This window comes from Dasypus novemcinctus, unplaced genomic scaffold (assembly GCF_030445035.2).
Source record: "Dasypus novemcinctus isolate mDasNov1 unplaced genomic scaffold, mDasNov1.1.hap2 scaffold_190, whole genome shotgun sequence".
In the NCBI taxonomy this organism is placed as follows: Eukaryota; Metazoa; Chordata; class Mammalia; order Cingulata; family Dasypodidae; genus Dasypus; species Dasypus novemcinctus.
The window spans coordinates 110,763-399,120 of NW_026688168.1; the positions used below are offsets into that span (position 1 = coordinate 110,763).

A 288,358-nucleotide genomic window follows, 5' to 3' on the forward strand; every position below is an offset into this window, starting at 1 on the left:
CAGCTACTTCAGGGGTAACTCCTCTCCTGTCTGCCTCTCCTTCACACAGAGAACCTGCAGTTTTGGAGGATTTGACCTGACAAACCATTCTCTGCACATGGGCAGTAGTAATGCCTCCCCAGTGGTGAGTGCAGTCAGAAAGAGACCATTGGTTTATACCGGAGGGATGTGGTTCACAAGGGCTTGAGCTTGGTGCTTAGAGAATAGAGGCCCTGTGAGCAGGTGGTCCTTTATGGCCCTCAGGCTCTTCCCTGCTCCATGGGGGTAAATGAGAGCTCCCCCAGCCTGGTCTTCTCCCTGGAGGCAGCCACTTCCCCAGGTGCTTTTATCACTCTCCTTACACAGTGGATCCAGGTGCCTTTGGTTTGTGCAGAGAACACCAAATGGAGCATGGCTGAATGGAGACTGAGATTTCCCACCAAGTCTCTGGGCTCCTGTGGCCTCTCTGCTGCCTTTATGGTCCAGTCCCCACTCACAGGAGGTTCTGCTTCTGGACCTCAGCCCCAGAGGCTGCTGGGTGCCCAGCTTGCTCCCTAAAGGCCACTCTCTAGGGCCCAAGTGTTTAGGTGAGCTTTCTGTGCAGCTTTGGAAAAACATGCATTTTGTCACAAAACTGAAATTTAGATTACCTGCTTTATATTTGTTAGCATCATATATGACACAAGAAGAGTTTGAGAAATTCCTGGGAGAAAAACTATTTTATTTGGATGTCAAATTTTATTACTTTGTAAACCCATAATTTTATGTAGTGATGCTTTTAAAAAATGAAAGTATGATTTTTTGTTCCTTTCTCAGGAGAATTTTTTTTTTTTAAAGCAAAACAAAATGAGTGCTGACCACAGTCTGCCTTTTCAGACTAGGAAATTCAAACCTAGAAGAGCCAATACCCTTGGTCACCTGATGCTGGCTTTGCTGACTTGCCTTTTGTTCTCCTGGGAAGGGTTACCTGGATATTAGTCCATATAAACCACTGTTGGACTGATGAAGTGCAGTCTCCTTGGGATTTTTGTTGTTGTTTTTGTTGTCTGTTTGAGGTACCAAGGCCAGGGTTTGAACCAGAGACCTCATATGTGGGAAGCTGGAGCTCAAACATTGAGCCACATAGGCTTCACTGAATTGATTTTTTCTTTTGTTTTTCTTGTTTGTTTTTCTTAATTTTTTAGGAGGCATGAGGCAACTGAATCCAGGATCTCCAATGTGAGAAGTGGACACTCAACCACTTGAGCCACATCTGCTCCTAATAGTGTTATTTAAACTAAGGGTTTTATCTTGATGTCTAGAGAAAGTATGGAAAATCGGCTTTTGAGGAAGATAACAAAAGCATAAAAACAATATGCTTTTTGTAAATATAGATAAAAGCACAAGGGTGTCAATTAAACAAGGGAATTTTGGTGTAATGAAATAAATTATTTTGACACATCTTCACCTTGTCCTAACTTAGTCATTTTGAGCAACCACCTGAGTTAACACTTCCCTGGGTATAACCACAACTAGCAACACCTGCACCTTCACAGGTATGGATGATAAGAGCTAACCTCAGCTTCTATGATCAGCCTCTGCCACTTCTTTTCAATTGCCCCCTTGCCACTGCAGCTCTTTCCTGCTGCATAATTTATTTGAAAGACATCAATTTCCATATGGCTTGGATGATAAGAAGCTGCTCCCAGCTTCTCCACATGGCCTTAGTCACATCTGCTTTTTGTACCATATATTGTGAAACTGCCAGGCCCAGGATCCATTGGATCCTTCCCATCTGGGTCACAGTAAAGACAAGCGCCTGGAGTAAACATGTGCTCCAACCTGCCTTACCATGAACCCTCACAGGAACCTAGGCTAGGTAAGCTGGGACCTGCCATGCCAAGATTTTCCATTCTCCCCCTCCAGATTCTTTGATGTTATGAACCTCTCATTTCATGCAATCTTGCTGGGTATCTGTGTTTGTACCTCATCACTGAAAAAACTTCCCCATAATCTACAAAACACTTGGCTGAATGGGTTCTTGTTCCATGATCTTGGCAGTACCTGTCCACATCAGATACACACACAGTGTCAAGTGCTTCTGGATTATTTTGGTTAATTTTAATTTTGAATCATGTACCATTTCATATACCCACCTTGGAAGTGACATCAGTTTTAGCTGCATGTGTTGTACTCAAGTCTCATTTCCTTCTAATTTGACAGCTATATGTGAAGTTATTAACACCTGATAAGTTTATTTCAAGTAGGTCAGAGATTGGTTTTTCATTGTTTTCTTTTCCAGAATATAATGTCATCAGTTTGCAGGTTGTGGGATGTTGTCTTTAGGTGGTAGAGGGTCAGTAAATCTTCAGTAACTTAAAAAAAAAAATCCCTGAGGATATTCCACTGATTTCCTACAATACTGAAAAAAACTCAATTCACTATCATTGGATCCTGTTTTAGTTAACCGAGGCTGATGAAAACAGTATTTCCCCAAATGAGTTGGCTTTTCCAAAGGGAGTTTATTGACTTGCAAGCTTACAGTTGTGAAGCTGAGAAAAGAGTCCAAATCAAGACATCTTCTGGCAATGCTCTCTCCTCAAAGATCAGCTGTGGGTGATCCTGGACTCTTCTGTCATATGGGAAGGTACATGGTGTCATCTGTCAGTCTCTGCTTTCTCCTCTGAACTCTGTTGCTTTCAGTTTCTGGTTTCTCTCTCAGCTTCTGAGCATTTCACTCTGAGCACCTGTGTCTGTCTCTTTCCATATGGACTCTAGTAAGAGGATTAAGTCCCACCCTGGGGCATGCCTTACAGAAGTAATCTAATCAAAGAGTCCCATTTACAATAGGTCCACTCCCACAGGAATGGATTGGCTCTAAGGACATGATTCTCTGGGATCCATCCAACATCAAACTGTTACAGATCCTCTCTAGTGAACTGTTCCCCATACATGGGCTGCACTATAATTACCTCTTGTGGGATCAGTGGTGTTGCCTGATGGCATAGACCTCAGGGCCATGAGGACCAAAGGGAATGTTTTGGCCAAGACAGAACCAGTGAGTCAATATTTAAGTTTTAATTTGTATATCTCATGGATTTATTCTACCTTACCATAGGTGTTGGATGGTATGGGCAGTGGGTGATTTGCTGGATAGGAACCACTTGACACAAACTTTAAATATATATATATACATTTTTAAAAAGATACTTAGATTACATAAATGTTTATTGACACACTTTTTTATAACCTTTCCAGTGAAGTGAGTTTGAAGCTTGCTTGAGAGTTCAAAGGGTACTCCCTGCTTTGGAAAACCATTTTCTTTTTTTCCCCTACAGTTAAAGCATTCTTATTTTGACAAGAGAATGCCTCAACCCATTCTTAATACCTGTAAGCCATAAACTATATATAATTAAAATCCATTGAAAGAACTGGCTGGTAAAGCCCTTCAGCTGATGTTCAAATAGTCCAGGTGTGGGGGTTAAGGTTATGGAGATACATACATTAATAAATTTTGCCTAGTTTACAAGCCTGTCATGTATGAATCTGGTTACAGATTTTTTAAAGTACCTTATCAAAGACTGCCCACCAATATATTTCCTTATCCTTTTTCATTTTTTGCATTCTGTAATGGGTAATTTCATGGAGTGCTCACATGTAGTTTCTTCTAGGGACTCTAGGGCAAACAGGGCACCATCCAGCACTTCCTAGATTCTATCCCCAGAATTTAATTGGTGACCCTACTGACTCTATTTTTCTTTTTCAAATACAAAAACACTTTCCTAACTGTGAGCTAACTCATTTGGAGAGGGCTTATGAGGGACATTGTATAAGGAAACTGTTTTGTTGTCTCCACATATTGTTGAGCTGCTAGGTTGGCATTTTTCTTCTAAGTTTTGTGAGTGTGAGCTTCCACTTTTATCACAGCATTTTTTCTTTGTTTTACCTTTTCCTTCGGTGATAGAAATACATCTATTATTTCAGATAGTTACCATTTTTTTTTATTTGTTTCCTAATGACTTCAGGGAGTCCATTTGTTTTCATAAACTTCCCAAATCATGAATTACTCCAAACACATACCTACGGTCAGTATAAATATTGTGATTTCCTTTTAGCTAAATGACTGCCTCTATTTAAAAGTTTTACCACAGCTCACTAGGGCATGGTGAGGCTAGGGGCTTGTTGACCAGTAATTGCTTCTACTGTAGTGGTTACTTCATAGTCTGCCTCATAATTATCTGTTTCTGTTTTATGGTAAGACACATCTTAAAATTTGATCTAACCCAGGTTTAGCAAGGATTTTTATGTTGTTGTTTGTTTTGTTTTGTGTGTGTGTGTTTTGCTTTGTTTTGCCTTATTTTTGGTAAATCTGGTCCTGGGGATAATAATTGAGAAACAGGAACCTCACAATCTGGAGAATCATCTTTTTCAGGCATGGACAACAGAGTACTGGATTTAAAGTATCACAGTAGAGGATTTGGATATTTTAAGGCGTGAGCAGTATGATTTCAAAAAAAGGTCAGTCTGTGAGTTGACATATGCTAGGTTTTTCTTGAGATTAGCAACCAGCAAATCATGAGCTCTATTAACTAAAAAATACGCCCCCTGCTCAAGTCAGCTGACACCTCATGTAATGTTGCAACCGCAGCTACTATCCTTTCATGGCTGAGTATGGTATAACTTCTGCATCCAGTTACAGACTGGAATATTTTATAGCTTTTTCCCTTTGGAAACTGTGGCACAGAGGTCTCACAAGGAGAGACATACTCTTTCCATGGCTATGCTTGCAACCGAAGGAATGTGGTAATACAGAGTTCCCCAGTAAACAGGAGGAAGCTGTTAAAGACTAAAAGAAAAGATGAGCACATACGTTTTGTAGTAAATTGAACACTTAGACTTTGTACCTTGAGATAAGATTTTTTTAAGTTCCTTAGACTATGAGTAATGCTGATAGTTAACTGCTTGTTCTCATGTAGACGGGTATATATAGAGTGCCTTGTAAACAAAAAGTTGTCTGATGAGTCTCTACTCACAGACCGCCTGATCCCAGCTCTCTCTCTCTTTCTTTCATTCTTCTTTTTCTCTTTCTTTCATTCCCAATAACATTCAGGCCCAAATCTCCAACAAATGGTGCCCAATGCAGAGCCCAAAGAAGTGAGTCTTCCAAAACAGTATTGGGACCCACGGAAAGGACTCCTATGAGGGTTGTAAATGACGTCCAAAGCAGTGTGACTCAAGTCTTCTTTTAGGTAAGTAACATTTCCACAAAGTCATCAGGGTAATGGGTATTCAAATGGGAAGTGTGGAAGAATATTTGCAAGTGTTAAAAACTTTGTTGAAAGCTAGTGGGGTGCCTGTAAAAAGTTGTGAGTTAATTGAATTGTTTGCTTTAATACAAAAGCATTGTGGTTGGTTTCAGCCTCAGGGGCATAATGTTTTAAATTTGAAACAGTGGAGATGTGTAATGAAAGCTTTACAGAGAGCATATCAAAGAGGGGAATCCATTCCTTTTATCTGTGTGAGCTTTGTGCCAGCAAATTACTGCCACCTTAGATCCTTTACAATCAGAGGAAGATGACAAAGAAGAAATTACTATATTTTCAAAACCCATAGACAAACAGAAAGTGGAGGGCCATTTGAAAGAAAGAAATTCTGAGCCAAAAGGCAGAGGAGAGTCTCCTGGCTTTATGCCTAGTCCTAGTACTAACCCTTTTATAGTTAAGAAAATACCTGTCTACTCTAATAAAATATGCGGTCTCCATATATCATCCAGGTCTTTATCCTAGCTTATATCCAGTTCAACCTAATGCACCTGTTGAGCCAGCAATTATGGCTGCCCCAGCATCAACACCTGGAATCTTTTCAGATATGGCAGATGCTTTACCCTATGTTAAAAAGATAGTTGTGGGTAGGAGACAAGATGGCGTCCTTATAATCTCTCCTGCAAAGAAGCGGCTGAGTAGGGTTGGAGTCCTGCTAGACCAGGCTGTTTTGGGTGTTTGAAGTGAAGGAGGTGTCTGGATGTTGATTTGGTGGGATTGATGTGGGCTATGGGTGGAAGGCTCTTTGTCTCTACAGAGATAACTAAGTTGTTTGACTTGTGGGTGTGGAACGGTAAGAGGCTGCAGTCCTGCCCTTAGGGACTGGCAGCGGCTCCAGTCCCAGGAAATGTTTAACAATGCAAGGGCTATAAACTTTAAGTATTTAGGGGAAATGCAAAAACCAAATACGCTAAAGGCTTATCTAGAATGTCTGGAGTCCATGCTAAAAGCTTACCTAAGATGTGGAAGATATATGCTAATTGAAGCCTATTGAGAACTGAAACAAAGGGACCATTTGGCCTTTCCTTTCTGTATAAAAGACGTTTGAAAATCTTGTTCAGGGCTCGGGATTCAAACTGAAAGCTCTCGAGTCCAGCCGGCCGTCAATAAACCATTTTTCCTTCTCAAAATCATTCCTGAGTCCTGGCCTCTCTATACTCAAATAATTCAACTTCTCTTAAATTCCACAACATTTTTGGCGACTCTGGTGGGACTACAAATGAAGGCCAGAGACGGTAGCATTTTGCTGCCCCTTCCAAATCCCCGAGGAAGCCGGGAGGACTCGGGTGAACCCCAGATCTGGGCGCCCCTGGATTAAATTTAATCCAGAAAAGATGTGGGCTCCACCAGAATCTTCCCGACAAAAATCGAGGGCAATGGAAGGTCTGAAGAGAAAGATTCTGGGAACGAAAAAGAACTCTGAACATGGAAGAAGGTAAGACTCCCCGGGTGAGCACAGTCTGGAAGGCCCTAGCTTTAATTGCTAGGAAGGGGAGGCTGATCACCTCCCGAGAGAACCCTAGTAGCCCCAGAAGGCTGGGGGGAAGCCGTTCTCTCTAGGCTTGGGAAAAGGAGGAAAACCAGGGAAAAGCCCTGGTGTTTTGGGTTTGTCTAACTGCATGTTAGAATCTGTACTGGTCTTATATCCACTAAAGGAGTGGAGTCTCGATTTTAATAGGAAGGGCTATTTATAGGTTCAAGTCCTAATGTCCTGGAAATTGGTCTAGATTAAGGGAAACAAAACTTGGTTACAGGAAAATGGATCGGCTTTTCTGGTGGAGCTTGGTCTGGGAGTAAAGTTTAAACAGTGGAAAAGTCTTAGCTGAAATCTTTTGTTATGGTGCTAATTTGTGAATGAATTCGCTTTATACCAAATGTTAAATGTTCTGAGGTTTGTGATGGCTGTGGGGGCAGCCATGGTGAAAATAAATATATAAACTTGTGGGTCATATTAGTGACCTTTGTGCTTCTGTCTGTGTCAGCTCAAGGCTAGTGTTGGAGTTGTGTCCTTATGTAAAGTGGAATTACAGCTGAGCTGGAGTCCTCCCTTGCCATTGGCAAGGGAGTGAAATGATTCTGGGGCAAAAGCTGAGGAGTCTGGATGTTTGCGGAGTCTAGATGTTTGTGCATGCTCTGCTGTCTTCTCTCTGGTCTGGCCCTTTGCCGGGGCTTGGAGGCCATATGTGTCCGCGCCATGCACCCAAGTTTGTTGGGGATGTCCCAGTCAGGGTGGCTGGGTCCCTGGGAGAGTTGCCAAATTTGAGTAGGTTCTGTCTGCCCATTTTGGCTGAAAGCTGGAAAGGGGGGAGCGGCTTGCCCCTTTCCAGTGAGTCCACCATTCTATTCATAAGCCGCATTCCTGTTTGTTGTGCACCCGACTGCCTGGAAGGGGGGGAAGTGAAGAGGGTGAAAAGCAGAATCAGAATAAATGCAGTAAAGTTCCCTCCTTAGGGTGTCAAAGCCAAAATACGTTTGCATTCTGCTCAGGTTCTTAGAAGGTATTGTAGTAACCTTAAGTAAGAGAATGTGTTCTGTGAAGGTAAAATTTGTCTTAAGGGTATAAATATAAAAGTTTTACAAAGCATTGTTTAAGGTATTTAAGTGGCTAATTGCAGAAAGTCATTATTTAACAAAACTGAATTGATAATAATAATAATAAAAGGCAATTTTATAACAAACTTATTCAGCAGCCAATCTCCCCTGCCAACTTGCTTCCAAAAAAACTGTTTCTGGTATTACATGCTACTAAGTATTTAAAGTGAAGAAAAGTTCATTCTTTTAACAAACTTGTTTAGTATTAATGGCAATTATATGTTGTAAGAAGTTTGCCTGGTAACTTAGTATGTGGGATATATGGAGTGTGTTTTTATTGTTAAGGAAACAGAAGATGATTTTGTCCTAAGATAAAATGATTGATTATTGGAAAGAGTAGAGTGTGGGACAGAACCTGAATGAATACTGAAAGTGTAGAAGGTTTGTGGAAGGAAAATTTTTATGATTAAATTGAGTAAGATCAGTATACAAAGAAAATCTTTTATCAATAGCTTCTTGTGCTTTAACCTCATCATATCCTCAATGTTTGAAGAAGAGTCTTACCTCTTTTAAAAGAACATTTTATGTTCTAGAAATCAAATCCTGAAAAGTAGCCTTTTATTTCAAACTAACTGCAAGAGATTTATTCTTTTACTTTAAAGGAAAAATTAAAGTAATGGTTAAGTTCATTTAATATGTTATAAGTTGAATGAAAGGTATTTAAGGGTGTTATAAAATTAATAGGTTTTAAAAAAATTAATAAAAACTGTAACTAAGAGTTAAAATCATTTATAAATGCATTTATATTATAAAACAGTGGAAAGACAATAACTGAGATTATAGCTGGGTGAATTTAGCCTGAAACTATTATTTAAGTGTAAATTCTACACTAACCTTTCCTTTGTTTATGGTTACTTCAAGCCTAACCTCACCCTTTGCCTTTGCCTATGGTTATTTCATAATTGAGAAGAGCTGGGACATCACTGTCTCCTCTCCTGGTATTAGTAACCCTTTCTCTCATGAATTCAAGTGTAAACTAAATAAATTGCTGCCTGATAGAATAAGGTTAAATGGCCACTGGAGTTTTATTATCTCCAAAATCAAAAAGGGGGGTGGAGGGGGAGAAGTCTCCTGCCTTGAAGGTCAGTGTTCCTAAGAGTGGCAATTCATGAGAGAAAGCAGTCTGTCTCCCTGAGGCTTCAAATAGCCTCAGTAAATATATATAAAATTAATCTTGTTGCTTATCCAAAATTCTGCTAATTTCAAAGTAAAATATAAAGTTCTAAAACAAAATGGTGCTAAGGCATTGAGAACATTTTGGTTATTACAATCCATTAAGTAAGAAAGAAAATTCTTGTGGTAAACTGCATGGTCATAGTGCAAATTAAGAAGAGTTTCAAAAGTCTTTAAAAAGTTTAAAGTAACTAAAGTCATGTTGTTGTGTCAAACTATTCATGTCTGCCTATTTGCTCAAATTGTTGAGGTTAAATATGCAGTTATATAAGTAATATGTATTTCTGGACCCCTAATTAATTAAGCTAAACAGTATATAAAATAATGCAAATTATAAGTAATATCAATGAGTTGTGTTTGTGTCTAACTCTTTGTGTCTGCCCATTTAAAAAAAAAAAAGCTCAATGTATGTCTTCATACATCAGGATAATATCAAATTAACAAATAAAAATTCTTAAAAGAGGTCTATTCAAATTGTTAAAAATTAAATATGCAGTTATATTTATAAATATTCTTAAAGCCCAAATTAAACTAAGCAGGATGAAAAAGTCATAGAAATCTGATTATGGAAACAATTGGAAAAGGGCCTCCTCTTTGCAAGAGCTTTTAAGGCAAGACTAGGTGTGGCAGATTAAACCTATCTACTAGGCTAGGGAATTAAGAATCAGTTTGCCTGGTAATTTCCCAGTTTAAACCTTTGTCAGCCATAAATTGCAAAAAAAAAACAACAAACAAAGATTAGGTTAATTTTCACATAAGAAAAATGTTGACGTAACCCGGCGGCCTGCTGCCTCAGTCTCCCACTCCCGGGTTGGACAGCAGTGGAGGAGACCAGTTTAGGCCAGTCCTATGGGCAGTGGAAGGATGCCCAAGAAGGAGCTAACTAAGTCGGTGCCATTTCAGCACTAAATTCTATTCCTTATTTGACAAAGGGGGGAGCAGGTAAAAACTAAAATGGTTGGAATGTGATAGAAGAAGCAGTTAAATCAAACTTTTGTGTGGGAAAGTTAAATCTCAGATAAGCTGTAACTTCTGAAGTATCCAATCTATGGAAAAACAGGAAGAGCTTGCATGCTAGGCTTAGGGGTATAAATTGTGTCATTTTTCTTTGTTCATGGCACCAGCCATATCTGGCTCTGCACCCCTTCTTGCAAGATTGAGAATAAATTATTTTCTTCTCCACAATCTGGTGAGCCTTAATTTCTTCCAGAAGATTTCTTTCCAATGAAATAAAGGTAATTAGTGGCTCTATTAACAAATTTCAGTAAGTAAAGGAAAGTCCATAAAAACTATGGAGAGATCTTTCCTGGGTTATGATTTTTAAAAATTAAGTAATTGTGTAATGTGTTTTAAAACCTGGTAGTCAGTATGCATGTGTTTTAAAACCTGGTAGTCAGTATGCTTTTAATTTAATAATTTTGATAACTTAAAGAAAAGAAGTTTTTAGCTTCCTGTAAGGGAAAAAGAGAACATTCCTTGCATAAACTATTATGGTTTCAATTTTATTTAACTTGAGTGTAATCTCCCATAGTTAATTTATAAACTAAATTAACATTATATGTACAAAATCTTTACAGTAATGAAAATTGTAAGTTCACATTGGTGAAATTAGGCTAAAGGAAAAAGATTGTAGATATGCTCTCTTAAATAAAGAGTAAATTTCTTTCATTGGTAATTGTAATTTAGTAAGTTTATTTAAACATGAGGTGTCTAGTCAATGCGGTTATAGTCAATTATAAAGAGTTTGTAAAACATCTTCCAAACTGAAAATGTTTAAATAGTTCTAGTTGTAGAAGTCATTGTTAACTAAAGAAACTTAGATTGGTATTGGTAGCAGAAATAACTTCATGATAATAAACCTGTCTGAAGGCCACTGCAAAATACACATTTAAGTAAATGGTAATAAAAAGTTGTCTTGATTCTATTGGAAATATTCTGTTTTCATTCTAACAATGAAAAATAATATTTTTCCTCTATTACTAAAGTAAAGTACCTACTGTTATCTTCATAGTAAAATTGTGTAAGTAAATAGTCATTTGATATATGTATTGCATTAAGTTGTTTAAAATATATATAAAACAAGGAATAAACTTTAACATTGTCAAACTCTTGTGCATTCGAACCAGGCCTTGTATACATTACAGGTGGCCTCTCCATGTGAGTTATTGGCTAGGCTGGTCACTGACCCCTCAATTAAAAATATGTGCTATATCAGTCTCTGGTTCTGCTCCTGAAGTTGATGGAAACTATATTGCAGTTTCAAGCTCCTGCAGCCAATAATGACTCGGTACAGCGAAGTGTACAATGGATATCGCTTCCAGACTGGCACTGTTCCATGGTGCCAGAGAGCACTATGCACCAGGCTAGTAGAATACTGGAAAATCTCTCTAAGATGAAGGATGCTGCAACTTGCTCACTGCGTTGAAGAACATGCTAAGTGGAGCCATGATACCAGGATACTGTAAGTAAAACTTAAACACAATTGGCATTATGGCCTGCTCTCGTGGAGAGATAACATGTAAAGTATTACAAACCTGAAACTCAAAACTAATAATTGCAACTCTGAATCCTTATGCATTAAGTAATACATTAGTTAATATTAAGTGCTGCACTTTTATCCTGTACTAAATATATGCCTAATAATTGTAATGTTATCTTTTCTATTTTGGATCAAGTGCAGAAGTATATTAGACATGTTAAATTCCTGGTAAAATCATTTTCTAAACAGTTAATAACATGTCTATAGAATAAGGTGGCAGTCTCAGCCAGTCTCAGTTAGCAAAAGTGAGGCTTGCTTGCTGATGGTGAGTCACCTATTGAACAAGTCAAAATTGCTAGAAATTGTACAATGAAAACCAAGGTGTAAAAATCTTTATTCTGTAGTTCTGATCACTCCCACAGGTGAAAACTAAGAGTATTTCCAAATTAGTGTTCTAATCCTGAGTGAAGCCAGTTGCCCAAGGAGTGCCAGTTCACCAGGAGCATCTGACAGAGCGAATGAGTGTCAATCATTGAACAGCTTGGAATGTGTCTTCAGACAAAGCTAAGTGTCTGTTGCAATTTCTCTCTAAAGATGGATAACTTAAAAAAGAATATATATGCTGTTCCCACCAGCTTTTAAGGAATGCCATCTTTATAGGCACCTAACCTTGTCTACCTCTGTAATCCAATGTGTCCTCTTTTAAAAACAGGTATTCCAAAATTTTAATTAAGTTTGTTTCTTTCAGAGTGAACATCTTATTAACCATATGAAAACTTCATCCAACTTCGTACAGAATGCCAGATCCATCTTCCTCCAATTAGAATAAATTAAAGAGTTTTACACCTTATTAGGCAATGACTACAGCCCATGGCCAGCAGGAAGCAGTTACAGAAAAGAGATCGTCTCCCTTCAGCACCCCTTTTAAATTAAAGGTGTAAACTCTTTAAGAGTAAAATAAAAGTAATAGATGGATCTGGGACCTGACTGGAAATCCACGTGAGTGCCAGTGGCAGCAGAATAACTGCGGGAGGCCCCTGCCCAAGATTCTGCTGTCTAGAATGAAAAGTTCTAAACTTCTAAAAACAGTCCTAGATGCTGTACTAAAGACTGATAAATAATCAATCAAGACAACAAACAGCCATCCACCTCATAGCTCCAACAATAATTATGCCAAAGCTTAGCAAGTAAACTTTGGCAAAAGGGGGGGAATGATGTGGGCTATGGGTGGAAGGCTATTTGTCTCTTCAGAGATAACTAAGTTGTTTGACTTGTGGGTGTGGAACGGTAAGAGGCTGCAGTCCTGCCCTTAGGGACTGGCAGCGGCTCCAGTCCCAGGAAATGTTTAACAATGCAAGGGCTATAAACTTTAAGTATTTAGGGGAAATGCAAAAACCAAATATGCTAAAGGCTTATCTAGAATGTCTGGAGTCCATGCTAAAAGCTTACCTAAGATGTGGAAGATATATGCTAATTGAAGCCTATTGAGAACTGAAACAAAGGGACCATTTGGCCTTTCCTTTCTGTATAAAAGACGTTTGAAAATCTTGTTCAGGGCTCGGGATTCAAACTGAAAGCTCCCGAGTCCAGCCGGCCGTCAATAAACCATTTTTCCTTCTCAAAATCATTCCTGAGTCCTGGCCTCTCTATACTCAAATAATTGAACTTCTCTTAAATTCCACAACAGGATGGTGACAGAGGAGATTCTTGGAAGAGGTAGAATTTTGGGTCTTTTTCATGGAGGTTGCGGTTGTGAGTGGGACCCTTCCCCCTGGGACTGGCTGCCCGGTGGTGGTGATTCCTGGAGGCTTTGCTTTGCTGGGGAGTTCCCAAGCCCTGAGCAGGCTGTTTTGGAGACTTGCAGGGTGGGAAGTGTCTGGAAGTTGATTTGGTGAGACAGTGATGGAGGAGATTCTTGCAAGAGGTGGAATTTTGGGTTTCCGATTCAGAGGTCAGATGTTCTGGCTGGAGCCCCTCCCCCTAGGGCTGGCGGCTGGACCATGGTGATCCCTGGGATCTTTGTTGTGTGGGGTGTTCCTAAACCTGAGCAGGCTGTTTCGGGGGCTTGCAGGGCAGGAGGTGACTGGATGTCAATTTGGTGAGACAGTGACAGAAGAGATTCTTGCAAGAGGTGGAACTTGCAGTTTCTGACATGGAGGTCAGAAGTTGTAGGAGGAACCCTTCCACCTAGGGCTGGCAGCCTGTCTGGGGTGGTCCCTGAACTCTTTGTAGTGCAGCAGCACACCCAGCAGGCTGTTTCAGGGGCTTGCAGGGCAGGAGGTGTCTGGATGTCTATTTGGTGAGACAGTAATAGAAGAGATTCTTGTAAGAGGTGGAATTTTGGGTTTCTGACACAGAGGTCAGAGTTTGCAGGTGGGGCCCCTCTCCCTAGGGCTGTGCCCAGCTGCAGGGATCCCTGAAGGCTGTGTTGCACTGCAGTGCTCCCAGGCCCCCTGTTAACTGGATGCATGGTTCCCAGGTCTGTGTCCCCTAAACCCTGCTGGACCACACTCCAGAGACTCACACACCTTAAGTCTGCAATATCACAGCCTTCCCATCCCTGAATCCACCGTGCAATGAAGTCCACTGAGGTCTTTGATTATCCTAGCCCTCAGCATTTCTGTTTTTTTCTTTTTCTTCTTTTTTTTGTCTTGGTTGCTAATATTGCATTATCTCCTGGTCTTTTCTCCCATTTTATCCCCCAAGGTCCTTTTTTGTTTATTTAGTTTTTTTCTCCTTTTCTTTTTCTTGCTTGTTTCCCTCCCTTTTCTTTGCCCATGCTCTTTTTTCTTCTCTTTTTTTCTTTTCTCTCTTTTTCTTCTTATTTTATTATATTTAATTTATATAATAGGAGCTGCAGGGAGCACTTCACATTTGCTGTGTTTCCTCATCCTCCATTTCCTCTTTTCTGTGTGAATTGATTTTGGCCACCCTACATCTTGTTATCCTCCATCATCTACTGTCTCCCTTACATTCCACCTCCCTTTCTTTGGCCCCCAAATTGTCTGACTTTTAATTTCTAATACCTTTGTTCTGTTTTTTGTCTTTATCCACTCTTAATATTATTGTCTTTCTTTTCTCTTTCCCTCTCTCATTAAAACACTGCTTTTTAATTCATACTCTATTTCTCCAAAATTCAGTTGACTGTCTCATTATAGGTACTCTATTTACTGCTATAACTCAACACAACTTACGTGAGTCTAATATCCATTCTCCCAGATCTCACATTTTTGCTCTGTTAACAGTTATTACCAATACTACATTACACACTTTCTTTTCTTACTCGTTTTGCTTTCCCTGGCCCTAATATTTTCCTTCAAAGTGAACTTAGCCAGCAACAAGAACATAGAATAAGAAGAACAAAGTGACAAAGAGAAGACATAACATTTATGAAAGAACAACTAATTAATCCCCAAGAATAGACAAAGAAGCTAAGGAACTGATTAAACCCATCAAGATAAAATGATGACCAGACAGCAACAAAAAACTACAAACCAAACCAATAATCAGGAAAACATGGCTGAATCCAATGAACAAACTAAAAGCTGGGAAGGGGAGCAGAACATTGGACAAGTAATTAAAGATCTCAAAACATATATTAGAGATTAACAATATGAAGAAAACACTTGGAGAGGAAATTGCAGACCTATGCAAAAAGATAACAGATATGATGGGGATGAACAGCACAGTTCAAGAAATGAAAAATACACTTGCTGCAAATAGCAGCAGATTAGAAGAGGCAGAGGAGAGAATTAGCGACATGGAAGACATTACATCTGAAATCAAACAGATAATAGAACTGATTGATAAAAAGATAGAAAAAATCCAACTAGGACTTAGGGACCTGAATGACAATGCAGAATGCACAAACATGTATTATAGGCATCCCAGAAGGAGAAGAGAAGGGAAAGGGGACAGAAGGGCTGTTGGAGGAAATAATGACTGAAAACTTCCCAAATCTACTGAGAGAGATGGATGTACATGTCTAGGAAGCACAACACACCCCAAACATCATAAATCCCAACAGGCCCACCCCAAGACATATATGTGTCAAATTATCCAATGCTCAAGACAAAGAAAAAATTCTAAAAGCAAGAGAAAAGAGAACCATCACATACAAGGGAGGCTCCATAAGATTAAGTGCTGCTTTCTCATCTGAAACCATGGAGGCAAGAAGGCAGTGGTATGATATAGTCAAGGTACTAAAAGAAAAAAAAATCCAACCAAGAATACTCTACCCAGCTAAACTAGCATTAAAAAAGATGGAGAGTTAAAAATATTCACAGATAAACAGAAATTGAAAGAGAATGCCAACAAGAACCCTGCCCTTCAAGAAATACTAAAAGGAGTTCTTCAGGAAGAAAGGAAAAAACAGGAGAGGCAGAGTTGGAGGAGAGTGTAAGAGCAACAAAAAAGACAAAAAGAGAAGGAAAAAAACAAACAAAATATGACAAACACAAATCCAATCAAAATATGGCTAACATAAAAAATTCCTTGAAAGTAATAACACTGAATGTCAATGGATTAAACTCACTTATCAAAAGATTCAGACTTGGAGATTGGATAAGGAAATATGACCCATCTATATGCTGTCTACAAGAAACACATCTTAGACCCAGGGATTCATGGAGGTTGAAAGGTTGGAAAACAATCTTACAAGCAAACAATAACCAAAAAAGACAGGAGTAGCTATATTAATATCAGACAAAATAGACTTTAAATGTGAAAAAATTGTGAGAGACAAAGAAGGCTACTACATATTAGTGAAAGGGACAATCTCTCAAGAAGAACAAATAATCATAATTATTTATGCTCCTAACAAGGGTGCCTCCAAATACATGAGGCAAACACTGGAAAAACTAAGTGAAAGAGTAGATGACTCTACAATTATAGTGGGAGATTTTAATACACCACTATCAACTTTGGATAGAACATCTCAAAAGAGAAACACTAAAGAAATAAAAACTTTAAACAGTATATTAGAGGAGTTGGATCTAATAGACATTTACAGATCATTACACCCGAATACAGCAGGATATACATTTTTCTTAAGTGCACATGGATCATTCTCCAAGATGGACCATATGCTAGCCACAAAGAAAGGCTCAGTGAATTCAGAAAGATCAAAATCATAAAAAATAATATCTCTGACCACAGTGGAGTGAAGCCAGATTTCACACCAAGATATGGAAATTAAACAGCATGCTCTTAGAAAACAGTGGGTCAAAGAGGAAATCTCAAAAGAAATTAATAACTACCTTGAAACTCATGAAAATGATAACACAACATACAAAACTTATGGGATGCAGCAAAAGCAGTACTGAGAGGGAAATTTATAGCCATAAATTCATACATCCAAAAAGAAGAAAGAGCAAAAATTGAAGAACTACCTGCACATTTGGAGGAATTAGTAAAAAAACAACAAAGTAACCCCACAGGAAGAAGAAAGAAAGAAAGAACAAAGATAAGAGCAGAACTAAATGAAATAGAAAATAGGAAAGCACTTGAAAAGATAAACAAAACCAAGAAGCTGGTTCTTTGGGAAGATCAATAAAATTGACAAACCCTTAGCTAGACTAACAAAGAAAAAGAGCGATAAGATGCAAATACACAAAATAAGAAACAAGAAGGGAGATGTCATCACTGACCCCACAGAAATAAAGATTATCATGAGAGGATACTTTGAAAAACTATATTCCAACAAAACTGACAATTCAGAGGAAACGGACAAATTCCTAGAAACACATAAGCAGCCTATATTGATGAAAGAAGAAATTGATTATCTCAACAAGCCAATCACAAGTAAAGAGATAGAATCAGTCATTAAAAACCTCCCAACAAAGAAGAACCCAGGGCCAGACGGCTTCACTGGTGAATTCTACAAAACATTCCAGAAAGAACTAACACCAATCCTGCTGAAACTCTTCCAAAAAATCGAAGCAGAAAGAACATTACCTAACTCCTTCTATGATGCCAACATTATCCTAGTACCAAAGCCAAACAAAGACACCACAAAAAGGAAAATTACAGATCAATTTCTCTAATGAACCTAGATGCAAAAAATCCTCAACAAAATAGTTGCTAACTGTATTCAACAATACATTAAGCAAATTATATACCATAACCAAGTGGGATTCATTCCGGGTATGCAAGGATGGTTCAACATAAGCAAATCAATCAATGTTATACACCATGTAAGCAGATTAAAGGGAAAAAATCATGATTATATCTATAGATGCAGAAAAAGAATTGGACAAAATACAGCACCCTTTCTTGATAAAAACACTGCAAAAGATCAGAATACAAGGAAATTTTTTTAACATAATAAAGAGTATATATGAAAAACCCACAGCCAACATCTTTTACAATGGTGAAATCCTAAAATCCTTCCCTCTAAGATCAGGAACAAGACAAGGATGCCTACTCTCACCCCTTCTATTTAACATTGTCTTAGAAGTACTTGCTCGAGCACTGAGGCAAGAAGCAGATACAAAAAGCATTCAAATTGGACAGGAAGAAGTCAAAATTTCATTATTTGCAGATGACATGATCCTATACATAGAAAACCCTAAGAGGTCTACAACAAGGCTTCTAGAACTTAAATGAGTTTAGTGAAGTTGCAGGTTATAAGATGAATGCACAAAAATCAGTAGCATTTCTATATACAAATAATGAGCAAGCTCAGGAGGAAATCAAGAAACAAATATCATTTACAATAGTAAATTAAAATTTCAAATACCTGGGAATAAATTTAACTAAAGATGTGAAAAACTTATACACAGAGAAATACACAAGACTGTTCAAGGAAATCAAAGAAGTCCTAAATAAATGGAAGAATATTCCCTGTTCATGGATAGGAAGACTAAATATTATCAAGATGTCTATCCTACCAAAACTGATCTACACATTCAATGCAATCCCAATAAAAATCAACACAGCATTCTTTAAGGAATTAGAAAAACTCACTATGAAATTTATTTGGAAAGGAAAGAGGCCCCGAATAGGTAAAGACATATTGAAAAAGAAAAATAAGTCAGGCCTCTGCAGCTCTGCCACCAACCACCCTCTGGCAGCAGTTCTGGTGCCTCCTTGGGCCAGCAGTCCTCCAACGGGAGGGAGCGAGGTGGGCAGCAATGGTGGCAGCATTGCGGGCTGCAGGACCTCCTCGGGGTGTGGCCCCAGCGCCCAAGTGCTAGGAGAACATTTCTACTGCTGCATCAAGGGCACAAGTCTTATAATTCAGCAAGATTTGGAATTCCTGGAGAATTGCCTTCCTGAAAAGTTGAAAGAAATCTCTTTAAATTCTGTCTTAGTTTTCCATTTTGTTGTGTTTCAGTGGAACATCAAGAAACCATGAACAACTTCAGTAATGAGGAGTTTGACTGCCATTTCCTGATGAAGGTTTTACTGCCAAGGACATTCTGGGCCAAAAAATTAATGAAGTTTCTTCTGATGATGATAAAGATGCCTTCTATGTTGTGGACCTTGGAGACATTCTAAAGAAACATCTGAGATGGTTAAAAGTTCTTCCTCGTGTCACCCCCTTCTTTGCAGTCAAATGTAATGACAGTAAAGCCATAGTGAAGACCCTGGCTTCCATAGGGACAGGATTTGATTGTGCTAGCAAGACTGAAATCCAGTTGGTGCAGAGTCTCGGGGTGCCGCCAGAGAGGATAATCTATGCAAACCCTTGTAAACAAGTGTCTCAAATTAACTATGCCGCCAATAATGGAGTTGAGATGATGACTTTTGACAGCGAGGTTGAGTTGATGAAAGTGGCCAGGGCATATCCAAAGGCAAAAGTTGGTTTTGTGGATTGCCACCGATGACTCCAAAGCAGTCAGCCACCTCAGTGTTAAATTTGGAGCCACACAGAAAACCAGCAAGCTTCTTTTGGAATGGGCTAAAGAGCTCGATATTGATGTCATTGATGTCAGCTTCCATGTGGGAAGTGGCTATACTGATCCTGAAACTTTTGTGCAGGCCATCTATGATGCCCGCTGTGTCTTTGACATGGGAGCTGAGGTTGGTTTCAGCATGTATCTACTTGATATTGGTGGTGGCTTTCCCAGATCTGATGACGTGAAGCTTAAATTTGAAGAGATAACCAGTGTCATTAATCCAGCATTAGACAAGTATTTCCCATTAGATTCTGGAGTGAGAATCATAGCTGAACCAGGCTGATATTATGCTGCTTCAGCTTTCACACTTGCAGTGAATATCATTGCCAAAATAAATTGTGTTTAAGGAACAGACAGGCTCTGATGATGAAGATGAATCAAGTGAACAAACCTTTATGCATTATGTGAATGATGGAGTGTATGGATCATTTAATTGTATCCTTTATGATCATGAGCATGTAAAGCTTCTTATGCAGAAGAGATGCAAACCAGATGAGAAGTATTACTCATCTAGCATATGGGGACCCACGTGTGATGGCCTTGATTGGATCATTGAGCACTGTGGCCTGCCGGAAATGCACGTGGGCAACTGGATGCTGTTTGACTGGATGCTGGGGGCTTACACTGTGGCTACTGCTTCCACTTTCAATGGGTTCCAGAGGCCAACCATCTACTATGTGATGTCAGAGCCTGCATGGCAAGTCATGCAACAAATTGAGAGCCGGGGGTTTCCACCTGAAGTAGAGGAGCAAGACGCCAGTGCTCTGCCTTTTTCCTGTGCTTGGGAAAGTGGGATGAAGCACCACCCGGCCACTTGTGCTCCAGCTAGTATTAATGTGTAAATACCATTTTTGTAGCTGCTGTGAGTTTATCTTGAATGGAGGGATTTGGGGGGGGGGATCATTTAACTTAATTACTGCTAGTTTTGAAATGTCCTTCTAAGAGTAGGGTTGGCACAGACAGCGATAAGGAAGACTAGGAGATGGGGTTACACTTATCTGTGTTTCTATGGAAACTACTTGATTATTTTGTTTTATATGGATTTTTATTCACTTTCAAACATACTTCTAAGGGATGCCTCTCACCTGCTGAACAAGCATTTGTAGCTTGTATAACCGCAGAATGGGCCAAAAGCTTAATGTTGTGACCTGTTTTAAAAATAAAAGTATCTTGAAATAAAAAAAAAGAAAAAAGAAAAACGAAATTGGAGGAATCACACTACAAAGCTACAGTAGAGAAAAAAGCATGGTATTGGCACAAGGAGAGACACACAGACTAATGGAACTGAACTGAGAGCTGATAGAGATCCTCATATATATAGTCATATAAAATTCAATAAAGCCACCAAACCCTCTCAACTGGGAAAGAATGGCCTATTCAAAAAATGGTGCCTGGAGAACTGGATATCCATATGTAAAAGAATTATTGTAACTTTGGGTAGGGGAATGTGTCCTGTGAAGGTAAAATTTGTCTTAAAATAATATAATTATAGTCTATATGGTTACAAATAATTATGAGAATTTTAGCAAAGCATTGTTTAAATTAAGGTACTTAAATGGATAATTGCAAAAAGTCATTATTAAACAAAACCTGAATTGATAATAATAATAATAAAAGGTAATTTTATAATAAGAAAACTTGTTGGCAGCCAGCCTCCCCTGCAAACCTGCTTCTAAAAGACTATTTCTGATATTACATGCTACTAAGTATTTAAAATGAAGAAAAGTTCATTATTTTAACAAGTTTGTTTAGTGTTGATAGTAATTATATTTTGGAAAAAGGTTGCCTGAAAAGTTTCCAAAATTGTTTTGGTAACTTATGTATGTGACATAAGTTTGGTAACATATGGAATGTGTTTTTATTGTTAAGGAAACAGGAGATGATTTTGTCCTAAGAAAAATGATTATTAAGAAAGAAAAAATGTGTGACAAAATCTGAATGAATACTGAAAGTGTAGAAGGTTAATGGAAAAGAAATTTTTATGGTTAAAGTTAAGCAAGATTTGATGGGTCTGTCTATAAAGTTTTAAATAGTTTAGTATCAAGAAGTATACTAATGCAAAGTTAAAATTTTCTTCTTTCTCAAAGTCTCTCAAATCATTAGCCTGTTTTGGTACAAGTTTATAAAAAGTTTTCATCTTGAATAATCAGTATACAAAGAAAGTCTGTTTTATCAAAATAGCTTCTTGTGCTTTAACCTCATCATTTCCTCAGTGTTCAAAGAAAAAAAGCTCTCATCTCTTTTAAAGGAAATTAATTTTCAAACCTGCTTTCTCAAAATCAAATCCTGAAAAGTAGCTTTTTATTCCAAACTAATTACCTTGAAAAAAAAATTAAATAGTTGAGTTCATTTAATATGTTATAAATTGAATGGAAGGTCTTTAAAAGTGTTATAAAATTAACCAGATTTTTAAACCTTGTTAACTAAAGTTGTATGAGTAAAAGTTTCATATGAATGCTTAAGAGTGTATAAATTTACCAATATTTCAACATAATACTAAACAAAAGTACAATATGATTATGGATTTAATTAATATAAAAAGGTGTGTGTCATAGAAACAACTTCTTATCATAAATTGCAGTAATACCATTGTAGTATGGAGCTGTACCAAATATTGCTAGCTTGTTGCAAAAAATTAATATCCAACTATGCCACTATCATTTTGTTTTAAAATGTGCTAAGACTTTCTTTAGTATTTCCTTAGGCAAGTCAAGCCAGCCTGCATTCTCCTACCTGTAGAAAAGTCAATAATAGACTTTTGCAGTGCCTCCCCAAGGCTGTGTATATAGCCCAACCATCTGCCCTGGCCTTGTGGCAAAGAATCTGGCTGTGCAGAAGAAATCTGTGGCTAAAAAAATGCTGATGACATTATGTTAATAAGTAATCCTTTTTTCAAAATTAAAAGAAACAGAAGAAACAGTGGTATCTTATCTTGATAGCCTGGGGTGGGCAGACAGTTGGGGTGGACTGTGAGGTCCCTCCTCCTCTAATGAATTCTTCAATATTGTTTAGTTGGGCAAAACAAAACTATAACCTCTGCTGTGACTGATAAAGTACAATGTTTTCTCATGTTAATGTAGTTTGTAATATGGTTGGAATACTGAAAATCTTTCATCCCTCACTTAGCTCAAATATTACAACCATTGTATGTATTAATAGGGAAAAGTCCTTCATGGAAGTAGGAAAACCTCCAGCAAGCTGCTTTAAATAATAAGAAAAGGAAAGTAAACTGTGGACATACATTAACTTAGCCTATGAATTGGACGTGGCAAGCACCAATATTGGCTTTGGGTGGAGTTTGTGGCAAAAGCAAAATTCTAAACAAATATCCCTTGGATTTTAATCACAATTCTGGAAAGAGACCAAAAGTGCAATATAAAAAAGCAATTGTGTGCAGCATGGGAGGTCCTGCTAAAAGTGAAAGATTTAAATCAATAGGGTCTGGTCACTCTAAAGACTGCCATCCCTATCCGGGGGTGGATTGCAAATACTAAAAGCAAGACAGAAATGATGGACTGTTGTAAATCACCCTCAGATTATGAAAAAGCACCTGGGATACCTGCTAGTAGTAACAGGTGGCTGTCATGTCCCTGCCCACTCCACTAACACCCCTTTTAGGACTGTTGACACAGATGCCTTTGTAAAGGTCCAGGGCCCTACCACTGAAACCTGAGAAAAGGAAAAATTGGCTCCACTGTAAAGGTGAATATCAATGAAGAAACTATAGTGATGGCCAGAAGAAGAAAAGGCATCTGGATACCTGTGAGAATGATGTGGAATTTGGCAGTCATTTCCTGAAAGTCAGTTATTGCTACATATGGCACAAGAATTCTTGAAATGGACTAGATGCTTTCTTTGACTGCTTATTATAAGCATTTTGGGGATGATTGGTATCATTACAGTTGCTGCTATTGCTGTAATAACTTTACATGAAAGTATGAACAGAACAATATGTACATAACTGGCATAAAAATGCTAGTGATTTGTGCCATAGTCAAGAGCATATAGATTCTGGGCAGTTAAATAATTGAGTTAATGATTTGAAATCAGCTATGTTACATATTAGAAATCAATTGTATAATTTGAATTTGTTAAGGGGGTTGAGATGTGGTTGGAATGAAAGTAATTTCTGTTTAACTCTGCTTGCATATAATATATCAAATATAGTATGGAAAAAGTAAGAATCATTTATTAGGCCATAAAAATAATATCTCTCTGGAAATAATTGAATTACAAAGGAAAATATTAGAGATGTCTCATAATCAAATTCATGTAGCAAATGATAAGGATATTTTCTCAGATATGATTTCACATATTACACAATTTAACCCAGTTAATTGGTGGAAAGCACAGCATTTCCTGTCAGCTTTAGGAATAGGGCTAAACATATTTGTTCTATTGCTCATGATTCTTGCCTGTGCCGGACAGTGCTTTCAAAGAAAATTGCAAAGTGTAACAGCCATGGGACATGCAAATAATCTGGTGCTAGCCAAAGCACTTCAATAATCTCCCCAAGTCAAAGAGCTTGGCGGGTAGTCAATGATGAGTAAGACTTTTGAGAGGAGGGCAACCTAAGACAGGCATGGTCACCTCAAGTAAAACAAAAGGGGGGGGAGGTGGACTTGGTCCACTGGTTAGGGTGTCTGTCTACTACATGGGAGGTCTGCAGTTCAAGTCCCGGGCCTCCTTGACCCATGTGGAGCTGGCCCATGTGCAGTGCTGATGTGTGCAAGGAGTGCCATGCCTTGCAGGGGTATCCCCCACATAGGGCAGCCCCATGTGCAAGGAGTGCACCTCATAAGGAGAGCCGCCCAGTGTGAAAGAAAGTACAGCCTGCCCAGAAATGGTGCCACACACATGGAAAGCTGACACAACAAGATAACACAACAAAAAGAAACACAGATTCCTGATGCCACTGACAACAACAGAAGTGGACAAAGAAGATGCAGCAAATAGACACTGAGAACAGACAACTGGGTGGGAGAAGGGGAGAGAAATAAATAACTAAACAAACAAACAAAACAAAAAGGGAAAGTTTGGAAACTGAGACACAGAGGTCTCACAAGGAGAGACATGCTGTTTCCATGGCTATGCTTGCAACCTAAGGAATTCAGTAATAAATAGTTCCCAGCAAACAGGAGGAAGCTGTTAAAGGCTGAAAGATGAGCACATACCTTTTGTAGTAAATTGAACACTTAGACTTTGTACCTTGAGATAAGATTTTTTGAATTCCTTAGACTATGAAAGTAATGCTGATAGTTAACTGCATGTTGCTGCTTGTTCTCATGTAGACTGAGGTATATATAGAGCTCCTTGTAAACAATAAAGTTGTCTGATGAGTCTCTACTCATGGACCCCCTGATCCCAGCTTTCTCACTTTCTTCCTCTTTCTTTCATTCTTCTTTTTCTTCCATTCCTGATACCCTTCGGGCCCAAATCTCCACCACTCCAGTGTCTCCAGTGATGGCTTTTAATAGTTTTATTTTGATTTTCATAAACTTGAAATGATAAGTTTAATTGTAATTGGGTATAAGGTTAAAGTTGGAGGTGGTAGAGATTGTATAAAATCCATTTAAAGATGTTTAAAGGGTCCTTTTTGCAAGGTATTTGACACCTCTTGAACTTTCAGTTTTACAAGTGTTGTGAAGTTGACAGATGGAGCAAGGTAAATATGCTAACCTTCTCATTTAAAGTTTGTTTATTTATTTATTTGTTGTTGTTGAAGTTAAAAAAAAGCACCAGAAGAATACAATGTAAATGACCAGACAACTTGTTTATTTTGTGGAATGGAGCATTTTATAAAGAATAACTTGACTGACTAATAAGACTTATTAGTCACTTGAGTGACTAATAAGACACTCTTGTACAATACCTTACAAATCTGCACTAGTGCCTGTCATGAGCAGTAAAGATCTTGACAACTCTCTAAGTAACTTCATATAATTTCTGAAATGTTTATATGAATAACTTTTTTGCACACTCAAATTTAACCAACAGAAAATTAGATAATTCTTTTTAATTTGACAACACATCCCATGCAAGTCCCAACATATCAAATAATCCTAACAACTTTTAAAATTTCTCTTCTATTAAGGTAAAAAATTAACAATTTTTTTCAGAGTCATGGACCCAAAGGGTATTGGGAATGAAAGAAAAAGAGAGATTGGGATCAGGGGATGTGAGAGCATTGAAGCCTCAAGTTCATCAGACAAGTTTATTAATCTCAGGGGCTTCTTTATATACCCCAAGCAATCGTGAGAACTAGCAACTATTCTTGCTAACTATTCCCATTACTTCAACCTGTGTAACACAATGGATCAAAATCTATGATTATAAATCAAAGTTCAAAATTTCAATGTTCTATTATATTGTTGAGAAAACATAGCCATAAATCTTGTTGCCCAGGTTGTTTCATTCTACCTAGTCCTCATTCCACCTGAATGTACACATCTCCTGCTAGATTTATGACCTGCATGTATAGCTATGGAGACAGCATGACTTAGTGGTCAAGGAAGTAACTTGCTTCCATGGAAACAACATACCTTTGTTTCCCACAATTTTTTATTTTCTGGGACCCCTGTAGAAATCTTTGATCAAGGAGACATACTTAGGATTTGGTTGAGGAAATGCAAGATGTCAAAATTGCCAGGAGGTTTGTAATGTATATGAAATAAGATCATAGGTCACCATGAACAAGACTCAGCTCCTTATTTAACCCAAGTGACAACGAAAAATTAAAACAATATTCTGGCAGTAGTATGATCCTTTACAAAAATAGATATATTAAAAGGGAGATGAGGGGAAGCAGATGTGCCTCAAGTCATAGGGCTTCCACCTACCATATAGGAGGGCCTGGGTTTGATCCCTGGGACCTCCTGGTGAAAAATAAGAAGAGGAAGCATGCCCCACATGATGAGCCAGTGACACAGTGAGTCAGTGCCTGTAGAGTGAGCCAGTACCCATGGAAGTGAGTACCACAGCAAGATGATGATGCAACAAAAGAATGATGAAGGGGAGAGTCAAAGTGAAGCACAGTGGAGACCAGGAACTGAGGTGGCACAATTGACATCAAACCTCTCTCCACATCAGTGGTCCCCAGGAACAAATACTGTTGAGTCCTAGAGGAGAAAAACATGAGAAGAGAAAACCAAAAGAGAAATAGATGCAGAAGATCACACAGTAAATGTACATACACAGCAAAAATAGCAGAGTGGTGGGAGAGGAAGATGATTAAATAAATAAATGTTTTTTTAAAAAAGGAAGATGACTTGATTCTCTTAAAAAATGCATTCATATTAAAGACTACATGCAGGGCAGTGAATTGTTGTGATAAGAAACATAATAAATGCCTTCTAGGCCAATTACTCATAAGGCAAATAAAACTTCTTTCAATCACCTACTGAAAGCAGAACAATAATCCCAGAAAATGCTGTAATTTTAATGGGAAAAACCAAATTTCAAATTTGCATGCATATGCTGTTTATAAAAATCTTATTGGAAAACCCATTATGTCTTATCCAGCAATAACCATGAAAAACAAAATTCTTTTTCTGCAAATCTTTGCAACTTTCCTATTCTTCCAGGTTTTATCCTGTATTTTTTCTCTTTAAAATTTTTCAATAGCCAATGATTTTGCTTTAAGAAAGAACTATTCTCTTATTTTTCTCTACAAAACCATATCCTGCATACCATGTGTATTAGTCAGCCAAAGGGGTGCTGATGCAAAATACCAGAAACTGGTTGGCTTTTATAAAAGGTATTTATTTGGGGTAGGAGCTTGCAGATACCAGGCCATAAGCATAAGTTAATTCCATCACCAAAGTGTATTTGGAGCAAGATGGCTGCTGATGGCTGCAAGGGTTCAGGCTTCCTGGGTTCCTCCCTTTCAGAGTCTTGCTTCTCTCTGGGTTCAAGGCTCCTTTCTTCCAAGGGCTTGCTTCTTCCTGGGCTCAGCATTCCTCTCTTCCGTGTGCTGGCTTCTCTTTTCTCTGTGAGTTTACTTCCCAGGGCTCCTGCTTAAGGCTTCAGCATCAAACTCCAACATAAAAACCCTCATGAGGGAAACAAAGGCATGTTGTTTCCATGGAAGCAAGCTACTTCCTTGACCACTGAGTCATGCTGTCTCCATAGCTATACATGCAGGTCATAAATCTAGCAAGGAGATGTGTACATTCAGGTGGAATGAGGACTAGGTAGAATGGAACAACCTGGGCAACAAGATTTATGGCTATGTTTTCTCAACAATATAACAGAACATTGAAATTTTGTACTTTGAATTATAATCATAGCATTTGTGTTACACAAGTTAAGGTAATGTGTTACACAAGTTAAGGTAATGGGAATAGTTAGCAAGAATAGTTGCTGGTTCTCATGATTGCTTGGGGTAGATAAAGAAATCCCTGAGATTAATAAACTTGTCTGGGGAAATGGACTTTGGCCCAGTGGTTAGGGCGTCCGTCTACCATATGGGAGGTCCGCGGTTCAAACCCCGGGCCTCCTTGACCCGTGTGAAGCTGGCCCATGCACAGTGCTGATGCGCGCAAGGAGTGCCGTGCCATGCAAGGGTGTCCCCCGTGTGGGGGAGCCCCACGCGCAAGGAGTGCGCCCGTGAGGAGAGCCGCCCAGCGTGAAAAGAAAGAGCAGCCTGCCCAGGAATGGCGCCGCCCACACTTCCCGTGCCACTGATGACAACAGAAGCGGACAAAGATACAAGATGCAGCAAATAGACACCAAGAACAGACAACCAGGGGAGGGGGGGAAATTAAATAAAATAAATAAATCTTTAAAAAATAAAAATAAAAAATAAAAATAAAAATAAACTTGTCTGATGAGCTTGAGGCTTCAATGCTCTCACATCCCCTGATCCCAATCTCTCTTTGTCTTTCACTCCCAATACCCTTCGGGTCCATGACTCTGACATCTGGCACCCAATGTGGGGCCCAAAGCAGTGACTGCAGCAGAGATTCTTCCATGGCAGTATTGGGAACATGGAAACTGAAAACCTTCCTGAAAGGTTGAGGTGTCCATTGAAAGGTGACTCAAGTCTGACAATACAGTGGTGAGAATCTTAAATTAATTTTGTTTTCTGCTAGCATCAGGGTATGGGGAATCAATGAGGATGTCTGGAAGAATATTCACAGGACAAAAATCTCTTTTAAATACTGTTGGAGTCTCAGTGAAAACTGCTGATTTACTTGAATTTTTGCTCTAGTACAAAAACACTGTTATTGGTTTCAGCCACAAGGAAAAAATCTTTTAAATCTTAAACAGTGGAAACAGGTAATGAAGGTGCTACATAGAGCATACCAAAAAGGAGAGACTATATCACTGTTGGTGTGGGCTTTAGGGCAACAGATTGCAGCAGCCTTAGATCCGCTGCAGTCTGAAGCAGAGGAGGAAGAAATTACTATCTTTTATAGGGAGTCCCATGACACAGGCCATCAGAGTGAGGACAGGGAGGAAATAGAGGACAAGGAAAAGGATGAGCCCCCCAATGAGAAAGAAACTAACCCCTTTCTGCCTAAGCAGGTGTCTAAATTGAATATTTCTAAAGCCAGCATTTACCCTAATTTGTGTAATGTAGCCCCTACAGTCTCACCAGTTACAATGCCGACAGCCCCGGGAATATTTACTGATGCCATTGACACCAGGCCCTACACTAACAACGTGTTTGTACCAAATCCAGTTCCAACTACTCCCTTAATGCATTGTTTGCTGCAAGGATCTTGACAGGGGGATCCTGAAGGAATGCAATTACTAACAGCTTTCCCGGTAAATATTCAACAAGTTTCCCCAGAGGCAAACAACCCTCAAGGAGGATATAATTTTCATCATGAACCCCTGCCACTTTAAATTCTGCAAGAACTTAAACAAGCCTGTGCACAATTTGGAACTAATAGTCCTTACGCTTTTGGCTTAGTGCAGGGGCTGACTCAAGCTGACCAATTTATCCCCTGGGATTGGGACATGCTGGCTAGAACTGTTTTAAGCTCGGCTGAGTTTTTGCAATTTAAACCTGGTGGACAGATGAAGCCAATATGATTGCGCACTGTAATGCAGTACAGAATCCTCCCATTCTTACTGCTGCTGAACAATTATTGGGTATTGGTGATTGGTCTGGAATTCAAGGACAGCTCCAATACAATGATCAGGCCATAACACAAGTGCACAATTCATTTTTGGCAGCTTGGAAACGGATTTGTATACCTGGAAAACCTACTCAATCTTTTGCCAAAGTGATCCAGGGAATTAACCATATGTGGAATTTGTAGCCCAATTAACTGACATTTTGATTCAAAGAATTGAGATACCAGAAGCAAGAGAGTTAATTTTGTTAACGTTTGCTTTGGTCAGGCTAACAGTGAATGTAAAAAGGTGGTCGTGGCCGTAGCCTTTAAAGGTAGCTTGAAGGAGGACAGAAAGAAAGGAAATTGTTTTGAATGTGGGAAGCCTAGTCACTATCAGAAAGAATGTAGATCTTTCTAGCCCTATAACATTGTCTGTAGAGGCTGAAAAAGAACTGGCATTGATAGAGGATCAAATTTCTCAAGGGCAATTAACACAAATAGAACCTGACAAATCTGTTGATTTATTTTCTCAACCCCTTAATCTCCTACAGCTTTATTTTGGCAAGAAGGTATACTGGAATGGGTTTTTGTGTTTTTTTTTTTAACCTAATAATAAACAAAAAAGATTGCAGACATATCTCCAAAAAATAATTTCCATCCTAGCAAAAGGCTGTGTTAGATCGTTACAATTAAAGTGGTCTGATCCAGACAGGATTATTTGTGATCTTTCTCATGAAGAAATTCAACACTTATATCCTCAATGGCAAATTGCTATTAGTAATTTTCAAGGCATTATTGATAATCATTATTCTACTTCTAAATTGTTAATGTTCTTATGAAGAACCACTTGGATTTTACCAAAAAATGTGAAAACCGTTCCTATTGAAAATGCATGTACAGTATTTACTGATGATAGTAGTATTGGAAAAGCATCATATGTTACCTCTTAAAAGGAACAGGTTTGGCAGACTCCTTATTCATCTGCTCAACTCACAGAGCTTTCAGTCATCATTAACGTTTTACAAACGTTTCAGGAGCCCTTGAATATTGTCTCTGATTCTGAATATGTGTGTTTAACTGTAGCTCTTATTGAAAGAGCTCATATTTTTATTACTGATGAATTGTCTCAACTCTTTGCTGACTTTACCAAGCCCTCATTCGACAAAGAAGCCAGTCCATATATATTACTCATATCTGGTCTCCTTCTTCCCTTCCTGGTCCTCTAGCTACCCCAAATGCCCAAGATGATCTGTTAGTGGGATGTTTGCAGGATGCAACTAAATATCATGCATTAATTCATATTAATACTAAGGGACTTAGACATAAATTTCCTCAATCGACAAAACATCAAGGTCAAGAGATTATTCACAGCCATCCCACCTGTGGACCTTTGGCCACAGTGCCTTTTCAGGCTGAAACTAATCCCAGAGGCCTGGCTCCTAATCAACTGTGGCAGATGGATGTTACTCACATACCATCATTTGGTAAATTACAATATGTCCATGTCTGTACTGACACTCTCATTTTTTCTGGGCTACTGCACAAAGTGGTGAATGTTTTCATCATGTTCATTCCCATTTGTGATCTGCTTTTGCTGTGATGGGATGCCCCTTGAAAATTAAAACTGATAATGGCCCGTCTTACACTAGTAAGCCTTTTGCTTCCTTTTGTTCTATGTATGCTGTTGAACATGTTACTAGTATTCCTTACAATCCTACAGGTCAAGCCATAGTTGAACACAGCCATCATACCCTAAAAACTATGCTTTTAAAACAAAAAGGGGGAGATGATGGTATTATAACACCAAAAGATCAATTATTATTATTATTATTATTTACTTTAAATTTTCTTAATGTTTATAATTCACTGACACCTGCAGAATGTCACTTTGGAAAATATCAAACATCTACAGTGGACACTGGAAATGAAGATCAACCAATATTCTGGAAAGATATTTTAAGCAATGAATGGAAAAAAGGCAGGATTAAAGTATGGGGGGCAAGGCTATGCTCTTGTATTTCATAAAATGGAGAGCAAATTTGGCTACCTGCGAAGAGGATTAAACCATGGAATGAAGAGATGGGATCTCCTACAACTTCTGATCATGGTGATCATAAGTAATGAGGAAGCCATGGGTAATTACACCTATTGGATCTATATACCTAACCCCCCATTACTCAAAGTGTTAACCTGGAAAGATCCATCCTTGCCTATTTATCTGAATAAGACCCATATATTCCCTGGACCAATTGATGATCGGTTACCAATTAAGTCCCATGAGGAAGGATAAAGAATCTATAATCTCATATTACCATTTGATTCTCGACCCCTATGCATTGGTAACCATCCTCCATGTATGTATGTTAAAAATTGGACTATGGTTATCTTCAAAAATAATACTAAATATTTAGTGATGTTATTTCCTTCTTATAATTATATGGTGACTAAAAGACCTACCTATAACTGTCTGCAAAGAGATATTGGGGATAAAGAAGGATGGCAAGAATGCCATATAGGAAGAGGATCTGTCGTTTTTAATGATTCCTATGGAATAGTGTGGGAAAGTGCCCCTATGAGGAGTTCCACCAAATATAATGGCAGATTTATTTGGTATGGTCTAAATAGTAAAGAACAGCCAATTAGTAATATGCAATATCCGTTTCATGAATCCCTTGAATTGGATGAAAAAATAATTTTTACCAAAAATAATAGTGTTTGGAAATATAAAGGAAAAGGGATCCCTTCTCCATGGTGTAATATTACATCGATGCATAGTCAAAAGAATTTGTGGAAAGGTTTTCTGGGAATAGCACCTACTATAGAATGGATTGGGAATAATAGAATGGTCAATATTTGTGTTTAGATCAAACTCATCATTTTCAATCTTGTGTAAGAGATCCTTATGTGTTTGTGGTTGGAAAACTATAACTGAGAATGCTCTGTTTTATAAAAGTGGGGTGTTGTATACCTGTTTGTCTGAGAATGTCTTACAGAATGGAAATTTCATTACAATGACTTGAAGGTGGTGGGGAGTGTGGATTCCAGTGCGACTGAACCGAATTTGGCAATCATCACCTGAGAGTCAACTGCTGTTCCATATGGCTCAAGAAATCCTGAAGTGCTCAAAGTGATTTGTGGGACTGTTAATAGCTGGCATATTGGGACTGATTGGTGTTATTGCAGCTGCTGCTACAGCTACCATGGCCTTGCATGAGACTGTGCAGACTCAGCAATATGTGCATGATTGGCATAAGAATGCTAGTGACTTATGGCATAGTCAAGAGCACATAGATGAAGAATTAAACAATAGAGTTAATGATCTAGAATCAGCAGTTTTATCTCTTGGAGATCAAGTATACAACTTAAATTTACTTAGAGGTTTAAAATGTGATTGGAAAGAGAGTAATTTTTGTATTACTCTGCTTGCTTATAATAATTCTACTTTTGATTGGGAAAAGATTAGAAATCATTTGATAGGTCATAAGGGTAATATGTCATTAGAAATAGAAGAATTACAGAAAACGATATTGGAAATAATCAGATTTATGTAGCTGATGATAAGGATATCTTTAATGATTTGATTTCTCATTTCAATAAGTTTAATCCAGTAAATTGGTGGAAGTCTCAACATTTTTTATCAGCATTAGGAATAGGACTTTGTGTGTTAATCTTGTTGCTTATTGTTGTTCCCTCCCTGGGACGAGGCGTTTGCTGAAGACTGCACCATGTGAATGCTATGGGACAGGGCAATAATTTGGTACTTGCAAGAACCTTGCAATGAGTTCCCCATGGTCAGTGTGCTTGGCTGGTAGTCAATGATGGGTAAGCCTCTCAGAGGAGGGCAACCTAAGACAGGCACAGCCATTCTGACTAAAACAAAAAGAGGGAAATGTGGGAAACAAAGGCATGTTTTTTCCATGGAATCAAGTTACTTCCTTGACCACTGAGTCATGCTGTCTCTACAGCTATGCATGCAGGTCATAAATCTAGCAAGGAGATGTGTACATTCAGGTGGAACAAGGACTAGGTAGAATGGAACAACTTGGGCAACAAGATTTATGGGTATGTTTTCTCAACAGTATAATAGAACATTGAAATTTTGTACTTTGAATTAATTATAGCATTTGATTCATTGTGTTACACAGGTTGAGGTAATGGGAATAGTTATCAAGAATAGTTTCTGGTTCTCATGATTGCTTGGGATATATAAAGAAGCCCCTGAGATTAATAAACTTGTCTGATGAGCTTGAGGCTTCAATGCTTTCAGATCCCCTGATCCCAGGCTCTCTTTGTCTTTCATTCCCAGTACCTTTTGGGTTCGTGACTCTGACACCCTCATCAAAACTCCAACTCTGTCCTTTGCCATGACCTTTATCTGTGAATCCCCACCCACCAAGGGGTGGGGACCCAATGCCATAATGATGTGGCTCAATCAAAGCCCTAATCATAACTCAATCATGCCCAGGTACAGATCAGATTACAAGCATAATCCAATATTTCTTTTTTGAATTCATCAATTAAATCAAACTGCTACACCATGCAAGCTCAATTTAGCATAAGCCTAAGGTTTTAAGGTATCAACAGATCTTAGGCTCTATCTTAAAGTTGACAATTTATACAAAACTCAAGTACTGTTGAAATCTAAGTTTGAGTCACTTTCGTTAGGTTAAAACTTATTTTTTTCTACCATAAACATCTAAGAGCATGTTATAAGAAATCTTTTAAAGATGCTATTTTTGAATCATTAAGCCTTTTAAAACTTCTGAATATCAATCAAATATGCACTTCCTAATTTGTTAAAGACCAGGAGTTTCTTTTTCAAGTGCACATCTCAAATGGTTGTCCTTGGTTAATTCAAACATTCCTCAAGTAGCCACTGCAAACTCAAGTCATCCTTGGTGAGATACACCCATGTATTCAGAAAAAAATATGGACTGATACCACAGTGAGAAAAGAGATATTAGAGAATTTTTCAGGAAAGAATAAAAGAGATTTAGATTATGAAGTCCCCATGTTTAAGTAAAGGTTCCAAAAATGAAAATTGTATAGGCCTGTATTAGTCAGATTCTCTAGGGAAATGAAACCAACATAGGATATCTGTAAATAGTTTGAGGTTTTATAAAATTGCCTCATGCAACCATGGCAATGCATAAGCCCAAATTCTTCAGGGCAGGCAGCAAACCAGGGGTTCCAGTGAAGGTCTTTGATGAGTTCCCAGGAGATGTTAAAAAAAGAGATTGGACATGCCTTAAACCAGTAACACTTCCTTATTATATTTTCTAAAGAACATTATAGTTTCAACCACATACCCGACAATCTCCTGTGTTCACCTGCTACCCCTTAATCCTTCCCCCAATTCCATGGACCATCTGACCCATCCTCCCAACCCTAGCCCCCCTGAAGCCTGCAAAGCCCAACCCAGTAGTATCCCTATGCCCCTGTCTTATTCCTTCGTTGCACAACTATGTACCTCCACTTTATCATAGATTTTGCCTGTGTGGGCATTGACTCACAACCTTTCTCTCTCCCCATATTTTCTATAAGCCTATCTTCCAGTCTCTAGCTATCTGAGACAGCTTGATTTGCTTAATTCTTATCAGGGAGGTCATGTAGTATTTGTCCTTCATTGCCTGGCTTTCTTCACTTAACATAAGGTCCTCAGGATTCATCCATGTTATCCCATGCGTTAGTACTGTATTCCTCCTTACAGCTGAGTAGTATTACATTGTACATATATACCACATTTTGTTTATCCACTCATCTGTTGATGGGCATTTGGGTTGATTCCAACTTTTGGTAGTAGTGAATAATGCCACTTTGAACACTGGTGTGCATGCATCAGTTCATGTCTTTGTTTTCAGTTCTAGGTATATATAATATCCAGCAGTGGAATTACTGGGTCATATGGCAAATCTATAGCTAGTTTTTTGAGTAACTGCCAAACTGTCCTCTAGAATGGCTGGATCCTTCTACATTCCCACCAGTAGTGGATGAGGGTTTCCATTCCTCCACATCCTCTCCAGCATTTATAGTCTTCTGTTTTTTTAATACCTGCCAGTCTAATGAGTGCAAGATGGTGTCTCATTGTACTTTTGATTTGCATTTCCCTAACAGCTAGTGATGTTGAGCATCTTTTCATGTGCTTTTTAGCCATTTGTATTTCTTCTTTGTTGAAATGTCTGTTCAAATCTCTTGCCCATTTTTAAAATGGGTTGTCTTTTTATTTTCAAGATACAGGATTTCTTTATATATGCTTGATAGGGGCAACTGGCACAGGGTTCACCTGGGGCAGGCTTCTAGGGAGTATATGAGTTCTTATTTTGCCATACTATGTTATATCAGTGGGTGGAGACCAGTACAATGAATGGAAAGGTGTTATAACCCCATCCTGGGTAGGCCTGATATTCTCAAACAGAGGGGAGGGTGTCTCTTGAGAGCATGGGTGGCTCCCAGTGGGGGAGGACAGACTAGTGTGTCAAGCCCTCAGCATTGGTGCAAGTATCTATCAATCTTGTCTTTCAAGCAGTGAAGATTGGTTGTCACTGTGGGCCCCGGTGGAAAGGGAGAGAGGAATATAATGGATGGAAGAGGGGGTAACTGGTGGCAATGGAATTATTCTGCATGATCTTGCAATGATGGATACAGGCCATGTTAAATGTAACTAAAAATTTATAACAGTGTATAGTCTAAAACGTAAACCATAATGAAACCATGGTTAGTAACTATGTATCAATATTTGTACATCAGTTGCAGCAAATGTGACATCCATGTGTAAAAAGATCATTGCTAGGGAAGGGGGAAAAGGGTTTGATGTTGTGTATATGGGAGTCCTATATATTCTAAATGTGACTTTACTGTGATCTAAAACTTTTTTGAAAACATCATTTTAAAAAAGGATGCAGACACAGGAATAAATGGAAAAGATTGCCTTGCCACTGTACATACAGGGCAACACCTAATACAGTGATGAAAGGCAAAAAGTTAAAAAAAGTTTTGAATCACAGGGGGGTTCAACTATGGCAGAGGAGGAGCACTGGTGTAGGATGTCATTTAAGGAGGATGCATGGGTAGGAGGGAGTTTTCCAGGGCATGCATATAAGTTGTAAACATATGTTTGGATGTTTGTTGGGTATTGACATAGTGGGTAGAGTTTCACATGATAACAGAAGGAGTGCTGCCCATTTTAATTGTTCTAAAGTGACCCTGCTGCTATATACTACTGGGATACAAGATATCAAGAAGTACAAGAATGAAATGAAACCACTGTCTATGATCTGAGCTTCCTGCCACTCTGAAGAAGGTCCATAGAGTTTTCTTGTTTATTTCCGTTGGTTAAAATAATATATTTTGCATGATTTCAATCACTTACAATTTTTGAAATTTGTCTTATGACTCAGAATATACTCTTTTCAAATATTTCATACACACATGCAGACATTTTATTCTGCAGTTCTTTGGTAGAGTGTTTTATAAATATCTTTTCGTTATGCTGTTGATTAGATAGGTCAAGTCTTTTCTATATTTTTAATGACTTTCTGCTTACATTCTATTATTTTTTAGGGTGGGTTTTGAAATAGCCAAATAAAATTGTTGATTTTTCTGTTTTCCCATTCAGTAGTAGCAACATTTTTTTCATGTAGTTTGAGCTAAACAATATATACTCTTGATGAATTGAACTCTTTATTATATTGAAATGTTGCTCTTTAGCCCTTGTAATTTTCTTTGCTCCAAAATATTTTTCTAATGTTAACACAGTCATTCCAAATTTCTGTTTGTAGATCTCTACATGATAACCTGTGTTTATAAATATAAAGTGGTTTCTTATGGAAATAATATAATTGGTTCTGCTCTTTAAAATAAAATCAACCTCTTCCTTTTACCTGAATTGTGTAGACAATTTTTGTTTAATACAAAAATTGGTATGGTTGGGTTTAAATCTATTCTTTTGGTGTTTGTTCTTTTTTCCTATCATTTTATTTGTAGAATGACCATTTTTTTCTTTATTAGAGAAGTTATGGGTACAGAGAACAATCCTGCATAAAATGCAGGATTATCATATACCACCCCACCACCATCTTGAAATGGCATGCAACATCAGTTACAATTCATGATAGCATACTTTTACAATTGTACTATTAAAGACCATGATTTCACTTAGGGTTCACTGTACAGTGTAGTTCCTTAGATTTTTTTAAAATATTTTTTTAAAAATTTATTTCTCTCCCCTTCCCCACCTCCCACCCCGGTTGTCTGTTCTCTGTGTCTATTTGCTGCATCTTCTTCTTTGTGCACTTCTGTTGTTGTCAGTGGCATGGGAATCTGTGTTTCTTTTTGTTGCATCATCTTGTGTGTCAGCTCTCCATGTATGCAGCACCATTCCTGGGCAGGTTGAACTTTCTTTCACACTGGGTGGCTTACAGGGCACACTCCTTGTGTGTGGGGTTCCCCTATGTGGGGGACACCCTGCATGTCAGGGCACTCCTTGCGTGCATCAGCACTAAGTGTGGACCAGCTCCACATGGGTCAGGGAGGCCTGGAGTTTGATCTTGGACCTCCCATGTGGTAGACGGATGCCCTATCCACTGGGCCAAGTCTGCTTCCCTCCTTAGATTTTTAAAATAAATTTTCTTCTGTTACCATAGATACAATCTAACAGTTCCCCTTTTAATCATATTCTTATACATGTATCAGTGCTGTTAATTGCATTCACATCATTGTGCTACCATCTCCACTATGCATTACCAAAACATTTCCATCATTCCAAATAGGAACCCTGTACAGTTTAAGCCTTAACTTCCCATTCCCTATTACATTCCATCCCCTGGTAAACTATATTCTAGATTCTGACTCTAGGAGCTTTCTAATTCTAGTGATTTCAAATCAGATAGCTCATACAATATTTTGGCCTTTAAGTCTGACTTACATCATTCAATGTGAGGTCTTCAAGGCTAACCCATGTCGACACATGTATCAAGACTTCATTCTTTTTAGCAGCTGAATTATATTCCATTGTATGTATATACAACATTTTATTTATCCATTCATCAGTTAATGGTAACTTGGGTAGCTTCAGTCTTTTGGCAATTGTGAATAATACCTCTAAGAACATATTGTTTGCAAATATCTGTTCAAATCCCAGTTTTCAATTCTTTCAGAAATATATCTAGTACTGGGATTGCCAGTTCTTGTGGTAGTTCTATATTTAGTTTTATGAGGAACTGCCAAATTGTGTTCCACAGCAGCTGCACCATTTTACATTGCTACCAATCATGAATGCCTGTTCCTGTTCCTCTACATACTCTTCAATACTTATTCCCATTTTTTTTTTAAAAAGTAGTCATTCCAATGTTGCTGAAATAGTATCTTATGGGTTTGATTTGCATTTCTCTGAGGGTTAATGATGTTGAGCATCTTGTCATATGCTTTCTGATCATTTTTATATCTTCTTTAGAGAGTATCTAGCCCATTTTTAAATTGGGTTGTTAGTCTTTTTGTTGTTAAGTTGAAGGATTTCTTTATACATACTATATATGAATCCTTTATCAAATATATGGTTTCAAATATTTTCTACCATTGTGTAGCTTGTCTTCTTTTATGATAAAATTCTTTGAGGACAAAAGGCTTTATTTTAATAAGTCCCATATATCAATTTTTTTTTCTTTTTGTTGCTTGGTGTGCTTTGGGTACAAAGTCTAAGAAAACATTGCCTAACACAAGATCCTAAAGATGCTACCTTTCCTTTTCTTCTAGGAGTTTCATAGCTGTAGCTTTTATATTTAGGTCTTTGATCTATTTTAATTTGATTTTTGCATATGGTGTGAGGTAGGGGTTCTCCTCCTTCTTTTTAATTTTTTTTTCATTTTTGAAGAAAGTGTGTTCTTTCCCAATTGAATGGTTTTGCCCTATCTCAAAAATAATTTAGCCATAAATATGAGGGTTGATTTCTGAACTCTCAATTCTATTCCATTGGTTTATATGCCTATCCTTATGCCAGTACCAGGATATTTTGATTACTGTGGTTTTGTGATATATTTTAGGTCAGGAAATGGGGCTCCTCCAAGTTCATTCTTCTTTTTCAAGATGGCATTATCTATTTAGGACACATATCCTTCCATATAAATTTGATGATTGACTTTTCCATTTCTGCAAATAAAGTTATAGGAAGTTTATTGGGATTTCATGGAATCCACAAGTTGCTATGGGTAGTCTTGGCAACATAACTTATTTAGTCTTCAAACCCATAAACAGGAAATACACTTCCATTTATTTAGGTTTTCTTTCATTTCTTTTAACCTTTATAGTTTTCTGCATGCAAGTCCTTTATATGTTTGTTAAGTTTAATTCGTAGATATTTAATTCTTTTAGTTGCTACTATGAATGGGTTTTTCTCTTGATTTCTTCTGATTTTTCATTGCTAGTGTATAAAAACACTACTGATTTTGAGTGTTGTACCCCACCACTTTGTTGAATTCATTTATTTGCACTAGGAGCTTTACTGTGGTTTTTTTCAGGAATTTCTGTATATAAGATCACAGCATTTCCATATAGGGAAAGATTTACTCCTTCTTTTCCAGTTTAGATGATTTTTGTTGCTTTTTCTTGCCTAATTGCTCTAACAAGAACTTCCAGTACAATATTAAGTAACAACAGTAACAGTGATCATCCTTGTTTTGTTCCTCATCTTAGAGGGAAAGCTATCAGTCTTTTAAACTATTAAGCAGAATGTTGGTTCTCAGCTTTTCATATATGTCCTATATCATGCTGGGGAAGTTTCCTCCTATTCTTATTGTCTTAAATAGTTTTATCAAGAAAAGGTACTGGATTTTGGTCAAATGCCTTTTCTGCATCAATTGAGATAATCATGTGTTTTTCCCTTCATTTTTTAATGTGGTATATTACATTACTTGAATTTTTTATGTTAAACCAACCTTGCATATCAGGCATAAATCCTACTTGATCGTGGTGTATAATTCTTTTTAATATGCTGTTGGACTCAGTTTGCTAGTATATTCTTGAGGATTTTTGCATCTATATTCATAAGACATATTCTTTAGTTTTCTTTTCTTGTGGTATCTTTATCTGGCTTCAGTATGAGGGTGAGGTTTGCCTTGTAGAATGAGTTAAGAACTGTTCTCTCTTCAATTTCTTGAAAGAATTTGTGCATAATGGGTATTAAATCTTCTTGGAATCTTTGGTAGAATTCCCCTGTGAAGCCATCTGGTTCTGGGCTTCTCTTTGTTGAGGGGTTTACTGTTTCAGTCACTTTACTAATTACTGATTTGTTGAGATTTTCTATTTCTTCTTAAGTCAATGTAGGTAATATACATGTTTCTAAGAATTTTCCATTTCATCTATTGTATTTAATTTATTGGCATACAGTTATTTATACTATCCACTTATAGTCCTTTTTTTATTTCAGTGGGGTTGGAAGCGCTGTTCCCCTTTTCATTTCTGACTTCCATTATTTGTATCCTCTCCCTTTTTTTCTTTTATTGATATTTTCAAAGAACCAACTTTTTTTGTTAGTAAAAAGAATTCATTGGGAAATGGGAGAAAAGAACAGAGCTTGCTGAGAAATGGAAAAGAAGGATGAAATACTCATCAAGATTTGATGCAGGGTCTTCTAGGCAGGCAGTGGGTTTTGACATGTGTGGTCACCTTTTAAGCTATTAATTATTCCTCCCTTGCTAATGCTAAGGGGAGGGGCCTCAGATGTTATTGACTACCTCACCAGTGGTGGGGGCCAATGGTGTGGCCTGTTTGGAATATCCAGGACCCCTCTCAATTCTCGGACCATAAGGTCAAGGTCAAGGTGTTGGCAGGTTCTCACTGCCATGTTGTCTGTCAGCCAGGTTGCCTGCTGGGCCTGCTGCCTTTGCCCTTTCACTATACTAACTTGCCTCAACTCCTTCCTCAGCGAGTTCATGCCCTTATTCCTAAGGGAACTCTGAGGAGCATTGGTTATTCTTCTGTAGCTACTTCTTTTTGAAGAACCAACTTTTGATTTTGTTGATTCTATCTCTTATTGTTTTCTGTTTCATTTATCTCTGTTCTCATATTTAGTTCCTTTCTTCTGCTTACTTTGGGTTTAGTTTGCTTTTTTCCCCTACTTCTTCTACTTTTGAGGTTAGGTTACGGATTTGAAGTATTTTTTTCTTTTTCAATGTAAGCATTTAAATTTAGAGTGTGAGGTTTATGTCACTAAAATTTCTTGAGCCGGATAACTGCACTTAAGATGATTAAATAAGTGAATATCCTTCCTAAGAGACATAAAAGGAAGCATTGTGTTTGAGGATTACATGTACAACCTACTTTCAAATGTTCAGATGGTAGACAGATAGATAGATAGATAGATAGATAGATAGATAGATGAATAGATAGATAATATAATGATATGACCAAAATGGAAAAAATGTTAAAATTTTTGGATCTGGGTATCTGGGTCCTTTGAGTGTGGGATTATGTTGGATTTCTCTGTATGGGGTTTGTATTATTTCTGCAACCATCCTGTAGATTTTAAATTATGTCAAAATAAAAAGTTTAAAAAAAATAGTATGTTGCTAAAGAGTCAGATGCCAGCTAGCAATCCTTGTGATCAATGCAGCCCTTTTGTGAACGGTCAAGAGAAAGATGAGAATGATCCAAAGATCACACAGACAGAATGTACATCCTCGAAATCTAAAGACTTTAGTATTCCAATATTTCTAAGTTAGTTTTTAAAGATGAAATTAGTAAAGTGAGTTGAATCTCTGTGCAGGGCCTGTCATAACCCCTCTCATACTCATAACACACATTCAAGGCCAGGCAGACACAAATTAAGGAGGGCACTGACAGTTGGAGTCTCATCTGATCACCATGGGTTGGCTTAGGTGTCCTAGGCCACAAAATGAAAAGTTTATGTGGCCAGCATTGGGGGTCTGCAAGTCCTCTACCATGAAACCTCCCAACAGATAATTCAGATGGTTACAGGTATGGGAAGACACTTACCTCTTTCTTTTCTAAGGCAGTCGGGAAAAATCTAGGGTGGCCATCCCTGCCAGCCTACAGAGCTTAGTCCATATCCCCTGGGTCATGACATGCGATCACTGATTTGTGGGTCAAGGTGTGGGAAAGATGGAGGTATTGTTTTTCTATACCCCTAACCCCACCTCCACTAAGGTCTGCCTTGGTTGCCAGGCAGTTGGAGGTTCTGGGCAGGATGCTCACCATGGGGTTCTATCTTTTGTTGTGGGAACAGGTTCCTGGCAACCTGAGGTGACTCAGCAGAGGCCTTGAGAGCATTGTATGGTCTGCTGATAGTCATGATGCTCTGTGCAATCCTGATCTTGGTAACCTTGTGCCTGGTGTTGGCAGCTCTGCTAAAGGACTTTATAAAAAGCCTAGATGTCCAGGGAATGCTGTGGAAATTGGTGGCTTGGATAGTTATAGTGGGGATTTTTATTATTAAATCTTATTATAATGGGAGGAGAGACAAAAAACTGGCCACTGACATTTCTGCTCTTCTAGAGGGAACACAAGTTGTTGATGTTTCACTACATTGAAAAATAATTTGGAGACCTTAACTCAGCTATAACGTAAGACAAATTCAAGAACGAAGTATCAGAAATTGTATATGTGAAACTCATGAATAAAGAACTGGAAATCTACAACTCTTCACTTGGGCTCAAAGTAGACGAGTCTAGAAAGTCATGGAAAGGAGAGACATCTAAATGTTTACAAGAAGTTCACCTGATGGTTGACACTATAAGCAAAACTCTCACCTTAGAAGACTTAACAAGGCAAATCCAACATCAAGTAGTTCCAACCAAATCATCCTTCAAAATCTCTCAGGCAAATATAGAACAGCTTCCATGACAGGAGCTTTGGAGGAAAATTCCAGGTTTGAAAGAAGCATAAAATTCTATCAGAGGAATCTCAAAAACCACAGTGTAAGCTGGGCACATTTACTAAAGAGAGAAAAATCTCAGGAAACTCTAAACTACCTATGGAACCAGTTCTTAGTAATAAAGTGGGTCAAATCAAACCTCCAGATGAGCATTTGCTTAAGATTTGTGATGCAGCTGCTGTTCTTGAGGAAAATAATATAGATCTTGGGAACATGGAATTGGATATACTGAAGACATCAGAAAATGGAGACCTCATAGTGGGAGAATCCAAAGGAATGTTGATTGATGCTGTGGAGTTAAATACTTACTTACAAAGTCTTAAGGAAAAAGAAAAGAAATGCATGCAAAATTAGAAGAAGAAATTAAAATAATCAGTGAACTTGAAAGTCATGTTGGAAGATTCCAAACTGAAAAAGCTTTGCTCGCTCCAGGTAGAACTCTCCTAACTGGAAGGGAGAGACAAAAGCTCCAACAGAAACTTCAAGTCCATCTGCATCAAGAAAAGGAGACAAGTTTTAATCGAATTGTCAAGTTAAAGAGAATTTACCACATAAAGATGGAGGAATATTTTTCCAAAGCAAATAAAGACATCAGCAATGGATGTGAAAAGCTGAAAACTTATAAAATTCAAGCAGAAATCATTGCAGAAAAAGTTGATAGAATCACTGAGTATTATGAAAGCCTTATTTCCCAGAGGCATAAAACTCATGATATGGAAATAAGAGCTGTGATACCTGGGAGAAACCTGTTTCAACTGAGAAAATAAAACACATCCATGGCACAAAAACTAATCAAGGAAAAACATGAAGTTTCTGAAAATTATCATTCCACCTCTCGTATTTCAAATGGAGCACTTGGCAGAGTCCTGGAACCACAACCAGGAACCCTCTGGATCAACAGTTTCCCAAGGAAGGAGGAACATCAGGCTGAAATGGTAAAGCCATGCCCTGTGTAAATCAGTTACCACACCCTGGGGTTCCTGAAGTTGGGTCCACCCCATCCAGTCAGCAGGTGCCACAGGAGGTCAAGACAGATCTTGTCTTGTAGCTCCTCTCACAAGCAGAAGCAGCTCAATAGAATCTTCTTCAACCCTCTCACATGATAGGGGAGCAGTCAACCCAGGCTCTGTTCTTCCACATTGCTCTCCTGTCAAATGTCAGAGGTTAAGAAGGAGTCCCAGGAGGAATGTTCTGAGAAGATGATATGCTGTGCTTCCTCCTATTCTGGAAAGTGAGGAGGAAACTCCCCAAGAGTCCATTTACTAAGAGAATTCCTTGGCTCAACATTAATCTCCACTGGTAACAACAATGTATCAACACCAATCTTTTGACTCCAGCTTCTGTTTATATAACCCGGAAACAAATGTAGCACCTGCTCTGTGGATCCTGATTCCAACGAGTCTACTTTAAATCCCACAACAGCAAGACCTTTTAGTCTCAACTGATACATTTTATTTTTTCTCATTTAGTCTTATTCTATTAAGAGTATAAAAATGGCATAATTGGATATTTGATAAGTTATAGCTGTTAGTATATTTCATAACTGTATTATATAATATGAATCTATAAATTTATTCTATTCTATTTAAATATTGTTTAGACTAATTATTCTATTTAATTTTTTTTCTTTTTTCTTTATTGACTTTGTAATAATATTACATTAAAAATATATATGTGAGGTCCCATTCAACCCCACCCCCCCAGCCCCCCTCCCCCCCCAACAACACTCGTTCCCATCATCATGACACATCCATTGGATTTGGTAAGTACATCTTTGGGCACCTCTGCACCTCATAGACAATGGTTCACATCATGCCCATACTCTCCTCCATTCCATCCAGTGGGCCCTGTGAGGATTTACAATGTCCGGTGATTACCTCTGAAGCACCATCCAGGGCAGCTCCATGTCCCAAAGACGCCTCCACCTCTCATCTCTTCCTGCCTTTCCCCATACCCATCGTCCACTATGTCCACTTTTCCCAATCCAATGCCACCTCTTCTATGTGGACATTGGATTGGTTATTTAATTTTATTTCTCGGTAAGTTTAGCTTGTCATTTGTAACATCAGCTGTAGTAGAGTTTCATATGAGAATGTTTATTTCTGTATATCAAGGAGTCGATACCCTCTGGTTATAACATTAATGAAATTTACTATTATAAAATTTATATAATTAATAAAACAAAGTTCATATAGCTTCTGTGTGCTGTTTTGATTAAACATCAGAACATGGGATGTGTTTATCAATAATATGCAACTTAATCCATTTTACTTACTAGAAAGACCTATGTTTCCTGAACAGTAATTCATCATGTGGTGGCCTTTATTTATTTGTCATATTTCTGTATGTCTGCATTTCTTTAAAGGTATTCTGGAAGAAGTCTATCAGGCACATGAAAAATGCTTCCACATGGACAACATATTTATCCTGTATTTAGGTCCCATGATTTCAGGGAAGCACCTGCCTTATTTATCCTTGTTTACCCAGCATCAAGAGTAGTTCCTGATAGGAACAAGGACCCATAAATAATTGTTAAATAAATTACAGGAATCAGTTTTTTAAGTGTGCAATACTTTCACTCATCTTTCTGAACCCATTCATTTCCTTTCTCTAAAATATGTATAACAGCTTTATTGTTATTTATTTATTTTATTTTATTTTTTAAAGATTTATTTATTTATTTAATTTCCCCCCCTCCCCTGGTTGTCTGTTCTTGGTGACTATTTGCTGCGTCCTGTTTCTTTGTCCGCTTCTGTTGTCGTCAGCGGCACGGGAAGTGTGGGCGGTGCCATTCCTGGGCAGGCTGCACTTTCTTTTCATGCTGGGCGGCTTTTCCTCACGGGTGCACTCCTTGCGCGTGGCGCTCCCGCACGCGGGGGACACCCTTGCGTGGCACGGCACTCCTTGCGCGCATCAGCGCTGCGCATGGCCAGCTACACACGGGTCAAGGAGGCCCGGGGTTTGAACCGCGGACCTCCCATATGGTAGACGGACGCCCTAACCACTGGGCCAAAGTCCGTTTCCTGTTATTTATTTTTTATTTATGATTCACATACTGTCATAGATTGAATTATCTACCCCAGAAAAACAAAACCACATTCCCAATACCAGTCCTGTTGGCCTGAACCTATTGTAAATAGCACCTTTTGAAGATGTTATTTTTTATTAAGATGTGGCCAACTGAATCAGGATGGGTCTTAATCCTATTTTTGAAGGCCTTATAAAGACAAAGTCATGGGGAGAAGCAGGAAGTCAGCAGGAACACCCAGATATGAAAAGAGAGAATATACCTTTGGGCTTGGAAAGCCAAGGATCCCAAGAATTTTCAGATTGCCAGCCAGCCAGAATGCTACAAACTCTCAGAGGAGGCAAGCCTTCCAACCTCTGAAACGTTCAGCCAGTAAATTCCTGTTGTCAAGCCAACCTATTCTGTGGTATTTGCCATAGCAGCTGTGAAAACTAAGACACATATCATACAATTCATTTAAATTGTAAAATTCATTCTTTTTAATACAGTCACAGAGGTGTGCAACCATTATCACTGTCAATTTTAGAACATTCTCATTACTAAAAGAAACTCTATAAATTAGCAGTCCCTCCCCATTTCTCTCCAAGTCCCCTAGTCCTGTGTAAAACTTTAGTGCTTTCTATCCCCATAACTAAACCTCTTTTGGACAATTCATATGAATAAAATAATACAACATGAGGTATTTGGTAGAAAAATATTTATAAAATTATAGGGCATGAGTTGAATGATTTTAAGACAGCTCTTACAAGGCAGAGGAGTGTGTGGATATGGGCAGAAATTATTTAGATTGGGGAGTGTAGCAAGGACACTTTGTTGAAGAGAGTCTTGATGGGCAAGCTTTTTGTCTTGATTCTTAAGCCATTTAGATCTTTCACAGTTTTAATTTCCAAGAGCAAGTATTCATGGAGCATCCATTTACACTACTTTGGCTTGGTCTCAGTATTGTTTAACATAAGAGAATTATCTTGGCTTTAGTTATTAAGCCCTTTAATTTTTTTCCAACAAGATACCATTTTTATTTGTGTTATCTATATTAATTAGTGCCTCCTCATAATATACGACAAGGATGTGTTGTTTCTGATTTTAAAATAAATGCTTCCAGTAATTCCCTATTATACTCTTGGGTTTATTTAAGGATTCTATAATTAGTGAGTTTTCTTTTCTATTATACTTTTTATCTTTATTTTTATTACATATTTATTTTTATTACTACATGCATATTGTGTTATTTGGAATATTCAATTAAATATTCATTATGGATTGCATCCTTTATTATTATAAAGTATGCATCATCATTTCTTGGCTTTTTTTTTTTGTCTTTTGGTTTTCCCTTTTTGTATTGCCCTATATTCATCTTTTGGGAGCACCCCCTCCAACTCTAAATTGACATGGCTTAAGTCAGTTTATTCCACATGTGGCTCCAGGATGGTGATACCTTCCAAGTGTGACTGGTCAAAGTATGTGTAACTGCAGCAGGGATACAAATAGAAACAAAACCATAAAAGTGAGCAAGAGCACAGGGGAATTTGATCAAAGAGAAATAGATAGACTCTCCAATTTTTTTTTTTTTTGCTAAACTGGAAATTGATACTCTTAGAACCAATGGTGTTGGGTACTTCCTGCCTTAGAAAGAAACCAATATAGATGTAAGCATCAGAGAGAAGTAGATAGATCCTTACAACATTCCTGAGGAACTAGATCAAGTCACAACTTCAGTTATCAGTACCTTTTGACATTTAATCAATGTGATCCAATAATTACACTGCTTTGGGGTTGATTTGTGTTATTTACCACTAAAACTACCCATTCCAATACAAGCAGCAGTTTTTCTAGGATCCTACTTTCCCCCTCAGTGTCAAAGATGTCTTCCACAGAACACATATTATTTTAAAATTCATTGAAAGTCTTTGGTTAACTTCCAGAATTCTAAAAATGTTGACTCTGACAACTTTTGCTGGGCTTTTTTTAGCTTTTATGGTGGGGTAAATTTTCAGAGGCTCTTAATCCACCATTTTGCTGATATCCTATACAAGATTGTTTATCATAGCATTGTTTATAATACAAAAAAGAAGAAACATACAAATGCTAGTCAACTCATTAAACAACATATGAAGCCTTTAAAATAATCATATATGGAAATATTTGTGATATTTTCATCATGACTCAAGATTCAAGAAAATAACTTAAGCAACAATTATTGCTCACTTTCACATGTCAAACATGTAATACATGCTTTGCATGCATAATCCCATTTTATTTTCACAACAATGCCATGAGGAAGATATTAAGATATCTATTTTACAGGTGATGAGACTGAAGCTTAAGGTTAAGTAGCTTTTCCAAGGTCAGAAAGGGAGCTAATGTCGGATCAAGTATCCAAACTGAGGTATGTATGACTCTAACAATGTCTCAATGACTAAAACTCTAATCCTCTAGATCACCCCCACTCCTTTCTTCCATGCAGCCCTAGAGACTCTTGCATTTCCTCACAAGGTAGATATATCCATTTATCATAACTATTTAACTGTTAGACCTTCCTGAAGAGATGAGCTGTCTATCTTGATCATTACTATGTCTCACAGATCAGGCACTCAACATGAATTTAATAATTATTTTTCAGTTATCAACACCAAATAAGTAAATGAGTTAAAGGGTATGTAAAATTTTTATTAGTTTTGTGGTTGGTAGCATCATCAAAATTGTATTCAATGATAAAATGCACTACTGGCAGATGAGAAGAAAAAGCATTTGAATTGTCTACATGATATTATTACCATGAAACATTCTTCAAGATTCCTAATAAAATAGGAAGTCTTAAGAGAGACTATTTGAGAGACAGATATACATTATAATAAGTGCGGTTTAGGGTGCAAACTATAAGGTGACTTAATATCTAAGAGACAGAAAATGCCTCTCTGGTGAAAAGATGATGTTAAAATTGTGACCTAAATATAAATCGCCAAGGCAGCAAAAGAGAAAATTACCAACTGAGACAATAGCACATGCAGTTCTACTGGGGTATGAGAAAATGTAATAAACTTGAGGTACAAAAAAGAAGGGAATATAAGAGGTGGAAAAGAAAACTGAAGTCTGAGGAGTAAGAAATGGCTCCCAAGGTTACATGGGGTCTTTATATGTTATTTTAAGTATTTTGGATATGCTTATAAAGACAGTGGAAGTCACTGAATGGGTTTAAACAGATAATTAACATTCCTAGAATTACATTTTTAAAAGAGAAACCTGGCTGCACTGATACTGTAGAAATAAAAGAGATCACAAGAGGATACTATGAATAACTACACCAAAAAACTAGATAATGTAGGTGAGATGGAAAAATTCCTAGAAACACACAACCTACAATGACCCTAGAAGAAATAAAGTACCTCAGCAAGCCACAAGTGAAGAGACTGAAACAGATATCAAAAACCTCCCAAAGTTGGGACTGGATGGCTTCATAGGAGAATTCTACCAATCATTCAATCTAAAACCAATCTTTCATAAGCTCTTCCAAAACGCTGAACAGGAAAGAATACTACCAAAGTTGTTCTATGAAGTCCACATCACTCTAATACCAAAACCAGATAAAGATACTACAAGCAAAGAAATTTACAGACCAATATCTTTAATGAACATAGATGCAAAATACTTGCAAACAGAATCCAAAGGCACATTAAAATAATTATACACCCTGATCAAGTAGGTTTTATCCAAGGTATACAAGGGTGGTTCAACACAAGAAAATCAGTTAATATAATAAATAACAGTGATAAAATTGAAGAAAAATCACATGACAATCTGAATTGATACATAAAAGGCATTAGACAAAATACAACATCCTTTTTGATAAAAATATTCCACAAGTTAAGAATAGAAGGAAGCATTTTCAATATGGTAAAGTACATATATAAAAAGGCTACAGCTAGCATTGTACTCAATGATGGAAGACTGAAGGCTTTCTCACTGACCAGGAGCAAGACAAGGATGCCCAGTGTCACAACAGTTAGTCAATATTGTGCTAGAAGCTCTAGCTAAAGCAATTAGGCTAGATAAAGAAATTAAAGAATCCCAAATAGAAAAAGAAGTTAAACTCTCCCTATTCACTGATGATATGATTCTATATTTAGAAAACCCTTAAAAGTCCTTAAAAAAGTGACTAGAACTAATAGATGAGTTCAGCAAAGTTGTGGGATACAATATTACTATGCAAAAAATAATAGAATTTCTATACAACACTGATGAGCAAACAAGAAAATCAGAAAAAAGTTTCTGTTTACAACAGCAACTAAAAGAACAAATATTTAAGAGTAAACTTAACTGAGGACATAAAGGACATATATTCAGAAAATTACAAAACATCACTCAAAGTTACTGAAGAAAACTTAAATGGAGATTCCATGTTCATGGACTGGAAGACTAAATATTAAGATGTTAATTCTACCCAAACATATCTACAGATTCAAGGCAATCCCAATAAAAATACTAACAGACTTGTTTGCAGAAATGGAAAAGCCAACTATCAAATTTATTTGGAAGGATAAGGGACCCCAAATAGACAGAAATGTCTTTTAAAAAAAGAAGAATGAAGTTGGAAGATTCTCACTTTCCAACTTTAAAACATTTTACTTACCTACAATGGTAAAAGTAGCATGGTACTGGCATAGAGACAGAGAGATTGACCAATGAAACCAAACTGAGGACACAGAAATCACCCTCACATCTACAGTGAAGTGATTTTTGAAAAGACTGTCAACCCCTCCCAGCTGAGTCAGAACAGTCTATTCAATAAATGGTTCTGGGAGACCATTCTGGGTATCTCGTAATCAAAAGAAAGAAAGAAGACCCCTATCCCACACCTTATACAAAAATTAACTCAAAATGGATCATGAACCTAAATATAAAATTGATAACCATAAATTCCTACATGAAAATTTAGGAAAACATCTTCAAAACTTTGTGGTAGGCAACAGTTTCTTAAACCTTATAATCAAAGCATGAGCAACAAAAGAAAAAATAGATAAATGGGTCTTCCTCAAAATTAAGCAATTTTGCACCTCAAAGAACTTTGCCAAAGGTTGAAAAAGCAATCCACTTAATGGGAGAAAATATTTGGAAATCACATATCCAATAAGGGATTAATATCCATGATATACAAAGAGATGCTAAAATTCAGTATTAGAAAGACAAACTACCTGATTAAAAAATGGCAAAAGACCTGAATAGACAATTATCCAAAGAAGAAACACAAGTGGTGAAAAAAACATGAAAAAATGTTCAACTTCACTAGTTGTAGCAGTTTGATACAGTTATGAATTCCAAAAATAGATATTGGATTATGTTTGTAAACTGGTTTGTACCTAGGCATGATAAAATTATGATTAGGGCTTTGATTGGACCATGTCAGTAGGGCATTGGCATGGCAAAGGACAGAGTTGGAGCATTTTGATGTTGAGGTTTTTAATGTTGGAGTTTGATGCTGAAGTCTTTTTCATTTATTTATTATTATTTTACACTTTTTAAATTAAAGTTAATAGATTGCAAAGACTGTTACATTAAAAAACATAAAAAACATAAGAGCTTCCCATATACCTCACTCCCCACCACTCAGCCCATTATTTTTGTAATTTGTATTTTTTTGAAAATAAATGCATCACAAAAAATGTTACATTAAAAAATATAAGAGTTTCCCATATACCCCAACCCCCCACAACACTTCTCTCCCACCAACAACCTCCTCCATCATTGTGGCACTCTCATCGCACAGGTGACCCCCATCAATAACACCCCACACCAGTGTTCCTCTCCTGCCAATAGTCGAACCTCTCTGTGGTCCAAACCTTCTTCAACAATGAAGTTTAATGTATTGCCAAATTCAATTAATAGGAAATTTAAATATAGTGATGGGTTTAAAAGTTTAGAAATAGAATAATTTAGAAATACTAAAATAAAGTAAAAATAAATTGGTGTATTAATAAAATGAAAAATATTATAAAGCTTTGTTTCAAACATTTTGCCTTTCATCACTGTAATAGGTGTTGCCATGTATGTACAGTGGCAAGGCACTTTCTTTCATTTCTTCCTCAGTATCTACATCCTTTCTTTCTTTTTTCCCCCTAATGTTTAATTTTGTCTTCAAAAAAGGTTTAGATCACAGCAATTCACATACACAATATAGGGAACTCCCATATATTTAACATCAAACCCTTTTTCTCTTTACTCAGCAATGATCTTTTTACATGTTCATGTTATATTTGCTGCAGCTGAGGTACAGATTTTGAAACATAGCTATCAAACATGGTTTCATTTTGGTTTACATTATGGTTTTTATTTTAGACTGCACAAATTTCTAAATTTTTAAATTTAAAACATTATGGTTTACATTTTAGCATATAGACTTTTATACATGTTTGGTGTAAGTTAACATGTCCTATATCCATCATTGCATGATCTTGTGGAGTGCTTCCATTGCTCCTCAGTTACCCTGCTTCCATCTGTTCTATAACTCTCTCCCCCTTCCCTCAGGGTCCACAGTGATAATCAATTTTCACTACTTGAGGGACAAGATTTACAGATACTACAACAATGCTGAGGGCTTGGCATACTAGATTGTCCTAACTAATTGGGAGCCACCAATTCTCTCGAGAGACATAATTCTCTCTATTTGGGAACACCAGGTCTCCCCAGGTTATGGGTATACCTCCACACTCAATGATATAATACACTATGACAAAATGAGCACTCACACTCTCCCTAGAAGCTTGCCCCTGTACGAGATGCCCCCCTTAAGCACCTTAAACACACAATCCCTCCTTATTATATTTTCTAAAGAGTTTTCTCAACATTATAGTTTCAAACATATACCTGACATTCTCCCATATTCAACTGTTCCCCCAAGCCTTCCCCCAAATTCCTTGGGCCATCTGATCCTTCCTCCCAACCCTAGCCCCACCCAAAGTTATCCCTATGCCCCATCTTTTCCCTTCCCTGTACAAATACTTACCTCCAACTTATCATAGACTTCACCCATGTAGGCATCTGCTTGCAACCTTCCTCTCCCCCACAAATTCCTTTAGCCTACCTTCCAGTCTCTAGCTCTCTGAGACCACTCAGTTTGCTGGTTTCATATCAGAGAATTCATACAGTATTTGACCTTCAATGTCTGGCTTGCTTCACTCAACATATTGTCCTCAAGATTCATCCATGTGCTTGTACTGTATTCCTTCTTAAAGCTGAGTAGTATTCTATTGTACATATATTCCACATTTTATTTGTCCATTCATCTGTTGATGGGCTTTTGGGTTGATTCCAAGTTTTGGCAATAGTGAATAATGCTGCTATGAACATTGATATGCATATATTGGTTTGTATTCTTATCTTCAGTTTTTCAGTGGAATTGCTGGGTCATATGGAAAATCTATAGCTAACTTTTTGAGAAAACACCAATCTGTCCTCCAGAATGGCTGGACCCTTCTGCAGTAGTGGATGAGTGCTCCCATTCCTCCACATTCTCTCCAGCACTTGTAGTCTTCTGTTTTTTTGATAGCTGCCAGTCATATGTTAGTAAGATTGTATTTCATTGTAGCTTTGATTTAGACCCTAAGTCCCTGCTGGATTTTTTCTTTTTATCAACCAATTCTATTATCTGTTTTATTTCAGATGTGCTGTGTTCCACATCACTAATTTTTGCCTCTACCTCTTCAAATCTACTGTTATTTGCTGAGTTTGTATTTTTTTATTTCTTGGATTGTGCTGTTCATCCCCATCGTTCCATTATCTTTTTGTGCATGATTACAATTTCTTCTGTATGCTCTGTAAGTGTTTTTTTTAAGATTTACTTTTTATTTATTTCTGTCTCCTTCCCTCCCCCACCCCAGATATCTGTTAACTGTGTCCATTTGCTGTGTGTTCTTCTTTTTGTCTGCTTATGTTGTTGTCAGCAGCATGGGAATCTGTGTTTCTTTTTGTTGTGTCATCTTGCTATGCCAGCTTTCCATGTGTGTGGTGTCACTCCTGGACAGGCTGCACTTTCTTTTGCATGGGCTTCCTTATAGGGCACACTCCTTGCATGTGGGGCTCCCCTAAGTGGGGGATGCCCCTGCATGGCAGGGCACTCCTTGTGTGCACCAGCACTGCACATGGGCCAGCTCCACATGGGTCAAGGAGGCCTGGGGTTTGAACCATGGACCTCCCATGTGGTAGGCAGATGCCCTATCCACTGGGCCAAGTCTGCTTCCCAAGTGTTTTCTTAATATGCTGAATCTCTTCCTTCACTTCATTGAATTGGTCCATGATGAGCTTGAGAGCTTTATTTGTTTGGTTTTCCACTTTTCTTCCTGGTTTTTAGTTTGTTCATTGGATTGGGCCATGTTTTCCTGATTATTGGTATGGTCTGTAGTTTTTTTTTTGTTTTTTGTTTTTTTTTGCTGTCTGGTCATCATTTTATCTTGTTGGGCTTATTCAGTTGATTAGTTTCTTCATCTCTGGATTTAATTAGTTGTTTTTTGTGTGTGTGCTAAGTTTTTGTCTTTGCCACTTTGTTCTTCTTATTCTATTTCCTTGTTGTTGGCTAAGTTCCCTTGAAGGAAAATATTAGGGTCAGAGAAAGTAAATGGGGTAAGAAAATAAAATGTAATAGTATTGCTAGTGAATGTCAGCAGAAGAACCACGTGAGATCTAGGAGGATGGATATTTAACTCACATAAGCTGTGTATAGTTATAATCTAAAAAAGTGGAGCACCTATAATGAGATAGTAAACTGAATATGGGGAGGAATATAGTATGAATTAAAAGGCCAGTGTGGTGAGGAGAGAGGGAAAGAGAAAAGAAATGATAGTAATGTAAAGAGTGAATAAAAGATAGACAACAAATTAGAGATATTAGATATAAAATGTCAGAAATATTGGGGGGCTAAACAAAGAGAGGTGGAATGTAACAGAAACAATAAAGGATGGAGGATAGAATGAGGTAAAGGAAAGGGGATACTGTTAGTAACCAAAATCAGTACACAGAGAATAGAGAAAATTAAAGATGAGGAAGCACAGCAAATAAGAAATGTTGCCTGCAGCACTTAATATAAAAAAAGAAAAAAAAGTTTCAAAAAAGCAAGAAAAAAAAAGGAGAAAGGAAAAAAAGAGGGGCCATGAAAGAAAAACAAGAAAACAACAGAAAAGACCAGCTAAGGCCTCAGGCAAGGAATCCTCTTTGCAATTGAATAAACTGCTTAGGAGTCTGACCTTCCCCTTTTCTCCCTTCCTCACTTCCCTCTCTCCCAGGGCAATATGAAGGGTATGTGAGGGCTCCTGTAGGAAATTCAAATGGGTCCCTGTTGAACCAACTCACCCCAGAAAATAATTTTTCTTTATTTCTTGAGAGAGAGCACCCACCCCTTGCCAGGAACCCTAAATATGCTAGTGGAAGCCTGCATAGTACATCCTACTGTCCCTCTCCCTTAGGTGTACTACGGGGAGCTAGTTAATTTTCTGACTACTCCTTCTCCTAGACCAAGTTTCCTATCCCAGGGCAGTTAGGTAAATCAGAGTCTCTCAGCAGATTCACCTCTTCTTTCTTCTTAGGCTCTCCCCAAGTCAACTGATATGCTCCTCCAAACAATAAAAGGGGGAGACCAGAAAATTGAACCTACATTCTTTGGGTCCCCCTGAACCTCCTGCTTACACCCTCCCACTCCTGGAGTTAGTCTCAGACCAGAGAGGTAGGATAATGCCAGATTTCTGGGAGTGCTGGGCTCAGAAAACAAAGGCCTGAGAGAATGTGGACTTGGGGTATGTAGGTATGTGAAGTGTGGGTTGTGGGGGTTCAGGGATCATGGGCTTGGGGTTCATGCATTTGGGGAACATGGGGCTTGGGAATGCTGGCACATGACTCCAGCTTTCCTGGAGTGCTATGCCCTCAGCCCTAGGGGGCTTCCCAGGGCTTCCAAGTTCAGTGTTAGAAACTCACAATTCTACCTTGAGCAAGCACTAATTATGCTGCAGTCTCTCCAGATCAATGCCCAGACATCCCCTGCCATGTAGGTTCCTGAAACAGCCTGCTCCAGCAGAATTGTTACCATACAGCCTGTCCTTTACAGGAGAGATGACGACAGTGTACTTACTCAGATGTCATCTTGCCCTGCCTCCTGATGCTGAAGTCTCAAGCTGGAGCCCCAGGAAGTAAGCACACAGAGGAAAGAGAAGCAAGCCCCAAGCAGAGAAGTACACTGAGTCCAGAAAGAACCAAGCCCTGGGAAGAGAGGAACCCAGGAAGGCTGAACCCTGGCAGACATCAGCAGCCATACTGCTCCAACACGTGGAAATAGACTTTGGTGAGGGAAGTAACTTATGCTTTATGGCTTGGTGTCTGTAAATTCCTATGCAAAACAAATACCCTTTATAAAAGCCAGCAGATTTCTTATATTTTGCATTAGCACCCCTTTGGCTAACTATTACACTAGTGATTAGGAAAATGAACATCAAAACTACAATGAGATATCATTTCACACCTATTAAAATGGCCATTATTAAAAAGTTGGAAAACTAAAAGTATTGGATAGAATGAGGCTAGATAGGAAAGCTTATTCTTTGTTAGTGGGCATGTAGAATGGTACAGCCACTCTGGAGGACTGTTTGGCATTTTCCAAGGAAGTTGAATATAGACTTGCCATGTGACCCAACAATATCACTACTAGGTATAGACTCAGAAGAATTGAGAGAAGTGACATGAACAGAAGTCTGCATGCTGATGATCATAGTGTTACTATTCACAGTTGTCAAAAGATGGAAACATCCCAGGTGTCCATCAACCAATAAATGGTTAAATTGTGTATACACACATTGGACTATTATGCAGCTGTAAGAAGAAATGAAGTCATGAAGTGTACTTACAACATAAATGAACCTGGAGGACATTTTGTCAAGTGAGGTGAGCCAAACAAAAAAGGACAAATACTATATGATTGTGCTATTATGAGCTAAATATATTATGTAATCTCGTGGAGTTAATAATTAGAATATGGGTCACCAGAAACGAGAATAAAGGTAGAGAATGGAAAGCTGGATGTTAATCTGTGCAGAATTGGTAAAAAGGTAGTTTGCAAATTTTTAGAAATGAATAGAAATGTTGAAGCACATCATAGTGTTTTTAACTAGCATAGATAAGGGTATGACAGTGGCTGAAAGAGAAAGTCTAAGGACAAGTATATTAGTAGCAGGAAAGCTAAAAAACTTAATATGGAACTTTTTTCTTTCTTTCTCTACATTAAAATGTCCCTATAGTCTTGGCAGATGGCTCTGGTGTTCAGTGCCATGTCGGCGGGACCTACTTTGGAATTTGTGTTCCTCAGTGTCATGAAGTTGGACTCAGATGTGAACTTTCTACACATGCCTCTTCTATCACTTTTACTGAACCTGTGGTTGGTGCTAGGGTTGGTGTATACTCAGGAGACTTGAATCTCTGGACTCTCCATGTGGCAGCTGGGCACTGAGCCTCAGCAGAGTTGCAACTCCTACTCTCTGGTTTGTTGGACTTACCCAGGTCAGCTAACAGGGAGGTGAAGATGGTCAACCACCACACCAAGGAATCAAGAATGCCTACAACTGCAAGCAGAAGAATTGCATCCATCATCCATGTAAGATCTAAGCCCCTTCTCAATACAGAGGTGGAGTGGACATCACCATCCCAGGGTCCACAGGATGGAGGAATAAAATATGGATTAGAGTGAATTTACTGATATTCTACTGTAGAACTCTTGTGACTAGTAATGGAAAAAATTGTAGCATAGATGTGGAGAAAGTGACCATGGTAGTTGCTGAGGGCAGAGAGAGGGAAGAAGAGATGTGAGGTGAGGGCTTTTCTGGGACTTGGAGTTGTCTAAATGATATTGCTGGGATGGATGCTGAACATTATATATCTTGCTACAACCCACTGAATGTACTGGGGGAGAGTGTAACCTGCAATATTATCCTTGTGGTACAGCAGTGCTCAAAAATGTATTCACCAAATGCAATGAATGTGCCACAATGATGAAAGAGGTTGTTGATGTGGGAGAAGTCAGGTGAGGGGATGGGATATATAGGAACCTCTTGTTTTTTTAATGTAACATTTTTTGAACTCTATGTATCTTCAAAAATACAATTAAAATTGATGGGGGTGGGAGGTGGAGAGTGGGATATATGGGAACCTCATGTTTTTTAATGTAACATTTTCTGTGATCTAATAAACTTGAAAAAAGATAATGAAAAAATCAAATTAATTTTTAAAAAATTGTAGTGCAAACCATAATGTAAACTATAGACGATGCTTAGTAGTGATATTTCAATATTTATTCATCAATTGTAACAAATGTACCACAGTAATGAAAAATGTTATTAATAGGGGAAATTTTGATAGAGAAATGGGGTGGGGTATATGGGAATCCCTTATATATTTACTTTTTAAGATTTATTTTATTTATTCCTCTCCCCTTCCCACCCCCCTGCCCACCCGCCCACCCCAGTTGTCTGTTCTCTGTGTCCATTTGCTGCATGTTCTTCTTTTTGTTTGCTTCTGTTGTTGTCAGCAACATGGGAATCTGTGTTTCTTTTTGTTGCATCATCTTGTTGTGCCAACTTTCCATGTGTATGGTGCCATTCCTGGGCAGGCTGCACTTTCTTTCATGCTGGGTGGCACTCCTTGCACATGGGGCTACCCTATGCACAGCATGGCACTTCTTGCATGGCATGGCACTCCTTGCGTGCATCAGCACTGCACATGGGCCAGCTCCACATGGGTCAAGGAGGCCTGAGGTTTGAACTGTGGACCTCCCATGTGGTAGATAGATGCCCTATCCACTGGGCCAAGTCCACTTCCCCCCTATATATTTGATGTAAATTTCATGTAACCTATACCTTCTTTTAAAATAAAAGAAAATTGGCAGAAGAAAAAATTGTCATTCCATTATTTTCTGGCTTGCAGATGTCATTATCAGAAGATATTTTCACCCTTAAGTTTTTATTCAGTTGATAATATGTCTTTCATTTTACATTGCTGTGTATAAGATTTTTATCTTTATCATTGTTTTCTTGTGAATTTGATTGTGATGTGCATTGTTATTATTTTATGGTTTTCTGCTTGAAAACATTTTTTCATCAAATTTAGAAAAATCTGTTTTTGTTCTTCCTGTATATTTCCTTTCTATGTCCATCCTATTTCTTTCTAAGTACACAAAAATATATACTTAATATTTTATTACATTTCTTTAATTTATTTTTCTTTTGATGATTCTTTTTAGGGATCGTATCTATTACTACATACTCATGTTCACTTATCTTTTCTTCTGTGGTCCTATTTTCCATTTTAGATACTGTATTTTCATTTCTAGATTATTTTTTAATATTTTATATTTCTCTTATGATTTTTTCCTCTGCCTTTTTAATCCTATGAATTCTTTCATCTCTGTCATTTATGTGTCCCTTTGTAATAATTAATTTATTTAACTCTCAGAAATGTTTATTTTCATGCCTAGTAATTTTTATCTGATACTGGATATTTTCAATTTTATGATGCTTAATGTTAGATGTTAGACTTCTTGTATTCTTTTATATATTGATGGTCTTTCTCTGTGATTTAGTTAAATTAACTGAGTTAATTAGACCTTTTCAATTCTTGTTTTATGCTTTGTTAGGATTGGCACAGAGCAGTCTTTATTGCAGAGCTAATTTTATTGCAGAGCTAATTAAGTGACCTCAAGTATTTCTTAAGAGTTTCACTAGTGGCCCAGACTTTGGAGGCAAGGCAGATCCAAAAATCTTTTGTTCCTGGGGAACATCCTAATATATTATAGTAGGAGGAAGAACAGGTAAAGCAGAGAGTACCTGAAAAGGATTGAAATTCTGATTATTCTCTTTTCTTTGGTTCAATCCAAGACCTAATCTCAATTCTACTGACTTTCCAATCCCTTGCTTTTGTTAACACTAGTTTGACATTGTGTAAAAATTTCAATTAAAAGGAGGAAAACACTGAAACAATAGACTTATCCAGAAACAAGATTATTCACACTTTACTACTTCATTCACATGAAATTCTAGAGAGGCAAAAGTAACATATGGTTGGCAGATATCACATCAGTTGTTAAATGAAAAGGTTCACATGGGAATTCTCTGGAGATGATAAGACAATTGACTAGGGGAGGTGGTAACATGGATGTATGTATTTTTCAAAATGGGTGCATTTGAAATATAAAATTACCTCAACTGAGTTGGCTTAAATTGAAAAAAAATGAATACATAAGGAATATCAAAATCAGAGATGTCTACCTCAATTGATTTGGCTAAGAATGAAAAAAATGAATACATAAGGAGTGTTAGAATTACAGAGATGAAAGTAATATACTTAGGTTTGTCAGACATTCCAGCTGCCAATTAAACAAATTTTACTTTATGAAATTGGAAGCATATTTAGAATTAGAGGCTTCCATTTAGGATATGGAACATTTAAAGAAGGGATTTTAGCCAATAACTGCACCTTAGAATTGATAGTGGAGATATTGAATAGACTAAGATCTGCCTGGGCTCAATCCCCAGAGAGACTGATGCAATATTTCTGGTGAGGAAATCAGGATATAGTATTTATTAAAAACAGTCAAGTAATTCTCATAACCACCCAGAAAACTCCAGGCCTGGCTAATTTCACTGGTATGTTTTATCAAAAATATCCAATCAGGAAATAGTGCCAATCTTACATAAATGATTTAGAGAAAGAAGGAGAAAGAAGGATCACTGCCCAAGTCATTTCATGAGGCAAATATAATGCTAATAATAAATTCTGATAAGTGTGTTACAAAAAAGTATATACCACAGTGATGTCAATAGATGCAATAGATGCATGATGTCAATAGATGCAAAAGTCCTTAACAAAATATTAGCAGATCAAATGAAATAATTCATAATTCATGATATATTATCTCTGGAGTACAGGGATTAATTATCCCAGAAGAACCACATAGTAAAAGGGGTAGCTCCCAGGAGGAAGATGGGAATTTGACAAAAATAAAAAACTAAAAAAGCAAAAACAATTAATGTCTACTACAAATGGTGAAACTTCTGAATATTTTTAATGAAATTATGCACATTTTTGCTATGGGTCATTAACCCAGAGTTAAGAGAGAAAAAGCAAAAACCAACAACAATGTTATGTTGCCCCAAGGGAATGAATGTGCTTTGTTTTCTCAATTTTACTGAGAATGTTACCAAGATAGAGAAAAGATTATGACTCATTAATGAGGATCCTAAAGCATTAGAGTGTGGTAGAAACAGGAGCTTTAACTCCTCATCTTCATTTCAACACACTCCCTGAGTTAAAAATTAAATTAACAAAAATTATTTCTAAGTCTTTCATACCCTCTCCTTTTAAAGTGCACTTAATATACTCATTATAAATCTGTTCATCGTGACTTAATTACTACACAATATATTATCCCTCAAGCAAAACACATTTAGATGCTTTTTGTCTTGTCTGTTGGCTGTAATCATCATAAAACTTTCTTAGCTGTGGAATATGTTGCTTATCTGTACTGTCCATGTGGTGCAGTGGTGCTCCAGAATGTATTCACCAGGTGCAGTGGATGTGCCGCGATGATGGAAGAGGTTGTTGATATGGGTGGGGTGGGGGGGTATATGGGGACCTCATTTTTTTTAATGTAACATTTAAAAGGAAATAAAGAAGAAAAAAACCCTATCATAATCATGACCTCTAAATATAGCAGTATATAGCTAATTCAGCCTACCGTACATAGAACGTGTGAAGTTTCAAGAAGCATGATCTTTTATGTCATTTCAATTAGACTTCAGTTCATACATCCTGTGATCTGTCATCCCCTTCCCTATTTATCCTTTGTGTTCTTGGCTTGTATAGTAGAAATTTAAATTAAAACCATTTTTTATTTGCTCAGCAATCATCAGATTTAATCTAGTAACAAAATTATACAATATTGACTTCTTTATGTGCCAACCTTCAATCTTACCAGAAAATTAGAAAAGAAATGGAGAACAATTTCAGAAACTGGACAGAGCACTTGGCTGGTTAAATTTACAGCTTCAACATGTGCTAAGTAGAAGAAAGGTAGAACTGCTATAGCTTATGCTATCTTAGTCCATAGCTCAGAGAAAGTAACTTTTATTTACCTCAGTGCTAATGACGGAGCTATATATTTTCCCAGGTTCTATTCGGTTGGAAAGAGATAAGGGAGAAAAGCAGGGGAAATTTAATGAAAGGAAAGATAAAGGAAAAGGAAATAGGAGGCATAAGGAAAAATATGATTAAAAATATAAGGACAACTCCAAGTCCTGAAAATGCCCCAATATTACACCTCTTTTTCCCTATCCCTGCCTTCAACAACTCCCATGGCCACTGTTTCCACACTAATGATATAATTTCTTCCACTGCTAGAGTCACAATAATTCTATAGTAGAATACCAGTAAGTCCACTGTAATCCATATTTTATTCCTTCATCCTGAGGATCCTGGGATCCCCACCTCTAAATTGAGTGGGGGCTTAGATCCCACATGGCTGATGGATGGAATTCTCCTGCTTGCAGCTGTAGTAGACTCTCTTGATTCCCTGGTGTAATGGTTGACCATCCTCACCTCCTTTTTAGCTGGCCTGGATAAGTCCAAAGAACCAGAGAGTAAGTGTTGCAACTCAAGGACAGATGCTGGACATTATATATCCTGTCATAACCCACTGAATGGACTGGGAGAGAGGGTAAACTACACTGTAAACTATAATCCATGCTGTGTGTCAATGTTCCAAAATGTGCTCATCAAATACAATGAAAGTACCACACTAATGAAAGAAGTTGTTGATGTAGGGGGAGTGGGATATATGGGAACCTCTTATATTTTTTAGTGTAACATTTTGTCTAATTTATGTATCTTTAAAACAGGTAATAAAAATATGATAAGGAAATAGAAATAACCAGACACTCTATAGAAGCTAGTGCTAGAAGACAACTGTAGTGGTAGGCTAGATAATGCTGTATTAGCAAATAACCCCAAACTTCTGTGGCTTACTGTATGTTATGTGTCTGTCATGAGTTAGCAGAGGGCTTCAACTCATTGCCATCATTCAGGCCCCAGGCTGGTGAAGCAGCAACCTTTGGGAATATCACTAGATCCATTCCAGAGTGGAAAATTCAACACTTGCCCTTAGTTTTTCCAGGGAATGATCTATATCACTTATTTCAATGTTACTGGCCAAATTAAGAAGCATGATCCACATCTAATTTCAAGGAGGTAGAGAAATACCATCCTGCAATGTGGGAATCTTAAATTTTTGGCCAAGTAACACATGATACTATTAGTGTCACAGTGCAGATAATGAAGTTTATATGCCATGTAGAGCACTGTACTCAATTAGCTACTGGAAATCCAATCTCTCTTTATCCCTTACAAGAAATACTATTTTCCCTGAGATAGCAATCTGAACACTTGAAAACTGCATTTTAAAATTCTTCTTCTGTAGATAGAGGTAGCAATTGACACAGGGCTGGCCATACATATCAGTGGACCCCATTAGGTGGAGCTTCTAAGAATGCTCTGTAAAACAGACACAGTCTCAGCTGACTTTCCTCTGCCATAGTTGTGATGCCAGGGGAGTTTGGGAAGAGACATCTTGTGGCATGAGAACAGGAGTTATGCCCTATTGTGTTATACTGTAAGCCAGGGGCACTAATGGGACTGTTGTGCTGATGCACCAGGTTTGGATTACCAACTTTCAAATTCCCCATTGTGTGAGAAAAAAATTAAAATTTTAAAAATCTGTTTTTTAAGCTACTTCAAGTATAGTTTTCTTTTATATGCTGTTGGACCTATTCCTGAGTGACAAAACTTTGAAATCAGTGAGGTGATGATACAAATAGCAGATACTAAACTTTAGAATTGACTTATTGAAGACCTTAGAAGAGTAGGAATTATGAATCCACCCATTTTCCTCCTACATCCTATTCATTACTATGGCAGAAAAAGAATATTTTTTCTCTCTTTTGAGTATCTAGGATCACTTTCCACATTATATTTTCATGACTCTGTGTTTCTTTGCACTAAGGAAAGTAGAGAAAAGGAGGATAGCCACAGGTTCTGACTAGAACCTTATTCTGAGATATTAATCTCCTTAAACTGATTGATGTAATTAAATGAGTTTTATCAGTTAGTCTTGGGTAGTTTATCCTTTAAACTTCCTCCCTCTTTGGAACCTCACATCTCTGAATCTCTCCATTTATGCTGCCCAATGTGACCCCAACCTCTTTAAAAGCCTTTGGTGTGCTTTCTAGTCATTATTCAAAAGACAGGGATGAATACAATGACATTAGGGTGGGTTTCTAAAGGTGGAAGCAAATTCTCAAGACTAGAGGGATAAAGGTAAGAAGGCAGGAAAGGAGATGGAAGTTCTATTTCTAGAGCTACCACTGGGAGCATTTCACAATTGCAATTAGATTTATCAACTTTTGTATATTCAACCTTTTAAAAATATTCCCAAGGTTTTCTTCCAATCATATAAATATTGCCACAGTTTGGCCTTTGGAAAAGCTTTCTTAGTAAAAGTTTCTTTAGTTATTTATTATATGTGAATCCCATCTGTGAGATATTCCTCTCATGTAGATAACAGTGTTACACAGAGGAAACATTAAGGGATGGCTCTATATGGAGGTACATTTTCAGAAAACCAAAGAAAAAGTAATGACCCAGTAAGAACTGAATTCAGTTTTTCTGTTGGAAGTAGAGGTAACTGTATGCCTTTCTCTCTTGAGTTCCTTAATCATTCAGCACTCTCTAGCATAAACATATTATAAAGAATGTCAAGTGGATGTGGGCTATGGGTGGAAGGGCTCTTTGTCTCTTCAGAAATAACCTTAACCTAAACTGTCTCTCCTGACTTGTGGGTGTGGAACTGTAAGAGGCTGCAGTCCTGCCTTGGTAACCATGGCAACGACTCCAGTCCCAGGAAACAGTTTAACAATGCAAAGTCTATAAACTTTAAATATTCAGGGAAAATGCAAACCAAATGTGCTAAAAGCTTATCTAGAATGTCTGAAGTCCATGCTAAAAGCTTACCTAGGATGTGGAAGATATATGCTAATTCAAGCCTATTGAGAACTGAAACAAAAGGACAATTTGGCCTTTCCTCTCTGTATAAAAGGGATTCAAAAATCTTGTTCAGTGCTCGGGATTGAAACAGAAAGCTCCCAAGTCTGGCCTGCTGCATCAATAAACCATTTTTCTTCTCAAAATCATTCCTGAGTCCTGGCCTCTCTATATGCAAATAATTGAACCTCTCTCAAATTCTACAACAAGGAGTCAGTTCAGAAAGTTTCTACTAAAAATATGTTGATTTAGAATTGTCTTAGGGGAAAACATAAAAAGCATTCACAAACTGTGTTTGCCCATACCCATCCTGTAAGACACTATGAAGGAGGCCTGATTACACCAGTTTTAGGAAGATGAAACTTTCTCGAATCAAGTTTCCTTAAATAAAAGTCTTCATTTAAACAACAATATTATACTTCTATTTGCAGTGGTATGTACCCTCTCTTAAACTGAAAACAATTTAAAATGCTGGAGTAAAATGTTTTCAGAATCACATTTTAAAAGTATTGTTGATCTCCTAAAAAATAGATAGGTACAGAGACAAACAACAAAAGTGGTCCTAAAAGAAAGAAAACTTCAAAGTGGAAGCAGATATTCTGTGAAGATTAAAAATAACTCAAGTTCAACATCACATCAAAATCAGTTATGGCTGTGATCTCTCCTGGGGCAAAATCCCTCTCCATCTGTGGACCTGAGAAACCTGGAAAATAAGTTATGTGCTTCCAAAGCACAATGGTAGAACATGCAGAGGATAGGCATGCTTATTCTGTAACAAGAAACTGGAAGGAAAAGGGGGTCACAGGTTCCAAGCAGGACCAAAGCCCAGCAGAGCAAACTTCATTAGATTTCAAGGTCATCTCTGGATTGAGGCTTTGTCCTCTGAGCCTGCTGGAGGGGCAGCCCCACCCTTTCCAAGAGCTTGTGAGAGCAGCCATGCTCTCCCCAGTGCTGGAGCCCAGGTCACACTGAGTCTGAGGACAGCAGTGGCAATCTCACTCTGCCTGAGCACTGCTGTGTGTGCTCCAGTTTCTCCAAGCATTGGTGCCACCCCAATGCTGTCTGGACCCATGCTCACCCACAGCCTCTTTAGCAAAGAATTTCCTAACCATACCCTCATCAGGAGTCCCATTCTCTGGGAATGCACTCTCAATAGTTCACTTTTGGCCCTGGTCTCAGAGAACACTATCTAGATAGAATGAGAATTTTCCACATTATCAGTTGCTGGTTCCTATGAGTGTAAGAAATCAGTTCTCATTTTATCCCTTTCTGCTCTCATTTTACTGTAAGTTACAAGGAGAAACAAGTCTGTAGCTTCCACACTTAGCTTGAAAATCTCCTCAGCTAAACATCCAGGTTCATTGCCTGTAAGTTCTGCCTTCCATTGAACATGAGAACACAATTTCAGCAAGTTATCTGCTGTGTTATAACAAGAACCACATTCATCATTTCTTTCTAAGTTCTCAATGGAATTATCTTTAACATCCATATTTCTACCGACAGACTGCAAAGCAACTTGGTCTTCTTATCAAGCACCTCAGATTCTTCCAGCTTTACTCATTACCTAATTTCCAAGCCTGTTCCACATACTTAGATGTTTGTTAGAGCAGCATTCCACTCTCAGTACTACAATCTGTATTCATCAAGATTCTCCAGAGAAACAGATCTGGCAGGAATAATTCATATACACATACATACCTACATATATATGTATGAATGTATGTCTATATATACATGCACATGTGTGTGACATAAATAAAGGATTTATTATAGGAATTGGCACGTGTGCCTGTGGAGAGTGTCAACAAGTTGCAGTTCCATAGGACAGGCTGCAAGTTGGAAACTACAATGAAGTTGAAGTGAAATTCTCCAGGTGAAGCTGGCTGGCTGAAGCAGAGATAAAGTCTTCCTTTTGACTTCTGAAATCCTTAGTTCTGGTTCTTAGACCTCCAACTGATTGATGAGGAGACTCCCCTTATGCTGAGGGCAGTCTTCTTTCTTGGTTGTAGATGTAATCAGCTATAGATGCAATCCACTGGCAATATGTGTAAATCTCTCAGGAAATATCCACACAGTAACAATCAGGCCAGAGCTTGTTTGACCAAACAACTGGACATTGTAATGTAGCCATGTTGACACATGAACTTAACTGTCCCACAAGCTCATGAGAAATAAACCCCTTATGTAGAAAATGACAGTGAGAAAACTAGCCAGTATTAAATGATCATGCTAGCAAAAGGAACAAAGAAATATTACATGAAAATCTGAGCCATCATAAGACCCTCATGTGTGTTTTCATGCAGGCCACACATGTGGTGGTAAATCCTCAATCAAGTATGTTTAATTAAATGGTATTAGGATTTGGGTACTTTCAGGCAACTGAGAGAAGAATGTAACTTTCTTCTGTGGGAAGGTATTTTTATCTCAGGCCTCAAAGGATTGCTGAGAGACAGTGCCAAGGATTGTGTGCTCTAGTTAACAATGACAAGGCACACAGGAACAAGTAATAAGCAAGTGAAGACCTCAGAGGCCAAGATCCCAGGGACACAGAGGAGTGTGATCAATACTTGGTGGCTCTTTCCTTCTTAAAGAAGAGAAGCTTGTGACAACCTCATAGGACAGGGCCAAAGAAGACTAGATTGGGGATCACTCCAGGATTTCAGAAGAGAGCAGGAAGACCCTCCAATCTTCTGAAATTTGGTACTAGTTATCACTGTTGTAAGTTTATCTCTTTCAAGGTACTACACTGAGCACTGGGGGGAAGAAGGAAGATAAATAAGATGTAGTTCCAATTTCAAAGAATTTAAAGTCCAGGAGGGGATTGGAGGGCCCTATAATATATCTAGGCTTTGGCTACCTTAGTAAAACCTTTTGGGATTTCTGCCCAAGTTACAATTACCCTTTTTTTTGAGAACTTACCTCCAGTCCAGTTAAGGTTGATCACCATCAGACATGTTTATACTCATAACCCTGTCACCACAGTTCACTAGGCCAGGAGTAATCACATAGTCCCTGGTGGGCCCATCAGCATGTGTAAGCTCCAAATTTGGAATCATAACCACAACCAGTTAGTACCCGTGGTTGGCTGGAAATATAATTTGTAATTTCAGTGGTTGCAGGATGGTCAAATTCAGTCTTGTCATGAATATAAGCATCTGATCTAAAGAGCAAAAGAACAATGCCTAACATTGTTTTCCAGCAGTATTCATTCCTTATCAACATCCACATTTTCCTTTTGAACAAGAAAAGAATTATGTTTTGTTTGTATCTTCCTCTGGTCTCTCTCCATTCTCCCTCCACCAAACTTTGCCATTGAGACACATAATATAGTAGTTAACAGCACTACCAGGAACTTACTGCTTGGGAATAATCCCTCGATCCACAGCTGTTAGAATTATGATCTCAAATGAATTAACTCTCTATATCTCAGTTTTCTCATCTATAAATTGGAAATAATAATATTACATACCTAAATGAATTAATATCTGTAGGTCAGCAAATGCTTGATAAATAATAAACATTTTAAAAAATAAATACATACTAATATTTATGAATCAAAATTGTCTGGAATATTAAATGCAGATTTTCATGGCTAAACACTTTTGCTATTGCTAATTTTGAAAATGATCATTACTAAACCCTTTATTTATTCTTACATCCCATAGCACAAAACTTTACCATAAATTAATTTCCTTTCTCAGTGGAGTACTTCACCTCAGATTTCTTTCAAAGAGTATCTGTATGGCAAATATATTTCATAGTTTAGTTTGAATTTTTTCATCTACTTGGATTTCAAAGTGTATTTAAAAACAGTAAAACTATATATCCTGCCATAACACACTGAATGTACTGGGGGGAGATTATAAACTTCAATGTAACTATTATCCATGTGGTGCAGCAAGTGCTCCAAAATGTATTCATCAAACGCAATGAATGTGCCATACTGATGAAAAAGGTTGTTGATGGAGGAGTGGGGTAGAGGGGTGTGGGGTATATGGGAACCTGTTATATTTTTTAATGTAACATTTTTATGATCTATGTATCTTCAAAGAATACAATTTTAAAATGATGGGGGTGGGGTGGTGGGGATTGGGGCTTATGGGAACCTCATGTTTTTTTTTTAGAGATTATTTATTTCTCTCCCCTTCTCCCCCCACCCAGGTTGTCTGTTCTCTGTATGTATTTGCTGCATCTTCTTCTTTGTCTGCTTCTGTTGTTGTCAGCTGCACCAGGAATCTGTGTTTCTTTTTTTGTTGTGTCATCCTGTTGTGTCAGCTCTCCATGTGGGCAGTGTCATTCTTAGGCAGACTGCACTTTCTTTCACACTGGGTGGCTTTCCTTATGGGGCACACTCCTTGTGCGTGGAGCTTCCCTATGTGTGGGACACCCCTGCATGACATGGCACTCATGTGCATCAGCACTGTGCATGGGCCAGCTCCACACAGGTCAAGGAGGCCCAGGGTTTGAACAGCAGACCTCCCATGTGGTAGACAGATGCCCTAACCACTGGGCCAAGTCTGCTTCCCTTTTATGTTTTTTAATGTAACATTTTATGTCATCTATTAACTTTAAAAAAAGAAAATTAAAAAGTAAAAAGAGTAAAAATGACTAAATAGGATGTATTATAGGAGTTTAAGGACATTCCACATCAAAAAGATATAGTAATGTAACTCCCATATTGAGTGAATAAAAAGAAAGATTCCATGCAACCATCTCAATATAACCAGAAAAATTAATTTACCATTGTGCCAGATTGTCAGCTATCAGCTTTGCATTACAACCATCCTCTTCTATGGTCTCCTCTGCACTGGGAAATTCATTTTCCAGAAGATTCTTCTCTGTATATAGTTTCAGGCTAAAGTTTGCCAATGAGAGGAACTTACACAGTATTTGGAAAGTGAACTGGTTAGTGGAGAAGTCATCATTCCAGGGTGGCTGTGGCAACCAGATGAAAAGGCTTCACAGATTTCTCCACAAGTCCCTGCTTAGCTGCTGCAGACCAAGGCCTTGACCTTTCCCAGGGGCTTGACAATTGCAGCAATGTCCAGAAAAACTTGAATCAAGCTGAAGTCATCAATGACTGTTTCCTTGACTTTTTTCTTTTTTAAGATTTATTTTATTTATTTTTCTACCCTTCCCCCCACCTGTGCCCCAGTTGTCTGTTCTCTGTGTCCATTCACTGTGTGTCCTTTTTGTCTGCTTTTGTTGTTGTCAGTGGCACCAGGAATCTGTGTTTCTTTTTGTTGTGTCATCTTGCTGCAACAACTCTCTGTTGTGCAGCACCATTCCTGGGCAGGCTGCACTTCCTTTTGTGCTGGGTGGCTCTCCTTATGGGGTGCACTCCTTTCATGTGGGGCTCCCCTATGTGGGGGACACCCCAGCATGGCATGGCACTCCTTGCTTGCATCAGCACTGTATGTGGGCCAGCTCCACATGGGTCAAGGAGGCCCAGGGTTTGAACTGCAGACCTCCCATGTGGTAGACGGATGCCCTATCCACTGGGCCAAGTCTGCTTCCCTTCCTTGACTTTCTGTCACTCTTCCTGACCTTCACTCATCCAGTTCTTGTTATGTTCAAGTACGACCTGTTTCCTTTATTAAACACCTGTATTCAATAATATTCAGAGTCATTCTGTTTTACTGACCAAACCAAGACTGAAAAAATATTCAAAAATTAGGAATTTAGGAATAGATGAGAGTTGCTTTGTGTTGACAAAGGCTTTTAACTTGAATCTATAAATACACTGTAACAAAAGAATAAGCTCTTGAATTGACTGCAGCCATCATCACTCATTCAAGTAACTAAGTCACCCCCCATAGAATAATTTTATTTCTTCCAGAATTCATATGAAAAATTGGACAAATAATTAATGAAAACTCTCTCTATAGAAAGCCTGGAGAAATAAATTAATTAGCCAGAACTTTTGTCCAAAATTTAGTTTCTTATTTCATTTTCATACTAGGAGATTCTTTACTGTTCAGTCAAGTCAAGCTCTATCTGCTTGACTGCTTAAAAGTAATTGTTTGTGGAAAATTAATAAATTGGCATTCTGGTTTCAAATATTTATCAAGCTTGAGGCTTTGCTTAGGGTGAGTTTGTTTTCTAGGGCCTGATTAGCTCTGAATCCTGATTAAATCTAGATTGTGGTTAGGCAAAGAAATTATACAAAAATATAAAATACCAAACTTATGCCTATTTGCTTCAGTAACATTCCACATTTGAAGGGTTTGTAGAAGACTAAATGAGATAAATGAAAAGCACCTGGAATAGGGGCTGTGTTTATATAAATGACCACTGCTATTTTTGGGAGGGCTAGGGTATGAGGGAAGGTAAAATGGATGAACCTTGAGAATCTTATGTTGAGTGAAGCAACCCAGGCATTGAAGGACAGTTACTACATGACCTCAATGATATGAAATAAGCAAACTGCCTCAGAGAGCTAGAGTCTGGAAAAGAGGCTTACAGGAAATCGGGGGGTGGAGGAAGGATATGAGTTAATGTCTGCACGGGTGGAATCTGTGATGAGCTGGCGGTAAGTATGAGCACAAAGAAGTGACAAAATGGGGGCAAGTGGTTGCCTTCGGATGGGGCTTTGTGGGTTTGAGGGGGGCTGGGGATGGGCAGAGGGGAAATATTGTCCAAAAATTGGGGGGAGGGAGGGGCAACATATGAACATGGGAGAGTGTCAGGTGTTCATTGAGAACAAAATGTTGAGAAAATCGTATCAAAGTATAAGTAGGAGGGTTACCTGTTTAGGATGTTCAGGGGGTATGGTCTGATGCGGGACGGACTCTGGGGAAATAGCTGAAGGCTCATTTTGCCAAGGTGGGTTGTACCATTGGGAAGAGACCCAAGAAGTGAGAGTTGGGGTGGACCCACATCCTGGGGAGGACTAATGCTGTCAAATAGAGAGAACTGTATCTCTCGTCAGAAAGGATGGCTCCCAGGGCATTAGGGCAGTTGAGAAAGTCAGGCCCTGAATACTGCTGCAAGTATCTCTGGACATGGCTTCTTGGGAAATGGAGACTGGCTGGTGTTGTGGGCCCAAGGGGAGGGGAAAATGAATGTGGAATGGATGGAACCAAGGTAAATATGGGGGCAAGAGAGGAGTTTTGTGAGAGTACACGAGGATGAATATAAAATATGTAATATTACACCAAAAACATATAGGGGATGACAGACTAATAATGTAAACTATAAGGCAAAACATAGGATAACTAAAAAATTTAGAAAACTGTACAACCTAAAGTATGGACCACATAGTAAGCACAGATGTCACCTTGTTTGAAAGCTATTGTCTCAGAATCTGTACATCAGTTTCAGGAAATATGATACGAATAAGTTAAAAGATTATCGCTGTGGAAGGGAAAAGGTATTATGGTGGATCTGGGGAAGTACTGTATATTGTATATATGAATTTCAGTGATCTAAGACTCTTGTGAAGCTGACATTATGTTGGGATTCACTTTACAGGAAGTTTTGGATCACAGAGTGGTTCAACAATGGCAGCGGAGGAATACTGATATAGGATGTTATTGACAGGATATATATGGTTGACAGGGAGTTATACGGGGCATGTGCCCAGGGTATATAGTAATGTCTAGATATACTCATAGTGGAAACAAAAACAACAGCTGGGGGGGTACTGGGCCCCTGGCCAAGGGGTCACTGTCATGGACCATGGGGGAGAAGCGGCAGTCCCCCAGGGGCAACAGCAAGAACCGGGAAGGAAGGAGGGCCCAACAGTGGGCTCCTGATACTAATGGCTATGCTTTTGAGCCTATACACATGCAATAAGAACAAGGCCTAGAGGAGCACTGTGCCTGGGAGTTTCCTCCTGACAGCCTTCATGTTACTCAAATGTGGCCACTCTCACAGCCAAACTCAGCATGTAGATGCAGTGCATTCCCCCCAGCGAGGGACATGACACCCGGGGATGAGCTTCCCTGGCACCGAGGGATCACCTACCACATACCAGCTGAAGATGCAACTAGAAAATGACCTTGAATTAAAGGTTCAATACGGATCAGCAGAATATCCCTGTCTACATATAATAACATGACTTCAAAATGCTGTTTGACCTAATGTAAGGGGGAAATGGAAAGGAGACATGAGATTATAAGGCTATGAGTCTCTAAAAAAGAGTCTGGAGGTTGTCAGAAGGAATGCCCTTATGCACAAATGAGCAGAGTCTAAGAGACAGATAAAGTAGATACAACCCCAGGTATTGGTTCTTTTGAGGGATAAAGAGACCCATGGGTTCTATGGTCATGGCAGATGGGGTTCACTGCCATGGCAGATGGCCCTTCTTTGGAGCTGGTGTTTCTGTGTGATGGAATTGGACTCAGAGGGGATCTCTTTTCACAAGACTTGCATGCTACTTTATTGGAATTGTAGTTGGTGCTGGGGTTTAAGATACATTTAGGGGATTTGAATTTCTAGACTGATAATATGACACCCAGGCCCAGAGCCTCAACAGACTTCAGCTCCTACACTTTGATTTATTGGACTTACCCCACTCAGCTAACATCGAGTTGAAGAAGGTCAACCACCACACCATGGAGCCTAGAGTGTCTACAACTGAAAGCAGGAGGAGTGCATCCAGTATCCATGTGGAATCTAAGCCCCCACTTGACATAGGTGTGCAATGGACACAACCAATCCAATGTCCACAGAGAAAATGTGGAATGTGTGTGGGAAGGGTAGCCATGGTGGCTGCTGGGTTTGGGGAATGGGAGGAAGAGATGAGATGTGGAGGCAGTTTTGGGACGTGGAGTTGTCCTGGGTGGTGCTTCACGGACAAGTACGGGACATTGTAGATCCCCCCAGGGCCCACTGGATGGAACGTGGGAGAGTGTGGGCTATGATGTGGACCATTGATTTACGGGGTGCAGTGATGTTCAGAGATGTACTTACCAGGTGCAATGGATGTGTCACGATGATGGGAGAGAGTGTTGCTGTGGGGGGAGTGGGGGTTGAATGGGACCTCATATTTTTTAAATGTAATTTTTAAAAATAAATAAATAATTTAAAAAAATTGAAACAGCTATCAGTACACTCAGCAGATATTGTTCTACAGTGATACCAAAGCTTAAGAAGTCAGCAGGATCTCCAGATCTTTCTTTTTCATTTCTCTATTATTTCATTCATTCTTGCCCTCATTTATTCATTCATCAATGAATGTTTATAAAGAGAAAGATGATAGCAGTGTTAGGCTTTAATGATGAAAAGCTGAACGGGACACAGTAGTTCATTTCCTATCCCTAGATTTTCATGTAGCTGCTTCCATACCATGCTTTATTTTCTTTTTTTTCTTTTTAATTAAAGAAGTTGTAGGTTTACAGGTAGACCATGCAGAAAATACAGTGTTCCCTTATATCTGCCTCTATTTTTAACATTTTGCGTTAGTGTGGTACCTCTGTTACAAATGATGGGAGAATATTATAATTGTACTATTCATACCATCTATGTAAGTGGATTGGGAAATAGAAAATCCAGGTTTCTCCATTACTGTTAGAGAGAATCTTGCACTGTATTTTAACATTAGTGATTGAAAACAGCAGTTACATATAACCTCATCTTCCTAATATTTTATTGGGAAAGAATATTGTAAAAAGATTTTGGTTTTGTAATACACACTATTAATATTTAACCCCTCTAAGTGGAGTTTGGAAAAATTCTCTAGTCTCACTTGTAGTCATTTTATAAGACCCTAGATCACACTTATTTGGGTGCAAGCTTTACTTTTATCTCTTTCCCTATAAGTTCCTTTACCTTCTACTGTTTCAATCATGCATTTCTTTGCTTTTGAAATTCATATATTTCTATAAGCCACATCAAATCCTTATGGAAGAAGGCTTATTACAAACAATAAAATTGTCTATTGTGTCTCTTGATGAAGGTAAATGTAGCCATTATTAGAGACCTGAATATTTCGCCTGTTTTCAAGAATCGCATTGGATTATTTCTTTTTTTGAGATTTATTTATTTATTTCTCCCCCCTCCCTCCATTGTCTGCTTTCTGTGTCCATTCATTGTGTGTTCTTCTTTGCTTGTGTTCTCATTTAGGCAGCTGTGGAAACCGATCCTGGCACATTTGGAGTGGGAGAGAGGCAGTCATTCTCTTGCACCATTTCAGCTCCCTGGTCTGCTAAGTCTCTTATTGTCTCTCCTCTGTGTCTCTCTCTCTCTTTTTTTAAGATATTTATTTATTTATTTACTTACTTATGTATTTATTTATTTATTTATTTATTTATTTATTTCCCCTTCCCCCTGCCCCACCCTGGTTGTCTGTTCCCTGTGTCTATTTTCTGCTGTCTCCTTCTTTGTCCGCTTCTGTTGTTGTCAGTGGCATGGGAATCTGTGTTTCTTTTTGTTGCATCATCTTGTGTCAGCTCTCCATGTGGGCGGCACCATTCTTAGACAAGTTGCACTTTCTTTCACACTGGGCAGCTCTCCTTATGGGGCACACTCCTTGCACGTGGGGTTCCCCTACATGGGGACACCCCTGTGTGGCACGGCACTCCTTGTGTGCATCAGCACTGTGCATGGGCCAGTTCCACACAGGTCAAGGAGACCCAGGGTTTGAACCATGGACCTCCCATGTGGTAGACGGATGCCCTAACCTCTGGGACAAGTCTGCCGCCCCCTGTGTCTCTTTTTGTTGCATCATCTTGCTGCATCAGCTCTCCATGTTGACCAGCACTCCTGTGTGGGGCAGCACTCCTGCACAGGGTGGCACTCTGCATGGGCTGGCACTCTGTTTGGGTCAGCTTGCCTTCACCAGGAGGCCTTGGGTAATGAACTGTGGACCTCTTATATGGTAGATGGGAGCCCATTTACTTGAGCTACATCTGCTTCCCATGGATTATTTCTTTTTATCTCAAATACAATTCCATAATTAAAGTGAACTATGAGAACTTAAGAATTAAGTGTGTATGGCACAGTCTACATCAAGTATTCTGAGAACAGAAGGTAGTATTGTTAGTTTTTCTCAATGACTTGTTTAATAAAATATATTTAATGAATGCCTGACATTTTCAGGTATGAATGATGCAAATAGTGATCAATAAATGAACATAAAAATAAAAGTTATTTTCATAAGTGAGTAAGTAGGCAAAGCAGTTTTTTTCAAGTCACCCTTTGTACAAAGTATGTTTCCTGACCTCAAGGAATTTGGGGATAAAAAGGTATTATCTTTTCTCAATGAATTTTGAAAGATCTTATAAGAATTTTGTAATAATTTACTCCAGATCACATAAGATTCCTTTAAAATGATCTAGCATGACATTAAATTGCTGTGGACTTCTTAGTCACAACTGAAATGCTGTAGTCTAATTTGAATGAAATAGACATTTTTTCTGTTGATTCTCTCAAATGTTTTTATTAGAAAAATTGTTTTTACAGAAAAATCATGCATAATACACAGAGATCCCATAAAGTACATTATTTTATTTTTAGCTTGCCAAAGTCAGCAATTTATTGAAAAGTACATTATAATCAAATCAGATTTATCATAAGAAGGAAACCACTGTCTCCATATCAATTATATGAGTTGCTAGAATCACATTAGGTCTATAGTAGAATACCAGCCATTCTACTCTAAGTCCTTCATTCATTCCCAAATCCTGAAGATTCTGGGATGCTGATGCCCACTCCACCTCAAATTGAGAAGTGGCTTAGATCCCCTGGGGTAGATGAATGGACTGTCTTGCTTGTAGTGGCAGACACCCTTTGTTCCTTGGGATGGTCATTGTCCATCATCATCTCCTTGTTTTTTCCCATTATATAAGCCTACATTTTTCTGGTATTTTGTTCCTAGCAGCTTTTAGAAAATTAAAACAAGGTGGTTTCAAATGTTTTCTTATTTCCAACAATGCTGTGGTGATTAATGATGCATATTTCCTTGTACATATCTCTACATATTCCAACAAGGAGTGGGATTACTGAGTTGTGGGAAATGTGTTTGTCCAACTTATTTGCTATAGCCAAATGATTTTCAAATAAGATCAATTTATACTCCCATCAGCAGTGGCAGATAATTCCCATTCCTCCCCTTTTAAATTATCACCAATCAGATGTTTGTGAAAAAGCATCTCATTATTGATTTAATTTGCATTTCACTAATTAGGTTATGTTGAGCACCTTTTCAAACAGCTAAAAGAAGTTCAGTTTTCCTGTTCTATGAATTGCTATTGCATATATTTCTATTGGTTGTTTTCATTTTCTTACTGATTTGAGTGTGATCTTCATATATTCTGCATACAAATGAGTATTAAATGTTTCAATGAGAATATAAATCACAGGACCATAGTTTGCCTTTTAATTTTGGTGTCTTTTGGGGACAGGTTTTACTTTAGTAAACTTTCTACTGTCATTATGATTTGCTCTTTTTGTTTTTTTTGTCTGAGATTTATTTCTCTACTCTGATGTTATAAAGGTAGTATTGGAGTTCTCTAGAAAAAGAGAACCAATATGATATGTATGCATATATAAATATTAAAGGAATTGGCTCACGTGATCAGGGATTAACATGTCCAAATTCCATAGGACAGGCCACAAGCTAGAAATTCCAGTGAAGTTGAAATTGTATTCTGAAGGAGAAATAGGCTGACTGATGCAGACATAGACAAACTTTTGACTGCTGAAATCCTAAGTTCTGCCTTACTAATCAGAAAACTGATTAGATGAGGAAAACTCTATCATTTCTATGGGCAATCTTTTTTGTTGTTTGTAGATGCAAACACCCATATGTGCAATCAAATGATATAGATACTAACCCATCTATGAGATACCGTCACAGTAACAATCAGATCAGTGCTTCCTTGACCAAAAAACTGTACACCATAAACTAGCCAAGGTGACACATGCAATTAGCCATCAGAAAAAGGTCTTATCCAAATTCACTGTTCTATTTGGAGTAGTACTCAAGAATAGAGAGGGGGCAGAAGTAGGGAGAGAGAGAAAAAAAAGATATAGAGATACAGAAATACATATAAAGCTATCTTCAAATTCAAAATATATAAATTTACATGTAAATATACAAATTTAAAATACTCATTTACATATATACTTTTTTACTAGAGAAGTTGTAGGTTTACAGAAAACTCGTGTATAAAATACAGTGTTTCCATATACTACCCTATTATTAAAACCTTGTATTAGCATTGTACATTTGTTTCAATTGATAAAATCATATTTTTATAACTGTACTATTAACTATAGTCCATGGTTTACCTTATGGTTCACTGTTAATACATAAACTGTGACAAAACTTTGTTGTGACATAAAGTTAACTAATCTCTATACATTTATTTAAGTTTATTTATTTATTGGTTAACTGAGACTTTAAAAAATTTGTGTATTCTGTTTTCTGTGTATGGATTGCACTGGAGGCAAAAATGGAAATAGGTAGAATTGTTACCAGGCAATTGTTCCATTAAAAAATTATGGTAGTTTAAACTATGTTGATAATGATGGGATCGGGCAAATTGGCAGTTCGGGGATGTATTAAAGAACTTGAGCTAACAGAATTTATCAGATTCTCAAATTAGGGTTTTGCAAATAGAGACTGTGACACCTAAGTTCTTGGTTTTGCTTGCTCTTACTCCTTTTAGCATTTTGGTGATTTCCCCCAAGTGGGTCAGAATGGGTGAATTTAACATCATTATTTAGGGTGCTCTGGTAATGGCTATTGCAGAGAACATTGTGGAGTCTTCAACTTTCTCCCTACCACCAGGATCTATGAAGCTGAATTATTAATGAGACTGAGATGAGGAGATAGCAAAGCAAGAGCAAAGGCTTAGTAGGGTCTCCAAAGAATAAAATATGGCATGGAATAGAAATGTGCAAGCAACTGCAATAAAAATCAGTTTTCCTTTTTTCTGAATATATATTTCCCAGCCTTTTTCTCTCTCTCTCTTTTTTTTTTTTTTAATTTTTTTATTTTTTATTGACTTTGTACTAATATTACATTAAAAATATATATGTGAGGTCCCATTCAACCCCACCCCCCCACCCCCCCCTCTCCCCCCCCCCCAACAACACTCGTTCCCATCATCATGACACATCCATTGGATTTGGTAAGTACATCTTTGGGCACCTCTGCACCTCATATACATTGGTTCACATCATGGCCCATACTCTCCTCTATTCCATCATGTAGGCCCTGTGAGGATTTACAATGTCCGGTGATTACCTCTGAAGCACCATCCAGGGCAGCTCCATGTCCCTAAGACGCCTCCACCTCTCATCTCTTCCTGCCTTTCCCCATACCCTTTGTCCATTATGTCCACTTTTCCCAATCCAATGCCACCTCTTCTATGTGGACACTGGATTGGTTGTGTCCATTGCACCTTTATGTCAAGAGGAGGCTCAGATTCCACCTGGATGCTGGATGCAATCCTCCCATTTTCAGTTGTAATCACTCTAGGCTCCATGGTGTGGTGGTTGTCCTTCTTCACCTCCATTTTAGCTGAGTGTGGTAAGTCCAATAAATCAGATTGTAGGTGCTGGAGTCTGTTGAGGCTCAGGATCTGGCTATCACATTGTCAGTCCAGAGATTCAAATCCCCTAAATATATCTTAAACCCCAACATTAACTCTCTCTCTTTTTTAATGTTACATTAAAAAAATATGAGGTCCCCATATACCCCTCACCCCCTCACCCTACTCCTCCCACATCAACTTCCTTCATCATTGTGGGACATTCATTGCTCTTGGTGAATACATTTTGGAGCACTGCTGCACCACATGGATAATGATTTACATTATAGTTTACACTCTCCCCCAGTCCACCCAGTGGGCCATGGCAGGGCATACAATGTCCAGCATCTGTCCCTGCAGTACCATCCAGGACAACTCCAAGTCCTGAGAATGCCCCCACATCATATCTCTTCTTCCCTCTCCCTCCCCTCAGCAGCTACCATGGCCACTTTCTCCACATCAGTGCTACATTTTCTTCCACTGCTAATCACAATAGTTCCATAGTAGAATATCAGTAAATGCACTCTAATCCATACTCTATTCCTCCATCCTGTGGATCCTGGGATGATTATGATAGTTAGGTCCATAATTAAGTGATAGTCAATTGAACATAAGTGGAATGATGAGTGAAGTTTCCAAGTGTATCTCATAGAAGATTCCCAAGATTTCACTTAATATTCAGATCTATTTCTGGGTGACATGTTTATTGCATATGCAGAACTTTGGTCAACCTGAGGACTGAATTTATGCATGAATTGAAGTCTGTCCCCACTCTTGCTGATCTGGAAACAAACTACACTGTTATTTGAATAAGACATAAACTTTTACTACATTTAATTCATTATAACTTTGGGTCAATTTGTTGCTGCAGCCTAGTTCACCAAAACTAAAAGAGAAACGTGAATTGGAAGTGGCCTGTGCCATAATATAAACCACAAATATATGACATTTTGAAATCATATTAATAGAGCTTTAGCCATTTTAACTGATTTTCTAGTTTTCATATCTCTTTTCCCCTTTTATTAATTTTATTTTACTTTGAATCATCCTGCTTATCTTTAGAAACATATTAAATACTTTTTCAGCTCTCATTATTTAAATTTTAGTAACTATTTTTCCTCTAAGATTGTTTCTCTTTTATAGAATCTTGGTCTTGTTTTATGAATGCAGTATCATTTGTTCTCCCTCTAAGGATATTAAATTTTTATTTTAGGTGGACTGTCTTCTGCACATGAATTGTCTCTTTCCTGTGAGTTCCTTTTTAAATACCTGTGTATTCAATTTTGCAGTCTATCTCCTATATTATAGAATTTCCTCAAATACTTGCTTGTCCACCGTGACAGTTTTATACTATTTATGAATTCCCAAAAGAGATATATGTTATGTTTGTAAACTGGTCTGTTTCTCTGAGAGTGACAATCCTTTTTATTAAATTCAGAGGTTTCACATTCACTTTATGAAATCAAAATTAGCATTTTGATTCAACCATGCCATTAGGGTGTGAAGGTTTGAGTCCCTGCCCCTTTGATGGCTATATAAATGGATGCTCAATCAAGAACAAAGAAGTAGAACACAGAGGAAGAGAGACAGGTCCATAGATATGGCAGAGGCCCTGGGAGGAGAGATGAATCCAATAGCTTGAAGCAGAATAGAATACAGCATCTAAGAAAGTCTGAGAGACAAGCCATATGCCAGCCCTTAGCTGAGATCAGAAGAAGTTGAGACCATGGAGCCTTAAGAAGAAGAAAGAAGACTGAGCCCTTGCAGACATCACCCACCATCTTTCTTCAGCATGTGGCAAATGACTTTGAGTGAGAAAGTACCACTTATGGTACCTTATGTTGGACTCTTTAGGGCCTTGTGACTGTAAGCTTCTACCCCAAATAAATACCCTTTATGAAAGAATAAATTTCTGGTACTTTGCATGGCACCCCTTTGGCAAATACAGAATTTGATACCAGGAGTGTGGTGGTGCTTTTGCAATTACCAAAATGCTGGAAAGATTTTATAAATGGAGAAGGGGTATTTTTTTTTTTTTTTGAGGAATTGTGAGATGCTTGATGCAAAAAGCCTAGATTTCTTTGAAGAGACTTTTGGTAGGAATATGGATGCTAAAGAGACTTTTTATGAGGCCTTGGAAGTTAATGATGAAACTATTATTGGAAACTGGATGAAAGGTGATCCATGTTTTAAAGCCAAAGAGAACTTAACAAGATTAACTCCTGATAGTATATTGAAGACAGAATTTGAAATCTACACACTTGGACATTTAGAGAAGGATATTTCCAAATTAAATGTGGAAAATACAGCCTGGCTTATCCATGCAGCTTATAACAAAATGTTAGAGGAAAGAGATAAGATGATAGCTGACTTGGACACAAAGAAAATAGGAACTGATTCTAGAAATTTCAAGCCTATGGCAATCAAGCCCCCAGAAGATAGTTCCCTATTTGAAGAATTAACTAAACATGGAACTTTTAAGTCAGGATTGAAAATGCAGCTATCTAGGAAAGACTTGTGGAAAATTTTATTGTCTGATGGCTTGGTCCCCTGCTTCCAGCATGCTAAACCAACAAGCTTATTGAGAAAGCTGTATGAAGAAGAACACTGTCAGCCTGGACTAAAAGGGACATGGAGGGGAAAGATGAAAGGGAAAACAGTTTTAAGAGGAAAACCATGGAAGCTGAGGTCTGGAATTAAGACATCTCCTTGGGCCAAGAGAGGAAACCCACCTATGTGTACCGAAAGAGTGAGTTTTCCCCAGCAGCTGAAGAAGGTCGATGTTCCATCCTGTTTAGGGAGAGTTTTGCTGCCCCAGGCTACAGAGAGGGTGGAGAACATTCTGCAGTTCAACACTCCATAGGTCTGAGAAGTGTGGGCATGTCTCCCATAGATGAGGGAAGGTGAGGTTGCCAGCCTATTTCTCTGAAAGAGTTGGGCATGTTCTTCAGAGTTTAGGGAGACCGTTGCCACCCCCTCACTGTACTAAGGGGTTGAGAATACTCAAGAGATTGGGTAAAGTGTGGCCATCACCCTAACATTCTTGGATGGTGAGTTCTGGAGCCATCACCCAGATGCTCGATGAGTGTGGAACCAGGAAAATGGCCATTTGGCAAGCCTGTGGAAAGGATGGGATCCACGAGATCCCAGGGAAAAGAAAAAACATATTATTGTCCTGAATGATATTGCAATGACAGATACAGACTTCTTGCCAAAACCTACAAAATTGTGTGGGACAGAGTGAAAACTACAATGTAAACTATAATCCATGCTTAGTGGTAATGCTCCAAAATGTGTTAATCAATTGAAGGATGTTGTTAAAGTGGAAAAATGTGGGGGATATAGGGAGCAGGGTATATGGAAATCCCCCCTTGCTTTTTATATAACATTTATGTAATGTTTTTTAAAAATAAGAAATATATTAAAAAATACACACACACACACACACACAGAATGACTCTCAGACTTTGAAATATAATGAAGTGTACCCTACAGGGTTTTGGAACTGTAGGGTACCAGTGATACATGTTTCCCTCCCAAATCCTCTGTATGGTAATGAAAATGTTTATCTTTTGCCTGTTCCTTTGTATATTGGAATCAGATAAATTGTTTTGTAAATTTCAGAGGCCAACAGCCAGGTAGAACTTTGCCCCAAGACAAACTGTATTTCTAGAAACTGATTATGATGTGATTTTGTACTTAGCATTATTACTGTTTTAAGGTTTTGGGTTTATTTTTAATATGGTGAAGTCTTTTTGAAATTCAGAGGGTGGAATGTGGCAGTTTGATATTATTTATGCATTCCAAAAAGAGATTGTGTTTGTTAACTGGTCTGTTTCCCTGGGTGTGAGTCCTTCAGAAGTTTCACTTTTGCTTTATTAAATCAAGATTAAAGTTTTGATTCAACCATGTCATTAGGGTGTGCAGGGCTGAGACCCCACCCCCCTGGTGGACTATATAGATGGATGCTCAACCAAGAACAGAGAAGTAGAGACAGAGAAGATGAAAAGGAAGAGAGACAGCAAATACATATGGAGGAAGCCCTGGGAAGAGACAAGCCTGATAATTTGCAGCTGAGGAAAGCAGAGCAGTGGAGAAACCCTGAGAGACAACCTTATGCCAGCCTACAGCTGAGGGACCACAGACTCTTAAGAGGAAAAAGGAAGGCTCAACCCGCATGGACATCACCTGCCATCTTGCTTCAACATGTGGCAAATAACTTTGGGTAAGAAAGTACCTTTTATTGTACCTTGATTTGGACTCTTTAAGGCATTGACTGTGAGCTTCTACCCCAAATAAATATCCTTTATAAAAGCCAACAGATTTCTGGTACTTTGCACCAGTACCCTTTTGAGTGACAAATATATCCATTCATATTTAACAATGCTGAAAAATTTTGAAGGTCATTCTTATCAAAAGGTGGATTGTTATAGAACACTCATTTTTGGGAACCATTTTCCTATAGATGTTTCTCCAGAAGAGAATCCCCCAGTATCCACTGAAGGGTGGTTATTTGGCAATTAGTCTCCTGGGTGTAGTATGAAGGAGAGGGAATAAGGACCTCTAACTTCATTAAATAGACTCTTAATTAATGTCCCTGTGCCTAGCATTTGTTAAATCTTTGCATTCCCCTGTTACAAGTATTCTCAGGTCTTGAAATTTTCTCATTCAAATTCTCCATTTCTTTATTCCACAAATCCTTATTGGGACTTATGATGTGTTAAGTTTAAATAGAAACATAAATCCCTTACCATGTGGAGTTCATTTTCATTCTAGCAGGTAAAGGCATTAAATAAGCAACAAATATCATAATGTATGCTATAGTATTTTTCATTATGGTATTATATAAATTCATTAAATAACCATTACATAGTATGACTGTATTATCAAGGTTATGAAAAACAGGAATTAATTAAGAATTAGGAGAATAGGATGTTGGGAAGGTGTTGTCATTTTAAATGGGATTTCCAGGGAGGTACTAATTAAGAAGGGATTGTGGCAGTTTGAGATTATTTTATGTATGCTAAAAAGAGAAAGATTGTTTGTAAACTAATATATTCCTCTGGGTGTGATACCCTTTAACTGCATTAAATAATTATTAAATTATTTTGTAAGATTGCTTTAGAGCAGGGGTTCTTAACCTTTTTTGTTCCATGGACCTCTTTGCCAGTCAGGTGAAAACCACAGACCCCTTATGAAGTCCACACTATAAGGTGTATTATTTAATAAATATATCACACATATATTTTAATAAATATATCATAAATATACCAACCCATCCCCACAAGAATAATGTTTTTTAAATTTAAATTCAAGCTCATTGACCCCTTGTAAATAACACCTGCTTTAGGGCTTTTTTTTTTTTTTAAGATTTATTTATTTAATTCCCCCCCCCTCCCCTGGTTGTCTGTTCTTGGTGTCTATTTGCTGCGTCTTGTTTCTTTGTCTGCTTCTGTTGTCGTCAGCGGCATGGGAAGTGTGGGCGGCGCCATTCCTGGGCAGGCTGCTCCCTCTTTTCACGCTGGGTGGCTCTCCTCACGGGCGCACTCCTTGCGCGTGGCGGGGGGACACCCCTGCGTGGCAGGGCACTCCTTGCGCGCATCAGCACTGCACATGGCCAGCTCCACATGGGTCAAGGAGGCCCAGAGTTTGAACCGCGGACCTCCCATATCCGTTTCCCGCTTTAGGGCTTTTGATTGGACTACATCAGTAGGTGTGACTCATCTGAGTCCTCACCCCTTTGCTAGTCTGATATAAATAGACATTTGTTAAGACACAGAAAGAGAGAGCTCTCATTTCTTTTCCTGCCATGTGACAGAAAGGAGAAGGTAACACAGCTGAGGCCCTGGGGAGAGAAGAGACATTTGCCTGAGAGCTTACAGCTGAATTTGTGAAGAGAGCAGAGCAGCTGGGCCTGAGATCCAGGTAGAGATCACTCACCACCTTGCTTCAAAAGCTGACTTTATTGGGAAAGTCAACAGATTTCTGTTACTTTGCATCTGTATCCCTTTGCCAAACCAAGACAGACATGATAGAGAAACACTTGAAGGATGTGAAGGAATTCATCCTGCAAATATATGAGAACAAATATTCCAATCATACAGGACTGAGGAGGGAACATGGAAAAGATATAAAACATTGTGGAGGGATCCCAATTAGCAAGTGAGAGCTTAGGATGAGATGAGGTGCAGAGGAAAAGTGAAGTCAGTTTGGGTAGAAACCTACTGGCCAATTTTTCTGTTGTTAGAGTTGTGGGATTATAGATAATGATGCATAAAATACAGAATATCCATTTACCATGTCTGTCCCCTGCTCCCACCCTGCCTTTCGCTTCCTTATACTTTGCCCGCCTGTTCCTCGTAACCTCCCTGTATTATGGCCCTTCTCAGCAGCAGTTTGTGCTGCTGCCTCCCTCCGCCCCTCCTCCCAGCCACTGTTATCTTCCCCCTCCCAGCCGATCGCTGTTCTCCCCGCCTCATTTCAACCACCCTCATCCCGTATCCGCCCCGGCACAACCTCGGAAACAACCCCCTCTGCCATCAATGGCTTACATCATAAACCGCAGGTCCGCCCTTGCCTCTGCAGCCAATCCTCAGCTGCCCCGCGGACATGCCCCTCCCACAACCTCCCCGCCTCCATGACACTATAAAACCCCATGTACTTCCCGAATAAAATCAGACCTGCGCATAGACCTCGTCTCCATGGTTTTTCCTCCATCGAACCGCGCGTCCCCCAAGCCTTGAGCCGCCCGCTGCCGCCCCGGTCCGGCCGTGGCGTAGGCCCGATCCCCGGCAGCGACTCGCCTGCAGTGACCCGCCTGCAGTGCAGCAGCGGAGGCCAACACATGTCACTATCAACACCCTGCACTGGTGTGGTGCATTTGCCACAATTGGTGAAAGCACATATAAAAAATTGTACTATTAGCTATAGTCTATGATTTAACTTAGGGCTCACTGTGTAGTATAGATTCATGAATTTAAAAAATACATATTCTATTGCCATATATACAAGCTAACATTTCCCCTTTTAACCACAATCAGATATATATTTAAGAGCTCTTAATTACATTCATCGTGTTGTCCTACCACCATCACCATCCATTGCCAAAATATTTCCACTGTTCCAAACTCTGTACAGTTTAAGTCTTAACTTCCCATTTAAGACTTTAATATCCCCAAAATACCTACTGGCTTTTTAAAGGATTTTGGATTTTATTCTGAATGAGATGGAAAGCCAATGGAGAGTTTTGAAGTTATTGTATGACTTATCCTAAAAATGTCTTTGACTGCTGCATTGTGAATGAAACACATGGACTGATGTTGGAAGCAGGGGAACAGACTGAATCTCATGCAGGAATCCAGTAGAGATGATGGTGGTCAGGAAAAGCACCATACCATGGAGATGGTAAGAGACTTAAACTTGCTTCATATACTACCACAATGTCTCTTGAAAATTTCCATCAAGTTCTTTTTTATATAATGGCATTTTACTACCCTGAAACATATTAAATATATATGATAATTTGACATTAGAATTTTAGACAAAGATACATTCATTATTTGCATGGCATAATAGCTGCTTCTTAGAAAATATGATATATGATGTAAAACACATAGAAACTGCTCTCTACATTTGAATGAACCCAAAATACTTTATGCACAAGTGAGAGGGTAAGGCAGCATCTAAATGACTCAGTCTGTGGTTTTCCTGGGATATTTCTCCATATTTTGAAGAGTTATATTGGAAACCCCAAGGAGGTTGAAAACTTGGTAAAGGAAATAGGGCAAAAAAAAAAAAAAGGAAAAAGGAATGGATAAAATAAAAACTCTAAGTGTACAATTCAGAAGTATTAAATTCATAATGCTATGCTACCATCAATACCAACCATTGCCTAAATTTTTCCTCACATCAAGTACAAACTCTATACCCATTAAGCAATACCTCTCCATTCTCCCCAATACAGGCTCTGATAATCTCTAATCAACTTTCTGCCTGTATATATTAGTTTATTCATGTAGTTGGAATCATAGAATATCTGTCCTTTGTATCTAGTTATTTCAGCATAATAGTTTCATTCATCCATGTTGTGGCATGCATCAGAGTTTCATTCTTTTTTTTTTACTGAATATTATTCCATTATTATTATTCCATTAAATATGTTTATATATATATATACACACACACTATGTTCCATTTATCCTTTTATCTTTTGATGAACACTTAAGTTGTTTCCACCTTTGGGCTATTTTAAATAATACTGACATGAACATTCATGTTTAAGAATATATTAGGTATTCTGTTTTCATTTCTTTTAAGTATATACCTAGAAGAATGGCTGTTGATCATAGGTAGTTCTACATTGAAATTTTTAAGAAATTACCAAAATGTTTTCCACTGAGCTTGCACCTTTTACCCTTCCAGAGTCATATTATTCTTAACCATTTTTTTCTTTTGTAAACATAAAAATGCATAGAACACAATGGTCAATTTAAACATTAAGGCAAACACCCATATAATTGAAAATATAGCCAATAACTCAAATCCATCCCAATGGTCAATACTTTACTTTTCCCAGGAATTACCACACAACTGACATTATAGGAATTTGAATTCTTGTTTTTAATTTTTAACCACCTTTTATTTTTTTTAAAGATTTATTTATTTCTCTCCCCTTCCCCTCACACCTTGGTTGTCTGTTCTCTGTGTCTATTTGCTTCATCTTCTTTGTCTGCTTCTGTTGTTGTCAGCATCATGGGAATCTGTGTTTCTATTGGTTCTGTCATCTTGTTGTATCAGCTCTCCGTGTGTGCGGCACCATTCTTGGGCAGGCTGCACTTTCTTTCACACTGGGTGGCTCTCCTTATGGGGTGCACTCCTTGCACGTGGTGGCATGGCATTCCTTGCATGCATCAGCACTGCACATGGGCCAGCTCCACACGTAACCACCTTTTAAAGCACCTGTACAATATTGCAAAGTTTTTCCTGTTTTTGAACTTTCTATAAGAAGTGCCTTATATATTTATTTGTGCCTTGCATTTTGCTCTTTTGTTCTATTACCATATATACAACCTAAAATTTTGACTTTTAACCGTATTCAAATATATAACTCAGTGATGTTAATTGTGTTCACAATGTTGTGCTAAAATCATCACCATCCATTACCAAAACCTATCCACCATCCCAAAAAGAACCTCTGTACATTTTAATCATTGACTCCCTATTTCCTACCTCCACTCTATTAACCTACATTCTAAATTCTGATTCTATGAGTTTGCTTACTTTACTTATTTCAATGAGATCATACTATATTTGCCCTTTTGTGTTTGGATTATTTCACTCAATATAATGTCTTCAAGGTACAACCTGTTATTGCCTGTATCAGAATTTCACTCCCATTTGTTGCTGAATAATATTCAATTTTCTGTATCTACCACATATTGTTTATCCATTCATCAATTAATGTACACTTGGATTCCTGCCATCATTTGGCATCATGCCACTAAGAACATGGATGTGCAGATATCTGCTTTCAATTGTTTTGGCTATACACCCATGAGTGCGATTGCCAGACCAAATGTTAATTCTATGTTTTCCACAGTGGCACCATTTTACATTCCTACCAACAATGAATGAGTATTCCTATTTCTCCACATCCTCTCTAAGACTTGTAATTTTCATTTTTTGAAATAGTAACCATTCTAGTGGGTGTGAAATGGTATCTCATTGTGTTTTTTATTTGCATTTCCCTAATGGCTAAGCATCTTTAATGGCTTGAATGTCTTTTCGTGTGCTTTCTGGTCATTTGTATGTTGTTTTTGGAGAAATGTCTATTCAAGTCTTTTACCCATTTTTGAAATGGTGTGGTGGTTTGGAGCTATATGTACCCCAGAAACACATGTTCTTAAACTTATTCCTTGTAAATACCAAGAAATTGCTCTCTTTACTCACTGGTTACTGACACCCATCCCCCACTCTCACATTAGGCAGCAGTGGGATCCAGTCACTGCCATAGATTGCTGGTGCCAGACAGAGACATGTAAAACCTGGTTCCCAAGATTGAAGGGAGTACAGCACAGGCCCAAAGCTTCCCACTGCTTCTTGATTAACTACTTTCTGTCTCTGGGGGCATGGCCTTAAGGGCAATTACTGTTCCATGCCTCCCCATCCTCAGCAAAAGTGACAGAGGAGACTTAAAGAAAGAATGCATCCTCAGACCTGTGGAAGATAGTTGGACTACATTTTGTAGAAAGGTACCAAGTCAAGAAAGTATAACTTTGTGGAGCTATGAAAGAAGTCCCTGACATACTTACTGGCCTCTATCTGATCCTCTACCCTGAAAGCTACTCTGGCTGGTGCTGGTTTTGTGGTTCCTGGCCTTGATCCAGCAGGAAAAGACTTTCTTGGGAAACTCTATCCAGCTTTTCCCTCCTCCCAGAATTTGTCCTACAGGCAAAAGCAGCTTGAGACAACTAAAGCAGTGTAAAAAACAATTGAGGCAGACAGCCTGTGGCAAGGAATTGTCTGCTTTACATCCTACAGTGGGACACCTGGAGAAGGAAGGTCTGCCTCTGTGTAAGTCCAGAGGGGCATTCAAATGCTTGCAAACAGAGGAACTCATAAGAGAAAAAACAATTCTAGAAACAGCAATGAAGACCATACTTCTCTGGACATACCAGACAAATTCTTTAAAAAAAAAGTTATTCAATATGTTCAAGGAGATGAAGGAAAATACAGAGAAAAAGCTAAAGGATAAAAATATTTATAAAGAACCAAACAGAACTACTGGAGTTGAAGACCACAATAATTAAAATGAAAACTTCCCAGGAGGGTCTCAAAGCATATTGGAAGTGGAAGAAGAAAGAATTCATGAATTTGAAGACAAGAAAATTAATGAGCAAGAGTGATGAGTAAAGAGAAAGATGAATTATAAAAAGGGAAAATAGCATAGGAGTCCTGTGAAATATCAAGTGTACCAATATACACATTATGAAATTCCCAGGAATAGAAGAAAGACACAAAGAGGCAGAATGAATATTTAAAGATATAATGACAGAAAACTTCCCAAACTTGGCAAAAGACATGAATATGCATATCTAAGAAGCCAAGGGAAAAGCAAGCAATATAAACCTGAAGAGAAAAGTGTACTTTCACATTCTATTCAAACTACTGAGTACAACAGAGAGTGCTCAGAAAGCTGCAAGAGAAAAATAACACATTATGAAAAAGGGAGATTCAATTATTTTAAGTGCTGATTTTGTTGCAGAATTTGAGAGAGGTTCAATTATTTGCATATAGAGAGACCAGGACTCAGGAATGATTTTGAGAAGGAAAAATGGTTTATTGACGGCCGGCCAGACTCGGGAGCTTTCTGTTTGAATCCCAAGCCCCAAACAAGATTTTTGAATCCCTTTTATACAGAGAGGAAAGGCCAAATGGTCCCTTTGTTTCAGTTCTCAATAGGCTTCAATTAGCATATATATCTTCCACATCTTAGGTAAGCTTTTAGCATGGACTTCAGACATTCTAGGTAAGCTTTTAGCATATTTAGTTGGCATTTCCCCTAAATACTTAAAGTTTATAGACCTTGCATTGTTAAACTGTTTCCTGGGACTGGAGTCCTTGCCATTGTTACCAAGGGCAGGACTGCAGCCTCTTACCATCACACTCACAAGTCAGAGAGTTTAGGTTATCTCTGAAGAGACAAAGAGCCTCCCACCCATAGCCCACACCATTTCCCCCCTTTGCCAAAGTTTAACTTGCTAAGCTTTGGCATAATTATAGTTGGAGCTATGAGGTGGATGGCTGTTTGTTGTTTTGATTGATTATTTATCAATCTTTAGTGTAGCATCCAGGAGTGTTTTTAAAAGTTTAGAAGTTTCCATTCTGGACAGCAGAATCCTGGGGCGGGGGCCTCCTGCAGTCATCCTGTGGCCACCGGCACTCATGTGGATTTCCAGTCAGGTTCCAGATCCATCTATTAATTTTATTTTACCCTTGAAGAGTTTACACCTTTAATTTAAAAGGGGTGCTGAAGGGAGATGATCTCTTTTCTGTAACTGCTTCCTGCTGGCCATGGGCTGTAGTCATTGCCTAATAAGGTGTAAAACTCTTAATTTATTTTAACTGGAGGAAGATGGATCTGGCATTCTGTACGAAATTGGGTGAAGTTTTCATATGGTTAATAAGATGTTCACTCTGAAAGAAACAAACTTAATTAAAAATTTGGAATACCCATTTTTAAAAGAGGACATTGGATTACAGAGGTAGACAAGGTTAGGTGCCTATAAAGATGGCACTCCTTAAAAGCTGGTGGGAACAGCATATATATTCTTTTTTAAGTTATTCATCTTCAGAGAGAAATTGCAACAGACACTTAGCTTTGTCTGAAGACACATTCCAAGCTGTTCAATGATTGGCACTCATTCGCTCTGTCAGATGCTCCTGGTCAACTGGCACTCCTTGGGCAACTGGCTTCACTCAGGATTAGAACACTAAGTTCAAAATTCTCTTAGTTTTCACCTGTGGGAGTGATCAGAACTACAGAATAAAGGTTTTTTTACACCTTGGTTTTAATTGTACAATTTCTAGCAATTTTGACTTGTTCAATAGGTGACTCACCATCAGCAAGCAAGCCTCACTTTTGCTACACAGCAGAGTACAGTAGAATATAGAAGTTGACTGAGACTGGCTGAGACTGCCACCTTATTTTATAGACATGTTTATTAACTGTTTAGAAAATGATTTTACCAGGAATTTAACATGTCTAATATACTTCTGCACTTGATCCAAAATAGAAAAGATAACGTTATAATTATTAGGCATATATTTAGTACAGGATAAAAGTACAGCACTTAATATTAACTAATGTATTACTTAATGCATAAGGATTCAGAGTTGCAATTATTAGTTTTGAGTTTCAGGTTTGTAATACTTTACATGTTATCTCTCCATGAGAGCATGCCATAATGCCATTTGTGTTTAAGTTTCACTTACAGTATCCTGGTATCATGGCTCCACTTAGCATGTTCTTCATCGCAGTGAGCAAGTCACAGTATCCTTGATCTTAGAGAGATTTTCCAGTATTCTACTAGCCTGGTGCATAGTGCTCTCTGGCACTATGGAACAGGGCCAGTCTGGAGGCGATATCCATTGTACACTTGGCTGTACTGAGTCATTATTGGCTGCTGCAGGAGCTTGAAACTGCAACGTAGTTTCCATTGACTTCAGGAGCAGAACCAGACGCTGATATAGCAAATATTTTTAATTGAGGGGTCAGTGACCAGCCTCACCAATAACTCACATGGAGAGGCCACCTGTAATGTATTCAAGGCCTGGTTTGAATGCACAAGAGTTTGACAATGTTAAAGTTTATTCCTTGTTTTTATATGTATTTTAAACAACTTAATGCAACACTATATCAAATGACTGTTTACTTACACAATTTTACTATGAAGATAACAGTAGGTACTTTAGTAATAAAGGAAAAATATTATTTTTCATTGTTAAAATGAAAACAGAAGATTTCCAATAGAATCAAGATAACTTTTTATTACCATTTACTTAAATATGTACTTTGTGGTGGCCTTCAGACAGGTTTTATTATCATTAAGTTATTTCTGCTACCAATACCAATCTAAGTTTTAGTTAACAATGACTTCTAGAAGTAGAACTATTTAAACATTTTCAGTTTGGCAGATGTTTTACAAACTCCTTATAATTGACTATAACCACATTGACTAGACACATCATGTTTAAATAAACTTATTAAATTACAATTACCAAAGAAATTTACTCTATTTATTTAAGAGAGCATATCTACAATCTTTTTCCTTTAGCCTAATTTCACCAATGTGAACTTACAATTTTCATTACTCTAAAGATTTCGTACATAATGTTAATTTAGTTTATAAATTAACTATGGGAGATTACACTCACGTTAAATAAAATCGAAACCATTATAGTTTATGCAAGGAATGTTCTCTTTTTCCCTTACAGGAAGCTAAAAACTTTTCTTTGTTTAATTATGAAAATGAATAATTTAAAAGCATACTGACTACCAGGTTTTAAAACACATTACACAATTATTTAATTTGTTTAATCATAACCCAGGAAAGATCTCTCCATAGTTTTTATGGACTTTTCTTTACTTACTGAAATTTGTTAATAGAGCCACTAATTACCTTTATTTTGTTGCAAAGAAATCTTCTGGAAGTAAATAAGGCTCACCAGATTGTGGAGAAGAAAAGAATTTATTCTCAATCTTGCAAGAAGGGGCACAGAGCCAGATATGGCTGGTGCCCTGAACAAAGAAAAATGACACAATTTATATCCCTAAGCCTAGCACACAAGCTCTTCCTCTGCTTTTCCATAGATTGGATACTCCAGAAGTTACAGCTTATCTGAGATCTAACTTTCCAGCACAAAAGTTTGTGATTTAACTGCTTCCTCTATGACAATCATTTTAGTTTTTACCTGTTCCCCTTTGTTAAATAAGGAATAGAATTTAGTGCTGAAATGGCACCGACCTAGCTCCTTCTTGGGCATCCTTTCACTGCCCATAGGACTGGCCTAAGATGGTCTCCTCCACTGCTGTCCAACCCGGGAGTGGGGGACTGAGGCAGCAGGCCACCAGGTTACAAAAATCAACATTTTTTTAATGTGAAAACTAACCTAATCCTTGTTTTTTTTTTTTTTAATCTAGACCAATTTCCAGGATGTTAGGACTTGAACCTACAAACAGCCCTTTTTATTAAAATCAAGCCTCCACTCCTTTAGTGGATATAAGACTAGTACCAGATTCTAACATGCAGTTAGACAAACCCAAAACACCAGGGCTTTTTCCTGGTTTTTCTCCAGGACATTAGGACTCGAACCTATAAACAACCCTTCCTATTAAAATCAAGACTCCACTCCTTTAGTGGATATAAGACCAGTACCAGATTCTAACATGCAGTTAGACAAACCCAAAACACCAGGACTTTTCCCCAGTTTTTCTCCTTTTCCCAAGCCTAGAGAGAATGGCTTCCCCCCAACTTTCTGGGGCTACTAGGGTTCTCTCGGGAGGTGATCATCCTCCCCTTCCTAGCAATTAAAGCTAGGGCTTTCCAGACTGTGCTCACCTGGGGAGTCTTACCTTCTTCCATGTTCAGAGTTCTTTTTCATTCCCAGAATCTTTCTCTTCAGACCTTCCATTGCCCTCAATTTTTGTCGGGAAGATTCTGGTGGAGCCCACATCTTTTCTGGATTAAATTTAATCCAGGGGCACCCAGATTTGGGGTTCACCTGAGTCCTCCCAGCTTCCTCAGGGATTTGGAAGGGGCAGCAAAATGCTACCATCTCTGGCCTTCGTTTGTTATCCCTTCGTGGTTGCCAAAAATGTTGTAGAATTTGAGAGAGTTTCAATTATTTGCATATAGAGAGACCAGGACTCAGGAATGATTTTGAGAAGGAAAAATGGTTTATTGACGGCCGGCCAGACTCGGGAGCTTTCTGTTTGAATCCCAAGCCCCAAACAAGATTTTTGAATCCCTTTTATACAGAGAGGAAAGGCCAAATGGTCCCTTTGTTTCAGTTCTCAATAGGCTTCAATTAGCATATATATCTTCCACAGCTTAGGTAAGCTTTTAGCATGGACTTCAGACATTCTAGGTAAGCTTTTAGCATATTTAGTTGGCATTTCCCCTAAATACTTAAAGTTTATAGACCTTGCATTGTTAAACTGTTTCCTGGGACTGGAGTCCTTGCCATTGTTACCAAGGGCAGGACTGCAGCCTCTTACCATCACACCCACAAGTCAGAGAGCTTAGGTTATCTCTGAAGAGACACAGAGCCTCCCACCCATAGCCCACATGAATTTCTCATAAGAAACAAGGAGGCAAGAAGGCAGTGGGGTGAAATAATTAAAATATTGAGAGGAAATAACTGCCAACAAAGAATTTTATATCTGGAAAAACATTCTTTTAAAAATGAGGGAAAGATTATGACATTCTCAGATTAACAAAAGTTGAGGAACTTTATCAACACTAGAACTGCTAAAGGTTATTATACAGTTCGAAAGGAAAGGAAACTAGAGAGCAATTCAAAGTGGCATAAAGCATTAAAGTCATCAGATAAAGCAAACCATAAGAATAATTATAAATAAGAGTATTATTGTATTGTATTTTTAAGTATGTAACTCCTCTTTTCATATACTAAAGGTGTTAAAATGCAAATGCAAAGAAAGTAATGATTTATCTATGGATTTTATTTTAAAAACAATATAAGTTGTAACAAGTACAAAAAAGGTAGGGGAATGGAGGGGTATAGGAACACTCTATCTGTAAGCTATAAAAGTCAAATTGGTATCAAATCAAATATGACTGCTACATATTTAGAGTGGATTTTAGTCCTTGGTAACCATAGGAAAACATGAAAAATAAACTGAGAAAGAAATGAGAAGGTACTTAATATGGTATAATACAAAAAATAACCAACCAAATGACTATGAAATTATAATATATATAAGTGGACATTAATGGAAGAAGTGAGGGACAAAATAGGCATAAGACTTACAAAGACTAAATAGCAAAATGGCAGACATAAGTCCTGAGTTATCAATAGTTACTTTAAATGTAAATGGATTAAACTCTCCAATCAATAGGTACAGATTGGCAGAATGGATAAAATATGCTGTTTACCCAATAATTATAATTAAAAGGTGTAAATGGGTTGGAAGTGAAAGGATTGCAAAAACTTACTATACAAGTATAAAACAAAAGAGAGCTGGAGTAGCAATAATAATATGATAAAATAGATTTTAAGTCTAAAACTGTTAGAAGAGACAACTCAGCAGGAATATACATGATAATATATATATACACCTAAGAGGAAGGTACCAAAATATATAGGAGAAATACAGATTTGAAGGGTGAAATGGTTCTACACTAAGAGTTGGAGACTTTAACACACCACTTTCAACAATGGATAGAATATTTTTACAAAGATCAATAAAAAAGTAGAAAACTTGAATGATACTCTAAATGAGCTAGATCTACTGGGCATATATAGAACACTTCACCCAACAGGATATATATTATTCTCAAGTGCACATGGATCATTTTCAAGGATAGACCATGTATTACATCACAAAAAGTCCCAATGAATCCAAAACACTGAAAGTATAGCATTTACCTTCTCTAATCACAATGAAATGAACTAGAAATCACTGACAGAGATAGAAATGGAAAATTCATATATTTGTGGAAATTAAACAATGTATTATTCAACAGCCAGTGGGTGAAAGAGGAAATCACAAGGGAAATTAAGAAGTAATTTCAGGTAAAAGAAAATGAAAATATGTTGTACCAAGACTTAAGAGATTCAGCAAAGATAGTGCTGAGAGAGAAATTTATAGCTCTAAACAGTAACATTAAAAAAGAAAAAAGAGGGATTGTGGCTGAAAGGGGTAGTCTAGGGATGTAAATGTCAACTGAAATAAAGCTGGAGAATAATCTTGGGACAGAATGACATAGTGAACCTGGAGGTGGGCGGGGATTATGGTTAATAATACAAATGTAATGGAAAACGGACTTTGGCCCAGTGGTTAGGGCGTCCGTCTACCACATGGGAGGCCCGCGGTTCAAGCCCCGGGCCTCCTTGACCCGTGTGGAGCTGGCCATGCGCAGTGCTGATGCGCGCAAGGAGTGCCCTGCCACACAGGGGTGTCCCCCGCGTAGGGGAGCCCCACGGGCAAGGAGTGCACCCATAAGGAGAGCCGCCCAGCGCGAAGGAGGGAGCAGCCTGCCCAGGAATGGCGCCGCCCACACTCCCCGTGCCGCTGACAACAGAAGTGGACAAAGAAACAAGACGCAGCAAAAAGACACAGAAAACAGACAACCAGGGGAGGGGAGGGGAATTAAATAAATAAAAATAAATCTTTAAAAAATAATAATAATAATAATACAAATGTAAGAATGTTCTATGAACTAGAACAAAGGTACATCACTATTACAAGGTAGTAAGAATATAGTGTAAGGTAAAAATACAATTAATATGAATTATGTACTATGGTTAACAGCAATATTGTGATATTCTTGCATCAATGTTAAAGAAAGTGTTATATTAGTGATAAGGGACAATATTGGGGGTATGAGATTTTTTCTTTTAATAAGGAGGAAGTTCAAACATTAACTGGGGTAAACGTTACACAACCCTGTGATGAAAGTGAGAACACCTGAGTATAAATTTTGGATGGAATGTACAAGCATGGAACTGTATAATACAGTGAACCATGTGGTAGAAGATGGATTATGGTTAACAGTACAAATATGAGAATGTTCTCTCATGAACTATAACAAATGTACAATACTAATACATACTGTTAATAACAGTGTATATATGGAAAAATATACCAAAGGTACAATATGTACCATAGTTAGTGTTAATAGTCTAATCATGTCCTGTCAAAATCTGTAACAAATATTCCATAACAGTGTAAGTTGTCAGTGGATGGGTGACGTATGTGAATTTTGCACATTATGCATGATTGTTTTGTAAGCTCACAACTTCTCTAATAAAAATTTTTAAAGATGAGAAAAAAGAATGATTTCTGAATAGAGAACTATCCTCAAAACTGGAAGAACTGGTAAAAGAAGGGCAAATTAAACCCAAAAGGAGCAAAAGGAAGGAAATAACAAAGCTTGAAATGGAGATGAATTAAATGGAGAATCAAAAAACAATATATGGGAAGTGGACTTTGACCCAGTGGTTAGGGCGTCCGTCTACCACATGGGAGGTCTGCGGTTCAAGCCCCGGGCCTCCTTGACCCGTGTGGAGCTGGCCCATGCACAGTGCTGATGCGCGCAAGGAGTGCCGTGCATCATAGGGGTGTCCCCCGCATAGGGAAGCCCCACGCACAAGGAGTGCACCCATGGGGACAGCCGCCCAGCGCGAGGGAGGGAGCAGCCTGCCGAGGAATGGCACCGCCCACACTTCCCATGCCCCTGACGACAACAGAAGTGGACAAAGAAACAAGACGCAGCAAAGGGACACAGAAAACAGACAACCGGAGGAGGGGAGGGGAATTAAATAAATAAAAATAAATCTTAAAAAAACAAAAAACAAAAAACAATATACATCATGAACCAAAAAATCAATAAATTTGACAAACCTTTAGCTAAACACAAAGAAAAATGAGATAGGCAAAACTAACTAAAATCAGAAATGAAAAGAGGAACATTATTACTGTTCCTTTTTATTACCCCACCAAATAAAAAGGACTTTAAGAGGATAATATGAAAAACTGTACAACAGCAAATTAGATAAGCTAGATGAAATGGAAAAATTTCCAGCAACACACAAAGTACCAGATTGACTCAAGAAGATATAGATGTCAAATAATAACTAGTAAAGACAGTCATCAAAACCTTCCCAACAAGATTTGAATCTCTGGACTGACAATGTGATAGCCAGATCCTGAGCCTCAACAGACTCCAGCACCTACAATCTGATTTATTGGACTTACCACACTCAGCTAAGATGGAGGTGAAGAAGGACAACCACCACACCATGGAGCCTAGAGTGATTACAACTGAAAATGGGAGGATTGCATCCAGCATCCAGGTGGAATCTGAGCCTCCTCTTGACATAAAGGTGCAATGGACACAACCAATCCAGTGTCCACATAGAAGAGGTGGCATTGGATTGGGAAAAGTGGACATAATGGACAAAGGGTATGGGGAAAGGCAGGAAGAGATGAGAGGTGGAGGCGTCTTAGGGACATGGAGCTGCCCTGGATGGTGCTTCAGAGGTAATCACCGGACATTGTAAATCCTCACAGGGCCTACATGATGGAATAGAGGAGAGTATGGGCCATGATGTGAACCAATGTATATGAGGTGCAGAGGTGCCCAAAGATGTACTTACCAAATCCAATGGATGTGTCATGATGATGGGAACGAGTGTTGTTGGGGGGGGGGGGGAGAGGGGGGGTGGGGGGGTGGGGTTGAATGGGACCTCACATATATATTTTTAATGTAATATTATTACAAATTCAATAAAAAATAAAAAAATTAAAAATAAAAAAAAAAAAAAAAAAAAAAAAAAACCTTCCCAACAATGAAACCATATTACTTCATTGGGAATTTTATCAAATATTCCAAGAAATATTAAGACCAATCTTAATTTTTTCCAAAAATTGGAAGAGCAGTCTAATGGTCTGTAGTTGTATGTACCTCAGAAAAGTAGGTTCTTCATGTTAATCCATTCCTGTGGATGTGGATCTAGTTTAAGTAGAAACTTGGTGAGAAGAATCTTAAGATGTGACTCACCTCATCCAGGGTGGGTCCTAATCCTCTTACTGGAGTCCTTGAGAAGAGAATGAAATTCAGATAGAGAGAAGCAAGAAGCTGGAAACAAGGACACCTGAGAGAAAAGGGAGATATCAGCAGACACATCTTCCTTCAGCCCTTGCCTGGTTGCTGCAGTGTTCTGCTGAACTCTGGAGTTTTGAAATAGTTGATTCAGACAGTTCCTCACTATTTAATAGTTAGTTGTTCTGGTTAAGGGATTGATTCCTGGAGCATTCTACTCCACCATCTTCCCACAATTCTCCTGTGTGCATGTATCATTGTGTACACATGCCCAGATTTCTCTAGGGAAGTTGTTGGCATAATTGTTGGCTATACTGAATGCAGATATTCAATTTTGTTACAAAATGTCAAAATGACTCCTGAACAGTCTATTATGTTGTCCTAATGTCAGTGTATAATAGTATTTGTTGCTTCACATTATTTTTGCACATCATGTTGTCAGCTTTTTAAATTTTGGTAAATCTCACATGTAGGTATGCAATTGTATCACCTTTTGGTTTTTTTTTTTTTTTTTTTTTAAAGATTTATTTATTTATTTAATTTTCCCCCCTCCCCTGGTTGTCTGTTCTTGGTGTCTATTTGTTGCGTCTTGTTTCTTTGTCTGCTTTTGTTTCTTTTGTCCGCTTCTGTTGTCGTCAGCGGCACAGGAAGTGTGGGCGGCGCCATTCCTGGGCAGGCTGCACTTTCTTTTCATGCTGGGCGGCTTTCCTCACGGGCGCACTCCTTGCGCGTGGGGCTCCCCCACGCGGGGGACACCCTTGCGAGGCACGGCACTCCTTGCGCGCATCAGCACTGCGCCTGGCCAGCTCCACACGGGTCGAGGAGGCCCGGGGTTTGAACCGCGGACCTCCCATATGGTAGACGGACGCCCTAACCACTGGGCCAAAGTCCGTTTCCCACCTTTTGGTTTTAATTTAGATTTCCCTCTGAGCACCTTTCTTTTACTAAATTATTTCTGTTTTGAAGTATTTGTTCAATTATCTTGTCTAATTTTCCTATAGGATTGTATGTTTGTACTGATTTATGAAGGTATTAATATATGCTTGACATAAGTCTTTGTCATTTATATCTGTTGTAAAGTCTTCTCTAATCAGTCAGTGTCTCTTTAACTTTCTTTATATTGTCTTTCATTAACTGGATCTTATTAATTTTTCTGCCATAAACTTCTCAGTCTTATTCATGGTTGTTATTAATTTCTGTGTCTTGTTAAGAATAAACAACATATAATACAAATAATACTTTGTAATATCTTTATGTTCTTTCCTTCAGCTTTTTGCATGTAATTGACCTTGCATTTTATTGTGTAATATTGACACAGGTGTACAATTCAATTTTATATACATACCTAATTATCCCTGTATTAAGTATTTAAAAAATTTTTCCTTCCTCCATTGATCTGCAGTGCCAATCTGGTCATACATAACTCATGGATGGATGTTCCTGTTTCAGGGCTCTTCCTTCTTTCCATTGGCTTATTTTCCTATTTGTGCCCTGATATCACACATGTTGAGTTGTAATTATAGGATGTCTCTGTATTATTGTACAACTGGTTCCTCCACTTTTTTCTTCTTTTTCTGAAGGGTTTTTACTTTTTCCATCCCATTTCCATTTAAAATTTAGACTTGTTGAGGCCTACTTTTATTTATTTTTGTTATTACCTTGTATCCATAACTCATTTCCAAAAAGAAAATCTTTCTCCTATTCTTTTAATTCTCTTAGGTTAAAAACTTTATATTCCATAATGGTGACATTGGGAGTTGGAGGAGATCATTCCATACACTCATTATGCCTTATTTATCTGCAGTTATAATTTATTTATCCATTTTAGCTATATATATATAATGATAATTAAATATCCATGTCATTACCACCCAACTTAAGACAGAGTATCACCAATAGCTTTTGAGCCTCCTAAGTGCAAAAAGATCTCTTTCTTTCTTCAGAAATGAAGTATAAATTTTCTGTTAAAATAAGCAAAACCTACAATATTTCCATTTTACTTCAAGTTGATGAGCTTATTGAATAGGATGATGTCAAATAACATTCTAAGACTTTCATACTCTGACTATATACTTGTGACTTTCTGAATACTCACATGCCCTCTTTAAGCTCCAGCCCTGTAAAACTACCTGAAAACATATGTTTTCCCCTTCCTTGTATTTTTGTCCACTATAATTCTTTTCCATGAAATGTTTCTTTTCTATCTTTCCTCATAGTACTGGCTAATTTTTACTTTTCTCTCAAAACCCTCAAAATATTATTCTCTTCTTCAGAAGATTCTTTTGCTCTTAAATAATGCCTGCTTTTTTTTCTTACATGGTACTTCATTGGCTACAAACCTTTTCTCTCTTTTGCCAGTGTGTGATCTACCTAAAGACAAGTTCACCATCACATCTCCATTTAGTGATCAGAAAAAGATAAGCACTCAAGAAATGACCACGTGGGTCTAAGCCCCCTCTCGATATAGAGGTGAAATAACATTACCGTCCCAGGGGCCACAGGATGGAGGAATAAAATATGGATTAGAGTGGACAAATGGGTGACTAGTAATAGAAGTCACTAGTCACCATTGTGACTAGTAATAGAAGAAACTGTAGCATTGATTTGGAGAAAGTGGCCACAGTAGTTGATGAGGGCAGGGAGAGGGAAGAACAGATGTGACGTGGGAGCATTTTTGGGACTTGGAGTTGTCCTAAATAATGCAGGGACAGATATTGGACATTATATATCCTGCCATAACCCACTGAATGTACTGGGGAGTGTTTAAAGTACAGTGTAATCTATAATCCATGCGGTGCAGCAGTGCTCCAAAATGTATTCACCAAATGCTATGAACATGCCACAATGATGAAAGAGATTGTTGATGTAGGAGGAGTGTGGGGGTGTGGGCTATGTGGGAACCTTTTATATTTTTTAATGTAACATTTTTTGTGATCTATGTATTTTCAAATGAATACAATTTAAAAAAAGAAATGACTGGAATGGCATTTTGCATATAATGGCTAATACATTTTAATCACTCATTATTTGATTTAATTCAGCATGTAATTTTGGTTGTTGAGGCATAAAATGCTTAGGAGACATGACTCAGATTTTATGGGCTCTTATTACAAAGTACCATATTTACATAAATAGTTATGTCATATTACTAGTTTTATATAAGTGCATAATAAAGTGTTTCAAATGTGAAGTAAATGTTGGTTGATTTAATAGTAATATGGATGGAGGGATTCAAATAATTCCTTCAGTTAACAATATTTATTGAGCAACTGTTATGTCAGGCACTCTGCTCAGCACTAGAAATAATATCATCCAAATATTCTCATTTCCTGCCAGCACAAAATTCAGAGTGGAAGCCAGACTTTAAAAATTGGTATGTAATTTTTTCAACTGTTTTTACATGTTAGTAAGTAAAATAAGTAGCATCAATAAAAATGGATTTGTTTCCTCCTGGCAGTTTGTGCAAGGCTTCTGAGAAATGAAGTACAGAGACAAGATACACTGTGAGAAGAATATTCCATTGTGAGTAGAGTAGGCTATAGTGTCTCATTATGGAGGAGAAACTGAAATGTGAGGAACATAAATAGAATACTAAGCAAGACTGGAGTAACTATAACCAAAAAAATAGGCAAAGGGAAATTATTACAACTGAGCATTGCAGTCTGTAGGAGGAAGTTTTCTAAAAATAACAAGAAACCATTACTGGGACTTAAATGAAGATCGCAAATGGAAAGACATGTAGATGGATACATAGATGGATGGATGGTGGATGGATGGATAGGCTGATAGATGAATAAAGGACTGTGCACATGTGTTCAATTAAGTCTTGAGAGCATTTTTTGAATATTGAAATTTCATAGTCTAAAAAATAATGTATCAGGTGATGAAATATATGACTTTAGGGATTACAATACATTGGTCTCCTAGGATACTCTTCTTTGGCCATCTTGTATTAAATAAGAGTTTCCTAGTGGAGCCTGATATCCCAAGGGAACAACCCATGAGCTGTCAATAGAGAATGCAAGCATCCATGCTTCAGGGAAACTGACAGCTTCATAATAGAACATGTTTATTCTTAGAGTTCAGGGGAAGCAGAACATCTTTACCTACTACCAAGTTACACTTCTCTAAATGTGGCTTGTTAAAAATATAGCATTTTTTATTGCCACCATTTTCTAGAAATTTGGAGTATTCCAAAATCTGGAATCTGGAAGGATAATACATTTCCAAGGAATCTTGTGGTTGAATTAACATATTAGCTTAAGGGAAATTCCAATGATTTTAGAATTGGATATTACGAGAGAGCTCACTTTATTGCTATCTAGTTGTGATCATAATTATGTTACTTTAGAAACATGTTTCTAAGGTGACAATAGTAGCTTTATTTCTGAGCCGTTTTTGCTTTATTAATAATGTACTATCTGTTGACTTTAAAAATGATTTTAATTTTTCCATAGAGCATGTCCAGAAAGCATTTTATTTTTAATTTTCATTTTCCAGGGAAGAAAGCATGAGTTCAAGGATCTGCAAGGAGCTGGTGGCCAATCATTTTGGATCAGTGTCACCACTGATTACATTTTTGTTCAATTTTCTTCTCTATGCTCTTATTCCACTTTAGGAGAAAGCGAGAACTACTCAACACAAAAAAAAGGTATGTGATTGCAGAGATCACTTTATATGACTGTTATAGTAATGATGTTGTATTCCCTTACCAGAGCTAAGTTCAGTTATGGATTTCCAGTAGGAAGCTCAGGTAACCAATTACATATAAGTCCTTAGATTTTTATGTATGATTTTATAACTTCCTCTACCAGTTTATCCTATAAGTAGCATTTAAGTACTTCAAAAAATCAATCTATAACTATACACATTGATTGGAGTAGATTTACTTAGACCTATAGATTTTAGGGTTCCTCATGTTGAAGGTTAGAAATAGTTTTGGACTATCATACCCCTCCCCATTGTCCTGTGTAAGCATTTGTGAATCAGAAAATAATACCTGAGATTAAACTTTATATTTTGGCCTCATTCATGCCATGTTTTTCTCAACTGTTTGAGTAAGCTAATGTAAAGTGACCAAGCTTATCATATCCACTTCTTCCACAATTGCATATCTTAACTCCTTGTCCCTTTCCTGATGCCATTGGTTGCCCTTAATATTTACCAGAAGACCACCTCCCACTGGTTCTGTCTACATAATATATTTGTATTCAACATCCCTTCCTCTCTTTATCCAAAATCAGGACATTCATTACACATTTGTGAAATAGGAATTGTTAAAGCACCAAGTTGAACACTGTTTTCTATCTACAATTCTGTAGTGTTAAGGACTCCTAAAGATATTGGAAGATCAAGTGTTTAATGCTAAATATTTAAGTATTCTCCAAGGTATCAGCATAGGTTGGGAAGCCTAAAACTAAAACTCAAAATATAGCAATTTATCATTAAACAGAATTTAGGGAAAAACAGAGAACTTTGGGCTGTGAGCTCCTGTGATCAAATTCTGTTTCTCCCCTAGAGTCCCCTTGGGTGGGTTACTGCACTAAAAAGTCCCGTAGAGGTCAAGATCTCAGAACAGAGCTTGGCACCTGGTGAGCCCAATGTCTCTTATTATCATCATGGCCACCAGGAACTCAAAGCCATCTTCTGGACTCACAGTTCATGGGTCCTGTTAAATTATCATATTTTGCAGTAAATGTGTTTCCAGCTCCTCATGACAAGATAAGTTAGATGCATCAAGAAACTGGTATTAACACCCTCACTTGACATATGGAGAAACTCATTTCTGAGGAAAGGAATAATTTTCCAAGGTGAGTGAGTCAGTGATCACACTGAGCACAGTATCCAGATTTATCACCCCACTCTTGAACCTCTATAAGTAGCCGTTATTCCAAACCTGGCAGTCTCTCAGGAAAAATCCAGCCTAAAAAGGCAGGGCACACTTCTCTTTTCCAAAATAGGTCATAGTAGACAGAAGTTTTCTGAGCCCAACATCCAGACCAGACAGTGAATTCTGTTGTGCAGAGAGAAGCAGCTTGCAAGCTCAACAATGTGATAGGTACTCTTGGATTTATTTCCAGAATGACTGGACCAGAATTGAACATTTTAAAAAATATATATATTTTTAGAGAAGTTGTGAGTTTACAAAAATTCATGCATCATGTGCAGAATTCCCATACATTTCCCATCCACCAGCACCTGGCATTGTTTTGGAATATTTGTTACAGATTATTTTAAAAATCATCAAAATATGACTAGTAATATGGTCTATTGCTTACATTTGGTATAGCTTCCCATTGATCTGGGGGTTCTTTCAGAGGATTATGTTGGTGGACAGTCCCCTGCAGATACAGAGTAGGGTTTCACCCCACCACCAAGTGACTCAGTGCTTAGTGGTTGCTTTTCCAAGCATATTCAATGATGCCCAGTTTGAAGGACTCCCACTGGCTGCCTGCAAGAAGAAAAATGCACCAGGCCCCTTGAGATACAGTGCAATGAAACATTGGTTACCCAGCTATAGTAACTGGCAACCTCAACATTATTCATATCCATTCTTAAATGACCTGATGGGCTTTATGAAAGTTTTCTCTGAAATTAAGGAGTTATGCTCATTTTCAAACCCATGTTAATTAATCTTTAAATCTCTGCTAAATGCATCATGACTCTCTTACCCAAAACTGCTCTCTAATGATCCTGATTAAATGCTTGTTACATTTCTATTGCTTGCCTTACCTTTATTGGTTTTTCTTCACTTTATTCCCTTTTCTTCACATGTCTAGGTACTTATCTGCACATGGTTACTATGAAGAGAGGATTCACAGAGATGGCCTGAAACCATTTCACATCCATCAACCTGCAGTGCCATAATTAGGCATGGATGGGAGAACATATGGCTAACCCTTAAACAACTTCTACTTTTTTGGGGGCTTGCTTGTTTCTTCCTAGCCAACAAAGTTCTTGATTGCAATGTATTTTTAATTTTATATTCCTGATATGTAGTGTAGGACCTCAAACACAATATTCATTAAATAAATAAGGATGGATACATGAACTGATTTCATGTCCAAAGACAAATAATTAAGTAATATTATTTCTCTAAGAGGTATAATGTGCTCTTAAAAAGTTGTTTATAAATGAATGGAGCCAAATGTGAAAATTAAGTAGAGTATAAAATATAATCTCAAAAATTAATAAGCTCTTCATGTATTCATTCATATATATAAATATATCCATTTAAAAAAATTTATTGAAGGATATCCATTCATATATAAACATACATATATAAACAATAAGAGTATAGTAATAATTGTGAACTTACAAAACAAACATGTACAACATTATACAGGGCTCTCATACTTCATACTACCCTAAATACCTCACATTGTTGTGAAATATTTTTAACTAATGATTAAAGCACATCCTCAAAATATTACTACTAGCCAAAGTATTTTACATTTGGTGTATCTTTCCCCCAACACACCCCATTATTATTTTATATCATTTACACGTGACCATACATAAACAATTAACATATAGTAAAGGTTTGAACTTACAAAGCAAACATACATAACATCATACAGGGGTCCCATCTACCAACTGACCACCACCACCTTGCTTTGTTGTGAGACATTTGTTACAAATTATTTTTTTAAAGATTTATTTATTTACTTATTTATCCCCTCCCCCCCCCGGTTGTCTGTTCTCTGTGTCTATTTGCTGTGTCGTCTTTGTCCGCTTCTGTTATTGTCAGCGGCACAGGAATCTGTGTTTCTTTTTGTTGCATCATCTTGCTGTGTCAGCTCTCCGTGTGTGTGGTGCCATTCCTGGGCAGGCTGCACTTTCTTTCATGCTGGGCGGCTCTCCTTACGGGGTGCACTCCTTGCGCGTGGGGCTCCCCTACGGGGGGGACACTCCTCCGTGGCACAGCACTCCTCGTGCTCATCAGCACTGTGCATGGGCCAGCTCCACACAGGTCAAGGAGGCCCGGGGTTTGAACTGTGGACCTTCCATGTGGTAGACGGATGCCTTAACCACTGGGCCAAGTCCGCCGCCCTGTTACAAATTATTAAAGAATATTGTCAAAATCTTATTACTAATTATATTCCTTATCTTACATTTGGTATATTTTCCCCTAACCCATCCTATTAATTTTTTTTTAAATACATTTTTTATGACAGAGGTAAATTTACAAAACAATCATGCACATGTGTAGTATTCCCATTTACAACACCCCTCTATCAACACACCACACTGTGGTGGAACATTTTTTACGGATGAGATAATATCATCAGATTATTACCAGGACCATAGTGTACATTTGACACACTTTTTCCATACTCCCCCATTATCAACACAGTACATCTTTGGCATAGATGTATGAATATTACATTATTACTGTTAAGCACATTACATAGGTCATTCCATTTGTATTTTTCCCATGTTTCTCCACATTTCCACCCCCACAAATAGTGATGTACATCTCTTTAGCTCACAAAGAACAGTCTTGAATCTGTCCCATCAACTACAATTCTCACCCACCTCTGGGTTTACTGTATTATTCAGTCCCTAAATTATTCTCTAGCTTTCTTTAGTTGGCATTTACATTCCTAGATTGCCCTTTTCAGCCACATTCCTATTTATAAACCAGCTGTTACTCACTAAAATGTGTTACCATCAACTTTATACATGTCCACACTTTTACACTAGTTAATTAAAACCTCCACATACATTAAATATCAGTAGTCCATCTCAGTCCTCCTCTTATTTCCTTTAAGAATCCACCACCTACCACCAGGTCTTAAAGATATTTTCCCATATTTTCTTCTAGAAGCTTTATTGTTCTTGTTTTTATATTTAGGTTTAATCCATTTTGAGCTAATGTTTATATAAGATGTGCAATAGGGGTTCTCTTTCCTTCTTTTGGTTATGGATATCCCGTTCTCCCAGCACTGTTTGTTGACTGGACTGTTCTGCTCAAGTTGGGTGGGTTTGATAGGCTAGTTAAAAATCATTTGACCCTAGATGTTAACGTCTGTTTCTGAACCATCAATTCTCTTCCTTTGGTCTATGTGTCTGTCTTTATGCCAGTACCATCTGTTTTTACCACTGTAGCTAGGTAATTTGATTTAAAGCCCAGAAGTGAGAGTCCCCCAACTTTGTTTTTCCTTTTTAAGATGTCTCTGGCTATTCAGGACCCCTCAACCTTCCAAATAAATTTGATAATTATGTTTTCCATTTATTTAAAAAGTAGTGGTGGAATTTTTGTCAGGATTCCATTGAATCTGTATATCAATTTGAGTGAAACACCTTTTTAAAATTTTTACTTTTATTTAAGAATTGACATCTTAATGATATTAAGTCTTCCAATCTGTGACATTGGAATGTTCTTCTAATTAATTTGTTTTTTTTTAACCAATGAGTTGCTTTACATCATTGGTTAAGTTTACTCCTAAATATTTGGGTTTTATCTGTCATATATTATTTTCATCACTCTCTTGACACTTTTAATTACATTTACTGATATAATCTTCATGTCTAGACTCTCTTCCAAGTCTCCCTCTCCTGACTTTTCTTTTCAGGTTATAGCACACCCTCTAGTATTTCCTGCAAAGCAGGTCTCTTGTTTACAAACTCTTTCAGTTTCTGTTTATTTGTGAATATTCTAAACTAGTCCTCATTTTTGAAAAACAATAATGCTGGATATTAGATTCTTGGCTGGAAGTTTTTCTCTGCTGTATCTTAAATATATCAGACCAGTGTCTTCTTACCTCCATGGTTTCTGTTGAGAAATCAGCATTTAAACTTATTGAGTGTCCCTTATGTTATGCATTACTTTTCTCTTGCTGCTCTCAGAATTCCCTTTGTCTTTGGTATTTGAAATTCTGATTAGCATGTGTCTCAGAGTTGGTCTATTCAGATTTATTCAGATAGGAGTACATTGTGTTTCTTGGACATGGCTACCTATGTCCTTCAATAGGGTTGGGTAATTTTTTACCATATTTCTTCAAATATCCTTCTGTCCCTTTTCCCTTCTTTTCTCCTTCTGGGACACCCATGACATGTATGTTTTCATGTCTCTTACTGTTGTTTGGTTTCCTGAGAATTTGTTCTATTTTTTCCTTTCTTTTCTTCAGCCGTTCTTTTGTATGTTCACTTTCAGAGGCCATTTCTTTAAGCTCAACAATCCTTTATTCTGCCTCATCAAATCTGCTATTATATGATTCCAATGTATTTTTAATTTCATTTACTACCCTTTTCATTCCCATAAGATCTGCTATTTTTCTATGTAAGCTTTCAAATTCTTCTTTGTGCTCATTCAATATCTTCTTAATATCCTTAATCTCTCTAGCCATCCCATTGAATTTATTAAGAAGATTTGTTTGAACATCTATGATTAGTTGTCTGAACTACTTTATGTCATCTGGAAGCTTATCTTGATCCTTTAACTGAGCCATATTTTCCTGTTTTTTTGGTGTGGATTGTAATTTTTTGTTGGTGTCTTGGCATGTGGCTTAATAGATGCATTTATTCTGGGTGCAGTTTCTCTCTTTAGTTTAGGGCTTCTTGCCCTTTCTCCCTTGCTGGTTGTGTAGTAGGTGCCAAGAATATAGTTGATGCTGTTAAGCTGTAGAAGCTCATGCTTCTCTCATTGCCCCAGGGACCAATGAAGCTTCTCCCAACTTTCTCCTTTGCCAGGGGTAGTGACAGAGCCACAGCCAAGTGTAGTAATCCAAGTCATGCAGGCCTAGACTATAGTTGCCTGAGAGACTGATGAAGCTTCATGTCTCTTTCTCCCCTGCCTGAGATGTGGATGGGGCTACAGGTGTGGGCAGCAATCTATGCTGTGTGGGTCTAAACTGACCACATTTGCCCAGGTAGACTTCCAACTCTGTCCAGCCAAATATACCTGCAGTTAACAGGAGAGGCTGGCACAGGTCTCCCCTGCTTCCTCCCTGCTGGAGGTGGGGCTGGGGCTTAGGATACAACTGCAATCTGATCTGGATGGAAAGAAGGCTTCCCTTGCCAGCACTAAGATTTTCAGTGCACCCTGCTTCCCCTCATGGCAGGGGCAGAGTCTGGCCTCTTTCTGACTTGGACATGTTCAAATTTTATCTGTTCTTAGGGTTATAATTTAGCCTGCCAAATTTACTAATCAGTAGCTGAAGTTGGTGCCCAACTATCTCTTCCTCCCCTGTTTTTTTGGGAAGTGGAGCCTCCAATTCTAGCCACAGATTAGCTCCTAAGGTGGCTTGAAATGCCAGTGGAGGATTGTCACCGGCTTCCAGGACATGGAGTACTTTACTCATGAATCTTCTCTGCAGGTGGGTAGTCTCCTCCTTCCATTCTTTCAAGGATACTGGAGGATGTTCTTCTGGTCTCCTGGAGCTCCCAAACAGGAGCTTCAGATAGCTCTGGGTGATTACTAACTGCCCTGTTGCATGAGCTGACTCTAGGCTCCTTACTCTCCTGTCATCTTGCTGGTTGTCTATCCATTTATTTTTTTTAACATCATTTCTGGATTAAAGTGGTTTCTGTTTTAAATTTTACTACATTGTTTAGACACACATCTTTAAAAAGAAAATTCAAACAAAGCCACATCCCTTTTATGAAGACTTTCCTTTTACTTGATGAATAATATACAAATAAGGTTTACTGACCTTTAAGGTCTTTGAAAAATTGACTCAAACTTACCTTTAATTACCATATCCTGCTATTTGATTTAGTCAATATATACAGCAATGTCCCCACAAATTTATTTATTTTTTAAATCTTGTTTATTAGAGTATTTGTGAGTTTACAGAACAACCATGCAAAAAATACAAGGTTCCTATACACCACTCTGCCACCAATGCCTTGTATTGGTGTGGAATGTTTTTTACAAGTGATAACACGATATTTTTACAATTTTACCATTAACTAGAGTCCATTGTTTAACATAGCAGTCACTGTGTAGTGTAGTTCCATGGACTTTTTTAAAAATTTTCTGTTACCAGCTATACAGTCTAGCATTTCCCCTTTTAATCACATTCAGAAATGTATTTCAGTGGTGTTAATTGCATTCACAATGTTGTGCTACCATCAACACCATTCATTACCAAAACCTTTCCATCATTCCAAATAGGAACCCTTAAACTTTGTATATTCTAGCTTTATAATCACAATGACCTTTTGTTTTGTCTCAAGGTAGTTGGAAAACCTATAGCCAGTAGACTGTGTTCACACACACTAATATTTTCTAGTGTGGCCTTTTTCTTCATCTATTTCCAAGGCTTGATTTCCCAGCACAAAATCTTTTTTTTTTTTTTACCTATTAAGTTACTTCATTCATTGCAGAGAGGGTAGACCTACATTTCCTTTTTTAACTTTATTCCATTAAACATGGATTTAGAACTTTCAGCATCTTAAAGGTTTAATAAATATAATATTAATTTATTTGATACTCCATAAATGTAGGGAGATTACATTTAAGCTAAATAAAATTGAAACCATATTTTATTCCAGAAATGTTCTTTTTGCTTCTTTTATAGGAGGTTTAATGGATTTTTCTTGAATAAAATTCTAAACCTGTGAATAATCATAAAAGCATACTGAATGCTAGGTTTTGTAATATATTACAATTGCTTAATTTTTTAAAATTACAATTTAGGAAAGATCATTCCATACATTTCAAGGAGTTTTCCTTTACTTATTGATATTTGATAATAGGGATATAACCACTCATATTTTAGGCAGCACTAAATCTTTTTCCTTTTTTGCTTGGGCCCTTTTTATTTTCTTTCTTTATTTTTTTAATGTTACATTAAAAAAATATGAGGTTCTCATATACCCCCAACCCCGTCACCCAACTCCTCCCCCAATAACAAAAACCTCCTCCAACATCATGAGACATTCACTGCACTTCGTAGATACATCTCTGAGTACTGCTGCACCTCATGGTCAATGGTCCACACCATAGCACACACTCTCCCACAGTCCACTCTGTGGGCTATGGGAGGACATACAATGTCTGGTAAATGTCCCCGCAGCACCACTCAGGACAACTCCAAGTCCCAAAAACGTCCCCACATCACATCTCTTCTTCACACTCCCTACCACCAGCAGCCACCGTAGCCACTTTCTCCACACCAATGCCACATTTTTTTGATTACTAACCACAATAGTTCATGAATAGATTATCAGTAAGTCCACTCTAATCCATACTCTAATCCTCCATCCTGTGGACCTGGAATAGTTGTGTCCACTCCATATCTATATCAAGAGAGGGCTTAGATTCCACATGGATGCTGCTTGCAATTCTCCTGCTTTCAGGTGAAGGCACTCTTGGCTCCATGGTGTGGTGGTTGACCTTCTTTACCTCCATATTAGCTGAGGGGGGAATAAGTCCAATAAATCAGAGTGTAGGAGTTGCAAGTCTATTGAGGCTCAGGGCCTGGCTATCACATGGTCAGTCCAAAGATTCAAGTCCCCTGGGTATACATTAAACCCCAACACCAACTACAGATCCAGTAAAAGTAACAGGAGAGGTTTGTGAACAAAGATCATATCTGAATCCAGCTCCATCATACAGAAACACAAACTGCAAAGTAGGGCCAACTGACATGGGACTGAACTCCATCTGCCATGACCATAGAAACTGTGGGTCTCTGGCCCTCAGAAGAACCAATATCTGAGGTTGTATCTACTTTATCTGTCTTTAGGACTCTGCTGAGGTGTGCATAAGGGTGACCCCTCTGATAACCTCCTGGCTCTTTTTGGAGACTCATAGCCATATAAACTCATTTGTCCTTTCCATTTCCCCCTTTTATTCAGGTCAAAAAGCATTTTTAACTCCGGGTATTATATGTAGACTGAGATGTTCTGCTGGTCTGAGTTGACCCTTTTATTCAAGGTCATTTTCTAGTTACATCATCAGCTGGTACTTGGTAGTAATCCCTCAACACCAGAGAGGCTCATTCCCGGGAGTCATGCTGGGGGGAATGCAACGCATTTACATGCTGAGTTTGGCGTTGAGACTGGCCACATTTGAGCAACACGGAGGCTCTCAGGAGGTAACTCTTAGGCACCCTGCAGCTCTAGGCCTTGTTCTTATTTCAGGTGCACAGGTTCACAAGCATAGTCATTAGTCAAGGTCTCATTGTTGGATCTTCCTTTTTTGGTCTTTGCCATTGCATTTGGGGGGTTGTTGCTGTTCCTTTAGGGAATGTGATAGAGCTCCCCTGGCTAGGAACTCAGCACTCCCTCAGTTGTTTTTAATTGTAACCACTATGAAAATATCCATTTTTATGTACCCTGGATATATACCCAGAGAACTCCCTGCCAGCCATGTGTCCCCTGTTAATAACACCCCACACCAGTATTCCTCCCCTGCCATTGTTGAACCTCTCTGTGCTCCAAAACTTCTTCAAAAATGAAGCCTAATATATTGCCAGGTTCCATTAATAGTAAAATGGAATATAGTGATGAGTTTAAAGGTTAGATATAGAATACATATTAATTTTTAGAAAAATTAAGGTAAAAATAAATTGGGGTATCAAAAAATTAAAAGATGTAAAAGCTTTGTTTTTAATATTTTGCCTTCCATCACTGCAATAAATGTGCAAATTGGCAAGGCAACTTCTTCCATCTTTTCCTCAGTGTCTATATCCTTTGACCTTTTTTCCCTAATTATTAAGCTTGTCTTCACAAAAGTTTTAGATCACAGTAATTCATTGAGGTCATTTAGTATTTGTCCTTCAATGCCTGGGTTGCTTTGCTCAAAATAAGGTTCTCAAGATTCAACCATGTTATCCCATGTGTTTTAGTGTATTTGTTCTTAAAGTCGAGTAGTATTCCATTGTATGTATATACCACATTTTATTTATCCATTCATCTGTTGATGGACATTTGGGTGATTCCAACTTTTGGCAATAGTGAATAATGCTGCTATGAACATTGGTGTGCATATATCAGTTTGTGTCCTTGTTTTCCATTCGACTGGGTATATACCCAGCAGTGGAATTGCTGGGTCATGTGGCAGATCTATAGCTCGTTTTTGGAGAAACTGCCAAACTGTCCTCCAGAAGGGCTGGATTCTTCTGCATTCCCACCAGCAGTGGATGAGTGTTCCCATTCCTCCACATCCTCTCCAGCATTTGTAGTCTTCTGTTTTTTTTCATAGCTGGCAATCTTATGGGAGTAAGATGGTATCTCATTGTAGTTTTGATTTGCATTTCCCTAATAGCTGGAGATCTGGAGCATTTTTTCGTGTGCTTTTTGGTCATTTGTATTTCTTCCTTGGAGAAGTGTCTGTTTAAATCTTTTCCCCATTTTTAAAATGGGTTGTTCGTCTTTTTATTTTTGAGATATAGGAGTTCTTTATATATGCAGGTTATAAGTCTCCTATCAGATATATGGTTATGAAATATTTTCTCCCATTGTGTTGGCTCTCTTTTCACTTTCTTGACAAGCTCCTTTGAGGTACAGAAGGCTTTAATTTTGAGGAAGTCCCTTTTATCTATTTGTTCTTTTGCTGCTTGTGCTTTTGGTGTGAAGTTCATGAAGTGATTTCCTATTACAAGGTCCTGTGGCTGCTTCCCTACACTGCTTTACAAAGTCTTTATGGTCTTGATGCTTATATTTAGGTCTTTGATCCATCTTGAGTTGATTTTTTTATAAGGTGTGAGTTGGTAATCCTCTTAAATTCTTTTACATATGGATATCCAGTTCTCCAGGCACCAATTGTTGAATAGGCCATTCTCTCCCAGTTGAGAGAATTTGGTGGCTTTATCAAATATTATATGACTATATATATGAGGATCTCTATCAGAACTCTTAATTTGGTTCCATTGGTCTTTGTGTCTCTCCTTGTGCCAATACCATGCTGTTTTCACTATTGTAGCTTTGTAGTATGTTTTGAAGTCAGGTACTGTTATTTCTCCTATTTCATTTTTCTTTTTCAATATGTCTTTGGCTATTCAGGGCCTCTTTCCTTTCCAAATAAATTTCATAGTTAGTCTCTCTAGTTCCTTAAAGAATGATGTGTTGATTTTTATTGGGATTGCATTGAATTTGTACATCAGTTTTGTTAAGATAGACATCTAATATTTAGTCTTCCTATCCATGAACAGGGAATATTCTTCCATTTCTTTAGGTCTTCTTTGATTTCCTTGAACAGTGTTGTGTAGTTCTCTGTGTATAAGTCTTTTACCTCTTTAGTTAAATTTATTCCTGGGTATTTAATTTATTTATTTACTATTGTGAATGGTATTTGGTTCTTGATTTCATCAAAAGATTGCTCATTATTGGTGTACAGAAATGCTACTGATTTTTGTACATTTATCTTGTAACCTGCGACTTTACTGAACTTATTTATGAGTTAGAAGCTTTCTTGTAGACTTCTCAGGGTTTTCTATGTATAGGATCATGTCATCTGCAAATAATGAAATTTTGACTTCTTCCTTCCCAATTTGAATGCCTTTTATGTCTGGTTCTTGCCTCAGTGCTCGACCAAGTACTTCTAAGACAATGTTAAATAAGAGAGGTGACAGTGGGCATCCTTGTCTTGTTCCTGATCTTACAGGGAAAGATTTTAGGACGTCACCATTGTAAACAATGTTGGCTGTGGGTTTTTCATATATACTCTTTATCATGTTCAGAAAATTTCCTTGTATTCCAAACATTTGCAGTGTTTTTATCAAGAAGTTTGCTGTATTTTGTCAAATGCTTTTTCTGCATGAGTAGATATAATCATGTGACTTTTTCCTCCAATCTGTTTATATGGTGTAGTACATTGATTGATTTTCTTACGTTGAACCATCCTTGCATAACCAAAATGAATCCCATTGGTCATGGTGTATAATTCATTTAATGTGTTGTTGGATATGGTTAGCAAGTATTCTGTTGAGCATTTTGGTGTCATTAGAGAAATTGGTCTGCAATTTCCCTTTCTTGTGATGCCTTTGTTTGACTTGTTACCAGGGTAATGTTGGCATCATAGAATGAGTTAGGCAATATTTCTTCTCTTTCAATTTTTTGGAAGAATTTCAGCAAGAGTGGCATTAGTTCTTTCCAGAATGTTTTGTAGAATTCACCAGTGAAGCCGTCTGGCCCAGGGCTCTTCTTAGTTGGGAGGTTTTTAATGACTGATTCTATCTCTTTCTTTGTGATGGTTTGTTGAGATCATCAATTTCTTCTTTCATCAATACAGGCTGCTTATGTGTTTCTAGGAATTTGTCCATTTCCTCTGAATTGTCATTTTTGTTGGAATATAGTTTTTCAAAGTATCCTCTCATGATCGTCTTTATTTCTGTGGGATCTTATTTTGTGTATTTTCATCTTCTCTCTTTTTTTGTTAGTCTAGCTAAGGTTTTGTCAATTTTATTAATCTTCTCAAAGAACCAGCTCTTGGTTTTGTTTATCTTTTCAAGTGCTTCCTTATTTTCTATTTCGTTTAGTTCTGCTCTTATCTTTGTTCTTTCTTTCTTTCTTTCTTCTTACTGTGGGGTTGCTTTTTTATTTCCTTTTTTACTAATTTCTCCAAATGTGCAGTTAGTTCTTCAATTTTTGCTCTTTCTTCTTTTTTGATGTATGAATTTGTTGCTATAAATTTCCCTCTCAGTACTGCTTTTGCTGCATCCCATTAGTTTTGGTAGGTTGTGTTATCATTTTCATTAGTTTCAAGGTAGTTATTAATTTCTTTTGAAATTTCCTCCTTCACCAACTGTTTTTCTAAGAGTGTGCTGTTTAATGTCCATATCTTGGTGTGAAATCTGGGTCTGGTCCTCGTAGATTTCCAGCTTCACTCCCCTGTGATCAGAGAAATTATTTTTTATGATTTTGATCTTTCTGAATTCCTTGAGCCTTTCTTTGTGGCCTAGCATATGGTCTATCTTGGACAATAATCCACGTGCACTTGAGAAAAATGTATACCCTGCTGTATTCAGGTGTAATGATCTGTATATGTCTATTAAGTCCTGCTCCTCTAATATGCTGTTCAGAGTTTTTGTTTATTGATTCTCTTTTGAGATGTTCTGTCCAAAGTTGATAGTGGTGTATTAAAGTCCCCCAGTATAATTATAGAGGCATCTATTATTTCACTTAGCTTTTCCAATGATTGCCTCATGTATTTGGAGGCTCCCTTGTTAGGAGCATAAATATATATGATTGTTCATCCTTCTTGAAAGATTATCCCTTTCACTAATATGTAGTGTCCATCTTTGTCTCTCACAATTGTTTTGCATTTAAAGTCTATTTTGTCTGATATTAATATAGCTACTCCTGACTTTTTTTGGTTATTGTTTGCTTGTAAGATTGTTTTCCAGCCATTCACTTTCAACCTCCTTGAATCCCGGGGTCTATCTAAGATGTGTTTCTTGTAGACAGCATATAGATGGGTCATATTTCCTTATCCAATCTTCCAGTCTGAATCTTTTTACAGGTGAATTTAATCCACTGACATTCAGTGTTATTACTTTCAAAGAATTATTTATGTTAGCCATATTTTCTTTGGACTTGTGTTTGTCTAAAATTTTTTTCTTCTCTTCTTGTCTTTTTTGTTGCTTGTACACTCTCCTCCAACTCTGCCTCTCCTGTTTTTTTCTTTGTTCCTGCAGAACTCACTTTAGTATTTCTTGAAGGGCAGGGTTCTTGTTGGCATACTCTTTTAATTTCGGTTTATCTGTGAATATTTTGAACTCTCCATCATTTTTGAATGCTAGTTTAGCTGGGTAGAGTATTCTTGGTTGGAAATTTTTTTGTTTTATTATCTTGACTATATCATACCACTGCCTTCTTACCTCCATGGTTTCAGATGAGAAATCAGCACTTAATCTTATGGAGCCTCCCTTGTATGTGATGGTTTTCTTTTCTCTTGCTGCTTTTAGAATTTTCTCTGTCTTGAGCATTGGATAATTTGACAAGTATATGTCTTGGGGTGGGTCTGCTGGGATTTATGGTGTTTGGGGTGCATTGTACTTCCTGGACGTGTACATCCATCTCCCTCAGTAGATTTGGGAAGTTTTCAGTCATTATTTCCTCCAACACCCCTTCTGTCCTCTTTCCCTTCTCTTCTCCTTCTGGGATGTCTATAATATGTATGTTTGTGCATTTTGCATTGTCATTCAGGTCCCTAATTCCCAGCTGCGTTTTTTTCTACCTTTTTATTGATCAGTTCTACTCTCTGATTTCAGATGTACTGTCTTCCACATCACTAATTCTGTCCTCTGCCTCTTCTAATCTGGTGCTCTTTGCTGAGAGGGTAGTTTTGATTTCTTGAACTGTGGTGTTCATCACCATCATATCTGTTATCTTTTTGTGTGACTGCAATTCCTTCTGTATTCTCTCCAAGTGTTTTCTTCATATTGTTAATCTCTTCCTTTACTTCATTAAGTTGGTCTCTAATATATGTTTTGAGAGCTCCTCTTCCTGGTTTTTAGTTTGTTCATTGGATTCAGCCACGTTTTCCTGATTATTGGTTTGGTTTGTAGTTTTTTGTTGCTGTCTGGTCATCATTTTATCTTGACAGGTTTAATCAGTTCCTTAGCTTCTTTGTCTAGTCTTGGTGATTAATTAGTTGTTGTTCATGTGTAAGTGTCTTCTCTTCATCACTTTGTTCTTCTTACTCTATTTTCTTGTTGCTGGCTAAGTTCACTTTGAAGGAAAATTTAGGGCCAGGGAAAGCAAAATGAGTAAGAAAAGAAAATGTATAAAGTAGTATTGGTAATAAATGTTAACAGAGAAACAATGTGAGATCTAGGAGAATGGATATTAGACTCATGTAAGTTGTGTAGAGTCATAGCAGTAAGTAGAGTACCTATAATGAGATAGTCAACTGAATATGGGGAGGAATATAGTATGAATTAAAAGGCCAGTATTTTCATGAGAGAGGGAAAGAGAAAAGAAAGACAATAATATCAAGAGTGGATAAAAGAAAACAGAACAAAGATATGAGAAATTAAAAAATCAGACAATTTGGGGGCCAAAGAAAGGGAGGTGGAATGCAAGAGAAACAGTAGATGATGGAGGATAGAAAGATGTAGAGGAAAGGGAGAGTGTAGGTGGCCAAAATTAATACACACAGAAAAGAGGAAATGGAGGATGAGGAAACACAGCAAATGTGAAGTGCTCCCTGCAGCACCTATTAAATAAAGAAAATAAAATAAAAAAGAAGAAAAAGAGAGAAAAAAAGAGAAAAAAGGGGGGAACATAAAAGGGGATGAAACAAGCAAGATAAACAGAAAAAAAACTAAATAAATGAAAAAGAACCTTGTGGGATAAAATAGGAGATAAGACCAGGAGACAATGCAACAGTAGCAACCATGATAAAAAAAAAAGAATCAAAGTTTCAAGCTAGGAATCCTCTTTGCAGTTAAATAAAATGCTTAGGGATCTTACATTCCCTCTTTCTCCCATCCTCATTTCTGTCTCTCCCAGGTCAGCTGGAAAGCTGCCTGAGAGGTCCGGTAGGAGATTTAAGTGGGTTCTTGTTGAACCAACTCAACACAGAAGACAGTGACTCTTTATTTCCAGCATGAGAGCACTTACACCTCACCAGCAACCCCAAATATGGGATAGCATGTCCTACAGTCTCTTCCCCTTAGGTGTGCTAGAGGAGGTCTAATTGATTTTCTGATCCACCTCCTCCCAGACCAAGTTTCCTATCCTAGGACATTTAGGTAAATTGGGCTTTCTCAGCAAATTCACCTCTGCTTTCTTCCCAGACTCTCCCCAAGTCAGCTGGTACACTCCTCAAAGCTCAAAGAAAAAAAAAAACGTGGAGTGCTAGGGTAATCAAGGACCTCAGATGGGCCTCAGGGTGCTGGATTTGGGGATGGGAAGTCTGGGATATTGCAGACTCAAGGTATGTGAGTCTGTGGAGTGTGGGCTACCAGGTTTTAGGGTATACAGACCTGGGAACCATGTATCCAGTAAACATGGGGTTTGGGAATGCTGTAGCACAACAAAGATTTCAGGGATCCCTGTGGCTGGGCTGCCAGCCTTAGGGGGAGGGGTCCCACCCACAACTTCTGAGCTTTGTGTCAGAAACCCAAAATTCCACCTCTCACAAGAATCTGTCACTGTCTCACCAAATTGACATCCAGTCACCTCCTGCCCTGCAAGCCCCTGAAACAGCCTGCTCAGGGTCTGGGAACACCTCAGCACAACAAAGTTTTCAGGGATTACCACATCTGGGCTGCCAGCCCTAGGGGGAAGAGTCCCACCCACAACTTCTGACCTCTATGTCAGAGACCCAAAATTCTACCTCTTGCAAGAATCTCTTCTGTCACTGTCTCACCAAATCAATGTGCAGACACATCCTGCCCTGCAAGTCCCCAAAACAGCCTGGTCCAGCAGAACTCTGATCGTACTCACCTGCTTCTTTGCAGGAGAGATTAAGAGATGCACTCACTCAGACACCATCTTGCCCCTAGCACTAAATCTTTATTGTCATTGATTTGTCATAAAATCCCTGAGGTTAATACATGATATGACTTCATCTTTCAGAAGTGAAAGGTCAAAGTAAGAGTAATTCAGGGGACCAATGAGAGTGCCTCCTCTGGATTTATTCTGATAGGTTTTTCAGACAAATCTCAGTTAGAGCTGGTTCTCTTTGGAATAATCTTGTTCCTTTACCTCATGACCTTTCTAGGCAACACTGCCTATCATCTTGGTGTCCATCTTGGACTCTAAACTCCACACTCCTATGTATTTTTTTCCTCTCCCATTTCTCCTTCCTGGACCTCTGCTTCCTCAGCAGTATCATTCCCCAGCTTCTAGTCAACCTCAAGTGTTCAGATAAGTCCATCACATATGTAGACTGCATGATTCAACTCTATGTCTCCCTTGTAGTGGATACACTCAGTGTAGTTGGCTGTGATGACCTATGATCACTATGTTGCTGTTTGCCATCCTTTACATTATATTTTTTCATGCATCTTTGGCTCCGCCATGTCTTGGCCTCTATGGAATGGCTCAGTGGGGTGGCCACTACATTGATTCAGTCCACACTCTCCCTTCAGCTGCCCTTCTGTGGTCACTGCCAGGTGGATCATTTCTTCTGTGAGGTCCCTGTACTCATCAGGTTGGCATGTGTGGACACCACCTTCAACCAGGCTGAGCTCTTTGTGGCTAGTGTATTATTCCTGGTGGTGCCTTTGTCACTCATCCTAATCTCCTATGGGTACATTGCTCAAGCAATTTTGAAGATCAAGTCAGCCATTGGAAGACATAAAGCATTTGGGACCTGCTCTTCCCACCTGATGGTAGTCATCTTCTATGGAACCATCATTTTTATGTATTTGCAGTCAGCCAAAAGTAGATCCAAGGACCAAGGAAAGTTTGCTTCCCTCTTCTACATCGTGGTGATCCCCATGCTTAACTCACTCATCTATACCCTGAGGAACAAGAAGTAAAGGCAGCACTGAAAAAAAAATTTTGGAAACTCTATGACTGAGTGGGACATGATTATCAAGAAACATTTAGGAGAGACTTACTAAGGGTGAATCACTTAATGAAGGGTGACTAAATAACTAATTTTGTTATGTTCATGACCCTGTCAATGGAATTCAGTAGAAGAGAATAAATTAGAGCTTGAATTTCAGAATCTGAACAATCTGAGTTTGAGTGCCCATTTCACCACAGAAGAGCTGTGGGACTTGGCCAATTTGCACAACTACCATTACATTATTTCTAAACTGGGCTGTATACTAGGACCTGAAATGCAATAGACCCAATTAAAACAGATCACTGTTCTAAGGATTTTATTGTTTTTAAAGTTAGTTTTTATAATATTTATTCTGTTTAATAGCCACAGCCATATTTTTAGATGGCTATAAACTACTGAATTATTATAAAGTTTTTACAATTTTTCTTTCACAAAAATTAAAATACTTTGACCAGTTGCTCAGAACAGAAAGAGAAAACACTAAACTTCAGTGATATTCTTTTATCAACTCTAAGTATGGGTTCCTAAGCCCCTTAAGTCCCATTTGTAAGTCCCATCTGAATTCACCTCTAGTGCTGCACCCCACACCCAGTCCTGTATTATAAGTTTCTGATTTTTTGTATTTCTTCCCTTACTAGTTTTTTTAAAAATCCCCCCTTGTGGCTTTTTGCTTGCCATCTGCTCTCTGTGTCTATTCTCTGTGCATTCTTTTGTGTCTGTATTTTTTTACTTTTTATTTATCTCCCCGCCCTTGTGGCTTGCTTGCTGTCTGCTCGCTGTGTCCATTTGCTGCATGCTCTTCTGCCTTTTTTTTTTTTTTGCTTGTCTCCCTTTTTTTGTTGTTGTTGCATCACCTTGCTGAGGCGATTGTCCATGGTGCTTGTGGGCTCTCCGCAGCATGTGGGTGAGCCTGTCTTCACAATGAGGCTCTGGGATGTGAACCCAGGGCTTCCCATATTGTAGATGGGAGTCCAACTGATTAAGTCTTAGCCACTTCCCCCCTCACTAGGTTTTTGAGAACAGCAAGTACATTATGATTTAATCACAATTTAAAATAAAACCTTTGCATATGGCTTTACAATGCCTCCCAGCTTTCTCTTTAAGCTCAAATCTCTAATCTTCAAAACCTCATATTAAATTATGTATTTCTCTCTAACAGCCTGTTTTATTCCATTAAAAATTTATTGAAGTATGTTATACTTACACGAACAATCAGAAACAGTAAGTATATAGTAAAAGTTGTGAACTTAGAAAACAAACATGCATAACATCATACAGTTCCCATACATCACCCACAACCAATACCTTGCATTTTTGTGAAACACTTGTAACAAATTATGAAAGAGCATCATAGTATATTACTATTAATATATTACTACTAATTATAGCATATATCTTACATTTGGTGTATTTTTCCCCAAACTCACCATATTATTATATTAAAGTTTACAATCAATGACATTTGATATAATCACAGAGTTGTGCATTTATTATTTTAATCAATATTAGAGCATTTTCCTTTTCAAGACTTGAAAAAAGAAAAAAATTAACAAAAAACAAACCACTATAATGCTCATATGTTAGTGCTATAAGTTATAAATCCTAAAATGTTCTTTGACATTTTTCATTCATTTCTAAACATTTAAAAACACATTTTTACCAATTCTGCAAAGATTAAATTTCAGCTTTTCATTCTGTAACTAGGTTCTATTTTCTGGTGACATATTCTTGCTATTATTAACTCCATGATTTTTCTCATTTTATTTATTAATAGTTCATAATAGTGAAATCATGCAATATTTGTCCTTTTGTGCCTGGCTTGCTTCATTCAACATAAAGTTCTATAGGCTCATCCATGTTGTCATATGCTCCACGACTTCATTATTTCTTACTGTTGAATAAAATTCCATGTGATGGAATCCTGGGTTGATTCCATCTTTTGGCAATTGTGAATAATGTCACTATGAACATAGGTGTGTGGATGTCTGTCCATATCACTGCTCTAAGTTCTTCTGGGTTATATACCTAGTAGTGGTCTTGCAGATTCACATGGTAGATCTATATCTAACTTTCTTACGAACCACTAAACAGACTCACAGTGGGGATTCTACATTCCCACCAACAGTGAATAAGCATTCCTGCCCCTCCACATCCTCTCCAACACCTTCAGTTTTCTGTTTTGTTAATAATGGCCATTCTAGTAGGTGTGAAATTAAATCTCACTGTAGATTTGATTTGCATTTCCCTAATAGCCAGTGATGTTGAACATTTTTTTTCATGTGTTTCTTCACCACTTGTAATTCTTTTTTAAGAAAAATACCTATTCAAGTTTTTTGGCCAATTTTTAATCAGGTCATTTGAATTTTTATTGTTGAGTTGCAGGATCTCTTTATATATAATGAATATTAGACCCTTGTCAGATGTATGATTACCAAATATTTTCTTCCATTGTGTAGGCTGCCTTTTTACCATCTTCACACAGTCCTTTTTGCTGGAGAAGTGTTTAATTTTTAGGAGGTTCCATTTATCTATGTTCTCCTTAGTTGCTTAAGCTTTGGGTATAAGGTTTTGGAGACTGCCACCTACTGCAAGGGCTTGTAAATATTTCTCTACATTATCTTCTAGGAGTTTTATAGTCTTGGCTTTTATATTTAGGTCTTTGATCAATTTCGAGTTGATTCTTGTATAGGGGGTGATATAGGGCTCATGTTTCATTCTTTTTGTATGGATATCGAGTTGTCCCAGCACCATTTGTTGAAGAGACTGTTCTGGCCCAGAAAAGTGGATTTGGTAGGCTTATCAAAAACCATTTGACCTTAAAGGTGAGGGTCTATTTCTGAACTCTCATTTTCATTCTATTGATCAATGTATCTATCTTTATGCCAATACTCTGCTGGTTTTTTTTAAGATTTATTTTATTTATTTCTCTCCCCTTCCTCCCCCCCCCCGTTGTCTGTTCTCTGTGTCCATTTGCTGCATGTTCTTATTTGTCTGCTTCTGTTGTTGTCAGCAGCACAGGAATCTGTGTTTGTTTTTGTTGTGTCATCTTGCTGTGTCAGCCCTCTGTGTGTGTGGTGCCATTCCTGGGCAGGCTGAACTTTCTTTTGCACTGGGTGGCTCTCCTTACAGGGTGCACTCCTTGCACATGGGGCTCCCCTACACAGGGGTCACCCCTGTGTGGCAGGGCACTCTTTGCGTGCATCAGCACCGCACATGGGCCAGCTCCACACCAGTCAAGGAGGCCCGGGATTTGAACCTCAGACCTCCCATGTGGTAGATGGATGTCGTAACCACTGGGCCAAGTCAGCTTCCTTTACCCTGCTGTTTTGACCACTGTAGCTATATACTACTCTTCAGTATTGGGAGGCATGCATCTTCTGATTTTGTTTTTCTTTTTTAGGATGTTTTTTATTATTAAGGAACACTTTCCCTTACAAATAAACTTGGTAATTGACTTTTTTTATATCTGTTAATTAGGCTGTTAGAATTTTGATTGGTATAGTGTTGAATATATAAATGGGTTTCAGTAGAATTGACATCTTCATGATGTTTGGTCTTCCAATGCATGAACACAAAATGTCCTTCCATTTGTTTAGGTCTTCTTTGATTATTTTTAGCAGTGTTTTGTAGTTTTTGGAATAAAGGTCCTTTACATTCTTGATTAAATTAATTTCTACATATTTGAATTTTTTGTTGCTATTATAAATAGAATTTTTTCTTTATTTCCTCCTCGATTTGCTCATTACTAGTACTTAGAAACACCGCCTTTTTTTGGCATAGTGATTTAGTTTCCTGCCACTTTGCTGAACTCATTTATTAGCTTAAAAGCTTTGTTGTAGATATGTCAGAATTTTCTAAATATAAGATCATGTCATCTGTAATAGAGTTTTATAAGTATTTTTTTATTTTTTAAAAGATACTTAGATTACACAAAATGTTACACACAAAAATATAAGGGACTCCCAAAATTTCCCCATCCCCACAGTGTCCACTCTTCTCCACATTAACAAATTCTTTCTTTGGAGTGGAACATTCATTGCAATTGATGAGCACATCTGAAGAACTGACAAAACATGGATTATAGTTAACACTGTACTTTACACTCTTTCCCACTCAACTCTGTAGGTTATGACAGGATATATAATGGCCTGTATCTTTCATAGCAATGTTACTCAGGACAATTCTAAGTCCTGAAAATGCATCTCTTTTTCCCTCTCCCAACCTTCAGCACCTCCAGTGTCTCCACGTCAATTAAATAATTTCTTCCATTACTAGAATCACAATAAGCCTATAGTAGAATACCAGCAAGTCCACTCTAGTCCATTCTTTATTCACCAATCCTGAGGATTCTGGGATGGTGATACAACTCCACATCTAATTGAGAAGGGACCTTGATCCCATATGGCTGATGGATGGGACTCTTGCTTGCAGTTGAAGACACTCTCAGTTACTTGCTATGGTGGTTGTCCATCCTCACCTCTTTGTCAGTTGTCCAGGGTGAGTCCAATGAACTAGAAAGTAGGTATTGCATCTCCACTGAGGCTCAGGGCCCAGCCGGCACATGGAAAGCCCAGAGATTCAAATCTCTTGGATGTACGCCTACCAATGTCAGCACCAACTATAGGTACAAATAGAAGGGACAGAGGAGGCATGTGTAGAGAAGTCACATCTAAGTCCAACTCTGTCACACTAGGTTGCACAAACTCCAAAGTAGGGCCCATTGGAGAGACACCAAACTCTGAAATCTACCTGCCATGACTCTAGGACCTGGGTGTCTCCAGAGCCCTCAGGAGCCCCACTATTTGGGGTAGAATATACTTTGGTAGTCTATGAGATTCGGCTGAGGCATACATGAGCATTACCTCTGGGATGACCTCCCAACTAATTTTGAAGACTCTTAGCCATATAAACTCATTTGTCTTTTCATTTCCCCCCTTTTATTCAAGGTCTTTTTCAAGTTGCATCACCAGCCAGTGCTTGGTAATAAACTCTCAGTGGCAGAGAAGCTTATCCCTGGGAGTCACATATGGTAATATATTTATGTGCTGAGTTTGGCTTACAGAGAGGCCACATCTGAGTGACATGGAGGATCTCAGGGGGTAACTCTTAGGCACCCTACAACACTAGGCTAAGTTTCAATTTCAAGAGCAAAGGCTTATAAGCATAGTCATCAATATCAGGGGTCCATCAATGGACTATCCTTCTCTAGTCATTGCCTCCATACTTGGGGAATGTTGATATTCCATTAGAGAATGTGGCAGAGCTTCCCAGGATGGGAATTCAATATTCTTTCAGTTATTGCATGAATCTCCACTCACTGTGACAATGCCCCATGAACATTCCAGCACATGTATATACCTCACATGTATGTCCAGGTGAACTTCCTTCCATGTATCCCACATCATTGACACCCCACACCAATGATGCTCCTCCACCACAGTTGTAACCCTTCTGTGATACAAAACTTCTTCAAAATGAAGCCAATAATATCACCAAATGTAATTAATAGGAAAATGAAATAATAATAATGGGTTTCAACACAAGAAATAAAATATATAAACAGAAAAACAAAAACTAAAATAAAGTTTAAAAATTGGGGTATTCAAATAAAAAATATTTTTAAAAAATGAATACTTTTTTTTGACATTTTGCCTTTCATCACTGTAATATCTGTTGTCCTGTATGTACAGTGGAATTTTCTTTCATTTCTTCCTCAATGTCTTACTTTTTTCATTTTCTCTTCAAATAACTTTTAGGTCACAGTAAAGTCACAAACAGAATATAGAGGATTCCCATATACCCCAAATCCTCCCCCTTTCTCCCCTTCCCTATTAATAGCCTTTTTACATATGGATGGTACATTTGTTACAACTGATGTAGAAATATTGAAACATAGCTACTAACCATGGTCAATGGTTTACATTATGGTTTACACTTTAGACCACACATTTTTATAAATTTTTTATGAAATTTAACATGGCCTATATCCATCATTGCAAGATCATGCAGAACACTTCCATTGTCCCCTAAATATCCCCCTTCCATATATTCTATTCTTCCCTCCCTCTCCCCATGGGGTCCACTGGAACCACCAGACTTCACTCCTTGAAGGACAAGATTCATAGATACTTGCAACAATGCTGAGGGCTTGACACACTAGTCTGTCTTTCCCTATAAGAAACTGTGTGTGCTCTCAAGAGGCACCCTCCCCTTATTTTGAGAACTTATTGGGCCTCCCCAGGATGGGAGTCTATTTCCCACTCATTATGTGGTTCTTTCCCCAATGATACAACACACTATGATGAAATGATCATTTGCCATTTCTCTAGAAGACTGTCCCAGGTGCACCCTGTCCCAAATGACCCCCATTCAACACCCTAAACTAGTAACCCTTTTCATACTGCCAAAAGAGCTTTCTCAACATTGTAATTTCAGCCACATACCTACCAATCCCCAGTGTTTACCTCCTCCCTCCCTCAACAATCCTTCCAGTTCAATGGAGCATCCAACAATCCTCCCCACCCTGTCAAGCTTGCACTGCCCAACCCAAGAGTAGTAACCCTGTACCCCTGCCATATTCCTTCACTGCACAACTACTCATTTCCACCTTTTCATAGATTTCACATATACGGGCATTAGTTAACAAACTTCTCCCTTTCTATTTCATGTAACCCTATTTTTCAGACCCTTGCTCTCTGTCATCTTGATTTGCTAAATTCATATCAGAGAGGTCATGTAATATTTGTCCTTCAAGACTTGACTTGCTTCATGCAATGTAATGTCCTCAAGATTCATCAGTTTTCCCATGCGTTAGTACTGTATTCTTTCTTATGGCTGAGTAATATCCCATTGTATGTATATACCACATTTTATTTATCCATTCATCTCTTGATGGGCATTTGAGCTGATTCCAACTTTTGGTAACAGTGAATAATGCTGCTGTGAACATTGGTGTGCATATAACTGTTTCTGTCCTTACCACCAATTCTTTTGGTTATATATCCAGAAGTGGAGTTGCTAGGTCATATAGAAGATCTATAGTTTCTTTGAGGAATTGCCAAAGTATCTTTCACAATGGCTGGGCCATTCTACATTCCCACCAGCAATTGATGAAGTTTCCCATTCCTCCACATTCTCTATATCATTTGTAGTCCTCTGTTTTTTAATGGCCACCAGTTCAAATTATGTAAGATGGTATCTCATTGTAGTTTTGATTTGCATTCCCTAATAGCTAGTGATGTTGAGTATCTTTTCATGTGCTTTTTAGCCATTTGTATTTCTTCTTTTGAGAAGGGTCTGTTCAAATCACTTGCCCATTTTTTAAATGAGTTATATCTTTATTTTTGAGATACAGGATTTCTTTATATGTGCTCCATATTTGGCCCCTATATGGTTACCAAATACTTTTTCCCTTCATGTGGGCTGTCTTTTCACTTTCTTGGCATACCCCTTTGTGATGCAAAAGGTTTTAATTTTGAGGAGATCCCATTTATCTATTTTTTCTTTTACTGCTCATGCTTTGGGTGTAAAGTTTATGAAGCCATTTCCTATTACAAAATCCTGTAGATGCTTCCTAATATTATCTTCGAAGGTCTTTATGGTCTTGGCTCTTGTATTTAGATCTTTATTCCATCTTGCATTGATTTTGTATAAGGTGTGACATGGTGGTCCTCTGTCATTCTTTGGTTATGGATATTGAGTTCCCTGCCTTCAGTTTTATTGAGTATATACCAAGAAGTGGGATTGCTGGTTTTATGGTAATTCTATTTTTAACTTTCTGTGGCATTTCCAAGCTGGTTTCCAAAGAGTCTGTGCCATTTTACAATGCTGCTAGCAATATATTAGGATTTGTATTTCTTTGTATCTTCACCAACATTTACTATTTTTTGTTTTGTTAGTGATAGCCATCTAGTGGATGTTAATTGGTATCTCACTGTGGTTCGGATCTGCATTTCTCTGATAACCAATGATTTTGAGTATCTTTTCAGGCTTTTTGTATATCTCCTTTGGAGAAATTCTACTTAAATCACTAGTGAAGACTTATTGTCCTTGACTTCACTGCATTGGGAGTTTTTTTTCCTTAAGCAATTTTATTAAGATATATTCACATATTATATAATCCAACTAAAGTATTCATTAAATGGCTTTTCTAAAAATGAATGCATTGTGCATTCATCTCTGCACTCAATTTTAGGGCATTTTCATTACTCCAAAAAGAAAAGGCTCTTACCCATTAGCAGTCATCAATCCCTCTGTCCTTCCCCTGCCATTCATAACCACTAATCTAATTCCATCTCTATAAATTTATTTTTATTTACATTTCATATAAATGAAGCCTAACAATATGTAGTACTTTGTGTTTGGTTTATTTCAGTCAATTTTTTTTTTTACCATTGATAGAAAAATATTAATATTTTACTATTCTCTACAGTCCATTGATTGCTTTAGGTGTATTTTCACCCAAATACCACCCTATTTTTTAATATCATGTGATATTAACATACATTTGTTCTGATTCAGGGAAGAATATGCTTAAATTTGTACTATTTTTTTAATATACTTTTAAAAATTTTTTAAAGAAACGTAGATTACATAAATATTACATAAAAAATTTAGGGGACTCCCATATGTCCCAATCCCTAGCCCTCATTTCCCACATCAATAATATCCTTAATTAATGTGGTACAATTGCCACAATTGATGAACACATCTTGGAACATGCCACTAAGTGTTGATTATAATTTACATTATAGTTTACACTCCCACATTTTTGTAAGTTATTACAAGATATATGATGGCCTATACCTGTCACTGCAATGTCATTCATGACAATTCCCACGTCCCAAAAATATCCCTAAATTATACCTATTTTTCCTTCTCCCTCCCCTCAGAACCTCCAGTGGCCACTGCCTCCACGTCAATGATAAGAGTTCTTCCATTGCTAGGATCACAATAAGTCTATAATAGAATAACAGTAAGCCTCCTCTTGTCCATTGTTCATTCCCCAATTCTGAGGATTCTGGGATGGTGAGGACCACTCTGTCTCTAGTTGAAAAGAGGCTTAGATCCCATGGGATCAATGGATGGGACTATCTTGGGTGCAGTTGCAGACTCTCTGTTCCTTGAGATGGCTGTTGTCAATTATCATCTGGTTAGTTATCCTGGGTGAGCCAATGAACTGGAGAGTAGCTTTTGCAAATCTGTTGAGATTCAGGGCCCACCTGGTACATGGACAACCCAGAGATTTGAGTCTTTAGCACTAACTACAGGTTCAAATGGAAGAGGCAAAAGAGCCATGTTAGGAAAACCACCACTGAGCCCAACTCTGTCATATAGAGCATAAATTTGAAGTAGGGCCTGCTGGTAGGGTGCCAAAATCCTGAGCTGTCTGCCCTGCCTATAGTGTCCATTTGTCAAGGAAGAGAAAAGGCAACCTACTCAATGAGAGAAAATATTTGATAACCATATATCTGATAGGGGCCTAATATCTAGAATTTTAAAAGAAACCCTACATCTCAAAAATAAAAGAAACATACAACCCATTTTTTAAATATGGGCAAGAGATTTGAATAGACACTTCTCTAAAGAAGAAATACAAATGTCTGAAAAGTGCATGAAAACATACTGAATATCACTAGCTATTAGAGAAATACAAATCAAAACTACAAGAGATATCATCTTACACACATTAGACTGGCAACTATTTTAAAAACAGGACTACAAGATTTGGAGAGGATGTGGAGGAATAGAAACCTTTATCCATTGCTGGTGGAAATATAGAATTGTGCAGCCATTGTGCACAGTTTGATGGTTCCTGTGCTATAGAAGCTAACTATAGAGGTGCCATATGATCCAGTAATCCTTCTGCTGGGAATATACATAGAAGAATTGGAAGCAGGTCCGCAAGCAGATATATGCACACCAATTTTCATATCGGCATTATTCGCTATTGCCAAAAGTTGGAAACAATCCAAATGTCCATCAAGAGATGAATGGGGGGGGCAAGATTGCATCTGAGTGATAATCTCTCCTGCAAAGAAGAGGCTGAGTAGAGTTGGAGTCCTGCTGGACTAGGCTAACTCAGGTGCTTGCAGGGCAGGAGGTGTCTGGACATCAATTTAGTGGGATGGTGACAGAGGAGATTCTTGCAAGAGGTAGAATTTTGGGTCTCTTTCATGGAGGTTGGGGTTGTGGGTGGGACCCTTCCCCCTGGGTCTGGTGGCCTGGCACTGGGGATTCCTGAAGGCTTTGCTATGCTGGGGAGTTTCCAAGCCCTGAGTGGGCTGTTTCAGGGGCTTGCTGTGTGGGAGGGGTCTGGAAGTTGATTTGGTGAGACAGTGATGGAGGAGATTCTTGTGAAAGGTGGACTTTTGCATTTCTGACATGGAGGTCAGAGGTTCTAAGTGGAGCCCCTCCCCCTAGGGCTGGTGGCCAGGCCTTGGTGATCCCTGGAATCTTTGTCATGTGGGGTGTTCCCAAACCCTGAGTGGGCGGTTTCAGGGGCTTGCAGGGCAGGAAGTGTCAGGATGTTGATCTGGTGAGACAGTGACAGAGGAGATTCTTGTGAGAGGTGGAATTTTGAGTTTCTGACATGAAGGTCAGAGGTTGTGGGTAGGACCCCTCCCCCTAGGGCTGGCACCCAGCTGTGGGGATCCCTGAAGGCTGTGTTATGCTGTGGTGCTCCTAGGCATGCTGTTAACTGGATACAGGGCTCCCAGGTCTGTGTCCCCTAAACCCTGGTGGACCACACTTCAGAGACTCACACACCTTGAGTCTGCAATATCACAGACTTCCCATTCCTGAATATACCGAACCCTGAGGTCTATCTGAGGTCCTTGATTAACCTAGCCCTTGGAGTTTGTGTGTTTTTTTTTTCTCTCTCTCTCCCTGAACTTGGAGGAGTATACCAGCTGTCTTGGGGAGAGTCTAGGAAGAAAGGAGAGGTGAATCTGCTGAGAAAGCCCAATTTACCTAAACATCCAGGGATAGGAAACTTGGTCTGGGAGAAGGTGGAGGCAGAAAATCAATTAGACCTCTCCTAGCACATCTAATGACGAGGAACTGTAGGAGATGCTATCCAAGCTTCCAGTAGCATATTTAGGGTTGCTGGTAAGGTGTAGGTGATCTCACATTGGAAATAAAGAGCTATAGTCTTCTGTGTTGAGTTGGTTCAAAAAGAACCTACTTGAATCTCCTACTGGACCTCTCAGGCAGCTTTCCTGCTGCCCTGGAAGAGAGAAGTGAGGAAAGGAGAAAGGGGGAAGGTCAGATCCCTAAGTGTATTATTTAACTGCAAAGAGATTCCTAGCTTAAAACGTTGGTTCTTTTTTTTTTTTTTTTTTTTTGTCTTGGTTGCTAATATTGCATTGTCTCCTGGTCTTTTCTCCCATTTTATCCCCCAAGGTCCTTTTTCATTTATTTAGTTTCTTTTTCTTTTTCTTTTTCTTGTTTCCCTCCCTTTTCTTTGCCCATCCCCTTTCTCTCTTCTCTTTTCCTTCTTATTTTATTTTATTTAGATAATAGGTGCTGCAGGGAGCACTTAACATTTGGCTGTGTTTCCTCATCCTCCATTTTCACTTTTCTGTATGTATTGATTTTGGCCACCTACACTATCCCCTTTCCCCCACATCTTTCTATCCTCCATCATCTACTGTTTCTCTTACATTCCACTTTCCTTTCTTTGGCCCCTTAATTGTCTGACATTTAATGTCTAATACCTTTGTTCTGCTTTCTGTCTTTTATCCACTCTTAATATTATTGTCTTTCTTTTCTCTTTCCCTCTCTCATTAAAACACTGGCTTTTTATTTCATACTATATTCCTCCCCATATTCAGTTGACTGTCTCATTATAGGTACTTTACTTACAGCTATAACTCTACACAACTTACATGGGTCTAATATCCATTCTCCCAGATCTCACATTGTTGCTCTGATAACATTTATTACCTATACTACTTTATACATTTTCTTTTCTTACTCATTTTTGTTCCCTGGCCCTAATATTTTCGTTCAAAGTGAACTTAGCAAGCAACAAAAAAACAGAGTAAGAAGAACAAAGTGACAAAGAGAATACATAACACTTATGTATGAACAACAACTAATTGATCCGGAAGACTAGACAAAGAAGCTAAGGAACTGATTAATCCCGTCAAGATAACATAATGACCAGACAGTAACAAAAAACTACAAACCAAACCAATAATCAGGAAAACATGGCTGAATCCAATGAACAAACTAAAAACCAGGAAGGGGAGCAGAACATTGGACAAGTAATTAAAGATTTCAAAACATATATTAGAGACCAACTCAATGAAGCAAAGGAAGAGATTAACAAGATGAAGAAAACACTGGGAGAGGAAATTGCAGACATATGCAAAAAGATAACATATGATGGTGATGAACACCACAGTTTAAGAAATCAAAAATACACTCCCAGCAAATAGCAGCAGATTAGAAGAGGCAGAGCAGAGAATTAGTGACATGGAAGACAATACATCTGATCTGAAATCAAACAGAGAGTAAAACTGATCGATAAAAATATAGAATAAATCCAGTTAGGACTTAGGGATGTGAATGACAATGAAAAATGCACAAACATATGTATTATATGCATCCCAGAAGGAGAAGAGGAGGAAAAGGGGAAAGAAAGGGTGTTGGAGGAAATAATGGCTGAAAACTTCCCAAATCTACTGAGAGAGAGAGATGTACACGTCCAGGAAGCACAATGCACCCCAAACATCATAAATCCCAACAGGCCCACCCCAAGACATATACTTGTCAAATTATCCAATGCTCAAGACAAAGAGAAAATTCTAAAAGCAGCAAGAGAAAAGAGAACCATCACATACAAGGGAGGCTCCATAAGATTAAGTGCTGCTTTCTCATCTGAAACCATGGAGGCAAGAAGGCAGTGGTATGATATAGTCAAGATAATAAAACAAAAACTAATTTCCAAACAAGAATACTCCACCCAGCTAAGCTAGCATTCAAAAATGATGGAGAGTTAAAAATATTCACAGATAAACTGAAATTAAAAGAGTATGCCAACGAGAACCCTGCCCTTCAAGAAATACTAAAGGGAGTTCTGCAGGAACAAAAAAAAAAAAAACAGGAGAGGCAGAGTTGGAGGAGAGTGTACAAGCAACAAAAAAGACAAAAAGGGAAGGAAAAAACCAAACAAAACATGACAAACACAAGTCCAAACAAAATATGGCTAACATAAATAATTCCTTGAAGGTAATAACACTGAATGTCACTGGATTAGACTCACCTGTCAAAGGATTCAGACTGGGAGATTGGATAAGGAAATATGACCCATCTATATGCTGTCTACAAGAAACACATCTTAGACCCAGGGATTCATGGAGGTTGAAAGTGAATGGCTGGAAAACAATCTTACAAGCAAACAATAACCAAAAAAGGCAATTGTAGCTATATTAATATCAGACAAAATAGACTTTGAATGCGAAACAATTGCGAGAGACAAAGAAGGACACTATATATTAGTGAAAGGGATAATCTTTAAAGAAGGAAGAACAATCATAAATATTTATGCTCCTAACAAGGGCACCTCCAAATACATGAGGCAAACACTAGAAAAACTAAGTGAAAGAATAGGTGCCTCTACAGTTATACTGGGGGACTTTAATACACCACTATCAGCTTTGGACAGAACATCTCAAAAGAGAATCAATAAACAAAAACTCTGAACAGCATATTAGAGGAGCTGGACTTAATAGACTTATACAGATCATTATACCCAAATACAGCAGGATATATATTTTTCTCAAGTGCACATGGATCATTCTCCAAGATAGATCACATGTGAGGCCACAAAGAAAGTCTCAATGAATTCAGAAAGATCAAAATCATACAAAACAATATCTGTACCAGGAGGGAAGGAGGGCCCAACAGTGGGCTCCTGATACTAAGTGGCTATGCTTTTGAGCCTATACACCTGCAATAAGAACGGGGCCTGGAGTAGCACTGTGCCTGGGAGTTTCCTCCTGACAGCCTTCATGTTACTCAAATGTGGCCACTCTCACAGCCAAACTCAGCATGTAGATGCAGTGCATTCCCCCCAGCGTGGGACATGACACCCAGGGATGAGCCTCCCTGGCACTGAGGGATCACTACCACATACCAGCTGAAGATGCAACTAGAAAATGACCTTGAATTAAAGGTTCAATACGGATCAGCAGAATATCCCTGTCTACATATAATAACATGACTTCAAAATGCTGTTTGACCTAGTGTAAGGGAGAAATGGAAAGGAGAAATGAGATTATAAGGCTATGAGTCTCTAAAAAAGAGTCTGGAGGCTGTCAGAAAGAATGCCCTTATGCACAACTGAGCAGAGTCTAAGAGACGGATAAAGTAGATACAACCCCAGGTATTGGTTCTTTTGAGGGATAAAGAGACCCACGGGTTCTATGGTCATGGTGGATGGGGTTCACTGCCATGGCAGATGGCCCTTCTTTGGAGCTGGTGTTTCTGCATGATGGAATTGGACTCAGAGGGCATCTCTTTTCACAAGACTTGCATGCTACTTTATTGGAATTGTAGTTGGTGCTGGGGTTTAAGATATATTTATGGGACTTGAATTCTCTGGACTGATAATATGACACCCAGGCCCAGAGCCTCAACAGACTTCAGCTCCTACACTTTGATTTATTGGACTTACCCCACTCAGCTAACATCGAGTTGAAGAAGGTCAACCACCACACCATGGAGCCTAGAGTGTCTACAACTGAAAGCAGGAGGAGTGCATCCAGTATCCATGTGGAATCTAAGCCCCCACTTGACATAGGTGTGCAATGGACACAACCAATCCAATGTCCACAGAGAAAATGTGGAATGTGTGTGGGAAGGGTAGCCATGGTGGCTGCTGGGTTTGGGGAATGGGAGGAAGAGATGAGATGTGGAGGCGTTTTCAGGATGTGGAGTTGTCCTGGGTGGTGCTTCATGGACAATTATGGGACATTGTAGATCCCCCCAGGGCCCACTGGATGGAACGTGGGAGAGTGTGGGCTATGATGTGGACCATTGATTTACGGGGTGCAGTGATGTTCACAGATGTACTTACCAGGTGCAATGGATGTGTCACGATGATGGGAGAGAGTGTTGCTGTGGGGGGAGTGGGGGTGGGGGCGGTGGGGTTGATTGGGACCTCATATTTTTTTAATGTAATTTTTAAAAATAAATAAATAATTTTAATAAAAAAATAGGATCACAAAAACAAACAAACAAACAATATCTGTGACTACAGTGGAGTGAAGCTGGAAATCTGCAAGGGCCAGTGGCCCAGATTTCACACCAAGATATGGAAATTAAACACCACATTCTTTGAAAAACAGTGGGTCAAAGAGGAAATCTCAAAAGAAATTAATAACTACCTTGAAACTAATGAAAATGATAACACAACCTACCAAAACTAATGGGATGCAGCAAAAGCAGTACTGAGAGGGAAATTTATAGCCATGAATTCATACATCAAAAAAGAAGAGCAAAAATGGAAGAAATAACTGCACATTTGGAGAAATTAGTAAAAAAAAACCAACAAAGTAACCCAACAGGAAGAAGAAAGAAAGGAACAAAGACAAAAGGAGAACTAAATGAAATAGAAAATAAGAAAGCACTTGAAAATATAAACAAAATGAAGAGCTGGTTCTTTGAGAAGATCAATAAAATTGACAAAACCTTAGCTAGACTAACAAAGAAAAAAAAGAGAGAAGATGCAAATACTCAAAATAAGAAAGGAGAAAGGAGATATCACCACTGACCCCACAGAAATAAAGACTATCATGAGAGGATACTTTGAAAAACTATATTCCAACAAAAATGACAATTCAGAGGAAATGGACAATTCCTAGAAACACATAAGCAGCTTATATTGATGAAAGAAGAAATTGATGATCTCAACAAACCAATCACAAGTAAAGAGATAGAATCAGTCATTAAAAACCTCTCAACTAAGAAGAGCCCTGGGCCAGACAGCATCACTGGTGAATTCTACAAAACATTCCGGAAAGAACTAATACCAATCCTGCTGAAACTCTTCCAAAAAATCAAACCAGAAGGAACATTACCTAACTCATTCTATGATGCCAACATTACCCTAGTACCAAATTCAAACAAACACATCACAAGAAAGGAAAATTACAGACCAATTTCTCTAATGAACCTAGAAGCAAAAATCCTCAAGAAAATACATGCCAACTGTATTCAACAACACATTAAATGAATTATACAGCATGACCAAGTGGGATTCATTCCAGGTATGTAAGGATGGTTCAACATAAGAAAATCAATCAATGTAATACACCACATAAACAGATTGAAGGAAAAAAAATCACATGATTATATCTATAGATGCAGAAAAAGCATTTCACAAAACACAGCACACTTTCTTGATGAAAACATTGCAAAAGATGGGAATACAAGAAAATTTTCTGAACATGATAAAGCGTATATATGAAAAACCCACAGCCAGCATCATTTACAATGGTGAAATCCTAAAATCCTTCCCTCTCAGATCAGGAACAAGACAAGGATGCCCACTATCACCTCTTCTATTTAACATTGTCTAAGAAGTACTTGCTTGAGCCCTGAGGCAAGAACCAGATATAAAAGGCATTCAAATTGGAAAGGAAGAAGTGAAAATATAATTATTTGCAGATGACATGATCCTATACATTGAAAACCCTGAGAGGGCTACAACAAAGTTTCTAGAACTCATAAATGAGTTTAGCAAAGTTACAGGTTATAAGATCAATGTGCAAAAATCAGTAGCATTTCTGTACACCAATAATGAGCAAGCTCAGGAGGAAATCAAGAAATAAATACCATTTACAATAATAAATTAAAAAATCAAATACCTAGGAATAAATTTAAAGATGTAAAAAACTTATACACAAAGAACTACACAAGCCTATACAAGGAAATCAAAGAAGACCTAAATAAATGGAAGAACAGTCCCTGTTCATGGATAGGAACACTAAATATTATCAAGATGTCTATCCTACCAAAACTAATCTACACATTCAATGCAATCCCAATAAAAATCAACACAGCATTCTTTAAAGAACTAGAATAACTAGCTATGAAATTTATTTGGAAAGAAAAGAGGCCCCGAATAGCCAAAGACATATTGAAAAAGAAAAACGAAATTGGAGAAATCACACTACCTGACTTCAAAACATACTACAAAGCTACAGTAGTGAAAACACCATGATATTGGCACAAGGAGAGACACACAGACCAATGGAACCGAATTGAGATTCTGATAGAGATCCTCAAATATATAGTCATATAATATTCGATAAAACCACCAAACCCTCTCAACTGGGAAAGAATGGCCTATTCAACAAATGGTGCCTGGAGAACTGGATATCCATATGTAAAGAATGAAAGAGGATTACCATCTCACACCTTATACAAAAATCAACTCAAGATGGATCAAAGACCTAAATATAAGAGCCAAGACGATAAAGACTTTGGAAAGCAGTGTAGGGAAGCATATACAAGACCCTGTAATAGGAAGGGGCTTCATGAACTTTACACCAAAAGCACGAGCAGCAAAAGAACAAATAGATAAATGTGACTTCCTCAAATTAAAGCCTTCTGTACCTCAAAGGATTTTGTCAAGAAAGTGAAAAGAGAGCCTACACAATGGGAGAAAATATTTCATAACCATATATCTGATAGGAGACTTATATAACCTGCATATATAAAGAACTCCTATATCTTGAAAAGAAAAAGACAATGAACCCATTTTAAAATTGGGGAAAAGATTTAAACAGATACTTCTCCAAAGAAGAAATACAAGTGGCTAAAAAGCACATGAAAAAATGCTCCAAATCTCTAGCTATCAGGGAAATGCAAATCAAAACTACAATGAGATACCATCTTACTCCCATAAGATTGCCAGCTATGAAAAAAACAGAAGACTACAAATGCTGGAGAGGATGTGGAGGATTGGGAACACTCATCCACTGCTGGTGGGATTGTCAAAGAATCCAGCCATTGTGGAGGACATTTTGGAAGTTTCTCTAAAAACTAGCCATAGATTTTCCATATGACCCAGCAAGTCCACTGCTGGGTATATACCCAGTAGAACCGAAAACAAGGAAACAAACCAATATATGCACATCAATGTCCATAGCAGCAGTGTTCACTATTGCCAAAAGTTGGAATCAACCCAAATGCCCATCAACAGATAAATGGATAAATAAAATGTGGTATACATATACAATTGAGTACTACTCAGCTATAAGAATGAGTACACTACAAACACACGTGATAACATGGATGAATCTTGAGAAACTCATGTTGAGTGAAGCAACCCAGGCATTGAAGGACAAATACTACATGACCTCAATGATATGAAATAAGTAAACCAAGCTGCCTCAGAGAGCTAGAGACTGGATGATAGACTTAAAAGAAATTGGGGTGTAGAGGAAGGATGTAACAAGACACCTACATGGGTGAAATCTATGATAAGCTGGAGGTAAGTATTTGTACAAGGAAGGGATAAAATTGGGGCATAGGTTTACCTTTGTGTGGGGCTTTGCAGGCTTGAGGGGGGCTAGCGATGGGAAGATGGGTAATATTACCCAAGAAATTGGGGAGAGGGGGGCAACATACAAACATAGGAGATTGTTAGGTATTTGGTTGAGAGTATAATGCTGAGAAAACTTTTTTAAAAATATAATAAGGATCATTACCTGTTTAAGATGCTTAAAAGAGATAATCAGATGCAGGACAGGCTCCTAGGGAATATGTGAATGCTCATTTTGCCATAGTGGGTTATATCATTGGATAGAGATCCATATAATGAGAGTGAAAGTATACCCACATACTGGGGAGGACTGATGCCCTTAAATAGAGGGAATTGTATCTTTCAAGAGAAATAGTGGCTCCCAGTGCATTAGGGAAGTTGATCATATCAAGCCCTCAACATTGTTGCAAGTATCTCTGAACATGACCCTTCAAGCAATGAAGATTGACTGTCACTGTGGGCCCTAAGGGGAGGGGGAAAGAGGTATTGAATAGATGGAACCAATGTAACTGTGTGGGCAATAGAAGTGTTCCACAAGAGTACACAAGGATGTATATAAGACATAAAATTAAACCAAAAATATATAGGGGCTGAAAGGCTAAAATATATATCATAATGTAAAACATAAGATAACTAAAAATTTAGAAAATTGTATCATCGAAAATATAAACCACAAGGAAAACACAAATGTTACCTTGTTTGAAAGCTATTGTCTCAATATCTGTACAACAGTTTCAGTAAATATAGTATGAATATGTAAAAAGATTATTGCTGTGGAAGGGAAAAGGTTTTATGTTGGATATGTGGGAGTACTGTATATTGTATATATCAATTACTGTGATCTAAAACTTTTGTGAAGATAAGGTTAATTAGAAAAAAGAAAAGAAAAAGAAAGGACATAGCGAGGAAAAGACGGAAGCATTTGCCTTGACAATTTGCATACAGGGTCACACTTATTGCAGTGATGGAAGGCAAAACATCAAAAACAAAGTTTTTGCATTTTTAAATTTTTTGATACCCCAATTAATTTTTACCTTAATTTTTCTAAAAATTAATATGTATTCTATATCTAACCTTTAAACTCATCACTATATTCCATTTTACTATTAATGGAACCTGGCAATATATTGGGCTTCACTTTCCAAGAAGTTTTAGATCACAGAGAGGTTCAACAATGGCAGGGGAGGAATACTGGTGTGGGATGTTATTGACAGGGAACACATGGTTGGCAGGGATTTCTACAGGGCATATACCCAGGGTGCATAAAAATGTTTGGATATTTTCATAGTGGATATAAATTAAAAACAACTGAGGGACTGCTGAGTTCCTAGCCATGGGAGCTCTATCACAGTCCCTAAAGAAACAGCAACAATCCCCCAAGTGCAACGGCAAAGACCAAAAGAGAATGAAGGTCCAACAAGGAGACCTTGATACTAATGACTATGCTTGTGAGCCTGTGCACCTGAAATAAGAACAAAGCCTAGAGCTGCAGGGTGCCTAAGAGTTACCTCCTGAGAGCCTCCATATTGCTCAAATGTGGCCAGTCTCAAAGCCAAACTCAGCTTATAAATGTGTTGCCTTCCTCCCAGCATGGGACATGACTTCCAGGGATGAGCCTCCCTGGCACCAAGGGATTACTACCAAGTACCAGCTGATGATGTAACTAGAAAATGACCTTGAATAAAAGGGTCAACTCAGACCAGCAGAATATCTCAGTCTACATATAATACCAGGAGTTAAAAATACATTTTGACCTGAATCAAGGGGGAAATGGAAAGGACAAATGAGTTTATATGGCTATGAGTCTCCAAAAAGAGCCAGGAGGTTATCAGAGGGGTTGCCCTTATGCACACCTGAGCAGAGTCCCAGAGACAGATAAAGTAGATACAACCCTGGGTATTGGTTCTTCTGATGGCTACAGAGACCCACAGGTTCTATGGTCATGGCAGATGGAGTTTAGTGCCATGTCAGTTGGCCCTGCTTTGGAGTTTGTGTTTCTGTGTGATGGAGCTGGACTCAGATGTGATCTTTGTCCAAAGCCTCTCCTTTTACTTTTACCAGAACCGTAGTTGGTGCTGGGGTTTAATATATACCCAGGGGACCTGAATCTCTGGACTATGTGATAGCCAGGCCCTAAGCCTTAACAGACTTACCCCTCTCAGCTAACATGGAGTTGAAGAAGGTCAACCACCACACCAGGGAGCCAAGAGTGCCTACAACTGAAAGCAGGAGGATTGCAGCCTGCATCCATGTGGAATCTAAGCCCCCACTTAATATAGATGTGGAGTGGACACAACATTCCAAGGTCCACAGGATGGAGGAATAGAGTATGGATTAGAGTGGACTTACTGATATTCTATTCATGAACTATTGTGATTAGTAATCAAAGAAAATGTGGCACTGGTGTGGAGAAAATGGCCATGGTGGCTGCTGGGGATAGGGAATGGGAGGAAGAGATGTGATGTGGGGGCATTTTCAGGGGTTGGAGTTGTCCTGGTGGTGCTGAGGGGACAGTTATCAGACATTGTATGTCTTCCCATGGCCCACTGGGTGGAATGTGGGAGAGTGTGGGCTATGATGTGGACCACTGACCATGAGGTGCAGCGGTGCTCAGAGATGTATTCACCAAATGCAATGAATGTCTCATGATGATGGAGGAGATTGTTGTTATGGGGGGAGAAGTGTGGTGAGGGGGTGGGAGGTATATGGGGACCTCATATTTTTTTAATGTAATATTAAAAAAATAAATTGAAAAAAAATAAAATTGTAATAACCATGTAAAAAATGATAAAATTTCTCATTAAAAAAAAGAGATGAATGGATAAGTTGTGGTATAGACATACAATGGAATATTACTCAGCTAATAATCATTTTCTCAATTATATAGAGATTTAATTCATATAGATACGAGCCAGACCATTCACCTGTTCACACCAGTACACTTTGACAAAGGCCTACCCCAATGAAACCAACAAACCAACCAAAGAATTTTTCCTTCATGCCCTTTTACAGTCAATACCTGCCCACCCCCAGTATTTCTCACACCTGCTGGGAAGAGACCAAACTTGGTCCTCTTCTTTTACAGGACATCATTTTTTCAGTTATAATGAGCTTTGTAACTTCAATCCATTGTGCCTACTGATAAAGATTTCTGCTTCCATTGCAAACTCCTCCTTCTTGTATCTATTTCATTTAATAACATGTAATTAAAAAATGATCAAAATATGTTTTCAGGAGTACAGTAGATGCATTATCATGGTACATTGAGAAAACTGGCACTGAGAGTTTAACTGAATCAAAGATGTTCACACAAAAAGGGTACTTGGGATTGAAATCAGGAGCTGACCAATTTCAAATTTCATGCTTGCTACTTATTTTTTTTCTCTAATACTCATTTTCCTCACCTTTGAATGGCAATAATTACATGTGTTTATGAGGACATACCTATGAATTTTCTAATGGGTCCAGGCAATCAGTGAGTAGTTGATAATGCTTTTATTATCTTAATAGGAGTCAGAGAAAATTGAGAATGTTTATTGTCACATACACATACATTCTATCCCTCTCTCTTTCTCCCTCTCTCTCTGTCTCATACCCACCCACAGACACACATGTGCACAAGCACAGAAACACACAGCTGCTTTCTGAAAGATCATGGCAAGTAATGCAACTCCCGCTTTTCCTGTTTGGGCCGTTGGAATGTGTCCTGGTGCTTAGAAAGACCAGGAACAAAGAGGAATCCCAGAGAAACAGAGCCATGGCCTAGTTGCATGGTGGCTGCAAGAATCTGCTGGGTATCATGTGACCTCTGTGGGGACCAAGTGACCCTTGCACTCAAGTCCGTGTCTTATCTTCAGCAGCATCTCCATGAGCAAGTCCTAAACATGACCCAGTGTTCCAGTGACCTTCAGGTCTCTGGGCAAAGGGCCAAATGATCCCCCTCAGATGTCATCTTCCAGAGAAGAATGGTAGTTCACAGAAGCATATATTTTCTGAAAAACAATTCATTTATTGTAGACTTGCAACTGGAATGAAATGTTTGTAGTGTCCTTCCTACTCTGTTGCCTACCCCAAAACCATAACCAAATCCCCTAGAAGGCTGCAAGTGGTTTTTGTCTGAATTACAGTTTTTCTAAATAGAGACCTAACAGGAATTAGGCATATAAGCTCCTATAGGATGTGTAGATGGAAGGCAATCATCAAGTAATCTTGGAAATTTCCATCTGTGCCCTGGATATAGACAACCCCCTGCAGGTGAGGAATGAAGCTCAGTAGGCATTGTAGGGTCAGGAGAAGGGTCAGCCTCACAGAATTAAGGAACGCACCAGAATGTGGAAATGAAAATTGAGACATGCCTGAGACCTAGAGGAAACCACGCAGGCTGTGAAGGATCACTCCTATAATGGATCTACTGCTACTTGATTCCTTAAGTGAGACTGATAGCTAGAATATACACTTCATAAAAATTTCTTCACTTAAGCAGCTCTGGGTCTTCCCAGACATAACTGAACTAGTTTTCAGTCAGTCTAATTTTAGAAGCTTACACTTTGCATCTGGTTCCCTGAAGAATATTAACCAAACCTTCTCAGTTTTGCTTACTGGAATAAAAACCTCAAAGCAAAACCAAACAGAATGGTATCAGGAGTATCTTGTGACCCAGGAAATCTGTAACTTACCTCAGAGGATAAAAACCTTGATATCCTTGAGTGCTCACTGAGAAAGGAGTCATGGAGACTGGCATGTAAGCACCTGCACAACACTTTCTAAACTCTGACTTATTTGGTGCTGAAACCAAGGACAAGGTGAATGTGCTTGAGAGAACACAGGCCTGAGAAATTGCATGTATCCTCCTCACAAGGCCCCTGGAATATCTACTCCTCACTATGTTTGTTTTTTTACTTGTTTTACTTCTCCCTTAGCCCTCTCCTTTGCCTATAAAAACCCTGGCTCCCATTCTCACTTTGAACAGGTTTTGGGAAGATCCCCCAGTTCCTTGCTTGTGCACTCACATAAATCACCTCCTCACAGAGGCCTGTATCTCCTTGTGGCACAGGACTGGGGGCGGAGGGGCCTTCTGTTGGAAATGCCCCTGCACAGGGTAACAAGATCCCAGAGATTCTGTTTGGTGGTGCTAAGTTCACAGCGGTTTTCTTTCTGTTGCTCACAGCTGCAAGTCTCCTGACCACAGTTCTCAGCCCACTTTCATGTCATGATTTTTCACTTAGCTGTGTTCCAAGTGGTGTCCCAACTTGGGTTACCATGTTTGAGCATGAAAGTTGATGTTTTATGAAATATAAAAATAAATTACCGTGGCAACAAGCTTCTTGGTATTTCTCAGGTACTTGTGCTAAAATCATCAGATCATGACACAGAAAGGAAATTGGGAAGGGGAAGGTTAGAATAACAAGTTAGGAGAGGCAGGGCAAGATGGTGTCTGAGTGAGTGCACCTTACAGTCTCTCCTGCAAAGAGGTGGCCAAGTGGGGATGGGGTCTTGCCAGAGTGGGCTGTCTTGGGGGCTTGCAGGGTGGAGGGTGTGTGGATGTTGATTTGGAGAGACAGTGACAGAGGTGCCATTTGCTAAAGGTAGAATTGCGGGTTACAAGTACAGAGGTTGGAAGCTGTGGGCTGGTGGGACCCTTCCCTCTGGGGCTGGCAGCTGCGGTATGCCCTGAGAACTGTCAGTTGTGCAGCAGTATTCCTGGGCCCCATGGTCCCTGGATGTGTGGTGCCCAGGTCAGTGTCCCCTGAGGCCCCATAGCCCGTATTCCACAGACCTTCATACCCTGGGTTTGCAGTGTCCCAGATTTTCCTTTCCCTAGTCCAGCACTCCTGGAGGTCTGGGATTGCCCTAGCCCTCCAGTTTTGGACTGATTCTGTGGGTGGGAGGGATTTGGTGGGGGGCGCAGCAGGGGGGCCTGGCTAATATGGGTTCAATATTCTGGTGATTCCCCCCACTTCTGTTCTTTTTATTTTTCCACTTGGAGGAGCATACTGGCTAGCTTGGGGAGAGCCTGGGAAGAAAGGAGTGGCGAATCTGCTGAGAAAGCCTATTCACCTAAATACCCTGGGATAGGAAACTTGGTCTGGGAGAAGGTGGACTCAGAAAATCAACTAGCCCTCTTGTAGCACACCTTAAGGAGAGGGACTGAAGGAGGTGCATTCCAAGCTTCCAATAGCATACTTGGGGTTCCTGGTGAGCGGTGGGTGCTCTCTCTCTGGAAATTAAGTCATTGTTTTCTGTGTGGAGCTGGTTCAACAAGAACCCTCTCGAATCTCCTACCAGACCTCTCAGGTAGCTTTCCTGCTGCCCTGGAAGAGAAGTGAGAAGGGAGAAAGGCCAAATGTCAGATTCCTAAGCATTTTATTTAACTGAAAAGAGGATTCCCTTGCTCGAAGCTTTGTCTGATATTTTCATGGTTTCGGTTTTTTCCTTCCTCTTTATCCCCTGAAGGCCCTTTTTTCTGTTTTTCTTTTTCTCTCTTTTTCTTCTTGTTGCTTGCTTCCCCCTCCCTTTTGTCCCTTTTTTCCTTTTCTTTCTTTCTCTTCTTTTTTATTCTTTTTATATTAGGTGCTGCAGGGAGCACTTCACATTTGCTGTATTTCTTCATCCTCAACTTTCTCTTTTCTGTGTGTATTGATTTTGGCCACCTACACTATCCCCTTTCCTCTACATCTTTCTATCCTCCATCATTTATTGTTTCCCTTACATTACACCTCTCTTTGTTTGCCCCCTTATTTTTCTGACTTTTTATTTCTAATACCTTTGTTCTGTTTTCTGTCTTATATTCACTCTTTATATTATTGTCCTTTCTTTTCTCTTTCCATCTCTCCTGAACACAGTGGCCTTTTAATTCACACTATATTCCTCCCCATATTCAGTTTCTGTCTCATTATACATTCTCTGCTTTACTTACTGTTATAACTCTACAGAGCTTACATGAATCTAATATCCATTCTCCTAGATCTCACATGTTTCTTCTGTTAATACTTACTATAGTAGTATATCAATACTACTATTATTCATTTTCTTTTCTTACTCCTTTTGCTTTCTCTGGCCCTAATGTTTTCCTTCAAGTGAACTTAGACAACAACAAGGAAATAGAATAAGAAGAACAAAGTGACAAAGAGAAGACTTAACACACACAAAAACAACTAATTAAACCCCTCCACAAAGAAGCTAAGCAACTGATTAAACCTGTCAAGATAAAATGATGACCAGACAGCAACAAAAAACTACAAACCAAACCAATAATCAGGAAAACATGCACCAATCCAATGAACACAGTAAAAAGCAGGAAGAGGAGCAGAACATAGAACAAGTAATTAAAGCTCTTGAAACATATTTTAGGGACCAATTCAATGAAGAGAAGGAAGAGATTAAGAATATGAAAAGAACACTTGGAGAGAATACAGAAGAAATTGATATACACAAAAAGATAATGGATATGATGGTGATGAACAGCACAATTCAAGAAATCAAAAATACACTCTCAGCAAATAACAGAAGACTCAAAGAGGCAGAGGAGAGAATTAGTGATATGGAAGACAGTACATCTGAAATCAAAGAGATAGTAGAACTGATGGATAAAAAGATAGAAAAAATCCAGCAGGGACTGAGGAAATTGAATGATGAGGCAAAACACACAAACATACACATTATAGGTATCCTAGAAGGAGGAGAAGGGAAAGGGGACAGAAGGGGTGATGGAGGAAATAAAGGCTGAAAACTTCCCAAACCTATTGAGGGAAATGGATGTACATTATTCAGGAAGAACAACACACCCCAAACAGCATACATCTCAACAGGCTTACCCCAAGACATACACTTGTCAAATTATCCAATAATCAAGACAAAGTGAAAACACTAAAAGTAGCAAGAGAAAAGAGAGCCATCACATGCAAAGGAGGCTCCATAACATTAAGCACTGATTTCTCATCTGAAACCATGGAGGCAAGAAGGCAGTGGTATGACATAGTCAAGGTCCTAAAAGAAAAAAATTTCCAACCAAGAATACTCTACCCAACAAAGTTAGCATTCAAAAATGATGGTGAGTTCAAAATATTTACAGATAAACAGAAACTAAGAGAATATGCCAACAAGAATCCTGCCCTTCAAGAAATACTAAAGGGAGTTCTGCAGGAAGAAAGAAAAAACCAAGAAAGACAGAGTTGGAGCAGAGTGTAAGAGCAACAAAAAAGACAAACACAGATAAAATCAAACAAAATATGACAAACACAAATCCAAAGAAAATATGGCTAACATAAGAAATTCCTTGAAAATATTAACACTGAATGTCAATCAATTAAACTCACCTGTCAAGAGACTCAGACTGGAAGATTGGATAAGGAACTATGAACCATCTATATGCTCTCTACAAGAAGCGCATCTCAGACCAAGGGATTCAAGGAGGTTGAAAGTGAATGGTTGAAAAACAATCTTACAAACAAACAATGGCCAAAAAAAGGGCAGGAGTAGCTATATTAATATCAGACAAAATAGGCTTTAAATGCAAAACAATAGTGAGAGACAAAGATGGACACAACATATTAGTGAAAGGGATAATCTTTCAAGAAGAAAGAACAATCAAACATTTATGCTCCTAACAAGGGAGACTTGAAATATGTGAGGAAACACTGGACAAACTAAGTGAAGGAATAGATGCTTCTACAATTATAGTGGGGGACTTTAATACACCACTATCAACTTTGGACAGAACATCTCAAAAGAGAATCAATAAAGAAGCAAAGACTTTTGAACAATATATTAGAGGAGCTGGACCTAACAGACATATATGGAACATTATACTCAAATATAGTAGGATATACATTCTGCTCAAGTGCACATGGATCATTCTCCAAGATAGACCACATGCTAGGCCACAGAAAAAGTCTCAATGAATTCAGAAAGATTGACATCATACAAAATAATTCTCTGACCACAGTGGAATGAAGCTGGAAATCTGCTAGGGCCAGGGACCTAGATTTGGCACCAAGAATGGAACTTAAACAACACACCCTTATAAAAACAGTGGGTCAAGGAGGAAATCCCAAAAGAAATTAATAACTACCTTGAAACTATTGAAAATGATAACACAACATACCCGAGCTTATGGGATGCAACAAAAGCAGTACTGAGAGGGAAATTTATGGCCATAAATTCATACATCAAAAAAGAAGAGCTAAAATTGAAGAACTAACTGCACACTTGGAGGAATTAGTAAAAAAAACCAACAAACTAATTCCAAAGGAAGAAGAAAGAAAGACATAACAAAGATAAGAGCAGAACTAAATGAAATAGAAAATAAGAAAGCACTTGAAAAAATAAAACCAAGAGCTGGTTCTTTGAGAATATCAATAAAATTGACAAACCCTTAGCTAGACTAACAAAGAAAAAAGGAGAGAAGATGCAATACACAAAATAAGAAAGGAGAAAGGAGATATCACCACTGACCCCACAGAAATAAAGACTATCATGAGAGGATACTTTGAAAACTATATTCCAACAAGAAGGACAATTTAGAGGAAATGGACAAATTCCTAGAAACAATAAGCAGTCTACATTGACAAAAGAGGAAATTGATGATCTCACCAAACCAAACACAAGTAAAGAGATAGAATCAGTCATTAAAACCTCCCAACTAAGAAGAGCCCTGGGCCAGACAGCTTCACAGGTGATTCCACCAAACATTCCAGAAAGAACTAACACCAATCTTTCTTAAATCTTCCAAGAAATTGAAATAGAAGGAACATTGCCTAATTCATTCTATTATGCCAAGATTACTCTGGTACCAAAGCCAAACAAAGACACCACAATAAAGGAAAATTACACACCAATCTCTGAAATGAACATAGACGTGAAAATCCTCAAAAAAATACTTGCTAATCGTATTCAACAACACATGACCAAGTGGGATTCATTCCTGGTATGCAAGGATGGTTCAACATAAGAAATTCAATTAATATAATATATCATATAAAAGATTGAAGGGGGGTGGCAGACTTGACCCAGTGTTTAGGGCATCCATCTACCACATGGGAGGTCCGTGGTTCAAACCCTGGGCCTCCTTGATTTGTGTGGAGCTGGACCATGTGCAGTGTTGATGCACACAAGGAGTGCCATGCCATGCAGGGATGTCCCCCACATAGGGGAGCCCCATGCACAAGGAGTGTACCCCATGAGAGCCGCCCAGCATGAAAGAAAGCGCAGGCTGCCCAGGAATGGTGCCGCACACATGAAGAACTGACACAACAAGATGGCACAACAAAAAGAAACACAGATTCCCATGTTGCTGACAACAACAGAAGTGGACAAAGAAGATGCAGCAAATAGACACAGAGAACAGACAACCAGTGTGGTGGGGGGAGGGGAGAGAAATAAATAAATAAATCTTAAAAAAAAAAACCCACAGCTAACATCATTTACAATGGTGAAATCCTAAAATCTTTCCCTCTAAGATCAGGAACAAGACAAGGATGCCCATTATCACCCATTCTGTGTAACATAGTCTTAGAAGTACTTGTTCAAGCACTGAGGCAATCACCAGACATAAAACGCATCCAAATTGGAAAGAAAGAAGTCAAAATTTCACTATTTGCAGATAATGTGATCCTATACATAGAAAACCCCGAGGAGTCTACAAGAAAGCTTCTAGAACTTATAAATGAGTTCAGTAAAGCCACAGGTTACAAGATCAATGCGCAAAAAAATCAGTAGCATTTCTATACACCAATAATGATCAATCTGAGGAGGAAATCAGGAATCAAATACCATTTCCAATAGTAAATAAAATCAAATACCTAGGAATAAATTTAACTAGAGATGTAAAAGAAATCTATGATAAGCTGGAGGTAAGTATTTATACAGGGAAGGGATAAAATAGGGGCTTAGGATGGGACTTTGTGGGCTTGAGGGGGGCTAGGGATGGGAGGATGGGGCAGATGGCCCAAGAAATTGGGGGGAACATTTGAACATAGGAGATTGTCAGGTATATGGTTAAAATTATAATGCAGAAAAACTCTTTAGAAAATATAATATGGAAGGTTACCTGTTTAAGATGCTTAAGGGGGGGGCATCTGACACAGGGCAGGCTTCTAGGGAGTGTGTGAGTGTTCATTTTGTCATAGTGCGTTGTTATATCATTGGGTGGAGACCCATACAATGAGAGTGAAGGTATACACACATCCTGGGCAGGACTGATGTTCTGAAACAAAGGGAATTGTATCTTTCAAGAGAATTGGTGGCTCCCAATGGGTTCGGGTAGTCAAGTATGTCAAGTCCTCAACATTGTTGCAAGTATCTCTGAATATGGTCTTCAAGTAATGAAGATTGTTGTGGTGGGCCCTGATGGGAGGGGAAAGAGGGGTTGAATAGATGGAATCAGTGTAACTGTGCAGCAATAAAAGTGTTCCACAAGACATTCAATTATGGATATAGAACATGTTAAATTACACAAAAAATGTATAAATGTCTATAGGCTAAAAATGCAAACCATAATGTAAAACATAAAATAACTAAAAATTTAGAAAATTGTATAGTCAAAAATACAAAGCATAATGTAAACTCAAATGGAACCATGTTTGAAAGCTATTGTTTCAATATTTGTACATCAGCTGCAGCAAATATAATATGAACACATAAAAGGATCATTGCTGGGGAAGGCACAAAATGATGTTGGATATGTGGGAGTACCATATACTGTACATGTGAATTACTGTGATCTAAAACTTATGTGAAGACAAACTTAATAATTAGGGAAATAAAAGAAAGGATGTAGACACTGAGGAAGAAATGGAAGAAATTGCCTTGCCACTGTACATACAGGACAATACCTATAGCAGTGATGAAAGGCAAAATGTCAAAAACAAAACTTTTTCATTTTTTCATTTTTTGATACCCCAATTTTTCTTTTTTTATTTTTTAATGTTACATAAAAAAATATGAGGTCCCCATATACCCTCCACCCCCCCACCCCACTCCGCCCACATCAGCAACTTCTTTCATCATTGTGGCACATTCATTGCATTTGGTGAATACATTTTGGAGCACTGCTGCACCACAGGGATAGTGGTTACATTGTAGTTTACACTCTCACCCAGTCCACCCAGTGGGCCATGGGAGGACATGTGATGTCCAGGAACTGTCCCTGGACATCCTGAAAATGCCCCCACATCATATCTCTTCTTCCCTCTCCCTACCTCAGCAGCTACCATGGCCACTTTCTCCACATTAATGCTACCTTTTCTTCCATTACTAATCACAATAGTTCCAGAATAGAATATCAGTAAGTCCACTCTAATCCATACTCTATTCCTCCATCCTGTGGACCCTGGGATGGTTATGTCCACTCCACCTCTATATTGAGATGGGGCTTAGATTCCACATGGATGATGGATGCAATTCTCCTGCATGCAGTTGTAGGCACTCTTGGCTCCCTGGTGTGGTGGTTGAGCATCTTTTCACATGCATTTTGGCCATTAGTATTACCTCTTTGGAAAATTTTCTAGTCTTTTGGCTTTTTAAAAATTGGGTTGCTTGCCATTTTGTCAAGTTGTGTGATCTCTTTATATAATGTGGAAATAAACCCTTGTCAAATATGTGGATTCTGAAGATATTTTCTCATTGATTTGGCTACCTTTTCACCGTCTTAGTAAAATTTTTTAAGCACAAAAGTGTTCAATTTTGAGAAAGTCCTATTTACCTATTTTTTCTTTATTGCCTGTGCTTTGGGTGTAATCTCCATGGAACCACCATGTACCACAAGGTACTAAAGATGCTGACCTAATTTTTTTGTTCTAGGAGTTTTATTGTCCTTGCATTTATATTTAGTTGTTTGATCCATTTTGAGTTCATTTTTTAATAAGGTGTGGGATAGGGGGCACTTTCTTTAGGCTAAGAATATCCAGTTTTCCCAGTACCATTTGTTGAAGAGGCTGTACTGACCTGGCCGAGTAGCTTTGACAGCTCTGTGAAAAATCACTTAACCATAGATTTGAAGATCTTGTTTTGAGCACTTGGTTTGATTCCATTTGGCAATCTGTCTGTCTTTATTCAAGTACCAAGCTGTTATTACCTCTGTACCAAGATAGTATCTTTTAAAGCCTGGAAGTGAGAATCTTCCATCTTTATTCTTTTTAAAGATATTTTTGGCTATTTTGGCCCTTATCCTTTTAGACATTTTTAAAAATTGGCTTTTCCAATTCCACAAAGATGACTGTTGGAATTTTTATTGGGATTGTGTTAAAACTGTAGTTCAGTTTGCATAGAATTGACATCTTAATGATATTTAGTCTTCCCAGTTATGCATCCAGAATATTCCTCCATTTATTTATATCATCATTCTTTCTTTTAGCTATGTTTTATACTTTCCTGAATATAGGTAATTTATGGTCTTGTTTTAATTTATTCCTAAGTATTTGATTATTTTAGAAACTATGGTAAATGAAATTTTTTCTGACTTCCCCCCTCAGATTTATCATTAATAATGTATATAAACACTATTGATTTTTGTAAATTAGCCTTGTATCAAGCCACTTTGGTGAAATTGTCTATTAGTTCTAGGAGTGTAGTTGTAGATTTTTTTGGAATGTACTAGTTATAGGATTATATCATCAGTGAATAGTGATTTTACATCTTCCTTTCCTATTTGGGTACCTTTTTTTCCCCTTGCCTAATGGCTCTATCCAGAACTTGTAGCACAATATTGAATAACAGTGGACAGAGTGGACACCCTTCTCTTATTCCTCATCTTAGCAGAAAAGCTTTCAATTTTTCATATATGTATTTTATTTTAATTAATAAAACATTAAGAATGTTTCCTGCTATTCCTATGTTTTGGAAGGATTTTATCAGGAAATGATGTTGTATTTTGTCAAATGCCCTCTTTTGCACGTACTGAGATGATCATGTGTTGTCCCAAGGCAAATATTTTCTCCATTTTGTTCTCCCAGGACAATGTGTAAATACGTGATACAACAAGGTATTGTTTTTACTTAACTTTGTGTGTTCTGTTTATATTATAGATAATCCTATTGAGAACTGAGACTGTGGCTTGGTTTTGAATATGAAATACAATCAAAATCCAGCAAAAAGTAGATAGGAAACAATTTCAATTTAATTTAATAATACAAAGTCAATCTGGGTTCTTTCATTTTTCACCATTCTTGTCTGTTTTATTATTATGAAAAAAATTAAAATACTTTAATAATGATTGAAGTGATGGAGACTGCCCATCTGCAGAGAAGATTCATAAATAAAGCACCCTATACCCTAGAGGCCAGTGCCCATCCTCCAGTGGAGGAAAAAACCACTTCGGGATTATTCTGCAGTTGGAAACGGAAGCTCCACTTCCCAAAAATGGGCAGGAATATACAACTGGGCACCAGCTTCAGCTACTGATTAGTAAATTTGGCAGACTAAAGTATAGTCCTTAGAATGGCTAAAATTTAAACATATCCAAGTCAGAAGAGACTGGTATCCACCATTTTAACTCCACCCCATGCACGAGGGAGGCAAATGGACTAAAAAGCCCAGTGCTGGTAGGGACCAGCTTCTTTCCATCCAGATTGGATTGCAGCTCTAGCCCAAGACCCAGTCCCACTTCCAGAGAAAGTTGGGGGGACCTTTGCCAGACTCTCTGGAAAAATACAGTACACACCATGGATGCCAGTAATCATACTACACTGGTGGTGCAAGCCATCTCAGGAGCTCCTCTGTGACTGGAACTGGAAGCTCTATTTCCCAAAAACAGGGAAGGAAGAGATGGTTGGCCACTGATTTCAGCTACTAATTAGTAAATTTGGCCACCTAAAGTACAATCCTAAGAACAGCTAAAGTTTTAACCTATCCAAGTCAGAAAGAGGCCAGTAGGCTATTTTGACTTTGCCCCCAGCAAAGATGAAGCTGGGCTGACTGAAAATCACCCTGCTGGTAGGGACCAACTTCTTTCACTCAGATCAGCCTGCAGGCCAAGCCAAGGCTTCAGCCCCACCTCTAGCAGGAAAGAAGCAGGTGGGTCCTCACCACCGTCTCCAGGTAACTGCAGGTACATTCAGTGGGGAAACTGAATAGTGGGAACTCTACTGGGGCAAATACAATCATTTTGGACATGTGTGGCATAGATTATTGCCCATACCTGTAGCTCCACTCCTCCATAGGCAGGGGAGAAAAGGACTTGAGACATCATCAGTCTCTCTGGGTGACTACGATTAAGGCCTGCAAAACTTGGATTATCACACACAGCTGTGGCTCTGTCCATACACCTGGCAAAGGAGAAAGTTGGGACATGCTTCATCAGTCCCTGGGGAAATGAGGGCAACTTGAGCCTCACAGCTTAAAGCACCAACTACATCTTTGGTTCCTACTACACAACAAGCAAGGGAGTAAGGACAAGAAGCACTAAACTAAAAAGAAAACTGCACCCAGAATAAATACTTTTAGTAAGCCAGATGCCAAGACACCAACAAAAAACTGCAATCCATGCCAAGAAACAGGAAGCTATGGCCCAGTTGAAGGAACAAGATAAGCCTCCAGATGATATAAAGGACAACGTTGAGACAACTAATCAGAGATGTTCCAACAAATCTCCTTAACTAATTCAATGAGATGCCTAAAGAGATTAAGGATATTAAGAAGACACTGCATGAGCACAAAGAAGAATTTGAAAGCATACATAGAAAACTAGAAGATCTTATGGGAATGAAAGGCACAATAAATGAAATTAAAAATACACATGAACCATAAAATAACAGATGAGGAGGCATAAAGATTGGTGAGCTTGAAGAAATGGCCTTTGAAAGCAAACATACAAAAGAACAGATGAAAAAAAAAAGAATGGGAAAAATTGAACAAGGTCTCAGAGAAATAAATGATAGCAAGAGACATGCAAACATATGTGTCATGGGTAGACCAGAAAGAGAAGAGTAAAAGGGAAGAAGGGATATTTGAAGAAATACTGGTAGAAAATTAGTCAACCCTATTGAAGGACATGGATATGCACATCTAAGAAGCACAACACACTCCCATCTGGATAAATCTGAATAGCAACTGAGACACATACTAATCAGAATGTCAAATGTCAAAGACAAAGAAAGAATTCTGAGAGCAGCAAAAGAAAAGCAATGTATAACACATAAGTGATACCCAATAAGATTAAATGCCAATTTCTCATCAGAAACCATGGAGGCAAGAAGACAGAGTTATTATATATTTAAGATACTGCAAGAAAAAAAGTGCCAGAAAAGAACCTTATATCCAGCAAGATTGTCTTTAAAAATTGAGGGTGAGTTTAGAATATTCACAGATTAAAAGAAATGGAGAGAGTTAATAACCAAAAGACTAGCTTTGCAGGAAATATTGAAGGGTGTGTTACAGCCTGAAAAGAAAAAACAGGAAAGAAATGTTTGGAAGAGAGTCTAAAAATGAAGATTATATTAGTAAAAGTAGCTGAAGTAAAAAGAGTGGTGAAAGTAAAATATGACAGATAAAAGCTCAATATTTATGAATATACTTAACCCATGTTGTAAAGCACTTGTATTCAGAAAACCACAACTCATTGTTAAAAGAAATAAATAAGACCAAAATCTTTGGAAGAACATTCCATGCTCAGATTGGAAGACTAAATGTTACTAAGATGCCAATTCTACTCAAAATGATATACAGATTGAATGCATTCCTTATAAAAATTCCATGAGCATTTTAAAAATGAATGGAAATTTATTTGGAAGGGTAAGGAAGGGGTCCTGAATAGCCAGAAACATCTTAAAAAAGAAAAGCAAAGTCAGAGGACTCTCACTTCTGGTCTTTAAACCATATTACCTAGCTACAGTGGTTAAAAACAGCAATGGTACTGTCATAAAAACAGACACATAAACCAACGGAACTGAATTGATTGTGGTAAGGTGAGGTATGAGACCCCTGTATGATCTTATGTATGTTTGCTTTGTAAGTTCACAAAAATTACAATAAACTTATTGTCTATATATTTTATGTATGAGTGATATACTTCAATATATGAAGAAAAATGGGGGAAAAAATCCACAACCACTCACAACCAGCATATCTGCAGGCTTGGTTTCCTGCCATCTTCCAACCTTGGGATCACCCTGATGAATACGACATCCCTCCCCCCTACTGCTCTGTGGGCCTCCAGCTGGCTCCAGTGCCACCTTCTTCCCATCTGACCAGGCCCTTCAGACACCCCAAGTGGCAGCACTGCCTCAGCCAGAAACCCCCAGCCTGCCCACACTAGGGTTCTGCAACCCTACCCCAAAGTGTAAAGACCTCTTTAACCCTAGAGTCACCCCCCCCAACCTATTTGGAGTCCCTGGTGGGCAGCCTCATGGAGCCATCAGCTCTGAAAATTCTTTCCAGTCTGCAAATCTGGCAGCTCCCACCTCAACCTCTCCTCAAGGCCAGCCACCCCTGGGCAGCACCACTTAGCTTTGGGGGGTTGATACCCACAAGTTCCACCTTGGACACCCAAGCCAGGCTCCAGCTGGCCTATGGGTCCACCCCTACTGTATTCTCCTCTGGCACAGCCAATGCATCTGATTTTGCATACATCACCAACGTGCCCTGTGCTGTGACCAATTTCAAGGCCAATGTGAGGCAGTGAATCTCAACATTTGGCAGCACCACTCCAGTCGGGGTTTAAGCAGCACATAGGAGCTTTGGGAACCAAGTGGAGGTCACAGATCTGTGCTCCAACATTCAAGCACTCAGGATAAAAGCAGAATGGAGGGGGGTCCCACACTACAAATTGCTATGGAATAAGCTTAAGCCTGAAGCCCTAGGGCCCTGGAGCCAGAGCACCCCTACTGCCATTGTGGGAGCCAGCACCCCTAATAGGAACCTTGTGTTTGGAGGCACTAATGCCCCTACAAGCTACCCAACACCCAGGGACCTGCCATGGCAGAGCCCTTTCCCGTGGAGGGCCCAGCACCTCTCAAACCCATATTGGATTTACATGCACATTCATCCCTTTATTCCCACCAACCCACCAGGAACAGCCTTGCTTTCAGGGTTCAGTCATCACAAGGCAGGGCTTTGCATGAGACAGAACTGTGGGCCCTCAGCTCATTCAATTCTCTCCAGGTGGGGCTCCACCATCTCAGGGTCTAAGAGGCAAAAGCTGGCCTGAGGGAGAGGAACCTCAAAAAGCAGCCTTGGGAAGTGGATATGGCTCAAGCAATTGGGCTCCCATCCACCATATAGGAGGTCCAGGATTTGATGCCCAGGGTCCCCTGGTGAAAGCAAGCTGGCCCATGAGGCAAGCTGGCACATGTGGAGAGCTGGTGCAGCAAGATGACACAACAAAAAGACACAGAGGAGAGACAATAAGAGACACTGCAGATCAGGGAGCTGAGGTGGCACAAGAGAATAGTCACCTCTCTCACACTCTGGGAGGTCCCAGAATTGGTTTCTGGAGCTGCCTAATGAGAATACAAGCAGACACAGAACACACAGCGAATGGACACAGAAAGCAGACATCGAGGTGGGGAGAGAAAGAAATAAAATAAATTAATTAAAAAAAAAAGAAGTAGTCTTGTCCACTTTCCTTCAGGCTGAATCTGCGATTGACCAATTTAAATGTGTTATACAAACCAACCCCTGTTCTCTTCACTCCTAGAGCCAGTTGGAGTCCCAAAGATAAAAGTTTCCATTTCCTCTGCATTCCCTGCAGTTTTGTTCCTGAAGTTGGGGGTTTGGGCTATCATCTGGTAGGGTCGCAGTAGCCAAATTACTTGGGCAGGACAGGAGGTGATGACCTGACCCCTCCAGACGAAGAGCCGGCTGAGCCCACAGCTGCCCATAGGTGCCTCCTGCCCTTCCCATTTTCCTTGTCAGTCTTAGAGATGTCTTATAAATAAAACCTGTTTTTTTTTTCCTTTTACATAATATATCTCTGCTCTGTAAATCAAGTATAGAGAAGTCATTGACTTGTACAATTGGAGACAGATGAAGCCAGGTTTAACTCTAAAGTTTCTGATGTCCCAGCTAATGGGGTAGGGAAAGCAGCAAAATAAATGAAACCTGAGTATGAAGCCTGACACATAAATATTAAAAATGTGATCTGAGGTGGGGGGAGGAAAATAAAAAAATAAATAAAACCTTTTTTAAAAAATGTGATTTGACTTTAAGGTCTGGGAGTCCAGATATAGTGGATCCAGGGAAAGGATAGATGGGGTGCCCAGGGTAAAAGTGGCCTGGGGAAGGGATTGGTAGACAGGGAGCCTGGGGAGAAGAGGCCCTGGGGAGGGAGGGAGACAGGTGGAGGCCCAAGACAGTGGGTCCAGGGAAGGGGACTCTGACTGTGGAACAGGCTAAATCATCACTAGTACACCCAATAAAACACATGTGATACATTTAGAGTTTTGAAGCTGATTTTTTTTTTTTTGCTTCTAATTAAGGTTTAGACAAATCACAGCTTCATCTAAAGAGTGTGGGCCTGGCATCAAGGCCCTAGGACCAGAGTGAACAAGGGAAGAAAACTCACCTCTGCTCTGTAAGCAGTGAAATGCATATGTCTAAGATATGAAATATTCCTGGTCAATTTGTCTTAAAAAAAGCATAGGACTGGACAACCAGCAAGATGGCAGTGGAGTAAGAAGCTCCTAGAGTCAGCTCCTGCTACAGGGCAGTTAGTAAACATGCAGAGCTCTCTGGAGCTAGCTGAAGCACCTGTCTGGGGGCTCCAGGAGGCCAGAAGAGCATCCTGCAACATCCCTGAAAGAATAGGAGGAGGAGACTGCCCATCTACAGAGAAGGCTTGTAAGTAGAGCAAGTCACACCATGGAGGCCAGTGCCCATCCTCCATTGGAGGCACAAGCTGTTCCACAACTGTAATTGAAAGGTCCACTTCCCAAAAATGGGGAGGAAGAGATGGTTGGGCACCAACTTCAGCTACTGATGAGTAAATTTGGTGGGCTAAAGTATAATCCTAAGAACAGCTAAAGTTTGATACTGTCGTCAGAAAAAGGCTGGCAGTCACCATCTTAACTCTGCACCTGGCATGAGGGGAAGTGGGGCAGACTGAAAATCCCAGTCCTGATAGGGACAGGCATCTTCCCATCCAGATCAGATTGTAGCTGTAGCCTAGGCCTCAGCCGCACCTCCAGCAGGGAGGAAGCTGGGGGACCTGTGTTAGGCTTTCCAGGAAATTACCAGCCAAGCTACAGAGGCCAGTGAATATCTTACTATGGCAGCACAAGTCACCCCAAGAGCTATTCTGTGGCTGGAATTGGAAGTTCCATTTTCCCGAAAACAGGGAAGGAAGAGATTGTTAGCCACTGATTTCAACTACTGATTAGTAAATTCAGCTTGTTAAAGTCTAACCCTAAGAACAGCTAAAGTATGAACCTGTCCAAGTCAGAAAGAGGCTGGTAGCCACCATTTTGACTATGCCCCCAGCATGAGGGGAAGCCAGCCTGACTGAAAGTCACTGTGACCATAAGGACCAGTTTCTTTCATCCAGATCAGCCTGCAGCCTTATCATAGGCTTCAACCCCACCTCCAGCAGGGAGGACACTGGCAAGCCCTGTACCAGCCTATCCAGGTAATTGCAGGTACCTTTGGCTGACACAGACTGAATAATTAGAAGTCTACTAGGGCAACTGCAGTCATCTTGGACCCACACTGCATAGACTGCGGTCCACACCTGCAGCTCCATCCCTGCCCCAGGCAGGGGAGAAAGGGCTGTGAAGCTTCATCAGTCTCTCTGGGTAACTACAGTCTAGGCCTGCATGACTTGAATTATTCCACACAGCTCTGATTCTGTCCCTACCCCTGGCAATGGAGAAAGTTGGGAGAAACCTCATCAGTCCCTTGGTAAGGAGGGCAGCTTAAGCCTTCACAACTTATTGCACCAACTATATGCTTGGCTCCTACTGCACAAACAGAAAGGGAGAAAGAGCAGGAAGCCCTAAACTTAAGAGAAAAACTGCACCCAGAATAAATACCCTAGTAAGCCAGATGCCAAGACAACAACAAAAAATTATTATCCACACCAAGAAACAGGAAGATATGGCCCAGTTAAAGGAACAAGATAAGCCTCCAAGAGTTGAGACAACTAGTCATAGAAGTTCAAACCTCCTTAATAAAGTCAATGAGATGGTTAAAGAGATTAAGGATACTGAGAAAACATTGCATGAGCACAAAGAAGAATTTGAAAGAATACATGGAAAAATTGCAGGTTTTATGGGAATGGAAATCAATAAATGAAATTTTAAAAACATTGGAATCATATAATAGCATATTTGAGGAGGCAGAAGAAAGGACTGGTCTCTGAAAGTGAACATACAAAAGAACAGATGAAGAATGGAAAAAAATTGAACAAGGAATCAAGGAACTAAATGTAGCAAAAGACATGCAAATATACATATCATGGATGTCCAAGAGGAGAAGAGAAGGGAAAAGGGGCAGAAGGAATATTTGAAGAAAAAATGTTTAAAAATTTCCCAACCCTATGAAGGACATAGATATCCATGTCCAAGAAGCACAATGAACTCCCATCAAAAAAAATCTTAATAAACCAACTCTGAGACACATTCTAATCAGAATGTCAGATGCCAAAGACAAAGAGAAAAGCAATGCATAACATAAGGGATATCCAATATGATTACATGCTGATTTCTCACCAGAAGCCATGGAGGTAATAAGACAGTGGTCTGATATATTTAAAATATTACAAGAGAAAAACTTTCAGCCAAGAATCTTATATTCAGCAAGACTGTCTTTCAAAAATGAGGGTGAAGGAAGTGGGCTTGGCTCAGTGGATAGGGCATCCGTCTACCACATGGGAGGTCCGTGGTTCAAACCCTGGGCTTCCTTGACCCAAGTGGAGCTGGCCCATGTGCAATGCTGATGTGTGCAAGGAGTGTCATGCCATGCAGGGGTGTTCCCAGTGTAGGGGAGCCCCACATGCAAGGAGTACACCCCATAAGGAGAGCCACCCAGTGTGAAAGAAAGTTCAGCCTGCCCAGTAATGGCACTGCCCACACAGAGAGTTGATGCAACAAAAAGAAACACAGATTCCCATGCCACTGACAACAAAAGAAGCTGACAAAGAAGAACACGCAGCAAATAGACAGAGAACAGACAACTAGGGTGGGAGGGAAGGGGAGAGAAATAAAATAAATAAATAAATATTTTAAAAATATTAGGGTAAGAGTAGAATATTCACAGATAAACAGAAACTGAGAGAATTTCTAAGCAAGAGACAAGATTTTCAGGAAATATTAAAGGGTGTGAGAAGGAAGAAGCAAGATGGTCACTGAGTGAACTTGCCTTGCGATCTCTCCTGGGAAGAGACGGCTGGGCATGGCTGGAGGTTCTCTGAGGCAGGGATTTTTCAGGATTTTTGCAGGGCAGGAAGTGTCTGGACATCGATTTGGTGGAAAGGTAACGGAGAGGATTGGTCTATAAGATATAATTTGGGTTCTATTGCCCAGAGGTGAGACCTGCACATGGGTTTCTCCCTCTTGGGGGTGGGTGGAGCCATGGTGCCACGTAGTGGCTCAGCTTTTTGCTGGCTCTGCGGTGCTGGGGAGTTCGCGAGTCCTGGGTGGGCTGTTGGCGGGTTGATGTGACGGGTTGCCTTTGCGGATCGAATTGGGGAGATAGATGGTGTTTTGTTGTGAAGCGGGGGAAATTTTTAATTGCGGACATAAATAATAGCACTTCCGCCTGAAGCCCCACCCCCACAAGGCCAGCTGCCGATCTGCAACTGAATTAGGCTGTAGGCAATAAAGGGAAGTAATTGGGAAGTTGTTTCAGGGTGCAGCGAGGGAGGGGGACACATCTGGAAGCTGATTAGGGAATATTTTGCGAAGCTTGGGAATTCCAGTTTTGGAATCTGTTTTCGGCATCATGGGCCGGGCTTCAGATCTGTACCAGTAAAGTGGCTGTGGTGTAAAGGCGCCCTCAAGTGGCAGTGTTGTGGAAGCACAGGGTGGGAGCTGTCCAAAAGCTGAAGTGATGATATACCCACATTAATGAGCCCTACTAAGTAAGTGAATTGCAGGGTTCAGACATAATATAGAGTTTGCAGATCTGACTTCCCCCATAGGGCTGGTGCCCAGCTGTGGGGATCCCCGAGGGCTATGTTACACTATGGGGCTCCTAGGCTTCCTGTTGACCAGACTGGAGGTTGCCAGGTCTGAATCCCCTAAACTCTGGTGGCCCACACCCCAGAGAATCACACCTCTTGAGTCTTTAACATCTCAGACTTTCCACCCCTGAATGCATCACGCCTGAGGTCCATCTGAGGTCCTTGAATGCCCTAGGCCTTCAACGTTGGCATTTTTTCTTTATCGTTTCATTTTGTTTTGTTTTTATTTTCATTTTGTCTTATTTTTTACTTTTTTTAATGTACTGATTGCTAACATCGCATTATCCCCTAGTCTTTTCTCACAGCGTATCCCCCAAAGTCTTTTTTTTATTCAGTTATTTAGGTTTTTTTTTTTTGTGGTTGTTGTTCTGTAGTTGGTGTTTTAATTGTGGTTCATGTATATCTGTTTTTTTCCTTTCCCCTACCTGTTCCCCACCCTTTTCCCACCCCCTTTTCCTTTCTTCCTTTCTTCTCTTCCCCCCTTTATTTTTTTTTTATTTTTCTGTTTTCTCTCTCCCTCCTGTCCCTCATCTTCTACTTATTTTATTTTAACTCAATTATATAATAGGTGCAGCAGGAAACACCTCACATTTGCTGGGGTTTTCTCATCCTCCACTGCCTCATTTCTGTGTGAACTGATTTAGGCTACCTACACTATCCTCTTTCCCCTACATCTTGATATCTGCCATCATCTACTGTCTCTCCTATATTCCACCTCCCACCTCCCTTTCTTTGATCCATGAAGTGTCTAAGTCTTAATTTCTAATACCTTTGTTTTGTTTTCTGTCTGTTATCCACTCTTGAAACTATTACCTTTCTTTTCTTTTTCCCTCTCTCATGAAAACAATAGCTTTTGAGCTCATACCATATTCCTCCCATATTCAATCATCTACCTCATAATAGGTACTCTACCTACTGCTATAACTCTACACAATTTACATGAATCTAACCTCCACCCTCCCAGATCTCATATTCTTGCTTTGTTAACATATATCACCAATACTACTTTACACTTTTCCCTTGATTACACAATTGCCTTTCCCCAACACTAATACTTTCCTTTAAGTGAACTTAACCAACAACAAGAAATTAGAATAAGAAGAACAAAGTGACAAAGAGAAGATATAACACTTATGCAAAAACAACAGCTAATTAATCTCCAAGAGTAGACAAAGAAGCTAAGGAACTGATTAAATCTGTCAAGATTAAATAATGTCCAGAAAGCAACAAAATCTACAAATCAAACCAGTAATCAGGAAAACATGGCTGAATCCAATCAACAAACCAAAAATCAGGAAGGGGAGCAGAACTTTGCACAAGCAATGAAAGATCTCAGAACATTTATCACCGACAAATTTGATGAAGTAATGAAAGAGGTTAACAACATAAAGACATCACGTGGAGGGGAAATTGCAGACATATGCAAAAAGATAACAGATATGATGGGAATGAACAGCACAGTTCAAGAAATCAAAAATACACTTGCAGCAAATATCAGCAGACTAGAAGAGGCAGAGCAGAGAATTAGTGATGTGGAAGACAGTACATCAGAAATCAAACAGATAGTAGAAGGGGTCGATAAAAAGATGGACAAAATCCAGCTAGGACTTAGGGACCTGAATGACAATGCAAAACACTCAAACATACGTATTATAGGCATTCCAGAAGGAGAAGAGAAGGGAAAGGGGTCAGAAGGAGTGTTGCAGGAAATAATGGCTGAAAACTTCCCAAATCTACTGAAAGAGACAGATGTACATATCCAAGAAGCACAGTGCACTCCACTGGTCATAAACCCCAACAGGCCCACCCCAAGATATATACTTGTAAAATTATCCAATGCTCAAGACAAAGAGAAAATCCTAAAAGCGGCAAGAGAAAAGAAAACCATCACATACAAGGGAAGCTCCATTAGATTAAGTGCTGATTTCTCATCTGAAACCATGGCGGCAAGAAGGCAGTGGTATGATATAGTCAAGGTACTAAAGGAAAAAAATTTCCAACCAAGAATACTCAATCCAGCTAAACTAGCATTCAAACATGATGGAGAGTTCAAAATATTCTCAGACAAACAGAAACTGAAAGAGTATACCAACAAGAAACCTCCCCTTCAAGAAATTCTACAGGCAGTTCTGCAGGAAGAAAGGAAAAAACAGGACAGGCACAGTTGGAGGAGAGTATAAGAGCAACAATGACAACAAAAAAAGACAAAAAGAGAAGGGAAAAAAATACAAACAAAATATGACAAACACAAATCCAATCAAAATATGGCTAACACAAATAATTCCTTGAAAGTAATAACACTGAATGTCAATGGATTAAACTCTCCTATCAAAACATTCAGACTGGGACATTGGATAAGGAAATATGACCCATCCGTATGCTGTCTACAAGAGACACATCTTAGACCCAGAGACTCATGGAGATTGAAAGTGAATGGCTGGAAAACAATTATACAAGCAAACAGTAACCAAAAAAAGGCAGGAGTAGCTATATTAATATCAGACAAAATAGACTTTAAATGTGAAACAATTGTGAGAGACAAAGAAGGATACTACATTTTAGTGAAAGGGAAAATCTGTCAAGAAGATCGAACAATCATAAATATTTATGCTCCTAACAAGGGCACCTCTAAATACGTGAGGCAAACAATGGAAAAACTAAGTGAAAGAAGAGATGCATCTACAATTACAGTGGGGGATTTTAATACACCACTATCAACTCTGGACAGAACATCTCAAAAGAGAATCACTAAAGAAACAAAACATTTGAACAGTATATTAGAGGAGCTGGATCTAATTGACATATATATATCATTACACCCAAACACAGCAGGATATACATTTTTCTCAAGCGCACATGGATCATTCTCCAAGATAGACCATATGCTAGGCCACAAAGAAAGGCTGAATGAATTCAGAAATATTAAAATCATACAAAACAATACCTCTGACCACAGTGGATTCAAGCTGGAAATTTGCAAGGGACAGAAGCCCAGGTTTCACACCACGATTTGGAAATTAAACAGCACACTCTTAGAAAAACAGTGGGTCAAAGAGGAAATCTCAAAAGAAATCAATGACTACCTTGAATCAAATGATAATGATAACACAACATGCCAAAATTTATGGGATGCAGCAAAAGCAGTACTGAGAGGGAAATTTATAGCCATAAATTCATATATCAAAAAAGAAGAAAGAGGGAAAATTGAAGAACTAAATGCACATTTGAAGGAATTAGAAAAACAACAACAAAGTAACCCAACAGGAAGAAAAAGGAAGGAAATAACAAAGATAAGAGCAGAACTAAATGAAATAGAAAATAAGAAAGCACTTGAAAAGATAAACAAGACCAAGAGCTGGTTTTTTGAGAAGGTCAACAAAATTGACAAATCTTTAGCGAGACTAACAAAGAAAAAAAGAGAGAAGATGCAAATACACAAAATAAGAAATGAGAAAGGCGATATCACCACTGACCCCACAGAAATAAAGACTATCATAAGAGGATACTTTGAAAAACTATATTCCAACAAAAATGACAATTTAGAGGAAACGGCCAAATTCCTAGAAACACATAAGCAGCCGATATTGACAAAAGAAGAAATTGATGATCTTAACAAACCAATCACAAGCAAAGAGATAGAATCACTTATTAAAAATCTCCCAACTAAGAAGAGCCCAGGGCCAGACGGCTTCACGGGTGAATTTTACAAAACATTCCGGAAAGAACTAACACCAATCCTGCTGAAACTATTCCAAAAAATTGAAACAGAAAGAACATTGCCAAACTCCTTCTAGGATGCCAACATTACCCTAGTACCAAAGCCAAACAAAGACACCACAAGAAAGGAAAATTACAGACCAATTTCTCTAATGAACCTAGATGCAAAAATACTTAACAAAATACTTGCTAATCATATTCAACAAAACATTAAATGAATTATACACCACGACCAAGTGGGATTCATCCCAGGTATGCAAGGATGGTTCAACATAAGAAAATCAATCAACATAATACACCATATAAACAGATTGAAGGAAAAAAATCACACGATTATATCTATAGATGCAGAAAAAGCATTTGACAAAATACAGCACCCTTTCTTGATAAAAACACTCCAAAAGATTGGAATACAAGGAAATTTTTTGAACATGATAAAGAGTATATACGAAAAACCTAAAGCCAACATTGTTTACAATGGAGAAATCCTAGAATCCTTCCTTTTAAACTCAGGAACAAGACAAGGATGCCCATTGTCTCCATTCCTATTTATCATTGTCTTAGAAGTACTTGCTCAAGCACTGAAGCAAGAACCAGATATAAAAGGCATTCAAATTGGAAAGGAAGAAGTCAAAATTTCATTATTTGCAGATGACATGATCCTATACATAGAAAACCCTGAGAGATCTACAACAAAGCTTCTAGAACTCATAAATGAGTTTAGTAAAGTCACAGGTTATAAGATCAATGTGCAAAAATCAGTAGCATTTCTGTACACCAATAATGAGCAAGATCAGGAGGAAATCAAGAAACAAATACCATTCACGATAGTAAATAAAAAAATCAAATACTTAGGAATAAATTTAACTAAAGAGGTAAAAAACTTATACACCGAGAATTATACAAGACTGTTCAAGGAAATCAAAGAAGATCTAAATAAATGGAAGACTATTCCTTGTTCATGGATAGGAAGACTAAATATTATTAAGATGTCTATCCTACCAAAACTGATCTATACATTCAATGCAATCCCAATAAAAATCAACACAGCCTTCTTTAAGGAACTAGAAAAACTTACTAAGAAATTTATTTGGAAAGGAAAGAAGCCCCGAATAGCCAAAGACATACTGAAAAAGAAAAACGAAATTGGAGGAATCACACTACCTGACTTCAAAACATACTACAAAGCTACGCTGGTGAAAACAGCATGGTATCGGCATAAGGAGAGACACACAGACCAATGGAATTGAATTGAAAGCTCTGATACAGAACCTCACATATATAGCCACATAATATTCGATAAAGCCACCAAACCCTCTCAACTGGGAGAGAGTGGCCTATTCAACAAATGGTGTCTGGAGAACTGGATAGCCATATGTAGAAGAATGAAAGAGGATTACCATCTCACACCTTATACAAAGATCAACTCAAGATGGATCAAAGACCTAAATATAAGAGCCAAGACCATAAAAACCTTAGAAAGCAGTGTAGGGAAACATCTACAGGACCTTGTAATAGGAAATGGATTCATGAATATCACACGAAAAGCACGAGCAGCAAAAGAACTGATAGATAAATGGGACTTCCTCAAAGTTAAAGCCTTCTGCACCTCAAAGGAGTTTGTCAAGAAAGTAAAAAGGGAGCCCACACAGTGGGAGAAAATATTTGGCAACCATATATCTGATAAGAAACTTATAACTTGCATAAAGAAAGAACTCCTATAATCTTGAAAATAAAAAGATAAACCCATTTAAAAAATGGGAAAAAGATTTAAACAGATGCTTCTCCAAAGAAGAAATACAAATGGCTAAAAAGTACATGAAAAAATGCTCCAAATCTCTAGCTATCAGGGAAATGCAAATCAAAACTACAATGAGATACCATCTTACACCCATAAGATTGGCAGCTATGAAAAAAACAGAAGAATACAAATGCTGGAGAGGATGTGAAGAAAGGGGAACACTCATCCACTGCTGGTGGGAAAGCAGAAGGATCCAACCATTCTGGAGGACAGTTTGGCGGTTTCTCAAAAAACTAGTCATAGATTTGCCATATGACCCAGCAATACCACTGCTGGGTATATATATACCCAGCAGAACTGAAAACAAGGACACAAACCGATATATGTACACCAATGTTCATAGCAGCATTGTTCACTATTGCCAAAAGTTGGAATCAACCCCAATGTCCATCAACAGATGAGTGGATCAATAAAATGTGGTATATACACACAATGGAATACTACTCGGCTGTAAGAACAAATACACTACAAACAGACGTGATAACATGGATGAATCTTGAGAACCTTATGTTGAGTGAAGCAACCCAGGCACTGAAGGACAAATACTACATGACCTCAATGATATGAAATAAGGAAGCTGCCTCAGAGAGCTAGAGACTGAACGATAGGCTTACAGGAAATCGGGGGGTGGAGGAAGGATGTGAGCCAACGTCTGCAGGGGTGGAATTTATGACGAGCTGGTGGTAAGTATGAACACAAAGAAGAGATAAAATGGAGGCAAGGGGTTGCCTTTGGGAGGGGCTTTGCGGGTTTGAGGGTAGCTGGGGATGGGCGGATGGGTAATATTGCCCAAAAGTGGGGGGAGGGAGGGGTAGCATATGAACATAGGAAAGTGTCATGTGTTGGTGGAGAGTAAAATGCCGAGAAAATCGTATCAAAATATAATTAAGAGGGTTACCTGTTTAGAATGCTCGGAGGGGATGGTCCGATGCGGGACGGGCTCCTGGGGAATGTGTGAATGCTCATTTTGCCAGAGTGGGTGGCACCATTGGGTAGAGACCCAAGTAGTGAGAGTGGGGGTGGACCCACATCCTGGGGAGGACTAATGCCATCAAATAGAGGGAACTGTATCTCTCGAGAGAAAGGGTGGCTCCCAGGGCATTGGGGCAGTTGAGCAAGTTAGGCCCTGAACACTATTCCAACTATCTCTGGACGTGGCTCCTCGGGAAATGGAGGTTGGTTGTCACTGTGGGCACCAAGGTGGATGGGAAAATGGATGTTAAATGTGTGGAACCAAGGTAAATGGGGGGTAAGAGAGGAGTTTCGCGAGAGTACACAAGGATGGATATAAAACATGTAATATTACACCATAACATATAGGAGATGACAGACTGATAATGTAAACCATAATGTAAAACATAGGATAACTAAAAAATTAGAAAACTGTGTATCCTAAAGTAAGCACCACAATGTAAGCACAGATGTCTCCTTGTTTGAAAGCTATTGTCTCAGACTCTGTACATCACTTTAAGTAAATATGATGTGAATAGGGTGTAAGAGTATTGCTGTGGAAGGGAAAAAGTTTTGTGGTGGATGTGTGGGAGTGCTGTATATTATATATATGAATTGCTGTGGTCTAGGGCTCTTGTTAAGAGAAGTTCAATAATTAGGGGAAAAAGAAAAAGAAAAAGATAGGATGTAGAATTTTTTCCAAGTCAACACGTATTCTATATCTAACCTTTAAACCCATCGCTATATGCCATTTTGCTAGTAAGGGATCCTGGCATTATATTGGGCTTCAATTTTCAGGAAGTTCTGGATCACAGAGTGGTTCAACAATGACAACAGAGGAATACTGGTATAGCATACTATTGACAGGTGATATATGGCTGAAAGGGAGCTATACAGGACATATGTCCAGGGTGCATGGTAATGTTTGGATATACTCATAGTGGCAACAATTAAAAACTACAGCTGGCGGGGTACTGGTTCCTGGCCAGTGGTGCTCTGTCGTGGTCCCTAGGGGAGCAGTGACAGTCTCCCAGGTGCAGTGGCAAGGACTGGGAAGGAATGAGACTCCAACAGTGAGCCCCTGATGCTAATGACTATGCTTGTGAGCTGATATGCCTGAAATAAGAACAAGGCCTAGAGCAGCATTGTGCTGGGAATTTCCTCCTGACAGCCTTCATGTTACTCAAATGTGGCCAGTCTCGAAGCCAAACTTAGTATGTAAATGCAATGCCTTCCCCCCAGTGTGGGACATGACACCCGGGGATGAGCCTCCCTGGCACCGAGGGATCACTATCAACTACCAACTGATGATGCAACTGGAAAATGACCTTATACGAAAGGTTCAATGCGGATCAGCAGAATATCCCTGTCTACATAAAATAACATGACTTTAAAATGCTGTTTGACCTAATGTAAGGGGGAAATGGAAAGGAGAAATGAGTTTATTTGGCTACGAGTCTCTAAAAAAGAGTCTGGAGGCTGTCAGAAGGATTGCCCTTATGCACAACTGAGCAGAGTCTAAGAGACAGATAAAGTAGATACAACCCCCAGGTATTGGTTCCTTTGAGGGCTAAAGAGGCCCATGGGTGCTATGGTCATGGCAGATGGGGTTAACTGCCATGTCAGATGGCCCTTCTTTGGAGCTGGTGTTTATGCGTGATGAATCTGGACTCAGATGGGATCTCTCTTCATAAGACTTTCATGCTACTGTGCTGGAGTTGTAGTTGGTGTTGGGGTTTAAGATATATTTAGGGGATCTGAATCTCTGGACTGACAATGTGATAGCCAGGCCCTGAGCCTCCACAGACTCCAGCACCTACAATCTGATTTATTGGACTTACCTCACTCAGCTAAGATGGAGTTGAAGAAGGACAACCACCACACCATGGAGCCTAGAGTGCCTACAGCTGAAAGCAGGAGGATTGCATCCAGTATCCATGTGGAATCTGAGCCTCCTCTTGACATAGAGGTGCAATGGACACAACCAATCCAATGTCCACAGAGAAAAGGTGGCATTGGAGTGGGAAAAGTGGACAGGTGGCTAATGGGTATGGGGAATGGCAGGAAGAGACGAGATGTGGAGGCGTCTTAGGGACTTGGAGCTGCCCTGGATGGTGCTTTAGGGGCAATCACCGGACATTGTAAATCCTCACAGGGCCCACTGGATGGAATGGGGGAGAGTATGGGCCATGATGTGGACCATTGACCATGAGGTGCAGAGGTGCCCAGAGATGTACTTACCAAATGCAATGGCTGTGTCATGATGATGGGAATGAGTGTTGCTGGGGGGGGGGAGTGGTGGGGTGGGGGTGGTGGGGTTGAAGGGGTCCTCATATATATTTTTTTTAATGTAATATTTTTACAAAATCAATTTAAAAAAAAGAGCATTGTCAAAATATTACCATTAAACAAAGTATTCCCCCCCCCAAAAAAAAGGGGTGTGCCAGAGCCTGAAAAGACAAGACAGGAGAGAGAGGCCTGGAAGAGAGTCTAGAAATGAATATATCAATAAAAGTAACTAAAGTGTCAAAAGAATGGTGAAAATAAAATATGACAGATAAAACTCAAATAGTCAAGAATAAATTTATCCAAAGATGTAAAGCACTTGTATTCAGAAAACTGCAACTCAATATTTTAAAAACATAAAAAAAGGCCTAAATAACTCAAAGAACATTCCATGCCCACAATTCCATGCCCACACATTGGAAGACTAAATATCATTAAGATGTCAATTCTACTCAAATTGATATACAGAGTCAATGCAATCTTGATAAAAATTCCACCAGCATTTTTTAAATTGAAATCATGAATATCAAACTTATTTGCCAGGTTAAGGGGTCTTGAATAGCCAGAAACATCTTAAAAAGGAAAAGCAAATTCTCTTCTCCAGGCTTTAAATCATATTTCCTAGCTATAGAAGTTAAAAAAAAAAAGCATGGTACTGGCATAAAGACAGACACATAGACAAATGGAATCAATCTGATGGTTCAGAAACAGATCCTCACATGTATGGTCAAATGATTTTTGACTAGCCTGTCAAACCCACACAGCTCAGGCAGAATAATCCATTCAACAAATGGTGCTGAAAGAAGTGGATATCCATAGCCAAAAGAAGGAAAGGGGACCACTATTTCACACCTTATCCAAAAATTATCTCAAAATGGATCAAAAACCTAAAAATAAAAGAACCATAAAGCTTCTAGAAGAAATTGTGGGAAAGTATTTTCAAGACTTGGTGGTAAGTGGTAGATTCTTAAAAGACATAAGAGGAGGAATGAGATGTGGACTACTGATGGTTAATATATGTAGAAGTTTTAATTAGCTTTGCTATAAAAGTGTGGAAAAGTATAGAGTGGATGGTAATACATAGTGAGTAAAAGCTAGTTTATAAATGGGGATGTGGTTGAAAATGTTAGTCTAGGTATGAAGTGCCAATTGACAGAATGCTAGAGAATAATCTAGGAACTAAATAGCACAGTAAACCAAGAGGTGAATGAGAATTGTGTTTGATGGTACAGATGCAAGAGTGTCCTTTGTTAGCTAAAGCAAATGTACATCACTACTGCAAGGTGGTGGGAACGTGGAGAAGCATGGGAAAAATACAACTAGAGGGACCTTTGGACTGTGGTTAGCAGCAATAATATAATATTCTTGCATCTATGCCAAAGATGTACTGTGTTGATAATGGGGCAGTGTGGAGTATGTGTGCCAAATGTACACTATGGACATGGTAACAATCAGATGATATTCTTGTCTGTAACAAATGTTCAGATAGAGGGGTGTAGTTTGGGAATTCTGCACATGTGGATGATTATAAGTTTACAACTTCTTCCAAAAAAATATACTTTAAAAATTAATGAGGGTGGGTTGGGGGAAAAATACACCAAATGTAAGATAAGGACTTTAAGATTTTGACAATAATTTTTCGTAATTTGTAACAAACATCTCATGAAAATTCAAGGTGTTGATGGAGGGTTGATGTATGTGACCCCTGTATGATGTTATACATTTGCTTTGTAAGCCCACAATTTTTACCATACTTATTGTTTATGTATGATCATATATAAATGATATAAAGATAATAAGGTGGGTTGGGGGAAAATGCTTTGGTTAGTTGTAATAGTTTGACAATGTCCTTTAATCATTAGTTTAAAATGTTTAAAAACATTTCAAGATATTGGTGGTAGGATGAGGTATGAGAGTTCTGTGTGATGCTATATGTTTGTTTTTTAAACTCCCAACTATTATTATATACTTATTGTTCATGTATGCTTATGTATGAGAGATATACTTCAATAAATTTTTTTAAAGATTTATTTATTTCTCCCCTCCCCCCGTTGTCTTTTCTCTGTGTCTATTTACTGCGTGTTCTTTGCCTGCTTCTGTTGTCAGTGGCATGGGAATCTGTGTTTCTTTTTCTTGCATCATCTTGTTGTGTCAGCTCTCCATATATGCGGCACCATTCCTGGGCAGGCTTCAATTTCTTTCGTGCTGGGCGGCTCTCCTTATGGGGTGCACACCTTGCGCATGGGGCTCCCCTATGCAGGGACACCCTGCGTGGCATGGCACTCCTTGCATGCATCAGCACTGCACATGGGCCAGCTCCACACGGGTCAAGGAGTTCCAGGGTTTGAATCGCAGACCTCCCATGTGGTAGATGGATGCACTAACCACTGGGCCAAATCTGCTTCCCTTTTTTTTTTTTTTAATTTTAAAAAGCATGGGACCCACTGAGTTGTTCAGTCTCCTTTCTGCAGAATAGGGAAGGAAGGAGACTATTTGGGGAGTCAGGCAAGCTAAAATTAGATTTATAAAATAAAGTCTAAATATTAGGTATGGCTTTTTTAATCACCATTTTACAGATGAGGGATAGGTACAAAGATCTCAAAGTACTTTCCCTGAAGTGACTCACCAAGTACATGCCAGGATCTAAGTACAGGGAAGTCTGACTTTAGGCTAACCCACTGTGGATATGACTCTACAAGAGTCACAATTCCACCCAAGTTGGGCTGCCCTCAAAGCCCATGGTGAGCCTCAACTACATCCAAGGGCTGCAAATATGATGGTCTGAAACCACCTCCCCAGCCAGGAGACTCATTGTAGAGACAGTGGAAAGAGCCACCATCTCCACTCTTTATACTCTATTAAACAGTGAGTGATGACTGTGTATGTAACCCTGTACTAGGCACAGGGCAGGGAGAGATGAATGTAAGCCTTATGGGAGAGATTTACAATCCAGTGAGCAAGAAATAAAGAATTAGCAAATACAACTTGAGGGATCAGTGTTAGGATAACAGAGCAGGTACGAAAGATGCTGGGAGTGGATGAGGTTCAAGCAGTTGAGCATCTGCTTCCCACACAGGATGCCCCAGGTTTGGTTCCTGGTGCCTTCTAAAAACAAGCAAACAAATGAATAAACCAACTCAAGGGAGCCTATGTGGCTCAGTGGTTCAGTGCCAGCTTCCCACATATGAGGTCCCAGGTTCAATGCCCAGTCCTGGTACCTAAAAAAAAAAAAGTTACCTAAGTCAGAGAACACAAGACTAGAGCTGGGAATCAAGGAGGAGGAGGAAACAGCCAACTGATGAGGGGCTATTTCCACATCAAGGAAATAGCCAGTGAAAAGTGGAGAAGGAAGACAGAGCTTGAGTCACTGGGTAACCTCCAAGGGAGGAGGGCATGGCAAAGAAACTCATTTAAAATGGGCAAAGTATTTAAATAGACATTTCTACAAAGAACATATACAAATGGCAAATAAGCATATGAAAAGCTGCTCAAGTCCATTAGCCATTAGGGAAAGGCACATCAAAAGCATGATGAGTTACTACTTCACACCCATATAAAAGGCTATTATTTTTAAAATTGGAAAATAGCAAGTGCTGGTGAGGATGCATATAATTAGGAAAACTTGTACACTGTTAGTAGGAATATAAAATAATGCATTGGCTGTGGAAAACAGCTTGACAGTGACTCAAAAAGTTACACTTAGAATTACCATATGACCTGGCAATCCCACTTCTGGATATGTATCCAAAAGAACTGAAAGCAGAGATTTAGACAGGTATTTGCATGCCAATGTTCAGAGCACAATAGAGAAAAAGTAGAAGCCAAATAACTATCAACAGAAGAATGGATAAGCAAAATGTGGTAAATATATATGATGGGATATTATTCAGCTCTAAGAAAGAAGTTCTGATGCATGAGACAACATGGATGAACCATGAGGACATTACATTCAGTAAAATAAACCTGGCACAAAAGGACAAATATTGTATGATCTCACTGATATGAAAGAATTATAATAAGCAAAATCATAGAGTTAGAATGTAGAATATAAGTTACCAAAAGATAGAATGGGGTAGAGAATGGAGAGCTGATGCTTAAATTGTGTAGAATTTCTATTTAGGTTGATTATAAGTGTTTGGGAATGGATAGTGGTGATGGCAGGACCTTACTGTGAATTATGTTTGTGAATGTGGTTGAGAGAAGAAGTTTAAGGTCATATACATTACTAGAAGGAAAATTAGAAGCCAAAACATGGGATTGTTTAATTAAGTGAATACTGTTGTGGATGATGGACTGAGGTTAATAGTACATATATAAAATTGTTCTTTCATGAATTATATCAAATGTCTGACACTATTATATGTTGTTAATAATAGGAAGGTAGATAAAAAAACACCTACCTAATGTAAACTATGGATTATAGTTATCACTAATATCTTATATTCCTTCATCAATCCTCACAAAGGTAATACACTAATGCAAAGAGTCAACAATAGAGGGAAACATAAGAACACTGTATTTTTTACATGAATTTTCTGTAAACATACAACTTCCCTAATTTAAAAAAACTGCAATAATTTAAGAAAGCATCATGCTAAGTGAAAGAAACTACACACAAAGTACTACATAGTCTATGATTTCATTAACATAAAATGTAAAGATAAATAAATGTATAAAGATGGAATGAGATTAGTGGTTATGTAGGACTGGGGATTGATAGAGGTATTGAGAGGTGATTTCTAAGGGACATAGGGCTTTTCTTCTAGGAGTGATGAAAATGTTCTAAACTTGATTGTGGTGATGAATGCACAACTCTGTGATTATACTAAAGTACACTTTGGATAGATTATACGGTATGTGACTGTATCTCAAAACTGCTTTTAAAACTTGGGGCACACATTGTGGAGGTTCTTGTAGTCCAGTGTAATACCCTTGCATTTTACTGTAAGCTGGGAATGCATGGGGGTTTCAGTAAAGAGAAACAAGAGACAAGACCTGCCTTAGGTTTCAACAGGATCATTCTGGCTGCTAGGTAAGAATGGACCACAGTGGCAAGGAGGTCAAAGGCAGACCAGTTAGGGAGCTACCACAGTAGTCCAGGCAAGTGATATGGTGGATGAGACAGAGCAGTAGCAGTTAGGGAAATGGGTGGTCAGGTTTTGCACATATTTGAAGTAGTTGGTGCTGGAATGATGTGGGGTAAGAAAGTGACACAACTTCAACTCCAAAAGAGAGAGGAATGAACAAACAGGAGGAACACAACTATGGATTAAAGGAGACTACTATTATTCGAATAATGTAAGAACTTGTAACACTGATATAAAGACAGTGGACACAAGAGGTTCTGAGGGGAGGGAAAGGGAAGAATAGGTATAACATGCAGTATTTTTGAAACACTGGAATAATTTTGCATGATACTACAATAACAGATACAAGTCCCTATACATTTTCTCAAAACTTATAAAAATGTGCTGTGCAAAGTGTGAAACATAATGTAAACTATAGACCATGCTTAGCAGCAATGCTTCAATGTTTTCGTCATGTGAAACAAATGGACCACATTAATGAATGATGATGTTCTTGGGGAAAAGTGTTAGGGGGAGGGAGTAGGGTATATGGGTATCCCTGATATTTTTTATGGAACATCTATGTCATTTAAAGCTCCTTTAAAAATAAGGGAAACAAAACTTTTAAAAATTGTGACACTGAAGCAGAAGAACCAATGGAGTTGTCATGCTAGGCAAGAGAAAGACTGGAGTATCATCAAAACTATTTGATATTTGAAAACATGGAAAGAGATTCCAAAGGAAGAGTGCTTTGAATGAGATCTATAAAAAATAAAAATGATACATTGGTCTTCACCAAATTTTAAAACTGCAGATCTGAAAAAAAAAAAAACAACTATAAAGGTAAACTACAGATGGGGAATAATATTTGCAAACTTAACTATGACAAAGAAAGAACAGATACCTAGAATATCTGGAGCTAATAATGGAACAGGTATCTAGAATATTAGCAGTGGATGTGGTTCAAGGAGTTGAGTGCCTGCTTCCCACATGGGAAGTTCTGGGTTCAGTTGCAGGTACTTGCTAAAAGAAAAAGAAAAAACAAGCAAAGAAATGAAAAAAAAAATTCAGGGGAGCCAATGTGACTTAGTGGTAGAGCACTGGCTTCCCACTTACAAGGTCCTGGGTTCAACCCCTGACCCTGACATCAAAAACAAACAAACAAAAACAAAAAAAAAAACACAGATATATAGAATAAATTAAAAGAATTTCCAATATTGTCAAAATTCAACCATGAAAAAACAATTCTATTAGAAAATGGGCAATATATATGAGCAAACATTTCACCATAGTAGATAAATAGATGGGAAATAACTTCAGGAAGAGATGCTGTATATAATTAGCCATTAGGGAAATGCAAACTACACCATTATGATATATAACTACACATGATTAAAACAACTAAAATGCTGTTGGTGACAACACCAAATGCTGGTGAGGATGCAGAGAAATTGAATCTCTCATACACTGCATAAGAGAATGTAAAATGGTATAGTCACTCTGAAAACTAGTTAGAAGTTTCTTATAAAACTAAATATATATTTATCATACAGCCCAGCAAGTGTACTCCTGTACATTGACCACATAGAAATGAAAATGTATTCCCAAACTAAAGCATTTGTTTGTTGTTTGAAAAGATTTAATCAAACTGATAAGCCTCTAGCTAGGCTAACCAAACATAAAATAGAGAAGATAAAAATTACTAATACCAGGAATAGAAGAGGGTTCATCACTACTGGTTCCACAGACATTAAATGGATAATCAGATAAGACTATGAACATCAATGTGTCCAATAATTTGATAACTTAGATGTAATCACTCAAAAGTTCTTGAGAGGTTCAAGCTATCAAAACTCACACAAAAACAAATATAAAATCAGAATAGCCCTATAGCCATTAAAAATTTGAATCAATAATAACATTTCAAAATGAAAGGACCTGGTTCAGATAGTTCACTGGCAAATTCTACCAAACACTTAAGGAAAAATAAAACCAATTCTCCACAGCCTCTTTCAGAAAACAAAGCAGAGGGAACATTTCCTAACACACTCAAGGAGGCCAACATTATCCTAATGGCAAAACAAGGAAAAGATATTACTAATAAAAATCAAGTGTTGAGGGAAGCGGACTTGGCCCAGGGGGTAGGACATCTGCCTACCACATGAGAGGTCCGTGGTCCAAACCCTGGGCCTCCTGACCCGTGTGGAGCTGGCCCACATCCAGTGCTGATGTGCACAAGGAGTGCCCTGCCATGCAGGGGTGTCCCCTGCATAGGGGAGCCCCACGCACAAAGAATGCACCCCGTAATGAGAGTCACCCAGCATGAAAGAAAGGGCAGCCTGCCCAGGAATGGCACCACATACATGGAGAGCTGACACACCAAGATGATGCAACAAAAAGAAACACAGATTCCTGTGCCACTGACAAAGACAGAAGCAGACAAATAAAAAAGCACACAGCAAATGGACACAATGAACAGACAACTGGGGTGGGGGGGAGGGGAAATAAATAAATAAATAAATAAAAATCTTTTTTAAAAATCGCATGTTGAAAAAGCTACATAATGAAAGGTAAGTCTCCCTCTCATCCAGCCCCTGTTCCTTTAGTTCTTCCCCTGCCCAGACACCCACTTAACAATTTCACACATCTCCTTGCTGGATAGGCTGTCCAGGCAGAAGTATATATGCCTGTATCTGATTGTACAGCCTATTTTTTGCATTTTTTAACTTGAATTAAGTTATTCAGTCATTAAGCCAATGTTTCTTAAAGAAATGTCCAAAATAGACCTACCAGCATGACCATGTAACAAAGTCACATTAGGAAACTCTTAGTGAGAGGGAGTGACATGAAAAGGCAGAACAGACATAAACCAGGACTGCCCTAGACAAGTGGGAGCACACAGTCATCTTGGAGCTCATCCACCTGTTTAACAGCTCTATGGTAATCCAGTTCATGGACTTACTTTAGTTGACATATCAGTGATCTGGAGTCCCAAGGGTCCACGAAGACAAATGTACCACCTCCAACTCCAGCAGCAGAAGGTCCAGTATTAAAGGATAAGAAACTCAGCACAGGGTCTGAACCCTCCCTAGTGCACAGGACTAACACCTCCCACAAACACTCCAGGATGCAGAGCTCCAGGCAGCCTAGCACCTGAGGAGCCACGGACATCACCAAAGGCCTGGTGGAAGGAGCCTGGAGCTGAGTATCATGGGAGAGAGGGGCAGGACAGCTTCTAGCACTGCCCACATGCAGGCCCCACCCAGACCTCAGTACCCAGCCAGGCCTCAGACTGGGATGGTCCTGGCGACTTCTTGGTTCAGGTACCCAGGGCTCAGCTATTGGGTCATCGGAACCAATCCTCAACTTCTGAGGTTTTTTCCAAATCTTTAACATTCTCCATTTAATTTTTAGGTGCTTTCAACTTTTCACCTTTGCTTTCTACTTAAGCATTATCTTGTCAACCTATTTTTTAGAGATTCCATTTCAAGTTTGAATTATGTTCCCATTTTTCTTATTTTTTAATTTCTTCTCATTCATTTTTTTGTTTTTTAAAATTTATCATGTCTCATATAATTTTCTTTTTTGTCTTTATTTTTTTTAATGTTACATTTAAAAAAATATGAGGTCCCCATATACCCCCACTCCCTCACCTCACTCCTCCCACCATAACAACAACCTCCTCCATCATCATGAGACATTCATTGCATTTGGTGAATACATCTCTGAGCACCACTGCAATCATGGTCAATGGTCCACATCATAACCCACACTCTCCCACAGTCCACCCAGTGGGCCATGGGAGGACATGCAATGTCCAGTAACTGTCCCTGCAGCACCACCCAGGACAACTCCAAGTCCCAAAAATGCCCCCACATCACAACTCTTCCTCCCACTCCCTACCCCCAGCAGCCATCATGGCCACTTTCTCCATACCAAGGCCACATTTTCTTCTATTACTAATCACAATAGTTCATGCATAGAATATCAGTAAGTCCACTCCAATCTATACTCTATTCCTCCATCCTGTGGACCTTAGAATGGTTGTGTCCACTCCACATCTATATCAAGAGGGGGCTTAGATTCCACATGGATGCTGGATGCAATCCTCCTGCTTTCAGTTGTAGGCACTCTTGGCTCCCTGGTGTGGTGGTTGACCTTCTTCAACTCCATGTTAGTTGAGTGGGGTTAGTCCAATAAACCAGAATGTAGGAGCTGCAAGTCTGTTGAGGCTCAGGGCCTGGCTATCACATGGGCAGTCCAGAGATTCAGGTCCCCTGGGTATACATTAAACCCCAGCAACAACTACAGTTCTGGTAAAAGTAACAGGAGAGACTTGTGGACCAAGATCACATCTGAGTCCAGCTCCACCACACAGAAACACAAACTCCAAAGTAGGGGCAATTGGTATGGCACTGAACTCCATCTGCCATGACCATAGAACCTGTGGGTCTCTGTAGCCCTCAGAAGAACCAATACCTGAGGTTGTATCTACTTTATCTGTCTCTGGGACTCTGCTGAGGCATGCATAAGGGTGACCCCTCTGATAAACTCCCAGCTCTTTTTGGAGACTCATAGCCATATAAACTCATTTGTCCTTTCCATTTCCCTTTTCTTCAGGTCAAAATGTATTTTTAACTCCTGGTATTATATGTAGAGTGAGATATTCTGCTGGTCTGAGTTGACCCTTTTATTCAAGGTCATTTTCTAGTTACATCATCAGCTGGTACTTGGTAGTAATCCCTCAGCACCAGGGAGGCTCATCCCCAGGAGTCATGTCCCATGCTGGGGGGAAGGCAACACATTTACATTCTGAGTTTGGCTTTGAGACTGGCCACATTTGAGCAACATGGAGGCTCTCAGGAGGTAACTCTTATGCACTCTGCAGCTCTAGGCCTTGTCCTTATTTCAGGTGCACAGGCTCACAAGCATAGTCATAGTCTTTTTTGGCCTTTGCCATTGCACTTGAGGGATTGTTGCTATTCCTTTAGGGACTGTGATAGAGCTCCCCTGGCCATTTTCTTAATGCCTTATATATTCTTTTCAGAAACTATATGCCAGTATATGACATAGGTCATGATGAAGAACTTTCATCCATTTGTTGTGGGTTACTCCACACTTACTCCTTTTCTCCCTATATTACTTTGGTACTTGAACGTAACATGAAATTTTTCTGTTGGTATGCATACAATTTTAAAACATTATAGACAAAACTGAGATTCAAAATAGCTTCAGTGAAGCAGAGATCTGTTTCTTTTCCTAGACTTTTAATGAAATTTTTTAAATTATGCAACTTTCTTCCTGATATTTCTGGATTCTCTACTTCTACCACTCTTAAAAATGGGTCCTCACTCTCATTACCTCTATTGCACCTTCTGTTGTTCATTTTCTTTCTCTATCTGACTACCAAATATTCCTTTTACATATACTCTATTGAGGAGAAACATTATTACATTGGCAAAATCTTGTCATTCTCTATGAATGTCTATATATTTTCAAAATCAATTACCTATAGTTTATTTCAATAAGTTACATTGGATTTCATTTCTGAATTATCTTATTATTGCATATTTATATGTATTGTATTTCTACAATCACTAGATTTTAGTTTCTTATATATATTTTATAGTGAAATTTCTTTGTTTTTATAGTGAGTCATTTGACTACAGTTTTTAATTTTATATCAATCTATTTTCATACATACTTGGTATTAGCAATGGCAGTCTATATTCAACAAATTTTTAAAAGTATCTATTGCTTCAGATTCACAATCACATAGGTTCAGTGTCATTTATATCTGGACTACAATATTACCACTATATGGCTTTATCTCTATCATCAGGCAAATACACTGACATCCCCCAAAGTAATCTTTATATTTCCCATGGTCCTCAAGGATTCTGCTTAATACTTGCTCTTGCTATGGTTAAAAAAAACACAACAATATTTTATAAATAACCTCTAGAAAGAAAAATTCATTTAATAGGGTTTACTGAATTTTTAAAATTTAAGAACACAAACATTTATGTATATTCTGTCATGATCTTATTATTAAAACTTGAACACAAGTACATTAGTAAGAAACATGTAATTCAAAACCATACAAATATAGGTCTACAATTAGCTCACATTCCAGGATTTCAGAAATGCACTCCCAAGCATCCTATATCCTGGGGGTTTTCTGCTTCTCTCTGAGTGGATGGTCATTTGTGGAACTCATTCCACTCTGTTCTGAGCTGCATCTAAATAACCCACTGCTAAAATAAGCAATAATAAAATACTGAATGTCTTTCCCATGAGGTCAAGAACAAGATACATTAGTTCATTTTCATCACTGCCATTGAACACTGTACTGGAAATTCTAGCCAGGGCATTAGGCAACATAAAGAAATAAAGTCATCAAAATTGGAATGGAAGAAGTAAACTATCTTTATACACAGATGAAAGAATGCTTTCAACAGACAGTCCCAAGGAATCCACAATACAACTGGAAGAAATGGAGATTAAGCAAACTTGCATTCTACAAGACATGCACTCAAAAGTCCGTTTTGTTTATATAGCAGAAAATAATATGAAATGGATTTTTTAAGAAAATCCATTCATTTAGCCTCTAACAAATAAAATATCTAAGAATAAATTTAATGAAAGGGTGAAGACTTGAATAACTGGCATACATACATGGAAGAATTTAAGAAGACATATACATATGGCAAGACAACCATTGTTAATGGTTGATGGGACTCATTTGCTCTAATATCAATACTACACACAGGGAACTACAGATTCAATATAATAGTTATAAAAATCCTGGCAGCCTTATTTTTTTCTTACAGAAATGGAAAAACCAATTCTCAAATTTACATGACATCAGTAAGGGGCTTGACTGGTAAAACAATCACCTATTTCTCTTGTGAGATTGGGTAGATTAATTTATGTAACATGAAGACATTTGGCTGACTTAGATATGTAGGATTTGTGGGATCCTATAAGGGATACTGGGGTCACAGAAAAGAGGGATTAATTCTTCCCCTTAATGGAGAGACATCATTTTCCTGTAAGTCTTGAGGGGACTCAGAGGAAAGGATGTGGAATATCTCTGAGAACAGAGCTGTGTCTCTCCTTTGGGGGATTTTTGTTCAGGCTGGGTAAAGCTGTTGGATCTCAGAAGGAAGTGGAGGTCTCTGAAAGAACTAATAATTCACCATGTCCCTTCATCTGTATACCATAGGTCATAGGACCTGCAGTGAGTTAAGCATGAGCAAAGGTATAAACATTCATTCAACAACACTACTGACCAGTAAAATTCGTGTGAAAACTACAAGGTCTCACTGCTACATCTCTTGGGAAGGGCATGATCTGGGAGAGGAAGGACTGAAATAGGAAAGGTGCACACACCAAGCTGCTCAGAGAGTTATTCAGGTCTTTCAACAGGGAGCCAAGTGTTGTTGACCACCTCCAGATAAGTTCTCATATCACTGATTGGACTTTTCAAATGCAAAGTTTTTATTTCTGTTGATTTACTACTTTCTATCTCTTTATTAATATTTTCTATTTGGTGAGACATAATTCTCATATTTTCCTTTTACTCATAGAGCATATTAAAACTAGTAATTTATAATCTTTATTTATCAAGTTCAAAATCTGGGCTCCAGAATGAGGAGGATGGCGGTGGAGTAAGGAGCTCCCAGAGTCAGCGCCTGCTACAGGGCAGTTAGTAAACACCCAGAGCTATCTGGAGCTAGGTGAAGCATCCATCTGGGGGCTCAAGGAGGCCAGAAGAGCATCCTGCCACATCCTTGAAGGAATGGAAGGAGGAGACTGCCCATCTGCAGAGAAAACTTGTAAGTAGATCACTCCAAACCACGGAGGCCAGTGCCCATCCTCTACTGAAGGTATAAGCCACACCACAAGCTGTTCTATGGCTGGAATTGAAAGCTCCACTTCCAAAAATTGGGGAGGAAGAGATAGTTGGGCACCAACTTCAGCTGCTGATGAGTAAATTCAGTGGGCCAAAGTATAATCCTAAGAACAACTAAAGTTTGGGACTGTCCATGTCAAAAAGAGGCTGGTAGCTGCCATCTTCACTTCACACTTGGCATGAGGGGAAGCAGGGTGGACTGACAATCACAGAGCTGGTGGGGACCAGTTTCCTTCAATCCAGGTCAGATTGCAGCTCTAGCCTAGGCACCAGTGTCGCCTCCAGCAGGGAGAAGCTGCAGGGACCTGCATCAGCCTCTCCAGGAAATTACCAGCCAAGCCATGAAGGCCAGTGTTTATTCTACTTTGGCAGCATGAGCCACCCCAGGAGCTATTCTGTGGCTGGAATTGGAAGCTCCATTTCCAAAAAACAGGGAAGAAGGAGATGGTTGGTCATGATTTCAGCTACTGATTAGTAAATTCAGCTTACTAAAGTCTAACCCTAAGAACAGGTAAAGTATGAACCTGTCTAAGCTGGAAAGAGTCCAATGGCCACCATTTTGACTCCAAACCCCAGCCTGAGGGGAAGCTGGGCTGACCAAAAGTCATGGTGATGGTAGGAACCAGTTTCTTTCACCCAGATGAGCCTGCAGTCCTAGACTAGGCTTCAGCCCCACCTCTGGTAGGGAAGAGACTGGCCGGCCCTGCACCATCCTATCCAGGTAACTTCAGGTACATTTGGCTGGCACAGACTGAATAATCAGAAGTCTATCAGGTCAACAGCAGTCATCTTGAACTTGCACTGCATAGATTGCTGCCCACACCTGCAGCTCCATCCTCACCCCAGGCAGGGAAGAAAGGGATGTGAAACTTCATCAGTCTCTCTGGGCAACTAGAGTCTAGGGCTGCATACTTGGGATTATTCTGTCCCAACCCTTGGCAAGAAGAAAGTTGGGAAAACCTTCATTGGTCCCTTGGGCAATGCAGGCAGTTTGAGCCTCCACAGCATATAGCACCTACTGCACAACCAGGAAGGGAGAAATAGCAGGAAGTCCTAAACTAAAGAGAAAACCTCACCCAAAATAAATACTCTAATAAGCCAGACGCCAAGATACCAACATAAAATCACAATGCACACCAAGACACAAGAAGAAATGGCCCAGTTAAAGGAACAAGATAAGCCTCCAGATGACATAAAGGAGCTGAGACAACTAATTGCAGATGTTCAAACAAATCTCCTTAATAAATTCAATGAGATGGCTAAAGAGATTAAGGATACTAAGAAGACATTGCATGAGCACAAAGAAGAATTTGAAAGCATACATATAATAATAGCAGATTTATGTGAATGAAAGGCACAATAAATGAAATTTTAAAAACTTTGGAATCATATAATAGCAGATTTGAGGAGGTGGAAGAAAGGATTTGTGAGCTTGAAGAAATGGCCTCTGAAAGTGAACATACAAAAGAACAGATGAAGAAAAGAATAGAAAAATTGAACAAGGTTTCAGGGAAACTAAATGACAGCAAAAGAAATGCAAACATATGGGTCATGGGTGTCCTAGAAGGAGAAGAGATAGGAAAAGGGGCAGAAAGAATATCTGAAGAAATAATGACAGAAAATTTCCCAATCCTATTGAAGGACATAAACATCCATGTCCAAGAAGCAAAATATACTCCCATCCGAAAAAGTCCATATAGACAAACTTCAAGACACATACTAAAAAGAATGTAAAATGCCAAAGACGTAAAGAGAATTCTGAGACTAGCAAGAGAAAAGCAATGCATAACATATAAGGGATATCCAAAAAGATTAAGTGCTGATCTCTTACCAAAAACCATGAAGACAAGACAATGGTGTGATATATCTAAGATACTACAAAAGAAAAACTTCCAGCCAAGAATCTTATTTTTTTTTTTAATTTTTTTATTTTTTATTGACTTTGTAATAATATTACATTAAAAATATATATGTGAGGTCCCATTCAACCCCACCCCCCACCCCCCCTCTCCCCCCCCCCAACAACACTCGTTCCCATCATCATGACACATCCATTGGATTTGGTAAGTACATCTTTGGGCACCTCTGCACCTCATATACATTGGTTCACATCATGGCCCATACTCTCCTCTATTCCATCATGTAGGCCCTGTGAGGATTTACAATGTCCGGTGATTACCTCTGAAGCACCATCCAGGGCAGCTCCATGTCCCGAAGACGCCTCCACCTCTCATCTCTTCCTGCCTTTCCCCATACCCTTTGTCCATTATGTCCACTTTTCCCAATCCAATGCCACCTCTTCTATGTGGACACTGGATTGGTTGTGTCCATTGCACCTTTATGTCAAGAGGAGGCTCAGATTCCACTGGATGCTGGATGCAATCCTCCCATTTTCAGTTGTAATCACTCTAGGCTCCATGGTGTGGTGGTTGTCCTTCTTCACCTCCATCTTAGCTGAGTGTGGTAAGTCCAATAAATCAGATTGTAGGTGCTGGAGTCTGTTGAGGCTCAGGATCTGGCTATCACATTGTCAGTCCAGAGATTCAAATCCCCTAAATATATCTTAAACCCCAACTTAACTGCACCTCCAGCACATTAGCATGAAAGTCTTATGAAGGGAGATCCCATCTGAGTCCAGATTCATCACACATAAACACCATTTCCAAAGAGGGGCCATCTGCCCTGGTAGTTAACCCCATCGGCCATGACCATAACTCCCATGGGTCTCTTTAGCCCTCAAAGGAACCAATATCTGGGGGTTGTATCTGCTTTATCTGTCTCTCTGACTCTGCTCAGTTGTGCATGAGGGCAAACCTTCTGCCAGCCTCCAGACTCTTTTTTAGAAACTCGTAGCCATATAAACTCATTTCTCCTTTCCATTTCCCCCTTACTTTAGCGTCAAACAGCATTTTAAAGTCATGGTATTTATGTAGACATGGATATTCTGCTGATCCGCATTGAACCTTCCGTATAAGGTCATTTTCCAGTTGCATCATCAGTTGGTAGTTGATAGTGGTCCCTCGTTGCCAGGGAGGCTCATCCCCGGGTGTCATGTCCCACGCTGGGGGGAACAGCCAAGAATCTTATATCCAGCAAGATTGTCCTTCAAAAATGAGGACAAACTTAAGATTTCACCATTGTAAATTATGTTAGCTGTGGGTTTTTTCATATATACCCTTTATCATGTTCAGAAATTGTCCTTCTATTCCTATCTTTTGCAGTGTTTTTACCAGGAACGGGTGCTTTAGTTTGTCAAATGCTTTTTCTGTATCTAAAAATACGATCATGTGATTTTTTTCCTTTTCTGTCATGTGACATATTAATTACATTGACTGATTTTATGTTGAATCATCCTTCCATACCAGGGATGAATTCCACTTGGTCGTGGTGTATAATTCATTGATGTGTTGTTGAATATGATCAGCAAGTATTTTGTTGAGGATTTAAAAGATTGGCCTGTAATTTTCCTATCTTGTGGTATCTTTGTTTGGCTTTTGGGTAATGTTGCCATTATTGAATGAGTTTAGGCAATGTTCCTTCTATTTCAATTTTTTGAAAGAGTTTAGGCAAGATTGGTGTTAGTTCTTTCTGGAATGTTTGGTAGAATTCACCTGTGAAGTCATCTGGCCCAGGGCTCTTCTTAGTTGGGAGGTTTTAAATAACTGATTCTCTTTATTTGTGATTGGTTTATTGAGATCAACTTCTTTCATCAATGTAGGCTGCTTATGTGTTTCTAGGAATTTGTCCATTTCCACTAAATTGTCTTTCCATTGGCATAGAGACTTTCAAAGTATGCTCTTTGGATAGTTTCTACTTCTGTGGGGTCAGTGGTGATATCCTCTTTCTGAGGTATATAGAGTATATAAATATGTTCAGATATTCATTGGGTATTGTCCTTCAAGGTAGACATGACAACTGAGGGAGTGTTGAGCTCCCCAATTTATGTTGCATTCCCCCAATTTAACAGCAACAATCACTCACAGTCCTAGGGCAAGACCAGAGAAGGATGGTAGAATGATGGGCCCTTGATACTGAGAACTATGCTTATAAGCCTGTGTGCTTGAAATTTCAACTAGGCCTAGAGCTGCAAGGTACCTAAATGTTACCTCCTGAGGGCCTCTGTGATGCTTAAATGTGGCCACTATCTAAGCCCAAACTCAGTATGCACTACCTTCCCCCCAGTATGGGACATGACTCATGGTGATAAGCCTCCCTGGTGCTGAGGGATTACTACCAATTACTAACTGGTGATGCAACTAGGAAAAGACCTTTAATAAAAGGGTGAAATGGTAAAGACAAATGAATTCATATGGCTAAGAGATTTCAAAATGAGTCAGGAGGTCATCAGAGGGTCATGCTTATGCATGTCTCAGAAGGATCCCAGAGATAGCAAAGTAGATACAACCCCAGGTAGTGGTGCTCCTGAGGGCTATGGAAACCACACAGGTTCTCTGGTCATGGTAGATGGCTCTGGAGTTCAGTGCCTTATCAGTGGGCCATACTTTGGAATTTGTGCTCCTGAGTGTGATGGAGTTGGACTCCATCTCTACACATGCCTCTTCTGTCACTTTTACTGAACATGTGGCTGGCACTGGGGTTGGCGTATGCTCAGGAGAATTGAATCTCTGGACTGCCCATGTGCCAGCTCGTCCCTGAGCATCAGCAGAATTGTAAACCTACTCTCTGTTCATTGACCTTAACCAGGTCAGCTAACAGGGAGGTGAGGATGGTCAACTACCACACCAGGGAACTGAGAGAGTAGACAACTACAAGCAGGAGAATTGCATCAATCAACCATATTGGATCTACATCCCCTCTTGATTTAGAGGTGGTGTGGACATCACAATCCCAGGGTCCACAGGATGAGGAATAAAATATGGATTAGAGTGGACTTACTGGTATTCTACTATAGAACTATTGTGACTCTAGCAATGGAAGAAATTGTATCATTGATGTGGAGATAGTGGCCACAGGTGTTGCTGAGGACAGGGAGAAGAAAATAGAGGTGTGAAATGATGGCATTTTCAGGACTAGGATTTGTCCTGAATGATATCTGAGGGAGAGATGCAGGACCTTATATATCCTACCACAACCCACTGAATGGACTAGGAGAGAGTGTAAACTACAATGTAAACTATAATCCATGCAGTGCAGCAGTGCTCCAAAATGTATTCACCAAATGCAATTAATGTGCCACGCTGATGAAAGAGGTTGTTGATGTGGGAGGAGAGAGTGGCTAAGGAGTGGGGTATATGGAAACATCTTATTTTTTTAATGTAACATTTTGTGTGATCTATGTATCTGAAAAAAGACAAGAAAAACATTTGCTAAAAAAAAATGAGAGTTTAGAATATTCACAGATAACCAGAACCTGAGAGAATTTCTAACCAAGAGATGAGATTTTCAGGAAATTCTAAAGGGTGGGCTAGAGCCTGAAAAAAAAAGACTGGAGAGATGGGCCTAGCAGAGAGTCTAGAAATCAAGATTATATCAGTAAAAGTAACTAAAAGTGTAAAAAGAGTGATGAAAATAAAACATGCCAGAAAACTCAAATACTCAGGAATAAACTTAAACCAATGTTGTAAAGCACTTGTATTCAGAAAGCTACAACTCAATGTTAAAGGAAATCAAGAAATGCCTAAATAACTGGAAGAACATTCCATGCTCATGGATTGGAAGATTAAGTATCTTTAAGATATCAATTCTACTCAAATTGATACACAGATTCAATGCAATTCTGATAAAAATTCCACCAACATTTTTAAAATTGAATACACAGGGACGTGGCTATGGCTCAATCAGTTGGGCTCCCATCTACCATATGGGAGTTCCTGGGTTCATGTCCCAGGGTCTCTTTGTGAAAGGCAGGCTCACCCGCCACCCAGCCCGCAGCACTGTTGAGAGGCAACTCAACAAGGTGATGCAACAAAAAAAGGGAGACAAGTGAAAAAAAAAACACAAAAGAGAGCACAGCAAATGGACACAGAGAGCAGACAGCAAGCAAGCTGCAAGAGGGGAGGGGAAATAAATAAATAAGTACACACATAGAAGGAACACAGTGAATGGACACAGAAAGCAGACAGCACATCAAAAAAGCCACAAGGTGGGAGATAAAAATTTTTTTGAAAACATGACTATCTAATATTTGGAAGGGTAAGTGGTCCTCAATAGCCAGAATCATCTTAAAAAGGAAAAATGAACTTTCCTCTCTAGAGTTTAAATTATATTACTTAGCAATCATGGTAAATACAGCATGGTACTGGCAAAAGACAGTGGAACCAAACTGATGGTTCAGAAACAGGCCCTCACATGTATGGTCAAGTGATTTTTGACTACCCTGTCAAACCCACACGACTCAAACAGAACAGTCCATTCAACAAATGGTGTTGAAAGAACTGGATATCCAAAGCCAAAAAAAAGGAAAAAGTACCCCTATTTCACACTTTATCCAAAAATTAACTCAAAATGGATTAAAAAATAAATAAATAAAACAAGAACAATACAGCTTCTAGAAGAAATTGTAGGAAAATGGCTTTAAGACCTGGTGTTAGGTGGCAGATTCTTAAAGGAGATAAGAGAAGGACTGAGATGGACTACTGATGTTCAATGTATGTAGTTTTAAAAGCTTTAATGTAAATGTGTGGAAATGCATAGAGTGGATGGAAACACATAGTAACAGCTAGTTTATAAATGGGGATATGGCTGAAAATGGTAGAAGTCTAGGTATGTAAATGCCAATTAACAGAATGCTAGAGAATATTCTGGGAACTGAATAGCACAGTAAACCAAGAGATGCATGAGAATTATGGTTGATGGTATAGATGCAAGATTGTCCTTTGTTAGCTAGAGTAAATGTACTTATTGCAGGGTCATGGGAATGTGGAGAAGCATGGGAAAGATACAACTGGAGTGACCTATAGACTGTGGATATCAGTAATAATACAATATTCTTTCATTTATGCCAAAGAATGTACAGTACTGATAATGGGGCAGTATGGAAAATGTGTGCTAAATGTACACTATGGATGTGGTAACAATCAGATGATATTATATTATTTGTAATAAATGTCCCACCACAGTGTGGTGTGTTGATAGAGGGGTATTGTTTGGGAATTCTGCATGTGTGCACAATTGTTTTATAAATTTACAACTTCTGTCATAAAAATATATTTTAAAAATAATAGCATGGCTTGGGAAAACATACATGAAATAGAAGATAAGGACTGTAATTAGGAAGATTTTGACAATATTCTTTCATAATTTGTAACAAATATCTCACAACAATGCAAGGTGTTGGTGAAGGATTGATCAATGGACCCCTGTATTATATTATGCACGTTTGCTATGTAAGTTCCCAACTTACGGTTTTGTATGTTCATATATAAATGATATAAAGATAATAATAATAGGGTGGGTTGGGGAAAATACTCCAGTTAGTAATAATACTTTGACAATGCTCTCTAATCATTAGTTAAAAATTCTAACAACAATGCAAGGTATTGGTGGTATGGTGAGGTACAAGAGTCCTGTATGATGTTACATATGTGTTGTACATTCACAACTATTAATATTTGTTTATTGTTTATGTATGTTTACATGAGTGATATACTTCAATAAATTTTTAAAAATCTGAGCTTAATGGGGGATAGTTTCTATTAACTGTCTTTTACCTTGTGTGTGTAGTATTTTTTCTTGTTTCAGTGCATTTGCAAAAAACTGGATCTTTGAATATTTTAAGGTGGCCAGTCTGGAAATCCCAGTGTGTCAGAGCTGGACTCAGTTGCATTTTCCTTACATGAGGCTTTTCTGTCCCTTATATCTGAACCTATTTTTAGTACCAGAGTTAAGAGGTGTATGTCCAAGAGACTTAAATCTTTGGTCTGTCCATGTACCATTCGGCCCTGACTCTCAACAGATTTGAAACACCTACTCTCCAGTTCATTGGACTCACCCAGGACAACAAGGAGATGATGATGGACAACAAGCATGTCAAGGAACAGAAAGAGTCTTCAAATGGAAGCAAGATAGTCCCATCCATCTGCCCCATGGGATCTAAGCCCCCTCTCAGAGGTTAAGTGGGCATCACTATCCTAGAAACCTCCAGTTCAGGGAATGAACAATGGATGAGAGTAGACTTATGGTTATTCTACTACAGACTCATTATGATCCTGGCAATGGAAGAACTTTTATCACTGATGTGGAGGCAGTGGTCACTGGAGGTTCTGAGAGGAAGGAGAGGGAAAAACAGGTCTACTTTGGGGGCATTTTTCAGGATGTGGGAATTGTCCTGAATGGCATTATAATGACAGATATAGGCTATTATATATCTTGTGATAACTTACAAAAATGTGGAGAGAGATGGCGGACATGGCCCAGTGGTTAGGGCATCCATCTACCACATGGGAGGTCCACGGTTCAAACCCTGGGCCTCCTTGACCCATGTGGAGCTGGCCCATGTGCAGTGCTGATGTGTGCAGGTAGTGCCATGCCATGCAGGGTTGTCCCCCATGCAGGGGAGCCCCACACACAAGGAGTGCACCCTGCAAGGACAGCCACCCAGTGCCAAAGAAAGTGCAGCCTGCCTAAGAATGGCACCACCCACATGGAGAAATGACACAACAGGATGATGCAGCAAATAGACACAGAGAGTGGACAACTGGGGTGAAGGGGAAGGAGAGAGAAATAAATAAATAAATAAATAAATAAATAATAAATGTATGTATGTATGTATGTGGAGAGAATGTGAACTATAGTGTAAACAATAATCCAAGCTTAGTGGTCTAGTGCTCCAAAATGTGTTCATTAATTGTAACAAATGTATCACAGTAATGAAGGATGTTGTTAATGTGGGAAAGTATGGGAGGGTAGGGAGCAGGGCATATGGAAATTCCCTATATTGTTTATGTAACATTCATATAATCTAAGTATCTTTTTTTTAAAAAAAATAAAAAGTATACAAAAAATAAAAGAATTATCCCTTGATCAAGGGTGATTTATCCCAGGAACAAAAGAGGGGTTCAACACAATATCATTCAATGTTATAATCCTTACTTCTCATGTAAGGAAATACTGCATGAACATTTCAATGAACAAAGAAAAGTTATTTCCAAAATCCAATATCCTTTTATGTAAAAAAACACTCTGGAAAATAGTTTGAGATATTAACTTCCTCAATGTGATGAAAGATCGTGTACAATAACTCACAGCTAAAATTATAGTCAATGGTGAAATTCTGAAAATCCACAACCCAAGGCCAGGAACAGGTTAAGGTATATCAATTTCATCATTGCTACTCATTATTGTACAGGAAGTTCTGTCCAGAGCAATTAGGCAAGAGAATATAAAAGGCATACAAATTGTAAAGGAAGAAGTAAAGCTATCTCTTTACAAAGATTACATGATCCTTTATATACAAAATCCAAAAGAAAACTTAAAAAAAAAGGATCTTCTAAATGAATTCAGTAAATTTGCAGAGTATAAAACAAAAATCCAAAAATTAGTTACATTTTGACACTCCAGCAAAGAATTATCTGAAATGAAAATGAAAAGATTCTACTCAATTGACATCTAAAAGAAAAAGTTCTAAGTATAAATTAAATGAAATAGGTGCAACACTGTACACTAAACTAGAAAAAAGACTGCTGAACACAATTGAAGACTGAAACCAAAGGCAGGACATCCATTGGTCATGTCTCATAAGTCAAAGTATTGTTAATGTGTCAATACTACCCAAAGTGAGCTACAGATTCAATGACATATTTATCAAATTCCTACTTTACTTTTACAGAAATGGAAAACTTAATCCTCAAATTCACATGGAATCTTTAATTGTCTCACATTATAAAAACAACTTTGAAAAAGTATCAAAATACAATAAGCATGCTAACCAGAATATTACCCAAAATTATACTACATAACATGCAGTGAACCAGGTAAATCTGTTCTCTTCTCCAGGGTAATGTCTTACAACAGAACTAGATAAATTTGCTCTCTTTTCAAGGGTAAATACTTATAAACAGAAACAGTCCTTAAGTAACCACAGAAAGGGTAATCAAAATACCTACTATATGTTGCTCAATGAGAAACCAAATCCTTAGAATGAACGGAAAGAAAAGAGTTCTCAGTAGATAAACAGAAGGAATTAAAAGATGTAAATGAATATTTCAGAGCTCAGACTAAATTATCAAATACAAAAAAATTACTGGTGGACTTAATAAAATGCAGGCATCAGAGGAAAATACTGTCATGCTGGAAGCTAGATGAGTAGAAATCATTTAAGCTCAGTATATACACAGAAAGAGGATACAAAATTAACAGTCTAAAAGAACTGTAGGACACTTAAAGTTTTAATATTCATTCCAAAGATGGAAGGAGATAGAAGGAATTTGATGTGAAATAAATATGTTAAAAGTGACTGAACACCACCCAACTTGCAAATACAGATCCCAAAGATCTCAGAAAATGTCACCTGGAGAAAATCCAGTCAAACAATTGAAGAAATGAAGTCAATCTTGAAAAATCTTGAAAAGAGGCACAGGAAATGAAACATCTTGAAAAGAGGCATAGAGAAATGAACATTACATGTAGGAAAATATTATTTTGAAGGACTGTATTTCCCATCAGAAAACATACATGCCATAAGGGAGTTTAACTTTAAAGTGCTGAAAGAAAGGAATTGTTATTTACCAAAAAGAGTTTAGGCTGCAAATGTTGCTTATACTTTGAAGGGAAAATTAAGAAAGGACAGACTGAAAAACAGACTTCTTCACTAGAGTCCTTCCTCTATAAGGATGTGAAAGGAACTGCTTCAGGCTGAATAGAAATGATACAAGAAGGAAGCTTCAGGAATAAAAGATATAGTCCAGAAATGGGTAAAGGAAATAACCTATTTTTAAACTTTAAAATTGTTTCATATATTTTAAAAGGTACAACATTTTTGTAAAAGTTAGACTCTACTCTGGGTGGGAGGACACCCTCCATGTAGAGGGAATGTAGGTGACCACTATAAGAAGTGGGGTTGAAATGATCCAAGTGCTTCAAAGGCTGTCAGTTGAATTGCTATGTTAACTCTAATACATTTGACTAGATTGGTATACATATGTTATTCTCAGAGCAATCAGTTCAGTGCCATGTCAGTTGACCCAACTTTGGAGTTTGTGTTCCTGAGTGTGATGGAGTTGGACTCAGATGTGACCTTTCTACACATGCCTCTTCTGTTACTTTCACCAGATCTGTGGTTGGCGCTAGTGTTGGTGTGTACTCAGGAGACCTGAATTTCTGGACTGTCCATGTGACAGCCAGGTCCTGAGCCTCAGCAGACTCGCAACTCCTACCCTCTGGTTTATTGGACTTAACCCAGCCACCTAACAGGGAGGTGAAGAAGGTTAACCACCACACCAGGGAACCGAGAGTGCCTACAACTGCAAGCAGGAGAATTGCTTCCATCATCTATGTGGAATCTAAGCCACCTCTCAATATAGAAGTGGAGTGGACACAACCATCCCAGGGTCTACAGAATGGAGGAATAGAGTATGGACAAGAGTAGACTTGCTGATAATGTACTATGAAACTATTGTGATTAGTAATGGAAGAAATTGTAGCATTGAGGTGGAGAAAGTGGCCATGGTAGCTGCTGAGGGTAGGGAGAGGGAAGAGGAGATATGTGGGGGCATTTTCAGGACTTGGAGTTGTCCTGGGTGGTACTGCAGGGACAGATGCTTGACATTGTATGTCCTGCCATGGCCCACTGGGTGGACTAGGGGAGAGTGTAAACTACAATGTAAACCATTATCCATGTGGTGCAGCAGTGCTCCAAAATGTATTCATCAAATGCAATGAATGTCCCATGATGCTGAAAAAGGTTGTTCATGTGGAAGGAGTGGGTGAGGGGGGTGGGGGATATTTGTGGACTGCTTATATTTTTTAATGTAAATTTTAAAAAATAGAGAGAAAAAAACAATTGCAAAAAACTCTAGAAAAATTGTGTGACCTAAATAGTCCTTTATCTAAGAGACACATATAAAGCACCTAAAACATTGGCATACAACTTGTGGAGTGAGCAACAGTATTCATTTCTCTTGGCTGAATACCTAGGAGTAGGATTGCTGGGTCAGAGGGGAAGTCGGTCTTTTCCAGCCATCCTCCCTACCAAGGTTGACCATACTACAGCAGGATCTGGGTGGCCACTACTTTTCAGCTGTGCATGGGTTGTCAGTCACCCTGGAGAAAATGCAAGATTTCCTGGTGCTGACCCCACAGCTCCTCCTATAGTAGGCTTCCAAGAGTCTAAGACCAATGACCCACCTGATTCTGCCCTGCAAGTTCAGGGGACTCCTGCCTTACATGGATGATGGCAGTGCTGGTGCTGGAGCAGAAGGTTGGGTATATCTACCATTAAGTCCTTTCTCAATCATACCAAACATGATTTTCAAACAACAGAGTCCAATAATGCAGGAGTGTCCTGGGGGCTGGACCACAGGCTTTGACACACCAACATCCTGCCTGTGTTTGTGCATGTTCTTTCCTCCATTGCACCCCAGGCACAAGTCAATCAGGGTGGACTCTGCCTTTAATAGAGTTTTTCTGGACCATGGTAAGATATTCAGAGACCCACCCTATGTATCTGCTCTTTATGGGCACTTGCCTGGGCAAGCTTTGCCCCTGCCACCAGCTCTGCACAGTCTTAGATGCGCCTCTTCGGTTCTGGAGCATAAAGTTCACATTTATGCTCCAGGTGTCAGTGAGGGCCTCTCCTCCTTCCTGGAAGACCTTGACCTCTAAAGAGAAACCTCTGTTCCAACTGCTCAGAAAGCAGCTCCATCCAGAACTCACAGACCTCTCCCATGACTTCATGTGCCAAACAAAATGCCATTTTCATGAGCCCATACAGCAATACTGGAGGTTTCCCTGGAGGGCAGGAGTCCAGATCCACACCCCTCCCTGCTGCACCAGAGGTCCTCAGAGAACATGAGCTGGATGGCCAGAAGACCATCAACCCAGCCTCACAGATGGCCAGAGGAAGGTTCTAAGAGAAGATGGTTTAGATTTGTCCACAGGAATAAAAGGAAGTCAAGGAATTGCTCACCCAAATCTGATAGTTATAGACAGAGTGCAGACATTTGACTGCCACACAGGCAAGGGGAGGCTCGGAGGTGGCTGCCATGCCCAGCTAGCTAAATAGACCACTTATGTGGCTCTAGACTTGAAGATGGAAGCACATTCCTGAGCATCAATGCACTGGGCGGGGGGGGAGGGGTGAAAGAAGACTGAGTCCATACTGACTGCAGTGCCACCAAGCCTTTCAGTTCCTTCCTTCTGTCTACTGTTTAATCCTGTCTTTATTTATATGGTCAACTTCAGGAATTCACATCAATATACCCATTTTAACCTCCATCCACAGATATTGTTGAGATTCTTGCATTTACATATAAGTAGCTGTTTCCTGTATGCACATTAAGCAAATGTGATAAGATACAACACTGGATTGTTTGTTTCACTAGAATCCCATGGCTGTGGTGAGATACATGAATGGAACTGGTCACCTTTGGGCCACACGTTATACACTGGGCCATTGATTTGTTTCTTCTATTCAGCTTTGCACTCACTCTATCTCCCTGCTTCTGTCATCTCTGCTAAAACAGGGCAAAGCCTTGTGAAAACTCATGTAGTGAAGCATATCTCTCCTGTGAGATTGTGATAGACTAAATCATATCACATGGAGTGATCTCTGGTTGAGCTTCAGTTGACCTAGATATGTAAGAATTTGTGGGACTCTCTGATGATGTAGGCGTGTAATTACCCTCCTTAACAAAGGGATGCAATTCTCTCAAATGTCTTATTGGGACACATAGGGAAGGTTGTAGCTCATCTCACAGAACAGGGCTGGTTGTTTTCCTTGGGGGTTTTGGGATTGGGCTGAAAGCAGGATGGGTTCTCAGAAGGTTGTTGAAGCCTCTGAAAGAACAAATAATCCACAGTGTCTGCTCTTCTGTGAACCATAAATCATTGGATCTTGTATTAGTCAGGGTTCTCTAGGGAAACAATCAGCAAGAGACATCTGTCAATAGTATGTGATTCTATAAGAGTCTCTCACACAACTATGGTGATGCACAAGTCCAGGTTCCACAGACAGGCTGCAACCAGGAGCTGCAATGAAAGTCTAATGAAGGTTCGTGACAAGTTCTGGGAGATGATGGCTGTTGAAGATGAGCTGGGAAATCCTCTCTCAATGCTGGAATTACTTCCCTTTTTTAAGGGATTCAACTGATTGGGTTAAGTGTCACTCATTGCTGATTGCAATCTCCCTGATTGATGCAATTATAGCCAGCTATCTATGATTTACGACTAAAATAAAGTTAATGGTGACTGAAGTCCATAAATACCCTTGTATTACTGTTAGTCCAGTTCTTGATTGACCAAACAACTGGGCACAATTACATGGTCTGGTTGACACAATAGCCTAACCATCACAGTCCACCCCTTGTCAACCTGGTAACCATACACATTACCTTAAACCATACTTAGTCTCTAAGCAAAAACAGTAACAGACATGCATATATCTGTATTTCTGCCTAACAATGTTCAACTCTCTTGTGTACAACTGGAAACATATTAATTCCATATAGAATAGGGTGCAAGTTCTTGAGTAATATTCACTCTCAAACTTGATATCCTCAAATATTATGACATTAAATTGATAAAACTTGTTATATGATAAGGCAAAAGTTTGGGGAAGAAGACAAAGAAATTTGTTTTGTGTACATATAAAATCATCATAATAATGAAACAAGGAAGAAAGATTCATGACCATTCACTTTTCTAACTGGTCACATGACAAAGTTCATATTTATCACTTCTTCCACTACCCCTTCCATGTTTCCAAACCATCAGAAAGCATCTCAGCTGGCCATGGTTCTTTGCCTGGTGGGGTGACTGAAACTTTCATTCCTGAAGAATATGGGCCATTGTTAGTCCTGCTTGGATTGGGTTGTTGCAAATTTCCATTGACATTAATCATAGGACATGGCAGTACTAGGAGATGCCCTATAGGATCTCGTGTATTCCAGGCAAACTCTTCTGTACTCCTATTATGTAGATGCAGTAGTAGTTCCCCTTGACAGTCAGGATCAATCACCCCAGCCAGTACAGTAATTCCCTTATTTGACTGTTGATTCAGAGGTAAGAGATCTGGTAGCAGTTTTAACTTCCATTTCAATGGAATCATTGTTGTGTTCCCTGGTGACAGCACTCCTTCTTTTGTGACTAAAACCTGTAGGCCAGCAGAGTTTGAGGTTGCAGGGACAGGAAGCAAAAATTTTCCTGGTGGGTCACTAGGGGTAATAGTCAGTGGTGCCACTCCCCCTTCCACCCCTTGATTCCTGGACCTATGGATCCTGGTTATGGGAGAAACAGTGCCATAGAGTGGACACTGATTTAAAGCATACACAGCCTCCTGGAGAACACTGCCTCAGCCCTGCAAGGTATTGCCACCTGGTTGGCACTGTATTTGAGTCTTCAAAAGGCCATTCCACCATTCTATCAATCTAGCTGCTTCAGGGTGATGGGGAACATGGTAAGACCAGTGAATTCCATGGGCATGTGCCCATTCCCACACATCATTTGCTGTTAAATAGGTTCCCTGATCAGAAACAATGCTGTGTAGAATGCCATGGAGGTATATAAGGCATTTGGTTGGTCCACAGATAGTAGTTTTAGAAGAAGCATTGCATGCAGGAAATGCAAACCCATATCTAGAGTATGTGTCTTATTCCAGTTAAAACAAATCACTGCCCCTTCCATGGTGGAGTGGTCCAATGAGGTCATCCTGCAACCAGGTAGAAGGCTGGTCACCTTGAGGAATGGTGCCATTTCAGGGGCTGAGTGTGGGTCTCTGTTGCTGGCAGGTTGCGCAATCAGCAGTGGCTATAGCCAAGTCAACCTTGGTAAGGGGAAGTCTATATTGCTGAGCCCATGCATAACCTCCATCCCTACCTCATGGCCACTTTGTTCATGGGCCCACTGGGCAATGACAGGAGTGGCTGGGGAAAGAGACAGCATTAGTCACAGAGCAGGTCATCTTATTCACTTGATTAAAATCTTCCTCTGCTGAAGTCACCCCCTCGTGAACATTCATGTGGGACACAAATATTTTCATGTCTTTTGCCCACTCAAAAAGGCCTATCCACATACCTCTTCCCCGGACCTCTTTGTCACCAATTTTCCAATCATGTTCCTTCCAAGTACCTGACCATCCAGCCAAACCATTGGCAACAGCCCATGAATCAGTGAACAAATGCACCTCTGGCCATTTCTTCTTCCAAGCAAAATGAACAACCAGGTGCCCTACTCCAAGTTCTTCCCACTGGGAGGATTTTCCCTCACCACTGTCCTTCAGGGATGTCCCAGAAAGGGGCTGCAGTGTTGTAGCTGCCCACTTTTGGGTGCTACCAGCATGTTGTGCAGAACCATCTATAAACCAGGCCCAAGTTTTCTCTTCCTCAATCAACTGATTGTAAGGACTCCCCTAGAGGCCAAAACAGTGGGCTGGGAAAGAAAAGGTAACAAGGCAGGAGTGGTGACCATGGGTATTTGGGTTACTTCCTCATGTAACTTACTTCAGGACCAGCTCGAGTCCTATCTCATATGTACCACTTCCACTTTATTATGCAGTGCTACTGTGCACTCCCAACTTTATGGTTTGGTGGGTCAGACAATACCCAGCTCATGATAAGAAACTCAAGTCTCATGGTAACTTGATGTCCCATGGTTAAGAATTCAGTCTCCACTATAGCCCAGTAGCAGGCCAAAACCTGTTTCTCAAAAGGGGAGTAGTTATCTGCAGAGGATGGCAGGGCTTTGCTCCAAAATCCTAAGAGCCTGCATTGTGATCCTCCTGTAGGGGCCTGCCAAAGGCTCCAGGTAGCATCTTTATTTGCCACTGAAACTTCCAGCACCATTGGATCTGCTGGATCATATATGGTCCAAGTGAGAGTGCAGCTTGCACAGCAGCCTGAACCTGAAGTAGAACCTCTTCTTGTTCTGGTACCCAATCAAAACTAGCAGCTTTTCTGGTCACTGGGTAAATGGGCTGGAGTAGCACACCCAGTGAGGAATGTGTTGTATCCAAAATCCAAAGAAACCAACTAAGCATTGTGCCTCTTTTTGGTCATTGGAGAGGTCAGATGCAACAGCTTATCCTTCACTTTAGAAGGGATAGCTCAACATGCCCTACACCACTGGACACCTAGAAATTTCACTGAGGTGGAAGGACCTTGTATTTTAATTGGATTTATCTCCCATTCTCTCTTATGCAAATGTCTTACTAATAAGTCTAGAGCCTTTGCTATTTCTTGCTTACTAGGTCCTATCAACATGATATCATCAATATAATGGACCAGTGTGATGCCCTGAGGGAGGGAGAGATGATTGATATCCCTGCAGACAATACTATGACATAGAGCTATAGAGTTCATAAACTCATGAGACAGGACAGTGAAGGTATACTGCTGGCCTTGCCAGCTGAAAGCAAACTGTTTCTGGTGGTTCTTACTAATAGCAATTGAGAAAAAACACATTGGCTAAATCAACAGCTGCATACCAGGTACCAGGGGATGTGATTTGCACAAGCAATGGTAACACATCTGGAACAGCAGGTGCAATTGAGGTCACCATCAGGTTAAGTTCACTAAAATCTACTGCCATCCTCCAAGATCCATCTGTTTTATGCACAGGCCAATAGGACAGTTGAATGAGGTTGTGGTGGGAATCACCACCCCTGCATCCTTCAAATCTTTGATGGTGGCACTACTTTTTGTAATCCATCCAGGAATCCAGCATTGCTTTTGATTTACTATTTTGCTAGGCAGGGGCAGTTCTAGTGGCTTCCACTTGGCCTTTCCAACCATAATGGCCCTCACTCCACAAGTCAGGGATCCAAGTGGGGATTTATCTAGTCACTTACTGAGTATGTCTATTCCAATTATGCATCCCACAACTGGGGAAATAACCACAGAATGAGTCCAGGGACCTACTGGACCAACTGTGGGACAGACCTGAGCTCCATTAATCATCTGACTTCCATAAGCCCCTACTCTGACTTGTGGACCATAGTGATATTTTGGGTTTCCTGGAATTAATGTCACTTCTGAGCCAGTATCTAATAATTACCGAAATGTCTGATCATTTCCTTTTCCCCAATGCAGTTACTCTGGTAAAAGTAGGTCTCCTTGGGGAAAAGTGGGAGAAAGATTAACAGTATAAAGTTTGGGCAGTTTAATGGGATCCTTCCCCCAAGGAGACTTGGCCTTCTCCTCATTCAAGGGGCTCTGGGTCTGTAAACCATCTCAAGTCTGGGAATTGATTAAGGTGCTGTGATTCTCTGCATCTGTAATTTGAGTTAGGGTTTTATTCACTCAACCTAGAACACTTCTGTTTATAAAGATTGTGAAGAAAATTAGTAGACTGCTTATTTCACTGCTAGGTCCCCCATTATGTATTATCCAATACCATAATTCTATTCAACTCAGACTATTTTGAGTGCTTTTTTGAATCTGCCTTTCATGGTGGTAGCCATGCCCACCTTGACTTTGAGATTATCTGCTATTTGACTTTTACCAGACTGACATCCAATCATCCCCATAATGTTTAAGGATTCTAATTCCATCAGAGTCCCCCCTACAGTTATATCTGGACTACAGAGAATAACAACCACAGGGCTCTCCAGGGAAGATGGAGTAAGTCTTACAAAATTATTCCTTACAATCCTGATTAAAGGTGTGTCCTCTAGACATTTCTGGGGTGGGTGGGCAGCTCTAAAATGGTAAATCCATTCTAGCATTACAATCTCCCTAAGCCTTTGAATTCCTTCTTCTACTGTGTACAAGCATAAATCAGGTATCTCAACCTCAGACATGCTAGGCCATCTTTTGGCCCATGCTTCAATCAGCCACCCAAACAAACTGTTAAAGCCCTTTCTAACCCATCCAGCTATAGCACGGAATCCAGAATTTCTGCTTAGTGGGCCCATATCAATAAATTCAGCCTGATCCAACTTTATATTTCTTCCACCATTATCCCATACCCTTAGTATCCATTCCCACACATATTCCCATGATTTCTGTCTATATAAGTTGAAAACTCATGCCATTCTTTCTGAGTATACATTACTTCCTCATGGGTCACACTTTATATTTCACCTTTGGGGTCTTGTTGTGATTTTAGTCTAGTAATAGGTCTCAAATACAAGAGAGGTGGTGGGGGTGGGTAAGGAGAAGGATTAGAAATGCCTTGCAAGCTACTGACCTCAGGGCATTCTCTTGCATTTTCTTCTGGTGAGACAGGATTAATCTCTTCAGGCAGGGGTTGGAAGGTAGTTTCCTCAGGGCAGACTGGAGGCTAGGCAGTGCATGCTGGAGTTTGGCTGGTACATGTCTCAGTGCTGGGAGGAGGTCCAGACTCCTTGGGGCAGGCCAGAGACTGGGCAGGGCAGGCTTCAGTTTGGCTGGTACCCACCTCAGGGCTGGAAGTTGTTTCAGACTCCCTGGAGCAGGCTTGATATTGGATGATACAAGGTTGGCAAGGTATGATCTGGACAGGGCAGGCCATGGCAGGCTTATGTGATAAAGTCGCAGCAGAATTCAGGGTTTCAATGTCTCCATCAATATCATCATCCCATATATCTCCATCCCAATTCTCTGAATTCCACTCTTTTCCAATCAAAGTCTTCAGTTTGAAGAAACACTGCAGGATTGGGATTTTAGTTTCCTTTGTAACTCCATTACTCATACAATGAGAGTCTGAATTTGGTTCTCAGATATTTCAAGCCTGTCGCACAGGAGACAAGATTTTCTTTCAGAGCACACATAGAAACTTTTGCATCATCCATGTGGAGTTTAAGTTTCAAATCTGAAGCCTTTAACTCATCTCTTTCTTTTGTAACACTATCCAGACTATCTAGGAGGAGCCAGCCAACATCATTACACTGTTTGACTGCACAGAACTCTGTTAAGGTATTAAGAACACTCTCACCCAGATCCTTGCTTCTTATAAGTATGGAAGTAGGGGAATCCAGTGATGCTATCTGTGCATCTCGATTGCTAACTCACACCATAAACCATTAGCAGCCTCTTTGTTATTGGAAAGGGAATTGTCAGTTCCCTTGAGTTCAATTAAAGAGACTATTGCAAAACTCCCAAAACCACTTCAGACACCCCATGTAAAGACTCTGTTCCTCAAGAACCACTCCCAGGCATTCTTGGGACTTGGAGTTGTCCTGGGTGGTACCCCAGGGACAACTGCTGGATGTTGTATGTCCTCCCATGGCCCACTGGATGGAACATGGGAAAGTGTGGGCTATGGTGTGGAACACGGGACATGGGGTGCAGCGATGCCCAGAGATGTACTCACCAGATGCAATGGATGTGACATGATGATGGGGAAGAGTGTTATTGAGGGGGGAGTGGTGGGGTGGGGGTGGTGGGGGCGAATGGGGACCTCATATATATTTTTTTAATGTAATATCTTTTAAAAAAATGAATAAATTGAGTAGAAATTGGGAAAAAAAAACCACTCCCTGTACAAAGCTGTATAAGTCAGTGTTCTCTAGGGAAATAGAATCAACAAGAAATTATGTCAATAGCATGTGATTCTATAAGAATCTCTCACACAGCCATGGGGATTCATAAGTCCAGGTTCCACAGGCAGGCTGCAACCAGGGGCTGCAATGAAAGTCCAGTGAAGGTTCTTGACAAATTCTGGGACATACTGGCTGTACAAAGATGGGCTGGGCAATTCTCTTTCAATGCCAGAATCACTTCCCCCATATATATATATATATATATATATATATATATATATATATATATATATATATATATATATATATAAAAGAAGTTGTGAACTTACAAAACAATCATGCTGATATGCAGAATTCCCATACTACAAGCCTTCAACAACCACACCATTGTGGAACATTCATTTGTTACAGATTATGAGATTTATCATCAGACTATTACCACTAAATATGGTCCATAGCATACATTTAGTATATCTCTTCTGTACTCCCCTAGCCTTAACACGTACATTTTGATATTGATGTAAGAATGTTACAATCATGGTTGTTAATAACTTTTAATTGGGTTTTCGCTTTCTTAATGTTGGGTGGCATTTAACTGATTGGGTTAAGCATCACTCACTGCTGATGGCAATGCCCCTGACTGATGTAATTATAACCAGCTATCCATGATTTACCACTGCAGTAGAGTCAATGGTGACTAAAGTTCATAAATGCTCTTGTATTACAGTTAGCTCAGTGTTTGCTTGACCAAACAACTGGGCACAATTACATGGCTGAGTTGACACATTAGCCTAACTGTCACAGATTTGTAGTGAGTTCAGCTTGTGAAACAGTAAAGAAAAAGGCATGTAGTATCAGTAATGGTCAGTAAAATTCATAAGGACTGTAAGGTCTCAGACCCATATCTTCCAGAATGGACCTGGTTTGGTGAGGAAGAACACTTGCAGAGAAGGTACATAATTAGTGCTTGTGAACTCTATGCCTATTTTCAATCCAGGCTGCTCAGACAGGATTGAAGACCTTAGCCAGGGAAAAAGCTGGGGGCTTCCAGACTTCATCCATTGAACCAAAAAGCCCTGGTGCAGTGGGTCACTATCCCTGTTGATGAACATCAACTGATCACCCAGGGTTGCTCAGTGGAAGGTGAAGCTAATCATTTGAGGAGTTGCCATGTAGCAGTTGGTCTGGGATGCCCAGGGTTCTGCACCAGCTTGGGGAGCCAAATAGACCACCAGTCACTCAGGGAAGTCACTTGACTGTCAGAGAGCCTCACCAAAGTAGGTGACAGATAATGTAAAAATGCTGTGGGAAGAGGGCTACAAGTCTGGACTTCATCTAGACCTTTGGGGGGGGGGTTCATGTGAGGGAAATGACATAATTGTTAGGGTTTGAAATGTAGAGTCAGGAAATTGTGTCAGCATTGGGGCCATTCTGGTGGCTCATGAACATCCTTTGGGCATTGACTCTCTCCCCCAACAGCTTTGAGAAAGCAGCATTTTTAAGGACTGTCTCAACGGTGAAAGCAGGAAAGCAATTAGGAAACATTCTGAGATGATTGAAAACAAAACCACCACATACAAAAACTTACAGGATGTAGCAAACGCAGTACTGAGGGGGGAATTTATAGCCCTAAATGCTTAAACTACAAAAGAAAAAAGAGCAAAAGTCAAACACCGAACTGCACATCAGGAGGAACTAACAAAACAACAGCACAAACTAAATCCAACACAAGCAGAAAGAAATCACAAAGATTGGAGAGTTTAAAAACCAAAAATGAAGGGGGAAAAAACAATATCATCTAAATTAATGCAGAAAAGGCATGTGACAAAATCCAGCATCCTTTCTTCCTAAAATCACTTAGAAAAATAAGAATAAAAGGAAACTTCACCAACATTATAAAGGGCATACTTGAAAAACACCACTGCAAATACCATATCACTGGTGAAAGATTGAAAACTTTCCAAGATCTGGAATGAGACAAGGATGCCCAATGTCACCGATGTAATTCAACATTGTACTGGATGTTGTAGGCAGAGCCAAGTAAGCAAGAAAAAGAAATTAAAGACATCCAATTAGGAAAAGAAGTAAAACTTTCTCCTTGCAAATGACATGATCTTATATATAGAAAGTCCTGTACATTGTACAACAAAGTTATTCAAGCTAACAATTCCAGCAAAGTGCTGTTTGTTGAGATAAACATGAGCAAATCAGTAGTATTTATGTATAATTTCAGGAAGAAATGAAAAAAAGAAGTCCATTTCCAACTACCAGAATAAATTTAACTGAGGATGTAAAGGAATTATGCATGGGAAACTTCAAAATTATGAATACAAAAAGAATTTTTAAGAGAATGGAAGGATATTCCCTGCTCATGGATTGGAAGGTTAAATATACCAAGATATATGAATTACTGATGCTATGCAGTCCCAATGAAAATTGCAATAAACAACTTTGTAGAAATGGAAAAGACAAGTCAACACATTTATTTGGAAGGACATACAGTCCCCAAAAGCCAAAACCATCATGAAAAACAAACTCAGAGGACACACACTTCTTCACTTTAAAAGATATTACAAAGCTACAGTGGCCTAAACAACATGGTCCTGGGACAAGTAGATACATAGACCAGTTGAACTGAATGGACCCTCAAAATTATTCAGAAATAGACTCTCATAACTATGGCCAATTGATTTTTTTTATTTATTTATTATTGACTTTGTAATAATATTACATTAAAATATATATATATATATATGAGGTCCCATTCAACCCTACCACCCCCACCCCACCTCTCCCCCCCCAGCAACACTCCTTCCCATCATCATGACACATCCATTGCATTTTGGCCAATTGATTTTTGACAAGGCTGCCAAGTCCACTCAAAAGAGTCTATTCAATAAATGATACTAAGAGAACTGGATATCCAAATGTAAAACAATGACAGAGGACCCTGATCTCATCTCATATACAAAAAAATTAACTGAAAATGTATAAAGATCTAAAAGAAATAGTAAGATAAGATTTCTAGAAGAAAACATAGGAAATGATCTTCAGCACCTCATATTGGGCAATGGTTTCTTAGACTTTACACCCAAAGCACAAGCAACAAAGGAAAAATTGATAAGACCTCATCTAAATTAAAAAGTTTTTCACCTAAAATAATTTTATCATGAAAATGAAAAGACAACTCATTCCATGGGAGAAAACAATTGGAAACTATATATCCAATTAGGGTTTAATACCTAGACTATACAAAGAAATCCTAAAACTCAACAATACAATGAAAGAAAACCCAATTAAATATGGGGAAAAGACTTGTGCCTCCAAAGAGTATACACAAATGACCAGAAAGCACATGAAAAGATCCTTACCTTCATAAGCTATTATGGACATGCAACTCAAAACCAAACTGAAATACCATGTCACACTCACTATAATGGTGTTATTAAGAAACAGAAAATAAAAAATATTGGAGAGGATGTTGAGATATAGAAACACCCATTCAATGCTGATGGCCAAGTAAAATGGCCACACAGCAGCAGTTGGACCTTGCAATATGGAGAATACATTCCCTTTGAAAATTCTGTGATGACCGGTTGCCATGGTTATCTCATGATGCACGTAAGGCTCATGGTCCTAACTGTCACTCTATGCCCAGAGAGATTTGGAATTGGTAGCAGGTGGAAAAGCTCCCAGCTTAGTTTCCACAGTACATAGAGATGGGAAATCTCAATTGCTGCTTAAGAGGTATGATCATATTGGCCTACATGATTAATTCAATCCCCAAAAAATTGGCAGGAAATTTTTCCACAAAATATGATTCACTTTTCTTTTAGTTTCTCCTCTCCAATTTGTCCTAAAGAGTTTTAGATGTGATTTATAGTTTTCTCTTAATCCTTATTTTATATTTTAGATCCATCTATCAAGCTGGTTGCCTCAAAATGAGTCTCCCTTTAGAAAACTTTAGCATTTCTTATAAAGTTCTTTACCATTCACTCTCTTCCTCAAGACCATGTCTGTGTTAATGTTATTTTACTCAGCAGGGATGTAGTAAAATAATTATTGCAGAATATGGAGTGAATCTGGATTGGTAGGGACCAGAAAGGATGCATTTCATATGATGAGGTGTACTAAGGATGTTTTTAACACCCTTTTCAACCTCTATTCATCATTAAGTGTATATATAACTCAGTATACTTGGGGTATGTTAGTACCATTCATATAACTAGTTTTCCAAACCTAGCTATAAGAACTTGAGTTTCCAAATGTCAGTTTATAAACCAATATACATATTTCCTTTAATTCTTGGGGGTTATCCAAAATTTTCATTTTAGGAAGTTACCTACTGATTTTCTCACTGTCCTGTATGCTCTTCAATAGTAAGTATGGGGAAAATAGAATAATTTTTTTCCATTGTGTTTTACATCACAAAATAAGCTTCTTTAGATGTTGACCATAATAACACATATTAGACTTGTTAGTGGTTCCATGGTTTAGGAAGCTAGAGCATAAGTAAGACAAATTTTGAAGTTAAATGGAGTGATTCCCTTCACTATCCTTTCTCATTAATGGATTGTCTATCTTTACCTAAAAGTGTATATGATTTTGCCAGATTTCATGGTGGGATTTCTCTGGGATAATAGCAGAGAGTGCAGGTAACTGAGTGCAGCCTGGGGGAGGGAGAAGAAGGGACATCCCTTAGTACATGAGCAATTGGGGCCCAAAGAAAGGAGGCTAGAGGTGCTGAGGAAAGTCCTGGGTGGGGATAGCTATGGATGGGACTCTCTCCTCTGCCACTGCTTGTTCAGACTTGAGTGCAAGGAGAGCACATTCTTTGCAGAGCTCTCATGTGGCAGCTCTTTGTGAAAAGGTGGGTTCTGAGCCAGGATGGGAATCAAGCACACCCCTGATCACTAGGAGAGATTACATGCCCCCAGGAAGGCTCACATGAGGCAGCTGACAGTGGGAGTATTTGGGGCACGATGTTCACAAGTTTTGTTCCCTGGTCCTTCAGAGGAACTCTATGAGGGGAAACCTGAGTTACGGTTTGGGTCAGAGAACTCACTTATGCAGAAGGCAGGGTGAGGGTTTGAACCACTCTCTCTCCTGTAATAAAGTAGTTGGCAGGCCTTTCTCCATAGCTCCTGGGAGGTAACTTGTAACCACAGAATCTGCTGAGTGGGGGCACTGACTACATTTCCTGACTAGAATCATTCACTCAGCAGTGTTGTTGACCACACAGGATTGATGTGGGATCTCAGAACAGAGCACGTGTTCTCCATGAGCTGTAAAGGATCACCCACTGAGGGCTGAAAGTCAGTGTCCATCCCCCTTGTCCTGGAACCATCAGGCACCCACTCTGGAGGGAAGTACTAGCAAGTTTCTTGAAATTCCTCCCCACATTTAATAAGTGAACTCTTCTGGGGCTTTTATGATATATTGGGCATATTTCTTAAGGATTTCCTTACATTTGCTTATTTTTAGTCTCATAATACAAAGTAATAAGCAGGTCTGGCTAAAATCTTCAAAAGACAGCATGGAAAACTGGACACATAAAGAGTTTACATAATGTTCCCTGTTTTGGGTGGCCTCTGAATGAGATTTGAACACAGTTGACCAGACCTTGGCACCCATGCTTTTGGTCACTGTGCTCTGCTGCCTTCCTATGCTGTGTCATCTATATAAAGTACCCTACATTTGTCTTTTGGGTGTCTAAAGTGAACCCCAAACTACAACTTTTTTTGAAACCCACCTTTTACTCAAGTGGGACACCTGTGTAGACTGTAAATAAGGGATCATAGTGTGAACTGTAAATAAGTTAATAATGATTTCCTACATTCATCTGTTGGTAAGATGTCACCTGAGAGTTCTGTTGTGAATGCCTTTCCCAGTTCTTGTCTCAAGCATGAAAAAAGAAAATTTGCTACCCAGTCCAAAAAATCTACTATCTGACAATCCCATTCAGTTGGGAACCTCAAAATCAGCATCTGGCCAAAGAAAAGGGAGTGTCCTCAAACATTCCCTAGAAAGTATTCCACAGACAGTACAGTAGAAATGCAATTATTTTATTGCATCAGTAATGCTGACTGTAGATACTAAGTATTCCATATTGAGAAAAACCTTTAAAAAGGTTAAGCCATGATAGTTTTATTAATCCACATGTGAAATTTTGCTTTTAGTAATGAGTCAGTAGTGCCACAACCACATAATTAAAAATGTAGTTACAACTAAAGTTGGTTCACATTTACTGGCAGATTGTATTTTAAGTTAATGTTTGGTCAGTCTATTTCTGAACATTAGTAGGAAGAGTTATCTTCTGAAAAAGTGCTGTGAGATTATTAAAAATCTGATATATTTTTAAGAGAAGTTTTAGATTCACATAAAAAACTGTGGAGAATACAAACAATTCCCACATATTCCCCTGCCACCCTCCCAGTCTAGAGCCAGCAGTTTCCCCTGTTAATAACTCTCATCACTGTGGTATGAACAATTGAAGGGACAGTATTGATACAGTGTTTTGGAGGCTCGCTCTTCCTAATCCTCAGCTTTGTGCATTTTGACAAAGGCATATTGTCATGTACCTACCATGACAGAACATCAGTGGTTGAATTGTGTCCCTCCAAATTACATTGAGAAAACCTTGGTACCTGTGAGTGTGACCACTTTTGGAAATAAGATGTTTGCAAATGTGATTAAGATGAGGTCTACTGAATCAGGGTGAACTGCAATATAATACAACGTGTGAACTTACAAGAAGGGAAGAGACAGAGAGGAGAAGGCTGTGTGAAGATGGACCGACACTGGAGAAGCAGGCCAGGTGAAGATGAGGAAGAGATTAGAGTCATGCTGCCAGGAGCCAGGACACCTGGAGCCACCAGAAGCTGGAAGAGTCAAGGAATGGTTCCTAGCAAGGATCTTCAGAGAGAGACACAGAGTATGGTGCTGTGGACACATTAATGCTGGACTTTTTGTCCTTAGAATTCTGAAGGTTTAAGTTTGTGTTCTCAAACCACCCAGTCTGTGGCAATGTATTATAGAAGTGCTAAGAAACTAAACACATATAGTGCTGGGAAGTAAGGTGCTGCTGTAACAGATACATGTGGAAGGCTCACAGAGGCTTCTAGGCAAAATATAACTTCTGAGCAGTCATGGGTGAAATTAGCCCAAATATTTCCAGCCTACCTATAGCCATGACTCTGCATTGAAGCTTCAGACTCCAGAAAGCACAAATGGACCTCATCAATGTGTCTGTCTGGATTGCTAAAGATGTGATACAAAAACCTACTGAAATTGTTGTATTCCACAATTTGGGACAGTAGGGTTTTCATACAAAATAGCAGCAAAAATAATGCATTAATAAGAAATTTAAAATGTATGCAGGACTGTATATTGAAATCTGATTGACCTACCCTCCATTTTCTTTAGCCCTCTAGGTTCTGTGTCTCAAGTAACAACAGTTAAGTTTTTGCACATCCTTTTGGATTGAGTAATTGAGTATTCACATAAAATTGACACTGTACCACAGTTTTCTAAGGGCTTTACCTATATGTACTCATGGTCTTTTTTCCCTTTACTTTTAAGGAAATTTTAGATTACATGAAAGTTAAAGCAAAATTAGGTGGGATTCCCATATACCCCACCTCCACCCCCTCACACTTTACCCATTAAAAACATCTTTCATTAATGTGGGATATTTTTTATAAATCTTGAAGCACTGCTACTAACCATGGTCCATAGTTTCCAAGGTAAGGCCCACTGATGGGTTGCCAATTTCCTGGGGATATCTGCCCTGGCTAGAATGTCCAGATGTCTTTAGAGCCCTCAGGAACACTCCTGCCTGAGGCATTATTTACTGTGGCAGCCACAGAGATCCTCCTGTGACCTGCCTAAACTTTCCTCTGGAATGACTTCCTGACTCATATTGAAGTATCCTAGCCATAAACACTCATTTGTATTTAATATTCCCTCTCTTGGTCAAGGTCTTTGTACAAATGTATCTCTAGTTGGCAATTGGTAACAATCCCTCAGTGCCAAGGGGGCCCATCCTTGGGAGTAATGTCCCATGCTGGGGAGAAAGCAGACTTCTATGCTGAGTTTGGCTTAGAGAGAGGCCACATTTGAGCAACATACACATTTTCAGAAGGTAACTCTTAGGCAGTATATATCACTAGGCTAAGTTTCAATTTTACAAGAATGAAGTTCATAACTACCAGCATTAATATCAAGGGCCTGGCATATTGGTCTGTCCTCTTTTAGCTAGGTTCTGATGATGTATTGATATTCTTGCCACTGTATTAGAAAATGTAGCAGGGCTCCAAGAATGGGAATTGAAAGTTTTGTTGGTTACTGAGATAACACCCCATGACCATATGGACACATTCATAATCCCTAGAGGCATGCCTGAGGTGCACCCTTCCCCATGCATCTGTCCCTCACTGTCACCCTGCACCAGTAGACCTCCCCTGCCATAGCTGTAACTTTTGTGTAGTTCAAAACCTCCCCATAAAGTCAAAAGTTTTTTGCATTGTGACTTTCATCACCTTAATATCTGTTATTTTTTATGTATACTTACAATTTCATCTGTATCTTCCCCCAACATCTTATTTTTTTTCACTTTATCTTCAAAGAAGCTTTAGGTTACAGAAATGTCACATCAAAAATATAGGGAATGAGCAGATGTGGCTTAAATATTTGAATGCCTGCTCTCCACATGGGAGGTCCCAGTATGATTCCCAGTGCCTCCTAAAAACAAAGACAAACAAAAAATGAAAAAAAAGCAAACACACACACACAAAAACAACTCAAAGGAACTGATGTGGCTCAGTGGTTGACTACTGGCTTCCCACTTACAAAGTCTGGGTTTCACTCCCTGGTCCTGGTACCTAAAAAAAGAGAGAAGAAAATAGAAGAATATATAGGTGATTCCCATATACTGCACCCCTTCCCATCTCATATTTATTCCTATTAGCAATATCATACATGAGTAGGGTTCATCTGTTACAATTGAAAAAAAAATGGAAGCATTGCTACAAACTATGGTCAATGGTTTATGTTATGGTTTACACTTTGCATCATACTTTTATACATTTTCACACAATGTACAATCATCTGTATCCATCATTGCAAAATCACACAGAACAGTTCCAATGCCCTCAAAATGCCCTATGATCCATCTATTCTTCCCTCCTTCTTCCCTCGGAACCTATGTTAGCCACTAAGTTTCAATTTTCCAAGAATAAGGTTCATAGTCTTATGCATTAATAATGAGGCTTTGACATACTGGTCTGCTTTTATTTGGCACTGCCCATGTACTCTAGAGATTCTTGCCCCTCTCTTTGAGTATATAGCAGGATTCCCAGGATGGAATTTGAATATTTTCTCATTGTTTGTGGGTCTCCATCCACTGATATAACACCTTATGACAAGATGAACACATTCATATTCCTTTGAAGCATCCCCCAGGGGCATCCTTTTCTATATGCCCCCCTAGCACCGGTACACTGCACCAGTGACCTACCTGCTGTATTTGCCAAAAAAAACATTCCCATCCTTGTAGTCCCAACACAAACCAACAAATCCCAAGTACACTTGTTCCTTCCTCCAAGACTTCCACAATTCCATACAGTCCAAATTAAATACCTCCACCATGCTCACCCTTCCATTCCAGTTCCATCAACCCACTCATATCCCTGCATCACCATCACCCCATCCACTGCCAAACCACCCCTTTCTGCCTTATCATAGGCTCTGCCCATATTGAGCTTGGTTCAACACACTCAACTCCCTTTCTGTCTCCTTTAATCTATCTTCCAGACTCTCTGTGAGTCTCCTAAATAAACTTAGGTCATATCAGTGAGGTCAAGAAGTATTTGCCTTTAGTGACTGGCTTACTTCACTCAACATAAGGTCAAGATTCATCTATGTTGTCACATATATCAACATGCCATTCCTTCCTACAGCTGAGTAATATTCCATTGTATGTATAAACCACATTTGCTTATCCATTCATTTGTTGCTGGTCACAATTCTTTTGCATATATACCCAGTGGTGGGATTGCACAATCATATGGCAATTCTATAATAACCCTTTTGAGCACTGCCAAATCATCCTCCAAAATGGCTGCACCATTCCACATTCCCAGCAGCAGTTGAAGAGGGTTAGTCTTTAAGGAAATGGAGATTCCATTTTTAATAAGTAGGGTGGCTAATATTTTAGAAAGAAACAAAACTAGAAAATAACAAATAGAGATGTGGATATGAGTAAACTGGAGTCCCCATATATTGGTGATAGGAATCTAAAATAAAGCAGCCAATTCGGGAAATAGTTTGACATTCCCTCAAAAAGCTAAATCTAGAACTACTATATGACAGCTACCTATTAGGTTTATATATTAAAGAATTAAAAACAGAGGCTGAAAGAGGTACTCGAAACCAGTATTTATTGCAGCATTATTTGCAATACCCAAAAGCTGGAAACCACCTAAGTGTGCTCATAGAGAGGAATGAGTTTTTTTTAAAAGTGGCATATCCATACAATGGGATATAATTGAGCCATAAAAAGTATTGAAGTTCTGATACATACTACTATATGCATGACCCTTAAAAATGTACTGAATAAGGCAGACACAAAAGTAAAACAGTTGGTGATTGCAATTATTTGAAAGCTAAGAAAAAGTAAATGCACAGAAACAGATAGGAGATTAGAGTTTATTACCAGGGACTAGCAGGAAGTAGAATGGGCTTAATAGCTAATAATTACAGAGTTTCTGTTTCAGGTAATGAGAAAGTTTTGGAATTGAATGTTTGGTGACAGTTACAAAACACTGTAAATGTAATTGATTCAAGTAAATTGTACATGCTGTAAAAATGGGTAAACTGGCAAATTTTCTATTACATAGCTATCTCATTGAAATTTTTAAAAAAATCCTCTAGAATGGATGGGATATTAAAAGTCAACAAGGCTGTGAGGCTGAAGCAGTATTTCTTGAAATCAGTGTGATACTGACGATTTCCTTGGACTTCAGAATAGGTTGGATATATATCATCATACTGTATAGTTTAGTACCACTTATACATGAACTATTTCACATTGACTTAGATCGTCTTCAGCTACAAAGCCAAGGATTCTATTCTGATTACACTCCACTCTTTCCTTTGTCTCTCTTTCCTACATGAAGGGTTTCTGGGTAGCTCCACCATCCTTGTTTGCACATTGTAGCCTCTTGTCTGGGCAAAGCAAAGTGCCCTGAGTAATGCAGGAGCTGCACCCCAGTGTACTGATCATTACTCTGTGTCCCCCTAGCTCCCATGGAAGACCTAGTAGAGGAGCCTTCTAGTGACAGGGTGGTTGAGGAGGTCCCATCTAATGTTGAGGTGAAGTCATCTGTTTTTGTCTAAGATAGAAATGTTCCTTTCTCAGATTTGTCCTTTTTTAAATTTGAGTACAGCACTTATTATATGATGGTATGAATTATAAATATTTTTAAAGATTAGACTACAGCATAATTATATATTTTCTTCTCCTCCCCCAGCCCCACCCCCACCCCCACCTCCATCCTACTGTTCTTACTGTCTGTGCCCATTCACTGTATGACCTTCTGCATTTTTGTCTTATCTTCTCATCTTTCTCCTCTAGGATTCACTAGGACTCAGTCCTGGAGACCTCTGATGTGGAGAGAGGTACCCTTTTACATGTGCCACATCAGTTCCTGGTCTCTGCTGCCCTTCACTTTGACTTTCCCCTTTGTTTCTCTTTTGTTGCATCATCATCTTACTGTGTGACTCACCTAAGCAGGCACTGGCTCACCACAGAGGCACTCAGCTCACCATGTGAGCACTAGCTGACTGCATAGGTACTCACACAGGCACTTGGCTTAACACATGGGTACTTGGCTTACTGTGTGGGCACTGGATCCCTTTACGGGCACTGGCTCAGCACATGGGCATTCACATGGACAATCAGCTCAGCACATGGGCACACAGCTCACCATGAGGGCACTTGGCTTACTATGTAGGCACTGGCTCACCATACAGGCTCACTTTCTCTTTTTTACCAGGAGGCTCCAGTGATCAAACCCAGGTTCTCCTATATGGTAGGTGGAAGCCTTATCACTTGAACCACATCTGCTTCCCTGAACTACAGATATTAACTGTCTGATCCAGTGGGGGTGGATTCCAGGGGCCTGTGGGAAGAGGTGGGGGCAGGGAATGAGAAGAATGGAGACAAGACAGGATTCTGATCAAGCCTCGTTTATTGGGGGTAGAACATGGGAATATATACTGAGGGAAGGGAACGTGTCCATGGGTGATAGGTTGGTCTTGTGGGTGGCAGGCATCCAAGGAGGGAATTGGCTGAAAATTTGTGCCAGGTCTGCAGAATTTCGCACCTTGCACATGCGTGCTGCTGTGGTTACCAGAGTTGTGGCGGGAAGGGGAGAACAAAGAAACAAGGAGGAAGAAGAAGAAGGAAATGGCGGGGCAGGGCTGAGGTAGTTGTGAAATCTGCCCATGTTGTTGGAGGCTGTAAATAGATTTCACAGTGGGTAGCTCCCCACAGGTCCCCCTTCTCTGTTTAATATGTTAGGAACTGAAGTGAAGAACAGCTGGTGATGGCTCATGTTAGGGCAGGGCTTATGCTCAGTGGTGACGTGCAGCTGCAAGGTGCTCCCGTACTGAGGGGGCTGTGCCTGTCTTAGGTTGGGGCTGCACCTGTTAAGTGATCAGTCTTACCTGTCATTGGGAATCATGGCAGCATCTGTCTTAGGTTGACTGATGGGTCAGCCCAGTTGCCCGTCGTTAGCTAACCAGACCAGCGCCTCAGCGATAAATGACTTGCAAATATAACAAGCTATAACAGGGAGCTCTACACCATGCATGACATGCATGATGTACTGAGATTAGTGGGTGAGGCCACACCCACCCTGGTCTTGTTTGGCTAGGGCACCTGCTGCTCATTTGAACCACTAAACTCCTCACTGAAGCTGTTTTCCTTACCGAAGCTGTTCAGCGATATTAATTAAACAAAGAAGGGTTAGCTGCAATAGGGGCCGTTGTGACCACGGGCAGGGAGGACAGGCAAGGAAACACCATTAGGGTACAGGTTGGTGATGAGGCAACATAAGAGATTTGCATTTTCAAAGGTTGGTTGTTTGTTCTTCGGTCTGGATAGGCTGGTATTGATGAACAGCATCAAGATACATCACATGGGCAGAAATTTGCTTCATCCTTTCTTGGAGAAATTTAAGGAGGCAAGGTGCAAATGCACAGATTAAAAGGAGAGTGATTAGGGGGCTGAGGAGGGGACCTAGCCACATTACGAAGGGGGAGGTGAGCCAGGCAGATAAGGAGAGGTTGATTGGGAGGGCAGTATTCCTTCCCCCAATTCTCACAATTTCTTAGCATTTTCCTCAACAATACCAGATTCATTTATATAGTAGCAGCATTCCTCCTGGAGGAAAAGGCAGGTTCCCCCCTTTTTCAGCTGTAAGTTAAGGGCCCTGCAGTTTTGAAGGACTACTTGGGCGAGGGATGTTATTTGCCACTGCAGAGAGTCAAGAGACTGTGCACTGGATTCTAGGCTAATTTGTCATTCTTGTTTAAAGTATTGCAAGCTGATAAGGCCATGACCAAGAGCACCACCTGCCATGGCAGCTGCAGTGACTGAACCTGTGAGGCTAATTTTTTACCAATATAGGGAGGAAGGTGGCTCTCTTTGACACAGATGCAGATAGTAAAATTTTTAGTTTGCCTTCTCCATAGTATGTTAGTTGCGGGGTACTGGCTATTAGGATGCAAGGCCTCATTTTTATAGAATAGAGCATTTTTGGGTTATAGTTAATTTTCTGACAATCATGAGTAGGATTCTTGGTTATGATTAAATTGTAAGAGGGAAACAAAGTCACAATAAACTGAATATTATTATTTTTGAAGATAATTATGGTCTGATTTTTAACCTACATACAGGAAGGATGGTTACTAATGCATAAGGGTTGATAATCAAATGGTAATATGAGATTATCAATTCTTTGTCTTTCTTTATAGGGTTTAATTGGCAATCGATTATCAATTGGTTTAGGGAATATATGGGTTTTATTCAGATATATATGAAAGAATGGCTTTTTCCAGGTTAACACTCTAAGTAATGGGGGTTTAGGTATAAAGGCCTAATAAGTGTAATTACTGGCAGCTTCCTTATTACTTACGATCACCATCATCAGAAGTTGTAGAAGACTCCATCTCTTCATTCTGGGGTTTAATCCTTTTCAGAGATAACTAAATTTGTTCTCCATTTTCTGAAATGATAAGAGCATAGCCTCACTCCCTTACTTTAATCCTGCCTTTTTTCCATTCATTGCTTAAAATATCTTTCTAGAATATTGGTTGATCTTCATTTCCTGTGTCTACTGTAGATGTTTGACATTTTCCAGAGTGACATTCTACAGGTGTTAATGAATTATAAACATTAAGAAAATGTAAAGTAAATAAAGCTTTTGCTAATTAATCTTTTGGTGTCATAATAACATTATTTCCCCCTTTTTGTTTTAAAAGCATAGTTTTTACGGTATGATGGTTGCATTCAACTATGGCTTGACCTGTAGGATTATAAGGAATATTAGCAACATATTGAATACCATATTTTAAAAGGAAAGATTCAAAGGATTTACTAATGTAAGGTGTATTATTAATGTTTAGAGGGCATCCCATTACAGCAAAAGCAGACTATAGATGTGAATGAACATGATGCAACTGTTCCTTACTTTGAGCAGCAGTGTACATAAAATGAAAATAAGTGTCAATATAAACATGAACATATTGTAGTTTACTAAAGGATGGTATGTGAGTAACACCCATCTGCCATAATTGATTAGAAGTCAGGCCTCCGGGATTAGTTCCAGCTTGAAAAGGCACCACTGTTAGTGGTCCACAAGTAGGACAAGAATGAATAATTTTTGTGCCTGTAGTTTTGTTAACTTTTGATATTTATTTTGCACACCTTTAGCATTAATGTGAGTTAGAGCATGAGCACCTTGTAAACACCCTACTAATAAATCAGCTCAAGCATTATTTGCTGTCATAGGACTAGGCAAAGAGGTATGAGAGCGTATGTGAGTAATGTAAATAGGATGCTGTTTTAACCTGATGAGATGTTGCAAGTCAGTGAAAAGTTGAGATAACTTATTAGTAGCAAAGATATGAGCTGTTCCAATATGCTAAACAGTAAGGCATACATATTCAGAATTAGAGACAACATTCAAAGTTTCCTTAAATATTGTTATCACCTTAATGATGGCAGCAAGTTCAGTATGCTGAGCAGACATGAATGGAGTCTGCCAAGCCTGTTCTTTTCAAGAAGTAACATATGCTGCTTTTTTATTACTATTACAATCGTAAATACTGTACAAGATGGTTAGGCCATGCACATAGTCCTGAAAAGCACTGCAAAAGTTCATTGTTAGGTTTATTATAGATAAAGGAATGCAGCTGGCTTGATTTGTGTAAGAAGACAGTAAAGAAAGTCTTAGCAAGTTTTAAAACAAAGTGATAGCTGTGCTGGACTTTAACTTTTTGCAACAAACTAGCAGTGTTTGGGATTGCTGCATACTAGTGTTGTTACTTTAATCTATGATAAGAGGTTGTTTCTGTGACACATACTCTTTTATTATAATTAAAACCATGAATAACCACACTGTACTTCTCTTTAATATTATGCTGAAATATTGGTAACTTTATACACTTTTAAGCATTTATAGAAACCTTTTGTTCATACGACTTTAATTAATAGAGGGTTTAAGGGAAGAAAAAACTTGTTAATTTTATAACACTGTAAAACACCTTTTATTTACTTATAACATATTAAAAACTTAATTATTACTTTAATTTTTCTTTCAAGGTAAAAGAACAAATCTCTTATAATTAGTTTGGAATAAAAGGCTACTGTTCAGGATTAGGTTTTGAGAAAGCAGTTTTGAACATTATGTTCCTTTAAAAGAGATAAAACTTTCCTTTCTTGGAACACCGAGGAAATGATAAGCAGAAGAAGCACAAGAAGCTATTTTGATAAGACAGACTTTCTTTGTATACTGATTATTGAGAATAAGAACTTTTACCAAAACAGATTAATGATGAGAGGCCTTGAGAAAGAATAAAAGTTTTCAACTTTGCAGCAGCATACTACTTGATACTAAAGCCTTTAAAATTTTATAGATAGACCCATCAAATCTTATTCCACTTTAACTATAAAATTTCCTTTTTCACAAACCTTCTGCACTTTTAGTGGTCACTCAGGTTTTGTTCCATATTTTACCCTTTCTTAATAACCAATCATTTTATCTTAGGACAAAATTATCCCATTTCCTTAATAATAAAAATACATTCCATATAGCCTACATACAAAGTTATCAAGCAAACTTTTTATAACATAATACCATGAACACTAAATGAGCTTGTTAAAATAATGAACTTTACTTTAAATACTTAGTAGCATGCAATATCAGAAACAGTTTCCTAAAAGCAAGTTGTCAAGGGAGGCTGGCTGCAGCCAAGCTTCCCTGTTATAAAATTACTTTTTATTATTATTATTAATTCAGGTTTGTTTAATAATGACCTTTTGGAAATAGCCACTTAAACACTTTAATTTAAATAATGCTTTATAAGACCTTTTATAATTATTTATAACCATATAGACTATAATTATATCATTTTTAGACAAATTTTATCTTTACAGAACACATTCCCTTACTTAAAGTTATCACAATACCTTCTACAACTTGCCACATGCAAATTAAGTTTCAAGAGTTTATGAAAAATTAGCCATCCTACTTTAGGACAAAACACACCCCCTTGCAAAACCCATTAAATTTCAGCTAGCATTGCCACAAACACCCAACTCTTTAACATTCATTCAAGTTTCGCCTCCCCCACACCACCCTGCAAAGAAAAACAAGCCATTCATTTCAATCTAGGCAAGAACCATCCCCTATGAAAAGGCATAGTAATTTTGTTAATCAAGACTTACAATTTTTATCATTGTAGATATCTTATTAACATTTAAACTTATGTATTAATATAATTAACTTAACTATTAATATAAGTGCTTATTTAATTTTTGGCCATTTGAATAGAGCTCTTTTAAAAATTTCTACTAATTTATATTTACCATCCGGAGGTATCACAATATACACTGACATTGAATGAACAGACAAACACAAAACAATTACAACACATTAACAGAAACATACAATTTATTTACAATTGACTCATAATTCTTACTTTCTTGGTATAGCTGCTTTTAAATCCTCTGTTATATATCACATCTTAGATTGTACCTTTTAAGATTTCTTCTGGAATTCATGTCGCCTGTAATATGCAAGCTTGTGCTTGGAAACATTAGTTATCAGCAATCAGTTAAAATAACTTGAGCAGCATAACTATAGTTAAGTTTTTATTTTGCAGTTTAGACAGACCATTAACACACATTTTTGGATTATTACTGTAAGACTATACTGAGACTTGAAGTTCTAGAGAAAACTATTGATTTAAAACTGAAAATTACTTTTAGACCTTGATAAAAACTTCGTACTAATTTTATTATCTTGGTTAAGTAAGCCCAATCAGAATTAGCATGGAAACAAAACAAAACACAAATGTTGCCACATTTTTCTCTCTTTCCAGTGGCTTAACTATATTAGCCCTCACTAGCCTAGAGCTACATTGTCATGTAGACAGCAGGGAGTTTGAAGAGTTGTGAAAGGGATTGGCATTCGCTGGAGCAAAGTTGATTGCCTCATAAGCTTGTTTGGGTTTTGGGGCCTGTAGCTGGCCTCATGTTCTGTTTCCCTGATGGGGAGGGAGAGGTTGACCCTGCATGTTGGTTTGGGACCAACAGCCACTAGCACAGTGCTGGCTGCGGCAGCAATGAGGACAGACTTTAGGGGCACTACTAGGCTTTTTGTTAATACCGGGGGTGGGACAGTTTTGGGTGAAATGGCCGGGATCACCACACTTAAAACAAGTTCTTATTTGCTGCAGCTGTAAAACCTCTTTTAAAGTGGTGGCCATAGCAAGGCCTTGTTGGTAGGCAGGGCCAATTTCAGAACAAAGCCTGATGTAACCAGACAAGTCCTCCTTCTTTCTATAAGGTCTAACTGCGGCCTGACAAGCCGCATTCACATTTTCAAAGGCAATTTGCTTTACATAGTCTGTTTCTGTATTGGTATCACCAAACAGTCTTTCTGCAGCCATGCACAATCTGCCCACAAAATCTGAAAAGGGTTTCTCTGGCCCCTGCTCAATATTAGTGAGGGAGGAGGCAGGGCATTCTTTTGTGAGCAACCTTTTGCAGGCCCTAAGGGCTGCAGTTTGAATTTGGGCGAATAGGCCAGGGTTATAATTCATATGCTGTACAGTGCCTTCATAATCTCCCGAGCCTGTTAAAGAGCAGTGGGCCCATAGGTGGAGGAGGCAGTTTTAAGCTCTTTTAAAGATTTAAAGGGGAAAGTGGAATGCACACGAACTATCTTCACCTCACTATCTGCCTCATTATCTGCCTCATTGTTTTGCCCCTCCGTTTGCCTTTGGTGACCCGGATATGCAAAAAAAAGGGGGGGGGGGGTTTTCACTGCAAGGGATGCATGCCTGGGTGGCCTTTCTAAGCAGGCACAGGTGGGTGGGAAGTTGATAAAAGGATTGTGGTTAACTGCCTTTCTGCATTTATGGTGTTGTAATCCTTTTAGCTGCTGTAGCTCCTTTATGAGTTGTAAATGCTCCCTTCCTGTGGAAACCAGGGATAAACTTCTTTTAGGAACGCAAAGAATTTAGAGAGTTCTTTAACATTAACCTTTACTTCTCTTGTCCTAAGTGGGGCCTGCAGGCCAGACAGGAAAAGGGAACAATTATTAGAGGATGCCTGCCCCATCCTCGCCGATCACTTACCGAGCCTTCAGAAGATAGGCAGTCTTCTGAAGGTCTCTTCCGCCCAAGCTGATAGCTCAGGTCTCCTGCCCAAGCCGATGGCTTAGGTCTTCCACCCAAGCTGATTGCTCAGGTCTTCTGCCCAAGCTGATGGCTTAGGTCTTCTGTCCAAGCTGATTGCTCAGGTCTTCCGCCCAAGAATTCTCAGGTCTTCCGAGTTCGCGTAGATCACCTGGCCAGGTTTTCCGTTGTGTCGGCGTATCAAGAGTACTTCATTCCTGGCCCCACCCATGTAGGGCGCTGCTTGTCCAATCTGGCAGGGGTGGATTCCAGGGGCCTGTGGGAAGAAGTGGGGGCAGGGGATGAGAAGAATGGAGGCAAGACAGGATTCTGATCAAGCCTCATTTATTGGGGGTAGAACATGGGAATGTATACTGAGGGAAGGGAACGTGTCCATGGGTGATAGGCTGGTCTTGTGGGTGGCAGGCGTCCAAGGAGGGAATTGGCTGAAAGTTCATGCTGGGTCTGCAGAATTTCATGCCTTGTGCATGCATGCTGCTGTGGTTACCAGAGTTGTGGCGGGAAGGGGAGAACAAAGAAACAAGGAGGAAGAAGAAGAAGGAAATGGCGGGGCAGGGCTGAGGTAGTTGTGAAATCTGCCCATGTTGTTGGAGGCTGTAAATAGATTTCACAGCGGGTGGCTCCCCACAATTAACCACTCTTTAGGGGAAGGATAGTTGGGAGATGCCTACCAAAAGATCTCAGACGATGGAAGTGTTAAAATGGCAGTGTTGTTTCATAAACCATATGGTAGTGGATTTATGCTTGAGCACCATTATTCCTGATCAGATTAGGACTTAGCTAATTGCCATCAAAATGGATTTGAGAAACACATACCGCAGGAAAAGGTTGACTCCCAAAGTTAGTTGCCAGGCTTATTCATGGGGGCTTTGACTTTACTAGTGCTTCCTATATGTTTTTATAAAATCACCATCTGAACAGACCCTATTCAACATCATAGTATCCTCATAGTTTTCTTTTCTACAATTGCAGGGGAACTCCAGAGCAACTGAAAAAGTAGGTGTTCTGGGCTCATCCGATGTCTGATGAGAAAACAAATATAAGAGACTCGGGCTTCAAACTAGAGACTCAGGCTAATCACAGCATCATGGTGAGATGAGGATTAGGGGTATGATGAAGGGTTTCCATGGAGGAAATGTGCCCTTGTTACTACATTCTGTGGTAATGGCTGTGATCTCTCTAAGTTGTGCAAGTTTTGCATGCAAGGGGGTTTGCAGGTACTCTAGTTTTAGTTTCTGTGGTGTAATTTTTAGTTTGTCTGTGAGCAAAAGGGGTGACCATAAGCAGCTCCCTAGATGTTAGGTGCCATTTACACTGGACAATTACCAGGGACAGTTTTCTCAAGTACAACCCATCACCACAGCATGCTCTAGGTATATGACCTTGTTCTGTCCTCACCACAGCTGGATCTGGGGTTTGCTTTCTATGATGGCAAAAAGATGTGAAAGTGAGGTGCAGATGTGAACTCACTCTTGCACTGCTAAAGGGAAGGTCATAAATGTGAACTCAGCCATGTGTCATAATACTGTGACCTACAGACATGAACTTACCACACAACCATATGCTTGCTAGAAACCATGCAAGAGAGTTCTAGCACATGTGTATGTACCTACACCCAAATTACCTGGGCCTACAAAGAGACCAAAACTGCCTATCATTATAAAGTAGCCTCCATAGTCACATGGCCTAGGGAAGTTAGCTGTCCAGAATATTACAGACTTTGGCATAGTTATTAGTACCCAAAGCACACAGTACTCCCACATGCAAATGAGCAGCTCAAAATTCTGAGTTGTGTGGCAATACATAGGATAACATGGTCAATCCTAAGAGGGCTGAGGACACAGCTCAGCAAAGTCACCAAAAGCAGACAGGCAGGAAGTGGCTGTGGCTCAATCAGTTGGGCTCCTGTCTACCATACGGCATGAACCCAGGGCCTCTTTGTAAAGGCAGGCTCAGCCACATGCTGCAGAGAGCTACTGGCCCAGGTGCCATGGAATGCCACGAGCCCGCAAGCACTGCAGAAGGTATCCAGGCCTGCAAGCACCATGGGGTGCCAAGTCAGCAAGGTGACATAACAAAAAGGGAGACAAGCAAAAAAACACAGAAGAGCATGCAGCAAATCAACACAGAGCAGACAGCAAGCAAGCCACAAAGCAGGGGGGAGGGGGAAATAAATAAGTAAAAATACAGACACAGAAGAACGCACTGTGAATGGACACAAAGAACTGAGAACAAGCAAAAAAAAGCTGCAAAGGGGTGATTAAAAATACATATATATTAAGAAAAAGCAGATAGGCATTGAGAAGACAATACAGTGCATTTGATAACATCATCCCAAATGACACCATAGATGCTCAAATCATGAGTCAACACAATACTGTCACTGAAAAATAAGAACTCAGGAACATCATCATTCTTAACCTGGTTTCTAAAACCCTTCTTGAAACATTCTTAAACAGCTGTCTTTATGGGTGTTGGCACTCAATCTAGGCAGCCCTCCATAATGAGCATCCCAGAGTTGATGGCCAATAATGAACAAACAATATTTCAATGAATTAACAAAGGGGGTTGCAAAGAAAGATTGGAAGAAAATCCATATGATTAATAAGCAGTAACATTTAAATGGTAATATTTTAGATCATCAATCTTCTACAATTGATTATCTTTATTACAATATGATACTGAATAAATGCAATGGAATGTACAATGTAGACTGGAATCTAGACCACCAAAAAAAAAGTTGCTTTTAATCAAGTGGAAATTCCTGTGGAACAAATGGTAAATGTAGCATCAGTACATGTGTATCCAAGGAGCTGAATTTGTTGGATTTGTCAAGAGGATACTGGCAATTTAGGTGAGATACACTATAGAGAGGAGATGTGATAGTACTCAGCCGCTGGGTCACAGCATGTATTTTTGTGCCATTTGTACACTGGGTATGGCCAATTGCTTTAGGCTTCCATTAGCTACAAAGCTGGGGACACTGAGTTTTGTTTCTTTCCTCCTACTCTCCCTGCCATCTTTCTATCATGATGGAAGGCCCCACAGTAGCAAACGTCATGCTTGTTAAACTACCATCTCTACAAAATTTAGCATCTTGTCCAAGGCCATAAATTTCTTTAGCAATTCATAAGCAACCCACACCACTGCATATTTCACATATATTAACCTGTAAAATCCTCACCAGAATCATTCTTGCAATGATGGACACTCTCCCCATCCCTTACATGAAGATTCTGAGGGGCATTGATTAATGACCCAAGACTTCAAATTCCTAAGTGGTAGAGTCAAATATTCTACCACTAATATCTGTGATAGTGCTACCTATCACAATATATACTAATATTGAGATAGTATATCACAATATACCAATATTGTGAGCTATCATTTACATCACAGGCATGATTTATTAGTGACAATGAAGGAGTTTCCATCATCTGTATATATGCATATGCCTTAGACAGTTCTTAAACACTGCACTTAAATATTTGATATACTCAGGGGTCATATAACCCAGGGTTGCATTAGTTGCATTTTACCAAATCTTTTAGTTATTAGTTTGAAAAGCAAGAGAAAGCCCAAAATGTTTCTGGTAAATTCCGAGACTTGTGAGGCATCAGTAGAACAAGTTGCCAATCTCTGCCAATGTTGGGTCACAGCTCAGTGCATGGCCCAAGTAGACAGGTATTGGGGAGATATTTTCATCTACTTGATGACTTTATTGCCACAGCCATACAAATGATCATTCTGTGAGTACACATTGGAGGAACAGTAACCAGGAAGTAATCAAACTCCATCTTAGTCATAAGCTTCATGTTCATCACTCTCATTGCCACATTCCTGCATAGGTGGGATAAAGAATCAATGCTCAACCTCTCAATACAGTTAATCCAAATTAACTGTCCCACAGTGGGCTGGTTCATGTAAGCATGGAGAGTCACATCACTCAGTGAATACAAAAATACAGTAATGAAAAGAAAGAATGAAGGAAAAATATAAGTTGAACAAGTTACTTTTAAATGGTAATGCTTCAGTATAATGACAAGCTCTATAAAGACTATCCTTATGACACATCTCAGTGACTCAATACAAAGAATAATTTACCTAGAATTATATCCAGTCCACCAATACACACAAAGAAAAATACTACACAACAAATGAGTATTTTAGTAGCAACATTTTGTAGTAGTGGAGATTGAAATGATCTTGTGAAGTACAAAAGGACACTACAATTAGCTTTGATTCAAAAGAGGAAGGAAGAGTGATAGGACTCTGAGGGAATAGCATCTATTTAATACTATTTGTGGGTTGGATATATCATGTTGCTCTTGGATGCCTTAAGCTACATAGCCAAACATTCTTGTTTCTCATTTGTTTCCTGTTCCTCTCCTCCTTTAAAATCCTTCCACCAGAAAGCATGGGCTACCACACATCATTCCAGGCTTATTGCCCTCAGCTCCATATTTTCTTGCCCATTGCAAAGACATGGCAGCTGCCTGAATAATTCATGAACACCCCTGTAAAGACACTTACTCTGTGTCCTCCCAGCAACCCCCAAGGGTCTGTTAGAGAAGTCCCCTAGAGATAGGGCAGACAAAGACGTTTCATCTAACTCAAAGGTAAGGTCACCCTTTCGTTTACTGAAATAAACTTCCTAATTTTAGCTTTCATTAAGATATGAAAATCAGACCAAGTAATTATTCATGATGTATACAATTTCCTTGGTCAGGGGGAGTGTTCATTTGGAGCCTGTTACTAACTTAGCCCTGACACAAGAGGAACCACAAGGAATCACCTGTATGATACAGGGCTAGTTTTTCCTCGTAGGATTAAGATTTTATTTCCAACCTAAATAGACAGGAGAGATGGATCAAACAGGAAAATCCTGTGCATTTCCACACATCTGTTACAGTTACTTTACGGGGATTTCACTGGACCACTTTTTACCATCAGCTTTTCTAAAGGAAGCAACAGAGTATTTGTGCAAACATAAACAGCATGGTCCAATCCTCAGTGTTTTCATTTCTCTAATTGTAAGTGGCTTCAGGAGTAAGTGCAAATGGTGGTATTGATTACACGTTAAGAAAAAAAAATCTAGATAATTTAACCACAAGGTTTTTCATGCTTACTTTATTGTGGAGAGAAGCCTGCTTTCAGCTTCCACTGGGACATAAGAAATAGGGATGAGCTTCTGTTTAAGGTGAAGACAAATGGCCATGTACTACAGTACTTGGAAGCAGCTGTATTCCCATTAGGTGGTTTGGGATTTTGCTCATACTCCACCACAATTGCACACTTTACATATATTTGCTCAGTCAATGGTCAAACTATAACACTGGGCTTCAAAAGGGGCAGGAGGAGTGGTAAGAATCTCTCATTGAACAAACTGCTGCATTTTATTCCCTTTGCAGGGTTATTTCCTGCTAAACACCAGTGACAGCTTCCCTTGCTTGCTGCCCCTCCATGGTGTGGTTCTTCCTCTCCTCAGCAGCTCACTTGTACTTGCTGATTACCTGCCTCATAGACCCTAATCCCTGCTCCAAATAAGGCCTCATGACCAATCCAGGAGGAACACACCCAAGGTACTGACTGTGACTCCGTGTCCTCCAAGATCCTCCTGAAGGCCAGCTGGAATAGTTTCTAAGTGTCAGGGCAGAGAGCATACACCATTTACTTCAAGGTGAGGTCAACTTTCTTCATCTGAGTTAGAACTGAGCCATTCTTCATTTCTTCCTTTTCCCATCTAATTCAGACATGAAAATTTGATCCTGTGCACTAGAGGTGGGAAGTACAAATGTCTGGTGGGTCAGTGATCAGTGGGCATCTCTTAGCTAATCACTATGTCAAGGGTAAAATCACAAAAGGCAGCATGAAGTTATTAACTATATGGTAGAAAAATATATTCTACTTGGGTTAAAAATTTTGGACTTAGTAATCAAAATGGACTTGAGAGATACATCATCCAGGACAAGCTTCTGTCTTTTCCTGATGTGTCTCCTTTCCTTGAGTTCTTTCCCATCCTGTATTCTAAAGTCACCAAGTGGACATAAGCTTCTGATATCACTATACAGTGAGTTCTGATCCTTACAGTGTTTTCTTTTTTTTAATGAGCATTTATTTTTATTGTATTTTTTGTAGACACAGACCACAAAAAATGTTACATTAAAAAATATAAGGGAAACGGACTTTGGCCCAGTGGTTAGGGCGTCCGTCTACCACATGGGAGGTCCGCGGTTCAGACCCCGGGCCTCCTTGACCCGTGTGGAACTGGCCATGCGCAGTGCTGATGCGCGCAAGGAGTGCCTTGCCACGCAAGGGTGTCCCCCACGTGGGGTAGCCCCACGCGCAAGGAGTGCGCCCCGTAAGGAGAGCCACCCAGCGTGAAAGAAAGTGCAGCCTGCCCAGGAATGGCGCCGCCCACACTTCCCGTGCCGCTGACGACAACAGAAGCGGACAAAGAAACAAGACGCAGCAAATAGACACCAAGAACAGACAACCAGGGGAGGGGGGGGGAATTAAATAAATAAATCTTTAAAAAAAAAACAAAAAAAAATATGAGGTTCCCACATACCTCCAACATACACCCTCCTCCAAAGTCAACAACTTCCTTCATCACTGCAGCACATCCATTGCATTTGGTGAATACATCTTGGAACACTGCTGCACCACATGGATTATAGTTCACACTGTAGTTCACACTCTCCCCCAGTACATTCAGTGGGTTATGCCAGGATATATAATGTCCAGCATCTGTCCCTCCAATATTTTCTTTGTAATTGCAGCCAGCCCATAGAGAAAGCAACAATGGTAAGTATTCTGAAATCTCACTAGCTGAGGAAAAAAATCCACATAGTGAAAAAAAAAAAAGGGGGGGTCTTCCATGCTAGTTTAGTCTCAAGAAGTCCCTGATTATAGCCTCCTGGTAGGAAGGAGAATTGGGGTGTGGTGAAAGCTGCGGCTATTCCAGGTAAGACAACAATTATGTTTCCTGAGAAGCTGTGTTCTCTTTCTTTGGCATTAGTCTGTGTGCACCAGAGTGGCACATGATGAAATGAAAACAGACATATGTGGCCATTCATTAACATATGAGACAGGGAAGACTTGAGAAGATGTACAAAGTATTCAGAGCTGCACATCTAGTGAAAACAGACCCAGGCACTGGAGATATTAGAGGCTTAGATTCCTAAACCACATACTTTCTTCATGCCTCTTCTGCCTGGCAGGGTCTCTAAAGTTCTAGTATGAATTTGTCAACATTTCCTATTTTAATTCCTGGTCCTGAGCCCCACAGGGTCAGTGCATGTATAGCAGATTGCAATTTTTGCAAATTTTCAAAAGCCCAGTATCCATTTGTGCTAGTAGTAATGATATGGACAATAGAGAGAACATATTCACCCTTGTAAAATGATCTCCAGGACAGCTACCCAGAGTCTAGCACTAGGTCCATTCTTTGTACTCACCTTAGTATGTGTGTCCAGTCAACATTTCAGGGTGATAAGATTTGAGAAGAATGCTGTAACTTTTGAGCTAAATGAGGCAGTGAGAAGTTGAGGGCTGATTCCTTCACCTCTTCTTCCACATTTGCAAACTGCTTGCAACATCTTGTTGGAGGCCTGGGACTCCAGAGAACACAGGGAATGTCTCAGGACCCAGGCTAGGGAGCTGGGATTCCTATGGTAGCCAGCACAGCCTCAGGTAGAGAAGAGAGGGTGGAGGCCTTATTTTAATAATGTTCCTATGGATGCTTGTGTTCCTAAAAGACTGACTTGTGGATCAGAGGTACATCTCCACCAGAAGCAAAGATGACGACAATCCAGGTAGGTAACAATTCTCAAGAAAGGATCTAATGGAGAGGATTCCAGATCAGTAGTTATACCTGGTGCCAAATCCAAAATGCTGGATTAGGAATTAAACCTACATTTCATCACATTCAAGAAAGGCTTGATTCCAGCTGCCCCTTCAGTGCTAAAAAACCCTAGCAGGTTTTTGTAGGACTTCTGTGAATGGGCTGCTGGATGGCTTCACACACTGGCTCTCCAAATCCTACTCAGCTGGAGTCCTGGAATTGAGCAGGCCCAAGAGAAAATCTCTGGGCAGCAGGATGACAGCTTCCCTGCTCCTCCCTAAACCAGTGCTGCTGCCAGGCATCTCTGCTATGTCCTTCAAACAACATGTGTGTCCCTCCCTATACCTTTCCCCAGGCTTGTCAAAGCACCCAAGGTACCCAGTCCTAGAGAGGCTTGATGAAGTCACTTCTTTAATTGCCCATGCATCCTGCATAAACCCTATTATGTCAATTGCAGGACAAGGGAATGTGGGCAAGTTACCTCTAATCTTGTGTTCATCCACCCAAAAGGGTTAGGAAACCTATGGGGGCATTGAGAGGACAAAGGTCTGCCCAATTCCTAAGGTCATCCCAGGCACTTGACAGCCACTTGGTTTGTGAGGTGGGTGGTAGCTCTCTTCCCCAGGATCTGATTCAACTCCAGGTTGCAGAGAGTTGCCCCTGGAGATGGGTGAATTGGTAAGTGAATAATTTATTGACTGGAGAAGACAACAATATACACTTGATCATTCCTCCATTTTCTCCTATGGAACAACACGAATGGAAATTAAAGCAAATAAGCACTAATTAGGAGAAAGAAAAGAGGCAGGGAGGTTCTGAGCCAGGAAAATGGGAAGGAAAGCAATAGCATGCTTAGAAAGACAAGGAGACACTGACTGCTTTCTTAGTGCTCAAGGCAGATAAGAGCATTTCTCCCTAAAATTAGAGCATGTGAGGTCTAGAACACAGACCCTATATCTTAGGCAAACCCCACAAGGCAGAAGAGAAGCAATTGAAGCTCAAAACCAGGATGAGATGAGGACAGAATTGTATTCTAGGTGCATGTCATGTTATGACATCAACAAGAGGGGCTTGAGCTCCCCTTTCAACCTGAACTTTCTCCTTTCCTTTTGCAAGGCCACCCCATCACCGTTACAGCATTGTGCATTCAGAAGCATTTTTCACAGACGAAGAAGATTCAGACATAGAGAATGGCAACTTGCATGTAATTTATTTCCTTTCTCCCTATTTTTAAAATCTGTTTCTTATCTGTAAGCATTTCTTTGTAGCTCTTCTTTTATCCATTCTTTATATAATTATCTTGAAGGTCTCTTCCAGGAAGATGAGTTCATACCAATGACAATGTTTTTAAAACATGTCTTCAACTTCCTACCTACTATATTTCTACATTACACTGATTTTTCAACCTACTCTGCACCATGAATCAACTCATGGAATCCAGATAGGCCAGACAAGTAGCTGTGCTGGGATCAGAAGCCTGGATCTCCATTATGGGGAAGGGGACTCTGTGAAGTTGGTTCTGGGCTGGGCTATCCCCTCACAGTAGTGATGCTGCACATGCAGCTCTGGAAATGCAAGTCTGCTCTCCTCCCTGCAGCTGTCTACACTCTTTGAGGAGGAGAAGGAGTCTCTTTATGTCAATTGTCTGTTCCTGGAAAGCACAGATGGCATCCAAGATGTAGAAAGAGAAGAACAAGAAGAGGAAATGTTGAGTGTGGTGTGGGTAGAATGAGGAGGAGAAGGGAAACAGGTCAACTAACACTCCACTGATTCTTTACTTTCTCTTGACACTTCAGGAAATCCAGCCTTCTTGAGGAGCTTACTGAAGAGACTGCAAGTGTGGGAGCATGGAGATAGAGGTGAGAATTGGATGGTGAAAATAAGTGCAGGCAGGTGAAGGATGCCCTGAGACCCTCACCCTAGGGACTAGAAACCCATTCCACAGAAGTCCTAATTTGCTCAGCTATGGCTCCTTAGTTAAGAGGAGAGAGCTCTAGCCCAGTTTAAGAACAGAGTTTGCCCTCCCAATCCCCTTAAAGTCCACCAGCTCTTCCCCTCTCTATTATTGAGTGTGGTGGATAAAGTGGAGTGTCATTGAGTGCCACCTAGTCAGGTCTCAAGGGAAAAGGTTGAGTTAGATTGTTAGTTTGCCAGGGCTGCTTTACCCAATACCACTGGCTAATTGGTGTATATGCAGGAATTGACTGCCTAAAAGTTTCAGAGGTTAGAAGTAAACTCTAGGTGTGAGCATGGCCATGATTTCCCTCAAGCTGGTGGCAGTTTGCCAGCAATCCATAACTCCACTTCTCCCTCCATCACCTATCATCTCTTTATATTTGTCCCCTCTGCTCCTGCTCATGAATTTCTCTAGACTTGCTCTCTTCAGGACTCCATGCATAAAGGACTAAAGCCACCCTGTAGCAGACTGGCATCACTTACACCAATAAGATCTAACAGCCCTATTCACAAATGAGTTCACTTCCCTAGGAGTCAAGGTGAGGGTGAAATCATGACTTTATGGCTGGACCTGACTTGATCCAACAAGAACAGTGATGCTCTGAGGTCCCTCTTAAGCAAGAAGGGTAGCTACTGTGGCCATCTGTTCTCACTGAGACCTCTCAGTTGCCCAAGACATGGGGTTCTCAGCCTCTGCAGTTCTCTACCCAGATACCAGATTAGTTCATGCACCTTTTCTACAGATGAAGGTCTTCAAGATTTCTCTATGTATGTAGAAGTCAAAGAAACAAAACCTGAAGGAAATTTCCCTGCAGAGCTAACTTGGGATGAGAGAAGCAAGGGAGATTTCGCATTACTCATTTCCCCTTATTAAAGATTGCAATTATTAAAATAACTCTATTATACTATAATGAGGAGTGTTTTATAATATCTACATTTTGGAACATATTAATGTAAGAAAATTTGTTTTTGGTATCACAGTATAACTTTTTAAAAATGGAAAATGACAGGTAAGCTTTGTGTTTGATTAAGAATGAAACTGTTGATTAGGAAAAGGAAGGTTTGTTTTTTTTTTTTTTTTTAAGATTTATTTTTATTTATTTAATTCCCCTCCCCTCCCCTGGTTGTCTGTTTTCTGTGTCTGTTTGCTGCGTCTTGTTTCTTTGTCCGCTTCTGTTGTCGTCAGCGGCACGGGAAGTGTGGGCGGCGCCATTCCTGGGCAGGCTGCTCCCTCCTTCACGCTGGGCGGCTCTCCTTATGGGTGCACTCCTTGCGCGTGGGGCTCCCCTACGCGGGGGACACCCCTGTGTGGCACGGCACTCCTTGCGCGCATCAGCACTGCGCATGGGCCAGCTCCACGTGGGTCAAGGAGGCCTGGGGCTTGAACCGCGGACCTCCCATGTGGTAGACGGACGCCCTAACCACTGGGCCAAAGTCCGTTTCCGGAAGGTTTTTTTTTAATGTGAATCTTTCATGACTGAACTCTGTTGGAAATTTCTAGACAATCTTTGTCACAGACAGCACCCTCTGCAAAGAGCAGCAATAGGAATTCAATGCCTCCTGGATCTGGCTCCCAGGGGTATCAGGGACCTAAGGTCACTTCTCCAGGGTCTGAGGTGCCTTCTGGGTCTTGCAACCCACCTCAGGTATTCCAGATTCTGTATTTGTGTTGCAGATCCTACAACTGACAGCTGCAGAGACCTTGACTAGAGGCCCCAGTTTGAGGCTAAGAGGAGCTGGAGATCTCACAGTGTTTGGAGATGCCTCAGTACTCACTCTTCTACTCCACTCAGAATGAGTCAAATTAATGACAGTTCAGTTTTACTTCAAAAGATTAGCTGTTTCAGAAAGAGGTTAATTTAATTTTACTTATTAAACAATATTTGTATCTTTAATACATGTATATATATAGATAAGCACCCTAAACAAAGTTAGCACTATATGAATTATATTTGGTCTCCAAAATGGCTCCCAATTCATACTCTCACTCCTAGAATCTTCATTGTTAGTTGAATAATGGCAAATTGAGTGTGTATCATCCATCCTCCTGTCAATGAATTTCAGTAATTTCATTTACTGAACTCTGTTCACTCACATGGAACATGTCTAGTAGGATAATTGAGTTTCAATGAATTTTTTGCTGTTTTTTCTCTATTTATTTAATGTTACATTCAAAAAATATGAGGTCCCCATATACCCCCCACTCCCCTCACCCCACTCCTTCCACATCAACAACCTCTTTCATCATCATGGGATATTCACTGCACTTTATGAATACATTTTGGAGCACTGCTGCACCACATGATAATGATTTAAATTGTAGTTTACACTCTCTCCCAGTCCACCCAGTGGTCAATGCCTTTTTTTATTACATTTCTGTGTTGCTGGGTATAAAACCACAAATATTGCTTTCCACAAATATACTGCCCCATTTGCATCTGGCACAAAATATTGTTCTCAAAAATGTTGATGAAATAGTAATTACTTTGTATAATGCATGTATAAGGATTTTTATATTTTCTTTAATGGGTAATTTTCCTAAAATATGCCTTGCATTTAGCCTTTCTTAGTCAGTGCTCAGTGTGCACTTTTGATATGCAGCTTCAAAGAATTTCATATCAAACAAAGGAATTGTAATTTTTAGTATTTCTTTCAAGTCTTTCAACTGGTTTTCTGGTTCAGACATTCTATACCATTCCTCATTGTATTAACTCAGGGTTCTCTATGGAAACAGAATCAACAGGAGATATCTGTAAAGATTATGAGATCTTATAAAATTCTCTCATGTATAGTGGGGATGCACAAATCCAGATTCTGTAGGCAGGCTGCAAAGCCAGGGGCTCTGATGAAAGTCCCACGAAGTTCCCAGGAGACGCTGGCTGTCCAAAGAGGAGCTGGGAAATTTTCTCTCAATGCTGAATCACTTCCCCTTTTTAAGGCATTCAGTTGATTACATAAAGCATCACACATTGCTGAAGGCAATCTCCCTGGTAGACTGTAGACATAATCAGCCATCTATGCAGTAAACTCACTGATGACTTAAATCCACAAATGCCCTTACATTACAATTAGCCCAGTGCTTGCTTAACCAAAAAAGTGGGCACACATTCTGGCCAAGTTGACATATTAACATAACCATCACACTCACCTGTTGACTTCTCTTTCAAATCTTTAACATTCTACACTCAATATCTTTTCAGCACTTTCCACTTATTACCTTCTCTTTCTACTTAAGCGTTGTCACTCTATTTCATATATATTACATTTCAAGTTTGAACTGATATTTTTCCAATTTTCTTACTGCCTAATTTCTCCCCATTCATTTTTTGTTTTATAAATAATTTATAATGTCTTCTCAAATATTGTTTCATTTTCTTAGTGCCTCGTATCTTCTTTTGAGAAAGTATATTTCAGTACATAATATAAATCATGATAAAGAGCTTTCATTCATTTGGGGTTATTCTGTACTTACTCCTTTTCTCACTATATTCTTTGAAAATAACATGAATTTTTTCTTTTGATTTTCACATGATTTTAAAAAATTATAGACAGAAGTGAGATTCAAAATACCTTTTCCAACAACACAGAACTGTTTCTGTGTCTAGATGTATTATGAAATTTTTTTTAAAGCATGGAAGCTTTCTTCCCGATATTTCTGGATTCTGTACTTTTACCACTCCTAAAAATGCATCGTCACTCTCATTACCTCTATTGCACCCATCATTGTGTATTTTTTTCCTCCATGTGACTACTGAATATTCCTTTTAGCAAGTGAAACATGAATTACCACTTTGCCAAAATCAAGTCATTCTCCATAAATGGTTATGTATTTTTAAAACCAATTATCTGTTATTTTCAAATATATAACTTGCATTGTATTTCATTACTGAATTAACTTATTTTTGAATATTTATATACATATTATTCCTATACTCATTAGGTTTTAGTTTCTTATATTTCTTATATATGTAAATTTCTTTGTTTTTACACTTTATCTGAGTTGACTTCAGAGTTAACTTCCTTTTTATTTCATTTTAAATCAATCTATTTTCATACATATTTGGTGTTAGCAATGGCAGTTCATATCAGCAATTTTTTAAAAATTTCTATTATTTTGATTCACAATCACATGGGTTCAGTGTCATTTATATGGACTACAATATCACCACCATATGGCTTTAAACTTATCATCAGGCACATACACCAACATCCCTGAAGGAATCTTGGTATTCCCATGGCCCCCAAGGATTGTCTTTAATACTTGTCCTTGACCTATTAATAGTACTGTTTTCTTAATAACCTCTAGAAAGAATAAATTCATTTGATATGCTTTACTGAATTTTAAAACTTAAGAACACATCAAAATGTTTCAGGCATATTTTATCATGAGCGGATTATTAAAACTTGAACACGTGGACATTAGAAAGAATTCAGTTCTTCAAAACCATAAAATTGTAGGTATGCTACAATTAACTCACATTCCAGGATTTCATAAATGCACTCACAGGATGCTATCACCTGGGAACTTTCTACTGCTTACAAAGCAGAGGGACATTTGTGGAAGTCATTCTACTCTGTTCATATACCTGCATCTACAAAACTCACTGCTAACATAATACTCAATAGTGAAATCCTGAAAATCTTGCCTATGAAGTCTAGCCAGAGCAGTTGGGTAAGAAAAAGAAATAAAGTCATTCAGATTGTGCGGTCACCCCTTGGGCTGAAGTGTGGTTTGCTGGCCTGGCGGGGGAGCAGCCGCGGCAGGCCAAGCCGCTGCCCCCAAAATAGGGTGGCTGGTCGGATTCACCGCCACCCCTGAAGGGAGCTTGGCATGGGCGCAGAGTGCCCTCGGGTCTCCCCTTCTCAGCAGCCATGCTTCCATGGCCGCCCCTCCTCCCGGATGGCACCACACGATGCCTGTGGGGCGGCATCCTTCTTCTTTCTCCCTGCGCAGGCGCAGGGCGGAAAATTCCAGTCTGCCCTTTTCCCCTCCCCCGACAGCAGCAACAGCCAGGCATGGGCGGAAAAATCCAGTCTGCCCTTTTCCCTCCCCCTAACAGCAGCAACAGCCAGGCGTGGGCGGAAAACTCAAGTCTGCCCTCCACCCCAGCAACAGCAGCCACCAATCCCTAAACCCTGCCCCTTCCCCCAGCAACAGCGACAGCCAATCCCTAACCACCACCCCTCCCCCATCCAGCACCTCCCACTGACCTTTCTCCGGCAACCAATCAGAACAGGGTGTGGCTTCGACCAATCAGCCTTCCCCAGCCCCTATAAAACTGTTGCCTCTCCCACAATAAAGTGGACCTGCGTGTTTACCTCGTCTCCACGGTAGTTCTTCTGCCATGCGCCCTCCAGTCCTGAGAACCCCCGACAAGGGCCTGGACTCCCTTGTCCCCAGTTCGTTGCCTGCTTCTCCGGGCAACCCCCTCATCGCCTGCTTCTCCGGGTGACCCCATCAGCTGAACCGCACAACCCCTGTGAGACCGACCCCTCGTCCCAAGCGGGACCGATCCCTCGTCCCAAGTAGGACTGACCCCTCATCCTGAGCTGGACCGACCCCTCATCCGCAGCCAGACCCCACCTCTACTGACCGAGCAAGCTGCCGCAAGATTGGAATGGAAGAAGGAAAGCTATCCTTACAAACAGATGACATAATCTTATAAAAACAAATTCCAAAGAACCCACAATACTAATTTTACAATAATTTTACAATAAAGCAAACTTGTCATGTATAAGATACACAAAAAAGGTTTTATAATACAGCAAAGGATTTTTTTAGAAGTCCATTTAATTATCCACTAACAAATTGAATACCTAATGAATTTAATGAAAGGGTGAAACACTTGAACACTAGCAAACATACCTGCATTAAACATATGGTAAGACATCATTTGTTCAAGGATGGTAAGACTCAGTAATGTTCTAATATCAATACTACCTACAGGAAACTACAGATCAATATAATAGTTTAAAAAATCCCAGCAGCCATTATTCTTTTTGCAGAACTGGAAAAACTGATTGTCAAATTTAAATGGCATCAATTACTGTCTTGAAGAGTCAAAACAATCATCTTTCTCCTTTGTGAGATTGGGATAGGTTAATTTATGTAACATCAGGAGGTCTTTCCTTGAGATCTGGTTGACCTAAGAATTTGCAGGATCCTCAGGGACATTGGGGTTCACAGAAATTTGGGTTATAATTCTCCTTGTTAATGGAGGGCCACTATCTTCCTGTAAGTTTAATGGGGACTCAGAGGCAAGAATGTGGAATATCTCTGAGTATAGAGCTGTATTGTTGTAGAATTTGAGAGGTTCAATTATTTGAGTATAGAGAGGCCAGGACTCAGGAATGATTTTGAGAAGGAAAAATGGTTTATTGACAGCAGGCTGGACTCAGGGAACTTTCCATTTCAATCCCTTTCCGTTTCAATCCCGAGCCCCAACAAGATTTTTTAGTCCCTTTTATACAGAGAGTAAAGGCCAAATGGTCCTTTTGTTTCAGTTCTCAATAGGCTTGAATCAGCATATATTTCCACTTCTTAGGTAAGCTTTTAGCATGGACCTCAGGCATTCGATAAGCTTTTAGCATATTTTGTTTGCATTTCCCCTGAATACTTAAAGTTTATAGACCTTGCTTTGTTAAACTGTTTCCTGCTCACCAAGGGCAGGACTGCAACCTTTTATCATCCCACACCCACAAGTCACAGATAGTTTAAGGTTATCTCTGAAGAGACAAAGAGCCTCTCACCCATAGCCCACATCAGTATCTCTCCTTTGGGGGACTTTCATTCACACTGGGTGCAGTCTTGGGTTCTCAGAAGGAAGTAAAGGTCTCTTAAAAAAATGAATTGACCACCTCCCTCCCCCTAGACCTTAAGTCATAGGATCTGCAGTGAGTTAAGCATGAGCAAGGGTATGAACATTCATTCAACATCACTAGTGACCAGTAAAGTTCATAAGAAACCTAGAAAGTCTCACTGATACATCTTATGGAATGAACATGATCTGGGTGAGGAAGGACTGAAACAGGAAGGTGCACAACTCCAGGCTGCTCAGAGAGTGGTTCAGGTCTTTAGCCAGGGGAACTACTGTTGTTGACCACCTCTAGAGAAGTTCTCATTATCACAGATTATACTTTTCACCTCCAGAATTTCTATTTCAGTTGATTTTATACTTCTTAGCTGTTTATTTATAGTCTCTATTTGGTGAGACATCCTTCTCATGTTTTCCTTTTACTCACTGAGCAGATTAAAAATTGGTAATTAAGAGACTAGTCTGGGAAAATGGCATCAATGGAGGTGGGCACTGCTGAGTTCTTTCACAAAAATGGTAGAGAAAGGGCAGGGCCTAACCTGAGTGAGCTGTTTGGGGAATCCACAGAGCAGGAGGCTGCAGGCATGCAGGCATCATTAAGGAGGGAGCTGGACAAAGAGACAAAGATCCCAAGGGAAAACCATGAGGTGCTCAGCCCTGTGGCTGGACAAGTTGGTGGATAAGTCCCACCATCAAGGCAAATAGCCTGTGTGGACCCCCTGCTCTCAAAGGCCAGCTGAGTGGGAGGAAGCATTCCCTGGAGGAAGGGAGCCCTGGTGAAGGGTGGAGAGTGGTTTCCTTTCTGCCATTTGGGAACCTGAGCCACCTTTGAATCTCAGGGAGGACACCAGCCAGCATTGAGGTGGCCCTGGGGAAAGGAAAGGGGGAATCTGCTCAGGCAAGCTGTCAGACCCAGCCACCTTGGGAGAGGAACTTGGCCAAGGAGGGGGCAGAGACAGGCATCTAACTAGTCCAGCCACTGAAAACTGTTAGAAGTCCACCTGCCTAAGGGAAATGGGGGCAGGAAGAGCCAGATAAACTTTCTTTTTTGTTGTGTTTGTTTCTTCGTGTTATTCAGGAGAAAAACTCTATCAACTTCTACTAAAACAGACTAACAGCTTAAGAAACTTTGTCACATTAATAGAGAAAGAACAAAATTTTAGCTTTACATCATTAGATTTGATATTAAAGCTTTTAAATTTTTATAAATAGACCCATCAAATCTTACTCAACTTTAACCATAAAAATTATTTTTCCATGAACCTTTCGAACTTTCTGTATTCATTCAGGATTTGTCCCACACTTTACTTTTTCTTAATAACCAGTTATTTTATTTTAGGGCATAACTACTTTCTTTTTCCATAATAATAAAACATTCTATTTACATACATAAGTTACCAAAGTGATTTTGGAAACTATCTCAGAGAAAATCTCTTACAATATATAATTACCTTGCTTACATTAACAGGTAGTTTATTTTAACAATACAGGAAAAATTACTTTTTCTATTGTTTTATGAAAACCTAAGATTCCCAATGGAATCAAGATCACTTTATTTTTACCACCACCTTAATATGAAGATTGAGGTGTTTGTTGCCTATTTAGCTTGTAGAGCTGCTGTAGAAAAAGAGGGAAATGCCTACCTTGCACATAGGTACCTGGTTCAAACCTTGGTACCTCCTAAGAGAAGGGATCTAGAGAGAGTAAGGCACCCAGCTAGCACCTCATGATAGGAACTCACAGACTGTGTTTCTATTATTTTGTTTTATGGTTGTTTGGGATCTTTTTTCTTTTTTCTTTTATTCACTAAAACTGGTTACATCACCTGCAGAGGGCAGGCTGCAGGGTGAGTGACTGATGAGCACCAGCAGTCTTGGGAGGTCCCTAGGGGCCTAAGAGGGAAGGCTGCTCTTCCTGGGTTGTTACTCTTTCATTTCTTATTTGTTCTTTTACCTTTTGTTTCCTTCATTCTTTTACCTAATTTTTCAACCTACTTTCTCTTCTTTCCTTCATTTTTCTGTCTTCCAGCTTCTGTTGATTTTCTTTCATTCCACCACTTCTTCTTTGGTCTTTATGTTTCTTTTTCTTTGTCTTCTTTTTTCCCCTTTCTATTCTCTTCTCATCTGCTTAGTCTTTCAATTCATTATTTTTTTTCTATTTTGTTTCTTGTTTTATTTTTTTCCTCATCTGTCTAAGTCTTCAAATTCATTCTATTTTTTTCTAGTTTTTTCAATCCCAACTCTTTATTCTTATTCCTTTGTATTTGTTATGAATTTTACTCATATTACTTAGTTTCCAAACTTTTGTACAGTTCCTCTTGTATGTTTTATGATTAATACTATTCTCCTTTGCTTATCTCTTTCCTTTTCTCTGAGCCTTTTTTTTTTTTTACAAGGGAACAGAGACAACTGCAAGGATATAGAATGAGAGGAACCAAGAAAAAAAAATCCTTGGTGAATGCAAAGAAACAAAATAGCTCATCAAGATAAACAGATGGTTAGACACAACAAAAAATTACACGCCATACTAAGAAAACAGGAAGACACGGCCCACTCCAATGAACAAATTGAAAAACAGGAGAAGATACAAAATGGGGAACTAATCAACGGTGTCCAAACAAATATCATGAGTGAAATTAATGAAGTGAAGGAAGAGATAAAGGATATTAAGAAGTCACTGTGGGAACATACTGAAGAAATTGTAAATATACATAAAAAGATAAAAGACCTGATGGTGATGAATGGCATAATGCAAGAAATCAAAAATACCCTAGAAGTACAAACAACACATCTGAACTGGCAGAGGAAAGAATCAGCAAAGCAGAAGACAGGACAGCTGAAATCAGGACAGATAGATAAAAAGACCCAAAAAATTTCAGGAGGAACTAGGGATGTGAATGAGAACAAGAAATGCACAAACAAGCACAAGAACAGATAGAGCACAGTAATGTCCACAGTGGCATTATTCACTACTACCAAAAGATGGGAACTAAATGTCCATCAACAGAGGAATGGATACACAAATTGTGCTATATATGTATACAATGGAATATTACTCAGCTGTAAGAAAGAATGCAGTGTTAACACATGGGATAACATGGATGAATCTTGAAGACCTTATGTTAAGTGAAGCAAGCCAGGCACTGAAGGACAAATATTACATGACCTTACTGATATGAATTAAACAAATTAAGAAAACTCACAGAGCTAGAGCCTGGAAGATAGGTTTACAGGAGATAGAAAGGGAGCAGAAGATTGTGAGCCAAGGCCCATATGAGAGAAACCTATGGTAAGGTGTATAGGAGTAGTTGTACAGTGGAAGGGCATGACAGTGTTGTATCAGCAGTGATGCCATTAGGTAGGTGCTGGTTTGTGAAGGGTTAGGGAGGGGAGGGTTGGTTGGACTGTCAATGGAAATGGGGGAATGATGGGGGAGGGAGCAGGTGAACACTGGGGATTTGTAGGTATGTGATTGAAACTACAATGTTGGGAATGTTATTTTGCCAAGTATGGCAAGGGGGATTACCAGTTTACAGAGTTGGATGTAGGGAGGATGCAGGACAGGGTGCACCTGGGGTAGGCATCTAGGGAGTGAGAGTTCATCTTGTCAATTGTGTGTTGTATCAGTGGGTGCAGGGCCATATAATGAGTGGGAAGGTGTTGGACTCCCATCCTGGGGAGTTCTGCTGTGCTTATCAAATAGAAAGGAGGGAATCTCTCGAAAGCTAGGGTGGTGCCTCATAGGGGAGGACAGAACAGTATGTAAAGCCCAAAATGTTGTAAGTAACTCTGAAACTTGTTCTTCCAGGTAGGGGAAGGAAGGAATAAAATAGATGGAATATGGGGCATTTTTGGGGTGATGGAAGACCATGTTAAATTTCATCAAAATTTATAAAGGACTATGGTTTCAAATGTAAACCATAATGTAAATCACTGACCATGGTTAGTAGCAATGTTTCAATATCTGTACATCAATTACAACAAATGTATCATCCACATGTAAATGCCTTCAATAGAGGAAAAAGGGGAAGATGTTGGGTATATGGAATCTCCTATACATTGTATGTGAATTTACTGTAATAAAAGCTTCTCTGAAGACAAAACAAAAATAAATAACACCCTGGGGGAATAAACAGAAGAAAATGTCACTTAACACACAATACAACACATCTTACAATGATGAAAGACATGTTAAATTTTTAAAATTTATTTTACTTTTCCTCATTTCAAATTTTAAAGGTATTTTTTTGTATTTTCATTGATAATTTTTAAACTATCATTATATCATTTTCCTATTAATTGTATTTGATTATTGTGTTGGTTTCATGTCTGAAGAAGTTCTGGATCACAGAAGGGTTACAACTGTGGCAGGAGAGGATGATTACTGTAGGGTGTCAGTAATGGGGGATGCATGGGAGGAGGGTGACCTGGGGCAAACCTATAAGGCATATAAATGTACGTAAGTATTCATGGGGCATTGTCACAATGGGCAGAGATTTACACACAACTGAAAGAATATCAAATTCCCATTCTGGGGAGCATGCCACATTCTTGAATGGGGCAGCAAGAATCCCCCAAGTACAGAGACAGTGACTAGTGAAGAAGGATGGACTGATAGCAAGCCCTTGAAAGTGATGACTGTATTTATGAAACTTCACTTCTGAAATTGAAACTTAGCATAGTATTATAGGGTGCCTAAGAGTTACCTCCTGAGAGACTCCTTGTTGCTCAAATGTGGCCTCTCTTAAGTCAAACTCAATATATAAATGCATTACCTTCCTCCCAGCATGGGATTTGACTCATAAGGATGAGCCTCCCTGGCACTGATGGATTACTACCAAGCACCAACTATCAATGCTAGGAGGAGAAAGACCTTGACCAAAAGGGGGAAAGGGTAAAGACAAATGAGTTTATAAGGTAAGAGACTTCAAAGTGAGTCAGGAGGTCATTCCAGAGGTTATGCTTCAGCATGATCTCATTGACTGCCAAAGTAAACACTGCCTCAAACATTAGGGCTCCTGAGGGCTCTGGAGACATCCAGACACTATAGGCAGGGCAGACAGCTCAGGCCTGGCATCATGCCAGAGGGCACTATATTGAACTTATACTCCCCAGTGTGACAGAGGTGGACTCAGTTGTGGTTTCCCTACACGTGACTTTTCTGCCCCTTCTACCTGAACCTATAGTTAGTACTAGAGTTGATAAGGGTATGTAAATCTTTGGGCTATCCATATGCCATTTGAGGCCTGAATCTCAACAGAGTTGCAACACCTACTCTCCAGTTCATTGGACTCATCCAGGAGAACTAAAAAGGAGATAATGATGGACAAGGACCATCCCAAGCTACACAGTGTGTGCAACTGCAACCAAGATAGTCCCATCCATCTACCCCATGGTATCTAAGACCCCTCCCAATTAAAGGATGTAGTGGATTCACCATCCCAGAATCCTCAGGATTGGGGAATGAATGATGGACTAGAGTAAACTTACTGGTATTCTACTATAGACAATGTGATTCTGGCAACGGAAGAACTTTTACCCTTCATGAGAAGGCAGTGGCCACTGGAGGTCCTGAGGGGAGGGAGAGGGAAAAATAGGTGTAATATGGGGGCATTTCCCAGACTTGGGAATTGTCCTGAATTTAATGGCAATGACAGATACAGGCCATCATATATCCTGTCAAAACTTACAAAATTGTGCAGGACATGGTGTAAACTACAATAGGAAACTATAATCCATATATAATGCCTATATAGCATTATAGGCAATGCTCCAAAATGTGTTCATCAATTTTCAAAAATGTACCACATGTATGAAGGATGCTGTTAATGTGGGAAAATGTGGGAGGAATGAGGAACAGGGCATATGGGAATCCCCTATATTTCTTATATATCATTTATGTAATCTAAATACCTTCTTTAAAAAAATGGAAAAGTATATAAAATTTGGTAATTTGTAATCTTTGCAGTGTATTAGTCAGGGTTTTCTAGGGAAACAGAATCAACAAGGGATATCTGTCAATAGTAAGAGACTTATCAGAGTTTCTCATGCAGCCATGGGGATACACAAGTTCAGGTTCTGCAGGCAGGCTGCAACCAGGAGGTCTGGAAAAAGTCCAGTGAAGATTCTTGATGCATTCTGGGAGATGTTGGCTGTCCAAAGATGAGCTGGGAAATTCTCTCAATGCTGGAATCACTTCCCCTTTTAAGGGATTCAACTGATTGGGTCAAGTGTCACTCATTGCTGATGGCAATCTCCCTGACTGATGTAATTATAACCAGCTACTTATGATTTACTACTACAGTAAGGTCAATGGTGACTAAAGTTCATAAATGCCCTTGTATTACAGTTAGTTCAGTGCTTGCTTGACCAAAGAACTGGGCATAATTACCTGGCCATGTTGACACAATAGCCTAACCATCACACCTAGTAAGTTCAAAATATGGGTTTCCTAAAGTTTCATTTATATCACTTTTTTCCCTTGTATGTGGGATATTCTTCCTTCTTCCATTGCATGCTCTGAAAACTGGATCCTTTGAATATTTTAAGGTGGCCAGTCTGAAATCAGATTTTCCTGAATCCATGGTTTGTTGTGACTGCTTGCTGTAGTTGTTTGTTTAGTCAGTTTCTGGCAGTAATTCTGTGAAACTGGTAAAATTTTCCAGGTATGGTCACTTAAATCTCTGTTCCAATAGCTTAGTGGTCACAAAGGGAATGGGCAGAAATTTCCACACAGACCTAAGATCAATAAAAAATTTCAAAGTCCTTGCAGATATGTTTTATCTGTAAAATGGAACATAGGTTTAACACTCAGTCAGTTTATGACTCCACAACCCTACACATCTTGTTTGTACAAATCTTAAGGGTCAACCAGAGCTGAGAGATTAGGACATTTTTAAGGTCTTTTCTATTCATGCACCTAGCCCTTGCATGCACATTGAATCTAGATATGCAAGAATATATTGCAGCTTTTCAAAGACCTTATTAGACAAACCACCTCATTCCTCCAAAGCATTTGGCTTAGTCTTTTCCAGCCCCAACTACAATCCTGTGAGCCATGTAGCAACTAGTTTATTTACTTAAATATTTTGGTAAATAGCCTGAGCAGCCTGAGCACTGGGAAGGTTCTGAGTTAGGTGAAATAAATGCAGGTCCCTGGAGATGGACCTACAGGGAGTTACCATCCAAGTAAAACTATCAACTACAAACCATTGAGAATAAGTCCTTCCTGCTCCTTACAGTATAGATTATAACAGAAATGCAAGCTGTCATCTTCAAAGCCATTACCAAGCTGATGAGAAGGATTGGACCAAAGTAAACAAAAACAACTCAAACTCTCTCTTACACATTTTTATCTATTCTTTTAAAATCATGATTCAAAGTTCCCCTTGTTGTATTCTTTTGTTTAGCATGGTTTTGTGAAAAATTTAATTTCGCTAGTTTTCTCATATACTTGATGCTTTTTTAGATGGAATGATCCCAGGACTTCCTAATGCACTGTTTATTATTCTTGTTTTAGGAGGTATCTGGGAATGCCCCCCAGGACCCCATACATGGGAAGCAGGCACTCAACAACTGAGTTACATCTGCTCCCAATAAGAGCTGCTTTTTTAATTTATTTGTTTTCAGGAGGTATTGGGGTCAAACCCAGGATGTGGTACATGGGAAGCAAGTGCTCGACCACTTGAGCTACATCTGCCTCCCCCAAGGAACTATTTTTGCTTCTTTAACATTATCAGCTCTTTAAATTTATAAATATTGTGAAGGACTTTCCCTATATTCCATGCTCTGAATTTCCAGACTTATATTTTACCAGTTCACTCTTCTGGGTGTTACTCTTTATGTGAAGTTTTAGAACATCATAAGAATGGTTTATCTCTTCCCTCATCTTTTTTTCCCAACAGTTCCTCTCAATCTGCCTTTGTTGGATATTTTCAACTCATGTGGGGATAGGAGGAAGGGTGAGAGCTCCTCTATGGTTCATTGTTATTCTTATTTGTCCTCAAATTTATTTTTGACATTTCAACATTCTTTCTCTAAAATGCATGCTGAGAGTGTGGCTGTTTCATAAATTTCTTATTTTGTTTTCAGGGTGTACTATCATTTTTAGAAAGAATATTGGGAGAAAATCACCTACACAGATACCATTGTCGTTATGTAACCCTAAGAGTCAGTTTCAGTTTATAAAAAGAAAAATATTCATAGATACAATCCATACAAAGGAAAGCACTTTGAGATCCATATTTTTTTTCAGGCTATGAAGGAAATTTTATTTATTTATTTTTAATTTTTATTTTTGTATTTTTTCTCTGTTATTCACAATATTTTTGAAAACTGCAAAATGAATACTGAGACAACGCATTTGAGAAAAAATGATGCATCTGAGTGTGTCAGCTAAGGAAAGGAGAGTTCATTTCTAGACCCCCTGATGCCTCAAGGAGGCAGCTTCTGTGCTAACAGATTTATAATAGAATGAAAAGTCAGGCATACAAGAAGGCCTTGAAGTGCTGGCTTCATTCTGCCTAAGTCATTGGAAATTCCTCAAGGGAGACAAAGACAGGCTCTGAAAAGACAAACACTTCCTAGGAAGTACTAGTCACCTGATTGGCCAAACCTGCCTTTAGGAGAATTAGGGCTCAACCAGTCACATCATCTGAGACTGGTCCACTTATCTCAGTGGGACTCTAATTATGTGATCATTGTCTGTTAATGCTATATGCAGAAATGTAACTGAGTCATCAGACAAATAATTATAACAATAAAAACCTATGGATAACAATAGAATAATACAGATTGAGACTGGATTTTAGGCAGGACCATAATTTCCTTCCTAAGGCAGCCTATGAGGTATTATCTCTGTATTTCACATTAGGAAATGAGGCCCAGACTATCTAAGTTGCCCAATTGGTAAGGGCAGAGTCTGGGTTTAGCCCTGACCCTGTGGCTCCAAGGGCCATGATCCTAGTCACACTAATATTCTGACTTTGAACATCATAGATGCTGTCAAAATATCATGGATAAAGTATTGGAAAATCATTTCAAGACAAATCTTCACAAGGCCATTCAAGTTTTTTTTCCTTTCATAGACGTCATTAGCACTCAAAATATATCTTATTGCAATTTATATACCCTAATCCAAAAATTCGCGATACAGAAGAGAAAGCAAAGGAAATGAAAATCACAAATAATCTTACATTCAAGGGAAATCACTTCTAATACTAGAAACCATTTTTTCTCTAACATTTCATAGCACATATTTATATGTAAACTGATCATTTAAGAACATCATGACACAACTTATATTGTTTTACCAGAAAGTATTCCAGCTTTTTCTTTCATTTGGATCTTATCATATCAAATATTTGTTTTCAACATATCACTCGTTAAGTTTTGTTCCATTGTATTCATATACCAATCTTTAACGCAGTTTCAAGAGCTTTACTGACATGAAATTTATGTACAAGATAAATCACCCAAGTTGTGGTTATTTAGCATTTTACCCATTGCTTTACTCATTTTGAAATTTCTGTTGGGGAAATACTTAAAATATATGAAGGAGATTCCATGTTAAGATTGCATTTCTCTCTCTGCACTCCTTATTAAAAGCTACATTATAATGCCATATCATTTTTATAAAGTAAGGATTATTAGTATATAATTTAAATAAAGTTTTTAGCATTAGTTTTTATATTTCCTGTTCAATGACAAAGAGGAGGAAAAAATGTTTGCATCTGCATTAATCTAATTCTTTGGTTTGTTACACATAATTTCATTCATGGTTTTCCTGTGGAAAATTTTATGAAAGTAATATTATTTATGTATATTTTACTGTTATTTTTAAAGTGACCTAGATATTTTGGTATATGCTGTCAAGGGGGAAATATGTTTTCATATTCCTGTTATTTTCTAAAAAATGACATTTATTGAATATTGGTAATTTTCTACACCTATTTTTATAATGCATTAAATAATTATTATGGATGACAATGTTTTGGGAATGTTCATTGATCTGTTCACTAAGTATGTACCATAACTACATGCATTTCATATGGCCAATGCCTGAAGTTCTGGAATTTTCTAGAAAATATTGCTATCACCCAGATATAATGGAGACTACAGGTGAATATCTTCCAGTGACAACAAAAGCATGGAATAGATGTGGAAGGCTGCAGGAAGGCCTTTTCTCCAGTGTGGACCAGGAAATTGTTAAAAGTGTGAACTGTTTGTGTCTGCAATCAAAAATTCCCCTGCTTCGCAATAAAACTCCCGTTTGTCTCCCCAAATCAGTCTGCAAACGCCTCCTGTCCTATTAACCCCCCAATAGGCCACTCAGGGCTTATGAATTCCCCAGTACTGCAGAGCCTCCAAAAAACAAAAAACAAAAAATAAGAACAAAAAACGCCACGGCAGCGCCCGGTGCCGCAGCAGCGCCCAGTGCTGCGGCTCCGCCCACCCAAGGAGGGAGCTTTCCGCGCAGCTGGGACCTCCGTGTATTTTTTCTGTTACCTTCCCACCAAATCGATGTCCAGATACCTCCTGTCCTGCAAAAATCCTGAAACAGCCTGGTGAAAGAAGAGGAAGTTGATACAATCTGTGGGGATCCCTCTCTGTGCTCATCACTGAGTGAAAAGCTGGTGAGGAACAAAAGAGTCAATCTTTGGCCTCACAGGGCTTCATGTCTCTAGTGAAAATGACCACTATGCAAACTATACAAATATATTTGGATTTACAAGTCTGTGCACTGCTTAGAAAGAGAAGTTCAGGAAGCTCTGAGGGCATGTACCCACTGTAAACCTGACCTGACCTGTGTGGGAAGTGAATGTTTTCCTCATAGAACACCATATATGGAAGACTTTACTTTTAAAATGGCCAATACTGTCATCTGAGGAACCTGAGATGCCTTTGTTTACCTGCTGCCCAGCTCATGGTGAAGGAGGTAGGTGTCAACCCTGTGTACCTAACTCATGATCCTATCCCATGGCCAAAATCTCCTGCATCCTATACTTTGGAGTGGCATCCGGTGACTGAGTATTTCTTAAGCTAGTCCAGGTGTGTTGTGGTTTGAAAATATGATTACAAGTTCTTTGACCAACCTGTTCTGAGACTTCCCTGCTGCCTAGAAGGCCTGGTGACATAGGTCATCAAGGCAAAGCCAGCTTCAACCACAGCAAGTGAGTGAAGTCAAGCCAGATGAGTCAAACTCCTGGCTGCAGAAACAACCCCAGACAGGGAGCTCTTACTGCTGAGGCCCAAGACATCATACAGCAGAAAAGACATCCCCACTGCTCCCTGCTGAACTCCTAACCCATGATACATGGGCAAACTAATAGTGTTTTCAATCATTATGTAATAACCTAGGATTTCAGCTTTGTTCTTCCTCACTTTGAAATCTCACTATTGGTGACAATGCAGGGGAAAAGATCATTATCCCTCATGTAACTTATTTTCAAAGAAGATAATGTATGGGTCTAGGATTCCATTTTTAAAACAAAACATTTACTCCGAAATGACACACTTGTCCATGTAAAAACACACGAGTCTATACAGCAGCAGCTGGACCTTGCAAAGTGGAGAACACATGCACTCTGAACATTCTGGGATGGCCCCTCACTGTGGTTATCTCATGAAGCATGTGTGGCTCATGGCTCTGACACTCTGCTCATAGAGATGCAAAGTTGGCAGCAGGTAGAAAAGCTCTCAGCTTCATTACTACAGTTCACAGAGATGGGAAATCTCAATTGCTGCTCCAGAGAATGCTGGAATGCTCATATGGACCCGCTAATTAACTCACTCCTCCAAAGGAGCTAGTTTACTGTTCACAAATTATTTTCATCTCTTTACAGTTTCTCCTTTTCATTTGATAATGAAGAGTTTTAGATGAGTTTTATATTTTTGTTATTCCTTAATTTATATTTTTGATTATTCTATCAAGCTGGTTGACTTAAAATGAACTTCTATTTAGAATACTTGAGTATTTTTTATTATTCCTCAGCCCTCACTTCTGTTCACTCTAGGTATTCATTGGGGAATCATATTATGATGTCCATTTTGATGCTGTTCTTTACACATTAAGCATGTATTAAATTATTTGTTTCAGAAATTTAGAGTGAATCTGAACAGTGGAGATAGGAAAGGAGGCATTTCACAATGAAGGGTACTGGACTTGTTTTTAGCATGCCATTCCACTTTAATTTATCCTGAAGCATGATTAGCTCAGTATAACTGTGTACCTGTTGATTTGATGCATATAAGCAATTTCCCAAAGCACATGTTAAGAGTTTTCTTTCTTTGGGCCATGAGTTTATGGCCCAAAACACAAATTCCTTTACATTCTTGGTAATTATCCAAAATTCCCATTTTAAGGAGATAACTATTTCTACTTTCACTGAACCAACTTGGCTTCCTAAAAGTAACCAAGGGGAAAATAGAGTAAATTTTTTTTGCAAGTAATCAAAGAGAAGGCTCTTTCCTACAGAGCAGTAGACAGAAGAACAGCCCAATGAACTAAGAGACTGCTAGATAAGCAAATAGTTACACATGCAGAAATATAATGTACACAGGCAAGATAATAAATAAAAAGTAAGAATAATAAAAAGGATGAAGTGGATGGCCCAGCAGCAGCTCAGTTCATACTTGTTAATCAACATGCATAAAGTATACTGTTGGTCCTACATGAAAAGTTCGCTGAGCAATTCATGGGCAGAACCACCTATATACTGACAGTTATTCTTTCTCAGCCCAGGTCCCCCAGGGGACCCACTAGAGGAACTTCCTAAATGCCAAGGCAGAAGAGGAGAACCCATCTAATGCCAAGGTGAGGTTGCCTATCTTTGTTTGACATAGTTATGTTGCTTTCTTGGTTTTTGTCTTTTCTGTCAAGTTCAGATTTAAAAACATCATGCAGATCATAGAAGCTAGGTACCATCCTCTTGTGTGTGTGTATAGTATGTGTGTGTGAGTACAATCCCTTACTAGTGGATACCTGGATCCAAGGGCATTCAATGTCAATAGCATCACATTGGACAGTGTATGCTAAAAGGCCTTATCAATAGCGGCATTTTTTCCTCTTTGGATTAAGAATTTTTTTAACTGTCAACCAAAATGGACTTGAAAGAAAACTCCTCAAGGCCTTTTCTACAGGCGTCTTCTAATCTTGCTTTTGTGATCTTGATATGATCATGGTTTCCCATCCTCTTTTCTAGAGACACCAAGAAGGAAAAAAATGCAAACAACACACAGGTTCATATAACCTCAGCATTTCTTTTCCTTCATTGCAGGTGGCCTCAACTACCAGAGGAAAAGGTGCATGTTATGGTGTCCCTCTGGCTCAGGGAAGGAATCTAGATGACTATGATGGGGCTTCCTTGATTCAGAGTGGAGAATGCAGTGATTCCATATCCATGTGGGAATAAGGACTGAGGGTGTGGTGAGAAAGTGACTTCCAGGAAAAGACCCTTGATCATGTTTCTACAGATCCTGGAGTCAGCAGTAGTCCCTTTGGGTGGTCTTGCTTACCACAAAGTGGAGTTATGGTTTGTTAATGGATAACTATGTAGTGTGATTGTGCATGCTTCGTGTGTGTGTGCACTTCTGTGTATTTATCCTGGGCACAGGTTTTCTTTGCACAAGACAATTGCCACTATCAATTATGTCAAGAAAATAATCTCATCTTACCACTACAAAGTTTACACATGGGAAATTATTAGTCCTCATCAAAGCCAAATGTAGTGAGTCTTTACTATACACAAACTCAGATGGAGAATGCCAGGCAGAGACAAAGGTTCCCAATCTCATGCAGAAAAGCCTAATGCATACCCTATCATTAACATCAATACACTGAACCTACACTTGGAACTGTGAAGTAGAAATAGATACTGTACAAGGGAGGTCTAGCATCTGTGCATATTGCTGAAATTTCCCAAGCCTACAGAGTTTACAAATACTGCCCAACATTGTAAGTTAAGCTAAGTAGTCACATCACCTACTGTAACATTCACATGCCTTCATATCTGTCTGTTGGGTGTTTCAAGGAAACACAAAAGATTTTCTTGAAACCCTACTTTGATGCACAGGGGTCCACTAGGCAACTTATGAATCAGGGGATCAAATGTTTGAATTGCAAATAAATTATGAATAACGTTCCTACCTTTGTCAGTAAAATGTTAACAGATCTTCTGATTATGAATACTTTTCCCAGGTTTTGCTTCAAGGGCACAAAAAAGAAAATTTGTTTCTCTGTCAAAAGTATCTACTGTCCATGACACTAGTCCATCAGTAGCACCAAAATCACTATCAGGCCAAAGAAAAGGAAGCACTAGAAGATATACCTGAGCACCTGCTCTACAGAAGATAATGTGGAAATGCAATCATCATGTAGATTCAAGAATAACAATTGTAGCTTATCAGTCCTATATATAGGAAAAATCCATAAAATGCCTAAGCCATATTCTTGTATATGTGAAAATTGTAATTTACTAGTTCAATCGGAATTGCCACAATCACAGAATTAATGCATGTACAATTCAAGATTGGTTCACATCTAATAGTGGACAGTGTTTCAACCTAAAGTTTGGGCATTAGCTTATATTAGAACATTACATGAAATACATCCCTCCTATGATAGCTTGATATTATTTATGATAATTCAAAAAAACATATTGATTATGGTTGTAAACTGGTCTGTTCCTCTGGGCATGATACCCCTCTGATTGTACTGAATTAAAAAGTTTCACTTTTGAGCTGACACAGCAAGGTAATGCAATAAAGAGACACAGATTCCTGGTGCCACTGACAAGAAGGCAAGCAGACAGAAGAACACACAGCAAATGGACACAGAGAATGGAAAACTGGGGGGATAAAGGGGGAGGGGAGAGAAATTTTTTAAAAAACTTTTTTAAAGTTTCACTTTTATTTTATTAAATCAGGATGAAGTGGACACTTGCTCATGTAGAACACAGAATAAGATGCAGAGAAAAAGAACATAGGGGCAAAAAGACCAAGCCATGGACATTGCAGAGGCTCCATGAAGAGAAATGAGCTTGAAAGACTATCTGAGGAAATAGATTAAAATTCCCCAACTCTACAAGGAGCTGCCCTGGATGGTGCTTCAGGGGCAATCACCGGACATTGTAAATCCTCACAGGGCCCACTGGATGGAATGGGGGAGAGTATGGGCCATGATGTGGACCATTGACCATGAGGTGCAGAGGTGCCCAAAGATGTACTTGCCAAATGCAATGGATGTGTCATGATGATGGGAAGGAGTGTTGCTGGGGGGGGGGAGAGGTGGGGTGGGGGTGGTGGGGTTGAATGGGACCTCATATATATATATTTTTAATGTAATATTATTAAAAAGTCAATTAAAAAAATAGATGAAACTATCACCTAGATTTAGGATAAAGGGAGTTCATGTTTCTCAGCATTGAAATGCTCCCCAATTTCCATGTGAATCATAGCCCGCTAGAGTCTGATGTTTTGCTGGTTATCAGTCTTTCATTATGTGTCTATTATTCTTTCAAAAATTTTCAAAGTAAATTATAAAAATGATTCTCACCTTAAACAGCTGTTTGCTCCAATGGAGATTCAAAAATTAAAGAACTTACACACACACACAAAAAAAATCCCCAAATCTCACAAAAGAAATGACCTACATGTCCAAGAAGCCCACCATACCCAATCACAATAAATCCAAATAAACCAACTCCAAGACACATATACTCAGAATGACAAATGTCAAAGATGAGAAAATTCTGAGATCGATAAGGGAGAAGCAAACCATACAAGGGATGCCCAGTAAGACATATGCAGATTTCTCATCAGAAATCAAGGAGGCAAGAAAACACTGGTATGACACAATTAAGAGACTAAAAGAGAAAAACTGCCAACCAAGAATCTTAATCCAGCAAAACTGTCCTTCCAATATGAAGATGAGTTTAAAATGTTCACAAACAGAAACTAAGAGAGTCTGAAATAAATAATCCATCTTGCAGGAAATATTAAAGGAAGATTTAGAGCCTGAAAGAAAAAGGAGGAGGCAGACTTGGCCCAGTGGTTAGGGCATCCGTCTACCACATTTGAGGTCTATGGTTCAAACCCCGGGCCTCCTTGACCTGTGTGGAGCTGGCCCACGTGCAGTGCTGATGTGCTTAGGGAGTGCCATGCCACACAGCGGTGTCCCCTGTGTAGGGGAGGCCCATGCACAAGGAGTGCACCCCATAGGGAGAGCCACCTAGCCCGAAGGAAAGTGCAGCCTGCCCAGGAGTGGTGCCACATACACGGAGAGCTGACACATCAAGATGACACAATAAAAAGAAACAGATTCCTGTGCCATTGACAACAACAGAAGCAAACAAAGAAGATGCAGCAAGTGGACACAGAGAACAGACAACCAGGGTGGGGGGGAGGGGAGAGAAATGAATAAATAAATCTTTTTTAAAAAAAAGAAAGAAAGAAAAAGGAGAGAGAGGCTTGGAGAAGAGTATAAAAGAATAATAGGAAGAAAAACCAAAGGAGTAAAAAGACAAACCAAAGTATAATAGGATATATGAAAACCGAAGGATAAAATGGTGTGGAAATCAATATTGCATTTACATAATATTATTGAATTTGAATGTATTAAACTCACCAATCAAAAGATATAGCTGATAGGATATATAAAAAAAAAAATGAGCCATCCACATGCTGCTTACAAGAGACTCAACTTAGACAAATATACTCCATGTAAATACTAACCAAAAAAGAGCAGGGGTAGCTGTACTATTATTGGACAAAACAGACTTTAAATGCAAAAAAAAAGTTATAAGAGATAGGGAAGGCCTTTAATTTTAATAATAAAAAGGAACAATCGACCAGGAAGATATAACAGATATAAATATCTATGCACCTAACCAAAGTGCCCCAAAATACATGAGACAAACTCTGGCAAAGCTGAAGGGAGAAACAGACATCTCTACAGTAATCATTGGGGACTTCAACACCCCACTCACATCATTAGCTAGAACAACTAGACAGAAGATCAACAAGGAAATAGAAAACTTAATATGATAAGCAAGTTAGACCTAACAGACATATAAAGAATGCTGCATCCAAACTCAGCAAGTTATCATTATTTTCCCATGCCCATGGATTCATCTTGAGGAAAGACCACATGTTAGAACACAATGCAGCTCTCAAAACATAAAAGGACTGAAATTATACAAAGCACATTCTCAGATCATAAGGGAATGAAACTAGAAATCAATAAGAGACAAGAAAAAGGTAAATTCGCAAATGTGTGGAGACTAAACAACACACTCCTAAATAAGCAGTGGGTCAAAGAAGAAATTGCAAGTGAAATCAGTAAACGTATTGAGACAAATGTAAGTGAGAAAACAACTTATCAAAACTTATGGATGATGGGCAGGGCAAGACGGCATCTGAGTGAATGCACCTCATAATCTCTCCTACAAAGCAGCAGCTTATAAAGTCAGAGTCCTGCTGGACTGGGCTGTTTCAGGGGCTAGCAGGGGAGGAAGTGTCTGGGTGTCGATTTGGTGAGACAGTGACAGAAGAGATTCTTGTAAGAAGTGGAACTTTGGGTTTCTGACACAGAGGTCAGAATTTGTAGGCATAACCCTCCCCCTAGGGCTGGCAGCCTGGCTGCGGCAATCCCTGAAAACTCTGTTGTGCTGCAGGGTTCCCAAACCCTGAGTGGGCTGTTTCAGGAGCTAGCAGGGCAGGAAGTGTCTGCATGTAAATTTGGTGAGACAGTGACAGAAGAGATTCTTGTGAGAGGTGGAATTTTGGGTTTCTGACATGGAGGTCAGAAGTTGAGGGTGGGACCCCTCCCCCTAGGGCTGGTGGCCCAGCCGCAGCAATCCCTGAAAACTTTGCTGTGCTGCAGTGTTCCAAGGCCCTGTGTTTACCAGATGCATGGTTCCCAGGTCTGTATCATCTAAATCCTGGTAGCCCACACTCCAGAGACTCACACACCTTGAGTCTGCAATATCATGGAATTCCCATTCCTGAATCCACTGCAGCCTGAGGTCCATCTGAGGTCCTTGATCACCCTAGATGTCCAGGTTTTTTGTTTTTTGGTTTTTGTTTTTTCTCCTTGAGTGTGGAGGAGTATATCAGCTGACTCAGGAAGAGTCTGCGAAGAAGGCAGAGGTGAATCTGCTGACAAAGACCAATTTACCAAAACGTCCTGAGATAGGAAACTTGGTCTGGGAGAAGGTGGAGTCAGAAAATCAATTAGGCCTCCACTGGCACACCTAAGGGGGAGGGACTGTAGGACATGCTATCCAAGCTTCCAATAGAATATTTGCAATTTCTGGTGAGGTGTAGGTGCTCTCATGCTGGAAATAAAGAGTCATTGTCTTCTGTGCTGAGTTGGTTCAACAAGGACCCACTTAAATCTCCTACTGGACCTCTCAGGCAGCTTTCCTGCTGCCCTGGGAGAGAAGAGAGGAAGGGAGAAAGGGGAAATGTCAAATCCCTAGGCATTTTATTTAACTGCAAAGAAGATTCCTAGCTTGAAACTTTGTTTTTGTTTTTTTTTTGTCATGGTTGCTACTATTACATTGTCTCCTGGTTTTATGTCCCATTTTATCCCACAAGGTCCTTTTTCATTTATTTAGTTTTTTCTCTTTTTCTTTTTCTTGCTTGTTTCCCCTCCTTTTCTTTGCCCCCCCCCTTTTCTTTTATTTTCTTTATATATAGGTGCTGCAGGGAGCACTTCACATTTGCTGTGTTTCCTCATCCTCCATTTCCTCTTTTCTATATGCATTGATTTTGGCCACCTACACTATCCCCTTCCCTCTACATTGTTCTATCCTCCAACATCTACTGTCTCTCTTATATTCCACTTCCCATTCTTTGGCCCCCAAATTGTTTGAATTTCTATTTCTAATACTTTATTCTGTTTTCTGTCTTTTATCCACTCTTTTTTTTCAAATGTATTTCTCACCCTTCCACTCCCACCTCGGTTGTCTGTTCTTGGTGTCTATTTTGCAGCATCTTCTTTGTCCACTGCTGTTGTTGTCAGTGGCACAGGAATCTGTGTTTCTTTTTTGGTTGCATCATCTTGTTGTGTCAGCTCTCCGTGTGTGCAGCACCATTCCTGGGCAGGATGCACTTACTTTCACTCTGGGTGGCTCTCCTTATGGGATGCACTCCTTGTGCAAGGGACTCCTCTATGCGGGGGGCACCCCTGTGTGGCACGACACTCATTGCATCCATCAGCACTGCACATGGGCCAGCACCACATGGGTCAAGGAGGCCCGGGGTTTGAACCGTGGACCTCCCATGTGGTAGACAAATGCCCTAACCACTAGGCCAAGTCTGCCACCTATCCACTCTTGATATTGTCTTTCTTTTCTCTTTCTCTCTCTCATGAAAACACTGACCTGTTAACTCATACTATATTCCTCCCCATATTCAGTTGACTGTCTCATTATAGGTACTCTACTTACTGCTATAACTCTACACAACTTACATTAGTCTAATATCCATTCTGCTAGATCTCACATTGCTCTCTTAACATTTATTACCAATACTACTTTATACATTTTCTTTTCTTACTCTTTTTGCTTTCCTTGGCCCTAATATTTTCCTTCAAATTGAACTTGCCCAGAAACAAGAAAATAGAGTAAGAAAAACAAAGTGACAAAGAGAAGACATAACACACACAAACAACAACTAATTAATCCCCAAGACTAGACAAAGAAGCTAAGGAACTGATTAAACCCATCAAGATAAAATGATAACCAGATGGCAACAAGAAACTACAAACCAAACAAATAATCAGAAAAACATGGCCAAATCCAACGAACAAACTAAAAACCAGGAAGAGGAGCAGAACATCAGACAAGTAATTAAAGATCTCAAAACACATTTTAGAGACCAACTTAATGAAGTAAAGGAAGAGATTAACAATATGAAGAAAACACTAGGAGAGAATACAGAAGAAATTGCAGTCATATGCAAAAAGATAACAGATATGATGGTGATGAACATCACAGATCAAGAAATCAAAAATACACTCTCAGCAAACAGCAGCACATTAGAAGAGGCAGAGGAGAGAATTAGTGACATGGAAGACACTGTATCTGAAATCAAATAGATAGTAGAACTGAATAATAAAAAGTTAGAAAAAATACAGCTGGGACTTAGGGACCTAAATGACAATGCAAAATACACAAACATATGTATTATAGGCACCCCAGAAGAAGAGAAGGGAAGCAGGAAAGAATGGGTGTTGGAGGAAATAAAGGCTAAAAACTTCCCAAATCTACTTAAGAAGATGGATGTACATGTCCAGGAAGCAAAACGCACCCCAAACACCATAAATCCCAAAGGCCTACCCCAAGACATGTACTTGTCAAATTTTCCAATGCTCAAGACAAAGAAAAAATTCTAAAAGCAGCGAGAAAAGAGAACCATCACATACAAGGGAGGCTCCATAAGATTAAGTGCTTGCATAAAATAAACACAAAAATAAAATCTGGGGAAAAAAAAAGATTAAGTGCTGCTTTCTCATCTGAAACCATGGAGGAAGAAGGCAGTGGTATGATATAGTCAAGGTACTAAAAGAAAACATTTCCAACCAAGAATACTCTACCCAGCTAAGCTAGCATTCAAAAATGATGGAGAGTTCAAAATATTCACAGATAAACAGAAATTAAGAGTATGCCAACAAGAACCCTGCCCTTCAAGAAATACTAAAGGGAGTTCTGCAGGAACAAAGAAAAAAAGAGGAGAGGCAGACTTGGAGGAGACTGTACAAGCAACAAAAAAGACAAAAAGAAAAGGAAGAAAACAAAATATGACAAACACAAGTCCAAACAAAATATGGTTAACATAAATAATTCCTTGAAAGTAATAACACTGAATGTCAATGGATTAAACTCACCTGTCAAAAGACTCAGACTGGAAGACTGAATAGGATATATGACCCATCTATATGCTGTCTACAAGAAACACATCCGAGACCCCAGGATTCAAGGAGGTTGAAAGTGAACGGCTGCAAAACAATCTTACAAGCAAATAATAACCAAAAAAAGGCAGGTGTAGCTATATTAATATCAGACAAAATAGACTTTAAATGTGAAACGATTGTGAGAGAAAAAGATGGATACTATATATTACTGAAAGGGATAATCTTTCAAGAAGAATGAACAATGATAAACATTTATGCTGCTAACAGGGCACCTCCAATTATGTGAGGCAAACACTGGAAAAACTAAGTGAAAGAATAGATGCCTCTACAATTATACTGGGGGACTTTAATACACCACTATCAACTTTGGACAGAACATCTCAAAAGAGAATCAATAAAGAAAACAAAAACTTTGAACAGTATATTACAGGTGCTGGACCTGACAGACATATACAGATCATTACACCAGAATACAGCAGGATATACATTTGTCTCAAGTGCACAGGGATCATTCTCCAAGATAGACCATATGCGAGGCCACAAAGAAAGTCTCAATGAATTCAGAAAGATCAAAATCATAAAAAAATAATTTCTCTGATCACAGTGGAGTGAAGCTGGAAATCTACAATGACCAGACACAGATTTCACACCAAGATATGGAAATTAAACAGCACACTTTTAGAAAAAGTTGGTGAAGGAGGAACTCTCAAAAGAAATTAATAACTACCTTGAAACTAATGAAAATGATAACACAACATACCAAAACTTATGGGATGTAGCAAAAGCAGTACTGAAAGGGAAATTTATAGCCATAAATTCATACATCAAAAAAGAAGAAAGAGCAAAAATTGAAGAACTAACTGCACATTTGGAGGAATTAGTAAAAAAAAACAACAAAGTAACCCCACAGGAAGAAGAAAGAAAGAACAAAGATAAGAGCAGAACTAACTGGAATAGAAAATAAGTAAGCAATTGAAAAGATAAAAAAAACCAGGAGCTGGTTCTTTGAGAAGATCAATAAAATTGACAAACCCTTAGTTCAACTAACAAAGAAAAAAAGAGAGAAGATGCAAATACACAAAATAAGAAATGAGAAGGGGTCACCACTGATCCCACAGAAATAAAGACGATCATGAGAGGATACTTTGAAAAACTATTCCAACAAAAATGACAATTCAGAGGAAATGGACAAATTTCTAGAAACACATAAGTAGCCTATATTGATGAAAGAAGAAACTGACAAGCTCAACAAACCAATTACAAGAGATAGAATCAGTCACTAAAAACCTCCCAACTAAGAAGAGCCCTGGGCCACACGGCTTCACTGGTTAATTCTACAAAACATTCCAGAAAGAAGAATGCCAATCTTGCTGAAACTCTTCCAAAAAATCAAAACAGAAGGAATATTACCTAACTCATTCTGGATGCCAACATTATCCTAGTGCCAAAGCCAAAGAAAGACACCACAAGAAAGGAAAATTACAGACCAATTTCTCTAATGAACCTAGATGCAAAAATCCTCAACAAAACACTTGCTAACCGTATTCAACAACACATTTAATGAATTATACACTGTGACCAAGTGAGATTCATTCCGGGTATGCAAGGATGGTTCAACATAAGAAAATCAATCAATGTAATACACCATATAAACAGATTGAAGGGAAAAAATCACATGATTATATCTACAGATGCAGAGAAAGCATTTGACAAAATACAGAACACTTTCTTGAGGAAAACACTGCAAAAGATCAGAATATAAGGAAATTTTGAGAACATGATAAAGAGTATATATGAAAAACCCACAGCCGGGGAGTGGTGGGGTGGGGGCAGTGGGGGTGAATGTGGACCTCATATTTTTTTAATGTAATATTTTAAAAAAATGAATAAATATATACATATATATATAAAATAAAAAGCCACATCCAACATCATTTGCAAGGGTGAAATCCTAAAATTTTTCCCTCTAAGATCAGGAACAAGACAAGGATGCCCACTATCACCTCTTCTATTTAACATTGTCTTAGAGGTACTTACTCGAGCACTGAGGCAAGAATGAGATATAAAAGGTATTCATATTGGAAAGGAAGAAGTCAAAATTTCATTATTTGCAGATACCATGATTCTATACATAGAAAACCCTGAGAAGTCTACAACAAAGCTTCTAGAACTCATAAATGAGCTTAGTAAAGTTGCAGGTTATAAGATCAATGCACAAAAATCAGTAGCATTTCTGTACACCAATAATGAGCAAGCTCAGGAGGAAATCAAGAAACAAATACCACTTACAATAGTTGATACGAAAAACAAATACCTAGGTTAAATTTAACTAAAGATGTAAAAAACTTATACACAGAGAACTACACAACACTGTTCAAGGAAATTAAAGAAGACCTAAATAAATGGAAGAATATTCACTGTTCATGGATAGGAAGACTAAATATTATTAACATGTCTATCCTTCCAAAACTGATCTACACATTCAATGGATTCCCAATAAAAATCAACACAGTCTTCTTTAAGGAACTAGAAAACCTAGCTATGAAATTTATTTGGAAAGGAAAGAGTCCCCCAAAAGCCAAAGACATATTGAAAAAGAAAAATGAAATTGGAAGAATCACACTAGCCAACTTCAAAACATACTGCAAAGCTACAGTAGTGAAAACAGCATGGTATTGGCACAAGGAGAGACACACAGACCAATGGAACCAAATTGAGAGTTCTGATATATATCCTCATATATATAGTCATATAATATTCAATACAGCCACCAAACCCTCTCAACTGGGAGAGAATGGCCTATTCAACAAATGGTGCCTGGAGAACTGGATATCCATGTGTAAAAGAATGAAAGATGATTACCAACTCACACCTTACACAAAAATCAACTCAAGATGGATCAAAGACATAAATATAAGAACCAAGACCATAAAGACTTTGGAAAGCAGTGTAGGGAAGCATCTACAGGACCTTGTAATAGGAAATGACTTCGTGGGCTTCACACCAAAAGCACGAGTAGCAAAAGAACAAATAGATCAATGGGACTTCCTCAAAATTAAAGCCTTCTGTACCTCAAAGGACTTTGTCAGGAAAGTGAAAGGAGAGCCTACATAACGGGAGAAAATATTTGGTAACCACATATCTGATAGCAGACTTATATCTTGCATATAAAAAGAACTCCTACAGGGGTTGAATGGGACCTCATATTTTTTGAATGTAATTTTTAAAAATAAATAAATAATTCAAAGGAAAAAAAAAAGAACTCCTATATCTTGAAAATAAAAAGACAAACAGCCCATTTTAAAAATGGGGAAAAGATTTAAAAAGACACTTCTCCAAAGAAGACATACAAATGGCTAAAACACACATGAAAAAATGCTCCAAATCTCTAGCTATTAGGGAAATGCAAATCAAAACTACAATGAGATACCATCTTACTTCCATAAGATTGGAAGCTATGAAAAAAACAGAAGACTACAAAAGCTGGAGAGGATGTGGAGGAATGGGAACAGTCATCCACTGCTGGTGGGAAAGCAGAAGGATCCAGACATTCTGGAGGACAGTTTGGCGGTTTCTCAAAAAGCTAGGTATGGATTTGCCATATGACCAAGGAATTCCACAGCTGGGTATATACCCAGAAGAACTGAAAACAAGGACACAAACCAATATATGCACACCATGATCATAGCAGCATTGTTCACTATTGCCAAAAGCCAAATGCCCATCAACAGATGAATGGATAAATAAAATCTGGTATATACATACAAGGAATACTATTCAGCTTTAAGAATGAATACACTACAAACACATGTGATAACATGGATGAATCTTGAGAACCTTATGTTTAGTGAAGAAACCCAGGCATTGAAGAACAAATACTACATGACTTCAATGACATGAAATAAGTAAACAAAGCTGCCTCAGAGAGCTAGAGACTGGATGATAGGCTTACAGGAAATTGGGGGTAGAGGAAGGATGTAAGCTGACACCTACATGGGTGAAATTTATAATAAACTGGAAGTATTTGTACAAGGAAGGGATAAAATGGGGGCATAGGGTTACTTTTGAGTGGGGTTTTGTGGGCTAGAGGGGGGCTAGGTATGGGAGAATGGGTAATAATGCCCAAGAAATTGAGGGGAGGCTGGGGGAACATATGAACATAGGAGATTGTCAGATATTTGGTTGAGAGTATAATGCTGAGAAAACTCTTTCAAAAATATAATAAGGAAGGTTACCTGGTTAAGATGTTTAAAGGAGATAATCTGATACAGGACAGGTTCCTAGGGAGTGTGTGAGTGCTCATTTTGCCATAGTGAGTTATATCATTGGATAGAGACCCATATAATGAGAGTGAAGGTATACCCACATCCTGGGGAGGACTGATGTTCTCAAATAGAGGGAATTGTATCTCTTGAGAGGAATGGTGGCAGTCGAGCATGTCAAGTCCTCAACATTGTTGCAAGTATCTCTGAACATGGCCCTTTAAGCAATGAAGATTGATGGTAACTGTGCACCCTGAGGGGAGGGGGAAAGAGGTATTCAATAGACGGAATCAATGTAACTATGTGTGCAATAGAAGTGTTCACAAGATTATGGAAAGATGGATATAAGACATGTTAAATTACACCAAAAAATGTAGAGGGGCCGATAGGTTAAAATGCAATTCATAATGTAAAACATAAGATAATTAAAAATTTAGAAAATTGTATAGTCTAAAATATAAACCACAATGTAAACCCAAATGTTACCATGTTTGAAAGCTATTGTCTCAGTATCTGTACACCAGTTTCAGTAAATATAGTATGAATATGTAAAAAGATTATTGCTGTGGAAGGGAATAGGTTTTATGTTGGATATGTTGGAGCACTGTATATTGTATATATGAACTACTGTGATCTAAAACTTTTGTGAAGATAAGCTTAATAATTAGGGGAAAAAAAGAAAAAGAAAGGATGTAGACACTCAGGAAAAGATGGAAGAAGTTGCCTTGCCAATTTGCATACAGGACAACACTTACTGCAGTGATGGAAGGCAAAACATCAAAAATAAAGCTTTTGCATTTTTTAATTTTTTGATACCCCAATTTATTTTTACCTTAATTTTTCTAAATTAATATGTACTCTATATCTAACCTTTAAACTCATCACTATATTCCATTTTACTATTAATGACATGTGGCAATATATTATGCTTCATTTTTGAAAAAGTTTTGGGTCACAGAGAGGTTCAACAATGGCAGGGGAGGAATGCTGGTGTGGGATGTTATTGACAGGGGACATAGGTTGGCAGGGAGTTCTCCAGGGCATATATCTAGGGTACATACAAATGTTTGGAAATTTTCATAGTGGTTACAGTTAAAAATGACAACTGAGGAAGTGCTGAGTTCCAAGCCAGGGGAGCTCTATAACATTTCCTAAAGGAACGGCATTAATCCCCCAAGTGCAACAGCAAAGATCAAAAAAGAAGGATGGTCCAACAATGAGCCCTTAATACTAATGACTATGCGTATAAGCCTGTGCACTTGAAATAAGAACTAGACGCAGAGCTGCAGGGTGCCTAAGAGTTACCTCCTGAGAACCTCTCTGTTACTCAAATGTGGCCAGTCTCAAAGCCAAACTCAGCATGTAAATGCACTGCCTTCCCCCCAGCATGGGACATGACTCCCAGGAATGAGCCTCCCTGGTGCTGAGGGATTACTACCAAGTACCGGCTGATGATGTAACTAGAAAATGACCTTGAATAAAAGGGTCAACTCAGACCACAGAATATCTCAGCCTACATATAATATCAGGAGTTAAAAGTGCTTTTTTGACCTTAAATAAAAGGGAAAATAGAAAGGACAAATGAGCTTATATGGCTATGGGTCTCCAAAAAAGAGTTGTGATGTTATCAGAGGGGTCACACCTATGTACACCTCAGCAGAGTCCCAGAGACAGATAAAGTAGATACAACCCCAGTATTGGTTATTCTGAGGGCAACAGAGACCCAAAGGTTCTATGATCATGGTGGATGGAGTTCAGTGCCATGTCAGTTGGCCCTACTTTGGAGTTTGTGTTCTGGTGTGATGGAGCTGGACTCAGATGTGATCTTGCTTCACAAGTCTCTCTTGTTACTTTTACTGGACCTGTGGTTGGCACTGGGGTTAGTGTGTACTCAGGGGTCCTGAATCTCTGGACTGCCCATGTGATAGCCAAGCCCTGAGCCTCAACAGACTTGCAACTCCTACACTCTGGTTTATTGGACTTACCCCACTCAGCTAACATGGAGGTGAAGAAGGTCAACCACCACACCAGGGAGCCAAGAGTGCCTTTAACTACATGCAGGAGAATTGCATCCATCATCCATGTGGAATTTAAGCCCCTTCTCAATACAGAGGGAGAGAGGACATAACCATTCCAGTGTCTGCAGGATGAAGGAATAGAGTATGTATTAGAGTGGACTTACTGATATTCTATTCATGAACTATTGTGATTAGTAATCAAAGATAATGTGGCACTGGTGTGGAGAAAGTGGCCATGGTGGCTGCTGGGGGTAGGGAGTGTGAGGAAGAGATGTGATGTGGGGCATTTTCAGGACTTGGAGTTGTCCTGGGTGGTGCTGCAGTGACAGTTATCAGACATTGTATGTCCTCCCATGGCCCACTGGTGGACTGTAGGATAGTGTGGGCTATGGTGTGGACTACTGACCATGAGGTGCAGCGGTGCTCAGAGATGTATTCAGCAAGTGCAATGAATGTCTCATGATGATGGAGGAGGTTGTTGTTATGGGGCGAGGAGTGGGGTGAGGGGGATGGGGGGTATGTAGGGACCTCATATTTTTTTAATGTAATATTAAAAAAAGACAAAAAAATTTAAGTAAATATAAAAAAATAAAATAAAGTCAACTATATGCTTCACCAAAAAAAGAAAGAATAGCGATTTTCCAAAGAGTTCCCCCACATCCAATGACTCTTGTGTCTAATAATCCCTCTCCCCATATGAATAATCACTAGATTGACTTAAAATAATTAAAATATACAGCACTGTGAAATGTAGTTTTGCCTATTTTGGAACTTTAAATCTGAGTTGTTGCCAGAGCTGTATTTTGTTTATTTTGCTTTCATACATTCTGCTGTACAATTACAGCACACTTTGTATATCAAGTCTTCTGTTGATGGACATTTGCCTTGTTTTTGTTTCTGACCACTGCCAATAAGTCTGCAATAAACATTGTGATCCATGTCACACACACAAAAAAAAACTTATGAGATACAGCAAAGGCAGTCTTGAGAGGGAAACTTAAAACCCTAAATGCCCATATTAAAAGTGAAAAAAGAGCTAAATGCAAAGATTTAACTGAGCAACAAGACAAACTAGAAAAAGAACAACAACCCAATCCTCAAAGCAAGCAGAAGAAATATCAAAGAGTGAAGTAGAAATAAATGAAATTGAAAAGAAAAAAGAACTTTAGAGAAAATCAAAATCAAAAGCTGGTTCTTTGAGAAGATAGGTAAAATTTACAAACCCCTAAGATTAACAGAGAAAAGAGAAGAGGCAAATAAATACAATCTGAAAAAAAGGGAAGAACTATGACTGACCCCACAGAAATAAAAAGGATCCTAAGAGGATATTATGAGAAACTGTATGTCAACAAACTAGACAACCTAGATGAAATGGGCAGATTCCTAGAAATGCACAAACAACTTACACTGACACTATAAGAAATGCAAGAACTTAACAAACCACTCACACTTAAAGACATTGAATCCATCATCAAAAACTTCCCATCAAAAAAAAGTCCAGGACCAGATGGCTTTACAGGTGAATTCTACCAAACATTTCAAAAAGAATTAACACCAATCCTGTTCAAATTCTTTCAAAAAATTCAAGAGGGAAAATTACCCAACACTTTTTATGAAACCAACATCACTGTAAAATCAAAGCCAAATAAAGACACCACGAGGAAAGAAAATTATAGACCAATTTCTCTATTAAACATAGATGCAAGAATCCTCAACAAAGTATTTGTAAACAGAATTCAGGAGCATCTCAATAGACTTGTATATTACAACCAAGTGGGATTTATTCCTGGTAGGCAAGGCTCATTCAACATAAGAAAATCAACCACATTACCAAACTGAAAGGAAAAAACACATGATCATCTAAATCAAAAAAAAAAAATCATAAAAAATCGGAAAAAGCATCTGACAAAATTTGGCATCCTTTCTTGATAAAAACATTTCAAAAGATATGAATAGGAGGAAAATTCCTCAATATGATAAAAAGTATATATGAAAACCACACAACCAACATCTTAGTGGGGAAAGGTTGAAGGCTTTCCCTCTAAGATCAGGAACAAGACAAGATGCCCACTAGCAACCTTGGTATTTAACATTGTACTAGCTCTAGCTAGAGCAAGAAAAAGAATACAGTAAACGCATCTAAATAGGAAAAAGAGGAAGGAAAGCTCTATTTGTGGATGACATGATCCTATTTTTAGAAAATTCAGAAATGTCTACAAAACAAAGCTACTTGAGCTAAAGGGTTCAGCAAAGTGGCAGGATACAAGATCAATATGCAGAAATCTGTAATGTTTTTGTACATTAGTACTGCATAATCTGAAGAGGAAATTGGGGGGAAATTCCACTAACAATAGCAACAAAATGACTAAAACACCTAGAAATCTATTTAACCAAAGAAGTACAGGACCTATAAGCAGAAAACTACAAAACAACACTAAAAGAAATGTTAGAAAGACTTAAACAAATGGAAAGATATTCCATGTTCATGAATTGGAAGACTATTATGAAGATGTCAATCCTAACCTAACTGATTTAAAGATCCAATGCAATACCAATCGAAATTCCAACAGCTTACTTCACATTAATAGAAAAGGCAATTACCAAATTCACTTGGAAGGGAAAGTACCCCTGAATAGCCAAAAGTATTCTAAAAAAGTATAGTATACTATACTATACTATAGCATAATATAGGAGGAATTTCACTGTCTGATCTCCAAACATATTACAAAGCTACAGTGGTCAAAACAACATGGTACTGGCATAAAGAGAGACACATTGAACAGTGGAATAGAATTGAAAGTCTAGAAATAAACCCTTACCTCTTTGGTCTACTAGTTTTTGACATATCTACTAAGTCCATGTTAACAGGAAAAAACAGTTTCTTCAACAAATTGTACACGGAGAGCTGCATATCTATAACCAAAAGAATGAAAGGGGACCCCTATCTCATTCCCTATACAAGAATCAACTCAAAATGGATCAAAGACCTAAATATAAAAGGCAGGGCCATAAAACAACAGAAGAAAATGTAGGGAAATATCTTAAAGACTTCATGGTACATGGTTATTTCTTGGACCTTACACCCAAAGTACACACAACAAAAGAAAAAACAGATAATTCAGAACTACTCAAAATTAAATACTTTTGCTTCTCACAAGACTTTGTCAAAAGGGTGAAAAGGCAGCCAACTCAATGGGAGAAAATAATCAGAAATCACATATTTGATAAGGGTTTAATATCCATGATATATAAAGAGATGTTACAACTCAACAATATAAAGACAAATGACCCAATTAAAAATGGGCCAAAGACATGAATAGACATTTGTTCAAAGAAGAAATACAAGTGGCAAAAAACATATGAAAAAGTATTCAATGTCAGAGAACTAAATGTTGGAAAGAATGTGGATAGGAACACTTATTCACTGTTGTTGGTAATGCAGAATGTAGAGCCACTGTGGAGTTCAGCAGTTCCTAAAGAAGTTGAATATAGATTTCCCACATGACCTGGCAATACCACTATGGGGTATATACACAGAAGAACTGAGAGCTGTGAGAGCAGTGACATGAAGAGACATCTGCACATCTATGTTCATAGTGGCATTATTCACAATTGCCAGAAGCTGGAAACAACCAAGGTGTCCATCAATTGATAAATGGATAATTGAACTGTGGTATATTCACATAATGGAACATTATGCATCTGTAAGAAGAAATGAAGTCATAACATTGACAACATTGATGAACCTGGAGGACAGTACGTTGAGTGAAGCAAGCCAGACAGAAAAGGACAAATACAGGAAAATTGCATTACAATGAACTAAAGTATTATGTAATATAGTGTATGATTTCATTTATATAAAATATAAATAGAAATCAATTTGTAGATGAAAGAAAAAAGTATTTGTGCAAAATAAGCCAGAAAAGGGAGCTGTGGACAACAAAGAAAGCACAGGAAGATTGAGGGGTGGTGGATTTTATTTGTTTGTTTTTTATTATTATCCCTGAGATAATGAAACTGCTCTAATGATGACTATAGTGTCTGGATATCTCCAGAACCCTCAGGAGCCCTGAAATTTGGGATAGTACCTACTTTGGCAGTCAATAAGATCCTGCTGAGATGTGCAGAAACTCACTTTGAAGTTTCTTAGCTTTATAAACTCTTTTGTCTTGACCTTTCCCCCCTTTTGGTCAAGGGCTTTTCCCCGTTGCATTGCTAGTTGGTGCTTCGTAATAATCCCTTGGTGCCAGACAGGCTCATCCCCAGGATTCATGTCCTACACTGGGGGAAAATAATGTATTTATACACTGTTTGGCTTAGAGAGAGGCCACATTTGAGCAAAAAGGAAGCTCCCAGAAGGCAACTCTTAGCACCCTATAGTACAAGGCTAGGTTTCAACTTAAGAGTAAAGGTTCTTATAGTCATCAATATCAAAGACCCATAAGTAGGCCATCCTCTTTCACTAGTCATTGCCCCTGTATTTGGGGGATTCTTGCTGACCTATTAGAGAATGTGGCAGAGCTCCCCAGGATGGGAATTGGATATTCCTTCAGTTATTATATGAGTCTCCACCCACCACGGCAATGCCCCATGAACATCTGAACACATTTATATGCCTTTTATGTATGCCCAGGTGAGCCTCCTCCTATTTATTCCCCATCACTGACACCCCATACAAATGATCACCCCCTGCCACAAAGAGAAAACCACAATTGCTGGACAGGATGTAGAGAGAAATGAACAGTTGGTTTTTCACTGTTGGTGGGAATGCAGAATGGTATAGCCCCTATGGAGGACCATTTGGCGGTTCCTAAAGAAGTTGAATATAAACTTGCTACATGACCCTGCAATATCACTACTAGGTATATATCCAGAAAAAACTAAAAGCACTAACACCAACAGACATCTGCACACCAAAGTTCACTACAGCAGTATTCGCGATTCCAAAAGTTGGAAAAAACCCAAGCATCCATCAACTGATGAATGGGTAAATAAATTGTGGTATATTCACATAATGGAATATTACATAGCTTTAAGAAGTGAAACCATAAAGCATATGACAAGCATGAATCTAGAGGACATTATGTTGAGTGAAGCAAGCCAGACACAAAAGGACAAATACTGTATGATTGTGTGACTATGAACCAAATATATTGTGTAACATATTGTTTGATTCAAAAAAATTAATATGTATCCAGTACATTTATTTGAGAAATGGTATCTTTATCCAACAGTGTTTTCCTTTTCTTTTTAAATTATTGTTTACATATTCAATTATTAAAATGTACAAAATAAAGTTTAAAAAAAAGTGAGGTTATACTGAAGAGTTGAAAAATCAGAGACTTTAAAATGTGACCCCAGTACTGATAATGCTACAGCATAGATGTATCATATATTGAAAATATTGTATTAAAAGAACTTAGTCACACACAAAAAAGTGATCCTTTACTCAAGAAAAATAAATACCAAAAAAAGAGATATAGAAAACAAGACTTTTTTAGCATAATAAAATCGTGTGTGAAATATATGAATATGGATAAAGTTGCATATATGCCTGTTTTCTTTGAAATTGAACAAATGTATGTTAACAAAAGATGGTAACAATATCACTTATGGTAAGTGAAGAAGCCTGACACAAAATACTACAAATTGTGTTATCCCATTTATATAAAAGGTAAATGTAAATCAATTTATAAAGTTGAAGTTCAATTAGTAGTTATGTAGGGCTGGGGAGGACTGCTAAAGGTTGTGCATTTTTTCTGGAGTACTGAAAATGTTCTAAAATTTTTGATGGTGAGAAATGCATAATATTGTGATAATACTAAAAGCCACTGATTATACACTTCAGATAGATTGTATGGTATATGAATATATCTCAGTAAAACTTAAGTAAATAATTGTGTAAGAACAGCAAAAAAAAAAAAATAGCAGCGGTTCAGCAGGGGAAACAAAGAGATCAAGAGGAGAGGAATTTCCTTATTAATTTTTATTTATTATTCAAATAATGAAAATGTTCTAATGATGGTTGAGGTAATGAATACACAACTATGTGATTATACCAAATACCACTGGTTGTGCACTTTTTTTGGTTGTACACTTTAAATGAATTGTTGTTTTATTAATGTATACCAATAAAGTTGATTTGTTAAAAACATATAAGCATGTATCAATAAAATTAGTTTTTAAAAAAAGAAAAACTCTTATAATCCTCATCCAATGATTTCATTGTTAAGGTTTTAGTATAAAACCTCCCCAGATTTTTCCACTGAGCAACATTGTATTCTTCCTCGTCACACTTAGGATCGGCTGAGTGACAGTGCGTTAGGAGAATGGCACAGTCATCTGTGCCCAGCAGCTCTGCCTGGCTTTCCCCCTTCCAGGGTGGCAATCGTGTGAAAACCACCTTCAGAAGCTCCGGGGGAAGCGCAGGGGTCAAAAGAAGGGGGTGGGGGTGAGGAGGTCCAGCACATCTGTCTTAACTAGAGCAGCTGCTCCCCAGCTCTGAACTGCTTCCCTGGAATTGAACCAACTCTTCTAAGAGGCTGAGAACAGTAAGCGCAGAGGCTTCCTCTGCAGCCGGCTCCTTTAAGGTCAGCGGGGTGACGGCCCTTGGCAGACACAGCAGGGCTAGAATGGTGTCCCCAAGGCACCTGGGTCACTCCCTCTGCCAAACAGAGGTGCCCTAGAGCTCCTGAAATGCTCAGCACAGCCCTGGGCTCCCTCAGCAGCCCCTAGTAGGTGCCCTTTCCCACTCTGTGCAGTGCACCCTAGCAGGCACACAAATCCGGTGGCCTCTGTTGGCCAGCCAACCTCCTCCGGCCCTCACAAGCTAGCATCTTAGCAAGACACGCAAACCATTTCCACCCAGCATTACTCCAACAAATCAAAGTTTTAAGAAAAGCTTTAACCACTACCAAAAGGAAAAGCCTCCCTGGGGCCATGGGGAGCTCTGAGGAAGGTCCTGGCTCAGGCTGTCCCAGGGCGTCCAGGGCAGCACAGCCAGGAGGGGTGCGATGGGAATGGGCTCCTAGACCACAGACCTCGCCTGCCGCGTGTACTCCCGGAAAGCAGAAAGGAGTAAAACGGGAGGAAGAGAGGAAATGAAAGTCTCAAGTGGCTCACCAGGGCTTGGATCCAAAGAATGCAAAAGCCCATGATGAGGAAGAGCGCCACCCGCAGACCTCTAGGTTGGATACACACTTTTAGTTGTAAACTGTTGAGGTCCCTGCAAAACTCCCGGGCTGGGCAGAAACCTGCCCCCAGGCCCCTCACAGGAGAGGGCCCCATTCCTTGTGCTCCCTGAGGGCACACACCGGGTGTCAGCTCTGCTCCCCCCGGGCCTTCCCAGGGCCCCTCCCCAGGGAGCAGATCAGTTCCCCTGTAAAAGTCACGCTGTGGACAGGCCCCAGCTGGCCCTATCCAGGGGAGAAGAAGAAAGAGTAGCCGCCTGGGCCTGGAGGCAAATGTGAAGTGGAGGGCCTGGGAAGGGAGAGCTGAAAGGGGAGGCCCCCAGGAACCTGGGAGGGTAGGCAGGGAGGGCAGGGGGTAGGGCTGCAGGTTGGACTACGGGGAAACAGGGGGCATGTGGGGAGGGAGGGGGGCTGTGGGCAGAGGAGGGGCCATGGGGGGAAGAGGGATGGGGAGGAAAGGGACTGAGGAGGGGGAGGAAAGAAACGGAGGAGGGGGAGGAGTCATGGGGGAGGGACCGAGGAGGGAAGGAGGGACTGTGGGGGGAGGGACCCTGGGGCAAAGGATGGGGGAGGAGGGACAGTGGGGGCATAAATTGTAAAGAGGAGGAGGAAACGTGTTGGGGGTATACTGGGGGGTGGGAAGGGACCAAGACTGGGGACAGGTCAGTTTGGGGGGAGGAGGAACCGTGGAGGTAGGGGTACTGGGGGAGGAGGGGCCATGCGGGGAAGGAGGGACCATGCGGAGGAGGAGGGACGGTGGCAGGAAGGGACTACGGAGGGCAGAGGGCCCCTGAGGGGAGGAACAGTGGGGGGGAGGGACCGTGGGGGCAGAAGGCCCCTGGGGAGGAATAGTGGGGTGGAGGGACCATGGGGGCAGGGAAAGTAGGGGGGGTAGGGAAAATGGGGAAGGAGCGACCGTGGGGAGTGTGGGCCGCCCTCCCTTATTCTGACTCGGGACCTACCGCAGGACCACCGCGCTGGGCCTGGACCCCCGAAAGGCCCCCGCCCGGCCCGCGCCGCCCGCGGAAGCAGCCCCCACAGGGCCCGCCCTGCCTGGTCCCCACCGGCCCCGAAGGACCCCGCCCCCCGCAGGCGAGGCAGGACCTCCGTGGGCGCGGGACGGGCGCCCCTCACGCGGCAAGGGGGGCTCGCTCACCCTCGTCTGCGCCTACGGGCCCCGCCTGCGCCCGCCCGACGCCACGTGGGGCCCAGACTTACCGCTGCGCGGGCGGGACACGGAGTTCCCAAGGGCGGGCGAGCGCTCTCCGCAGCGCCCCGTGCGCCCCGAAAACGCATCCCTCCTGTCCTCGGGCTCGCAGGGGTGCCGCGGGAGCGCGCAGCAGGTCCGCGGGGCGCGCGCCCAACCGCCGCCAGCTGTTAAAGGGGCCGCCGCACGGGGGCGGGCGGGACTCGAGGGCCTGAGACCCCGAGGGCCAATCAGGTCTGGACCCGTTCCCCGACTCCGCCCCCGAAGGGGCGTGGCAATCTCCCTGACGGACAGCGCACAGCAGCCAATCATCGCGCGGTCCGGTTGGCGCTAAGGAGGGCGATCTCCCCCTACGCCGTGAGGGCGGCTCCTGACTGGTGGGCAGCGGATCCCCGCAAGTGGGGGTGTCCCCACCCACAGTGCACCAGAGGCGGCCTGGGCTCGGGCGTGGGTCACCGAGGCCGGCTGCTTGGAGCTGCTGGAAGCGCGGTGTGAGGGGCCTCTGGCCCGGCGCAGCCGAGCCTGGCCCCGAGCTAGGCTGTCGTCCTTGCTCCTTTCTCCCGGAGCTGGGGGCTGTCTCCTCTGAGGAGCCTGAGGAGTGCTGGCCCCTGGCCTGCGTTCTGGGGAGAATTTATTTCCCAAATTTATTTTATTCGTACATATTAATAAATCATACAATACATTCAAAGAATACAAGCAACGGTACTTGGTATATCGGAGTTGTGCGGGCATCACTTCATCATTAGGAGTGCGTTATCATTATTTCAATAATAAGAATAAGCAAAAAACAGACTTCTTCATCCCTCACTCTCTCTGTTCCCCTGCCTTACAGAGCTGCTATTTCTGGCCATTCTAGCACAGTTATTTATTTATTTAGTCGTTTTATTCAGACATGTTCACATACCATAACATCTAAAGTGTATAGTCAGTGGCTTTTAGTATAATTCCAATGTTGTGCATACATCATCACAAAAACTTTTAGAATTATTTCATTACTCCACACCCCTTAGCATGCCTTCCCTAGCCATCCATAACCACTAATCAAAGGTCATCTTTATAAATTGATTTATATTTACATTTTATATCAATGGAATCATGAAGTATCTTTTTAACTTTATTTTGTACATTTAATAATTGAAAATATAAACAATAGTTAATTACAAGAAAACACAGTTGAATAAAAGCATACATTTCTCAAATGTACTGAATACATATAAATTTTTTTCAAATCATATAATATGTTACACAATGTATTTGGTTCATAGTAATGCAATCATACAGTATTTGTCCTTTTGTGTCTGGCATGCTACACTCAACATGTCCTCCAGGTTCCTCCATGCTGTCAAATATTTATAACTTCATTTCTCCTTGCAGCTGCATAATATTCCATCGTGTGTATATACCACAGTTTCCTTATCCATTCATGGGTAGGTAGATACTGGGTTTGTTTCCAACTTTTGGCAAGTTTGGATAATGCCTCTATGAATATAGGTGTGCAGATGTCTGTTCACATCACTGCCCGCAGTCCTTCTTGGTACTTTCTTTAAGCATGCACATACCCGCTGTATTAGTCAGCCAAAGAGGTGAATATCTGGGGCTTCTCCTGGCTTCCAGAGGAAATCTCGTTCTGAAAGGGAGTTTCTAGCAAGGGTCTTCCAGCAGCCATTTTGGGGGCACCGAAGGACATGTGTTTAATGGTGGCGGCTTTCTGCCAGGTTCCAGATCTGCTATCAATTCCCTGTTTCACTAGACTGCCTCAGATTGCCACATGTGCAGCCTTAAAGCCAAGGAGCCATAAGCCATACTGAAGCCCTGACTCAGAGGGAACCAACTGTGTTTCAGAAGCAGGGCTGGTTAGCATAGATTTTGGATAAAGAGTGTTATGTGGTAAAATGACTATGTGAACAGAGAAGAAAGGAGAAAAAGTTTTGACCTACTTCCCCATATTCATTGTCACATGACAGAACACAGCCGTGTTCAGTATATCGTAGCAGTGTTTTCAGACTCAGTTCAGGTCATCTTCAACATTATTCAATTATTCTATGTTAGTGAGATTTCCCTAATTCCACAGAAATCTGAAACATTTTTTATGCACAGGGACTATTTTTATAAATTTTTTTTAGTTTTTAAAGAAGCTTTAGATTACATAAATGTTACATAAAAATATAAGAAATTCCAATATGCCCCACTCTGTTCACCTCCCATATTTTCCCACATTAACAGCATCCTTCACTAGTGTGGTACATTTGTTAAAGTTGATGAACCCATACTGAAGAATTGCTGCTAACCATGCACTAAAGTTTACAACATAGGTTACACTTTGTCCTGCATAATTTTGTAGATTATGACAAAATATACAATGGCCTGTATTCATCACTGCAATGCCATGTAGGACAATACCGATGTCCCCAAAATGCCCCCAAATTCCACCTATTCTTCCCTCTCCCCTCTTCAGAACCTTTGGTGGCCACTGCCTTTACATCAATGAAAAGAGCTCTTCAATTTCTAGAATAATAAGTCTTAGTAGAATAATAATGAGTCAATTTTAGTCCATTGTTCATTCAATACCAATCAAAATTCCAACAGCCTACTTTACAGAACTAGAAAAGGCAATTACCTAATTCAATTGGAAGGGAAAGTATATGTGAGAAACCAAAAGCATTCTAAAAAAGAAGAGAGACAGGGAGGAATTATTCTGCCTGACCTTGAAACATTACAAAGCTACAGTTGTCAAACAGCATGATACTGGCATACAGGTAGACACATCAATCAGTGGAATAGAATTGAAAGTCCAGAAATAAACCATCATCTCTATGGCCAAATGGTTTTTGACAAACGTACCAAATCCATGTTAATGATACAAAACAGTCTCAGCAACAAATGGTGCTGGGAGAACTGGAAATCTATAACCCAAAGAATGAAAGAGGACCCCTATCTCACTCCCTATACAAGAATCAACTCAAAATGGATTAAAGACCTAAATATAAAAGACAGGACAATAAGACTACTAGAAGAAAATGTAAGGAAACATCTTCAAGACCTAGTGATCAGTGGTGGTTTCTTGGACCTTACATCCAAAGCACACACAACAAAAGAAATCATAGATAAATAGGACCTCCTCAACATTAAACACTTTTGCACCTCAAAGAACTTTGTCAAAAGGCTGAAAAGGCAGCCAACTTAATGGGAGAAAATATTTGGAAATCATTTGTCTGATAAGGGTTTAATCTCCAGGATATATAGAGATGTTACAACTCAACAATAAAAAGACAAATGACCCAATTAAAAAGTGGGCAAAAGATTTGAATTGACATGTGTCCAAAGAAGAAATACAAATGGAAAAAAAAAAACACATGAAAAAATGCTCAACATCACTAATAATTAGGAAAATGCAAATCAAAACTACAATAAGGTATCATTTCACACCTATCAGAATGACCAGTATTAAAAAGACAGAGAACTAAAGTCATGGAGAGGATGTGGAGAGATAGGAAAACTTATTCATCAGTGGGAATACAGAGTGGTACAGTCACTGTGGAGGACTGCTTGGCAGTTCCTAAAGAAGTTGAATATAGGGAAGTACACTTGGCCCAATGGATAGGGCATCCACCTACAACATGGGAGGTCAGCGGTTCAAACCTTGGGCCTCCTTGATCTATGTGGAGCTGGCCCACGTGCAGTGCTGATACACGCAAGGAGTGTCCTGCCATGCAGGGGTGCCCCCCCCTGCATAGGGAAGCCCCATGCACAAGGAGTGCACCCTAAGTGCAAGGAGTCCACCCCATAAGGAGAGTCACCCAGTGTGAAAGAAAGTACAGCCTGCTCAGAAATGGCACCACACACACATGGAGAACTGATGCAGCAAGATGACACAACAAAAAGAGACACAGATTCCCATGCCACTGACAACAACAGAAGCTGACAAAGAAGAACATGCAACAAATAGACACAGAAAACAGACAACTGGGTGGGGGGAAGGGGAGAGAAACAAATTAAAAAAAAAAAGAAAACATTAAATGGACTATTATTCCATCATAAAAAGAAAAAGAAGTCCTGATTCATGTGACAGCAGAGAGAACCTTGAAGACAGCTTGTTGAGAGAATTAAGCCAGAAACAGGTGGACAAATCTTATATGATCTCACTAATATGAAATAATTAGAATAAGGGAACACAGAATGGGGAATCCTTTATTTTATTCATGATGGTTCTATAAACCCACAACTTGTGAAAAATTCAGGATCTATCAATTACTGAATTCCTAAATAACTTCCACAGTTTTAGGTATCTGTAACAAAGGCACAGCACTTTCTGGTATCAAATATGCCAAGGCTGATACTATAAATACTTCAAAGCCGGTTGTTTTAAGGATTGGAAACTTATTGCCTCAGGTTTGGAAGCTAGAATTCCAAAATAAAGATCTCAACAGAACACACCTTCTCCCTGACATTGCAATATTCTGCTGCTGCTTGCTGTGGACGTGGGGTTCCTTATCTGGAATCTCTGCCCCTATCACATGGTTCCACCTTTTCTCTTTTGTGACTTCTGGCTTCCCTGATTTGGGGCTTCTACTGATTTTGTGTGTCTGAGTTTCCTTTGCTTGTAAGGACTCCAGTCTTATGGCTTAGGGGCCAGCCTGACTCCATTTTGCCACATCTAAAGAGGAATCTTCAAATGAATTGTGATGAATACCTACCTTAACCTTTAAAAAAAAGTGCCCTTATGTTCCAACTCACAGGTAGGCCATCAACAGCTTATGTGAGTGCACAAATGAACAATCCTTGGGAATAATGTAATGCACCAGCACCTTTTAAATAAAGGTCTCAGAATTTGTAGGAATTTGTAGGTTGCAGAATCACAGACTGTTTTATCTCTTTCCTGGGTAAAAGGCTTGTTCTGCTGGTGACTGGAGAGTAGTTTTGAAGGACTCTAAGGAAAGACAAAAGGGCAGGTGTAAAATTTTAAACTGACCCTTTACAACAAGCTGGAATGCTCTCAGCTATGTATTGGTTTGGTAGTAAGGTGTTGCTGTTAGCAAAAAGAATGGGGATGAGGGGCCCAGGTGGACCACACATCCTTCAGTAAACTTGCTTTGTTTAGCCAGTGGCCTTTCAAAGGTAAATTGAACCCGGCACTGGCAAAGTTGAACCAAACTATCGTGCAAAATATTGTACAAACAAATGTTATCATCTTATTGCTGGGAGTGTGTCACCTAAGGTCAGGGATGGAAGCCAGTGGTTTTATTCTTGCCTTTTGGTAAGGTACTGTTTTGTTATAGAGCTTGCCTTTCATCTGGGAGAACTTCTAGGCCTAGCTCCTTAGATACAGCCTGACTCTGCCAGTTGTCTAATCTCTAGAACTTTAAAAGTGAGCTGTTATGCATGGGTGAGAGAAGAGAAGGAACCTGTATGAGGGTATGGCAGCATGCAACAGTTTTCCATGTACTTGTCCTTTCAGCCTTGATAAAAATCAGGGGCTTTAGGGGACACCCCACCCCCATCCCCACCCCCAGGAAAACAACAAGAAATTGGATTCTAAATTTAAACTGGAAAAGAAAACAAGAAGTTGCTATAAAATAGTTCTATGGTGTTATATATTTCAGAATCCCAACAAGAAATATGAATATTTCTCATTCTAATCCTGTGATTTTTGAGAAAACTCATGTTTTAAAATTTGAATTTTTAAAAAGATTTTTTGCACATATGACTTGTGGCCTATTACAACCAGTTGATCCTTGTTCAAAATGTGTTCCATAGACCAGAAGCCTCACCAAGTTCTGAGAGATTGTAGAAACACCTCACCCCAGACTTTTGAATCATAATAGGAAGTTTCCCCAGGTGATTTGCTGCAACCTGTGTGGGTGAACTGAGAATCTGAGGGGAGGCGGCAGGAGCTGAAGAAAGATACATAGAGACAAAGACAAGATTAGAGGGGACCAGGTGCACCAGGGCGAGCTGATGGCAAAGCCAAGGCCCCAAGCTGGCACCACAAGCTTTATTTAAAGCAGTTAAGGGAATCAGACTTGGCCCAGTGGTTAGGGCATCTGTCTACCACATGGGAGGTCCATGGTTCAAATTCTGGGCCTCCTTGACCCATGTGGAGCTGGCCCACGTGCAGTGGTGATGCGCACAAGGAATGCCATGCCACACAGGGGTATCCCCGTGTAGGGGAGCCCCACATGCAAGGAGTGCACCCTGTAAGGAGAGCTGCCCAGTGTGAAAGAAAGTTCAGCCTGCCCAGGAATTGCACTGCACACACAGAGAGCTGACACAACAAGATGACACAACAAAAAGAAACACAGATTCCCATGCCACTGACAACAACAGAAGCAGACAAAGAAGAACATGAGGGAAATAGACACAGAGAACAGACAACTGGGGTGGGGGAGGAAGGGGAGAGAAAAAAATAAAATAAATAAATCTTTAAAAAAATAATGAAGCAGTTAACTAGGTCATTGTTCTCAGAGCACGGGCTATCAGGCACGAAGTTCTTTGAGGAGGATGTTCTTAGAGTTCCTTCTTCTCAGAACATCAGTTCCTTTCTGCTTACTTGCAGATACAGACATGTTTGACCACACACCCACCTCTCTGCACACATTGATTCTCCCTCACAACATGGCTTGAACCCCGCACATTACTTCAGGGACCCCTACATGATTCACATGCATATTAAAATTTGAGAAGTACAGTCCTCTATGTTTTTGTGCTAAAAATCTCACATGGAAATGTTCTAGGGGAAAGAGCAAGATGGCAGCTGAGTGAACTTCCTGGTTGCTGGCTCCTGGGGGGAATCAGCTGGGCGGCATTGGAAAGCAGTGTCAGGAAACATCTACAGGACCTTGTAATAGGAAATGGATTCATGAATTTCACACCAAAAGCACGAGCAGCAAAAGAACAATTAGATAAATGGGACTTCCTCAAAATTAAAGCCTTCTGCACCTCAAAGGAGTTTGTCAAGAAAGTAAAAAGGGAACCCACACAATGGGAGAAAATATTTGGCAACCATATATCTGATAAGAGGCTTATAACTTGCATATATAAAGAACTCATAAATCTTGAAAACAAAAAGATAAACAACCCACTTAAAAAATGGGAAAAAAATTTAAACAGACAATTCTCCAAAGAAGAAATACAAATGGCTAAAAAGCACATGAAAAAATGCTCCAAATCTCTAGCTATCAGGGAAATGCAAATCAAAACTACAATGAGATACCATCTCACTCCCATAAGATTGGCAGCTATGAAAAAAACAGAAGAATACAAATGCTGGAGAGGATGTGAAGAAAGGGGAACACTCATCCACTGCTGGTGGGAATGCAGAAGGATCCAACCATTCTGGAGGACAGTTTGGCAGTTTCTCAAAAAACTAACCATAGATTTGCCATATGACCCAGCAATACGACTGCTGGGTATATACACATCAGAACTGAAAACAAGGACACAAAGAGATATATGTACACCAATGTTCATAGCAGCATTGTTTACTATCGCCAAAAGTTGGAATCAATCCAAATGTCCATCAACAGATGAGTGGATCAATAAAATGTGGTATATACACACAATGGAATACTACTCAGCTGTTAGAACAAATACACTACAATCACACGTGATAACATGGATGAACCTTGAGAATCTTATGTTGAATGAAGCAACCCAGGCATTGAAGGACAAATACTACATGACCTCAATGATATGAAATAAGCAAACTGCCTCAGAGAGCTAGACACCGGAAAAGAGGCTTACAGGAAATCGGGGGGTGGGGGAAAGATGAGAGTTAACGTCTGGAGGGGTGGAATCTGTGATGAGCTGGCGGTAAGTATGAGCACAAAGAAGGGACAAAATGGGGGCAAGGGGTTACCTTCGGGTGGGGCTTTGTGGGTTTGACTGGGGCTGGGGATGGGCAGAGGGGTAATATTGTCCAAAAATCGGGGGGAAGAAGGGGCAACATATGAACATGGGAGAGTGTCAGGTGTTAGCTGAGAACAAAATGTTGAGAAAATCGTATCAAAGTATAAGTAGGAGGGTTACCTGTTTAGGATGCTCAGTGGGTATGGGCTGATGCGGGACGGACTCGGGGCGAATAGCTGAAGGCTCATTTTGCCAAGATGGGTTGTACCATTGGGAAGAGACCCAAGAAGTGAGAGTTGGGGTGGACCCACATCCTGGGGAGGACTAATGCCATCAAATAGAGAGAACTGTATCTCTAGTGAGAAAGGATGGCTCCCAGGGCATTAGGGCAGTTGAGAAAGTCAGGCCCTGAATACTGCTGCAAGTATCTCTGGACATGGCTTCTCGGGAAATGGAGACTGGCTGGCGTTGTGGGCCCCAAGGGGAGGGGAAAATGGATGTGGAATGGATGGAAACAAGGTAAATATGGGGGCAAGAGAGGAGTTTTGTGAGAGTACACAAAGATGAATATAAAACATGTAATATTACTCCAGAAACATATAGGGGATGACAGACTAATAATGTAAACCATAAGGCAAAACATAGGATAACTAAAAAATTTAGAAAACTGTACAACCTAAAGTATGGACCACATAGTAAGCACAGATGTCATCTTGTTTGAAAGCTATTGTCTCGGAATCTGTACATCAGTTTCAGGAAATATGATATGAACAAGTTAAGAGATTATCGCTGTGGAAGGGAAAAGGTTTTATGGTGAATCTGGGGAAGTACTGTATATTGTATATATGAATTTCGGTGATCTAAGACTCTTGTGAAGCTGACATTATGCTGGGATTGACTTTACAGGAAGTTTTGGATCACAGAGTGGTTCAACAATGGCAGCGGAGGAATACTGATATAGGATGTTATTGACAGGATATATATGGTTGACAGGGAGTTATAGAGGGCATATGCACAGGGTATATAATAATGTCTAGATATACTCATAGTGGAAACAATTAAAAACAATAGCTGGGGGGGGTACTGGGCCCCTGGCCGGGGGGTCACTGTCATGGACCCTGGGGGAGCAGCGGCAGTCCCCCAGGTGCAATGGCAAGAACCAGGAAGGAAGGAGGGCCCAACAGTGGGTTCCTGATACTTATGGCTATGCTTTTGAGCCTATACACATGCAATAAGAACAAGGCCTAGAGTAGCACTGTGCCTGGGAGTTTCCTCCTGACAGCCTTCATGTTACCCAAATGTGGCCACTCTCACAGCCAAACTCAGCATGTAAATGCAGTGCAGTCCCCCCAGCGTGGGACATGACACCCGGGGATAAGCCTCCCTGGCACCGAGGGATCACTACCACATATCAGCTGAAGATGCAACTAGAAAAGGACCTTGAATTAAAGGTTCAACATGGATCAGCAGAATATCCCTGTCTACATATAATAACATGACTTCAAAATGCTGTTTGACCTAATGTAAGGGGGAAATGGAAAGGAGAAATGAGATTATAAGGCTATGAGTCTCTAAAAAAGAGTCTGGAGGTTGTCAGAAGGAATGCCCTTATGCACAAATGAGCAGAGTCTGAGAGACAGATAAAGTAGATACAACCCCAGGTATTGGTTCTTTTGAGGAATAAAGAGACCCACGGGTTCTATGATCATGGCAGATGGGGTTCACTGCCATGGCAGATGGCCGTTCTTTGGAGCTGGTGTTTCTGCATGATGGAATTGGACTCAGAGGGGATCTGTTTTCACAAGACTTGCATGCTACTTTAATGGAATTGTAGTTGGTGCTGGGGTTTTAGTTATATTTAGGGGATTTGAATCTCTGGACTGATAATATGACACCCAGGCCCAGAGCCTCAACAGACTTCAGCTCCTACACTTTGATTTATTGGACTTATCCCACTCAGCTAACATCGAGTTGAAGAAGGTCAACCACCACACCATGGAGCCTAGAGTGTCTACAACTGAAAGCAGGAGGAGTGCATCCAGTATCCATGTGGAATCTAAGCCCCCACTTGACATAGATGTGCAATGGACACAACCAATCCAATGTCCACAGAGAAAATGTGGAATGAGTGTGGGAAGGGTAGCCATGGTGGCTGCTGGGTTTGGGGAATGGGAGGAAGAGATGAGATGTGGAGGCGTTTTCGGGATGAGGAGATGCCCTGGGTGGTGCTTCATGGACAATTATGGGCCATTGTAGATCCCCCCAGGGCCCACTAGATGGAACGTGGGAGAGTGTGGGCTATGATGTGGACCATTGACTAGGGGTGCAGTGATACTCAGAGATGTACTTACCAGGTGCAATGGATGTGTCACAATGATGGGAGAGAGTGTTGCTGTGGGGGGAGTGGGGGGTGGGGGCGGTGGGGTTGAATGGGACCTCATATTTTTTTAATGTAATTTTTAAAAATAAATAAATAATTAAAAAATTTTTCTAAATTGTTCTGCGGTGATAGTTGCACACATCTGTTAATGTATTGAAAACCACTGTGTTGTACAGTTTAAATGAGTGAAT

The 288,358-nt window shown here is 39.2% G+C and overlaps 2 long non-coding RNA genes and 1 pseudogene across 7 annotated transcripts; 2 read left to right on the top strand and 1 right to left on the bottom strand.

Moving 5' to 3' along the window:
• Positions 1-18,836: 18,836 nt before the first annotated feature.
• Positions 18,837-20,266, top strand: LOC101442618 (ornithine decarboxylase pseudogene; annotated as a pseudogene).
• Positions 20,267-106,441: 86,175 nt separating this feature from the next.
• Positions 106,442-225,967, bottom strand: LOC131277617 (uncharacterized). Of its 4 annotated transcripts, XR_009184755.2 has the most exons (8): positions 225,673-225,967; positions 220,944-221,033; positions 218,312-219,966; positions 215,593-215,624; positions 215,315-215,484; positions 205,470-205,991; positions 147,458-147,635; positions 145,138-145,316 (listed from the first exon to the last, which is right to left on the bottom strand). It is a non-coding gene; the product is annotated as an uncharacterized lncRNA (long non-coding RNA). The 4 variants fall into 4 exon arrangements; XR_009184754.1 differs by having other exon boundaries at positions 145,137-145,316; positions 218,312-221,033; XR_009184756.1 differs by lacking the exons at positions 145,138-145,316; positions 147,458-147,635 and adding an exon at positions 106,442-108,397 and having other exon boundaries at positions 218,312-221,033.
• A 6,642-nt stretch (positions 225,968-232,609) lies between these two features.
• LOC131277616 (uncharacterized) lies at positions 232,610-237,516 on the top strand. 3 transcript variants are annotated; one of them, XR_009184753.2, is made up of 4 exons: positions 232,610-233,549; positions 234,695-234,782; positions 235,176-235,285; positions 235,375-235,482. It is a non-coding gene; the product is annotated as an uncharacterized lncRNA (long non-coding RNA). The 3 variants fall into 3 exon arrangements; XR_009184752.1 differs by adding an exon at positions 237,210-237,516 and having other exon boundaries at positions 232,613-234,782; positions 235,375-235,437; XR_009184751.2 differs by having other exon boundaries at positions 232,618-234,782.
• Positions 237,517-288,358: the final 50,842 nt, after the last annotated feature.